Source organism: Buteo buteo, chromosome 11 (genome assembly GCF_964188355.1).
Source record: "Buteo buteo chromosome 11, bButBut1.hap1.1, whole genome shotgun sequence".
Lineage (NCBI taxonomy): Eukaryota > Metazoa > Chordata > Aves > Accipitriformes > Accipitridae > Buteo > Buteo buteo.
This window is the reverse complement of record NC_134181.1, coordinates 19773759-20053911: the sequence shown is the minus strand read 5'-3', so window position 1 is coordinate 20053911 and position 280153 is coordinate 19773759. Positions and strand designations below refer to the sequence as shown.

The window sequence follows — 280153 nt, the reverse complement described above, 5'->3', positions numbered from 1 at the left end:
GTATTTTTAGTTGGCTCCTTTCATCTCCTTTACCAGAGTCCATACAAGCTGTTCCCACAATATAACTCTTTGTGGCTTATCTGCTCTTTTCTCTTTCAAGGACAAGTACAATGAGCTTCCTCAGAGGCCAGCTGCGCTAGGGGTGAACCATAGCCCTGTTTATCATTTATGGACTTTAAACTAGCACAACTCTTGTCTTGTCAGAATGGTTTCAGCTCTGTTTTTCATAAAAGTGTGTTTGGTTGGGCTCCATTCATTACCATTTTCAACAACTTGCATTTATGGAGATATTTCTCACCTAAAAAGAGCTTATTGAAGTGGTCAGCCAGGCCCACCAACTAAAACAAATATACTGAAAATAAAAAGCAGATGAATTTTACTCTAGCCTTTCAGGTGGATTCAGACTCTCCAGTCTCTCAGGTGGATTCAGTTTAACTCCCATGCCCTGTTTTTCACATGCTAAAGCTAAAGCTGTGTAAGATTCTGCTGTGAGCAAGGTTTAGCAGTTATATTGTTCCCAGAGCGGTGCATGGCTTCTACAATGTTTTTTTCTCAGATTTTAAAAACAACTCCTTTAAACAGGCATGATTTACTCCTTGTGTTTGGGGACAGAATACTCCCTTCATCTACTTTTTTCTTTCTGCCAGCTGTTATGTCAGTAATTAACAGAAACTGATCTAAAAACCACATCACTGAGTAAAACAGAAGTGTTTTACCTCAGCATTTGTGCAATCAGGCGACAAATCTTAAGAATGCATAGTGAGAGTACATAACCTTGTCCTGAAAGTCAGTATGGCTACATCCTAATATGGCTAAATCCCATCCTGATGTTTGCATCTGCTGCTGTCTTACACACAGAATTCCTTCTGGTTTCCTGTGTAGACTGTACCTTGGGTACAATGGCAGCCTAGAATGGCGGCCTTGGAGCAAGTAGGTTATTCTTTCTGTAACAGTTACAGATCTTTCACTCTGAAGGCTCCTTGACCCCCATGGATGTAAACTTATATGCAAACTCAGGGAGATTAATTCAAAGTACAGCCTCTGATCTAAAGCACGTGTCAATTTTTAATGTACATAAATAAACACTATTGCTGTTGAAAACTGCGTAAGACAAATCTAGTTACTTGAAATGTGTCTTGTGGCCATAAAGACTAGTACTTGTTGGAGAAGAGGTGGAGGAAGGATAGGTATGTGAGATAAGAATGCCAAGTCATAAGTTATAGACCACATGCCCTCTAAGGTGATGGATTTATATCCCTGCACTTCCCTCCCCTTTAGCTTTCCTCTAATACCAGGAGTGGTGTTCATTTTCCCGAAACTCATTTTGCATGAAGTTAAGAACAAAAAGGACAGTAGAAGGGACAGAGATGCTCTTTCCTGTGATTTCTGACCTACGCAGAAGTAGAAAACTACTGGGAGACTGAAGTTAGAGGTAGTTTTATTTCCGTGTTAATCCACCTCTGTCAGTGAAGTCTGAATAAATAAAAAAAAAGATAAAGCAGAACAAATCCTTTTAGAATTCACAGTGCTTGTTTAATTGGACATTTGTGATTATGCCAAGAGTTTATTGCAGTAGGAGTATGTGTGGGGTGCCCTTTTTCATATTGCAATTCAGTGCTGTGGGATTACAAAATGAGTACATTTGTGTGTGTGATTTTATAGCTAATACAGATACGTGCCAACATTTATCAAGCTACATTTAGTGTCGCAATCTAGTTAAAGAGAGGCAGCGCTTAGTGTAGAGTCTGTAAGGAGGAAAAAGTCACTCCTGTAATCTCTTCAAAGTCTAACACGATTAAGAGGCTGGCCCTTCTCACACCAGGCTTAAGTATCAAAATCTAATTAAAATCTCATTACTAACCATATGTCCACAAATCAAATACTGGGTACTACAACTTGCCTGTCACTATTTTTAGGGAAACACAATAATGTCTTTAAATTGGGCATACAGTGGCAAATTTTCTAAGAAGCAGAGAAGGCAACTTAGAAAAAAAAAATGTAAAAGTCGATAGTCCTGCAGATAAAAGGTTTAGAGGAAAAAGTCTACATATTTTAGCGAAGTTGACCTGCTCTTGATGCTGACATTTCTTTTGCTTTAAGGTGTATCCCACAGATACCAAAATTGACCAAGAAATTGATCTCACCTTTGTAACTGAAGAATTAGACATGCTTCAACCCCAGATGTCCAAGTCATTTTGTATACCCACATCATCAAAGAAACCCATGTCAAACACACATACAGAGACATGAAACCTGCTGCATTAGGGTACCTAGCCTGTGACATCTATAAATTTCTTGGAGACAGTAGAGCTCACAGAAGTTGTTGAACTTCTCAGGAAACAAGACTCAGATGTTATCATGCTAGTCAGGGCCAATTTTTCAGTTAAATTTTGGAGTTTAAAATGAACACTTGATGTTCAGTTTAAAATCAGAAATTACTCCAAATGCAATACGGCGATTCTGAGTTGCTGGATTAAAATGGAATTTGGGTGAAAATTTTGCAGGCTGAGGGCATCTCCACAGATTATTTGTATCACAAATGAAACAAAAAAGAAACCTTACCTACGTCCAGGTACCTCTGCTAAGCCAAAGGAAGACACTAGAGTTTTTCTTGTGTTGAACTCCTCTCCTCATCAGAATTACATCTGAAACCCTTATTTACTAGCACAAATATGTGGTCCTTCATATTGCTTGCTTTACCATTGAAAACCAAACAGACAGTAGCAACATAAAAATCCAGCTTCTCTTTCAGTCAGCAGGTCCCATAGTCCTGTGTTCAAATAACCATTCTTTTCAAAAGGACAGTTAAAATATGCTAGGTTTAATGTCTTCTTTGTTGCCTTACCAGGAATGTGAAATAAAACTCATCTCCATCATTGCTTGATGGACCATGTACATCCTCAGGAAAAAGTTGAGATTTCTCATCTCTGCTCTCAGCAAAGAAAGTCTCTGACTCCAGCACAGGTGGTGTAGTGGCCACCCTCAGTGCATGAACTAAATGCAGTAAGAGAGCCTTTCTGCAGCCAGGCTCAGCAGCAAGGAAAACCCCCAAGCTTTTTATTCATTGCTTTCTTTTTTTTTTAATAAATGTTAGACATGTTATGAATGGACACAACTTCCATTAATGTCACTGGGAAAGTGACATTATGTACATTGTATCCTCGGCAGTCTCTTTAGCCACTTCTAAAAGCCTTCTAAATTCTGAAAGAAAACAAGAATATGCTCAATACACTGATGTGTTTCTCAGGACATGCCATAGGAATAGGAGCCTTGGGAATTTATGTAATTTCTTGTTCACAACTGGAATTGTGCAATTAAATGTTGCTTTTTCTTGCACATTTCAAAATGTGTTATTTATGTGTTCACTGGTAACTCCATGAGATTTCATATTTGAACAAATGTTTTCAGGAAGAAGTTTGTTTTTCCCTGAACGGATATATTTCAACAAAAGGTCTCTTGAACAGAACTTACCAGATGCTCAGCATACCACTATGACAAAATGTTAATAGAGAGAGTCAGTAGTGCCACTCCGTAATGGCCTATTTGCCTGGATACCACTGCTAGGCCGATCACATCACTGAGTTCATTTCTGTTCCCAGCACCTACTCTCGATACCATTAAGAGAAGGGTTCTCTTTCCTCAGTAAAAGACTGATCCTTCCCTACTCCACATTTTCCCTTGTGGGCCTCCAGCATTTCCTCTCCAGTACCTTCTCTATATTGCATGTTTGCACTCTTTCTGAGATACCAAGGCTTACAGTCCAGCCTCCAGGTTGCCCTCTGCATGCTACTTGGCAGTAGCCCCTAGCTACTTTGGATGTTTTGGACTATGAGAGCAAAGAAACCCACCACTGGGTTACTACTGGTGATCTGGAAAAGAGTCCTGAATACCCAGAGAGGGTACCTGGGGGCATCACAGGTGATACAAAATTCCTAGGTCCAGAGAACTGTAATGATAATTAGCTACTTGGGGTTTCTATAGGCCAGCAGTGACTGCCACTCAGGTCTGCAGCTCTTCTGATGAGTATTAATACCACCTGTGGTAGGAAGACTCCTATTTTCTCAGGGCTGTAACTATGTTCTTGAAGTTTCTGGCTAGTGCAACTTTTGACTTAGAATTTACACACAATCCACCCCTCGTACCTTCACCACAATTACAACAATAAAAATTCCCCACTCGTCATGCAGCTTTTAACTCTCTAGCTGCGTTCAGTCCATGTTTTGCCCGTTACCTCTCTCAGTTACTATCCTTATCTCAAATTCCTCACATTGCCCACATTCTCCACCAAAAAGACTGTGATGGGTTAACCCTGGCTGGACACCAGGTGCCCACCAAAGCCATTCTATCAATCCCCCATGCTCAGCTGGACAGGGGAGAGAAAAATATAACAAAGAGCTTGCGGGTTAAGGACAGGAGAGATCATTCACCAATTACCATCATGGGCAAAACAGACTCAGTTTGGGGAAAATTAACTCAATTTATTACAAATCAACCAGAGTAAGGTAACGAGAAATAAAACCAAATCTCAGAACACCTTCCCACCACCCCTCTCTTCTTCCCGGGCACAACTTCACTCCCGTATTTCTCTACCAAACCCCCCCAGCGGCACAGGGGGACGGGGATGGGGTTTACGGTCATCACACGTTATTTTCTGCTGCTTCATCCTCCTCAGGGGGAGGGCTCATCACGCTCTTCCCCCGCTCCAGCGTGGGGTCCCACCCACGGGGTCAGTCCTCCACGAACTTCTCCAACATGGGCCCTTCCCACGGGCTGCAGTTCTTCACGAACTGCTCCAGCATGGGTCCTTTCCACGGTGTGCAGTCCTTCAGGAGCACGCTGCTCCAGCGTGGGTCCCCACGGGGTCACAAGTCCTGCCAGAAAACCTGCTCCGTGGGCTCCTCTCTCCACAGATCCGCAGGTCCTGCCAGGAGCCTGCTCCAGCGCGGGGTTCCCACGGGGTCACAGCCTCCTTCGGGAACCCACCTGCTCCGGCGTGGGGTCCTCCCCGGGCTGCAGGTGGAGATCTGCTCCACCGTGGACCGCCATGGACTGCAGGGGGACAGCCTGCCTCACCAGGGTCTTCACCACGGGCTGCAGGGGAATCTCTGCTCCGGCGCCTGGAGCATCTCCTCCCCCTCCTTCTTCACTGACCTTGGTGTCCGCAGGGTTGTTTCTCTTACATGTTCTCACTCCTCGCTCTGGCGGCTGTTTCTCACTGTCCCACCTTTTTTTTTTCCTTCTTAAAAATGTTATCACAGAGGCGTTACCATTATCACTGATTGGCTCGGCCTTGGCCGGCGGTGGGTCCGTCTTAGAGCCGGCTGGTATGGGCTCGCTCTCTCTCGAACACAGGGGAAGCTCCCAGCAGCTTCTTACAGAAGCCACCCCTGTAACCTCCCCGCTACCAAAACCTTGCCACACAAAGCCAATACAGTTAAAGCGGTGTCTCACATATACCAGAGTTTCCTTCCTGATAGTGAAGTTCTTGAGAACAGTGCGGTGCTGTATGCCAGTGGTGTCTGTCTGTGGTTAGTTGTTTATCTTTCACTGTTTTATCTCTTTGGAAGTACTGGTTGTCTTCTGAGGCTTGTAAAGAACTATTTGTCTCACTGTTCCTTAAGAAAGCAAACTCTGTTTCTCACTGTGTTAGCTTCTATGGTGCTTGGAGGTCTTAGCATTAGTATGATTTTGATTATTCTTTGATACCTTTCTTTCTATGGTTGGGCTTGATGATCTTATAGGTCTTTTCTAACCAAAACAATTCTGTGATTTTACCCAGAAGCCCTAGTGCTCTGCTGCAGATATCAGTTATTAAGGATTTTAAGCTATTTATGGTGCAGTACTCCAAATGTCTATGTGAGAATTCTGCAAGACTACAGCTCTTGCTCAACAACCTTGTAAGAGGCATTTTATATAATACATGTGATATCCATGTCTAAAGCTGTTCCCAATTCCTAGTTTATGTTGAGCTCTGGAATACTTTGGTCTTTTGGAGGACTGAATAGCAAGCTGTTGTCAAAGGTGCAACTGGATTCTTGGATAACTATACTGTCTCTATGAATGTCTGTTTTTTCTTCTGTCTTTTTAGAATGAACTCTAAGAACCACTTTGGGGACTGCTTGTGCCACCTCACATGCAGGCACCCACAGAAAGGAGTTTGACCTTAGGGACTCTGTTTGGAGTGGGTTAACAAGCATGTGCATCTCTAGTATAGACTAGTAACTGGGGAGGAGGCAAGGACATTAAACACCTATAACTCAGATGGAAAAATCCAACTCTTCTACTGACTAGTTTATCAGCAGCAAATATGGATATGGGCTGCCTGGTGTCCTTTCTCTTTAGTCAAATTGCTTTAAACTTTATTATATGGTCCTAAAAGACATGACCAAGTTCCTGAAAGAGCAGCCCTATAAGGAGAGGAAACATGTGGAGAAGGTCCTCAGGTACCAGAGATGAGAAGGGCAAGATATATACAAGGTGCCTTGTAGGACGGCAAGGTAAACCACTGCTTTTAAAACCTAAGATCTACATGGCAGTTTCATAAGAGACCTAACTGGGAAAGGTAGAAAGAATAAAAGCTCAAAGCCTCTAAAGTAATCAAACAAAACCTCTTCCTATAGAGAGAGAGATGTGAGAAGCAGTTTGGCTACTTAATCCCATTGTTTTGGCTGCATTGGCCTAGAGATTTTTGTGGTGAAAATCTTAGACTTAGCCTTCATACAAAGGATAAACTGGATACAGAGTAAATGAACTGCCTTGCTTATCTTCCCTGCCCTGTTTATGTGCATACCTGCACTACTGACTGTTGATAGCTCCTGCAGAACTAACCAAACATTAGAATATTGCTTTCAGTGAGAGGATAGGTGTAGCTTCTCAAAACACTGTGCCTTGGGAAAAGGTGCCTAAATGAGAAACAGAAATGCTGCTGGTGCCACTTATTTGTTTTCCTGGTTATCAGAGGCCAGACCAGCATTATTGAGGGAACAGCCTAGAGCCTTCACAAGATGCCCTGCATCTCAAGAAAACCAACTGGGCCCTGCTAGACAGCTAAGCTACTGACAGAAATCTGACTCTTGTGTGAGGGCTCACAGCTACAGGAGAAAAGCAGCACTAGAATGCCATACCTTTGCCTTTTTACTGTCAGTCTAAGCAAGATGTGAAGTAGTCCTCAAGAAAAAGCTGACTGCAGCTCAAGCAATAGGATTCTACAGCCTGTCATTCTAGCTTTGAGGTAATCCAAAAGAGTTTTCTCCTCTGCATCTCCAAGAATTTCTGGTGCCTCAGTATCGGCATCAAGCAAAGTTGCTATTGATTTTTGTAGGATCTGACACAAACGTAAGACTTTTGCTTAATTAAACTTGTGCTTCCACAGTCACTGGAGAGCTCAGTCCTTTAAGAAGCAGGCGTATGAAACAGTGAGGAGGCCAAAGTAGCATAGAACCTAGTAAAGAGAACCACAGACAAATGATCTGCAAGTAATCAGAATAAAAGGCAAACTGTTGCTACTATGTGCTGTTAGGGGTTACTGGAAATACTGATGCTAAATCTTGTTTTGGGTGCAAAACCTGGCTAGTTTATGGGAAAGCTTCTGTGACTTATCTTAGGAAATGATCAGAAGGGTGTGGTGAACAAATATTACTTTAATGTCTAAGTTGTGGGATGGAAAAGAAGAAATTGTGGTACCTTGCAGTGAGCAGTTGATTTGGCTTTTCAATTATGAAATTCATTCTGAAATCATCATTACTGAGTATTGACCCTGAAGTTTCTCAGGTTGGGATGGGGAGGGGAGAGAAAAAGAGTTGTAATTGTGATCTGCAAGAGCTTGTTTTTAGCACTATAGTCTTACATGGGTTGCAGTGTACTGTGTTCACAAAGCATGCGTCACAGAACAGGTGAAACTGCCAGTTCAGAGAGGTCTCATGTTATATTCAATCCTGTGTGTGCTATTGTACTGTAAACACTTATTTTTGAGCCTTTTAATGCGTAAAATGGAACTGGTCTCTTTATCTCAGTCTCATAGCCCATATACAGCCTATTGCAAGAGATGTTAAGTCTTAAAAGCTCCAAGATAGATACTAAGTCTTGAAAGCTCCAGTGAGATTTGCTGGTTGTTGTAAACAAAAACCTGTCCTGTTTACCTTTCCCTAGCTTAACATCTCCTTAGAAGTTCCAGAGACTGCACTCATTTAAGAGCCTTTCAGGATAAATGAGATTTGTATCAATATGCGAAGGGACTATCTAAGGCAGAACTGATTAAATGTCAGAAGGCCTTCTCTGATGTGGTGACATTATCCCAAATAACCTAGTTCCTATACCTTCTGTGATTATGAGAGCAAAAGTCTGCAATAACAGTTACCAACAAGAGTCTACTAATAGAAATATCCTTGACTGTGGACAAATTCTCCTTTGTGGAGTTCACATTGGGGACCATTGACTCTAAATAGTCAAGAACCCACACATTACAAAAGAAATAAGGGGTAGGTATTTAGAAGAAACGCTAGCCTGCAGTAGTGTTCTTGAAATGGTGCTAAAGATACCCTGTATGAAATGTAAGGTTTGCCTGCACTGTCGTAAAAAGTTCAAAAGAGTGAAGAAAGGAGCTAATGTCTTCCTTATCACTGAAAGATATTACAGGTGGTCTTGTATGCAGTTACTCTGAAATGTTAGCATTAGTTTGTCTTCTTTTTGCTTCTACAAGAGGAAGTCAGCAAGGCAGGGACAGTAATAGCAGCTCTGGAAAAACCAATTCAGCTAGAATTGCCTCTTTGTTTAGTCTCCTGCTGTCCTGTGCCCTCCAAATATGAACTATTGCAGTAGTTCTTTATGTGGCTAGAATTAAACAGCAAGGGTTGCAAACGCACTGGGAAAGGCTCCTACCCAACACCTTTCCCATGATGGAGTATGGAAAATCTCCTTTTTTCCTCAGCATGCCATGATGATCTGAGAGCTGTACTCCTGTCCTACAACGCAGGAAAGGATATGTACAGACAAATGGCTTATATGTAGAGCTCATAGTATTTTTGGTTGGCTTGCATAAAAGATATGGCAATCAAATAACTAGCTGGTTGTTATGGCTTAGAGGAGCAGTTCATCTGTTGGAAATGTGTATTAGTGGTAACAAGCTGGGTCAGAGCGGTATGAAGGTTATCACAGATCTATGAGCTATCAGCAGTTGTGCCCCTGCTGTCACTGCTTCTGCTCATGGCTGTACTTTAAAAAAAAAAACAAAAAAACAGGTCTGGGTATCCTTAGTATAGACTTATAGACTTCTGATTGAAATATTGAATTTTTCAGGATACTTTAAGTATGTATTTTTTTTCCAGATGGACAGCTGCAGGAAAGTGATACGTATGATTCAAGTATACCTAGATTTTTTTCTGCAACTGAAGCAACGGAAAAAAAAGTCTTACAGCTGAACAGTAAGGACAATGATTTGAAGGTGGAGCTGGGACAGTTCAAACCAGCAGGATTCTGATTTTTTATACATGGAAGACAGTAATTTTACTCCTGCCAAAATACATGTTTATGATATATTTAGTGTGAGAACCATAATCAGAGCTGGCTGAGAGACAAAATTTTCACATTATGCAAAAAACTTTTGTTCATAAAAACATCTCCCAAATGGAGACAAAGTAAAAAAATAAAAACCTTTTGTATGATGAAACTTGATTAACAACCTGAAACAAAGTAAATTTGACAGCATCCTTGTCTATCTGATTTGTGTTGCCCTGTTCCAGATGTGTACATGGTACATACATGAGTTGTCAGAGAACAGAGTAGATCTTTGCCAAGAGTTTTTATAAGGAGTTTTTTGTTCCACAGAGTCATCACTTAGCTATTGTATCAGAATAAATGATTCTCTCGATATCCCTTCTTCCAGAAAGATGTCAAAGCACTTGCTGGAGCTGTATGGAAGAAGTGTAGCAATGTTTCTGGAATGCTGGTACCCATGTGACTGATGTCACCAATTTCAACTCCTGTTTTACTGAAAGTTTGTTATAAAACTGCGACCAGTTGTATTTCTTCCATGAAAGCTGCAAAGCAAATACATAGATCTGAAATAATCAATGTTAAAGATGTCCTGTGAACTGGTAGTAAGTCTGATTTGGGAAGAATGTACTGCTGACAAGCTGTATGGTTGAAAAATTTAAATGGAGAGACAACTGCTAATTTGATTGAAATTAAAGATATGAAATCTAAAAGAGCAAAAAAAAAGGAGGAAGGAGGCAAACTCTGCCTTCCCCTCTACCCAAACAGCCTATCTTTTATTAATTCTCTTAGCCCACTTACTGAGATACGGAGTCTGTTGTCAGTGAGCTGCAGTCAGAATGTGGCTGGTAGGTAGTATGCTTCTACTGGGTGGGAACAACTGTCAGTTATGGTGGATGGTTACACTGATGTTCAGTTAATAGTACTATTACCTACCCAAGACAACACTGTTACATTAACTTTAGTGCTAAGGTGAGTATTGAAGGAGTAGGTAAGATAAAGCAATGCCCTTTTTCCCTGCCATTAGGAACTTTCTACCACAAAGAATAGTGGAGAATTCCAGGAGGAATGCTGACAGGACAAAATCCAGAGCAGTTGCTGAAGCCTGAAGAACCTCATGGAATAAGGCTTTACACTCAGTGCATAGGTATGATTGCCCCGATAACTTTTTTTTCTGTTTTTTTCATTACTAGCAAAACACCCTATTTCTTCTCCCCATATGAGTCTTTACATTCCACCTGGAAGATGTCTCAGCTCATGCACTGAAATGGCCAGAGGTAGTTTCTGATATTTTAGACTTGCAATGACTATGACTCTGTAGCCAGGGAATGCACTGTGAATATCCCCAGTTCTCAGAACAGCAGAGATAAAATAACTGGTTCATATATTAAGTTTAGGGCAGCATACTGGCTTGCCCAGAAGTTAGTGAACTGTAAATGATGACAGGACTGAACTAAACCTAATTAATCTGTGAATGTGGGAAAACAGGATGCATTCTTTTCAAACTTGAGTTCTACATTTCAAATAGCTGGGGTTTTTTTTTTCTAGTTACTCAGATATGAGGTTTAGTTCAACAACTCTTCTCCAGCCTTCTAATTTCTAACCTAGATTTATTCCCAGTTTATAGCCACTTGCTCTCATAACAAAACTGCCCTTTAGCTTAAATAACCCTTCACCCTCCCTAGGGTTTTTGTTCCTGCTAATATTTATAGATGCAACAGAGTCCCATTGTTTAGCTTTAATTCAGCTGTTTTTCCTAGGCTGGCAAAGTCTGTAGAAGAGAGTTTATGGTTTCTATCAGCTTAAGAAGAAGAAAAAAAATTAACACTAAAAACGGGAATACTGACTTTACTGAGATCCTAACAACAATTCACTAGGTTCAGCTGGTGTTTGGTAATGCTGTCTGACAGAACAGTGCAGTATGGAAAAGCAGTAAGGAATATTCATCTGGTCATGTTGCTTGTGAGCCTTCTCGGCATCATGCATTTTCCATTTTTCCTGTGATTTTATCTTGGACTTAGTCCTTGTTGCTACTATTCTGTTGGGACTCATGAAAGAGGTCTGATGACCCATGAGGGGATTACAAAGAATTTTAACACAAAGCTTTTGGAATTGCGTGTTCCTCCTGCCACTCAGTGTTTATAGGAACAATGCAGGTGTGTATTGCTAAGAATGATCCACATGCAGACTACCAGAGCTAGGTGACTGAAGATAGAAACACTTTACCTCTTCCTGGAATAACAGATTTCAGTCTTAGCTTTGAGCCAGGAGGCCATCCTGCTGAGAGGGCAGAGGGAAAAATGTTTCCTCATTATAATGAGTTAAAACACTTCACCTCCATCATTCTCACAATGGATACTGTAGTATGAATGGGAACAGAGAAACCACTACATATGGATCATAGGCCATGACTTAAGTCCAGTTTTCTGTGAATGCAGGCTAACAATGTATGCTCTCAGTGCGCTTCGTCGCACAGGAATTGGGATACTGGGAAGGTGGTAGGTCTTTCACATGTAACAGCGGACACTCCCTGTGATGACAAGACTTCTTGGACTCTTCAGAAGCCAGGGCTGTATACAATCTTAGCACATCCTCCCCCTTCTAGAGATGCACGTTTCTTCCTGCACAGCCTTCCTGCTCCTCTTAAGTAGTATGGAAGAGACTCAGCACTAGATAGGCCTTCTAAAAGTACAGAGCCTGCTGGTTACCTTTCTGCCTAACTGATGGAACTGGAAAGCAGTCTGTCCTACCTGCTAAGAGTGTCCTCAGCTGACAGCTGTTGCTTAGAGATGTGCTATCTCATTTAGCTGGCTTTTTTATGTCTTCTTGTGTGGCCAGGATCACAAGAAACAGCTGCTGAGTTAAAGAAGATTTGCTTCACATAGCAATTCTGGAGGGAAACAAATGTAGGAAAGGAAATTGCTCCTTTCATTTCCTACAACAGACCCTATCATTTGATATTGTAGTAACCAGCAGTGCTTTGCTTGACTAACTTCCAAACATTCATTTCATAATCTATTCCCATGTTAGACCATGTGCAACACTAAGGAAGTAAAAGGTGACAACTTCTATCTAAGTACTGAAGTTCTAGCTTGTCTTAAAAAATGCTGCAACAACAAACCAACCTCAACTGCTTTTCCAACAGTAAGCAAACTGTATGAACAGTCTTGTTTGTCCCTTGTGCATGTGATTAAAAGAAAATGTTAACTGCTGTAACTTAATTCTTTCAGCTGAACCAGACCAGATGAAAAGCACAGGGAGGAATCTACTTCAGAAGTAGAAGACTCAAGCTTTTCAATATGCTGCACAACCTGCAAGAAAAGGAGAAACCGCAGAATATACCTGCTATACTTGGTATTACTTTCTCTTACAATGTCTTATTCATGCTGCGATGAGCTAAGGGGACTTGAATTTTTATTCTAACCCCTGATATGCAGTAGATCTGATCAACTGAATGTAAATTGTAAGGGGCTCCAGCATAACAACTACACTTACGGTATGAAACTTTCCAGCAATCAGAAAACTTGACAATATCAAGATTAATAAAAATGGTAAGCCATGCACTCTTGAATGGGAGTGCATGACTACAGACCATGCCCAGAGGACTCACCTTGTTTCTGCTCCTTACTGTACAGACAAAGCATTTCACATTGCGATAGGCGAAAGCAAAGCTGTTTCATAGTTTGAGAACAGAGCAACAAGTTGTCAAGTGGAAGCCAGTGTCAGAAAGTAAGCTCAGCAAATGAGGCTTTATTCTGTTTGAGTTTGGGCCTAGCTTGCTTGAGCAAGAGGTACTTCAGTATATATACCCTTGTGACCCTGTCAAAAGGATTATCCATATGTAGATGTTAAATGGTGATCTTACTGCGCTGAACTAGGGCTGTGTTCTTTAATCAATTCTAATAGCTTGTGTGTAGCTGCAGCTCTGGTGGCTGCAGACTTTCTCAAAAAGCTTGTCTAAAGAATAACCATACTAGAAGGTACCCGTGTAGGAATAACTATAACCTTAATTTCTCTTGTAGTGTTCATTCTTTGAGAACATTTGTGGTATTTTAGCACAAAATATACTTTGAGACTAGACACAAAGCAAACAGCTAGTGCAAAGGTCATCTTAGTTCTAATTATTTACATAGAAAGCCGTAATAGGTAATTTCCCAATTTTCTGCATTTACTAACTGCTTATAAGACACAATTAGTAAAAAGGGTTTGCTGAAAAATGGTATCAATAGCATTTTCCACCATGAAACTAGCCCAGAAGTCTGGTTAGTAAGGGGGAAACAGTAATTTTGGTTTTGCTAATATTTGGGGAGAAGGAGCTTACCAATTTAGACAATTGTGCTAATGTTACTGTTAAGTTTGCAATAATAAGTGGCTATTTCTCATCTTCCCTCCACCCTAAATGCTGCAGCTGATACCCAGGCAGGCCTATAGGCATTAAAAGAGAAGGTGGAGCGGACCCCTCCTGCCTTTCAGTTTTCTTTTGCACTGATAAATGGCATTTGCTATAGGCATGTTACCTGTGAATCTAATGCCAGATACTTAAATAGATGGTAGATGTTGACCTCTAGTTACTTATGGTTAGACAGGAACATTTATGAAAACAACATTGACTGCTAGGGCCCAGACCTCTTATTCCTCTTGCCCTCTTTTCTCCTTTATTCACTACCCCTTCCTTTTAACAGTTGGTGGGAGGGGAAGACCCAGATGCTGTCTGTATAATGATCCATGAGAATATCCAGAATTTAAGAACTTCATCTTCCATCAGGACACCTTTGGGGCCCTCCAAGGATTCCTCTATGGTTATAGAGGATGGTGAGGAAAGCAATGGCCTATCACATGATTTGAAATACAACTATTGATAGTTGTTACTGAACTGGCTAGAAGTGTGTATAGGCAGGTTTTTTCACTATGAATGAGACACAAAGACATAGTCTTGAGCATTCTATCTTTTAAGGCTGTGGCAGATCTGTTTGCCAGGTGACTGCTTGTGTATCAACAAGTTTGAGATTTAAATAAGCATTTAACTTTCCATCTTGTTAGCTTCCGCAAGCCCGGATTCACCGCTCAGGCTGTTATCCCACCAGGACAGTTCTCCAGTGAACACGCGCTTCGGTGCCTCAAGCCGCTGTCCCAGCTAGTGAGGACTACGCCACACGCCCCTTCCTCTGGTGCGCTGCTCTGGAAGACACCCACCGTGTGGAGAGAGGGAAGCTTTATGCTTGAGGTAGCGCCAACTTCAGGAGCGCTTTCATTTCCAAATGACGATGGGGGCACCTCGGTCCAACCCCCACCTCGTAACCACCTGACTTACTGCCCGCGGTGTCTCCTTCACGGCTACAGCGTAGCCCCGCGTTCGGCCGGAGCAGGCCGCACCACGGGGGGCTCCGGGGCGTCGCAGCGGCAACTGCTGGCCAAGCAGCTGAGGGGAAGTGCTGGCGGAGCGGTGACCCGCCGCCGGGGGCCGAGGAGCGGGGCGCCGCCGCTCGCGCCGCCTCACGAGGGTGACCGTCAGGAGAGTGGGGCGGGCGCCTGGCGCCTCACGCTTTCTCGCCGGCCGCCCCGGACAGCTTCATGGCCGCTGAAAGGGGAGAGGAGCACCTAAGGTGCCGGTCGGCGACCGTCGCCGGCCTTCTCGCAGGCGGTGCCGCCCGCCGAGCTTTCCCGGTGTGGGGCGGCTCGGCCCCTCGCATGCGGGGCGGCGGACCCGGCGTGCCGGGGTGCGAAGGCGGCCCCTGCCCTCAGGGAAAGGCGCGAAGGCGGCCAGAGCTTGGCGATGCCCCGGAGAACCTGCACGCGGGTCTCTGCCAGCGGTTCCGTGTAACACCGGCGGTGGCTTCTGTCGGTTTATGCAGGCAGACCCTGAAATGTCCTTGCCCGGCAGTACTCGTCCCCTGCTGACCAGAACCACCTGGTCAGCTCTGTGGGTGCCTGGGAGCTTGATAGCAAGCGAGGGGTGTTAAGCTGCGAGGAGTACCTGACCCGGCTCGACTGGCTCGAAGTCCCTCGTGACGGCACGGGAGAGTACCTGCATTACTGGTACGATGGGGAAGAGAAACGGCATTGCGTACGTACTTCATACAGAAGAGCTTGCCTGGAGGGGAAGTGCAACTCTGAACTTCAAAATATGGTAAATAAATTGCAGCTTTAGGTTACAACATGTAACCGTAGGTGAAATGCTATGCTTGTAGAGAAAATACAATCGATACGTGACTGTGACGTGTCATGGAGTTCCCATCTTTTTCCTCATTTAATAGGTATAACTTCAGCTACATCAGATACAGGTTTTAATTTTAAATCGGTAGTTGTAAGGAGCAGATAAGTTGCGGAATCTTGCTTGTGGTGGTACTACTGCTTGTCTGCTTCACTGACAGTGTTTTCTTCAAACACTGAGCAGAAACTGGCAGGTGTACTGGTGCGATAGAAAAGCTTGAGGAACAGTTGAGATGATACTTGGGTCAGTCAGTTGGTCTGCCTTTGTTTTCTCATCTACTCTGGAGCAGGTGCTGTGAGGGGTTAATTTCAAATGATGGCAAGTACAAAGATTTGGTGCCATATGGATTTTTTTATTCTGTAATTAACAAAGAGCAGAGTTGTGCATGCGGTGGCACTTTTGATAGCTGGAGCTCTGAAGAAAAACACAAGAAACAAATTATATATCCAAATCCAGGGCCTAGGTTATTTTGGGGTGCATGAAAGTAAAGATGGCTTATCACTGAAAGCTAGAATCTAAAAGGTAATATGCTTGGTCATAAACGAGTCCTGACTCAATCACCTGTAAACTTTAGATGGAAAATTCTGTGACTGTATGAAACTTTATTTGTATTTTAATGAGTACTTCAGTTATTTTCTATTGCAATGAGACAAGAAGAGCCTTTTATTTTTGAGAGAAACTGAACAGATTCTGGTTTTGTTTTTTCTTTTCCCACTTCTACCCATAGAAAAAGGCCCGTATTTCCTTCTAGTTAGCAAATCATTATAGTTTAGGTTACCTTTAATAGATGAGAAATTGGGATTAGGACCTGGGCAAGCAAATTCTGAAAACAGAATGGTGGGAAGCTGGTTATGTAATACTGCTAGTGGGTTGGTACACTTTTCCCCCATGTATTTGAAATGATGTCATGAGAACATGAACTAACCTTCTACATAATTATGGTCAAAAGTTACCATTGCAGGGTTATATGTATTTTTTTATTCTTAAGATTACATAGGAGGCATTGTGTTTGAAACTGTTGTCTTATGTAGGCTGTTTCTCCCTAAAAACGAGACTTTTTTATACTTCTTTTAGTTTTACTGCTGACACCTTGGTGAAATTATCCTGAGATAAATTTTCAGGCTCTTCAAGGAGCAGCCTATGACCCAACAGAATTGGAACTTCCTGCAATGAGCATATCATCAAGGTAAATATATACTTGAATAAAACACCTACAGCTGATACTGTAGAAACAAAGTGTTAAGGGTGGCATGGAGTTATTGTCTTTTTTTTTAAAATATTTGCTGCTTGCAATTATGAGCTCTGCTGGGATAGTATGGCTTGTTTTACTAGTATAATAACACTAAATTACCAGGAATGTTACTTATTACAACATGGTGGCTTTTCTAAAACCGTTTTCTCTGAGCTTTTCTGGCATATAAGCAGTTCTGCTGAAATCCTAGCTAGTTGTCTTTAAAGTTGCTGGCTAGTAAGTCTTTTTGACTTTGTTTTGAAGCATTTAATTTATTGCCCTAAGAAAATTATATAGGGAGTTAGTGCTCTTGACAGTCTCAGCTCTTACTTTGACTATTTGAGTTGCTTTTAAATCTGGATTTAAAAGTTTTTAAGCATGACATTGACATTCTGCCAATATTATGGTTTGTAGAAAACAGCCTTGTAATGGCTTTGCTTAACTACAAATTCTTCTAAGAGGGGACAAAAGTACAATATGGAGCAAAGCAATGTACGTTTTTCTTGCTTTTAAAAAATGTAAATATCATCAAGAAGAGAGAATGTCAGGGTGTGCCAAACACAACAGGTAATTGTTTTCTGTCCCAATGTGAGCATCTGTCCTTAAATAAGACTAGGAGGTATACCACCTTTCTGGTAATGGGCAGTTATCACCCAGATTGTTCAGAGAATATCAACAGACAACTGCTTCCTGCTGTTTTTAAGGTGTACTTTTGGCTGTGTGATGTTGTAGTGTTACATGCTTTCAAAGTAAGAAAGTGCTGGTTTTACTGCCTTGAGAATTGGTCTCATGCTTAGTAATTACTTGGCAGTTTGGAATCTGTCTCCATTGCTAATCTAGTAACGTGGTTTGAAACTGGCCTACTGCAGTTACCTCTGTAGTCAGAAGGTACTTGATCTTCTTTTCAAGAATGGCAGTGTGTTGGCCCAGAATAGCATTGATTCCTCCCTCAGCTCACACTGGGATTCATTTGTTAGAAAGTACTGACTGGTAATAGGACTTTAGCTTTTTAACTTTGGCGTTTCATTACTTAGTCTTCTGGTTATTCCTCCAAAACCAGTTTTGTTTCCACTAACAGTATTTACTTGGCTCCTGATATTTTCCTAACTGAAATTGTACCTCTGAAGCTTTACCTAACACTTGTTTGCTGTTATGTTTTGAAAGTGAAATGACCTAGAAATGTATTACCAGCCAGGTACTTCACCTGCTACATTGTCCCAGAGAAATGTATGAGGAATAGGTGTGGATGGAATGCACCCTAGCTAGATACTGAAAAGGAGGTTACCATATCCCATTTGAACTCAAAGAGAAACTCTAGCAAGGCAAGCAGCAGCAGCAGTTCCAGCCAAATTAAAATCAGGAAAAATAGCAGCAGAAAATGGACAAATTAAAAAAAATTGAAACATTTCTGATGCACTGAAAATGCTTAAGGAAGAACTTTACCCCAATTACCCAAAACTTAATTGAAAATGCAGTTTTCTACCAAAAGTTTTGTCAGAGTTATTTATCATCCCTCAAAGATACATACACAGTACCTGCCAAGTAAGTAAATGGGTAAATAAAAGTAGACTAAAATGATAATGCTGCTGTAGGTGGGGAGTGTTTGGAATCCCTGTAAGAGCTTGTATTAATTAATTATATAATTAGGCAGAAGTAAAATAGAAATTAATTGTGGCTCCTTTTCCAAAGAACATAAAAGGAGACAAAGGTTTTAAATAAATGATTCCAGAACACCCAGCATTAGAATTTTTACTGTGGACATGGATTCAAATTTCTGCTTTTCTAGATTTGGAACAGAGAGAGGAGTAAATGTAAAATGAGTGTCCTACTGCTGGCTGTAGTTGCTGAGTTAGTTTTGGCTTCTTTAATTCTGCTGTCTTTTAAAATTTATTTTTGATGTTTTAAATTTTTGTTTGGATGCAGAACAAAACTGTAGAAACTGCAGCATTTTTGGCTAGAGGAATTCTTATTTTCTGGCCAGGCCTCATTTAGCAAAACTTGTTTTAAAATGTTCTTTTCCCTTTTTTACTATATTACCTTCTAATGTTCTACTTCTCTTCTAGATTTCATCCAGGATTGGAAATCCATAACTATGAAATATTGTAAGAGAAGTTGCTTTTTTTCTTTTTATCCTTTTCTTTCACGACCCCTGCCCTACCTTGTGAGATATTAGAACATGAAAATGCCTGCTCTCCTGAGATTTCTAGTTCAGATAGGCAGCCAAAAGTTCAAGTTTATGTGTCGTCAGGTCCAGACCCTTTGAAACTCACCTTCACAAATTGAAAACTGAACTGACTTTGCCACCAAAAATTCACCTTTTTTTCCTTTATTTTAATAGCATTAGGGAATGTTTTTAGTCATTGAATCTTGTTCCCTGCTACATTATGTACTATTTACCAGTTTCACTGTGTATTGGGCACAAGGTTCATGCCTTTTCTGCCTCAGAGTAAAAACGTATATTTAATACTAAAAATGTGGTTCTTTTTACTCTCTTCAGCCAACTCATTTGCTAAAATAACAGTACTGTTTCCCTGGACTAAAAAATGTACTTATGAAGGTATCTTGAGGATCCTGTAAAACTTGATAATGTGTTATAGGTGTTTTACTGTAAGACGCTGCAGATTTCTTCAACTTCTTAAAGTACAGCTGCTTTCACATAAATTTGAAAAAAGGTATCTTCTCTGTCGGTGGAAAATTGGTATTTATTTCTGGTCATTGGTTTGGGAGAAAGGAAGCTAGCAACTTTGGTATGGTTGCATGGTCACATCTCATTGTATCTTGGTGTTCCATTGTTTGAAGTCAAACCAGTCTCTGGTATACTTACTTGTTACCCATAATTTAATTTTTTCCTTTCAAGAAAAAGAATGAAATTGGAGAACATGTGTCAGGTGCTGCAATCTAATGTGCTCCTAGGTCCTCTAGGGAGGAAGTATTATTACAGTGATTAGGAGATCAGTCATTACTGAAATGTGATGTTGGAATGCTTTATGGACAGTCTTGTCTGGGGAGACATGCAAGACCAGTGGTTGTAAAAATCAAATTCTACTGCTTTCTGATCTATTGGTGGCAATCTGGAGTCTTTCTCTCCCCCAGAATGTTCACAGCTCTGTGAGAGCAAAGCAGTGGTAAGTTAGTTTCTGAAGAAATAAAATCCCCTAGAAAGAACAATGTGTAACCATAATGCAGAACCATTAAATGTGGTCTAAGATCTTGAGAATTGAGACTCCATCAGTCTTAGTTCCATAGCTGAAGATATTTCATGCTCGTTCATGAGTAAGTTGACTAGTATTCAGTAAAGGAAAAATTAAACAACCAAGAGTGAAAGCATTAAAACTGTGATACCAGCTATGATCATGTATGGAGGAATGCTTTGAGCTTTTACGTGACAGGTGCCGTGTTAAGCTGTAGTCTGTTCCTTCATTTTGTGGTTTGCTGGTAACTCTCCCTGTTGCTCTTTAGCTGGGAAGAGTGGGATAAACTGTGTCCTCCTCTGGAGTTGTTTTTGTATGATGTAGTTGAACTGAAGATTGAGTGAAGAGATAGGACAGAAAAGGTAGTTAGAAGAAAGTGTAGAGGAAAGTCAGATGTTTGGGAGACAGCGGGACTTCCTGTGTTAATTTTCCTGCTTGCTCAGCAGGGGTGATGGCGAGGCTCAAGACCTACTGAAAGAACCTCTTCTGAGGAAAGCATTTTCTCCAAGTGTCTGAAGACACTTGACTAAACACTTGTTTCATTTGGTGCCCATGTGTTCTGTTTGTTGACAATGCACAAGCTTGTGGCTAGTGTCAGTAGGCCTTTCTCTTTAGCTAATATCAGTGTTTGTAACTTTCACCATATTTGAATACTTGAGCTCAGAGTCAACCTTCATGTGGCATTTGTTATGGTACAACAATTCCTGATAAGCTCATTTCAACTGTTACGTTATGTGGCTTCAAAAACAAGCTGTGTGCCATGAAAAGCTTATATTAAGTAGTTAGTCTATATTATGCTGTGCTACCCTTGGTGCTTTAAAGTAATTTCTGGAGTGACCAGATTAGATTAATCAGAGGTATCACAGAAGCATCTTGTAGTGGCTTGGATTAATTTTTCATAAATTCCTGTTGTGTTGATCTGGTAACTTCAATAGTTTAGAAAACTAGCTTGTGAAATGCTGCCGTGGCCCCCCCCGCCCCCCCCCCCCCCCCCCCCCCGAGGCTGCAAGTTCCCACCCCTGCATTTCACCACGGCCGTAGTTTTCCATTGAGGCTATTTTTCTGGGAACACCCTTGAAGCCAGATCACTGAAGTCATCAGAGTTAAACAAAAATGAAATTTTTGGAGGGCTTCAATCTGTGGAGGATGCGTGAGACAATGACCTGCAAGCCTGCTTTACAGAAATAACAAATCCTGGAATGTGGCCTAGATTCCCCACTGTGTACTGACGGAGATGCTTTTCTCATTTGTTCTAAGGCACTGAATAAGGTTATCCTTATGACTGCAACTATAGTAAGAAGGCATAGCTGCAAGCCTCAAAAGGGTGTTACTTGTGTTTTCTATGCAAACAAACAAATATTTTAACTCTCAATCTGTGAAACTCAATGCAATAAGGTGTAGAAGTTTGTTTGGCTTAGAGGTAAGTGTTCCTCTGAATTGCAGTGTGCTCAGGGACATGTAAATTAGATGGATATAAGAAAACACAAATCCTCTTACAGCAAAAAGAAACTAGTAGATGATAAGAGGTTAGTGGGAAGAAATGAATCCCATAGCTACCTATGTGATGACCTCTGCAATTTTCACTGTTGATCAGACTGCTAGGGTATCTTGAATTAGGAGGAGTGCTGGTATGTTCTGCTACAGTGAGGTTTTTCAAATAGTATTAGCTTTCTCTTTGCGTATTACCATTTCAGGCTACTATGCATTGGTCTATTACACTCCTTACCGTTTCAGCCACTCTGTCAGCAATTCAGTTGAAAGGCAGTTTGTTTTTTATTGGAGTGAATGCATCTCTCACTTTCTTTGCTCTCTCTCCTTAAGTGGTATCAATAGTTTTTGTTGGCATTAATCGATTATCTAATATTGATCATGATACAGCTAAGGAGTTGGTGGTCCTTTAAACATCTCCCAAACTTTAAATTATTTTCTAAGGTTTTGTTTTAAATGTTTGTTTCAAGTTTGTATTTGGACATGTAGAAATGACAGTTACTTAGAAATTACATTACTAAAAACAATAAATCGGGCAATTATTTACTCTCAACAGGAGTATATTTTACTACTAAAAAAAAAATGATTTTTTTTCAAGCTGCTGATGGGCTTTGGCTGGAGACTGAAGTGTAGCTGCTATGGAAAATTCCAGGAAAAGGTGTAAAATGATGAGTGAAAAATGTCAAGGGTAATATTTGTTTAATGTAGTTTCATTCATACATTTATATCCAAAAATGTCTCTTTAGACCATCTGGGACTTGTACTGTTGAGTCATGTTAGCCTTTTCCTTTTTCACATTTACTCCATTTTGTTTGTACTTCCCAAATCTATTTTATTTTTCTCATTTTCTTTTACCCTGCTGGTTTGTTCTTTCCTGGCCTTATTTTTAATTAGTTAAACATAAGTGGCCTTTGACATAGCAAAGATTATGAAAACAGTGGGACATTGGTTACTGCTTTGAAAGAGTAAGGCAAATATTTTTGTGTGTTTGTTCTCCTTTGTCTGTTACCTCTCTCCTGGGGTTGTATTGTCAGTGAGTGAAGTAAAAGAGCCACTTTAAGGGGCAAAAGGGAGTTTATTTAGAATCTTACTTAGTTTTCTGTGTATTATGGCTAGAGGTGCCTAATAAATCTTAGTTCCATTGTGCTATGCAAAGCTACAAATGCGTAATGAGAGCCTCTGAAGTTTATAGCGTGGAGCATTATGACAGATCAGACCTGGCAGGGAGATGAAATTTTAATTTTATGTATGCAGATCAACAACCAAAGATTTGGAGCCAGCATCTAATCATGTTTAAGATCTCTTGAAAATCTGTCCTACAATGGAAGTGTCTATATGGAAGCGAGCCTACTGGAAGTCTCGCCTTTTATAGTCATTTCAAGGTCACAGGGGGAGGCAGTAACATGAGGTCAGAAAGTGTTTCTCAGCTCTGGTGCCAATCCAGCACTGTAAGCTTGAGAATATACCCTTTCACTCACTTCAAACCTTGTCATATCCAGTACTAAATGTGGTCAGACTGTGCATATTTGGTCTGTGTTTGAGATTTGTCTTGTATTTCATTTGAAACTGCAGCATTTCATGGTAACAGAAGTGGCAGCAATTGAGACAGCTGATTCTGTTGCAAATGGGCAATACAGCTCCCTGAATAATGAAGGCATGCATACAGTTCCCTTGCTTGACTTAAAAACGGAAGTTGTTTTTGAGATTCTGCTAGTTAAGTAAAACTTAAATTTTGTCAAAAGGAACATGCAAAATAGTCACAGAATGCTGCATCTGTCTGTACATTTCTCTATAATGGGAACCAGTTAGCCTCAATGATGGTTAAAGGGTATATCCTTTAGAGATTTATCAAAAGATAGAAGATCTATACTTGCGTTGCCTTCCTGGAGAAAGCTGTTTGGGAATTAACCATTGCTACTTGTCACAGGGGAGAAGTGTTAAGTGCCTTGTGACTTGGATAAAGGGGTCTTTACAGGTTGCCCAAAGAGGTTGCAGCTAGAAACATTCAATGTCAGGTTGGATGGGGCTGTGAGCAACCTGATGTAGTTGAAGATGTCCCTGCTCATTGCAGGGGGGTTGGACTAACTGACCTTTAAAGGTCCCTCCCAACCCAAACCATTCTATGATCTTTTGAATTCTGTCTGCTGAAACCAAACAGGTCTGTTTCAGGTGACCTCAAAAAGACTGGTTTTCCTTATCCCAGCTGTAGATCCCTCAGCTCTGAGAGGTATTACATTTTAAGCAGAACTCATGGGCTTCCACAGTTTGAATACAATACAGCATGATTTACAAAAGACTGGAAATGAGCATGTACCCCAGAAAATAACAGGATTCACATGCTATATGTGTGAAAGTATGCATGAAATAGATAATAAACTCTGAGGTTTTCATTCATGGTCATCAGTACACACTAATTGTACTTGATCACAGTAGTCATACATGTTAATGTGGACTCTGCTGTCTGGGCCTCAAAAATCAAGAATGGGATTGGAGTTCTACTTTTGGGAAGGCCTTGAAGTGTCAATGAACCAATAAATCCTCAGTTTCCTGCAGCTAGTCAGCAGCTTGAATTTGAAAAGGAGCAAACAGCCTGTTGTGCTGCTACTGTAGGTAAAAGCTAGGTGGTGATATACAGAAGTACAGCACTCCATGTTCAGCTCCATGGAAATATTTATATTCTTATAAAATGTCCTCCATGAAAGAAGGCTGATAACAGAAACACCGATTCAGCTGTAACAAAGCCACTACAAAATTTCCCCTGTTGCAGGAGCAGAGTTCTTAAGAAATGCCAACCTTTAAGCTGTCTAAATAATTTTAGAATGTAAAGCTCCACACTTTTAAGATTACAGAGCTCAGAGCTAAAAACAAAGGAAGTACAGTCAGTAGGAAATGCTATTATCTGGTTATTTTAGTAGTGACCAACTACAATCACTGACACACTTTTTAATGTATTCCAAGGTACTTAACAATGCAGGCTATGAAGACTGTAAACAAGGATTCAGAGGTAATGAGCTTCTTTACCAGCCCTGTTCATTCCAGAGCCTTTATCCAATTCACATACCTGGATTTCAGTATTTTAGCAGAATGATTTTTTTGGTTCAGCTTTACAACTAATAGCAGGAGAAAAGTGCCAGTTTACCTTGCTGAACTGGCAGAGGAGGACCCCAGTTAGTCTCTGTATGAAAATGCGATCAGTTCTTGCCTTAAACCTCTATCAGTCATGAGGGAAAAGGTGGGTGAAGCGCAGGGGATGGAATGTCAGAAAGACTGTTCCTGGGAACAATGTCTCATCATCCAACTCTGAATGTACTTGACAAACAGAAAGAAGGGAAGTAGAAGAACAGCTGGAGTACAAAAAGGAAGATTGTATACTATGTCGAACTGTGATCCAAGCTTCAAAATCCAGTATTTCTGCTCAATATTTTATTAACTGCTTGAATAAGTTAACTCTGAAATGATCAGGAATGTGATTAATTTTTAGTCTAAATGTGGGCCTGGAAGTGTGGGGTTTGAGCAGTGGAAAAGTATCAGTATCATTTAAAGTAATACGGTAAAACTGTTGTGAGTTGGTATCTGTACTTTCTTTGCATGATAGTTGACATAGGTGGATGTTGGGAAGAAAGCTGGAACCCCTTTTTGAGTAACTCAGTGACATGCAGAAACTATCATATTTCTTCTGAGGGAAGTAAGTTTGTATGTTTATCTAGTTTTTGATGTCCAAATATGTAGCTCCTTGGAATTAAAGCAAGCAAATGTACCATGTACATTTTTAACCATCCGCTCTAATGTTTTTGTCCATTGGTACCAGGAAATCCTTCTACATTTGCATCTAAAACATAATCTGGCCCTTGTTTGTTCTAAACCGTGCTGTTTTCTCCTTTATTCTCCAGCTTAGTTTTTTCGTTATCTGAGTTTAAAGGTGATTGAAATGTCAGCTTTGTAGGCAGAAGCAAATACTAATTACTGTCTAGAGTTTTGAATTAAGTATTACAGAAATGAAGGTAAAGATTGAGGCGGTGGGGGTGTTGTAAGAACAATGGAAGTGATGGAGAGAGTTTGGAAGTGACATTGGAAATAAGAAATGCAGTCTATTGCATTTATCTATAACTTAACCTCACACTAAGGCACTGCATCTGCAGATGATCTTAAAGCTGCTCATCCAATGATGTTAGTCACTCCTGGAAATAAAATTTAGAGCATCATTTGTTCCAGTACAGAAATGGGGGGTACTAAGAAATGAACCTGATGCTGAGGATTAATGCAAAACAGGAAAAATCTTCCAGTGCCTCTGTTCAGCAGTGTTTACCCAGTATTGGGCTTCACATTCTTACTCCTGGAAGATTTATTTTTGTTTGTGTAGGAAGCAATTCTTTCAAGGAGTGCTTGTAAACATATAGCTCCAATGTGTCCGACTGCCAAAGACATGCCTTGTTCTTTTCTTCTGTAGGCAGGAATTGAGCAAGGGCTGTTTGCTAGAAGCATTGGGGAGAGAGGAAGAGCTTTAATGTCAGGTGTCGCTGAGTTTTGTGAGACTGCATATCTGTGGTAAAGGCATTTCTGAACTCTCAGGAAACTACGTTACCTTCACATATGAAATGTTTTTGATTTTGTTGTTGTTGTTTTTAAGATGAGCAAAAATCACTAATTTTGGCTAATGTTATGGATAGTTTGAGCAGCCTTCTCCTTGAAGGCCTATAGACTTCCTTCTGTCCATGGAATGGATGCAAGGAAAGCTGCTTGTGCAGAACAGTTCTCAGCATTGGAGCCTGTATGTTCACAAGAATTAATTTGTGTAGTATTTCTAAGAGCTGTGTGTTGGTATTTCCCAAATCGCTTACTTAGACTGGTGCAGTTTTCAAGCATGCTCAGTATTGTCCTGTTTGTTCCATTGAAATGAACTGAAGGAAAAGAGAGGCTGAGTTTGGAATTAATCCTTTTGGAAATATCACAGCACCATGGAGTTCATGGTGGTGCGACTACTACCAGCTTGGCATTACTCATGCACAGTTGTAATTCTGCACTTCAGAAATGGTGTGCTCTAGACAGAAGGAAGACAAGTGATGACACTGTAATAAAAGGTACCAAAAGGGCTTTGCTTTGATTTGTTCTGGCTACCATAGAAGGGGAAATGAAATTACATGTGTTTGGGACATATGTGCTTGAATTAAATTGTACATAATGTTGTCTTCAATGAACTGATGAAAATTAAAAAGAAATTTAAAAAGAATTTAAATGAATTTTTAAAAAATGTACAGTGCCTTTTAAATGATCAAGGGCTTCTGCTATAGTGTTGGAAATATAAAATAGTTGACATTTAAAATGTCAATAGTTTCAACAGAGTTCTGACATTTTAATAGTGACCATTTGAGCTTTTATTTAAATGCCTCACTGAAATTCTTTTGGCAAATTATTGGCAATCTGGTCATCTTCGAAAAGTGGCATCGTCTTTTGATCTATAGCTATTGGGGAAACAGAGCTCTTAATTTTAATGGTTACAGTCAGTGAAATAAGGTCAGCCATATAAAGATGGGTACTTATTTCCTACTACTTGCATTTGCATTTTGCTCTGGGCCGGAAGAAAAAACTCGGTAAGAGGTAATTTTTTTTTTCTTCTTTTTTTTTTTTCCCCTTAAAATGTGTTGTGTATTAAAACCTTTTTTTAATGGTCAAAAGTAGTAGCCTGGGCCTTAGGAGATCTCATTCGTCCCTGAATTTGGCTGGTTGGCTGGCTTTTGCAAATCCCTTCCCTCTCTGTGCCTTAGTTTTTAAGGTTTAAGTGATAATGATCTTTTTTTAAAAAAAACATATTGAAGTTAGTGTTAGGAAGAAATTAATTTTTATTACATTTGTAGAGACTATAGAGGCTTCTCAAACTATTTTAGATGATGACAGCTGTGGTTTCCCTATTGAGAACTTAATCTATGCAGTTATTCAGTGTTTTATGACCACTAAGGAAGGGCTTATACTGAAGGTTTTTCTTATTGTAATATTGAATGTAAATGACACTGAACTAACACTTCTGTCAGAAAGATACTGAGAAGACCAACATAGCTAAACAAACAATTAATTCAGTGCCATTCTCACTTCCAATGCATATACTTGTTTCACATATACTAATACAGTTTCTGCAGTATCTTTATATCTTATGGGCACCTGAGTGCCTGTTTTAGTGCTACAAAGTAAAACATAATGGTGTGAGGATCCATTCCACAAAGTTTCATACCTATACCATGCGTACAGTAAAAGGAATTTTCACCCCAGTTTCATATGGAGAAGTGAAGCAAAGTTCAAGTGAATGCCTTTTGTCTGAAGAAATCTGCACATCATGGCTTGCCAAAGTATACTTATTCTACACGAAACTTTGCTGGGTTGCAGCTTTTTCTGTAGAATGAGGAATTACTGTGAATGCATAGTATATTTTGGTTGTCGCTATTCTTGGCTTTCATCATAAAAGAAACAGCATAAGTTATATTACAGCTATTTATTAAAGCACTTTGTGACCCTATACCATAGTGTTGAACTGTAAGGAGATTGCCTGCTAGTTTTTTTAATCAAAAAATTTAGCATTGCAGCTGAACAAAAGCTGATAATGGTAACTGATTCTTTTTTAAAAATACCTATTTGGCTGAAGTTAATTGGTGTAGAAGTAGTCTAAAAACCCCATTAGATTCCTCTTATAACTTCTAAAAAGCTATGTTTAAGTGTTTGGGTTTTTTTTCTTAAATGTGATTTTTAATGTGTCCTGGAGATTTTATCTATTTTCTTATAATTCAGCGTTTTTTCAGAACCTGCTAAGGCTTTGGGAGTCCTGACTGTGACACTGCCAAACTAACTGATTTGCTTCACTTAAGTAGAATGTGTAGTGGGGATCTTCTGGCCTCTGTACCTGCAGAGATGAGTCTAAGGTTCTTTAACTGTGCTCAACTGATGGGTTTATATTGGATCTTGCAATATTTCAGTCTTCAGAAGGAAATCCCCCATGAAATTTAGGTTGAGATTCTTTTCCCCTTGAGGTGAACACTATTTTATAAAGGGCCTGTATAAGCCATTCCTAGTTCCATGAACGGAAGGATTTATAATGATTTATATTCTCTGGTGTATCAGTTCATTGCATATCTTAAATATTGCACCAGCAACTTGAATTAAAAGGTGTGTGAATGACAGAAATAAACATGATGTTTCAATTATACCACTTAAATGATAGCAAATGGGAGGAAACAATGAAGGGCAGCAGCTGGCTGGCTGTTTTCCTACTAAGACTCAACAGAAGCACTTGTAACCCAAAATGTCTAACCAGTCCCTTGATTCAAGGAAATTTAAATTTATTCAGTGCAATGGAAGACTCATTCAGTCTCCGCTCTTCCTCTGCTCCCACATAGAGGAGCTGCTAAGGAAAAGGAAAGAAACGTACTTCTGAAGACTGGGTTAGTCTGTGCAATATCACCATTTGTTCTGGGGTCTTTGTTTCTTTACTTTTGCATCATCAGGGCCAAACACCTTACTGAACCCAAATGCATTGTCTATGGCAGAATGTTTAATAAAATTAGTAATTTCTGAGGGTTTTGCCCCTGCAAAATAGTAACTGCATTCATGTGTGTGAGGATTGTATGTGAGAAGGGCAAGAAATAGTTTGGCTTGCTTTACTGAGGCCTTATCCTGACATAGGGAGCTGTCACCTACAATGAGAGACCTTACCAAAACCCAGTTTGGTATTTTATTTCCATTTTTCCTGTTCTCCTAAAGTAAGTGCATTAAGATTTTTTTTAATGAGTTTATTAAATAAATGGTTTGTAATTTTGATTCAAGATGAAAGGTTCAGATATCTGTTCTGTACTCCACACCCAAGTATAATTTCAGTTGGCATTAATAAGATACATGTGCATATTTATAGACATGGTGCTTCAAATAATCTTTTATGGGTTAAGAGACACCATATGAAAGGCTATTATCTCTGACTCAGCTGTGATGATATTTTTAAAGCAGTTTTTATGAAACTTTGATCCATAGATTGGTAGCCATGTTTTGATAACTTCTCAGTTTTGTCTCCTAAGTTACAAGACAAGAGTTTAAAATCCTTTGGCTTGGCATAGTTTCTTTGCTGTTGTTGGGACAGGAAGCTGTGCTGTTACAAATGGGCATGTAGCTGGTTCCCAGTTCTATCTATATAAAAAGATTTGAGACTCCCTGCTATGTAAAGTTCAGTATGAAATGTCTTCCTTTGGTGACCAAAATCCTGTGTTCAATGATATGAAGCTTGCCATTGACATCACTGGGATCAAAACTAGATATGTCTTATGGGTCCTGATAAACAGCCTCATTGGGAAAGTACTCTCTTGCCTCAGTTGTTGTCTAGAGACAGAGGGATGCAGGGAAGATGAATATACTGAAGTTGTGATACAAAGTCCTGGAATATTCAAGCATGCTAAAAGTGATTTGCAAAACAGAAGGGTCTGTGTGGTAGAATATAGTAGATGAGAAGAAAAATGTAGTGCAGAGATATGAATGGGAAAACAAAATGAGTATAGCAGTAGGCAGATAGTTGGTATTCATGCACAAATCTTGAATGGGCTGAGGAAAGTGAGATGAGAACTGAAGTGAGACAGCAGCATCCTGGCTTCTTCAGAAGAGGCTGTTGGGAGGATCTATGTGACTGATAGATGAGAATGGCAGGTGACTCTCATTTGGCCATCTGGATATGCAGGGTAAAATACACACTGAAGGTGAGCCACCTCTCTCTGAGTGGAATCAGTGGAAGGGATCAGAAGCAACTCTTCACATCCATTCTGTATTTCCTTTGGAAGAGAAGGGGGGCTGGGTTTGTACCTTCCCTCTCCTTCCACGCAACAGTAAGCACTATGGCCTCTGCCTCTGATATAATCTTAAAAATCGGTAGATACAACAACATTCAGATGCCATGTCATAGTTCTAGTTCTGTTTGAATTTGTACATAACTAGCCATAGGATCCCTGAAGCGAAAGCTGTGTAACTTTATCTTTCTGGCAAACTCAATTAGTCTGTCTCTTTCTGAAAGGAAAAAAAAAAAGCTTGTAGCATGCCTTCTGCACAGACCGCAGGGAGCAGAGGACCTGGCAGAGACACTCATGCGTAAGCAAGGGGCAGTCTCTGTGTGTAGAATGTCGTGGAAGCAAGGTCATTCAGGCCCATTTCTCAAAGAAAAAGCTGTTAACTGAATCTCTGCTTTATACTGTTTCTCCCTCGATACTACTATCCCTCACCTTTCCAAATTGGAAGCCAACGCAGCTGCGCTGCACTATAGATGCGAGTACCCTACAGTTATGAGGGGAACAGATATAGATGGAGTTAAATAACTTCTGTGGAACACACTTTTGCGCATGCTGATTAATCATGCTGTGTCAGTGGCCTTGAAATGCTGCTGGAGATGCTGTGGTGCCTGCAGGTTTTCCCAGCAGCTTTAGTCTCTTTGTGTCATGGAAAGATTAATGCTGTGAAACACATGACATAAGGATATAACCTGACCTCATATGCCCCATGATGACTTTTGGAATTGGTGTATAAGGTTGTTCTCCAGCTTTCTTGTTTTTAATGAGCTATTATCTTCTTGCAGGATGCTGCAAATAGTGCAATGACTTCTCAGTAATGCATAGGGGCTAAAAAGATGTCCTTTTATAGTAATCTCTTAAATGCGATACAGTTTTCAGTAAGAAGTTAATGTTGGAAGATTATTGTTACTGCTACAGTGGATCACACAGGCAAGTTTCCTTTTTTGTCTTTGGTTATAAAATCTAGAAGGAGAGAAAAAAACCTTGAAGCAAAGCTCCTGATGACATTAACACCTACACAGCCTACTAATGACAGGGAAAGGGGACTGTCAGCCTATTCCTCCAGCTAGAAAGAAGTGAATACAGCAGCTATGATGAATTCTTCTTACGCATATTTTCAGAAAGCCTGATCCAGACCAAACCCTCAAGAGCCACAGCTTGACTAGAAGGCAAGGAAGAAGCAGGTTTTTTTTTCCTTTGGAAGGCCCTCTTGGTATACTAATGAAATCCTTCTGCAGGTGACTCACCATCAGTAGTTTTCTCTGCTTAGTTTTTTCTGCTTCCTTCTGTTTCATTTTGAGGGGCTGTTTTTAGAGGTGCTTAAGTGGCTTCTTTACATATTTGTCTATTTTCTGGGAGCCTTATCTATTGGTCTTCAACACAAATCCACAGCCTCAGTTTTGTTTTTTAAAGAATGAGTGGGAAGGAGAGAGTTCGGAGAACTAGTCCCAAATCTTGCCGTGTTTTAAACTGTCCTGGAATGGTTTTCCCCAGCAGAACTATTTAGTCTGTGGTTTAACAGATGACAGTATAAATTACTTTTTTTTGTTGGTTTTTTTTGTGTTTTTGTTGTTTTTGTTGTTCAGAAGGTGAAACTGCCAGTTACAACTCTAGTTGCTATATAGTATGCAGCAGGTTTTGCTTATAAAGACTCATAAAACTGAGGGAAGTTTCAATATGAAGGGACTGAATGTTGAAAAATAGTTCTTATTCCAGAGCACACGTCTGTCTTGTTTAAACCCCTATCTTTTTGCATTATGCATTCTTTTGACTTCAGTTGGAACAAAATCAGCCTGAAGTGGCAAAGTTTTTGCTTAGTTTTATATGCATTTTTATAGCCATCATATTCCTTTGGTGCAAAAGTGCTTACTTCCATATTAAAACCAGGATGTAAGAACAAATAAGGCTTTCTTCATTAAAAAAATATTACAAAAGATTTGAAGGATATGGATTGTTGTCCATTTTAAAATGTCATGTGTCTTTGCAAATCTTATGACATCACTTGATTAGATTTTGTCTGTCTTTATGAATATAATGTTCAAAGTTCTTTTCAGAACTAAATCATATCTTTGTGTGACTGGTGCTGTGGCTGCTTTTCCTGATAGCACCAATGTGCGAGAAATTGTCTGGTACATAATATAGATATTTAGTTATGAAGACTTCAGAATGTTGGGGGGAGGGGGAAATTCCGGTAACAATGTCTCTGAAATCTGAAAAGCTTTCCTTGCTTGCTGATGTCCTGTCACAGCTATCTTCTGCAAGGTATGCTGATAGTTGTCTGGTATTTGTCTTAACACTATTTGCCCTGGTAGTGAATAGATGTATAGAAAAGAAAAGGGAGAAGACAATGGTTTAGCAATCCAGCCTCTCCATTGCTTTCCGACTCAGCTGTTTGTGAGTCTTTCTAACACTGGAAGAAAAAAAAAGTCAGATGAGGTGGATCATAGCTGTTAGTTTAGTTCCCACTCTCCCATTTCATCTACTGTGTCTATTGTTTCCTCACCTGTATGAAAGACCAGTGTCTTACCATCATGATGTAAATGAGTCTTATTAGTTAAGTGAATAGGCAGCAAAGTTGTGACCCGCCTGGTAGTAAATACAACTTTGTTTTGGAGTTGCATGCTTTTTCTGTAATCATTTTATCTAAAGTCCTGCAGGAATCTCTGCTATTTCTGCACTGGCTGAAATGTACCTACTGCTCTAATAATTGTTAAATAGACTGAACTGAAAGCTTTCCTACTTGACCAAGCTCTTGGCTTGGATGCCAGTGCATGCCTTAAATAAGAGGTCTTTAACTGGTCTGAATAAAACCAAATTAAACTTTTGAGTTAAAATGGCTTCCTGGTGCTTTTGGCTTTTGCTTTTCACTTGCATTATTAGAGGGGTCGGGTTTTCCTTTGAGTAAAATGATCTTGGTCTAGTCTTATTTTCCTGAAGATGCCATGTTTCCAGCCTAATAAGGATGTCAGAAATGCTGTTTCTGAATAATCCACCAGGAAAAAGGCACTGATAAGATACAAGAATAATCTTATGTGTAAACTTATGTGTTATGTAGGTGATCAGCAGAGTTGGCAAAGCGAAGGCATACTGAAGAATTGGAAGTTAGCAGTTAAAGCTTGTAACAGACTCTATGTGTGTGTGTGTGTATGTGTATGTATATATAAAAAACTATCTGCTGAATTGCAAGGGGCATTTAAAATCAGTTTAGTATAAAATTCATTTGAGTTCTGACAATTTTTTTTTTTTTTTCAGCAACTCTTACAACGAATCTTGTGGGGACATATTCTGAGGCCTCTCATTTAGCCCAGGAGAGTTGTTACTACAGTTTAAGTTAGGAGACAGGTTGTTATTGACCTAGTCCTCCTGTTCAGCTCTGCACTGGCAGATAAGCTTTATCAGGAATTGAGAGCTTCAGTATAACTGAGAGGCAAATTCATCCCTGAGGTAACTCCATTGAAGTCAGTGGGTTACAATAGCCCACAAGAATATTCAGCACCAAATTAATTTCTGTGTAACTAACAGGTTTTATTAAAGAGGTAGATTAATGGGACTTAGTTTTTAAATCTCATGGTCTATTATCTTCTTGTCTTCTCAGCCCTGTTTGCTTCAACAGGAGCTGCCATTCTGGTCAATGGTAAGTAGTGTGTCTCTGTGGCAACTGTCAAGAAAAGAATGATTTCTTTGTGCATATGCACATTTTGTACCTCATTAATAACTTAAGGGATATGTCTGCATCCCTGCAAACATGAAGATTTATAGTTTTATCTTTTAAATAAATCAAACTCTACCCTGTTTCAGTCCCACCAAGGGAAGATACTAAGTGATTGAGACTTGTGCACAAAAGAGGAAACTATGATGTGCTGTAGGAATCTTAGATCTGGATGGAGTGATACACACTGATCCTTTACTGAACACCTATAAGTTCAGAGACTTCAAGATGTGTACATTCTGCTCCTTTTTAATCTTTGGAATTTGAGGAGCAATTCTCAAGATGGACCAACCACAGATGGAATTTGTAAAGATCAGCCCCACTGGCTTTCTAGAAGTATTAGTTATTAGTCATAATTACTATTTCTCATTGCTATTTGAATGTGTACAGTTATAAGCTTGTTCCATGTGAAAATAGAAGTAATTCAGTTTTATACCACATAAGTTTTTTCTGGAGTGCAAAATGCATATTTCATATCTATCTCTGTATCTGCATTTTATTCAATTATAGTTATGTTAAACCTTCTTTTTAATGTATCCCATTGCTTCTGAGTTATTCTAATCTTTGTATTACTTCATTAGGCCTAAAACTGCTTTTGGTTTTACTTGTGTAATTCTGGAGTTAGCTGCTATTTTACGTGATTGAGCTGAAGGTAGAAGTAAGCTTCATAAGTTGAGTAGGCTTGCACTGGGGAAAAAATTAGCTTAAAAAACTTCTTATAAATTAGTATTTTCCATACATTTGCAAATATATTAATGTTTATCCCCTTTGATTGTATGGGAGAGAAAAGCAGTATTACCCAAGTAGAAGGCTGCAATTGAAATGAATTGAGAATAGCAGCTGTGTATAGTATATTAACCAGAAAAGCTGAAAAATCATATTAATTTCACTGTTTTTCCTTTGGAGATTTCATAGAACTTCTATGAATAAGCTTATTTCTATGAGGGAATTAAATACCACAGCATTCACTTTATAGGGGAAGAATAAGGCATGGCAGGGTTACCTAAACCTATGCCATGAGTCTGAATGTACCTTCAGGTAACATTATGGACCTTGGTGATGTGCATTTAAAATTGCATAATACTTAGTCCATATTAAAAAAAAATAAAAAAAATCTTTGTAGTGTTAGGTACTTCAGAGTCTTACCTATACCTAACACCAAATTTTGGTATGGGTGGGGTATGCTAGACTGAAGTGCTTCCTAAGGCTAAAAGTACTTATTCATTATTGCTGAAGAGCTCTCCTCTGCCTCTAGGTATTGTTGTCTAAATAGTTTTTGTAATAAAAAGCCCCAGTAGGTCATGTCAAGCTTGTTTATTATCATTACTCCTAAAATTTCTTTGGTGTTATTTTTATGAAAGCTAGGCAGTGTCACAAAAAAGCTGTGGAGCCCTATGGTGTTAAGAAACCCCGAAAATGAGTCAGCCTTAAATAATTTGTAATAGACAACAATTGATCTGTCTTCCAAATATGTGAAAACTATTAGCAGTTGCTATGCAAGTTAATTTGACATTTAATTGTGTGGTATTTGTCTGTGAGCCAGAAATACATAGAGCGAGCTTTGTTTATAGTCCTGTTACACACCAAAAGCATGTGCATATCAGCTCACCCCTAGGATAAATACCAACTTCTCTGGCAATGATTTTTCATTTGGGGACCCTACTCTGTGGTGGAACTGCAACTTTGTAAAAAATTTTGCTGTATAGGAAATGACATTTGACCTGGCTTACTTATAGTTGGCAAGACATGGGGAAAAGGATGTATGAGTTGAAGTACAATTGTGTATTATTTTTGCCATGTGGATATGTTTCTTAGGCATCTGTGATGCTGTCTCTTACACGGACAGAAGTCATGGTGTTTATCTTGCACATCAACATAAAGCAATACATATGTGTTGTAAGACGGGTTTTGATAGCAGTCCTGAAGTTACTGCTTTTCCTGCTATGTCAGTTATACTCCACAAGAGCTTGTGATGGTGACTGATTTCAAAGACAGGATTACTGCCAGTACTCCTTTTTGGGGTAGTAAAACCATTCTGCAGCTCAACACAGCCCTTGGTAGTTTGGTTGTCTTCATGCCTGCATATGAGTTTTATTTATTCAGAGGGGAGTGGTCATTTTGTTTTACAGGTTATAGTTTTTCTTGTGCTTCAGATTTGCTTGCCAGGTCAGAGACTTGAAATTCTTTGCCCATGTATAGCAGAAGTACAGTTTCTTTCTGTGTTTCTAAACCCTTTAAACATTTTAATCTGGTGACTTGGGAACAATTAATAATTAATAATATTTTGGTAATAGATTTTGATAGATATTTGACAAGAAAAGTGCTATTTATAGGGATTTGTAGGTTTATATATGCTTTTTCTTTGGTTTGAGTCAGATGATGAGAGTCCATTTGTTTTCTTGGAGAAAAGGGCAGTGTCACATCTCTTCCAGAAAAAGTAAGATAGCATGTATGATACCTTAAAAATGTTAGGAAAACATTTTCACATATTCATCTACCAAGGCCTGTACTACTGTAGTTGATAGAAGCATGGAATAAACTACAGATGTTGTTCCACTACCTCAACTGACAAGCTAACAGAACAAGTTTGTTTACTATTTTGAAGTAGTATAGAATGCAAAATACAGCCAAGTTTAGCGTGAAATTATAGGAGTAACTATGGTTTCAGATTAAATGTTCAGAAATTCATTTGCTATGTTCTTGAATTGACATCTTTCATGAATTTGTGTAAAAATCACATTTTATAATTCATAAGATTTAAGTAAAACAACTGATCTAAAGAGAACAAAGTCTGAAGTTCTTCAGAGTTAATAGAAAAGCATAATCATCATGAACTGTTGGAAGCTTTGCTCATCTGCTTTGTATATTGGGCTGCAAAACACAGCTGTCAAGCTATTAGTGGCTCACAAAACAACCCCTCCACCCCTCCTTTTATTCCCGATATGAAACTTCTGTTAAACAGATAAAATCCTTGCATGCATTTATTATTCAAAGTTCTTTCTCATTATGTTTTGTGTATTTTTTTTTATTCTTTGAAATGGATAATTCAAATGTATGCTTATTTATCTGTATCACTCAGGAGTACTTGTTTTCTCAGACTGTCCATATCAGAAGATAGGTCTGCAAACAATGCTTGTCTACATGTCCAGCTTTTTCAAGAGAGTTAATGTCGGGGAAAGTAAAATTTGGTGGGTCAGTTAGGATGCTATTCCATATAAAATGTGAACCTATCATACTGTAACTGAGACTCATAGTTAGGATCTACTTGATGAAGAGCGAAGACAAAGATTCCAGAAAGCAATTCAGCCTGTTAAAGGTCTGAATCCTTAATGCTGTCTGGTGATGCCTTTTTCTACTGACTGCAGAGGAAGTCTAAATGTGTATACATTGGTTTTTAAATTCGGGTCAGGATTGTGCTTATAACTCATGTTTCCTATTTGTGTTTCTTCACGTGTTTTGGCTTGCATGGAGTGATATCAGAGCAGTCTTTAGTGCACCTTACCTTCTGTGGTGGTGTCTGCAGAAGGTCGTGATCACACTGTTTTCAATAATATATTAAGTATTTGGCTTTCCCTGTGACTTCAAAGTAATATGACACACACAAAAATGAAGGTAACGTGGTCATCTAAGCTTGTAACTGCAATTTTACCAAGGTGGGTGATTGCACAGCTTTGTGGTCCTATATTATTCTGTAGGAGTTTAATATATGCTATTGGTAGAATGGAAATTAGCGCCTCAGGAGCTTCTTTCAGTCTTTGAGCAAAAAAACCCTTCATGTTTGCAGAGACTTGTCACTTAAGAATTTCATGTTGAATTCCAATGGATATTCATGCAAGATATTCCCCTGTATTTCCTCTGCCCTACATTTTTTTTTGTCTTTGTGAACATTTCAAAGGAGATTGGCAGTTTGGTGGATGATCAAGCCTGAGAAGTTTCTGCAGATCTTCTGGTTGCCTTTCACTAGACAGCTATGGATATGTTCACACAGTTGAATCTGGGTATATTTCTGGGTTGATATTGTATGAAAGTATTGCTGCTGTGGAAATTTTTTGAAATAATGAAAGACCCTCTCTAGGGAATATGCTAACTATGGTCAGTGGATTTGAGTTTATAGTTTATTATAGCTAGGTCTAATATAAGAATATTCTCTTGGAGTAAACATGCATCAATCTAGTTGCCACTGGTTGGGCACACAAAATACATAAACAAGAAATAAGGAGGGCTCTATAACTCTGCATACTTGAATCGTAATAGGGACAGGGTTGGATTGAAGTGTTTTCTGAGATTTGGAGAAAGCTGCAACAGCAGCTGAAAGTTTTTTTACAAAGTTCTTTTTTTATGGAAGTCCTCTCCTGAAGAAGCTTTCTATAAATTGGCACATTGCATTGCTTGACGTCAGGCTATTCTGTTGTATTTTGTATGTTGTATGAATATGTACAAACTATATTAATGATAATTATATATAGAAAAAACATACTACAGGAACTTTAGCTTCAGAAATTACTTTGCTTTCTTGGATATTTATTAACTACCTTAAATTTGGGATAGTATTTAATGGTCAGTATTTATAAATCATGGAAAGTGCTTTTCTGGAGGCTTGTACAAGAATCAAAATAGTGTGCTTGCACATACTTTCTCCTGCTGGAAGATGTTTGACAGGTTTTTATACAGCTTGAAAACATTCAAACAAGATCAGATGCAAGTTTTTGAGTATCGTAGCTTTTAGATCAGGAACCAGACAGATTAATGTTTTGTGAATTAGATTAGAGTTGAATTGTCTGAATGAGTTTGATACCAGACAGCTAACAAAATTTTTTTTTTCCCTTGAATTGGATTAAACTGTTGTAGTCACAGCAATTATGCTGTGGTTTGTGGGCAGTTTACTGACTTTTATTATTTAAATGAATTTTAAGGAATTTTGTAAGTTTGACCTTTTGTAACATCGGATAGGAGCAGGAGTTTGGAAGGAAACCAACTGGCTGAAGAACTGTTGAAAAGCCAGATTTTCTCAAGTGTATCATCATTACTGAAGATGGATTATATAAAACTGCAGAAGATCTTTGAAACCTCTCAAATAATTCTAAGGGATATTTTTCTAATCTTTAGTGTTTAGTTCACATCAGTTTTTCTTTATTGCTATGTTGGAAATGAAGCCTTGGAAATTAAGAAATACTGGGTGGTAATTGCTATTCCAAATACTCATGATGCATTTGTTCTGGCTAGGTAATAACTACTTACTCTGCTTGCATACAAAAACTGTTAAATAAAATCCTCCAGAAATAAAGGAAGAAAATCCCTGGGAATGTCTGACAATCTCTGTGGAGCTCTTATTTATCATTTTGACTCAAAATGGAAATATGGCAGGTAGAGATTTAAATAAAGATTATGCAAATCCAAATTGTGAGTACAGTGTTGTTGCAAACCCAATAAAAGTAGCAGAAAAATCAGTGAAGTTAATAGCAATAAATTTCTATTGATGTTGTGTGTACAGGATCAAAATCTGTATGGAACAGTTTCTTGTATGGGCAATCTAATAAACATCCTTGTAGGTTGTCATTTTGTATTTGGCCCAGAAATGGGAATGTAGCATAAGTTAAAGGAACTCAGGATCCAGTCAAAGTCATCTAACTTTCTCTATCATCTGTACAACGTATTCTGGTCTTACTAAATATATGAGCAAAAGTTAGCTGTTCATTATACATAAAAGGACCATTTTTGCTGAAATCGTAGCAAAATGTTATGTAGAACAAAGCAGTAAATAATCTCTCCCCTGCTTTGTAAAGAAAAAATTTCTGAAACAGAATTTTGGGAGGACTAGCTTAGTTTTCTTGACAGAAGCTTTAACTTCTTGCCTAAAAATACAGCCTATATTTTACAAAATATTTAGCTCGTAAGCCATTTTTGTTAGACTGAGGCTGTCATTTGGTCAATTCTAATTTTAGTCTTATGGAAACTGAGGTTGCTAACAAAATAATCCAAAAAGTCTATTCCGGTGTGGCTACAGGACGTGTAGCTGGGTTGAAGATACTTCTGGAAATTGAGTTGGTATTGCTGATAGGTGCTAATGATAGGTAATGAAAAATAGCGGTAATAACTCATCTGTCATAGATTAGAACTCAAAACCCAGGGAAAAATGAAATATGTCTCTTTAAAATATGAAACTGAGATATCTCAGAAGTCTTTGGGACAGGCCCTATATAATGCCTAAAAAGATGTTTCAAGGGCTGTTACTTAGAGCAAAACACGTAGAAGAGGTGGTAAGGTATCTTTGAAGTTTTGTCATACATTGGTCTCCTATGTCTGGGGAAAAAAAACAACCCCAAAACCAACCCACAGAGCAGAGCCTGATTTGAACTCTTTCTGACCTGCACTTGCCTGCTATCCTCATTTGTATTGTGAGGAATGTCAGAGCTGATATATCTCCAACAGGGCTCTGCACGGAAGGGGTGAATGGGAGCAGAAATGGTTGATCATTATTCTTTTTTTCTTTTTAGTTGCTTAATTGTATCTTAGCTTTGTATACAGTGACTTTTCTGTGCTACCTCTTTCCTAATGACAACAGCCTCATGTACTTAAAGGGTAATGTCATTTGGGCTTCAGAAGACATTGAAAAGTCAGTGGAAAATGTGAACTACCGAACTGGCATATTGCAAGGACAAAAACATCAAATCGGATGAATAGAAAGCGGCTCATTCTGTTCTTGGATAACAAAGAATATTCTACATGCCTAGGAGGGACATTAATATTTCAGGTTTAATTTTTAAATAAAATAGACTTAAAAACAAAGAACAAAATAGTTCAAGAGACTCAGGGTCAGTTCAGTAGGTGCATTCAATTATTTGCTCTGTAACATGCTTAACAAAAAGCAAAAGAGCAAAATAGTGATTTAAAGATAGAGTTTGAAATTCCTAGGCTTCTGAAGTGTTTCAAACTAGAGCAAGGCTGATTTGGGCTTCTGGCCTTTTTCTAGGTAGGTACACTGGCACTCAATCAGCACTCAAGCTTTTTTGCCATTCTTTTGGATGAGACCGCTAGAAACTGAAAAACAGTGTGTTCTTTTCCAAAAATGGGAAATCAAAGTTCTTATACAGTCAATTCTCAGCCTTATTTACTATCCCAATAGGAATGGGGCCATTGAAGCCCACTGAAACAGTAAGCCAAATGTAGTATTTACATCATAAATAAAAGAAAATCAGCTTTTTCTAACATTAAAACTTCATAGTTTTCACAGGCAGACCCTTATCTAATGTTTTCTTAGATTATAGAATGTTTTATGGAAAACTTAATGCTTCATTCTGTCTCAAAGGGATGGCAAGTTACCTTTCTCTCAAATGACTGCTCTGTTAATTGTCCTAGACCAAATGAGCTACAAATGGTTTAAATAGCATAGCTGACTTGAATCCTTTTTAGTAAAGAGGATTAGGAACCCCATACATAGGTTGCATAGCTGGCAAACCTGAGGTGTCAGGAGAGGCAAAGCAGTAACCTGTAGCAAGCACAGTGCAGTGCAGCCAGGGGACGGTATTAGTGTCAGCTAGCAGAGCTGATGCCAGTCAATGTGTGCTGTGGCCTTACACCATTAATGCTGTATGTTAATTTAAAGGGCTCTCCTTTCACTATGTGAAACTCTTTGTCATCTGTGTTTCTCACCACGCAGACCTACAATGCATTTGTCCTCTTCAGAATTTTCATTACTGATGGTGAAAGCTTAGTGACAGCAGAATTAAAAATTGGCTGTAAATTTAAATCAATATACTCTTTACAATTAACTTCAAGGTTTGAAAGCAGAAGCTTAAGGGAAGCTGCCAGTGACCTCTTAGCGAAACATGGAAGACTGAATGTTGTTCAGCTCTCAGGACCAAAGTCCTAATGAAGACAGTAGGTGGCAGAAAAATCAATTGATTCTAGAAACTAAAAACAGGACAAGATCCATTATCGTGCAGTCAGTGTCTGTTTCACCTCAGGCTCAAAAATTCTGGTCTGTGGTTCTTTTAATATGTGTTCTGGAAAGAAGTCAGGAAATGGTTTAGATACATGTGTATTTGGTTGCAAGCTAATCACCCATATTTACTTTAAGCCTTGATTCAAGATAAGCTTCCCTTCTCAGGGAGGGAGGAATTAGCCTTAGTTAAGTATGTATTGAAAAGATTTTACTTTTTCGTCCCTTATATTGCACTTGGAGAAAGAAAGTAAGCTTTCTGTATAATTGGACCACTTGCACTCAGAATATCCTTTGAGTTCTAGAGAGCCACTTTGATTCTGTCTCTGGTTTGGTGGCTCTTGCCCCGTAAACAGAGTAGGTATTTTGTAGGGAATTTTTTACAGTCTCCCAGGATTGACTTATGCACAATGGTTAATAGTCATAATGAAATCTTTGATCTTTTATTTTAGATTTTCTGCGTTTCCCCATACAAACATAAGAATGAAGCACCACTCTTTTGTGGTACTATTTTAAATTTTTAAAGTGATTTTTCATTTGCATTTGTCACTTGGTAGAACACTGGGTACCCTGGCAGGTTTGTGACGGTCACTGTCTGTGTGTGAGATAGCAATAACAGTGGCGAGTAAGGCTTGCTCTGTTATGGGCTGGATTTGTCACAAACTTTCTTCAGGAGGAAACTGATAACTCTGTCAGGTGGCTGCTGTATTCCAGTTCATGGGCTCTCATGCTTATCAAACTGTAGCAGCTTTGCCAAAACTGTAGTCTTATTTCCATGTCTTTTGTCTGCTCTTGGGGTGAAATGCCAGTGTAAGTTTTTTGTTGAGCTCCTTAGTTAACCATTGACTTGGAAGGGATTAATGGTCATAATGACATGCCTGGACCTTTTGATCTTACACAGATTTTATTTTCCTTTCAGTTCTTTCTGTATATACATGTGTATGTGTTGATATGCAGTGGGCAACGGGTGCAGTTGTCTTGGAAGACTTTGTCAGTAGCTTCCACGTTATCTTACTGACTTTAAACATCTTTTCCAAAATGCATGTTTTGTTGTAAATTTTTTTCATTTATCAAAGAAGAAAATCATTATTTGTAGGAAGAAACCAGATTTTCAGAAAGTAAAAATTATCCTTAAACTTCATTACCTTTATACTTAGGCACTCCCTATTAGAACTTTTGTGGCAAAAGATCAGAAGTAAAATACCGGGAGTTGTTACAGTCGAGCTTAGAGGATGTGTCAGATAGCTTTCCTAGTTGTAAAATTTTATTTGTTTAAAGATAGACATGTTCATATTTTTAAGGTAGCCTATTCTTCATAAGCAACAGTTGCTCAGTTGAAAGCACTAATGAGAAAAGGTAGGTACTTGAGAATAAAAAAGAATGTTGTCGGCATATTTATCAATCTGCAGATTAGGTGCTCTAGCTGCTCTAGCAGAGGTTTTATATGCAGATAAACTGTGAGTAATAGGTAATTTATATTAAGTACGGTCAGCAGTAGTCAGGCAGCTTTGCCTGTGGAGGTAGGCTGCTTCAGGCCTTCTAAAAGGCTGTGCCAACATGTGTGGATTTTTGTTCTTTTTATTATTAAAACTTGCTTGACATTCCCATTCTTTGAATAGGCTTACTATGTGTAATAATAATATGTGGGTTACCGCTGATTAAGGTTGTATTAATGACAAGTAATACCACATGGCTTGTGATATTTCACAAAATTGTCTCTTCTGGCTACAATGTTGGAAGTAGTTTAGTGGGGCATCCAGTATTCTTCCATCAGAATGGAAAGGATAATTTTGACAGTACTAGCACAGGAGTCTGTGGCTCCTGCTCTTCTAATATGCTTATTAATATTGTAGAGAGTAATAGTACATTATTTTCTTAGCTGTAAAGTTCTTACTGTATGGAATACCACATTTAAGTGATCTCTTATTGTAATTTTTAAGGGTTCTTCAGACCATAAGATGTCAAAGTAAAGTTTGTGTAGACATGGATTTTTTATTTAATGCTGCATGAGAGAAGAGAGGAAACTATGGAGATGGTTAAATTTAGTCCCACAATTTATGTCCCATATCTTTTGAATCCTTGGGAAGTTTCCTCCATGTTGAATGATGGTATCTGAGCCTCTCTGGAGAGGTTCTCAGGTGGGCAGCTCTCACTAACAGAGTCAGTACGATCAGAGAATTCTGCTGTTGTAGGAATAGCGATTATAATAGAAACACCTTTTTTGGTTTGTGAAGTTTTTCCTGTCTATGAATTTTTTTCACTTTTCTCAATTACAAAAATAGCTGAAAATATGCAATATTGATTACGAAGCTTTCAATTTTGCAATTGAATAACTGTAACTCTGATCGCTTCCAGTCATGTTCAATGTCAAAATATACAAATTTCTCAAAAGATTTGCTTTCATGAGCACCACAGAATGAAGCATCAAGCATCTTTTCTTTGAAAGGTAGTAGTATTGTTTCTCTGCCAGAAATTACAGCTTTTTGTGATTTTTGCTATCTACATGTGCTTTATTTCTGCTGTATCTGTCTGGGAAGGTTTAGGTAAAAGGTAATGAGCCATGAAAAGCAAAAGTTAATGGAAATATATTGATGTAGGTGAAACTTTCAAAGGGAATGGAATTCCCAGTTGACATTAGGTGACAGTAACAGGTAACGAGAAAACTTAAACAGCGTAGTCACTGCCAGATTCAGAGCAGGGTCAGGAACAGCTCATTGTAATATTTGGGCTGAAAGCCAACCTGTGGCACTGAATCATAATGAATAATGTTCTGTAGATAGACAAACCACTTAAGAATGAGATCAAAATTATTAAATGAGGTTAAATTGAGTCAGCGACGAGGCCAGCAGAGGCAACGGTAAGTCGGCGCCTAAGCACTAGACGGAGGCAGACGGGGAGGTTCCGGAGGTCCGGGAGCCCCGGGAAGAGCGGAGGGACCGGCCAGAGCCGGCGGCTCTCGCGAGAGAGACTGACGTTGGGCGTTGTGGGCGACGCCAGGCGCAACTGCGCAAGATTTGAACGGCCCCGAGGAGCGCCAGCGAAAAGGGCGTGGCGCGGCAGTTGGTGCAGGCAGTTGGTGCAGGCAGGGCGCAGCCCCCCCCTCTTCCCGGACACCTGCTGGAAATATGACACAGCAGAGAGTAAACAGTCTAGGAGGTTCTTGGAGTGTATGGAAGATAACTTCCTGACACAGCTGGTAGGTGAGCCAACCAGGGGAGGAACCTTGCTAGACCTACTTTTTACAAACAGGGAAGGACTGGTGGGAGGTGGGATGGTCAGAGGCTGTCTTGGGCTTAGTGGCCATGAGATGATAGAATTCTCAATTCTTGGTGAGGCATGGAAGGGGGTTAGCAAAACCACTGCTATGGACTTCCAGAGGGCAAACTTTGGCCTCTTCAAGGCACTGGTTGAGAGAGTCCCTTGGGAGACAGTCCTGAAGGGCAAAGGGGTCCAGGAGGGATGGAAATTCTTTAAGAAGGAAATCTTAATGGCTCAGGACCAGGCTGTACCCATGTGGCACAACTTGCACCACCAAGGAAAATGACCGGCCTGGCTAAACGGGGAGCTTTTGCTAGGAGTCAAGAAAAAAATGGAGAGTTTATCATCTCTGGAAGAAAGGGCGGGCAACTTGGGAGGAGTACAGGGATCTTGTTAGGTCATACAGAGAGGAAATTAGAAAGGCAAAAGCTCAGCTGGAACTAAATCTGGCCACTATTGTAAGGGACAACAAAAAATGTTTTTACAAATATGTTAACAGTAAAAAGAATCCTAAGGAGAATATGTATCCTTTAATGGATACAGAAGGGAATGTTGCCACCAGAGATGAGGAAAAGGCTGAGGTACTTAATGCCTTCTTTGCCTCAGTCCTTAATAGGGAGACGAGTTATCCTCAGGGTACTCTGCTCCCTGAGCTGGAAGGTGAGGATGAAGAGCAGAATATAGCCCCCCTTAATCCAGGAGGAAATAGTTACTATGCCATCTGGACACTTACAAATCTATGGGACCCAGTGGGATCCATCCAAGAGTACTGAGGGAACTGGTGGAGGTGCTTGCCAAGCCACTCTCCATCATCTATCAGCGATCCTGGTCAATGGGGGAGGTCCCAGAGGACTGGAGGCTTGCCAATGTGATGCCCATTTACAAGAAGGGTCGGAGGGAGGATCTGGGGAACTATGGGCCTGTCAGCCTGACCTCAGTACCGGGGAAGATTATGGAACGGTTTGTCTTGAGAGCACTTGCAAGTACATGGCAAGTCCAGGACAAGCAGGGGATCGGGCCCAGTCAGCATGGCTTTACGAAAGGCAAGTCCTGCTTGACCAACCTGATCTCCTTCTGTGACCAGGTGACCCACCTAGTGGATGAGGGAAAGGCTGTGGATGTTATCTTCCTTGACTTCAGCAAGGCCTCTTTGACACTGTCTCTCATGGCATACTCCTTGAGAAGCTGGTGTCTCATGGCTTGGACAAGTGTACTCTTTGCTGGGTGAAAAACTGGCTAGATGGATGAGCCCAGAGGGTTGTGGTGAACGGGGTTAAATCCAGTTGGTGGTGGGTCACAAGTGATGTTCTCCAGGGCTCGGTGTTGGGCCGTGTTCTGTTTAATATCTTTATCAATGATTTGGATGAGAGGATTGAGTGCACCCTCAGCAAGTTTGCAGACGACACCAAGTTGGGAGGCAGGGTCAATCTGCTTGAGGGTAGGGAGGCTCTACAGAGGGATCTGGACAGGCTGGATCCATGGGCTGAGGCCAATCGTATGAAGTTCAACAAGGCCAAGTGCCGGGTCCTGCACTTCGGTCATGGCAACCCCATGCAGTGCTACAGGCTTGGGGAAGAGTGGCTGGAAAGCTGCCTGGCAGAGAAAGACCTGGGGGTGCTGGTTGACAGCCGGCTGAATATGAGCCAGCAGTGTGCCCAGGTGGCCAAGAAGGCCAATGGCATCCTGGCCTGTATCAGAAATAGTGTGACCGGCAGGAACAGGGAGGTGATTGTTCCCCTGTATTTGGCACTGGTGAGGCCGCATCTCCAGTACTGTGTTCAGTTTTGGGCCCCTCACTACAGGAAAGACATTGAGGTGCTGGAGCGTGTTCAGAGAAGGGCAACCAAGCTGGTGAGGGGCCTGGAGCACAAGTCTCATGAGGAGTGGCTGAGGGAGCTGGGGCTGTTTAGTCTGGAGAAGAGGAGGCTGAGAGGAGACCTTGCCACTCCCTACAACTGCCTGAAGAGGGGGGTTATAGTGAGGTGGGTGCTGGTCTCTTCTGTCAGGCGGCTGGAGATAGGGCGAGAGGAAATGGCCTCAAGTTGCAGCAAGGGAGATTTAGGTTAGATATTAGGGAAAATTTCTTTACTGAAAGGGTTGTCAGGCATTGGAACAGGCTGCCCAGGGAAGTGGTTGAGTCACCATCCTTGGAGGTATTCAAAAAGCGTGTAGACGAGGTACTCCAGAACATGGTTTAGTGGGCATGGATGATGGTTGGACTTGATGATCTTAAAGGTCTTTTCCAACCTAAATGATTCTTCTATGATTCTAAACGCAGGTCTGCTTCAATTAGAATAGGATTTGGACCTAGATCTCTTGTATTCTGTATGAGTACCTACCTATCAATTGGATAAAGGGAGTGAGGAATACAGCCTCTTTGTGTGTTGTGAGTATGCACATGCATGAAAAATTGCAAGCAAGAAATTTTCAAAGAAACCAGTGTTCTTGTGTTTCATTGAGTCCTATTCCATAATGTACAGAAAATGTTGCATATGGAGGTAATGACTAACACCAATTTCACTGTGTTGTCTCAGTGTTCCCTTAAATGTTATTCTCATGTCCCCTAATCTAAGCTATATTTTTACAGTATTTGGAAAGGTCAGTGGGAAGCACCTTACTGTGTGTCAGTGACAATTCTGTTCTTGAAATTAAACTGCCAGTCCAAAACTTAATTGATTATTTGGCAAATAGGATTGTCACTTTTTAGATTTTGATGTTTTTTCCTAAAACATCTGCTGCAGCATAATACAACTATTGGCTTTAGAAGCAATCTGTTGCAGTCAAAGTTTATTGCATGTGGTTTATATCTAATGGTATCTCAAAACTGGTTATTACATCTTCAGAGAATAAGCTTGATTCAAAGCCACTCATCGCATCTATATGATGAACTGTTATGCATGGCTGAGAAAAATGTGTGATTTTTGTATTTCTTTAACAATGGTATAGTTGGTCATTGTAGTGAGTATGTAGGTGTCACATGCATCTTTTAATAAAGCAGTGACTTGCGTAGATCATGAATGTCCGAATACTCATCCTTTGAAAATAACACAGAACAAGCTGTTAGGAACCATTCTTTAGACATGCTTCTTTTTTCTTTGTCCAGTTTGTACAATAAACAAAGCAATGACATGAATTGGACTTTCTTCCTTAAAAGCCAAGTAGTGAGCCAGGTTCTTTTGCAAGCTTACTTCTGTATGAAAGTAAATCTTTTTAAAATACAAATATTACAAGAACAAATACTTGCATGAACTGAGTTGAAGCATTCAGGTTGGAAATATTTCTTCCTTCTGACTTTTAAACTCAGCCATTGATCTTTTTTTCTCTGTACTGAAGTAATAACACTGAACTAAAAAGGCAACCTGTTTAAACATGTTATCACTCTGTTCTTAATCTTTCAAGTTGAAGAATTGAGAACTAATAGGTGAAATGGGGCCTTAATTCTACCTGTGTTATGTTCACTAAGGCTGACCAATCTAAAGGAAAAAGGTGTAATCAGTCTCCAAGCTCTCTAATGAATCTTTGTATGAATTAGGCTAGTGTAGCTGATCCTTCACCATCCACAGCATAACAGGCCTGCAAAATAAAAGACTGGTCATGTGTCAATGATGCTGGTCAGTGGCAAAGTCCTAGTCCTTGTTTGAATTCACACAGTTAAGGCTCTATATGAAGGTACTCTGAATTCTTCCATGATCCGGGTGTGTTGCTCAACTGCCCAGAATCAGTGAATTGCAAAAGTGACTTTACAGCAGAAATGGTCGAGTTTTGCATATTTGAATTGGCAGAAGGAGGGCACAAAGTCATTTAGTAATAAAAGGTATTATATGAGTTAGAAAAGTAATTTATTAATAAAAGGTGTTATATGAGTTAGAATAAAGGAGCATGTAATGAAACTTGATTTCAGGAGTGGTTTTTAAGTGCAGTTGTACGCAATGTGGAAGTTCCCAAGGGACTAGAACACCTCTACAGCACTGGAAATGCAACATCAGCCATGCAAATAGTCATGAGGACCAAAAATCAGCCTGTGAAATTGAGTAGTCTAGTGTTGTACTCCAAGCTGTCTGACTTGCAAAGGCACAGCTGAGCAATTATTTCCCCAAATTGTTCATGAATAACCACCTGGACCAAAATATCAGTTTTGTTCTCTGTTTGTAAACTGTTATGTTCACATTTGTTAATATTGTTGCAAATAGTTGCTTGCAGAAATATATGTAGAAGCAGTAATTCTCATGTTAGTATTTGTGGAAAGCAAGCACTTTTTGGATAAAACTGAAAACCTAATTCTGAGCATTAATCTAATGAATTTATCAGAAATGATATTGTGTGTCAATTAGTTAAGACAACTTGAACTTCAAGGGTCGTTTTACAAGCCAGTCTACAGAAGATTTATGGTCAGGAATTTAGAAAAAACAGTATTGACCAAAAATACTCCCTGCTTGATTGTTTTCTGGCTTTGGCAGAAAGAAAGGAAATTACGAAAATAAGATTTTCATTTAAAAATGTTTCAGTGTTATGTAAGTATCTTAAATTATGTTTTGTTTTTTGTGAGTCTTGGTGACTACAAGTAATAAAACCTCAACATTGATGCCTTCTGAAAATGTATGCAGTGTCATATATTTTGGTTAAAGTTGTTTTCTGTGCCTGTAGGTTGAGAGCTAAATCTTTACTGAAATGGAATTCAATGGCTTGACCATATATTTTTGCCTGAAATGACAGTAAACTTTACAATTAGATTTTAACAAGACACTGAAGAGAGATGAATTCATGGGTGGCTGAACTTTTAGTCTGCTTATGTGTATAAGGAGAAGATAAGACCAGTAGATATTGGTGTTTAGCTTTCCAGTTTGATTTGTGTAATGTGGAACAACTGTTCATTAAAGTGTGTAAATCTTTCCACAGACACTGTGTAGACATCTAAGAGGAGAACTATTGCCTTCTTCTGATTCTTTACTGCAAACCATGAGAAGGGGAGAATTAAAGTTGGGTCTCCTGTATCTTGCACAAGTGCTACTTATTCCAAAGTGATTTATAAGAGCAGGGACTCCTTTTCTTCAAGTAGTTTTCTCTGTCTACATCAAATCAAACCCCCTAACACCTATATCTTTCCAGTGACTCAAATTGTATTCTTAAATGTAGTTTTGAGGAAATGTTTGCTTATTTAAACATTTTGTCCTTTGCGGGGGGATAGTTCTGCAGTTAGTGTGTCACCATATTTGATTTTGGGGTAAGTTGCTCTAGTTGTCCTTTGGAGGTGATGTTACTATGAAAGCTTGAAGGAAAAGATGACAAGTGGTATGTGGGAGTTAAAGCAGTAAACTGTTCAGCAAGCATTTTTCAGAGAATTTCCTTTTGTATTTCATAGTGGAGACAGCAAGAGTGTAATGAGCACCAAGTGGTAGTGCTTGCTTGTGCGAGTAACCCAGGTCATCACAAGAAGTCACAAACTTCATCTGACTGTGATTTGAGCATCAGAGAAGCAGGTTACTTTTCTTTAGGGTAATTCTGTGTAGGAGGAAGAAATAAATGAGTCTGTTTATGTTTGCTTTTAAGATTATTGTATCAGAACAGGAAATGGGCTCGGGATGCAGCAGAAAAACATTTTAGAATGAATCAAGCAAACACTTGTAGCTGACAGCATCATCAGATGTAAACAGAAGAGCCCATGTTTCTGCAGCATGGTATGCTCGTTTGGTGCCTTGGGGTTTTGCTTGACTAGAATAGACCCAAAGCAGGATAGTGATGCCTATGTGAATTAAAATTCTTCTGTGCTGTAGTTAGAACAGGTAGGAAATTAAGGTCATACAAAAGTCAGTTTATGTGAAAAAAAGTTTGCTAGCTGTGTTAGTATGTATGGTTAGAGTTTGACTAATTCTCTGTACTAGGAAAAAAAAAAGAGTTGTGACCAATAGATTCCACTTGTTACTCTAGAAAATCTGGCAGTTAGATGATTGAAATTTGAAGCACCGACCTTTCTGATACTGTAATGGAAAATGCAGTCACATATCTGTAAAGATCATCTAACTTCAAATACATTGAAAAAATTAGTGTTTTATTAAGTATTCCAGCTATAACTATTTGAATATTTTTCTTCCATAACAATAAAAAAGCCGAAGAAAAAGAACAGTTTATCTGTAAAGAACTTCAAACATCATTGATTTTTGTCAAGAAAAAAATGCAGGAATTCTTGAAGACTAAAGGTGTATATAATTTACCTATCTTCCTCTGGCCAATAAATTTTTTGTGTTATTGGCTAGCTGAGTTTTGAATGTCAAGTGGGCTTTGGATCTATTTGGCTGCATTTCTGCCTGATCTAATGTGAATTGGCCTTGTGTAAGATGTAATGAGCTGAAGAAGATCAGCCAGTACTATGAAAATTGAAACACATACAGTAAGGATAATACTTAGCTTTTACAGAGCACTTTTCATCCACTGATTTTAAATTACTTTACAAGAGATCAACTCCCTTACCCTGATTAGCTGTTCTGTTTAAACATGAATTGATAGAGTGTATGCCTGTAAAGAATTATTTTGTTACTTGTGACTCCCTGTGTTACTCTGGTGTCTTACCCTTTTAATTCTTTTGATGTTTGAAAACACACTTGCTATTAATGTTTGTTTAATTTGCAAGATGCATCAAGCTGCTGAATTGCTGAAATATTTGATAAGGAGCTTTCCTAACTTAACCATTCATGTTTTCACTTCCAAAAATTCTTCAGGGTTTCAGGATAGATTAGGAGCTGTTAGCTATAGAATCAGTCCTGCTGTTTGAAAACTGAAGCTATTTGTAGTTGTTTCAGTTCTGCAAGAGCTTTTCTAGAATGTCTTTATATTCTCTAGAATATCTCAGTTGTTAGCTGTTGTTTTGATTTCATAAGAAGCTGTGCTTTTCAAGTATTTCACTGCCATAAATGAGGAGAGAGTAGAGCAGGGTACATCTTCAGCCTTGTAAAAGCTGAAACAGTCGTTTTCAAAGCGGCTAGCACCTACAGACTGATCTAAAGTTGTTTGATGGGTAGACTTCAAACCTGGTTTATTTTTTGCTTTTCATCTATTTCTAATCTGACTAAATAAAAGGAAAAACTTTATAGTTCTTAAATGCTGAATATTTTGGTTTTGTTCTTTTCTGTTTTGTTCTTTCACCTCTGCTTGTGATGGAAGGCTATCAAACTGGAAATTCTGTTTGTTTATTTTATTGTATATTTATTTTTTTGTTTTGAAAAATGTTCATTTTCATATAGAAATGTTTTTTCTGCTTTGTCTTCAGTGATATGAATACACAATGCTATCCCTCCAGGATGGAACGCTTCCATATTTTAAATCTCAGGTTTTCTTTTCTTACGGTTTTCAACCGTTTAGAATGGTAATGCCTGGATATGAGACTTTCTCTATATTTTTAAGACATTTAAAACTTAGTATTTAAGTCAGAAGAAAATGAATTCTCTAGCAAGATTACCGTGCAAAAGTAATTCTGAAAATAATCTAGCACAATAATTTATTTAGTCATGGCACCAACTGTGTATATTTGTCACATCTTATCACATTCTGTTTGTACATCTGCCCATAACTGATGTTTTCCAGTCTGAAGTAAAAGCAGCCATGCAGATTATGCTTGGATTTGGCATAACTTTTTTTTTTTGGGGGGACGGGGGTAGATATCGACTTTTTGCAGCTCTAGAATGCGTCAATTTATTTTAAATGTGCAAGTGGAAGATACGATGGCTGTTCCCTTCAGCAACTTATTTGTGTGTGTTTATGTAAATTATATTGCTCCTTTAACTGGGTCCATGCTAGCTCCAGATTTTCATTGTTGGCTGAGGTGGATAGCTAAACGTAATGAGCCTCTTATAAGACCAGAAGATTGGTTCATTGTCCTGTCACTATGAAATTTGGGAGAGCTGTGCTTCAGAATGCTAATGTTAAATATAATCTGATATTTAGAATAATTCAGTGGAAAATACTCGATATTTGGCTGTATGTTCTGCCTGGGCCTGTACACTTACGGTATGCTCTTAGTCCTGTATTCTGAAGGAACATAGTGGGCACTGACCTATTCTGCCATGCCAAAGAATTATTAGTCTGGCAGCAAGAGTATAAAGATGATTTTATGGGAAATGATTAGACAATAGATTGTGATAGCATAGGTAAAGATTGCACTGATGTAAGAAGAAAACTGTAGGAGTCACTCTAAATGTGACTCTTTATCTAAGTTCAATTTAATCTTTTATATTCACAGCACTTTAAATATGTAGGTGGATACCTGATCCAATTTTGCATGTCTCTTAACTTGCATCTAGAAGCTTAATGAGAAACAAGAGAATATAACTTGGCAGCTGCAGTGGTACATTAGCTTACTGTGTGTGTGTGTGTGTAACCTTCTCAGAGAGGAAGGTCTCTGAGAGGGGTTGGACTTCTGAGATTGTGTGTCTTGTGGTTCTGGACCTTTGTCTGCCTGGGACTTCTGTAAGTGGCACTAAAAACATCCTCCTGTGAGGAGCACAAAGAGGCTACTTGCTTGCTTTCAGGTTACTAAAAACCCCACAAAATTCATAGGTGACTTTGAAAATAGTGCTGAAGAAAATAGGATTAAGAGAAGCAGGCATATGGTTGGACTGGGAGAAGAGGAAGCAGGCAGCAGCAGATAGTTTTGTCGGAAAAGGTTGTTGAAGTTACTTTCAGATCCATGTAAAATGCAAACCCTTCCAAAGGCAAAGTGCTTTTGCCACTTGAATGATTTGAAGTCCTTAACTGAAAATAATACTCTTCAATGCAGAAGTGAAAGAAAGCTAAGGCAAATTTCTTTCCAAAATATAGGAGAGTTTATAGGAGGCTACAACATTCTGGGGTTTTTTGGTGCTTTAGTAGGCTTTAAAAACTGTAAGAGTAAAGCGTTCTAATATTTGGCTTGTGTACACAGTTTCTTTGGTCTGTCCAAGATCTTGCAAAACTTTATGGAGATACGCAGTATTATCATTGTTTTTACAGTTGACGAAGCAGACAGCCTTTCTGTTCTCTAGGAATTAGTTTTGATTTATTGCTGGAATTACGCATTGGTGGATTATGCAAGTGAGCATTTCTGGTTCTCTCTCAATTATAGCAGTACATTTTTAGTTTTAAAAAAGGCTAAACTGGTTTCTCTTTGAACTTTTAAAAAAAAGTGTTTGTTACTTTAGTTACTACTTTTAAACACATCACATCTGTTTTTCTCTCTTCATTTTCTTTGCATTTACAGGAGTATAGTTTCTTAACTTTTTGGCAGCATTGTTGATTTGTGTTATAATGAAAAAAGAATAAGATGTATTCTGACTTTTCCCCAGCCTTCAATTTTCTTTTCAAAGATAAGTTTTTTTTTGTTGTGCTTCTGCATTTTAAATTAACTTAGGTTTTAAATATTAGCTTAGATAAGAGGGCGAATTGAAATTTCTTGGTTACTTGTACAAATATGAGATGCTGAAGAATCAGTTGTCTTTACTACCAGCAGCATCGGTACCTAATATGCCTCTTCTGTTTTGGGTGTTGAAAAGGGATGTAACTTAACTTCCTGCTTTTAGAGTAAATTAGGGGAATATCAGAAGAGATGATGTAGTTATCCAAAAGCAGACAGGAAACTTGGTTTCTATAATACTTCCAGGAGGACAAAATACCTCCATTATTTTAAGTAAGCCCTTCCTAGTTTTACTTTCATAATAGTATGCTAATGATGAGTCTAGAAGAGTTACCAGTTGACTGAAACTTGGTGAAAATAGTAAATGGGAGAATGAAGAGTAATGAAAAGTGAAAATTTTGTAAACAGGCTTTTGCTGAACAGCAAAATAGATTAAAAGAAGCTTCTGTGAAACTCTTGAAGTATTTTGAAATTAATTTTGAATTATTTTAATACTAATTTGTGGCTTTATGTGTTTTACATTATTTAAAACTGACATACAACAATTTCATTCAGTTTTTCAGCTGTATTAAAAAATAATTTAAACCATGTTTTTCTTACTTGCTTGAAGGCAGTAGAGGAATATAAACAATTGACGGCTGTACCTTAATAATATTGAGATCTGTTTAAAAAAAAAAAAGGCACAGAGGAAAGTAGATTAGTCTCTGTACATGCCAAGTATGAAATTTTTATGTAGGTAATTGAGATTGCCTAACAAAATGTACCTTTGGAAATAGTGCTTTGTGTCATTTTGTGATGTTCCATGTGGAAATATAAGAAAATGGCTTAAGTTTTATTAAAAAAATCATTGTTATCTATTCTTCCTTCATGTTGGACAAGAGTAACCTTTTCCTGGTTGATGCATAAATTAAGAATAATGCTCATATGGCTATTACTACTTACGGCAAAGTTAATGAGACAAAAGAAATTGCTTGTAAAAAGGAAAACAATATAGCCTTGGGGAATTCCAGCTTTTGTACTATGCATTTTGATTCATGTTCCTAAAAGGTCTTGATTATTTCCTTTCAATGTGTGGTTGTGAAAGCTTCATTGCATTATTGTAATTACATGCCTGAAGGGAGTTCAAATGTTGAAATTAATCTGTTCACTGCATCCACTGGACACCGAAAGGATGTGAACTATCTCATGAAGCTTGAGAGCTATATAGGGTTCCTGCTTTTGGGCTTTTGTTTTTAGTTCTCTGTCAGTCTTTAGAGTCGGCTCAAGACTGGCTTCTAGAGGCCCTTTCCGCACTACTGTCAGCAGTCCTGCTCCAGAAGTGCCTGTCCTTGGGAGGCAAGCGTGCCACTGCTGGGGAGATCGCTGCAGAACCAAGGAGTGGCTGTCACTGTGAAGCCTTAGCTGGCAATAGTATTGACAACAAGCAAAACTTTCATTTCAGCTTTTAATTCACTGTCATAAGTAAATTCTTGGTACATAAGACTTTCCTTTATACTCCTTTTATGTGCATATTTGTCAGATTTTATTTAAATAATTTTATACACAATATTGGAATAATCTGTTACATTAATGCACAGCTTAAAACAGTTCTTATTTACACTGATCACAGAAAGACAGAGGAATGAGGACAAATACTTTACATTCACCATCTTTATCAGCATTTTAAGTATAGTTAACCAGCACACATCACACACATCCATATCCATATTTATAAGAAATGTAGCTGTTTCTAATTACACACATGGGCATGTAGATGTCTCCCTTTCAAAAAAAAAACAAAAATTGAAATGCCATTTCCCCCAGATAACCAAAGACTTACAAAAAAAGGCAAATGGACCTGCAGACTGCATAATTAATGGAATCAGGCATGGAAATGTGGTGGCTGTGTTTGGAGACTTTTGGTCACTGGGGCACTTTGGACAGTATTTTTACTAGTGGCAAGTTTTAAACTCCTATGAAAACTTATTCCTGAAAACTGCAATGTGATCTCTTGTTTTGGAAGTAGACCTACTGGACACTAACACATTTGGTTTAAAACTTAAGTTGTCTAACAACACAAAATTGCAGCCAAAGGATGCTCTGGATTTTTTGGTTTTTTTTTTTAGAATATAAATTAAAAACACATGATTTCCTTTTATGAGATTAAGGCAGCAATGGAGAATATTGTGCTACAATGTTCATTAGCTGTAGATAATGTTCTATTCTCCTTTATCACATTTGTACATTTATAATCAAAGGCCAACATATTACTGAACTAGACTGTCTGACTACAAAACCTTACCATGGAGAAATAGGTCTTGTGTGATACCTTGTTACAACAAAATTTAATTTCTCGCCTTACAATATACACTTATATTCTATGCAAATTAAAAAAAACTGGTAAAAATATTAAAATATTTCCTTTACAGAGGTACCCTTATCTAAGGTAAAGTTTAGTCACTGCTATAAAAAAGGCATTAAAAATTAAGTAAAACACTGGTGTAAACCAAGTAAATGCTCACTATAAAGCTTTTAGTTGTAAGGCAAATCTTCATCAGACGTATTAGGAGTTATTTTCAGAATGTGGTATTTGGAGATTCTCCCTTTGTAACTGATATTACCCATAGCAAACAAAAGCTAAGTCTTGCAGACAGGTTCACAAAGAGGGCAACATAAATTACAAATGCAAGTCACCTGCAAGTTTGAGGTCTCTTGGCAGTGACCAAGAAACAACATGACACCTTTAAAAGAGAGCCAGCTTAAGGCTTAGTAATTTTCTTAGTTCACTGAATTTATTCTGTTCCCTTATTAAAGAAATTAAGCAACTTTTGTTTAGTATGGCAGGTAAAGAAACACCTTCAGAAAGGAGGAAAGCAAAGCACACAGGTGGCCTAATCTTGCTGTCAGTGCTTAGGCAAAAAAGGCCCACTGTTCTCAACATGAAAACTAATGGCAGTAATGGCTAACTTACATGAAGGCTGCACTGCTGGACTGAGACTTAAGCCTCTCAGTTTCTCCCCTTATCGGCTCCCCCCCAGCCACCTGAATCTAGACACCTACATGTTCCTCTAAGGAGGACAGTTTCACTAAATACAGTCATGGTATCTGGGTTACTTATAGTCTTCTGGCTGTCTTCTGTTTCTCTGCGTGCCTCTGCTAGGTCAGTTATACAGTGACTGGAACTTGTCTAAACATATTCTGTTTTTAAATGGTGAAGGAAAACTGATCAAATTCTGTACTTAAAAGCAGCTATATTACACTGTTACGTTTTTCTGTTGGTTGAAATGTCTTTATCAGCCATCTAGTTCTCTATAGTAGTCTCTGATGGATGTAGATGCATCTAAATTCAGTCTCAGGCAGTGAACAGTACTGCTGTACAAATTAATCACCAGCTGAGGATCTCGGTCCTATGTTGATTTAATTTTTATTAGGAATAATGTGCAAAAATCTGATTTTTTTTTTGGCCTGGGAAAATTTTCTCTGTGCTCGGCATGGCTGACAAGTCTTGTCATTCCCCAGCTAAGCTTAAGCAGGCAAAACCAAGTAATTGTACATCTAATCACAGCTAAGGAACACATGCATGCCTGCTCAGCAGTCTGACTGGTCTTGACTGATGATTAGTAAAAACTGTCCTTTGAGAATATCAATTAGAGGGGGCAAGTGCTTAGTAAAATGTTACAACAGACTGAAATGACTGAACAAAAACCTATTTTCCACAGCACAGAAACACTCAAACATAGATGTTTGAGATACAACTATCCCCTGTATATGATCCTCGCTGAAACTCTGTGATCCAAGGTCATAGATGTAACAGGGCTTAACTGAAGGCTTAACTTCTGTAAATTAACTTCTAAAAATTTTTTCAGACTGTTTTGCAGTATCCTCTACTAGTGTACCTTCTTCCTAAAGGAAGTCAGAATGTGGCTGGCTTTCTCATGTACCAGCTAATCTTAGTTTAGTAAACGAAGATATGTAATAATTCAGGTGTCCACACAGCTCACAGATTCAGTCCTGTATGGTGATTTCTGGCCAGCTTTGCTTAAAATAGTCCATATGCTACTTTCAGCTTGTATATAGATATGAACCTAGTAAGGTCACTTCAAGGTCCTGTTTCTGACTTCTGTGATGTATTATAAACAGTTTAGCTTCATGCCCTAACAGCTTAACTTTCCACTGATTAGCTAGGTTGGCCCACAGTCACCAACAGGAACATGAGTATCAGTCAGAGGAAGGTAGACTGAAAAAGTGTTTTCCTTTGGAGTAGACTTTCTGGAGGTGTTTCCAGAAGATCTATCTCTGTGTATGATAGCCAAAAGACTCCAAACTTGTTCAAGGGTCTAATCTGAAACATCATGTTGGCCTTTAAATTAAGGGGATTGAGTTCTTGTACATGAGCTGATCTGTGGACCACAAATATTCTTAGCCCTGAGAAAATAAAGTGTATTAGAAAAAACATATCTTTTACTGCTCCGAGAGGCTCACAGTGCACATATAATTTCTGCAGGTAAATGATATACTGTCATTTGTTGAACTGTGATTGCTGTCTTATGTCTGAGTCCTTCAGGCACATTTTAAAATGTTTTGACAGGGCACTGCAAATAAAACATTTGTAAGTCTCATTTCTTTTGAAATTGCTGATCTACGGTTTAAATTTGGTTCTTAGGAAAGAAATTCTTAAATGTTTGCCAATACCTCATGAAACTTAGTGAATCAGTCCAGGATATGAATGAAAGCTATCTACTCTCATAAAAGCAAGTATCCGCTAATTAATGCTGTATGAATCAGAAGAACTGCAAAAGAGACATTAAAAGCAAAAGAACTTTCTGCATGGCATCCTACAACCTAACTGTACAAAATAAACTGAATTTGCACAATAGCATAAGAAGTGGATGTATATACAAAATGTTTGGGCTTGACCTTTTTAAATAATAGCATTTAAATGGTATTTTGCTGAGAAGAAATGACCAATTATAGGAAACTTCCTATGGGAAAACTACATACAACATACATTGCACGTGCAGTTAGGGAACGGGTACAATCATAACAGGCAAGTATTGCTCCTACATTCTATATTTAAAATACCATGTTTGATCCTGGATTTCCTGCAAAATCCCTCACTACGGTAAGATGTCTTTCAAGTGTTGCCAGGGTGTATGCCTCAGGACATGACAGAACACAAGAAGGACTGACAAAAAAGATACGATTGAAACAGCGGCCAAACATTAAATAGCACTAGTGCTTTTTGGACTGTTGTCCATGAAAGACCTGCTGTTTCTACCAGAAATCTAAATCTCTGGAGTTTTAGTAATGTAGCTTTAGAACAGTACCAGATATATGAAGAATTATCCTGCTGAATGATGGCAGGAGGGGTACAAAGAAAGTGGAGCATCTCTTTCCTTGGTGCTAACTAACTTTCTGTGGCTTGATGAAACAATATGGATTACTGGCAGGAAGGAAGGTGAGAAGAGAGATGCTAACGTATGACAGCTGTTTCCTGTATCAGATTTAAAAAAAGCTTTTAAGAAAATATTTTCTAGAACTGTCAAATGAGCTATTTAATTGCTTCACTGAATTCTTCCCACTGGCTTGTTACCAAAAGAGCCAACATAATTACTAAGCAGATGATACTGCATCTTGAATAAGCTTGTATCAAAAATTTTCTGCTTTTGGAATTGGGCTGCCTACTCCATCAGCATATACTTGCCATGCTATGGGGATATCTGGGAGAGCACCATTCCCCAGAGCGGGTCTTTTCCCACAATAGGTATAGCTGAGGGAAAGAGTGAGCTGCTTGGCTGAAAATTCAAGACTGAGTTAGAGGAAGACTTGCAGCTAAACCACATGGGTGATAAGGACCTGACTGGGCAATTATTTTTTTTTTAAACTACAACTGGTGGAACTGAAGGGAGATGAATGTCTTAGAGGCATTTGATATTTTCCATATTGAAAATGTATTCGGGAGCTCGAAGCAGGTGCCGAAGAGGAGCTGGGTGCCAGAGCTGTGGCTTCTTATTGGACTGTCTGTACCATATCACTGAGTGGAGGAAAAGAATATAACCTGGTCTTCACAAAGGTATTTGTCATTTGAATGGATGCTAGTTTGTGTCTAATGGCATCATTTATTGTCCAAGAGGCATGAGGTAGTTGAGCATCTTATTCTGTGGAGAATTGAAGACATTGTTCTTCATCTCTGGGACGGAAGTCATGTTTTTTTGGGGGAGACTTCCTCTGGGCAACATTTCAAACTTAAAGCCTAGCTGTGCAGTCGTGTAATGTGTATTATCTTTCTTTTTCATTCAGGCTGTTCCTGGTAATGAGATTCCTGCTTTCTCTGATTTGCCTGTTGTCTGTAAAACCTCAGAACAAGATGGCAATAGTGCAATGGAGTCCTGAGCTACAAATACTACATTAAACCTAAGAAGTTATACAGTAATGGAAATAAAAATAATGTAGTAGGTAATTGCCTTGGGAGTTGGTATTAAAAATACAATCAAACCCTAACATGCTGGGTAAAGCTGATTTCACTCCAATGTTAAGATAGCTTTGCTCCTATTTCAGAGGAGACTGGTGATGGAATATGACTTTTCCTGCATGGGTTTTGCTACACGGGTGGTGGTGATGGGGTGTGTCAAAAGTGATGCAGATTGTTAGCATTTCCAATCATGATCAAACCAGACAATGTACAATGTGACAAGCTATTAAAGCTCCATGTTAAAGAGCCCCCAAGAATTTCAAAACTTGGAGATCATATCTGTGCTAAAAAGCTTTTGAGCCATGCCAAGCCAGTGACTGAAGCAGCTGTATTATTGAAAAGTAAGCTTTATAACAATGAAAAGATTCTCATGTCGTTTAGCAAACAAGAATAGGATTAACTATGAAGTTGGTGGGATGGCTTTTTTGAAGCCCTCAACATATTTTCACTGTTTGGCCTCTTGTGTAGTTACAGAACTAGAACCGCAACAATTGAAATTCCTTTATTATTGAAATATATTCAATTACAGGGTTTAAAGAGCTATCAACCGTCAGCTGGGCCACAAAATATGACTTCCTTTATAATTAGAAGAAAGTATCCTTTGGCTTTAAAACCCTGTTTAAATAAAAATATATTTTGTCACAGAGACCCTTTAAGAAAAGGACAATACTTGATACATTCCAAAGTATTGATTATGTTGGAGGAAAAGGATGAATAAAGAGAGGAATTTCCCTTCCATTATTTTGAACAGAAATCGATGTTAAATGGAAAAGGCCAAAATCACTTGGGACTTTTAAACTGGGCTATTTTAAAAAAGGAAAAAAACCCCTCAACAAAAATTGTTTTATAAATAAAAAAGCTCCATCCTTTTAAATGGCCTTTTTAAAAAGAGGAAGCACTACATACATTGAAAAGACAATTTGAATTGAATGTGTAAAGGCAAAAAAATTCAGAGGTAAGGTCCAGAGGTTGGGCTGAATTCAGCTGAGAAGCTGTTGCCTCTGAAAATTACTGTAGATCTAGTGATAACTCAAAGCTACCAAATCTAGTGATCACTGGGAAGATACTATAGTGATAAGTGACCACAGAATAAGAACAGCACCCAAATGTGAGTTTGTTCTGTATCTTCTACCTTGCATAATGCTACCAGAGAGAAGAGCTGGAATAGACTTAAGAGAGCCGAGTATGCCTGAAATATCCTTCTAAATTATTCACTGCAATCTTACTATGTTTTGGTAGGTGAATCCAGGTTAATTTATAATAATAGCATGGTCACAGCAGGAGAATAAAGCCAAAGTTTGGTATCTTGGTGCCTCTGGGTAGATTATGTAATTCTAAAAATTATTCTCTCTTCCTATGTATTTTACATTCTATATTTGGAACAAAATATAACAAAAAGATGAAAGTCTGTCTATTTGAATGTAACTTTCATACTTAGCTGAAAAAGTCTGTGGAGTATGGATCATATGATAAAGCCATTTCAATAGTTGATATAAGGGAATAGATTTTTCATTAAGTACAGTGTGGTATTAAACTGTATTCTGTACTTAGTAACTGTAACAGGAATTCTGTTCCTGCTGCTCTTCAGCTTGTGTAATTAAACTGGACAGAAAATGACATGGACATATACAGCAAAGACAACCTTCTTCACCAAGAGAAGAAACTAATAACAAACCACTGAAAATGAAGCACTGAGTCTTCACTTCAGAAGGATGCAAACTCATATCCCAAAGGATAGTATGGCAGGAAAGCTAATGACATTAGTACATAGTTAAAATTGCTCTTTCCTCATAATTGAGAGATACTCTTTCCTTAGATCTAAGAACATTCAGGTGGTGTTGGTTTAAAATAGGTCATGGCATGAATATCTGAAGTAATTATTACTGTCAGAAAAATTTAATTCACTTCTTCACAATAAAAGAGCATTTAACTTATGTTGATTGCTTTTTTCTCTGCTCCCCCCTCCTCCACTTCTGCCAATAGTAAAACTCACAAGTTTTGGTCATGTAGGGATCTTATGGCACCAAAGGATGTAGGAAAAATTAAACGGAGTCTTTAAAGATCATTTGAAGCCAAGTAATAGAAGGGAGGCATTGAGAACAGAGAGCAGATGTCTTCCCTCAAAGAGTCAGTAGGTAAGTTCTGAGCCAGCCTGGTCCAAGCATAATCGAGGGAGCTTTGAACTTGACTTTTCTGTATTCTCAGTTTAGCTTAACATATTGGCTTTTCCTTAACCTGTGGTTGTCATATTGTTAGCCAGTGTTGAAGCTGTAAGGGAACAGAAGTAGTTGTTTAATAACATTATTGATTCAAATGATGATAGTGAAAGATGTTTTAAATACAAATCTAGAGTTACAGAGAGGCTTCAAAATAACAGAGAGATTATAACTAAATTTCTGTGGATTCCAGTTTGCAGTGAGAAATGTGCTGAATATAAAAGATATTTAGTCAGCTCTCAGTTGAGTTTCAAAATTCAGAACTGCTGAACATATATGAGAAGAAAATTTTTGTACTTGTTCGGTTACAGTAGTCAATGTTCTGTTTACAAACTTAAACATCATGAACAAAGCACTAACTATGCTTTAGCAAGAACAAAGCTATTCCTAGCCTTCCATTGAAGACAGCAACACATTAATATGCCCTAGTGTTTGGCATGGTTTGAGGTGTCATTAGGAATTTACTTCTGAGTACAATCTTTTCTGCTTTTTGCCATTATAGATTTGGGTTCAGAAGAACAGTACTGTGTAGGAATGTCTGTTTATAGCCCATTCACACAGGAACATCTGCCTCTGGAAAAATCAAGTTATTACTTACAGATGGAACATTAAATCTTCAGACAACTGTGGGCAGGAATAGGGGAAAGAGAAGGCAGGAAGAGGTGCTGTGCTACTACATATTCTTGGCCACATCAAATAAATTATGGTCATGAAACAGGGAGCCTTTTCTTCCTGTTTCCATTCTGCATCCCATAAATCTACACTTGGATTATTTCCTTTAAAATTAAAAATTCTACTTTAAACAGTATTTTTTTAGAGTAAGCAAAAAGCCAATTTCTTTTTTTCAATACCAACATACAAACCACCACTATAAAATCTGGGTCATGTTTTGAGGTGGTGTGCATAATTCTAGTTGCTTTCAACTTTGAAGACAGAAAGTGGTCCAGCATGAATGCTGATAAGTGTAACAAGCTTCATATTTGCATCCTTTTTATCTTCTACAAAAAGGACTTTATTTCAATAAGCTCATTTTATTTGCTAAGAGGAAAGCCATATTTGGAAACCTATAGCATATTTTTCATGGATGCTTAAGAAGTCTCCAGCAGTGTTTTCAATCAACTGTAGGCCTGTGGGGAAAGCCTATTCCACATAATTTAGCACATTATTTCATCATGGCCATTATGTCTAAGCTCTGACACTGGATATTTTGTTTTGCTGTTTACGATGTGTTGTGGTACATAATTGGAGTTCAGGAAACATGACTTCAAATTGCTGTGCAATAACTGAGGGAGAGGCTATGACCTGTTCAAATGCACTTGATAGTTTGGAAATACCTTCATCTCTTGGTGAGATCGCACTGTATTCAGATACAACCTAAAATACTGGATTCAGGTGATCTGTAAAATTGTGGGCTCTGCTTAGTCAAAGAAGGAAGGTGCCAAAAGCCTTCCAACAGAGTTGATGCATATGGTACTGAGCGTCCTGCATCTTGTCATGCTGGCAGAAATAAAGAACCACAGACCTGCAAAGGTATCCACTATGAGGAGATTAGTGCAAACCCGTAGTTGTTGCTAAAGACAGGAAAGGGTTGGTTGGTATTAGGAGAGGAAGCGTGGTGAAAGGAGTACAAACCTTAAACTGCCTGACATTTCCTTGTGCCACGAGTTGGTGCTCATTTTCAGGTGTGATGCAGTAAGCTAGTCTCTAAACCAGATGGGAAGAAGAGGAAAAAGTCAGCCATATGAAGTGGGATTATGTGTGTAATCCCCAATCTATAATGGGGAAGTAGTATGAACTTTATTTAAAACAGTAACTTAAATCTTTAATATCACTGCATCATGTGCCTTTAACTTGGTCACTGAGAGAGCAAGCTTTTATAAGCCCCTTGGTATTAGCCTTTAATATAAGAAGCAACAGTAGAAAGTTTATGCAAATACTGAGTTCAAGTATTTAGCAAGTGCATATGGAAAAGAACATCAGGAACAAGTTGCTATCACAGGCCTTACATCCCCTAAATTCACACTTTTCTGTTAGTGCTGTGATGGGGTTGACCACTCCCAGTGGGAGAGGAAGGAGGTACTGATTGTTTGCCAGCTCGTCTCCCTTGTCTACCCTATGCTGGGCCATTTGGAATGGCGTAGATTTTGGTTTATCGTGAACTTTCAAACAACTTAAGGAGTTCCCACTAGACTAAGAGCATACCTTTCCCCATACTTTTTAAGAGCCACAAGTTAGGGCATCATATCTTGTGTTACTTGGATGTAATATACTAGCCTTTTGCTATATTTCTCATGGGGAAATCGGAGAGTTGCTATCTACAGGAGCTGTAAAAGACAAACCAGAACTTGCTAACACTACAAAATGAATGAGAAAATGTGGGTTTGGCCAAAGGCTTCTGCATGCCAATATCAGTAAACTTGTGCAAGTTGGCAAAAGCCTGTTGGGCCAGTACAAATTATTCTTTGACACTTAGATGCTAATAGAAAATGGGTTTGTAAACCCCCCAGGAATGGAAGAAAACAAAGGGTTTATAGAATTGCTGGAAATGAGAACTAGAAATTGTGCACAACATTGAGATGTTGGAGCTGATGAAAACAGGGCAGGTGAAGAGGAGCTCCCACTTCAGGGTGTCTTTCTGAAGTGAACATTAAATGAGGTGACTGTAATGTTTCAGAAACAAGGCATTTATGCCTTTGGGTCTGCCAGGTCTAGGTGAGGGGGTGCGCCCTATCTAGGTAAAGGGTGAGATCCTATTTTCTGCTTAATTCTCTGTATGGTGGTGGTTCAGTGGTTTGCCTAAGGGTGTCAATATCTTGCTACACCATTGTGTAACTCTAGCTGTAGGAAAGGAGAGCAATAGAACTAGGTATAAGTCAGAGAGTCTAGACTAGGTTATAAAATTATGACATGTGACAGGACAAAAATTGATGCTGTATAATGGTGAGGAGTCTTACTTCTGAGCACCATTAGAGGTTTTAAGAATATAGATAAACTACTATGACAGTGATGGTAAAATTAATATGATGGTAAAATGATGAGTGAACCTTAATCCTGTGGCATTTTGAAGTGATAAATAAAGAAAAGTATAGGGGAGTGAACTGTAAGGAAATATGGATGCGTTTTTCCCATAGAAACAGGTTCTTTTAAATGGAATTAATACATTAAGATTACACATAAACATATAAATGAAGTTAAAAAACACTGTTAAGGTTGTAATGTTAAACTTCTTGCTGTTAGGCAAGTCATTAGAATAAGATGGTCACAAATTGTGTCTCCCTTTGGTTCTGCCTTATTCAGTGCACAGACGAGGCATATTATGCATGAAGTGGGTTTATGTAGGGCAAGATGCTGCTGTCTAGTACCCTAGTTCTTTTACTGAAGTAGTTAAAAAGTAACAAGCTAGATGGGACCATAAGCAGTGCCTGTGTCAGAATTTTCTTGATCTCCAGATCTATTTCAGCACCTTGGTCTATCTTGACTATTAAGTTTCTTCAAGCATTCTGATATTAGTGATGAACACAATAGAAAGACCTGCATTAATTCTAGCCTTGGCAGAACATTGAAATAATTCCAGTAGATAGAGGTTAAGGATACATAATTGACAGAGAAAATCAAATATGAAGTGGCTGCTGTTAAAGACAGAATACTGGGCTAAATGGATCTATTGCTATGACCCAGTTAAGGCATTTCTTCTGTCCTTTCTGTATGCTCATTAAATGAACAAAGGCCATCCTGAACACAGGGCTACTTTGGGGTCATATCCTGCCCTCCCAGCATGTGGGTATATGTTTAGAGACTTAAAATGCTAAGACAGGAGAGCTCTGAATTAACTTTGTACATATAACAGTTTACAACACTCCAGTATAGAGTGATAAAGCATACCTTGGACTGAACTCTGTTTAGGTAGAACTGTGTGAAGACCATACCTCAGAGTTGAATATGAAGATACCATAATTTGTATATTTTTTTGTTAATAAGGAAAAAAAATATCAATCGGATTAATTACATGCATGAAAAATAATTTTTCAGAATTATTATGGTGCTGTCTGGAAAGCTAATTTCTATCTAGAAACTCAAACAGCATGCAGTAATACTACCTCAAAACTCCAATCCATCTGACAGTTGGATCCAAAAGGTCACTCATAAGTAATAAGTTTCAGGAGTAAGAGAAACAAACTGCCAACTTAGATCCAACCTTTTAATTTCATAGCAACATTTCATGACATTTTATTAACGTTCCACTTACTTCTTTAAAGGTCCCACGCACATTCATAAATTTATAGATAATATAGGCAGGCACAAGTATCATTGAAGATAATGCTATTCCCCAGCCAATGCGATTTGCCCAGAGAGGGAAGGTGTAGTCATCGTAGGTCAGAGGTTTGAAATTGATTATGCTGACTATCACGACAAACTAGGGAAGAAAGAATAAAATGAACCACACTTTTTGGATGAAGAAACTTAGTGGAAAAATTATTTCTTGTGTTTTATTAGGCAGCTACCCTAAGGTATATTTCAATCCAGCTTTACCATTTACCTTCATCCAATTTACTTTGTGCCTCAACTGCTGAAACTGTTGAAGTTCTTAATGCATTTACTACTATTAACAGTTCATTTTAGCTATTCTGGACACAGATTATTTGGAATTTTGGTGGCAAGATCGGGGTTGTCTGCTACTGCCTCAGTCAAACTAGCGTTACAGATATAAAAAAGGGATTCTGTAGTCAAGAAAAACCTCTAAGATCTATTGTTTTTCCCTTCTCTGTTTCCCAGAGGCATTAGGCTTCATTTAGAAGTTTTGTACCCATTTTTCAATGAGAAGCATAACGCAAAATCCAGCATGATACATTTACTGAGGAAAGGTCAAGCAGCCTTAAGGCCTGGAAGACAAAGTTGGGTTTTATCTGCTGGTGTTACCCTGTCCAGTACTAGATGCAAGAAGGAAAGAGTGGGGTACCACCCTATTTCCCTCCTGTTAATTCCACATGGGTTGTGTAATATGCAGAGTTCCTTGATTTGATTCTCTGGGCCTGTGCATTCTGCTCCATATAGCAATTTCAAATTAGAGTATTTTGAGCCTAGGGTTTCAAAGGCTACACAAGGAGAGTAATGGTGTGGGTTAAAGGATAGTGTGAAATCCGGTTAGAAAAATACAAATTCCATTTTGAGATTTTTCTTGGGATGATGCACATAGCTGCAAACAGTATGGAGAAAAAAGGTTCAAGGAGATATTTCCTAATATCAGATACCTGACCAATTCCAACTTACCATTTTCTTATAAAGAACTGTATTTATCATTAGGAACTTCTGTAATATATTACCAGTCCCAAACAGGGGCCACCTTGCCCTAAGCACGCATGAGATTGTTAGAGCAAGAACTACACTGAAGTCTGACAATTTTATAGCCTTTTCTAAATTATCCTAAACTATATATATATCTCAAAGAAACTATATCTGATTTTTTTTTCATTTGTATTTACTATGCTTATGGTCTCAGTCTCTTCTGGTGAGGCAGGTTGCATGCTTCATACAGGTGGAATAGAAGTGCTGTTTCTTAGATCAAGTGACCAAATTTCTAGAATTTGTAGGTTTTAATTATGCAGGCTAATGGACTACCTTTTTTTCATGCTAGTGACCATCTTTCTAGTTTTCACTTATAAATGAATGTTAACCATTTTGGTCAGTTTAACATAATTTGCTTTATTTTCTTAATGTCTTGAATAATGAACTCAAAAGATAGGCTGTAAGAAGGTAAATTATATTCACTTTTCCCCTATAAATCAAGATTGTAATGTCCGTCTTGCCTTTTAGAAAATTGAGGAAATGTACAGCTATAACAAAACTGCCCAGTGTCCCCTACCCAGTGTGATACTATTCCCATCGGTTTTAAAATATATTGGTACCCAGTAATTAAGTTGATATGTTCCGAGTTTAGCACTTCCAGCTGGAAAAAAATTTGTGCATTGTGATGGCTGAAAGATGCATTACCTGCATTACCTACAGATTCATTCTGACCCTTATGTTTATAGGCTTTGGTAGGAAGGTACCGGGGCCATTTCACCAAGAAATCTTAAGCTACATGAAGGTTAGATGGACAGTCACTTTAGCTTTCTCTAGCTAGCTTGCTAGAACTCTCTCTTTGTAAAATTTAGATGTGCAAAACCTAAGGATGCTCAGTGCAGCATTTTTCTGTTCTGCTTGAGTCATCTCGTTTGAAGTGCTGCAGGATATAGTCCCATACAAGCTTCTCTATAGAATGGTGTTTAAAAGGATAATTAATACATGCTTGGTAGGTGCTTACTGATGAATTGGGGCCAGAAGCTTTTATATTTAAAAAAAAAAAAAAAAAAAAGTGTACCTGAAAGGCTGTCATAGAAGCCTACCCAGTGTATCTTTGGAATACCAGTACTGCTTTAAGAATGCACAGCTTTAATGCAATTAATAGTCTCCTAAAATCATAGTGAGCTCAAATTTCCATATTATTCATCATGACCTTTTGATTTACAAATATGCATAGGAGAAGATCCCAATAAAAAACTGTAGTTTAGTTCTGAATCTAACCTTTACACAAAGCAACCAAATTCACACTTTGGGATTTTTTTTCCCCAAATTAATGAAGCACTCTTTTTCCCATCAGGCAGCTCACAAGGTATATTTAATACACCTCTTCAGTGTTTCACATAGTTAATTACTATGTAGTTACCTATTAGTTTTTCTAAGGTGTCATTCCGCAATTCAGGTATCTTGGTATCCTCCAATGAAAAATAAATTCTTGCTAACACAATCTCTTATCCCTGGCCAGTTTATTTTCCCATCAGAATGATTTGTGTTTAATACACATAGATGCTGGGGGGGGGGCAGGGAGGACATTGTCTAAGAGTTCAGTGTTCCCTAAGAAAAGCTGCTTTCTTTAAATCCTGCTAAAGTAAAGGAACAGAAGATGACCACAGCCACAATTAGCTTCTCTTTCACAACTGAAATGTATTATACAAAATATAACCAATGCCATTGAGGAGAAACAAGATTTAAAAATTAAATTGGAGTGTCTTCTATTCATCCTGACATCAGGCATAGTAATGGGTATCTTGCTCTTGGTACCTATTGTATATTCTAGGAAGCAACATACTAGCATTCTTTCCATGATGAAATAATTATCAACACTTACCAGTAAAAAAGCAGGGCTAACAAATTTCCAGCACAATCTCCAGTAGAGACCTGGCTTGAAGCCCATCATTTGTTGGATATCTTCACTGAATCTGTCCACACCTGGAAGGGATGTAAACATCAGACTGCCGTAAATCTAAACTGATGAGATGCTGGCATACCCAAACCCATCTGCTCTTTCAGAAAGCAGACATGAATGACTTCCAAATCAGAAGACACATAAGATAACACCATTGATCTCTCTTCAATGACTAGATGTGTCTTTGACATCACTGTATCCAAGACTTAAATGCCTGTGAGCTCTTAAGGCCTCTCGCAAATAGCATTACCATTGAAAAATGGGATTTCACAAATATCTAGAATTAAGTTGTGAATGGGACACACTTTTTTTAATATTTGTGGACTATTGTAACCTAATTACCCAACACTATTGTGAGTACACTGAAGGAAAACCCAGACCCTTACTCACACAAACTGCTTACTGATAATGAAGTAGATTCATATGATTCTTAATTTATCAAAGGAGGCTTACTTGTTCCACTTAATGGCATACTTTACTTATCTTTCAGTGTTTCACTGAATACCATGGAATGTTCATTACATCTGTGACAAATGTCATTTCATCTTTTATCACCTTTCCAAGTAACTAAGGAGATGATGCTTCTCTTCAGCATAAATATATACAAAACTACATCAGCTAGAAACAGGTGGCCTTTTTTTAGAATATCCTGTGTGTTTTTGAAAATTATAATACCAACTACAATTTTCTAAAATTGCTACCTCTGTATGCATCTAAATATCTAGTAAGGTAACTGTGGTAGATACGTTAGAAGATACATGATCTCTTCATGTGAGTAAAAACCACGAGTAGTCAGAAATTTTATCTGCTGCAGTAATTAAGACAGCAGAGGATAACATGAAAATCATTAAATTAAGAGATAAATCAAAGATAAGTATGGCTAATTGTACCAGGAATATAGAATACGGGTTTAGAAACATGGATGGCTTCATTGATTGATTATTATCAAAACCTTGATAGTAACATACAATATTTCAGTATAAGACTTTGGATTAGCATGCAAGAAATAATTTACAAGATTTCTGTTGTCAGGAAAACTTTATAGTAGTATTCCATTAAAAATGACTCAAATGTTAGCTACCTGCAGTGGGATTCACTGCACTACAGTGCAGAGAAATGGAGGCACTAGAACAAAGTGTTTGGCAAGTGACGTAATGGCCAGAAGGGAGAAAAGCTGCAAATACCCAGTTCTCAGTTTTTAATATCCCTTGAATCCATCTAGTCTGAGCTTTTGCGTGTGTATGTTGTTACATGTGTGTGTACTTAGTACTTATGTCAGTTGAAGTATTAATAGATATAAAAACAGTGTAAATAGTTGCAGTAGAAATCTCTCCCCACAGCCAATGTAGAAGGTAAGATCCTCTGACCTTGTTGACTCCCCTGCAGAAACACTATCTAGACCATAACTTCAAAATCAGAATATGTCATGTTGTGCAGGCCAAGGTGAAAACAAAAAAGTCTGCTGTCCTGGATTCCTCAGGACATACCAAATTAACAGTGAATAAGGAAGAAATGGCATTTCAATCAGTGCCTTTTAATTCCTTACGGGTTTTACACATTTAAGTAAGTGTTATGAATTCTGTGTCTGAATACCTCAGGAAGCACTGCACAAGTATAATGTGGTTCTGTGAGTGGCACTAGCCTGATCTAGCGAAACATTTTGAATCATCTACAAGGGTATCAAGCTGTCTGTATGTGAGAAATGTATATTTTTTTACTCTAGTAGTATTTATTGATGTCAACTCACATACTTTGGACTTCTGGAAATAGTCTAGTCTTCAGTGGGACATTTTCCATCTTCAGTATTTATTGGAACACTTTTTTGCATTATGTACTATAATTTACTATGCAAAGGAAACATGCATTTTATAGTGACTATAAAATGTCCATTTGAATAGTAGCTTCTTCCCAGTTTTTTTTTATTGTTTCTATTCTGGTTGGACTTACCAGTATGAGGTATCTTGCAAAAGTTTAATCTAAGCCCATGCTATTTTCCACACTGTATTTTAGAATAGGATGATTATCACTGATAGAAAAGTGGGAAAAATACATCCTTCTCAGTTTTCTTTAAAAAGAAAACAATCTCTGGCTTTATGCCTTAGAGACATTGGCTCACAGAGAAGTAGTTCTCTTTAGTGCAATCTGTCATGTCAGACTACTAGTTTGTAATTTATTATACTTGATGTGTTCAGGAAGTTTACTTTTAATCCTGAACCCTATTAGGTAAAGAGCAGAAATGCAGCCTTTTGCTGTGAATATTTGTTTGTTTGAGAGGATGTATAGTTTACCATAATTGTTTCTTTTCATGTGGATCAGTTCAGTAGGATTTATTTAATGTATTTAATGTAAATAATTATGACAGCTTTAGGTAGTCCTTTACATGCAGCTAGGATGTAACATATTTTCAAGGTCTGGACATTCAAGTATAAACTTCTCTTTGATTTCCAGCCCCCAATATTATGTACAGGTGAAGAAAAGTAGCCAAAAGGATCTGCAAATGCTCTTTAAATTTAATCTAATTCTATTTGCAGTGCCTTCTGTGAACTTTAAAGTGACGGAATTTCAACTGCTATGTACTGAGTGAAATTTATCATGGTGCAGAAGGTCAAAGACAAGGAATAGGTATCTCCAAAAATTTTATTCATAGGCTTCCACATAGACATACCCAGAGCTCAAATAGTGCCTGATGTTCAATTTCTACTGAAAATGGGGGATAAGCAGGCCATGCTCTCAGACTGCTTTTTCAACAGTATGCTTTTTCAGTTCTACATGTCTTCAAATAACTATTATAAGAATCAACCTGTAAAAGTAGAACATAGCTATAGCTACAGATGATGGTACCTGTATGGTTTGTTTTTTTCCAGTTCTTGAAAGTATTTACCCATTTTTTTTGTGATTCTGTAGGATAAACCAAAACTGTGGGTGTCTCGTTTAGTTACAGGAGGGAACTGGTGTGCCACAAACAAAACTCCAGGTTACTTGCTAGACACCTGGTGTTGAATAAAGAAATAATCTCATTGCTTTTCCAGTGAAAAACGAGTAAGAGAGACTTACAATTTATCATCAGGTCCTGGTTAAATACACTGAACCCAAAGAGAATTTCAGTGTAATTTCTGAACTAATAAACACTGCAGCTGCCTAAGAATGTCACCGTGGTAATGGTCTATTAAATGGCACAGAAAATTTGGCCCATTCTCTATAGACATAATATTGTGTTGTCAAGGGAATTAAATCAATATGCAAAAAAGAACAGAACAGGAAGAAAGTGAAAAGTAGATTTGGCTATAAATGCAAGTTATCCTCCTCACATTGGTGCAACTTTCTTCAAGGGACGCAGAGATCAGAGTTCAGATAGAATGAAAGTCTGCATGTTACCAGTACCTCCTGCCCCTGCTGCCTGCTAAAGCTTTGTAAGTCATTTTGCTGTATAGGCTTAGCCAGTGGCTTCAGAATCAATCACTTGCAGAGAAACCCTTGAGCAGGTCCTTGGCCCTGAGGTGAAACTGCTTAGTGGCCATAGCTGAAATAATTTGTGGGCATGTTTCCAAAAAGTGATGTCATAGCTCCAACAATCATTTGGATCCCTACAAGCAATCTTTGTATGTGTTGTTTTCCCTTCCTATCTTGTTTAACTATGTAATGTATAGTATTCTTTATATACTTAGGATATAGGGGTTTTTTAAATTTGGAAAGTAAAAATTAGTAATAACGCCTTTAATGCCATACATATGATTTAAATGAATCCAAGAAATCAAATGACTACACTGAAATAATGTAGTAGTAAGAAAAAAGGTATATTGAATCAATCTTGAAATTATTTTGCACTTAATTCCCTTTCCCTGTGAATATTACTTCACAGTTTTTTCTCTCATACTGAGTTTTACCTGTGTGGTCATGCGTAGCAGTGTATGAGCTCACACAGTTTGTATGCAAATGAAGAGTTGTAGTGAAACTGCTTCATCTTATCCATCTGATATTTTGGCCCTTGGGAATTACAGTAAATCACAGAACCATCAAATTATTCCTTTTGGAGGAGTTCTTGAAAGGTCTCTAGTTCAGTCAGTCTCTTGCTCAAATCAAGGTCAGCACAATTCAGAACAGATTTCTCATGGCTTTGTCCAGTTGGGTCTTGAAAACCTCCAAGAACAGGTTCAGCAAGCAGTCTCTGGGGAAACTGTTCCAATGTGTAATTATCTTTATATAGAAAAATTATTTTCTTCCTTTCAATTTGATCATGGTCTGCTGTCCTCCCATTGCGCAGCTCAGTGAAAAGCCTGACTCTCTCTCTTGATAACTTCCTTGTAGGTGTTGGAAGGCTGCTATCAGGTCCCTCCTAAGCCTCCTCCAGGCTAAATAAGCTCAGTTCTCTCAGATTTTCTTCAGTGGGCATGTGCTCCTCCAGCTCCTGAACGTCTTGGTGGCCCACCACTGGACTCTCACCAGTTTAACACCACCTTGTTTTACTGAGGGTCAAAAACAGGACACAGTATTCCAGGTGCAGTCTAACAAGTGCCAAGTAAAAGAGGGTAATCATTTCCTGTAATCTCCTGGTTATGCTTCTGTTACAGCTCAGTACACTGTTGGCCTTCATATGCTGGCAGGTCACTCTTCTGACTCATTTAGCCTGCTGACCACATCCCTGAGCAGCTCATCTTTGAGTGCAAGTAGCGAATCCAGAAGAGTGTCACTTCTGGTTTGCCCACCTAGCATCTATCCTGAGAAGCTGCTCCTGATACCTTCATCTGAAAGAACCAGGGTCTGATCTAGACACTTCTTCAAGTTGCCTAAAGAAGGCTTCTTCCACTTCCTGACCCTGATCACCTGCTCAGTAACAATATTCGCCACAATGTCACCCTTGCTGGCCTCTGCCCTGACCCACAAGCACTCAGCCATCCAGTTCACTACATTTGAGTTGCTCTTCTGCACATAAAGATGACACCTACCCTGCCTCTGTCCCAAAGAGCATGTATCTACCACGTGCAGAACCCCAGGCATACAAGCCCTCATCCAGGAGAAGATGAGGAAAGACATTGTTTTTTCACACAGTTCAGCAATCGTTGGCATCGGGAACATGAGAAGGATAAAAAGAATATAAAAGCCATTGTGTGGCATTCATTTGCAAATCCTACAGAGCACAGAACAAGGTATCTGTTGATTAGCCATGTAGCAAAGTAACAACAACCGTCCCTTTTTGCTCCTGAGTTTCCTTTCTAACTCTGGAGCAGTATTGCTATTTGGTGGTGGTGACCCTCACCCAGTGGCAGTAAGGGAGTAAGCCATACCAGTACCATTCCCAAGGAAGGGCAGCTGTGCTAGTGTAAAAGCAAGCAGAACAGTAGGAAGCATTTCCCCACCATGGCAGTGCAGTAAGCTCTCCAGGTTGGTTTGCCCCATTTGTATTTCCATTCTATGGAAATGTGTGCATTCATACTTTGTCTCTCATCCAGGCACACATCCATACAAAAGCATCTGTGAGCAAAGATGAGTACCAGCAGTCAGTACTTGGTTAATTTCTTTCCCTTTTGCAAAATCAAACAGTTGACCTTAGATTTTTTCCAAACAAATGCACCTTTTGGTCTGAAATTTCAGGCTAAGGCATCTTTTCTGAAAATTATTTGAGTAAATGAAAGCAATGAAATTACAGGTGAGGGTGGAGGTCATTGCTAGCTCATACTGAGCTTATTCTAGTCATTCAGGGAGATGTTCACAGTAAAATCTGAGTAGAGATTTTCCTGCAAGTGAAAGCAAAGAGCAGTTTTGTGTCAGTGGGAGAGGTGTCTGGCTTTTATAGTAGAGGGGTCTATCAGGGTTGCACAAGAGGAAAATGGTAACAAGCTAGCAGTCGTAACTAAAATACATCTGTATAGTAAAACAAACTGGCTTTCTCTTCTCTTACACATACAGTTGGCCTTTGCCAGAAGCAGCTTCACAGTGAGTGGTCATAGGTATAATTTGAACTAAATTTCCATGTTCTTGGTCTGTGCCAAAATGTCAATGCTTGCCTTCAGGCTGGCTTAATATTCATCTGGGTCATTAAGACAACTGGGGTCTATCAGAAAAAAGAGGTAGACAAGACCATGCCAGATTTAATCAGTTTAAATAGCACCTGGGGCTGTAATAAGTACTTTATAAAGCAACAGGTCATGCTGTGTCAGTAAAAACATCTGTCAGCTGCTTAAGACAAATGAATAGATATTTTCCTGATTATGGGGAGGCAGGAGGGAGAAAGGAAAGGATGATGAAGGACAGAAGGTGCAACAAATAAACAAAATTTGACTAACCTTGGCTTAGTCTGTGAACCACATACAAAGCCTAGCTATTGTAAAGTGCAGTAAGTCCTATTTTAATAGTAGCAGAGAATAACTTGCCCTTACTAACTGAAGAATATTTTTATGCCTCTGCTTCCAAGCTAAGCTATTATCACTCTTCTGCTTTCAGCTCTTTTACAGGGATTAAAGGCAGTTGTCTGTGAAATCTAATGCCTCCACTGTTTTGAGAGAGAAAAGCATATGAGCTGCTAGCTCCATGCTGATGTTGGGTGACAGAATTAGTACACTAAAGCTAAAACCTATTTCTTTAGTAGACTGAACAGCTTTATGCATGAATGCCATTCTTTCACCTCATTCACTCAACAACGGTTTTTAACTGCAAGAGAGAGTTTGACTAGAAGAATATGGTGGTGCAGAACGGATGGATAAAGAAGTGACCGAGGGAGTAAGAATGATAATGTCTAAGAACCTTCTGAATGATACGTTAACTATAAACACTTTCTGAATAGAAATGAAGATGACTTTCAGGGAAAAAGAATCTTACTGGCAATCAGGGCAGCTAGTTCAATACAGACTTCAGTGGGAAGAAGATTTGCAGGCTGCTACGACATTGAAACATGGTAATAATGAAAAGAGTTGTGACCAACCAGAAAGTAAGACATGAGAATTAAGAGTAGCTTAACAAGAGCTCAATATACTTGATTAATCTAGCAGCAAGCAATTTCAGATATAACTGATAGTTTGGCTGTTGCAATGAGATGACTTTTGTATAAGACCTAAGATGCAGAATCCTGTTGCTTTATTTTGAGAAAGTGAACTATTCTTTTGGGGGTCTTACAATTTTACTAACTCTGTGACAAGATAAAGAACTCATAGCGTTCTCCCCAAAAGAAAGGAAGAATCACTTTCACTGTTTCTTTAGCAAGATAAGCCTAAATTGGATTAAATTATGAGTTGTTTTTTTCTGCTTGATTTGGTGACTTAACAGTACTTTGTAATTTCTGCTTTTCTGGAGGCAGCATCTTTTCCAGTGAATAAACTTGAGGCTATGAGTTGCCCTACCTTCCTATATGATAAGGGAAATTTTGAACGCCAGGTCAGTGCTAGAACATAAAAAGAACTCCACTAGGTAGGGGGCATAGGGGAAAAGGGAAATGTTTGAAACACTGACTTCAGATATTTAAAAACAACTCATCGGTTAAATGCTGAATTAGGGGGAGAACACCCACAGGCCAGTCTCATAATTTTATAATCAGAGGTTTAGCAGGCTATATATATATGATCAAATATTCAGATATTTCTACTCTAAGCAATATTCTGTTTAACCTTTTTGTTTCACTTCTGTGACAGTAGTAGTAGTCAACTTTGTCACTTACAGCAGAGGATTGGGTTTTCCCTTGGTGAAATTAGACAACACAGGACGCTGCACAAGACACTGAAACTCCTGTAGGCTAAGGACTGAGCTCAGGCAGACTCAGTGTCCTGCTGTGTTGCCAAAGTCAGTGTTGTGGTGGAAAGCACAACTTTAATTTGTTGGGTTTTCCCCAGTTAAGGTTATCCAAGTGCATTCATAGGGTTTAGAGCAGTGAATGTGGCTGTTTGCCATCATTGTGGTCATTTATACAGGGGGAAAGAAAAAATGTTTTTCTTCTCATGAAACTTGTGTATCAAATGGCTTGCTTTTTTTTATGTTGCTTTAAGGAGGAGAAAAATATTAAAGACCAAATAAGGCTAGGGAAGTTATTTAATAAGCTGGGCACATCATCTGAGACCTGACTTGAATTGTGTGCCATATTTTTTTCAGGGTACTCTAGCACATCACTGCACTCTGGTTGGCACACAGTGATTCCATCCTAGTGCCAGAGATCAACTGAACACTCCTAAAGCCTGCCGTATTGGGGATAAAACAGATTACTGCACCCTTTTTGTGGCATAAATTAGTATGAAATACTCAAAATAGTATTGTTTCTGGTATCTAGGACGTTGGGTATTCCATACCATGCTATCAAATAAGATAAATTTTAAACCACTAGTGTTTTACAGTTAGGTGGAATATTGTCTCAAACAAAAGGGACTAGTGTAGGAATTATTTTAATTCTCTAAAGACAAACTACCTTTATTTGTATTGCATGGTGGGAGCTTGAGATTGGCCCTGGGGAATTCATGGAAAGGAGGAACAGGTGAGTCTGTATTTAGGCTAATCTACTTGCTTTGAAAGTATCAGGTATAAACCTGCTACTGCAAGTCATCAGCCACGTTAAGAGCTGCAAAATACTGGCAAAAGTAGTAACATTTCCATCCCACTGCAGTCTCCTTCACAAGGCAGTTTTCTTTGGCTTTGTGCAGGGTTTCAAAGCTTGGCCCACTGAACGTCTGCATTCCTGTCACTATTCATAGATCAGATGAAAATCACTGCATGAAACCTGGCTTGTCATGGTTTCATGTATACAAGGCTATGCTGTTTTCCCTTTAAAAAATGTGTAAGCCTGTCATGAGCATTTAGAATTTTAAAAAGATTTTGCAGGTGCAAAATGGAGTGCTTACCATAAAACCAGGAAACTCCAATTGCCTCCATTAGAACAGCAAATAATATCGAAGTCCCAGCTGCAAATGTGTCCAGAAGTGTGAGGACATAAATTCCACCCTAGCATTAGGGAATTAAAAGATGCAACAAAACAAAGTTAAAAATCAAATAATCTCAGTAGTTTAGTATCTAGTTAACAGAAATCTGCTTTACTTGAAACATTATCTTAACCTAAGTATTTGAATATGGAGCTGATGCTGCAGACACGGGTCCATATTTGCATACAAAATAGTGGAATCAGACTTGCAACTTTCTGAAGAGGCTTCCTTTCACCTATGCCCTTGCTTAACTGGGAAACAGAAGCCTCAGCTTAGCATGATTAATGCGTGCTCTTGGCACTCGGTGTTCAGTGGAAGTCAAAGGCACTGGCTGTTCAGGAAAATGCTCAGCAGCTTGTAAGACAGGGCCTGTCTACAGCAGTTAATGAAGATCTTCCTAAATTATTGGCAGGAATGGAGTGCTACAAGCGTTTCCACAAGCCATTATCACTCAGTTTGTTCCTAAGGCCAATTATTCTGTAGTACAGTGAATCTGCAGACTTACACTGATGTCTCCTTTTCCTAGACTGCCTGCATCTGTCTCTTCCAATCTTCCTGCAAAGGGAGCAGTTGCATGTTAAGTCTCTGTTACCAGCCCAGCATGGAAGCAGCTTTGCCTGGTTTAGTTTCTTGGCTGTGGTATTAGCAAGCCTTTGCTTAGGGGAGAGGGCAAACCAGATCATCTTCCTTCACAACAGCACATTTCTGTTCTTCAGTGGCTCATGACTGAGAACTGTAAATGAATTTACTAAAGTCTTGTTTCACTGATTATTTTTTTTTCTTTAGCTGCAATTTGGCTACTTTTTGCCTCATTTTACAATGTGGTATGACTTTGTGTAAATTACTGCTCATTTTATTTAGTTTGGGCTAATGAGGAATGGAAGACCATGGTATGTTTACTTGTTTCAAAATGAACCTGAATTAAGTGTTTCAGGACATTCTACACATGTAAACAACTGAAACGTTTGCAGTTGCAGTAGATTTTTGTTAAAATCTTTTTTTACAACCAAACTTAATCTGGCTATGCCTGTTCAGAAGAGGAGGATCAAAGGAATTATTCTCCATGTTTTTACTAATGGTATAAATAGCACTTGTACTCTTTAGATCTCTAAGTGATTTTAATCTCTGCAATCAGTGTTCTTTTTTCTTATAAAAAGATGGTTTTCTGAAACAGCTGTGCATATTTAAAAAAATAGAACAGTACTTAGGCCTTGTCTAGGTTTTTAATTCTGTGGGGACTTGTCTGGAAACTGAATGAACTTTGGTTGTTGTGTGGAAAGAAAATGTTCCTTATTGAATGACATTTGGGTTTGACCTCTTGTTTTTGCTCTACACCTGCTCTGAATGAATGCCTTTGCTATCAAAATTAGTAAACTGAATGTCAAATACGGTTTTGTAAGAAACATGTTTTGAAAATACAGCTTTAAAATTTCAGAGGACAAAATCAAACAAATTAATTTAATGTGATGGTATCATAAGGGATTTTCTTTGTATTTTGTACACATTAAAAATGTTCTTCTTCAGTTATGTGAACCAATACATTTGGACAAGTCTGGGCAGTTTTGTGCATTCCAGCTGGTGGGGTGAACTTAAGTATAAACAGGTGCCATTATTTAAAAGCTAGACCTATGTTGCTATCTTGAACTGCTTTAGCTCACTTGAAGGCAGTGGAATTGCACCCACTGGCACCTGTTCAGGTTCTTAACCATTGAGTTTCTTCTGATCTTGTACTGCAGGAAATTTTATTTCAGTTGAAACTTTGAATAAGGAAGGAGTATGTTCAATTCTTTAGGTAACAATAGCGATAGCATGGTATTAAAAGGATAGGTATTTTAAATGGTATATCTAGCGTCTCAGATGTTTTCCAGTTTGAAGAAACTAGAGTAAAAATATTGGGGTATTCTTTTAGTGTAAAAAGAGCTTTGTTATTTATAAACTTATGCCATTTCAGTAATCTTAAAAATAGATCTGGAAACCATTTCTAGGGAAGGAGAGGGGTTCAACGCATCTATTTTCATGGTGGCTACCTCAAGTTTCAGTTGTTTTCTGACACTTTGGGCATCTTTGCTTACAGGGCTTTTTGCTTTTTTGTCAAAAAAAAAAAAAAAAAAAAGTTAGTTCTCTCCAACCTAGAACACTGTGATTCTCATCCTTTAATTAATTGTTAAAAGCCTGGTGAGGCAAATCATTCAGGATGATGGTAGTGATAAATACAGGTTACTAGATGTTCAGGGTAAGTTATCTGTGTGCTTTTTATGGTATTAAGAGTAATAGGTAAGATTTAGGTATATGAAGGAACATTAAGAAACACATGGTGGGGAGGAGATCATTATTCTAAACTCCTTTCACAAGAAGTGAATGCTTCTTATTTGCTTCAGGAAGAGAATAGCCAGATGACGAAGGGTCTGGTCACTTGAAATTCTTAGTTCCTCACACAGGAATAAGCACTCAACACAGTCCCATTTAATGTGATTTAAAAAAAAACCAAAACAAAACAAACCACACAAACTCAAACAAAACCAACAGCAGCACAGATAGCTGTGTTTTAGAACAAAGACGTGTAGGTTCCATTGATAGCTAATGATCTTGTGCAAAAAAAGCAGAGAAGCTTCATGTAGATAAGACTAAAAGTAATGTTCTGACCATAAAGTTGTTTAAGAATTAAAATTTATAACATAAATAGTCACCTGAGCCTATTCATATTTCTATCTGATAAGGTTAACTGCATTTTTAAGGTAGCTTGTTGATGGAAACTTTTGTTGTACTTACATTGGTGATGCAAAAAAGGGCAAGTAGGAAAGTGCCAAAAGAAACACCAAAGGTGAAAAGCTTCCTATGCTGCTTCAGAATTTGGAAATCATCTGCCAAGCCAGTGATGACAGCCTCCATTCCGCCCATCTGAGGAAGGGAAGGCAAGAGCTCTGGTTAAACGCTACTGACTGTTGTAAATACAGATTGAATAATGTAAAGCAGCTTGTATAATTAATTCCCAACCACTGTATGATTCCCAACATTTCAGCTATAAATCACTGGCGTTCTGAGGTATAATTTATTTTCTCGAGGTAGAGAAGCGAGTCAGGGAACTGGATGTCAAGTGCCATGGCTGTTGGCTTGATAGCCATATCCTCTGCAGACTCTTTGCTGACTCATCAGGATAGTAAGTAGACAGTACTTTGGGAAAAATAATATATATTTTAGTATACTTTGGGGAAAAAGCTGGTAGCTTGAGTAACCAAAGTCCTTAAGAGATTACTAATATAAAGACAGACACAACAAGTACCTAGGGGAAATGTACTGAACAAAGATTCGGTTTAGCCATTGATTAACCAAACCAGTTCGACAAAAATCTTTACAGACCTGGGAGAATCACTACATAGGAAGCTTGATGTAATTTTTTTTGTTGACAACATGAAAGAATTTTACTTCATTTCCTAGAAGTTAATGCTGAACATTAGCCATTGTTTTGCAATATAGGAAAGGTACTTCCCAAATTTTCATTGATATTGCTGAGTTATGTAGGTGGTTATGAATTTTAATTTCTTTCCACCAATGAAAGCATTCTGCACCCCCTCCACCAAGAAGTTGTGAAAACGAATTCCAGTCTCCTCTCATAATAAATAAATTTATTTAATATTTTGGGGAGGCTGGATTCCATGCTTCTTCTGATGCTGAAAGATCATGGCAAGACTTGGAGTGCTTGGTGCAATACCGTAGTTGGTTAGCAGTTGCTGACATAGCCTGTCCCTTTCCTATAAGAATTTGATGAAACCAGCATCTCTGGCTGAAATCAGTAGCAGAGAATTATCTCTCTAGAATTTGAATGATTCCTGTCTACAGCCAAATTGCTGCGGGCAGTGGACCTGTTTTTTTTAAAGGTAGCTAATGTTCACAAGTAAAATGTCCCAAAACCTAGTGTAGGCTTGTATATCCTAGTGTCTGGGGGGGGCATCGGTAAGTGCCCTGCAGTTAAGATGGGTTAATATTTGATGTTCTCAGAAGTTGTTACCGTGTTGGCACTTAAATTGTCATAGAGAAGTTGAAAATGGAGAAAACATGGATTATTTTGGCTAAGGACCACTTCTTAAGGTATCATGATTTATTCCCCTTGTTAATTCCCTATGCCAAGCTAGATACCTACTCCAAACATTTGTTCCATTTTCTGTCCTTTTCATTGTTGCTTGCTTAACCTTGCATGATCAGATTTCTCTTTGCTTAAATATTTTGGCAGTTCCATTTTTGTACAGATGTCTGTATTTCTGTGCCAGTGCAGGCTTATATGCATGAATAAAAGTATTCATATATAATTATTCCTCTTTAGCTTTGGGGTTGTTTGATTTTTAGCTTTAAAAATTTTCATTTTCCCTTCAGGGGCTTGATCAGTCAAATGTGGGGGGAGAGTTGAGAAGGCCACGATAAAAAATACTGTATGACCTGAGTTTTCTTAGGTAAATGATGAAAAATCCTGAACAAAACATGAACAAGCAAATCCCTCCCCTTTTAGAAAGAAAGAGCAAAACTTGGTGACATAGTTCATAGTATTTTAATTAGCTCCACAAGAAAGAGCTTTCTACACTTGTCGGATAAGTGTGTTCTGCAATCTAAAGCCCTGTGTTTTTGTCACTTAAATGTTTCTTTACATTGCTTAAATTTACTGCTGTTGCAAAGTTAACTGCTTTGGATCTAAACACTTCTGAGCATGTATTTTCTTCTTCTTCTTAATTCTGCCCTGTATCTACTGGTCATTCATGCCCTTCTGCTATGCTAAACCCTTCCTTACCATCCTTCACGTTTGCTTACAGCTGAAAAATGGCCAAGCTGCTAACCCAGATATAATCTTGCCTCAAACATTTGAGTAAGGATCCCGATCTTAGTGTATAAACAAACTTCATTGAACCTGAGCTGGAATCCAAAATCTAAGCACTTTGGAAACATTTAGACCTGAATCTGACCTTTACAGCCCAGACCTTACTCCATAAGATCTCATTCAGCTATTTGCCAATGATAATCAAAGCTTCCGGCTGCAGCCTCATTTTTCTTAGTTTTGCTCTCCTCCATGTCAATTCATTCCTTCCCTTTCTTGTCCTTCAAAATGAATGACATTTTCTGAAGTTGTAAGCAATGGAAGCACTGGTTTTTGCCATTTCCAGCAAGAAGTTCCTAGATCAGCTCCGTACATTCAGAACTATGAAAGAGACTTCTATGTTTTAGAATAGTAAGAAACCCCTGCCCTACTAAAAATTATGAATGTTTGTTCATGGTTCACTATTCCTTAAAGACCCTGTTTGTTTTTCCCAGAAATTAATCAACCTTTAAGCTAAATATAACAGATGGCTTGATGTGTCTTTGGCAACAAGAAAGCAGTACAAAAGTTGTTAGGAGTCTTGGGATATTTTCTGGGCTGAAGTTTCTGTGACCCTGAATGTCATGGTACAGTAAAAATCATCACATTATGGAAAGATCAAATACACTTGTTAGACTAGACATTTTATAGTAAGATAGTAGTAAAATGAAACCACTATGGAAATATTTTGGTGTCATTTTTAAATTGTGACTAAATTTGCAGGAAATTCTGTATCATTGCTTGTAGAAAAAAATCAGAGTACCTTCAGACATTGTCTATCTTGTGCTGAATTTCATTAATATGCTCACGTAAAAATCTCTTCTAGAAACCACTCTACTCAATGTCTTACTATGGCTTGTTTTTTGCAAGTGGGATTCCAAAACCTTACTGCAGGTTTGTAGTAGCAACAGTTCATAGTAGTGATGCTGGGTCATACCTTTAAATAGTAATAACTGTTGATGAACAGCCCCTCTGTAAGGTCACAAAAAAGCATCAGTGAGTAATTATTTGCTGGCTCGTAAAAGATTTGATCTTTTCGTAATTCTCTTAAATACTATGAGTCTTTAAATGTACTGCCAGGAGTAATACTATTGGTATGTTGGCTGTGACTGTGAAAACAGATTCAGGGAATGTACAGAATGTTATTTGAAATGTAATAAACCCCCTGTTTAAGGTTGATACCTCTCCAGTTACAGAATATAACAATAAAGGAAAAACGTTGAGGCTAGAAGGAAGAAATACTCACAGAACTGTCAATGCCAAGAGTAAGGAGCATGATGAAGAATACCACAGCCCAAAATGTAGATCCTGAAAGAGTTGAAATTGCCTCTGGATACAGAATGAAAACTAAACCAGCTCCTGAAATAGAAAAGAAAAAGAAAAAACCAAAAAAGTATTACTAAATGATGTTTCTTAGCTTCACAAAATGTTCATTGTAATAAGATAAATTATGATGAAGTTGACCTTTACATCAGTCCACATCACACTCTTGAGTAGCTGTTAAAAAAAATTTTGCATTATACCAAAAATATATTCAAAATACTTTAATAAGGTACTCATGATAGTTTTGTCTTAAAAAACCCCCACTATTCCATTCTTTCCTATTTCTAATAATATTTTATGGGATTTGCAACCTCACTAGCTACTTTTCAACTATGTAGTAGAGAAGGAGCCATGTGGATGTAAACTCCACTGTTGGCAGGAGAACTCTTGGATGTGATGAGAGATACAGGAACTGAAATCATGGGTGACCTGTTACCAGTGAAAGGACTCTACAGCTAAGCTTACCAGAACCCTCCAAAACAGTAGACAGCAGTATATGGCAGTGAACAGCAATACTTTTGCAAGATACTATGCAGTGGTAAATGAATGTTGCACAGGGTAAACTTGTGAGGGGCAAGATGTTTGGGAGCCTCGATTCAACAGAGGTGGGATGAATCAATACCATTTAGAGTTCACATTTCAGCAAGGCATTTACACACTGAGTTTTAGTTCCAAGTAAGTTAATTCAGGTCACTTCCATGAGATTTTCACACACTTGTTTGAAACAAATATAAACACATTTGCAAATAAATGGTGGACAAAAATGGATAAAACTAGTACAAAATGAACTTCCTACCTTCAGTGGCTACATCCTCAATTTTAACTTTGTGTTCATGAGCCATGTAGCCCAATATGGAGAAAATTGCAAATCCTGAGATGAAGCTTGTGACACAGTTAATGGTGCTAGTCAGCAAAGCATCCCTAGTGATGGAGAGAAGAACAGCCCAGTGAAAAAAACCCCACCCTTTAAGAACTAGATGGGGATTGTCTTATAGTGATAGGAAGATTCTTGTGAAAATGCTAATTATGCAATTATCCTGATGATCAAAAGCTCATATCAGTATACTATGCTAGGAATTGACCTACTTCTGTGTACTATTTTGATTTAAAACTGAGTTCTGTTCAAAAAAACCAACAAAGCTATGTTAAATGTTAAGATACTAAAGAGTAATGTCATCATCCTAGCTGGTAGCCGTAACATAGCAAGAGAGTGGCCTGAAGTGAAAGAGCCTTACTGTTCATCAATTCATATAAGCAGATATTGAGGAGTATTTTCAGTTAAATCCAGGAGTGCATTTTTAGCAAACTGTGCTGCCATTTAGATGGCACTGGATAACCATCCTTAATCTATAATGAGGTCCCTTCATCTACGAAGTTAGTGAGGCTTTTTCTGAAAAAGATACGTCTCTTGTTTATCACATTGTTACAATAGTGAATTTGGTTTAAAGGTTAAATATTATCCAGTGCGCATCACATAGTAATGCTTGTACGAAGCTGTGGTTCTAATCAATCTGCCATGGTATTATGATAGACCTATGAGTTTTCCTGGGTATTAATAATCCCTATTACCAAACCTAGCTTGAAGATAAGTAGACCATACATCTTTGGATGTCTGCCTAATCTGCACAGTGTCTTTTTTGCTGCATATGACCTTTAGAATAGAGGACAGGGCTCTATGAACATCAGTAATGCTAAACAGTGCTTTAATAAGCAGAAAGTAAATATGATTTCCTTTTATCAGTTACACTACCCAAAAACATAGGTGCCATACACCAAACTTTATCCTCTCCCTTTTATCACTTTATTTTGATAACACTGAAGAATTTATGTCCTGCAATTCTTAAAGTGCTTTCCTGGAGGAAAGCTGGAGGATCAAGAGAGACCAGATTGGACCCATAAACTCAAATTCTTTTCACTTATTAAAGAAGAAAATTGCTAGTTATTTGTCACTGATAAGATGGCAACAGTATTTCTTGTTTCCCACAATTCAAAAACATTCTTATGCAAGTGAATAATGCTTCTTTTTGCTTAGTCAATAACTGGATTATGTGACGCTTATCTCCTTATAAACTGAGCTGAGATAGCTCTCAGTATTTTGCATGTAAAACTAGATCATGATTTAAGTACAGATTTTCATATTTTCTGGCCCTGATTTTCAGTATTGTTACCCTACCTTACATTACTGACACTATTCCTCTCAAGGAAGGTGTATTGAAGCATAGATGGGACAGTATAATGCTGAGTTATGGCCTTCATTTGGAAACAGTACTATTTTCAATTTGTACTGTTTCAAGAAAGCCTTTTGAACAAAATAAATCAGCACATTATGGAGTTATTTGACCAAAAGAAGGATATTTGTAAGTGTTGTAAATAAGAACTGAATTGAAGCTTGTTTTTATGGTTAGAACAAAACCACAGTATTTAATGAAACTATAGATTACTCTTACAGGGAAGGCAAAGCTTTTGAAGAAACACTGGACAAATATAGTAAGCTAAGAACTAAATAATATGATTTCACATATAATCTGTGGTGTTTTCTTAGTTTCAAGTGGATTTTTTTCCATTTCAGAGCAAATTAGAATGCAGAAGAAAAACAGTTCTATAGGGAGCTGCTATGGGATTCATGCAAAATTATTTGCAGAAGACAATAAAAGTTATTTTGGAAGACTGCTGTGGTTAGCATTCTAACTGAAGGGTTCTCAAACCTAGTAATACTACCTACTGCAGATAATCAGCTGGCAACCTATAGTTTCTCTGGATTAAGTACAAAGCTTTCTGAAGTCAGTGGAAGTATTCCATGATTTTGGTTTTCAATCTGGTTTAGGGAGTTCAAATCTATATATTTTCTTGTACCTTTTTACTTTAAATTTTTTTTTGCTATCCTTCAGTTCACAATGTATTTATAATACATGTACTTTCTGCATTTATATTTCATGGGAAAATTTAAAGCGATGCTTGTTTTCATTCCAAATTGGAATGTTAACAAAACTTCTAAATGTTGGAAGTTCTCAGAAGGTGCAGAGCAGTTCTGGTTGAATTTCCATGGTGGTGATTCAGCAAGACACTTACAAACTGACTTGATTTAAAGTGCATTCCTAAATTGGAGCTCAACATAAAATATCAGAAATATAATCCCAAAGCACAGAAACACTTCTGGAAACTGGAATCCTTCTGCTTTTGGCTCCTGGACCAATAAGATTTCATCCTGTGTTCACTGTTGCACTTAATGGTACTTTTGAAAGGCAAACACAAGCACAGTTTACACAGCTGTTTAAAGTCCAAACCTAATCCCATTCTGGTTTGCTGTACAGCAGATATCTTGGCAGGTTCCTGTTACTAAAATTTCAGTAAGGAAGACGGTGTTTCAAGATTTGGGTTGGTTGCTATGTCTACACAAGACTGACCATCATTAATAAATGACTAAAGATAAAAAGATAGCTTAATACTTATTCCAGCTGCAGTTAGAGTAAAATAGTATCATTCTGAAGCAGTATGAAAGAATAGGCTGTCTTACCTGTAACAGTTGTTGTCAAACTTATTGTAACTGGCAAATGCAATTAAAACACCAAACCCGGCTCCTAAGGAGTAAAATATCTGAGTAGCTGCATCAATCCATACCTGCATAATGACACCAACATTGTCAGTGTCAGTTCAGTCTGAAAGATACATCAGGGAAATGCAAGAAGTGTACAAGACATCTGGCTTTTGAAAAATGATCAGCATTCATGCTTATGGGAGTGTAACTGCTTCTCAGCCCCCATGAGATGTCACATGGAGCACAGTTGTGATCTGGAATGGCTTAACCCGAAATAGTAAGGGCCAATGCAGCGGGCAAGTTCTCAGTGCATGCACACTGCTACTACGGTGGGGTGTACCAGTTGGATCTGTACTTCTGAGCTTTTACTGAGTACTGAAATGTTTACATTATTTTTCTCCCGGTGACAGAAATACACTTCCAATAGTTCTTGTTCCAATTTATTTTGGAATGTACAACCAGAAAACTAAAAATAGTTAATGGGTCAAGAGTTACAGGACATTTTCTTTCCCATAAGAGAGCTTTCTTCATGGGACTGTTAGTACACTTTATATGATGCTTTCTTGTTTCAGAAGCTGAAGCATGACTGACTTGCTGTGAACAGAAACATGCAGGTTATCTGTCACCTTTCCTGCTTAGTTGGAGAAGGAGTTATTGCTGATAGTCATGAATTTTCAGTTTAGATGCAGCTTGGTCATTCTCAGAATTGTCCGCTAGGGAAAACATGTTTTTAATGCTAAAGCATTTTCTAAAGCGACCCTCCAGCCCAACATCCAACCAAGATGTGCAGACAGCAGTCAGGAGCAACAGTGCTGGTCTCCTGAATCAGAAGGCTGAAAATAGCCTACCCTGGTTAATGAGGGTTTCACTTCCTCAGTTGTTACGCAGAGATATTTAAACAAGCATCTTCAACAAGGGTAATGAAGCCAATGGAGTGAATAATACTCAACATTTCTCAAAATGAGTTCTTCAGTTTTTGATTAAGTCTGCCAAGTGCTCAAGACTATGAAAAGCACTGGATTTCATCTCCATCCATCTCTACAAAATCAGATCCAATGTATCTACTCAGCAGCGGCTTTCTAACAGATCTAAGCAACATTTGCATTGGGATTTTAATGCTAAGCTTTCACATTTGGCCCAATGGAAAGAGAGCGAGTGCCTTATCCCATCTTAACATGATATGAAAGCACTGATGCTAGTGGTCTATTTTTTTTCTCAACGTAGATGATAGATGCTTTTAACTACTGCCTGTTGAAGGCTGAGAACCATTTATTGAACTCTAGATTTGTAGAGAAACTTAATTTTATGAACTGTTGAGAGTTAATTACTTGAAAGTTAATATGTAGAACAATCTATGATGTGTTTATTGCAAACCGGTGGATAGGGAGATATGATTTTTCTCAAATTGCAGTTCATACAGGGCTTTTAGGTATCATGGATTTCTTTTACTAAATAGCAAAACAATCCTGTAAAATTAATTCCTTGCTCATTCCTTTCATATACCCAGTTACATCTGAATGTTCTATCTCCACACAAAGGTTGAGATCAAATAGTTGTACTCTCTGAAGAGCGTTTATGTAGATAAGAGTGCAGAAGGGGGGATGCAAAGCCTCCTATAATTTTTCTTGTTTTTTTAAAACTTCCCATAACTTGTGTTGTTAATGAATTCCTGAAATTTTTTAAAATAAATTTTGCTTAAACTATAACTAGATCTGCATGCTGCCACCATAAGGCACTTGTTTTTAGTGGCTCTCTAGCTCTTTTGTGTCTTGCTGGTGGAGTTGTACTCATTATACTTCCCCTTGCTCAAGGGTGCTTGAATAGTAAGAATGTGCTTAAGTCCTATTGATTCAAATAAGCAGTTATCACCTGCTGCCTACCAAAGGAGTTATGCGTATGCTTACCTATCTGTTGAGTACGAGTCTTGGCTCATAGTAGCTGATTAGGAAACAAATTGAGAAGATCAAGGTGAAGGGAAAACAGAGCAGAAACCAGAAATTACTTTAGAACTAAGATTAAATGCAAAACATTCCCTTTGTTACAACAAAGCAGGATGTGAAACAGACAGTGGGGCTGGTTCTTCTTCAGTTTACACTTGTGTTCTCTGTTTACTTCAGCTGGATGGCTTCTGGTTGATGCATAGTCTAATATATTTTATGGTAGGATATTGTTTTTATATGCATTAAAAACGAAAAAATAGAAACATTTTACAGAAGGCAGTCATCAATCTTTCTAGCTTTCTTCATAGTTGTTTATGCCATTATAACTTCTGTGCATATTCTTTCTTGTGTATGTGGATTTAAAGAATCACTGTGCTGTGTGGAGAGGAAATACTGTGTGCACCCCCAGATGTTATATAATCTTCAGGAAACTTGTTAAGATCTATGAAAGGGTGAGTGTCTTCCTCATGTCTGATTTAACTCTTTATTTAAAGCCGATTCCTTCAGCAGAACAGAAGTGTAGCTGCTGTTTTACACAGAAGTTTAATGTATCCATTTGTGTAGTGGAGATGAGTATTGTGGCTTTGTAGCTCCTGGACTTTCACCAAGGAGCGTAGCTCGGCATTGGTCTAGTTAAGAGGTCTTCAGGTGAATATCCTTCTGTCCTTTTTATAGACACACTCTTTGTGGGTTCACTATCCTTGAAAATTGAGGTGTCTTAGGGCTTGCTCAGTGCTGTGCAATATGCGGCCCTATAAAATGAGGCAGACCTTGACATTGATCAGGATGCTGTAAGGTCTTTTAGAACAGCAGAGGCAGAGCCCTCTGTAGGTCATTACTGTTTGTGACTTACGATGTTTCTTTGTTAGGTTCATCATTTGCGAGAAAAAAAATCATAAATCAGAAAGATTCAGGGACGCATTGACATAGAACTGAAGCAGGAGTCTATTCTTTGGAGCCTGAGGACAAACTAAACACACAAGCCTATTGCAGCAGCAGGTATCCCAGTCTCTGAGCAGGAGAAAGGCTGACTTGACAAAGCAGTTTGTGAAACTTCTCCTTATAACTGATCTTTAGTCTTTTATTATTCTAGAGCAACTTTTTTTGTTGTTGTTGTCTGAAAAATTTAGTCTTGGAAAACAAGTAACTTTAGGGTCATCCAAATAGCAGCTGCAGAAATATTAAGCCACGAAACAGCAGTGCACAGAATATCCTTCCAAAAGCAGAAGGCAGATATGATTATGGAGGCCTAGATTCTGAGCTGATGCAAGCTGGCACAGCTCCATAGACAGCTAGTTGAACTTGTGATGTTTTTTGCCAAACAGCACTTAAAATGTATAAGAAAAATTTAAGCACCTCCTTTGTTAATCCTTGCATCTTTGTATTTATGTGTATGCATAAATGTAAATTACTGAGGTGGCTACTGCCTTGTTGACAAAGGTGGATGGAAGTCCCATATTTGAAGTTTGGTTTGACTATTACAAATAGAGTGATAAGGGGTCTGGGTTCTGGTGATAACTTCTGTTGTTGAAGAAATGCCCGTTTCCAAATTTAGTATTACAAAACCAAGGAAGGATTGTTTTGCTAAGAGTATATAAAATAGGTCTGTATTCTCACACTCAAGGTCTTTTTAATTATTCAGGAAAAATCAAGATACAGGAAATGTACAGTGCAACTGTATAGACTGCAGACATCTCTGAAAGCTGCAAATTTTCAAGACAGTTAATTTACTTCTAGTAGAACTATGTCCTCACTTTTCAGTTTTGTAACCATTTGAATGGCCTTGTGACCCATCCACAGAGATACTGGTGTTTTATAAATTATTTCTGATACTTTTAGAACAGCACAGTGGTAAGATCTCTCTGTAGTCACCAGATCATTGTTCTTCATAGGTCTGAAATGCTGGTAATTTCATGAATTAGTGACTATACTCACAGATCTTGCTTTACAAGGGATGAAATAATTCTTAGTTCTAAGGTACTCCACAAATTGAGTTGGTTTGGATATATTTAATGAGAATGTCTTGCAATGTTGTTAAATGATACAGTGAAATGTACATTACTTTTGATAGTAAGATAAGAACACCATACTATTGAAAATCTCATTTTTATGAAGGACCATTATTTGATTAGGTGAGTTAGTCCTGAATTAGGTTTAGCAAGGTTTTCATAGGCCAGCATTTTTGTTTACTAGGTTAATATTTAACCTAGTAATTAATCAAAATCACAAAGAAAAATTTTCTTCTTGGGGAAGTTCTTAGCCTTTTGAGAACTAATTTTTTGCATGACTCAATTTTCATGTAGAAAGCATACTGCAGTTTACAGGGTACACAGACAAAGCATGAACTTTAAGGGACTGCCACACCTGAAAACTGCCCTTGCACAGGTTTTTTTGTGATTGGAACAGCTTGGGTTCAGGCTGAGATAGTCCTGTTATGGAGAGTGTTGGAAAGTTAGACTATCAGGGACAGTGGACTACTGCTTATGCAAAAGCAGAAGTGTGGCTATATCATTTCAGAAATTACCTCTAATATTTTCAGTTTTAGTAACAGGGGAAACAGGCTTAATAATAACAAGGGAATGAGAGCAGAAGAGTATACTTACTGTGGCTTCTTTTAATCTTCTGAAATCTATGTGCAGGTATGCATTTATTCCATTGTATGCACCTGGCAGGGTTATTCCATGTATTAACAAGACAAATAATACAACGTAAGGCAAAGTGGCTGTTATCCAAACAACCTGCAGACAACAGAGATCCCAAAGGTTAATCAACTGTTACAGAAGATTTAAGAATGTGTGAAAAATACAACTTGCACTTTCTTGGTTTTGTCCATTCAATTCAATGGAGAAGCTGTTTATAGGACGTCTTGGGGGAAAATGCTGTTATGTATCATAAGTCTTTACGTGTGCATGTTTACAGGTACCAGTAGGAGACAGTTTTGACAAACAGAAGACTTGAAGTGCTTATATATTAACTGTGTGTGTTAGACTGCTGATTAGCTCTTCGGCTATATATTCATTCATGAAACAAGTGCAGTCATTGCCTCCTGTTAGGTGATACATTCATGAAAATGTACAAAAACCTCTAAGATGTAGCCAACCCTAGAATATGCATTCAGGTGTTTTCTGAGGGATGTCAAAGAGTAATTTCAAATTACTTTTGCCAGATATTTCTCTTGTCATGGCATTTTATATAATAAAACCAAAGCATCTTAAACCATTGAAACATTAGTACATTTCGCTAAGAATAGGAGGCACATTTAAGACAATTTAAAGTCTTTCAAAATATTTTCTGGATGAGACCACTAATGCTGAATTGAAAATAATATGCCAATAAAATTTCCAGTTGGAACATTACACAAGCAAAACTTGTAAATAAAATGAAGGCTGAATTGGGATTGTGTATTTCCATTGTACATATATGAAGGCATCTCACATGGTTTGGTCCCTGAGGATCCCTCAGAGGCAGTGATTTAGTCTCTTGTTTCTAAAATTAGGAGACTTCTTAAAGGAGACAGAGAACATAGTTGAGATAGAAGGACAATATTAGCTCTACCTTTCCTGAAGTCTTCACGCCTTTCCACAGACTAAAGAAAAGAATGATTACCACGACCAAGAGGCAGAGGGAAAGTTGCCAGCGAGGCAAGCCAAGGTCATGGATTCCACGGCTTTCGTGCAGGTGCAGAACTCCTCGCCTACATACCAGATACACAGAAACAAAGCCAAGTCACTGAGGGAAAAAGGGTTTTACATATCTCATCCCGTGGGCAGCAGAAATGGATGCTGCACTGTGGTAGTAGTTGGCCTACTGACATCACTAGCAGTTAGTGAAATCTGTTTTGTGAAGCCATGTATTGTGCTTATTCCTTCAATGCCTTTGTGGTCTCACTGGCCCTCTATGTCTGTTTAGCACCATAGTGCCATAATGATAGCACTCTCTCCTTCACTGGAAATGTTTGGGGATTTTGGAAGTGTCATTCATTGATTCTTCCTTGAAGACTGAACAGGTGCCCAGAGAGGATGCAGAATCTTTGTCCTTGGAGATTTTAAAACTTAGCCAGTAAAGGCCTTGAGCAGACTGATTTACTTTTGAAGTTAGCCTTGCTTTTGGGTAAGGAGTTGTATTAGATGGCCTTCAGAGGCCTCTTTCAACCTAAATTATTTTGTGATTCTAGATAAGCAAACAGCTGGCTTTCTGTAACTTGAGCAGCTCCAGTTACTCTCAATTTCTTTTTGAATAGGCTATTGTGAGGCTGCAAAAAAGTGGTTGGATAGGAAAAGCAACAGTTGGTAAATTTAAACTGGACATAGTGCTCTCTGTTGTCCACTGAGACAGTAGAGTGATAGCAGAGGAAATTCTGTTGCTTACTAGAGCAGGCTAATTCTTTTGAGATCTACACAGTGAAATGGACTGAAGTGTAGGAAAGAGTGTTTGTCCTCATGACCAGTGATATCTACAAGTAGAGCTGTCAAAACACATTGTGTGCAACAGGCACAGGGATATGGGAGAGATGTTATAGTGGATCTCTGTCCCTTTAACTCAGTTCTGTGCTATTGAAGTGTCTCTTGCTGCTTTTACAAATCTAAAAAATGCAGAAATATTTTCCTTTACTGAAAGCTGCATTTGCAAAGAGGAATGGCATTGCAGCTGGAGCCCTGCACTAGAGGTGAATTACAGAGCTAACTCCTGGTTCTGACATGAATCTACAGAATGCTGGCTCAGGGATTCAATTTCTTAGTGTTTCATTGCCCATCCAGGTAAAATGGTCAGGACCTTCCTTGTCTCTTTCCCTTTCTTTATCACCTTTTATTTGCAGTGCGCTGCTTGGGTGAAATAGAAAGTTGATCTCTGTTGGCTTCTCTTAGCACCATGATAGTACAAACAAATCAAATCAAAAAAGCCCTTTTCACTGGAAGACCCTGACATGTTTTATGAAGATAACTGCATTTTAGAGAGAGTGAAGTACTGAGTGTTTTGCCCTGCATGACTGCAGACATGTAGAGACTAAAGCCTGAGGAGTCTAATTCCAGCCCCATTGGCTGTGCCCGTACAATCTCTTACTAGATAGATGGTGCTTCAGAATTAACTTAAGCACTTGTCTTATCAGGTCAGAGATGAGTGAAATAGATGAGTAAGTTCCAAGACAGGGCAAACCTGTGTCAACTTAAATGGGGAAAACTGAAAAATGTATCTGTGTTACTTAAACTGTAGAAACATGCTGGGAAAATTAAGGCCCATTAGAACGATCTATCTAGTAATATGAAAGAGTTGCACACAATTCCCTTTTGATCCCTAAAGCATCAAGATATGGTCAGCTAAGAATTGTAATAGTTCTGCTTCTCTAGTTTCTCGGATTTAATAAGAAATGCTGTATTTTTGAACTGTTTCTAGGATTAATCCCAGATTGGATAAAAGATACTTGTAGAAAGCATCCTCCTAAATCAAGCAGCTGATTTAGGAGGATGCTTTCTACAAGTATCTTTTATCCAACCTGGGATTATTGTAAGGCTAACAACAAGCAAGGCATTAAAAGGGTAGTGACCACGTGTTTGTGGCATATATTCAAGAATGTTCCTATTTAGAAAGTATGAGGTGAGTTTAATTCCTATTATACAACAATGTAACTATATAATAATACAGCTGTTACCTATGCAAAAAGTAAAATATAGAGGCAGACTTCTTGATATCTCATCTAAAAACCTATTATCTTTAATTAAAGTTAAATAAACAGGTAGGTCTCATTCAACTTTTGCTTTGAGCGTCAATGAAAGCTACTTGTATTTCTGCTAATAAACCATAATTTGCCAGAGGATCCACAGGTATAAGTGAATCCTGGGCAGGAATGCCTGATTCCATTCTAAACTTATCAGCTTGGGCAGTGATAAGTATAGCCAGGAAAAGTTTCACAGGTTTCTGATGAGAACATTTGTCCAGGATCTTGGGAGGGTTTTGGCAATCTGTGCTATCGCAGTTACACTGCTATCACTGTCATAGCTGGATGTTGTAAAGACAGTCCTTTGGATTATGATATGTAGATGTCTACTCAGAAAAACTGAATCTGAACTTGCATTCTTTGTTGCCCATTTAACTTTTTATTCTTCTTGCCTAAATATTTTTCTAGATTTGCAAAGAAGCCTGCTTCCTTGTGTGTTTGCTTTCCAAGAAGCAGCTAGCAATGTGTCTTACTGTTTGGAACACTTGCCAGAACTGCCATTTCAAATGCAAGATTCCCAGGATTTTCAGGAGAATCTCCATTCCAAGAGTTCTGCTCCCTTAATCAGGGTAAGGGATCATACAACAGGAAGAGAAAAATACTTCTGTAACCAGTCAAAACAGCTGTGTAACTGGGCAGCTAAGCAAGGAAATCTTCATAGACAGCTGCTGTTTCTGAGCTGTAATTCTAGCAGGTTTTGCTTCCTTTTCCTTTTTTCTTTTTTGTTTTTCTTTGTGACCTCTGAAGAGAAGTCACAGAAGCTTTCTGATAGGTGCCCTTTTTGAGGGTTGCTGGGAAGTAGTTCATGAATGTTTACCTACTAGAAGCTACATTTCTGTTCAGGTGGCACCATAAAGTATAAAAGATCTAGTGCTAGACTGCAATTTAGGTTGAGATGTGCTGAGATGTGAAGAGATGGAGGAGAGAAGCAGTGGCCAAAGTATTAGGTAGACTAAACCTTCTTGGTTTGAAGGATATAGCTCTGTAATGTTCTTTGAAAAACAGTCATTTTTTGGAGAAGGGCAAATTTGAAAAGAACTTTGCATTCATCATGTTCATCCAAGTTAGTATACATCAGTGATGCTGTAGAAAATCCAGTTAGCTCAATTATGCCACAGTTATTTCACATCAAGTAATACTTACTTCATGAGCAGCTGAGGCTGTTTTTAGCCTGTCTGTGTTAAGGCAGGTTAAGTGGTAAATCCCTGACTGGCTCCTTTAGATTATACTTGGTCACTTCCTTTATACTGGCCACAAAGAAGGAAATGTGAAGTGAGAGATACTGCAAGATTCCCCATTCAGGAAGCTCTGAGGTCAAAACACCTGAATTTTCAGCCTTTTGATATTACAGCAGAATGATGCAATGTGGCCAACGTCCATTCCTGAATTGAGGTTGCCTTCACTAGCTGCAGGATTGTCCCACTTCCCAATGCTATAAAGACATATGCAAGTCAGACAAAGTGGCATAAACTGATCTCTCTTAAATCCCTAAGCCAAGGAACCAGAGGAGGTACAGCACCAACTAGTATCAGTCTCTGTTGTCTGTCAACTTCTTTAAATTATGTCCAAAGCTACTGAGAATGTCTTAATGTCACTTCTGAAAGTGATTCTAGTTTCCTAAGTACAGAGATATTTGTCCAATTCTGCTAACAAAATAAACTCTCATAATTTAGAACTCTGAGTCAAAGAGAAAGGAAAAATCAGGGGTAGTGAGGCAACTAGCATTAGTATTTTGCTTGCAGATTGTTGTTATTGAGAAAAGAATGAAAGTAGATGAGAAATACATGCAAAAAGGATAAGAAAATGTTATGGGGGAAGATTGAGAATAAACATTAACAGATGGAGCTGACAAAGTAGAACAGGGACCTATTATGCTCAGCAAAGTATACAAGAGGAGCTAATAGTTTAAGTTTTCTGATATTCTAGTCAGAGCTTTAGCAATATTTAGTTAGTACAGCACCAAGAATCAAAGAACATGCACTAGAGATAAGAAATTAACTTTTTTTAACCAGGGATTTGTGCAAAGGAACCTGATTTATGCTAAGACTGCTTTCCATGTGAGGGAGTGTAAACTACATTTGCAATAACTTTGAGACTGTACATCACTGTAAATATGGGTCCCAAGAGTCTTTCTGCCTGTCTGCAAGAGGAGCAGGAATGTGAAGGGATTTCAGACTGAAGCTGCATTCAGAGATTCTGGTTTCTCTCTTTGTGAGATTTCTTCTCATTCTCTCCTTCCCTGTGCTCTCTGCTGGGAAGATTCCCGTAGTCACCCTATAACTCTGGAACCAATTCTTGCCTTACTTCCACACTGTGTTCAGCTAAAAGGAAACAGTTCATCTCCGTTGAACTCAGCAAACAGTGATTCATTTGCTAGTACCACTATCTTCTGGTTTGTCTTTGTGCAGCACTTGGGTCCTCTTTAATTTGGTGTCAGGTCACAGAAAGCCAACAGGAAGCCTAGCTGTTTAGTAGTCATACATGAATCCTACTAAAGACAAATTATCGAGGAGGCAAGGGGGCAGCTGTTCAGTTGGACTCAGTAAATGAAGGATCCAGTTGTAGTTCTAATAATAGGTAATGTTGGAACCAGTAAGTTCATCTCTGTGTCTTAGTGTTCCCATCTATAAAATAAGGATTATTATGAAGCTTTGCTTTGTCTCCACTCTGAGCCATTCAGAATATACTCTTTATGGAAGTGGTAAGTATTTGAGTATAAACAGGGAATCAAACCAATGGAAAAAGAAATGCCAAGGGTCATGATCTGAAAATTACTCTCTATCTTCTTCACTCCAAAACATTTAATCCATAGCCAGAAAACAGGAGGTAAGAGTTTTAGGTATAGAATTCTCCTAGACTTTTTTGTCAGACTGGTTCTTTCTAAGGACTTTCTAAGGAGCCTTTTGTATTCTTCATCCCTAGACAGATTTACATGATTGTATTTTGGAAATTTAGAAGGTTTTGTACAAACAGATCAAGTTAAAGGTCTTAGAGTAGGCCTCATTTTTCCAATCCCAAATCAATTATAATTTTATGTTTCAATCCAGATATGATTACACAGCTCTATAGGCTCATTCTTTCTCTTTTTATTAAAGGCAAAAGTTATTTGCCAAAATTTGATGCGATCAATAGAAGGGTGTCATTCCTTTAAACGATTTTCAGATGTGTTGTATCAGATTTGTTCAGATTGCAAAAACGTCATCAACTTGTCAGCAAATTAGTGTGTTAACTAACAAATGTATTTGTTAGTTAACATATTAAGTAATTCTAAAAACTTAATAGTTCTAAAAGTTAGTAGTCACTTTTATGGGATCAAACCCAAATGGCATACATAGAGTAAGTATCACAAATTGGCTAATATATAAATAGATATAGTCCTGGTGTCCTGAGCTCTATTCCCTATTCTGGTAGTTAGACGGGTTTTTTTATGATTTAGAACTTAATGCAAGTTTTAGATTCAAGTTGCTAAAAGAACTGTCAGTGTATACAGTGTGCAATCTATAGAAATTAAATTATATAGTCAATTTAGAAGGCAATTTGAAGCATGATAATTGTGCTCAATTAGAAGGGTCTCCTATATGCATCTCTTGTGTTACATATTTGGGCAACCATAGTTCAGTTGTCATTGCTGCCAGTTTCCATCAGAGCATAAAATATGGTTGGTTCTTTTTCTGTGGAAGGTTAGCTATCCGCATTAAGCAGGTGGGGCTAGAGTTCTTCTTGCACAGTTTGCCAGGCTCCAGGTATTTTTACTTCAGGTGCAGCAATGCTTAAATTCAGCTGTATTGTTTCCATGGCAGTTTGTGTCCACAAGGTGTATATCCACAGCTGTGTGGGGCAGACCATGTGGTACAAACCCTGCAGACCTGAGCTGGCTCCACGCAGACTGAACACCAGTGTCTCCTCACTGTAATTCTGGGGCTAGGGGCGCAGTGCAGAGATAGCAGTGTCTCTCCACATGAAGTCAGCGAAATGCAACAGGGTTAGCCTGGCTCAGACTCAGCTCTGCCATACCTACAGCTGCTGTCTGAGCTGCTTGGGTGCGTCTGGGTGCTTTGTAAAGAGCTCTGCATAAGGCATCACTGTAATGCAGGATAGCCTGGCTCCGGGAGAGTGCTTTCGTACAGCCAAGAACATAGGAGAGTGGTGCTGAGCCATCCGATGTGCAGTGCTACATGTGCACTTACATGCCTCTCCCCCACCCTGGAGCACTGGGCACGCTTCAGAGGCATGCCAGGGGCTCTGCAGCAGCCAGGCAGCTTGGGTTCAGCTGGACGTACTCAGTCCAGCTCTGTTGGATACTGCATTGTCTTTTGCCAACACCTTTGTTGCCTGGGTTTTTCTGTTTCTCAAGATATTTCAGCTCCCTCTTGTGTTGGAGAATGGAGCTGTGTAATGGACTTCAAGCTAGATTTTGGGAATCGCTTACAGAAAGATAATTTACCAGTGGCACCCTGGCTGGCATATAATGAATTATTATTTGTACTGAATGAAATGGTATTTCTTTTTGAATCACGATAAACCTGAAATTATACGTGGCCACTAGGACTAAACTCTTCATTCACTGAGAATGTTTTTCTCAACTCACTGAAGTTTTCACCCAGCTTAATTCTCCCATTAACTCGATAATTCTGACCTCCCCTGCTATTTGTGCCACACTTCAACACACTGAGGTCTGCACAGCACTCTGAAAAAAAGAGACTTTCAAAATCTGCTTTTAAACCCATTATATTGAGATCTGCAGATAGGAAACGCTTGAATTTCAGCCCTCTGCAGCTCTAATGAATACTGAACTCCTGAAAAAAGTTTATTGTTTGAGGATACATGGCAAAGCAGTTAGAGCACATGTGCTCCCAACTGCCCCAGTCCTTAGTCAGCAAGTTAAATGTTGCTTCAGTCAGCATTCTCAATGGGCCATGCACTGCCCTAGACAGGGAGGTGGTGAAAGAAGAGCCCCAGCCTCTCCAAAGCAGCTGTTGACCTTTCATGAAGCTTTACTGATTTCAGAAGAGCTACACAGAAAGACACAAAGTTGAAGAAAATCAACCATAGGAATAGGGTCATGCACCACAAATTGAGGACATTTCAACAAATGAATGCTCACTTTGTGGTTTGACATTTGTTGTAATGCTGGGTCCTTTACACAGTGAGGTTAAGTTTGTAACCTTTTCATGGATTAATGCTTAGATGTGATAGCTTAGGATGGGCAAAACACTCTGCCTATAGGAAGCAACACATAAAACACTAGTGGTGGTATCATGTCAGTAGTGTGTTGTAGAGAACATTTGACAGGAAACAGGTGGATACAAATAAATGGGTGTTTAGTTGTGTGTGACACCATTATTGGCTTTGTCTTGAGCAATATAAGCAGGTGGAGATGTTCCACAGAGAAAGGCTCTGCTTCTGCTTGCCAGGATTTCAAATGCAAGGTAATATAGGGGACCTGCTGCAGTACTGACCTCAGCTGTGGTAATTATTGCTCAGAGTTTGGTACCACTACCAAACTACATAGGACTCTGTATGTAAAGGTAGCAGTTAGAATTCGTCCTACAAGTTAGCACAAAGCAAGCCAGTTGCATGCAGCATAATGTGCAGCTCCTGACACTTGCAATATCTCATATCCCCCCCCCACCCCCGCAAATTTAAGTTGGCAAAGTGGTCATTATTCCAGTTTTCTGGACTTGCTACACAAGGGCGTGTTGTGGTTTAGGAATCATTTCCATAAAGCTGTCCAAAGCCTAAGAACATGTGTACACACTTATGTGGATTGACTTCCACTGTACTTGCATTTGATTTCTTTTCTCTTTGTGTAGGTAAATGGTCAACAAATGCGAAGATGTGAACATATGTGAAGAGTAAATGTCAAAGCTGCACATAATAATTTGTAAATATTTGTGGAATAGCTTTTTTAATTTTATGCACATAAATAATTGTACCAGAAATTTCTGTGCACTGAGTCAAAAAGAGAAAGATTGAGTTACTTAGTTGAGTCCAAAAAAATCAACACAATCAAAAAGTAAATAAACAATGTGTTCAAAAAGTAAATATACAATGTATAGGGATGCAAATATGTTAGTCTCAGACTATGGATGTGTAAACAATGCACCCAAACTTCCTAAATGTGCCTGTGCAGTTAATATAGAACTGATATCTCAAACAGCTTGCTTATTGCCATAAATTTCCCACATAAAGTATTTAATAATGTACCTAATTCTAAGCCCACTGAAATCAGAGGAGGAGCTCGGTTACATTCTGGGGATTTTCTAGGGGTGAAGGTACAGAACCTAGCTAGAATTATTGATAGTCTTTGTGTGATTTCTATGAAGGTAAACAGATGACTGCTACCCAGCTTCAAACCTGTCAGAAACACCTGACAACTTTCCTTACAATTAAGATGCAAAAGATGAGTAAGTCTAGATGTCTAGAGAGGTTCTTAATTTTTCATTGTGTACAAACTCTCTAATTAGTTCACAGGGTACAGATGTTGCATGAAGAAACCTCCTAAAGAAGCTTCAGATGTATTCAGTGGAGGTTTGTTGTCCAGGAGAGTGGTATCATTGAGAACTGCCGATCACGTTTAGCATGAGCTTAGAGTCTTTTCTTACCAGATATGATTAGCAGAATATAGGGCTATCCACTCTCATTAGTTCTTGTCTGATTCAGTTTTTATAAGCATTTATAGGCAGAATTGCTTATGCTTAATTGAAGTGGTGTTTTCTCTCTTTTGGGAGAGGTTGCTTCAGAGTTGTTTTATGGAGGTAGGTTCCTGCATCTTCCTTTGAAGCACATAGTGTTGATCACTCCATTTGACACGATACTGTACTATGAGGACCTTTTGGTCTGTGGTGGTATTTCTGGTGAAGACTTGTACCCCAAAGAACAAGCCTATCGGTCTATAAAAGTAATCTTTGCTCTGTAGGGTGAGGTTTTTTTCAGAATAGTCTTGGTTCACACACTCCTCATAAATTTATGTTCATAAACATGATAGACGTAGACTGCTGTGACTGAACTTTGTCTTTATTTCTTGTTCTTAGATAGCTTTTTGCAATTACTCACAGCTGGGCAGACTTGTGAATTCTGTGAGTTTTCTTTACTGAATCTGGCACAAAAATTTCCTGTAAAAATGTGTTTTATTTCTTACACAGAAAGAATGGATTACAGCCCTGAGAAAAAGTACTATCAGAGGAAAATAGCTGTAGCTCAATAAATTTGTTGACAATTTCACTGTTTTGTTTAAAAAATTGCCAGGATTTGTTCCTATAACAGCTCATGATTTTTTACAGGCACAGTACCTCATGAGAAGAATAGTGCTTTTGTTCCTCCAAACTGTTATTTCTTAACTGTCAGCAAATGAAAGCAAGATGGTAACAAACTTTTCCCAGACACAAGAATGGAGAGAACAAATATAAAGTATACCTGTATTCAGATAAAGTATTTAAATAGGAGTGATATGGAGTAGATAGGGGAACCTTTTTTGTAGTGATGCATTTGTGTTCTTCCAAAAAAATGTTTATAATGAATTATATTAATATATGTTGAAAGGATAGAAGGTCCTTCGCATTTTGTGTGTTTAATTCCAAACCGCTGAAGAGGGAAGTAATTGAAATAATGTGTGTCTCCAAAGAAATGTGGAATTTACATTTTATTCCTAACTGCATTTGTCTTATGACTATTACTAGCAGAAGGGCACCAGTTGTTATCAGATTTTGGAGTGCTTGTTTGCTAAGTTTGCAGTGTACAAATACTTTATAATTGATTTTAACCATCTCTAATGAAGTATTGTAGAGGTCCTATTCCTTCCTGTTGTAAGCAACTGTCCCATTGATGTCAGCGGCACCTTGACCTGAATTAAGCCTGAACGACTGAAACCAGACTTAGTAAAATGAAACACTCTAGAAAGCCTAAGTGTAGAACCACTTCAACCTGAATTATTGCCCAACTCTTAAGGCTTGAAAATAAAAGCCAAATAATGTTAGTCAAAGTCTGCCTGTCAGTGCCTTGGCATGGAAATTGCAATTTGAACTGATTTCTTCCAAGTCTGAGGCTTAGAGGTTTCTCCCTGCTTTCCCTCCCTGCCAGATACTGGACAGCTGAAAGATTTGGCCTAGATTCTTAGCAAGTTTTCCCTTCTCTCACTTGATGTAAGTGGTGAGAATCAGCATATTTCTGTTGAACTTAGAGGTGCCCTTCTTGGAGTATTAGATGAACTATCACATCACAGTACTCCCACCTCTTCCTACAGTTTATTCCTGTGCTGGTGGAGATAGAGACAGTCAGCTCTGGCAGCTGCATGGTTTTAGGAAATAACCTACTCTAAATTCATGGTCAGGCCAGCTTTGTGTGAAGGAATCATGTCCCAAAAAGAAGAAGTGTCTGTTTCTCTTAAGGGTAACCACACCAGCTTTCTGCTTGTGGCCTGTTTTGGAAGTATCTCTTTTCAGTCACTCTCCAACTGCAAAACAGATGTTTGGTGTTTCTGGTCTCCCTGCTTCCAGTTCAGCACGCCCACCAGAAGGCAAAAGTTTGCATATGTTATTGATGTAAATATACAACCTAGAGAACCAAGTTCAAGCTGTACCACTTCCCATGTAGGCTTGAGGCTGAAGGCTTAAGTGCTTGGGCACATTTAGCATCCTTAACAAGTTTCCCATAAGCCACAGTGCATCCCAGTAACACAGAGCAGCAAGTTCTTGTTATGCTAGTTACTGTGGTTGAAAACATGGCCCCAAATACTCCAAATTGTAATGGAACTTTTTTTCACCTCCACTGACAAAATCTCTTCCTTTCTATCGTATTTTTACAGTGGGCACCAGTGCTATTGCTGTTTTCAAGTCCTGTTTTAATAATGCTAATTATCATACTTTGTTGTGTTAGTGCAGAGGCTGGGCTTCCATAGGTATCCCACTGAATTTTGAGTGGCATAGTTTGATTTCCCTCTGGTATAAAAGTAGCTGCTCCACTTCCTTGTTTCTCTATATAACTGATCAAAACTCAAAATCTGAAATCTGTCATAATAAATCTATTGCCCTCAAAGTAATTGTTTCTGTTATTGCTAATATCTTGTACCACTGGATAGCAGTACAATCTTAAGAAAGTAAATATGATCACAGAATTTGGAAACCAGTGTCTTCATCATGCTGTTACTTAAAAACTCTTATTCATCCACAGTAGTACTGAAGAAGGATCAATTAGCTATCCAGTCAATAATTTAGGATTTCTGGCTGTAAGGAATAGACTGACCTGGCACAAACCATTCTATCAGGAACTGTAGTTCTCCTCTGGCAAATATTTGTTGATTAAGAAGTGATGAATGGCTATCTACCAGGAAGAATCAGGTGTGATTCCTACACAAACAGTTGGGTCAAGTTCAGCAGTTGTTCAAGCAGTAGTGCAATATGGTACGAGGACACCCAGTGTTCTCCAGTATTCTTAAAGGAATATTCAGCCTTTACTTGAGGGGGTTTGCAGAGGGAACGTAGCCAGTCAAGACCCTTACTTGAACTATTATTTAACATACTCTATCCAGAAATGGTGCATCATTTTGTAAACCCACTATATTGATACAAATTTAATACTACATCATCACTTCTATTTCCTGGCCCTGTTGCACATAATAGGAAACTTTATGATCAGAAGATTCAGCTCTCCCTGTTGTAAAAAGACCATGAGAATGAGTTAGATTATTTGATATAAGAAACACTTTTCTGAATTGGGCTGTCTTTGTTAGGTTGGATCTGAATACACTAAAACGTTGCACAAGTTTAAGTCCACACCTGAGCTGTACAGCTGGACTTGATGAGCTAATCCAAATACTGGATAAGTGAACATAATGCCCCTTGTGATTCCCTGTTTTTACAGCTGGGGAAGCAGATGTTACAGATTGTGTTACTTGAGTGGTTATTCTAATTTTTGCAATATAATCTAGTTGCTAATAAGTACAGGGCCTAGGGACTTAATTATTGCCCCAAAATTCAGGGATCAAAGCATAATGAAATGTCAAATTCCCTTTTTATTCTTACCTTCTGAGAACTGCACTTTGAATCTTTTTACGTGGTGAGGATGTTTCAAGTTTCAGTGTACAGACAGAATCACAAATTGAGCTGTTCCCCAGATCAGTGGAACTAAATCAAAACATTGTGAATAGATTCTACCACAACCTCACCCACTACAAACTCAAAATCATACCCAAAGCATGATGTGATAACAGAAAATGTGTAGAACCACTTTAAATCACAAAGGAGCAAAGCAAGAATATAGGGATTGCATTTTGCTTTACAAGGCTTAAGCACAAGAAAATGATAAAGAAAACCTCTTTTCAAATGCTGTTCAGATCGAAGTTCTGTAATAATGCAGTTCTTTGTTTGAAGATACTGAATGTATAACTTGTTATAGTTCACTTCAAAGTGAAGGTTCTTTAACTGGACTACATGTGTATAAAGCCTTTTGCTATAAATGATCTATCTTCACGTTTGAGTTACGAACACATCACATACCGTCTTTGTAAGGGCAGTAGATTTTCTAGGTGTCATTATTTGCCATTGTAGTGAGTTCCTTTGAACTCAATCCCCCCTTATTATTTTCAAAGCACTGAGTTTAGTTTACCCAAACCTGTGCCAACAGTTTGGTAACTGATCTTTCACTGTGCTGTCTTCAGAGGACAAATAGCAGCCACAAATGTTTCAGAGCTAGGAACACAGACCTCGAGATCGCTGCTGTAGCCAGGCATGGTGTAACGCACACTAGGTTATTTATAGTAACAGTGGTGTCCCTTTGTTTCTACAGGCCTGGACTTGCTGCTCAGCAGGTGTGTGTCCTGATATCCTTCTATTCCCAACACAGAAATATGAATTGGTTATTCAGATTAATTCCACGGCTGATTCAATTACCCTGATGCCCATCCTCCTTTCTTTATCCTAATCAAATCCCATTTTCCCCTGGAGGTCCATAATGCAATTATTTATACACAGATTGATATCTTTATTTTATAGTTCAGTTGTTAGTTTATATACCTTTTTGGTTTGGATTCCAAGTGTTTGATTTGAGTGTGCCTTTGCCTGTCTTGGTCCATACTGCAGAATGCTCTTTTGCTTAGGAATTAGAAAAGCCCATCTTTCTACAATGTGGCAGCAGCCCTCCTGCTCGGTGCTTCATCTCACTTCATTGAACTATTGAAGCAGCTGAGCAAACAGAGGTCTGCTCTGAGATATTTTGCAAGTAGAGAAACAGGCCAAGCCTGTTGAACAAATGATTATTTTAAAGCTTTAAAGTCAGCTCAGTTTGGCATGCAGTCATCTTTCTCAGAATATTTCTATGTTTCCTTTCCCTGGCAAAGTTGAAGCAAGTGGAAGTGGTACATCGGGGAAGACTTGTGTCTTTTGTCCAATTCCATTTTGCTCAGTGGCAAGTATTGCATTTGTACAGGAGAAACCAAAGCTCACAGAGGCAAGAGTCTTAATCATACAGGAATACAGATCAACATTACAACTGCATTTTAGCCTTAGTCTTCTGATGCTTATTCTAGAGGCTGGATGCTAAGCTGTTTTACCTTCTGGAGGAATCACAGTTAGACATAGAATTTTTAATAAATAGCAAAGTCAGGTCAACACTTACTCATAAAATTCAGCTGCAGGAGTGAGCTTGTACTTCGAGTATTTGGTACCATTGCCAAGTACTGATGCATTGAAGAGTTTGGGATCTGTACAGTTTGGGCTGTTCCAACTGTTGTCGCAGTTTGTCCAGGGGAGCTCAAATGTGAATGATGAAAATAGATAATACAGAGACCAAGCTATGATAACGTTGTAGTAGAAACCCACGTAAAGAGCTATGAGTATCACTGCATAGCCTACACCTAAAGAAAAAGGAAAACTAGATTATACATTGTGTTTTACATGCAAGAGTATATACAAACACTGTTGTTAAACTCAGCTGGTTGCAAATTCATTTTAGATCTTTAGACCAATAAAAGGAACTTTTGACGTTTACATACACACATGCAGACACAGTGTCACTGACCTTAAAAAAAATTACATCAATGATTTTAGTAAATGACTTGCTTTTAGCAAATCCAGTTGTTTGCCAAAAAAAGAAATTAAGCAGTGCAATGTCAAAATTTGCTTTTGTACAACTCCATTGCTGATTTGCTTCCAATGCAGAAGATTGCAAGCCCATGTTAGGAGTGAAACTCACTTCATCTTCATAATGTCAGAGTCTTGGCAACTTTTCTTGGAAAAGTAAAGCTCGAGACTTAAGTGAATTTTCCCTATGCCTCACGTTCCCACCCTGAGCTAGTTTGGAACAGACAGTGATCCCTGTCCTGTTTCTTTCCCATTGTTAATCTCCAGATTGGCTTCCGTCAGCATGTAATTAGGTCCAAAACATGCATGAAAGAGTCTGTGCTGTTCCACTGAGGGGCTCCAAGTGGTTCTTGGGCATGCCAGTAAATCTTGGTGAATATCAAGCTTGGGGCTAAACTGTGTGTAGACCTTCAAACCATTTCATTATCTCCCCAGGATTACAGAATCCCCACTGTAAGCATTCTCTTTTGACTTTGAACATTTGTTTTATATTTTTGCATACTGTGAAGTGTGCTTGGAGGGTCCCTTTAGCAAGAAAGCCCCAGAGAATGCATGTTGTCCTCATGAAAATGGACATTTTCCAGTGGTTTGGGAGGAAGCTTTGGTACTATTGTCAGAGCAGAACAAAAGTTTGTTGGCAGAATTGTTCTGGAAGCTTGCTTTACATTGGCTTATATCATTCTTCCTTTACTCTGTGTGCAGCATTGCTCTCCGAGTCCTACCCCAAAGTTGTATGTATTAGATATAACAGGTAGAGACTAAAGCTGTTTTAGGACTATCATCACTGTACTGTCACAGCACCTAAGTGTAAACCTTTACTTCTAATTTTCTTCAGTTTAGTTTTTTGGAGATCCTAGCAGTTGGAGATTGTTAGGTTTTCATATTTCTTGATAAAGCAAGGAAGTAGCACACACTTTGAGTATTAATCCTTGGTTTAAAATTTGCATAAGGAACAGATGTTGACCCTGAAGGAGTTGGCAGTTCAAAGACTGCTGCATATACCAAAGTTAGTCTTTGCTCTTCCGGAGGCTTTTAATACATAGACTAGTTTGCTCACCCTTAACATTGGGGAAAAGGTTGTGAAAGTAAATATGAAACTGTATCTTCAGATCCTTGGTGCTTAAATGAATCCAGTACATTAACACTCAAACTCTAGTGATACATTATGATCAATAGAATGGAGCGGAGGGGGGAGTCACCCAGGGGGATAATTCTTAAATATTAATGTGAATGTTAAAATATTAAGTACGAATAATATATGTTGCACTGAAATTGGATGATTTCTGTTTTAAAAAAAGTTTTTCTGAAATTCCTCCAATTCAGGACAATGATAGATACTTAATATCAAGAAAAAAAATACTGGATCAAATGTATCTTAAATGTCACTCCTCTGAAATCATAAGAATGTTGAGGAATAAATTTGCTCTCCTGTTTCTAGGTTTAGCTTTTCTTAAAAGTAATGCTGCACCACCCACACTCTAAAATAGACCCTGGAAAATGCAGAGATGAAAACAGACTGTATTGCAAAGGTTACAGGGTGTGTTTTTAATTGCATGCGTTATAAGAGCATCTTATTAGAAGTAGAGTCCTTAGAGTTTATAGCAATAATATTCATAGCTAGAATTAGTACTATAGTGCTGCTCATTTAGATTAGCTGTTATAAATTTGTGTAGACTGTGTACTTTTCATTTGAGTGAGTGATTTGAGTTATCCCAGAAACAACTCAAAAGCATTAGCAGTAAAATGTGTTTGTATGTTACCAGAAGATTTGGTCAAAGCTTTTAAAATACTGATTTTATACTAGTGCTGAGGTGCAAATTGAACTCAATGCTTATTACTTTTGGAGAATCAAATAACTTATGCTATTCTATATCCTAGTAATAAGAACACTTAAAAATCAACAGTAATGTATGTTTAGTCCACCTTGAAAATGTCAGCTTAAAAACACAGCTGGAATGTCAACAAGACTGTACATGAAATAAGTTCTATTTTCCTTTCTCATCATCTTTTCAATCCTGAAGTCAACAGACAGAGTACCTCTGAGCGCAGTGGTATTTGGCTCAAACTCTTTGAGATCCTTAAGGTCTAATTTTTGCAGTTAGGTTTTCAAAATCCTCGTTGCCATCCAAAGGTATTAACTGATACCAGCAGGAATTTTGCTTGAGCAAGGGTCATCAGGTTTCCAGGTGATAGGATGAATTTTGCCTCACGTGAACAGATTATAGAAGGGCTAGGTAAATCTTATATGAATTTATTTTAAAATTTTGAGGCACATATTTTATTAGCTTGCTTATTCATTTTTTACTATATATCTAATTTTGCTGTGAGTTTTGGGTTTGACTGATAAGAAAAAAACCTGCAGTTTTCCTATTGGGCAGCACTAGACTCCTTAAAGAGGAAAGCTGTATTTTGAGAAAGAAGACTAACATTTACTCAGCGTAACCTATATCCAAGCACCAGATCTGCCAAGTTTGGATTGCTATTGTTAAGCTCCTCAGCTTTTGTCAGTCACAGGATGAACATAATGTGAATTTTAAGCTTCTAAGATCAGCTGAGCTTGACTGGTTTCATTTCAGATAGCTCTGTGTTGAAAAGGCTTTTATATAAGATTATAGATACAATCTGGTATAGATATAAGGGAACTTACAATTTTTGCTGGTAAGCAATACTTAAGAAAATTCTTGAGGCTCCTTAACAAATGTTTGTTTACCTACAGAAAGCATATGGCTTCTTTCACCCAGGGAGATCCTTTTATCCCTGATCAATGCCAAACACCCTGATCAGTATCCAAACACCTAACCTCAGCTATTTTTTCCTTGTAGAATGATTGCAACTCAGTGCACAAGACAGCAATCCACAGCCTTTTATTCAGTGATGCTGGAAAGTTAACCCTAATGGAAAACACTCAATAGTGATAATAATGTTGAGGTTTTAATAAGTGCATTTCATTGCTAGATTTGAAAACCTCTTTGTAAAGTCTATCAGAATCATTCCTCCCATTTCATAGGGAGGAGAACTGAGGTACAGAGCCACAGATAACTCACGTGATGTTACCACTCTAGTGGCTGAACTACAGTCTCCACAACTCCATTTTAGTGTTCTAGCCACTGTGGTACCTGACTTCTGCAGAGAGTGCTCCACACAATGAACTGAATGGAGTCAGTAGTTATCTTAGTCACTGGGGGAGACAGGGCTGAACTGCCCTCGATGGGATTTGATTTTTCCAAATGTTTGCATTGCCAACCCCTTCCTCCACCTAGAGATACAGAGTGCCTCCCACTCTGCAATATGCAGAGGAAAGGGAGGACAGGGCTGAACTGCTCCTGCTCATTGCTCTCTGTTGCACTCCTCAGCAATCACCCTGAAGATGATTCCTGTGGCTTTTCCCATTTTGTGCTCCACTTGTGATAACAAAAAGACTTCTGACTCCAAGGGTTGGGGAAAGGTCAGCAAATATCATGCTGTCTGTGGAAAGATGAGAGACCTTTACTTTGTTTGTGATCACAAGTGTGTGGCACCCTCACGGTGCTGTTCAAGTGAGCAGAGGGACACTTACCTTTGAAAACTGGACAGATTTTCCACACAGTGGCAGCCCCTTCTCGGTTATACTGTCCCAGTGCTAATTCCATATAGAACAGAGGCATTCCAGCAATGATTAAGAAGAGGATATAGGGAATAAGAAAAGCACCTGGAAAGAGAATAATTAGACATTATGGTCTATGTTTTGGTTACATTTTGCTTTCTCTATTGCTTACTTTTACTGGCTAAAGGCAAAGCCACTGCCTTTGGGAAGTAGAAGGGAAATATCAGGAAGGAAGAACCCATGTTCTCTGGGCCCTTTCCTGTATTTTTTTTAAGGTCTCAGAGACAGAAACCCTGAAAAAAGCTGTAGACATGGCTCCTATTTCCCCCTAATGTTGCCCCTCTGCTTTTTGGCTTCAAAGGGGAAAAAAATGTGTCCCTGAAAATTAATCCCTAACTGAAGGAGAAATTATGCCGAACACAGTTGCAGAACTAAAAAGGAAAGGGACTATGAAAAATTTTGTTAAGTGTTTTTGGAGTAGTACATTCAAAAGGGAACATGGAGGACAGCAACAGAGGAAAATAAATGTTGTGCAACTTCCTGTAAGTGCGGTTTAAATCATACCGTCTACGGTGTCTGCAGCAACCTCTGGCTTGAAAATGAATCACTACTGGTCAGTCATATGGAATTTGGGCTTCCATGGCATATTTTGGTTTTTGCTATAATAAACTCCCTTATTCTTATGAAATATGTTAGACAACACACCCCGTTCTAACCTAGCAATAACTCATTGCCATTAACGTGGAGTATGTACTAGGTTTCACTGCTGGGCCCAAGTACAGCATCTTTATATTGCAGCAGGACAGTGCCAGGGCTGCTTGCACCTTCCTGGAATACATAACTGTACTTGATTGAGGATTGTCCTGTGAGTTCATACCACAGAAACTGTCACCTGTGGAAAAATCCTGATGTGTCAATGTTTATGATAGTAATCATAAAAAGTATTGTCAACTGAAATACAAAAGGCTCATCTAATGTAGAAACTATCTGAAAATTTCTTAGCCATTTTATATGATCCAGGTCACAGAAAGAAGACTCCCTCAGTGCATGGCTACATATGATACTGTAAAACAATTACAGTTGGTGTCATGTTTAATAAATGGATGCTCTGTCAGTCCTCTGCTTTGTGGTACCTGTGAAGTGTAGCTTTTATTTTATTACATGGTCCAGAACAATTATTGCTTGATCCAGGACAGTTCAATTCATGTAAAATTTGTCTGTATAAAAAAAATATTAGATTGTTTTGATAAATAAGGAGCTGACAGAGTAACTACATATCCTGAATAACTGACTGCTGTCCTTAGGAGTTAGGTATGAAAAAGAAAATAGATTGTGAAAATCATGCTTAAATTGTTCAACAAAAGAAAAAAGCAAAACAGCAGCAGATGTCTACTTCTCCCAATAGCAAATAGTATGAACTTCTGCATACCTTTAAAATCTACTGTACTGGTTTAGTAATTTGAAAACTTCCCTTGCAAAAGGAAGTATGTTTGCATTGTTTCTAAATATATAAACTTACAGAAGGTATGTGTAGTCTATAAAAGTATAAAAGCATGACTGTAGCTATCTAAAACATGCCAGTAAGCAGAATGAATTGCATATTTAAAAAGTACTTCTGGAACTACTGTCATACTTTTAAAGGTCTTGAATAGTTGTTGCTCCTTTACCTTTCATGTTTGCTTTTCACAGATATTACTAGTGTAAGCTGCCTAGCATGACTGTTCAGAGAGAGAATTTTGTATATACACTGGAGAATAAGAATGGAAAAACAAACTGTTCTCTTAGTCATACACAAATCTACTTCTAAAGGTAACGTACTGTAACATAATGATAAGGACGATGTATTCAGCATTCAGTCATAAGTTTAGGTATTTGAAAGTTGAAATCTTGCAATGAAACAAAGACAAGGTATATCAACAGAAATAAAGAACAGCTTAAAGCTTTGAGAATGTATCCTAAAAGTGGAAATACATTGGTTGTATCACTTTGGGGGCAAGAATCTTTGTACTGATGATGTTTATATTGAGTGTAGTGCAAATGCAACCTGCATTCACATTAAGCTACTACAGTACCAGTGATATGTGTTTTAATAATATTTCAGTGTTGTTCATAAGCTACTTTCTCTGATTGTCATGTTGAACTGTCATATGTTTGAATACTGTAGAGAAAAAAATATTTGTATTCAACAAATACTTGATACCCTGCAGTTCTAAACTCTGTTCAATGCTGAAACATACTGAGCTAAATCAATCTGGGATACTACATACTGCTTTCACTGTATCTAGTATCTAGAAAAATTATTTTAGGTGGTTTTACTGTCAGATCTCTTCTAAGTGATGGCCTTTGTAGTGCCATACTTGTCTTGTTTCAATAGTATTACAGTGTGTGGAGCTGACTCACAAACCTAGCTTGTATTTGGGAGGTATGGAGTTTGTACAGAGTGCTGTTTGATTAACTTTCATGTCAAGAGACTGTGGAAAACATTATGCCGCAAATTGAATAGGGAAATTTGTGTTTGAGGAAATTAATCCTGGAGATGTGTAGTGGACATATATATTAAATGCTAGTTTAAAATACATGTTTTTTAAGTATGACTAATAACCATGATGAACTGTGAAGTGTACTGTACTTAGGCATACTTGCTTAAGCGTCATCTATTTGGCTGCGAGTCATTCCAGGCTTTAGTTAAAGGAGGTTGCTTTCTTTTTTTTCTTCCCCCGCCCTGCCCCCGCAAGGGATTAATAAAGTGTGGTGTAATTTTCAGCAAAGAGCAGTTACACAGTATGGCAGGGTTTCATAGCTGGGTTACTTTCAGGTAACTACATGATTGAAGTATTTTGAAATTGAGATAAATATCAAAGTAAGGGTGCTTAGTCACATGAAGTTGACTTAATGTTTTGGAGACTTCTGGAAACTTCTTGTTTTGCAGCTTCTCATTAGGTAAAAAATACCAAAAAGTCAGATATTTTGTAAATATCTTGATAGGTCCTCTTCTATTCCTAGCCAATAACCAGAATCGAACTTCTTGTTGTTCACTGAACCCTTTCTAAGATCATGGGCACTTCAAAGGAAAATAAATGACGGTCAAAGTAGCATTCAAATTGCTGCAAACTAGAATGGTATGCAAATGCTTATAAACAGCAAATGTGTAATATATGATCACCTCACTCTGTCATTGCACAGGGGTTCCATCATAGGACTGGTTTGTGTACAGGCTCTTAGGAACAAGAGGTGTTGTTTGGAAGGAGACTTCATACCGTCCTGCATGTGTGGACATCCTGTGGGCCAGGGAGGAAGCAAACCCGCATGCTGGTGGGCCTCTTGCTTTAGGTCCACTGGTGTGAATTTGAGCATCGTACCAGACTTCTCTGAAGGAGCAGCCTCACTGTTAATGCCTACCTGATCTATTGAAGTCAAAATGTGTTAGGAAGAGTGACACAATGCCAGCTGTGTCACTCCCACCTGTGCCACTGGCCACAGAAACTGCTGTGCTTTAATTGCATGAATCCAAGGGGCTGGTCAGATTTGTATAGCCAAGACAGCTGAACTCTTAGGGAGCACACAATTTGGCTATCACTTCAGACTAGCTTGCCAAGATCTACCTACCTCCGAGAGCTGAGGGAATGCAATCTGTAGGATTGCTGCATTGGCTGTAACATACTGATAGCAGTCGAGGGGATTCCACTCCCCCACTGTGTGATGGGATGGGGCTGAGCACACAGCTGCATCCCACGGGACAATACTGGTCTTAGCAAACCCTAAAGGTTCATAATTTCCCTTTACAGCTAAAAATCTGAAGTAATTAATGTCTGTAATACAACCCTGGCATAAGAGCCATACTTGACTTCCTACTGAGTCACATGCAGCTCAAAAGCCACAGGTTGGCCTTGGACTGTTGCAAATTGCTACATCTCTCTGTTAACAGATTTCATGAGATCCATATACAACCCTTAAGGTGCCAGCATATACATGGAGTTAAGACAGCCTTGTGTCTTATGCAAAACTAGATTAGGTCAAACCGTCATCTTCTACAAGAACCATCTGTGTGAAACTTCAAGTGGAAACTTACACAGAAGTTTTTTTAAAACACTATTACATTTAATTAATGAAGGACAAAATACAAGACAAGTTTTGCGTTCCTGTGTTCAGTGCCTGCCTTAATTTTTGTAGAACAGAATCCACACAAAGAGTGTCTCCTCCCTTTGTTCTTCAGCATTGACAGCATCCTAGGGGGTGGGAAGCAAAGGGGAATACAGCTCTAAATACTCCTCTCAATCCTACAAGGAGGTCTCGTCTTGCTTTTAAATACCAGAAAGAGGCATTAATTTACTAATGACTGAAAAAAGATCATTTAAACAGCTGCTGTTATCCTAAAAGGATTTGTTGATGCACATACCAGAAGCAGGCCAGGCCAGGGGTAGTTGAAACAACTTTGAACTATTTGTGCTTGTTAGCCTTCTGCATTTGTTACCATGGTTATTCTAGTCAAAATGTTAACTGGCGGGGAAGTCTGCTAAAACAACAAACTTTGTGCAAATATTGCCGTATATTTTCAGATAGGAGTGTTTCCAGTATTTGTGCAGGAAAAGAGTCTAAAACCCAAAGATCTTGCAATTGGTGAATTGAAATACAAGCTAATCTCTGTATCTGATCAACACTGCTTTTTTTTTATACAGAATAAATAGTACTTCAAACAGTATCAGGAAACAGTTGATAGAGGGCAGTACGTTTGCTCAGACAATGAGGAAAATGGGTGGAAACGTTAATCTGTGCAGGCTCTTGTGAATGAAAAAGGAAGTCCCTGGTGCAGAGACCTTGAAATCTAGAATGTACAAGATCGCCATAGTTAGAAGAACTAGGTAATCAGAAAGGCACGCATTTATTAGTACGTGTACGTTAGTTCTGGCTCTTCAGAAGACTAGCTACCAGCTGGCTTGCACAGCCACCGAGGGCACCTCTGAAGGAGGCGAGCTTGAGCCTGCTGCAGACTCCTGGGAAGAAGGGGTGGACAGGCATACCTTTACTGACCTGAGATTAAAAACAATAAGGGTTTGCATGGTACAGCAAAGAGAAGTCAGAGATACAAAGGAACATGATATAACCTCAGTGTCAAAGCCAAGATGATGATTTTAACAGCAGCTGTATGATGATGTTGAGCCCAGCCAGCAATAGATTATAGTACTAAAAAAAAAATTTTTTTCTGCAAAACAGATTGCATGACATACTATAAAAACTTCAGCAGCACTTTGCACATATAAAATCCTTAAAGTATGCAATAAAATCTTCCAAGTATGCAACCTTTTTCATGGAAAGTATTTCTGAATCATAAAACCAGTAGAGCTATACTATGGTGAGTGACATGTTTCTTTTGAAGCCCTTATATTTAGCTATTCCCTCTAACTAACCATTGCTAGATTTGAACCTATTTATATTTCTACTCTCAATTTGGGCTCAGGGCCTTCAGTTTTTCCAGAATTCCAATTTTAATAGCATTCCTTTCACTCAAAAGGAAGTGAAAACAAATAGTTTCCAGAAATGGTTCAATGCTGTTTATGGGCTGATGCCAACTGAAGCCTGCATTTTTTGTCTTGAGCTGTTAACCTGCTACTGCCTTGAAATCACTTTAAGTGACTTGAAGTGCAGTGTATTTATAAGCTGATCACAGAAAGGGTTACCCAAGCCCATCCATACAAACCCAGTCCTCTCTTTGGCTTTTTGTTACAAAAGTAATGAGCTAAAGAAACCCATTAGTAGCTATTTTGAACAAATTAATGAGAGTTAAATATACCCAGTCACTCAGAGCAGCATGATTCATTCATAAATAACACCCAAGTCATTGGCTAAAGTCCTATTTACATAGATTAATGAAATGATCACATTTACAACAGTGTGTAGTTTAAAGATAATCGCAGGAACATACAGGAGCAGAACAGGCCTATGTTGTTTGATAGGAAATCAAAGAATAAATAAAGAGACATGCTGGGTTTGAGAGAATGTAAATCAGGTTGGTCCAAGATGGCCAGCATGGCAGTGGGAGCTCTGGAGCTTTCCTGCTGCTGACCTTCACAACACTCTCACTGCTGCTAGCTTAGGAACTTAAGCCATTTCCATGTTCTGCCATGAGTGTGACCATAGAAAATCCAAAAATCTGCTTTACAAGGTTGCAGTGATAGCTTTTGTTTTTACATCATGCCTCCTTAAAGCAGAGTTACTATTGAAGCTGGCTCCTTTGTTCTGAAATAAATGAATTAGCATCAAGGTGCGTTTTGACAGTAGTCTGGTAAGTAAATAATCTGGAGTTTGTAACAATGTGGAGGTCTAACTATTAACATTCCTGCCCAAATCTATCTTGTTGATTTTGTGCCTTTTTCTTTTTTAACTACCTGGCTGGTTTAAACAAGAAATGAGAGAGTAAGTGAGCTGGAATGTGGAGCCAGCTTGTACACTGTTTTGTTATGTGATTTATGAAATCCCTATTACTAATGTTGATTAGGACAGGGTTTGTAGGAGTGGTGGTATCCTTTCCTGGAACAGCTAACACTGTTGGGAACAAAATGGCAAACTTTCTAGTTCACAAGCTCTTCAGAAGGTGCTGGTCAGGGAAGGTGCGTAGTACTGGACAGCTGGGTCAGCGTGCAGATGCCTAGCTGGAGAACACTGCTGCTTCACAATAGACATGACTGGAAGCTTTAAGAGATGCTAAATTAAGAGGAAAAAATACTATTCTATCATTTTATTAATAGGAGTGTTCTATTTGTGTTTTTTCCCCAACCTTGCAATTATTAGGGGTGACACAAGGATATATTCACCTGCAATTACATATCAACAAAACCACCCATGTAAGGTGTAGGCTGTACTTGAGATGTACAAAAGCAAGTCAAATGTACTGTCAAAATGTACCCTGATTTATTGGTGGCAGAACATCCATGACTAAAAATCTTTTTGAATGAAGACATCAGAAGCTATTCGCTGTAAGCTTGTGGATCAAGATAAGCAGGTTTTGCTGGATTCCAGCACTAAAAAATCCATAATAGCATAACCTCATGTGATGTTTTACTTGAAATTTGTGTGCTGAAAAACTATTTTCTGTGATGTACAGACTATAGTCATGTACACGAAAGGAAGTACTACTTCGTCAGCTTTAGCTGTCTCATAAGTGTAGGGAAGTCCTTGCTTGGTGCCAGGGAGATTTTGGCAACTACAGTTTTACTTCTGTTCAGATACAGACTGTCAGTCATAGTTTTCTCTCCCTTCTCAGAGAACTTGTATGTTCATTTCTGTTTGTTTTGTCTCAGCCAGCTGTAAACTAAAATTAATGTTTTCAAAATTCATGGATCCATCTGATTTTGATGCCAGAATGGATTGTTAGATATTCTGATCGAACTTCCTGTCTAACATAAACCAGAGTTTTAGATAGAAAAACATACAATCCTGATTTGAAGATACCAGCCAGATCCTTTGCCTTTTTTGGTAGTTTACCTCATAGGTTAATAACTTTGGTGTTAAAAAAATTATTAAAAAAAAATCATTATTTCTAATTTGAATATATCTGACATTTGGTTGTGGCAGTGCTTCCCCTGATAAATTAAAATACCTTGCAATATTTTCTATTTCCCTCCTGTGAAGATGCATAAGCACTGCAATCAAGTGTTTCAGCCTTCTTTTTATAATCTGAAGAGACTAAGTAAACTAAACTAATCAATTACAGTGTAATAGTTATTTCTGCTTTTCTGTCTAAAATTCCCACCTTACAGGTATTTCTTGGTCTAGCAGGTTCATACATTGGCAGGTTGAAGGGTTATGTGGGCACTTTTTGTACCCACATTAAATCATGGTACCCACTTTCTTAGCTGTGCATTTGATGTTTCAGGAATGTCAAGTTTATATCCCTGAGATGTTCCTCCACCTTACTAGTAAAGAGCCTAGGATGAATGCTCTGGATTTCAGCTCCTCATCTAGGCAGTGTTAGTCCTTGCTTTGGTCTTTCTACTTTCTAACATTCTCAGGATTGCTCTTGTGGGAGCTGCTCGCTGTCCTCTGTACATTGCACAGGGTATACATGGGGAGACTTTGCCTAGTTATGCCACCTGCTTTGGGTGCCTAATATGAGGTGATACAACTGCCCTGGCAGAGCTAATTAAAGCAACAGTAGTAGCTAATGTACACAGTGAGACAAGGCATGTTTGTTCTGTACAGGTAACAGTGCAAATTCTGGTTCATAACACGACCTCAGATGGAGGGTGTTTCTCTTAAAGACTGCTTTTCTTTTGCAGGTTGTCAAAATAAAAAACAGCCCCAAAGTTAAGCACCCTCTGGAGAGGACACAGTACCCATTTTAGGCAGCATGAGATTCATAACTGTGCCAGGGTAAAACAAAGTGCTTAAGACATCTTAAATCAGCTCTAGACAAGTGCCAGGCAGCTTCCAAGAGGATTAATGTACAAACCAATAGGAGGTAAATGCCTTGAAAATGGGCTAGAGAAAATCAAGTATAAACACTCTGAGGTACACTTAAAACTTGCCTTACCATTAAGTGATTAATCCAATTTTAAGTTGTAGCTCCAATTTTTGGACTCAATGACCAAAGCAAAACATTCCTTTTCCTTCCAGGCTTAATTAGAGATATATTTGTAATAGTATAATACTTTCTGTACTATCTTAATCTTTACAAACTCTTGTACAACTGAATCCTCTAAATTCTTCCTATCAATAAACGGTTATGTTTTATCACAGAAGTACAAGACAGTTATATGTTCCATCTGTAAGAATACTAGTAAATCTAACCTGTACTCTCAGTCATTATAAATGAAGCCTTCAGGATTAATGCTCTTTCTGATGTCACTAAAGGAAGCAGAATAACTGTACTGTAAACTACATATAATGCATGTTTATACAGGGCTTCAAAGTAGAAGGCAAACAGTTACATACACTGTAAAGCCATTCTCCATGTTTTATTAAAACCCACCTATGTTTTCTGTCAACACTACTGGGAAGTATTCTTTATATACAGTTTTCTGGTACCTCTATATTTCTTAGACATACTATATAAACTGCAAAGTACAGATTTCACACATGTTTTGAAATGGATAGTATGCTATCTAGCCATAAATAATATTTTCTTATATAAGACAAATGTTGCATCAATTTAATTTATTTGTCAACTTTAATGGCTGCGTGTGATGCTGTTAGCAACAATTTTGGCAAATTTACCATTACAGCGATGGCTACTACTGCATAATTGCCTAGATGTTGTGGTTTAACCCCAGACAGTAACTAAGCATCACACAGCCACTCACTCACTTCCCCCTCATGCCCCCCCCCCCCCCAGTGGGATGGGGAACAATGCAAAACCCTGTACTCTTATCAAAGATTACAGTTGCTGTTGGATTGTGCTAAAATTCTGGAAGGTCTGGGCGAAGGTAGTTTCCAAATGGCTGTGGCTTCTTTTCTTTGTATGGTACATTTCTATGAGCACTGAACACAAGAATTTTACAAAAACTGTCACAGCATTCTTCACAGAAAACTTTTCCATTAGGAAAAAATCTGTATTTGGCCTAGGGTAGTGCTGGTAATATTCTGTATGCAGTGCAGACCCATAAGGTGGAGTCTCTTAGAATTTGGGCATTGTGGGTACAAAGCAAAACTTCAGTAGTATCCCTGCAATAGGAGGACTATAAGAACTACTACTCTTGACATTGCTTTGATCCAAAGGGTAAACTGAATCTCACCTAGACCAGTATGAAACCACAACACTGCTGCATCAATCTAGCTGTACTGGCTAGCAACACCCTTCCTTCATTTTCTGTCTGACTACTCTCCCTCTTCTCTGGGAATTAATCAGACAAAAGTTTTTATTTAAGTTTGAAACCTGAGCTTTATGTTTGTTCTTATTTAGGGGACCATTTTCCTAATAGGCTTCAAGCAACGAAGTAAATTTCCCCCCCAGTCCAAGCTGTCCAGTACATACTTTATCACTGCCATTCTGCACAGGGCCTCCTAGCTTGAAATGCCATAGAAGAATGTGAAAATGACCTCAGGGCCCACCATAGCTCACTGCCAAGATGAAGCAGAGGCTATTAACAGTTTGAAGCAAAATCCTTCTTGTTTCATCACAGTGCAGCTTTTGCTAGGGCAGATTGTGGGGCAATTTTGTTCACTGATTATTCAGACCTTAAGATAAATGAGTGTGGCTGAGCTTGGTGTTTTCAACTTAGCACACAGCTATATTTTTTTCTTTATATTTCTAAACAGCTTTTAAACACATAATACCCAATGACTGTAAAACAGTATTTAGAAGGAAAGATGTAGGTGATCTTGAAGATCTCTAAATCTCTTAATTTAGGGTTAGAGACAGTGGTTTTGTCATCAGCCTCCGTATGCGTCAATAAAGGATTAACCTGCAATTTAGGAATAGCCTGGTAACTGTTTTCTGTCACTTTCTTTTAGGGAAGAGGCAAGGTAGAGAGACTAACCGATCCCAGCTATATTGCTACAACCGCCAATTTGAAAAGTTCAAAAACCATGGGTTAGGCTCCAGAATAATTTGAAATGTCTTAATATGTGAGATCTTCTAGTCCAATCCTTTTATTTGTCTGCTGGCTTTTAGTCTTGTACTTGCTTTGTATTTTCCCAGCTTTTTTCTTTAGCCTTGAGAGCTCGAAAGACATTCTTGCCTAATCATTTGTCTCTATGAAACTGTGAGAGTAAAAAGCACTTCTTAAAATAGTACTTTTTTTTAATTGTTTGAACCCTACGTAGGAGAACGCTGAGGTCATAATCTAACTCTTACAGAGTAAATTCATTTTGTGTAATAATGACCATCATCTATGTAAGTCCTGACATCTTACTTAATGGGTAAAGTACTGAGCTATTGCATTGAGTGAAGATCAGTTATTAGTCAGTGGAAGTCTTCTATATCAGTTTAGTCTGAATAGTTTTTTTATTACTTTACTCTGTTTTTCTTCTCACGTAGTCTGGAAATTCTGTCTACTTAGGAGTCCTTAAGAGAGAGACGTCTGTTATTTGGGTTGAAATCCTGGCTCTGGTGACGTCAATGGAAAAAAACCACCCATTGACTTCAGCTGGGTCAGGATTTCTCCCTTGTGGTTTATGAATCTATTGATTTTAACTAAGGCTGTAGAGCCACACATAAATGAGAAACAAACTGCAGAAAAGGAGCAAATGATCAAACTCTTCCCCAAAACAAAATCCTGGAGTGTCTCTGGTCTCACCAACACCTGCCTCGTGATCTCATTGACACAACTTCCTTGACAATTCCTCTTTAGAGAGGAGACAAAAGCACTGCCCAGAACAAGCTATTCCTTAGTTTTGTGATAAATCTAATAAATAGGATGCCTATGTACAGTTATAATCACCCCTCAGGTGGGGGCATGAGCTTTTGAGCTTTCTTCTAGCATCAGTCTTATCGGACATCAGTAGACAGATACAGTCCTGAATGCTGACAGAGTCATGTAGCAAAGACACTTTTGAGTAGCTTCAAAGCTGTGGACTTGATGTTTTGATAACACTTGGCCTTGAACTTTATAATATTGTAGTTAGTCCAATATACTTATTTGCTCTTGCTCACTGAAACTCTTTGCTTTCTGTTACTGGTGTGAAATAATTGATGCTTCTGCCAAGAAGGCAAGGTGCCGAGACCTGCTGGAAGGCAGGTTACATTAACATTGAAGAAGAAAAAACCCACAAAGCAAAAAAAAGCATGGCGCTCTATTGCAGAATGGTAGTGAAAGTCTGTGTGAAGCTTGTTTGTTTTCCAAAGGTAAATCTTTTGAGGGGACTGCAGAGAACAACCTCCTAAACTTAGTATTTGAGAAATTATTTCCTCCTGTACTATTCCTTCAGGGGAAGATGCTTTATCTCTATTTTAATGTTGCACTCATTTAAAAAATGGCATTTTCAGGGGGTAATATCTTGTTATCAATGGATTGTCTCCTTGCTGTCATTGTGGCCATGCTGACAAGTGAGCTCCTTAATGTGAATTAGGCATCAATAAAAGCTGCCACTCCTATAATGTCCTAATAAATGAAATGAATCAGGAAATGCAAGAAGGGTCTGCTTGGGAACAATCATTGATATTACTGGGCAGCTCTGTATTTGAAAGTCATGATCCACCCTGTTAGGTCCTCCAGTAATTCTTTTTTTTCTATAAATGCAGTAGGTTGCCGTTACATTAATTATCAGGTTAGGGTCTACTAAGATCTATAAGGATCTACTGCTCCACCTTGTGGTCTGAAAAGAGTTTTCTGTTATTCTACTCTACTGAGTGGTGTGTCAGAAAAAGTCCAGCCTCTTCGCCTTTTAATATTAAACTGGAATTTGACTGGAATCAGTATCATGCTTTTCCTTGAGATACGGATCTTAAGGGCAAATAATATGTTGTCACCTTTGGCATGCTTCAGGATAGACATTGCAAGAGGTATGTGATTACAGAATAGAAAAAGAGAAAGAAAAATAAAAAATCGGTGAAGAGTGCTATTCAGTACACATAGTTCAGAAGGTGCAGAATAAATTATAAATAGCTAGCAAAAAGTAAGATACATAATACTCGGCTGGTTTTTTCAGTACATATGCTAGGCCCATGGTAACAGCTTGTTTGTATGGTCAGTGAGGCAATCAGATAGGGTGTATTCTTCCATGCTGCTGATGGGCCAGAAAATCAGCGGCTTCCCACAGTTCTGCAGACTTCAGTAAAGACGAATGCTATGCTATTACCCAGCCGCAATCCTTTCTGTACATCAATGCCATAAAAGCTGTTTCTCAAACTAACAAGAGTACTATAGCAAGACATGCCTTTTTACTCACTCTGTCACTAATTGCAGTGCTTGGAAATCATGCCAATATTTTTCTCCAGCTCTGAAATAAAGACTGTAAAGGAGTAATATTCTTCTGCTGTTGAAATCACAACTCCTGTGTATGGAGTATGGGGCGGGATCAGACTGGTACTGCTCTTCTGATGCTGGGTTTGTTCTAGGGAAGCAGTTTATAACAAAGCAGTCCAAGAAAGGCTTTATATTTGTGTAGTCTAACACCACCGGTCTGGGAGTGCTGGATCCTATATTGGACACTTAAATTAGCACATATTCTTAAACAATAGTAATAGCTAAACAATAACAACCAGTTAATACCTACTTTACATTAAGAGCACAGCTTCTGCAATCACTTGTGCTTTTGGAAGTGAGTGGTTGTGCTCATGAAGCCTAGAAGAGTAGGAGCACTGGAAAAATTACCATCTGCTATAAAAAGGCTTATTGTATAATAAGGGCAGCTTGTCTTACTGCATACCAGCAATCAGAACGCTAGTTATAAAAAACATTTATGGACTGGCAAAAGACAACTGCCAGCCCAATCCTGTCCAAGTTTTGTTTAGTAATATGTTATCACAGAATTCCATGCACTGGAAGGTTGGTAGTGTGCTTTGGATGAATATGAGTATAAAGAAGTATGTGGCTTACATAGCCAGACCTCCCTGCTGACAGTTTCTGTTTCTGAATGGTAGACCCTAGTTCTCAAAGTGGTGTACTGTTCTGTCACCTTTGTCATGCTTCAGGAAAGGGATTGCAAAACTTGTTAAATAGAGAATAGGCAAAAGGAGAAGGAAGAGTGAAAGTAAAACAAAGGATAGCTTTGATAAGTAGTTTAGAGGCTCTTTCCTGTGGTCTTGGTAAAGAATAATATGTCACAAGGCAAGGAACTTAACTGTTACCCTTCCATTCCCTCTACCTCCTTACCTCTTCTTTATGGATTAAAGGTTTCAAAATCTGTATGGCTAAAATTAAGTATGTTGAATCTATACAGAAGTTAAGATGCTGAATTTACCAGTTATCTCTCCAGAATTTCCATGAGAACAGGGATTATTCAGCATTTCTGGAGGTCTAGGGACTCAGTCAGTAAAGCCTTTCATTTGAAACTATTCTGACTTGGCACCAGTGCGTAAGATCTGCACAATTAGGATGAAATCTTGCCATGAAAGGTTCAAGACTTAAGTTGGAGGTAGGGAGAAGGAAAGGGGAATTACACGTTGTCAAGACATGGGTAATAGGCTATTAACATGAATCCTTTGTCACCAAATGCCCTGAGGAAGGGAAGGAACCCTGAAGGTTTATAATCAGTGTGATATTCCTGGAATCTTTACATACTCTTCACTGAAACTGGATTGGGGCAGTGGAGTTGTCCTGAATACAACTTATTGCAAGTCAAGAGTCAGTTGCAAGATTCCCCCAAATCCATTATCATGGTTTTGTATATTCTGTATGAAGGATATATACAGAGAGAATTGAAAGTACTAGGAGCAAGGTCGTACTGAAAGAGCTAGAACTATTACAAAGACACTCCATTTAAATTTGTCTCCTGCCTCCTGAATTACAATATTTTAATATAAATATATCTGTATAGAACTTATTTGGTTATGGTTTATTATTTTGTTACAGTGCTGAGAGCAGTTAGGTACAAACGCTATGGAAGTTTCAGTGCAAACTGATATTAAAGAGCCATACTACAGTTTTTAACTATTTAACCAATTGCTTAACCTGGGACAAAGGCTTTAGGACTGGGAGTTGCTGATGTGCTTCCCATTAGACATAGCAAAAATGAAGGTATGAGCTATTTGATGTTGCTCCTCAGAACTGCTCAAAATTCTTTAAACCATTTGTTTCCATTTTGATTCACAGCAAGAGGTTCTGTAATTTGTAGACTGGTTTTAATCATAATTTCCCTCACAGCATATCTAAACACTCACTAAAGCTGTATGTTCCCTCTGATCTTACATGTAAGCAGTTGTATCAGCATTCTGTTTTGTATCGGTGCAAGTATGGGGAGGAAAGTATCTGACTTGAAATAATATCTTTAGACTGCTGGAGCTGTATTCACATATTCACTGAACTGACAGACAGGTTTGTGATATTTTGCCAAAAGATGAAAGGGAAATTCTGCCCCAAAACCATGTAGACCATGTCTCAGTCTCCTTAGAGATATTTTGGTTTCTTCAGTAAAGAAGGGCTGTTGGCTGCTACACTCCTAATATGGCCTTTCTATTTTCCATTGCTCCCAGCGAATTTAGTAAAGAGCTTAAAAAGATGTTGGTGAGAAAACAGACTAGAAACAGATGAAGCTTAATTGTCTGCTATTTCAGCTTGAATGAGTATCCAAAACCTGAGATCCCTAGCCAAACTGTAAGAAACTCTTATATCTGTTTTAATGGGTGTTAATATGAATGTAGAAGGCTTCCTAATGCAACTTTCAGAATTTACTTGTCTAGGAGAGATATATATCCTATAGGAATGGCTTTCTAGGGATATTTCAATACTTCAGTTTCTTGGCAGAACTGAGAAGGGCATACAGGAGCGAAGGCAGGGTGGAAGACCTTAAGCAGAGACTAAATTTCCAAACCACAGAACTAAGTTTACTGTTTGATGTCTTTTCTGCCTCTTACTTTAGAATAAAGTGCTTCTGAGTGGTAATCAAAATGTGTTCATTCAGCACGCTTAGAAAGAGGTATCTTTGCTTTTGTTAGAACAGCTCATTTGGTTCACACCAGCTTTTTTATCGTCTCGGTAACATGGAGGAGCAAAGGTGGAAAACCAGTTTTGGTGATTGATTGGGCATTAATCACAGGATGCTCCTCTTAAGGTGTAATGTCAAGCTAAATACTATGAATCTTGCCTAGAACCTTTCTGTGCTTGTATATCTCTAGAACCTTTGTAAAATTATCAATCGAAAGGTTGCTAGAATTGTTCAGCCAAGTATTTCACTGAGAGTCCATATAGTGCACTACTTACACACTATTTTATGGTATCTCACCCCAGAGTCAGAAACTAGAATTTTAGAATTGATGAAAGATTTGGGTGAGAAAGGTTCGGTTCTTCCTTATCAGCTATTTATAATGCTTCATATGTAGTCACTGTATGATATAGTAGCTTATAACCGTGCAGACATTACAGTTCTGAAGATTTATTTTGCGGATCCAAAAAGACATGTAGAGGAGAACAGGGAATTTCAGAGAAGCAGCTGCCAACCGGCATGTAAGCCACAGTGCTGGTGAGCCTAGCTGAATCTACGCTCTGTATGCACCAGACAATTAGTGGATGATGAAGTAAAGGAAAGAGAAATGATGAAGTTATGTGGGAAAGGAAAGAGAGCAACTGTGAGCTGGCCACTGAATCCAGCTCTGGGGAGGGAGGTACTGTCACACCACACAACTGAACATTGTCCCCAGTGTCACACGATGCCCAGGAATCCAAAGCTCATGGCCACAGTTTGGAGATCAGCATAACAGTTTAACCTATCTGACGTCACTGGTTTGATGTGCTAATGGGAATTGAAAACCCCGTATTAGGAAACCAAAATCATAGATTTGCATCTGAGCTTTGATTGATTGATGAGTCAAACTCTTGGCGTAGGCTTTGCAGTGAGATTACTTCAAAGTTGATTTATTATTATCATCATCAATGCTATTTTGGAACGTAAACCCTGATATTACAAGGCAAAGGTCATCCACCTTTGAAGTGTAAAGTGCCAGATTACATTCTTTCTCAAAATAGTGATGAAATTTGGTGGCAAACACTTGGTAAGATGGAGGGGGGCAGAGCCTAGTAGAAAGGCAAGGTGCTGCTGGTCAGCATCATACCTTGCTTTTGGTGAAGCAGTGCACTAGCCAGGCTCACAGCTCTGTGGGAGGTGATACTTTCACAGGTGTCATTCTCAATGTGTGACAGCTCTTGGCTCCTAGTTTTGTGCTGGCCCTGTTTAGGGAAGTTCGGATTTGGTGGTATGCTGGTTTTGGTACATGTGCTGTGGATTGCTTAGTCCTGCATTACAGCTTATGGAAGTACGAATAGGAAAGGAAGCATTAGGATAAATTGTAAGATACTTCTGTTCAAGTGTATTGATTGCTGGTGAACTGCTCTTTGAAGCAAACAGTTCTTCTAGAAATGTTGTGGTCTAAAAACACTTAAATAATGCTTCAAAGGAGATTAAAAGTGTATATTATGACAGGTAGAGAACTGTTAAAATTTTTATCTGCAGCTATTTGTAAGTTCATGAAAAGCTTAATCTGATTCTTATGATACAGTAAGTCTCCAGTGACTAATCCGACAATTACATGCTTCCTAATGAGTAGTCCGAACATGACTGACCTTGCAAATACTTTGGCTAACAAAAAAAAGTACTTTATGTTGGTAAATTCTTTTCCCCACAAATTTCAATGGGAAATAGTAATTTTGCCTATGACTATGCAGGAAAACGAAACAAAAATGAACATTAATACTAGAAGTATCTTGTACAAAAACTACAATAGCTTTGTTAACTAAGACTGAGCATCATCCTCCCCCACTGTGAGCACATCAGTTAATCATACTAGGCATTACTCAGCTTCATTTGGCACCAGTAAAATTTCAGATGTAATCCAAATATCAGGGTAAATCTTTCTCTAAGTTGATGAGACTCTAATTTTAATACTTGTCTTATTCCTTAATTCAGCATAGCCTCTTGCAGAACTGGGGAGCACTTGAAAGGTTGGATATGTTACAAAGACTTGTTTTGAGTACATCAATGTTGACCACTTAGAGAGTCATACAGCTAGAGAGTCTCTTTAAAATAAGAAAAATGGGCTCTTGCCAGAAATGAGTTGTAATGAGGATATAGCACTTGTGAGAATAGCCAGTAGAAATGACTGTAGTTGATGATTTCTCCAGTGACATACCCTGCCCCTTGAGACTCTCACAAATGGACTGCACAAGAAGTATTTGTTTTGCTGCAAACAGTGTTTTTCCTTTGTGCTGTGAGCAGCAGTTAAATACATATAAGTTGTGGTGTTTATTGATCAGCCAAACCGACAAGGTGATGTTTGAGAATTCCCCCTTCTGGAGTGTTGCCTTATCTGCTTAATGACAGCTTGCAGAATTTTACCATCTGTACAGAGCCTCCCTATCATCTTATAAAGTAGTTTAGAGCACATAGTGGGCATATCCCACTTCCAAGAAGTCAGTGAACGCAAGATCTCACCCAGTCTGTTCATACGAAACTGTCCTGAAAGTTTTCCGTGGCCTGTTTCATGTTATAATACAGCCACTGGATCTGTCTCTGCCCTTGTAAGGCAGGAAGGTCCTGTGGAAGTAGGTAACTGATACAAAAAATAAACATGCTAGCTTTTTAGTTCTTAGTAAAGGTTGGGGATTATTTTTCTTTTGTAGCAGAAGAATGTTTCCAAAAATCACAGTTGTTCACATAAGGGTTACATTCTGCCATCTATCTTTGTGCAGAAGTCCCATTGGGGTCTCTCAGCAGGCTACTCCCAAAACACAGATGTTTCTGGCTATTCATTCAGCATTTTAGTGCTGCTGGATGCTTCTTACTCTCTAGCTTTTTGTTACTGGAAGTTTGTTAAAATACAAATAGGGGTTTTTTGTTAACACCACCGGTGCTGTCTCCAAAGTTATCTAACATGAAAAAGTCTATCTAACTACCACTGGGTGGTGTATGCCTTGTGTAAGTAAAACTCACTGAAGTAAACTCTCGGAGTTTTGTATGTGTGGAACTTCAGGATCTAACCCAAAAGCCTGTATGTCTAGTTTTTAATCGGGAAATTTCCCTGGAGTTTATCACAGAAAAAACCTCAAGGATTTGGCTAGTAAGAAAGTGGGGGTGTATATGCATCTATGTCCTTATAAAATTCAACTTTGAATGAGGGAATACAGTGTGTATTTATACTTTCCTTCTCAGTTCCTGTAAGTTCTCATGCTTTATTGAGAACCACCTATTTTTACAAGCATGGAAAGGCCCTTAGTGTGTCTGCTGGCATCTTTAATCATAGCCAGTCTTAGGAACATAACAGTCTACACGTCACCCATGTCACTTTTTTCAGATGTAAAGGGGGATGCCATTTTCTACCAATTCCATGTCCTTAACGCTGTTGTTCAACATCTAAGAGCATTTGTAGAACCTTTGTGGGTGTAGATTTTGGAAGGATAACAGAATTTCTTTTGCTAGATAGCACAAGCTATGCTGGAAACAAGTGTTAAAATACTTCGGTGGCTTAGGACTTCTGGCATTGCAACATGCTGCCTTTTCACTGCCTATTTTGTATCAATCTGTTGAAGATACCCGAATTCATAACACACATTTAAGTATCTTTGTCTAAAGTCAGCTCTAGTTAAATTGCTGAGGATGAGTAATTGCTGAGGCTTTCAGAATAAAGAGAAACTGATGGAGGAAGAGAAAAGGAAACCTTTTCTTTCCACTGATTTACTTTATACATGCCATCCAATTCAAGTTTAATCTGTTTTGGTTTTTTTTCCTTTATCTAGTAGTTTCTTATAAATATCAAAAGGCAAACTGTAATCCTATTACAAGCATCTTGTAAAACTTTTTTTAAAGAACAAGTCTGAGCACGCTATACAAGTATAGAAACGCCACCTGATTTTGTCTCTTTAGCTTGCTTGGCAGTCTAGCAAAACTACTAAGATAATGAAATTAAATTTTCTCCACATCTGTTAGTACATTTATTTTTATTACATCTTTTGTATGGAGGTAAGTAAGCTGGCAGTTATATGAAACCCACTGGATTATTCTTTTGAAGCAGCAAAACTTGCTCTAGTGCTAGAAAGGTTCCCTCCTGCAGTAGCAGTGTGAAAAAAAAGATGTTTAAAAATGTCTGTGATTTAGGACTGGAAAGATATCAATAAAATCCAACAACATCCCATAGCTCTCCCCATTGCCTCATGTTCTTTGGTCTTGTAGGAAAATTTACCCATAGAGCAAACAAGCTCCCAAACCCAGTTTGAAAGAGAGAAGGGACTGAGTTGGCTCAAAACTCAGTAAAGTACTTTTACAGCCTGAATCTCTTCTACTTTTCTACTAAACAGGAGTTTCTACTAAACAAAATTAATATATATGTCCAACATGGGAGGCAATGGATGGAAAATTTTTAAGATACCATAGAGACAATTGTTGTAAAGAGAAGGAAGAGAGCTGTTAACCAGTCCCTGGCTGTATTTCCATTCCCCACTTCTCAGCGCAGGGTCTATCCTGGCAATTGTCATAACTGAATACTACTAGCTGATATGCTGATGGCCATGCTCTATCAAACAGCATAGAAAAAGAAAAATAATCTCAATATCTAGATATGATTAAACTTCAGTAAGCCAAACACGAACTGTAAAAATTAGTTTTGTCTTCCTAGTAGCCAGAGGCGATGTTAGCTAGCTGACGTCCTCCATGAGAATACCTCCTTCCTTAGGAAAAGCCCATTGTTGATGGTTTTTGACCATCGGGATTATCCCATCTTTCCTTTTATGGTAAAATAAGTCTTTTAAGCAGCAGTAGAGGATGTTGTGATATTATGTATGTGTTCAAGAATGATATCTTAGGTGTTGATTGAGATGCTTTATACTGCGGTTTATTCCCTATTGAAGAGCAGAGTAAACGAGTGGTTATTATCTCTGTATCAGTAAGCAGTTCTCAGTCATTCTATAGACTTTGATAGCATAGGGCCTCTCCACCTTTGCTTGTAAAGGTCTGATTTCACTTTGATGGTATGGAAGAATTGGTGCAAACTTTTCTCTGAAGGATGCCTCTTGTAGCTGTGAAGTAGTTAGCTTTCTCTCCACTGCAATTTGGAAGTATTTGAATTGAAAGATGCTAGTGAAGACCCAGGTTTCTCTAGCTGAACTGACATAGAATAATACACAGAGACTAAACAAAATGCAAGATTGTTGCGGACTGTTACCTCCTGTGCCTGAGCTAGCACCAAATTATAAAGGAAGCAGGTTAGGAAATTAACTGACCTAAATTACAACAGAAAAGAGTTCAAGCACTCTGGGTGTCACCTTGTGCAATGTGAGATAGGGGAATATATTTCTTTCCCTAAAAATTGCCAGATGACCTGGAGATCTGGCAATGGTACATATGTAATGAGTGGCATGAATGATGCTGCTGCTACACCTGCACCTGACATCGTGGAAACCTGCTGGGTTCGTGAGGCATTGTGCTGATGTAGTGTGAATTGCTGGAATTATTTTTGGACATAATGAAATAAGGATGGAGGTTATTTTTCAGTACTAACTACCTTCTTCAGCCTGTCTGGGTGGTGAGCGAAGAGATTTTCTGACTCCCCTCAGAAGTTTTGGAGGTACCAAACTAGACCAAGTGTTTCAGTACCAGCCCTTTCTAGTATCCCATTCAGTTCCAAGGACAGGTGTAATTCCATGTTAATGGATAGGGATTTTCCCACCCTGCATTCCTCTTTTCACAGGAAGCAAGTATTTTATGCTAAAAGTGTGAACCATTAGCCTTTATCACCAGGCAACCACATTATCAAGACATACATAACTATCTTACAGAACATGCTTTCCATCTAGCAGTTCTTCTGTCCATATCATTCACCATTCACACAAACAGTCCTCCATCTGCTAGGCAGGGGCTGTTCTTCCTATGTGTGATTTGAAAAAGCACCCCAGGCACCTGCCCGGCTTGCAGATGGTGTTACTCCATCAGGGTGTGGAGTCGTCACTGACAACACAGCGTATTTCAGGGAGATGAAAGGGGATGATGGAGTTAAGGTCTTACTGAAGATGTGCCAGACAATCTGAGCTAACTGTGGTTACGGCGTGTAATTTTTTCTGTTGCCGTCACTGCCAAACTGTGCAGGAGGTAAGGTTTGCTTTGTAACAAGTCTCCTGCCTACTTTGAAGGGGGGTCTGGGGGGTGTGGGAGAACCCCCAAACTGCAGAACGGAGGGCGGAAATCCTGATCCCGCGTTAAAACTGCCCCTAAGAAACCTTTCGGTGGTCCGGCGCTAACTTTTCTAGATGCCGTTTTTCTGCTGAAGTGTTTTCGGTTCGGTTTTTCTTTTTTTGCCCTCTCGACGAAAAAAGCGTGAAGCAGGCTGAAGCGGCAGCCGGAGGCAACTACGCCTGTGCTCAAAACTAAGCGAAACTCCGAGGGGTGTGCGAGCGCTCCTTACCGCGAGGGTCTTGAGCGGCAGGGCGGGGAGCGGCGGCCCGTGTGGCCCCGGGGCCCGGAGCGGCGGCGGTGCCCGGAGCGAGCGGCGGCGGTGGCCCGAGCGAGCCGCGGCGGTGGCCCGAGCGAGCCGCGGCGGTGCCCCGCTCGCCGGGACGCGCGGTGCCGGATGGCGAAGGGAGGAGCGGGGGAGCGCCGGGGCAGAGCGCGAGTGCCGCCGCTCCTCCCTTCGCCATCCGGCACCCCTCCCGGGCACCGCGGGGCAAGCCTCGCCGCCCGGCTCTCCGCCTGAAACTCCGGGGAGGAGAAGAAGGGGATGCCGGCCTCGCGGCGGTGGGGCTTTGGGGCGTGGGGCCGGGGGAAAAAGACCTCGCGAGCGGCGCTCTTACCCCCTCCATTTTTGTAGCAGAGGTATGGAAATCGCCAGACGTTGGCCAGGTCCACGGCGAAGCCGATGACGGAGAGGAGGAAGTCGATCTTCTTGCCCCAGGTCTCCCTGTCCTGGGCGCCGTAGCGCGGCGCGGGGGCGGCGGGCAGGAGGCTGCTGCTGGTGTACTGCACCCCGTTGTGCTCCTTCACCAGGATCAGCTCCACGTCCTTCCTCGGGGGCGGCGGCCCCGCGCGGTCCGGCAAGGGGGCCACCACCGACACTTTGCGGTCGGGCTGGATCTGTTTGTTCATCCTCGCCTTAAACATCCAGAGGAGAGAGCGAGCTGAGGCGGGGGAGCGGGCGAGGCGGGGTGTGGGAGCGCAGATAACGGAAGTGCACTTCCCGCTGGAGGCGACTCCGCGCTCCAGCCCGCCGGTGTCAGCGCGGCAGGAGCGAGGCACGGCCGTAATAAGAGCCATGCAAATGAGGCGGGAGAGGGGGGACCGCGGCGCCCGCGCCCGCCGGGGTGCCCCCGGGGAGCGGGGCTTCCTTCCCGCGCCTCTTCCTCCGCGGGGGAGCGGCCGGCGGCCGGGCACCGCGCCGCTGCCCGCGGGCTGCCGAGCGGCGGGCGCACCTGGGGCGCGCCGCCCCGGCCCCGGTCCCGGCCCCGGCCGCCGCTGGAGACCGGGCTGGAGCCTCCCGACCCGCGCCGCGAGCCGGCCGCGCCAGGGAGCGCGGAGCCGGCCGGAGCCCCGCACCGGCCGGCGCCGCACCTTCTCCTCCAGCGGCAGTTTCCCCTTAGACAGTTAGGGCTCGTCCTGCCGCAGCCTGCGGGGCGCTCGGAGCTGCTCCTTCCCGCGAGGCATCCCCGGCCGAGCCATCTGGAAGTGCCGTTAGCAGGCAACAGGTAGAACTAATGCGGATTGCCCGCTTCCCTTCTTCCCCGGCTGAGCTGCAGTACAGAGACAGCTTTCCCCTCTCTGCTAGCCTGGCTTTAGTTAAACAGCAGAATTTGGCTTTTGACATCAGAACCCGGTGGGGTGCAAATTGAATGACAGAGCTGGACAATGCTAATACGCCTACGCCAGGACTGATGGATGCCCGGCTTTTTCTTTCCTGGCCAGCCTGGGACTGGTAGGATTCGGTTGTCAGGTTGAGGTATTTGCAGGACATTAACTATTTGCTGCTATTCCAAATGGGACCTGAGTCTTTTACGTGTAAAATCAGCAAAGCGCTAGCTGGCAGAACAACAGTGATTGGTGCCGAAAGTTGGCTAAATACAACTGCAGAAAGGGGTTTTCACGGGCTCTTCCCCTTACAGCTGTGAGCAGTAACTCTACGTTCAGCGTCTGTTAAGGGAATAAAATTTGAGCACAAAAGGAAGAAACTGGCTCCCCCTCCCCAATGTTGAATAGTTTCCCTTCTGCCTGGCATCAGTGAGAACAGGTCAGATCGCAGAGGATTCTCGGTGGTGTTACAGCCTACCGTTCTTATTCACTCTGCTAGGACTGATAATACAGTATTACAATTGTAGCATATGAACAGGTGCTAGTTAGAGCCAGAAAGGAATACCAGGTTCCTCTGCAAACTTGGAATGTGAAAAAGAATCCCAACTTGGAGTTAAAGCTCACATATTAGTGTCTTCCCCTCCTCTCTTTAGGCCACAGACTACAAAGATGCTAGTAAGACAGCTATTGACAATTTGCAGATTTTTATGCCTTCACAAAAAAAGCTCTGGGTTCAAGCTCCAAGATCCAAGTTGTGACTTGGATCCTAAAGCCCTCATCTGGGTGAAGTATTTGAGCAGTGGCTATACTGTTTCACAGCAATTGTACGCTTAGAACATGCAGCTCATATGTTCTCTTTTGGTTACTCCGTGATTTCCTGCTCTCATCTTCTCCAAATACACCACATGAGACCATTTTCTCTATTCTTTTTAACACTTCATGCCATATGTGCTGCAGGTACTTCCCCTGTGCACAGTCATTACATAGTACCCTGTAAACACTTGCCATTTGCCCATGCAATACAACCCACATTTTTACACTCATGCGTAGCTACACTGCTGCCTACTCCTCATACCATCTATCAGTCACTGCCACCACATGCATCAAACACATACCCGTGTTACATGCAGTGCCCCCAAATATGCCCACACTCCCCTGCGTTTCAGTGAGCCTGCACACCCATTCTCCCATAGCAAATAAAGGACGAGCTCTGTTCTGGGCATAAGGAGAGCCTCTGCTCCCAGATGCAGACCACTGAAGCCACCTTGCTGACAAACTCACCAGATAGCACTGGGGATGTCTCTGTCCCATTCCCTGGTACCTATGGGGAGGAGGAAGATGACTGAAGGGGGATTCCTCCTTCTTGGCTCCACCACTCTGGGATTGCAGTCTGTCTGGGAGCTGAAGCTGTAGCCTAGCCAGTAAGGAGCTTTTTAAACCTGGTTCCCTTCTCTCCACGTGACTATCACTGCCTTAATAATCTGCACAGACTTCCTACGCTAGACAACAGCACTCCCATATTGCTTCTGGAAAAATAAGGCCTTGCTAAGGAACACCCTTTTCCTCACAAGGTCTCAATTAGCTGAGCTTGATCATGATGTCTATGGTGGGAGGAATCTAGAAAGCCCCCGCTTATTTCCTAAGAGAATTAAGTCACTGTGCATATATATATATGCCTTTAATTCTTGCATGGAAAGTGTGCACAATCTGGTTAATGTAATATCTGCTGCACCCTCAAGGTAAGAAAGTCCTCAATTGGATTTTATAAAAAAGTTGCTTAATCTTGAATCTGTCTGGATCTTGTTATGCCTAATGGAGCCTGACAGCGGGTAGAGTTGAAGTCAGAGAAGGGAATATTGTATTTAGAAACCTCAATGGAGCCAGGCAAGATGGCGGGGTGTTAGTGATATTCCGCTGTTGACTGGGAAATGGGCTATAATTTACTTTAGAAAATAGTCAGGTGGTGTTGCTAGGTTAGTCATCAATTATTCAATTTCTTGTCTGTCATTCTCTTTGCAACATACAGGAGAACATACTGTATGCTGTAACAGTAAGCTGGGATTGTCACACTCATACGTTAGTGTCTATGAAGAAAAAAAAAAAACCCAGTGAACAACAATTTAGTGTGTACTTCCAGATCTCCATTTGCTGCTGGTGTGAAGGCTCACTGTGCTTGTTGGCAACAGCGTTTGAATTCTCCACCTTCGGCAGCACAGCCCTCTGCCACTGATATTACTGAACTACAGGAGCAGCTGGCTACTGTCCTTCCTATGAACCAGCTTTTGAGAAGGGCTGTATCAAACAGTTTTCAAATATGTTGGAACTCACACTTTACAGTTGGTGCATCTGAAAGAGTCTTGCTTCATGTTATGTCTGATACACTTGATTAAAGAGTTTGGCAGTTGAGCCAAACAGAACAGTGACTGAGAGGGGATATGATTGCTTTATAAATAAATTGAGATAAATGTCACTGACTGCCCCCTCCTCCCCCAACATTTAAACCAAAGGACAAAAGAACCGTCATACATTTAGTTGGAAAATGAGAAGAGTTCTAACTATCAAAGCAGTGAATACAGTGGGCACTAGAGACCTGTGTTTTAGGAGATTGTTTTATGAGCAGGGTTGTATGATGAAGTTGCTTGTGAGAGCTGGGATTTGGACTTGAAGACCCAGGACATCATTTTCTTATTATAATCCAAGATACAGTGAAAAGAGTAAAAAGGGGCAGGGGATATATACACCAACTATTTAATTTCATGTCCTGGTACATCCACAGAAACTCTGAGCTCGTTCTGGCCTTGGGGCTTACCGGCCCTGAAAGACTAAACATTTTTCAAACGAAGTACATAAGCTGAATGAAGTTAGGTTTGGTTATTTTGTGATAGAAGAAACTTGGGGAATAGCCAGTTGCTGCAGGAACCAGGAAGAAAGTAGACAACAGCTTTCTGACTGAATCAATGTTAAAACAATTTCACACTGACAGGAACCTGCAGTGGCAGGGGTGCCCATCTTTCTAGGTTAGCAGGTAGAGGACACCATGCTGTAGACTGTATCAGACACCTTTTGGTGACAGTAGATACATCAGCTCCAGCTTCTTGGACTGTTACGGCTGGGTTGGGCAGGTTTGCTTCATAGTATCTCTAAAATCATATTGCCATTCCAAATGTAGTGTTTACTTAGCATTTAAAAGCTTTGTTACGAGGCTGTTTTCATAGTATCTCTTCCCTAGAGCCAAAGAAATCCATCTCTTGCACTGAGAGGGCCCATTTGTGTTTGTCCAAACCTGCATTTTCACAGTTAGTGTCTGTCATTCTACAAACTGTCTTCAGACTGAAAATAAATATTACAAAAGCACTCCACGTTGTTTTGGTATTCCGTTTATGCAAGAATGCCAAGTTCCAGGGGAAGGCAAGGCCTCTCCCTGTTTCTTATGATAGTAGCATTTGTATCTTCCTTATCAAGTCGCTTGAGACTGTCACAAATGCATGCTTCCCAAGCTCATTTTACTTGGGATCTGCTGCCCTTGGCATCAGGTGACCTTCTTCAAGGGAGCCATCAGTGTCACCCAAGCAAGCTATCCCATGGCATCTTTCTCATTTTATTACATACAGAATATGTGTGTGTGTGAAGAGGACGATGTTGAAGTCTAGGAGGTTTATCACTCACAATTTTGCCACTGCCCTCTCTCTATAGGCACACCCTCTTCACCTCACTTTGGCCACGTTCCAGCTTACTAGCACTTACTATCTTTTAAAGATTATAAACCTACTTTGGAACATTTCACACCAGAAGTAGTTAAGTTCCAGCTCCAGCAATATTCTTTATTGCTACCTGCTTTGAATCGCTATCTCTTGGTGCTGCTTTAGCATCAGGTTTATTCTATCTCAAAGGTAGCTGTGTGAGAGCAATTTGCAAAGCTGCGTATAAGTGGGATGAAGCTGGGAGCACTCCCAATTTCAGTCTGACTGTGCATGAGGTGCACTCCATCCTCCTCCCTTCATCTTGGCTTGTGCAGGAGAGAATCAAGGTGCAGGGTCCAGAAGGGAGCAAGGGCACACACTGACCTAGTCCCTACTTTGAACTGTAAGAGAACCAGAGCACTGGTCCACTGTAGTCCGTCTTCTGGGTTCACCATGTTGTATGTCCATGTAATCTTTCTCTTTTCTAGTTGGAATAAACCTTTCCTGAGCAAAACTGGCCTAGATTTCAGATTAAGTCTTACCAGCATTTAGTGAAACAGTAATAATTTCCAGGATTATCAGACAAGACTTTAATGAGAAGGGGAATCTCACTTGCCTTTTTCACACCTGTATTAAATGTTTGTCCACAGACAGGTTATAAACATCAAAGTCACTCTGCTCTGTCATTTGTCTAATTCTTAAAGGCCAGGTTTAACATTTTACTCTGTTCGCTTCCATCCCTTTTCTGTTATTCTAGGGTCCTTTTTTTTCCTGTGTGAGTCCCATTCTTCACTGATTTAATATTGCCTGCCAACTTCACCATCTCCAAATTTCATTAGCAGACATAAACTTTTGGGTGCATATTATTAATGCAAATATTTAACAAATTCATGCCCAATAATTGATCTTTCGGGATGGGTAATCTCACTCCAAGCCTGTAATTATCCTTATAGCACAACATAGTATTATATCCTCTTTAGTCAGTTCCTCTCCTGTCTTAACAATTATATTTGTCTCCATCTCTTCTGCTCAGACTAATAATTACAAGTGTCATTGTAGCAGCTGCTTTTGTGAAGTCGTGATAGATTAATATCTACCACATTTTCCTTGCTTTTGTAAAAGGTAGTTATCAGAATAAGGTACCAAATTAATCTGGCTTCCTTTGGGAAGCTCGTTTTGCATGTAGCAGTCTTCTGTGCTTGTATGCCTATGGGTAGAACTCATGAAAAGTGTTTTAATCTGGGAACTCCATGTGGTCATAGGATTATATGCACCTCCCTAAATCAAGGCTTTTCTAAGATACTTCATAATTTCTGTTGTCTGCAGACCCTGAACAAGACACCTCACTCAATGTCCAAAGCTAGACTGAGAGATGACTGAAAAAATATCAGGATATGAAAACTCACTGAATTTCAGATGATCCTAAGATTAGATTTTTTTAGTGCATTGCTGATGGCAAGGAGTTGGATATTATCTTCCTCCTGTTGAAAAGACTAAAGAAAAAAACAGAAGCAATTTGACCTTGCTTGCTGGGAGGACCTGTCCTTTCTCTTGGTGCCAGTCTCTTGCTGATACCTCTGCTTGTACAGCAAGTAAAAGGTCCAATTGTGCAGACTGCAAAAAAGACTGAGAATGAGCACTGATATCTTGCTTCATTAGAAATAGGCACCTTAACATGGGCTTCTGATCTTAAGTTTATTGCGTACTACACTGATTATTGAACATATTCAAAGCCAATCTTTATGTAGCCTCATTTACTTTAAGAGGCATTATGTACCTATATCTGAAGACATAAAAGGACTGATTTTTTTTTCCAAATGCAAAATAGCTAATTTCACTGATTACACTAAAGCCTAAACAAACAGTGAGAACATTTAAATTATTCACTGTTGGTTCTTTCTACTAGGCCTAATATTAACAGTGGGGACCAAATTATTTCCTTTGGTATAGAAACAGAACTCCCTTTGTGGCCAGTGAGAATGGTATACACAGATCTGGAGAGGAGATGTGGAAATGAAAGCCTCACTTATCTAAATTCTGTTTATCATTTTTGGCTTTTCTAAGAGTAGTCAGAAACAAGTGAATTGTGCTCAATAAATTTGCCGTTTCAATAAGGAAGGGCGTGCAAGCAGCAGCTCATACTACTGTTACCCAGGGCTCACGCTGCAGTAACATCCAAATCAAGAGTTCTATTGTGCTAGATGCTCGCTGAACATGCACAAGCACAGAAAAAAGTCAGATTCACTTTACCTACCTAGAAGCAATCAGCTTTCCATTGTTGGCAGCTCGAGAGACAGGACCACTGTGTCTGTCAGTGGTCCTAAGGCATCTGATTTCGTTAAGCTTTTGGTATTGTGATTACATCTCTCTGAGATGGAAGGAGAAAAAACCCAGTAGCTAATTGTAAATAGGCCTCCAAAACACTGAACAGGACCAGTTCTTTATTTCTTTTAAAACCAAAGTGAATCTGTAAAAATATAAACATTCAAAAGGATCCAGGTCTCATCACAGCTATTAGTTGAAGGGCCAAAAATAATTTCTTCTCAAAGTTTAGGAACTTTTGTATATGTTTTGCCTTATGTAAGTTTACACATTCATCCTACAGGTGTTTTCATGTGGTCACCTCATGTATAGGTTTGCATGGGTTTTACTTACTTTTACTGTCCAAAGCCTTTGCAGTTCTATAGCAACAGGTCCATCAAATTGTGAACTGATTTAGTACTTGGAAACCTCCAGTTGCCCTCAGTTGTAGCATTTATCCAAGTGCAACACAAAGTAGCAAGTTAGATTCCGAGCTAACATTGACTAGTTTGGACAGTTATAAGTAAATTGTTTTTGTTGAGCTGATTGTTTTAAAATTAAGCCTCCAAGCGCTGAAAGAATCAGCAATGCCGAAGGAGACTCAGAGCCTGTCTTCAAAGTTATGACAAGTCAGGCACTTGGCAGTTTTCACAATGACCTATATTTTAATATGGGCTATTGGATTATTTCTAAAGAGTCTTCTTAGCCATAAAAGAATTATGCTCATTGGCTGGGCTGTGGCAAAAATACAATTGAATTAAGGATTGAAATAATTTAGGATCCAGCTGGACAAGTTGTCCCTGCGGCTGAGCAGTAACAGATGGATTAAGCATTGGAAATTGCACAGAAAAAAAGGTATAATTGATCTAAGGTAACCTCACTACTTTATATTAAATAAATCAATGCTGATAAGCTGAAAGGTTAGAAGCAAGAAGCTGAATTGAAGGAAGGGGGACCTGGGAAAAAGCAAGTCTAGGTAAAACAAGTTAACTTTTAGGTCCTAAATGTGGTAGGGACTGTGGACACTTGAGGTCTGTAAGTACAGTGGCTATGAGTTTCCAAATCAGCAGGGATGCTGGGGAATGTTGGGGGAGAGCAGAGGAGGGGATACCAAATTGCACATCCTTGCAGAAAGGATACATTTTTGAAGTGAGGAAAAAAAATTGCAATTAGCCATCTCTATGTCAATATGTGCATCTAAAATAATTTGTCACTGAAAACCACAGGCGACTCTCAGCCCTCACTCTCTCACACACGTATGTACCTACCTGTATGTATCTGCATTTCAGCTGGAAGATTAAAAGGGAAGGCTGCACTGTGACAACGACATTATACAGAGCAGTTGAGGTTTTAGGAGTGTGATGTGTGTGTGTGTGTGTGTGTTATTAAGAAGCAGGTAAAACCAAAATGTTGGCCAGTAATGTAGGATACAGTAAATTCCTTCTGGAGACACCCAGTGCCTGAACGCTAGCAAATGGAGTGGTACTGGAGTGGGAGGCTATAGAGTGAAGAAAAAAATATTTTTCTAGCTGTATCTCTTCTTTGAAAAGTTGGGAGACAAACTTTACACAGTGAAAGGAACTTCAGATAAACTCATGTATGTAAGTAGTGTAGATAGTAATACTGAAGGGTAGTAGAAGACAGGATTTCCCTGTTGTTACTCACTTAACTTCTAATTCCTTTTATGCATTTCCAGACTAAGCACAAATGGTTTTCATAGGCATTAACTTTGTTTTGCAAAGAATGAAACGATACAGAAAAAAACCCCTTGCAGTATTGCTTTGAGTGTACATATTAAAGTGAACATATACTTGCCTGACTACTGAAACCAAGAAAAGGAGGCACACCAGTTGGCAGAGGTGGTATTGCCTCGATGAGGATGTTGTAGCAAGTTCTGTTAGCTTGTGTGCCGCAGAGCAGATAAAAGCAGGTGCCAGGATGGGGTTGCGTTTGTCCAGATTGGGGTTATTCAGTAAGTGTCTAGAGAGATAATGATTACAGTGCTTTGGCTTCTGGTTTCTGAACGGCTCTGCTTTTCTGGCAGGAAGGCTTGCGTGGCTGGCTGTGGGGATACAGTTAAGAGCAACTTTTAAGTAAACGCTGTGGGAAGAAGGGCAAGAAGTGTCTTTTTGGATTGCCCTAAAGCTCCACCTGCTGGTTATCCTTCCCTCCAGCCTCAGGGATTAACGGGAAGGCTCTGGTGTGTAGGCAACAGGATGATGCACAGCAGTTGGGATTTCTGGTACTGCTGGACCTGACACTTCAGAAAAGTCGTTTAAGGGAAGCTGGGTCTTGGCTTATGTGCCTGTTCTCTTACTCCTATCAAATAGACCTCTAAAAAGACTAGAGCTCAGTGGTTTTCTATAGAAATTAAAGATACCTGCATTGAAAACAAGGAAGACACTTCCTTAATGACGCAGCAGATATGCTGATGTAACGCATATATTTGAGACCTATGAATGGCAATGTCAAAAGCCAGTCATGGCTGCAAAGTCAAGCAGTCAAAGTTTAGGAAAAGTTGTAAAGATAATGTTTTAGTTGCAATTTTGCTGTGGCACAAGTGAATGGAAGAGCTGATGTTAGATCTTAGAACATGGCTGTGCCTCTGACATTCCTCTGACAGCCAGCCCTCTTGCACACCAGACATCTTCTGTCTCTCTGCCATTTCCAGGAATTGAAACTTTTGTGACCTACTAATTCCATGTAGGTTTCCTAAAGCTAATACCAAATTTTGCTTGATTGCTCCTTGTCCTGAGCAGACAAGAATCTTTGACGTAAAAGGAAGGGGAATGAAAATGCTGATTTTGAAGTTAGATTTGAAGAATCAGTTGTTTCTTTGTTCATTTCAAATAAATGAGCTGAGATGTAACCAGCAGGTAAACATCCAGTCACCTCTTCTTGCTGTGATTATTTAGTTTTCAAACTGTTCTTAACCAAAGTACATTGCTTGCATCTCAATAAAACATAAGCATAGAAATGGCTAAACATAAAGTTATGTAATTAAAAAATATGATACTTTGCCCAGCCAAAGCTTTGATTTTTGTTTATGTACTGAAAGAGTAGTGATACGAGAAGATTAATCAGCATGAGAGATTCTTTGTGAGACTTTATACTCTGAAGGAAAGATGGGGCATTCAGATGTATCCTCAACATTAAAAAGTCTTTTTTGCTTTCTGAAGATTTGCAGGTTACATTCTCTTGATGTCCAAGTTACGATGAGAGAGTGTTTAATTCCTCATGGTCAAGGTCAAAAATTATCATTCATTGGGAAAATATCACGGGGAAGTTGAATATACTTATCTCTATACTGTCGTTTCTGTGGTGTTTCTGAGAGAATATTGTGACTTGTTTGCTAGTAGAGTCTGGAACCCTGTTGTAATAGGAAGTATACAGTGGACTTCATCCTGTGCTAATGCACAGTTAGGGACAAAGACAGAAGATTACGGTGGAAACAGATTAGAGGGAGAGGAGAACAGTTACATAAACTGTGGCTCAGAATATGCTGTGGTCATCTGCTAGTCCATGGACAGAATCAGATCCTCTGAATGTTAATTCTTACCTTTTCTGTAGACTGGGGATACATCTGCAGATTATACAGTCTCTGTTCTACCTGAAATCCATCTCCTGGGTAGCTTAATATCAGGATAATTGCTCTTCCAATACACATTAGAGTACAAAGCTTTTAGCGTTCCCAGGAGGGATCGTGGTGGCAAGTATGGTAACACTGGGATTCCATGTTGGTGACTGGACTCCCATTGCACTTCATGAGGTATAAGGAGAACTTACCCTGTTAAGAAGAGCTGACAGTTATGCTCCTTTTCTTTCTTAGTGAAGACCTGCATTTGCAGTCTCCCCATTCTCTATATCCCACTGGTGGTCTCTTATACCCCTTCGCAGTTCATTGCTATTAGCTGATTAGTCCACGTAATCTCAGCAGAAGAGTATTCTGTCTACCTTCCGTGTGACTGCAATTTGGATTTTTCAAATTTGGGCATAGAGAATATGACTCTAGGCATGACTCTATGTGCACTGGAAAGGCAAAGTAAATTGCTACACAGCTTATCTCCAAGCATGGCAGAACATTGTGCTATGCGCCCGCCTACCCTTCATCTGTGCTTTTGCCTCTGGTGAATTGCGGCCACAGTTCTTTTAGGATTCGGGTACAGGATGGGAACCCAAATGACACTATTCTCTCCTGTTTTAAGTGACGCCATTCGTACACTAAGGACAGTGCAGTGGGAAGGGGATGGGATGGGACCTGGGCCTGCCTTCACCGTGTAAGGGGAGGAACTGGGATGATGCAAATACAGTCACTCTTCTGGCCATAGGGAGGAACCTAGAAAAATGACCAGAGGGTGGATCAGCAGTGCATGCTCTGGAAGGATCTCCCACAGAAGGGAATCTCTTTTTAAAGAGAATCTGAGCGAGTGCCAGCCCCAGGGAGTGCCTGGCAGCGAGGCTGAGTTGGAATAGAGGTGGGGAGGGCTGGTGGGTAGTGTGGCCTTGTGCAGATGGGCCGCTATACTGCAGCTCCCCAGGGAACCTCTGCCTTTGGGGGCGGGCCCAGGGCTGCCAGCTTGCCCAAACCTCACAATATTTGGGGTATTTTCATAAAAGTCCCACCTTCTGAATTCGTGTTATTCTATTAGAAACCCAGCTTCTAGTCAGGAATAAAAAGATATATTTCTAGCTCATAAGCTTGAAAATGTGACCCATAACAGTTCAAAACCAGAAGGCTAATAAAAAGAAATGCCTTACTATTTTTTGGAAGAAAAACAAAGATGAATTTAGGAGGGGTTTTTAGTGTGCTTTTTAATATTGTCAGGAGAGAGAAACCAGTTGAGCCTTTTTCTGTACATTCAGGGAGACATCTCAGAACCTTTCCAAGATACTTCACATTCTGCAGGTCTACCGTTGTGGGGAGGTAGAGATGGTGAAGCAAATGGCATCAGGCCCTAACTGCATAATGTTCTACTCAATTGTGCTGTCCTGTAGCTGTACAGTGCAGAAATTTCCTGCACAAAGGAGCACACGGAAACTTAAAAAAGGGGGGGAGGGAGGAGTGAGCTGAATGTGTGTGAAAAGATGTCAAACCAAAAGCAAACTAGCACATTATTACAGAAAGTCAAGATATACTAGGATACATGGTGTGAGCTATAGAGCAACACAGAACAATGAGTTGTTCTACATGCTCACTCCCAATTCCTCAAAGAAACTTTTGCTGTTAGTGGCAGGCTGTTGTTAATTATTAGTCTGCATATTATTAATGTAGACAGTGCTATTTCTTAATACATTCTTGTAATCCTAGTGTTTTCTGTTGTTTTGTTTGTTTGTTTTAAATTTCCACAGTTTGGACAAGGATCTGCCTGAGCTTCCATACATACTGCAGAGGGAAATCAAAGGGCCAGTCTCATCCCTGGTTTCTGCATCTCATTAGCAGTTTGCAGATTTTCTGGGGGAGGAAGTGTCGAATATATTCAGTGTCTCTTTATGAGGGGCTCGGGCTCCTGCTGGGCCACACAGCAGTGTGGTTTGCCTTGAGTTCAACTCCAGCCAGGAGTTGAGAGTCTTTCCAGCAAGGGCTCTGAGCTAAGGCAGTCTGATGCAGATGAGCTGAGTTAGACCCAAAACTTTCAGAGGAAGTTGGGAAATATGGTTTCTCCTTTTTTCTTCTCTCTCTCTTTTTTTTTTTTCTTTATGAGAGAGAAAAAAGAAAAAAAAAAGATACAGGTACTGCTTGGTTGGGACTTGAATGTGCTGGCATCTAAGAGCTGGTTTGTTTATTTAGGTTGCAAGAAGGAATAGGCTAGAGTGTTTGCTGGACTCTGATCTCTGGTTAGCACAGGAGCCCTTTCAGTAAATTAACAAGTACAGAGGAAATTACGGGAGAGTTTGAGGATAGGAATATGAGTTGTTTGAGTGTGGGACTTCTCTGAAGCTTCCTGCATCTTTTTTTCATCAGGGCTGTGCTCTAGGAGGCCCTAGGTCAAATGTGGAAGGCAAACTCTACTTTGAAGGAATATTGTGTATTTAGGTATATCAATATACGTTGACTTAACAAGACCAGAAGAGAGAAAATAAGAAGATAGAACCAAATTAAGTTGGTATGGACAATAACTTCATCAGGGAGAGGGCTACTGAAGGCAAAACTACCTGTATTTTACTACATCTAGGTCAGTTACTAGTTCGTCTGCTTCTTTTGTTTCTAGAATTGCTGCAGTTGTCTTCAACATCTACCTTTCCTGTGGGCTTCAGCCCCCGCAACTCTTGATCTATGTGTCTGTAAGGAGGCATAAGCAGGGTTTAATGCAGCAACAGTACTTCAGCATTCTTTTTCTCAATAAATTAATCATTAACATTGACCACTGACTCCCATATTATTTATCTTATATTTTCCCTATTTTCTCTTAGCTTCATTCTTTTTTCCCTCTTCTGAGTTGATCGCAGCAAAACTTTGTTCCAGTCCCTGCTGTTAGGTAAGTCTCTGCAGCCCCTGCGGGGAGGAGAAAATGGGTCAGAACTACAGACAGCAGCAGGGCACAGTCTTCTTACTGGAATGAGTATGAGGCCAGGAACAGAGAAGTGCTGGAAGCTTCATGCTGTGTTTCTGTGGTATAATAACACAGCTCTGATGGCACACTAATTCAGTTTTTTTACTTTTAGGAACCACTAAGGCAGTATCAATGCTTCCTTAACTGCGCTAGTTCATTATCATACAATGTAATTATCTCTTTCTGGTATACAGTTTGTAGGACCTATTTTCTGGGGCCTGTTTCTTGGCAGATCTACCTGATAAGGGAACTTCCAAAAATGTGTATTAAAGGGTTAGATTGCTGTGCTGAATAAGTTATTATTTGTATTTCGGTGGGATTTGGGGCCCTGTTGTGATAGGCTCGGTAAATGTCTAGCATAAGGCCAGTCCAAGCCCTAAAGAATGCAGATGTAAAAAAAACCCAAACCACAGATAAGAATATGTAATAGGCTCAAGTCAAAATCCCAACCTTTTGGAAGGTATTTGGATGTAAATTGAAACTTGGCAGCTCTGGAGAGCTTATAATTAAAAATGCCAAATAAAACTCTGGTAGGACCCTTGCCATGTCATTGCTGACATTAACATTAGGCTGCCTTACTAGGATTGATAGAGGCTTTCTTCCGTCTTGTTTAATAATGTATTTCCTCTTGGAGGAAAAGTGTGGTGGTAAAACTTGGCAAAGCCAACAATGTGTCTTGTAAACAAACTAATTTCCTTCTTCAAACATTGTTTCATTCAAGAGCAATGCATTAAAAATCCCTTTTAGCACTGGTCTTTAACTGGTCACTTTTGCAGGAATGAAGCAGCCATTCTTTGAATCTCCCTTGAAGTTTGCTGAATTTGTTAAAATCTGCTATGTTATCTCCTGTTAGGAATGCATCCTTTACTGGATTGCAGCAAGGGAACGATCTTGATAACATACTTCATGTATGACTTTATTTGGAGTTTCTTAGGAAAAAACCATACATTTGTTTTTAATGGTGACCATTTTCCTGTAATATTCACCCTTAACATTTCTCTAGAGGGATGCAGCTGAGTTTCAGGATTGTTTAATGATTTTTAAAACAAACAAATGAGGGAGACCTGTTCCTGGAGTGAGGAGATGTCATTTCATCTATCTCTGAGAAAGCCTCAGCTGCTCTGCTTCTCCCAGAAACTTACTGAGTAAGGTCCAAGGAAGGGGTAATAGGGCACTTTAATTTGTTTAATATTAGGAATAGATTTTGCTGCATTTCTTAATTCATTGATTTTTTGGGGTTTTTTTCACACACTACTGTGATGTACAGATGTGATTTTTTTTTTATTGAGACTATACAGTCTCTTTGCCTCCAGTTAGTAAGTGCAGTTATTTGAAATGCAAATGTATCTGTGTTACTGCCAGTGTTTAATGTTCTGTACAGAGAAGAGACAGAAATGGAAAGAGTGAAGGTAAAGGAGAAGTGATATAATCTACATGATTTTGTGGTTTAAGACTGAGTGCTGACTAAACCTGGGAGGAATAAACACTCCTTTGGGAAGTGTTTCAGCAATGAAAAGAACTAAGTTCCATTTATTATATTCTGTAGGAACAAATGAAATTCAGATTGCTAGTTGCCAGACGTTCATTGAAACAGTTATGCAACTAAAGTTACCTTGATTTTAGCATTAATATTTCCTGGAAGAGCATTAATATTTCCTGGAAGGCTGTGGTTTAGGTTAGTGGTTTGTATTCCCTCCTTTTTTGGGATGGTTTGGAATTTTGGAAGTATTTTTATCCAATCAAGGAGTAGGGGACACACCATGTGATTGCAGCCATATAGTAGGAGTGGTAAATAAGGCTAAAGCTGTGGAAGACGGTATGCCTTGTAACCCAGGGCTGAATGTGTTCAATTAAAACTATTCATGAGATGCTCTCTCATGATGAGTGAATACAGAGAAAATCAGCATTGGCTTTTGAACTACTTATCAATTAATGAGAAACCAAAGTTGTAATGAGTATGGTGATGAACATTGACTAGTTATAGTAGAAGCTTGTAAGCAAGAAGAGGCCAGAGAAAAATATAGCACCATGGCAATGTTCCCTCACCCAGCCCTGAATGATGAAAGAAATGAATAGAAGTTGCCATTGTTGGAAAAAAGCCTACACACACAGACCTGCCTTGTGAGCCGGCACCAATTTTCAGTAGCAATAACTAAGTCAGTGTGCTACTGTGCCTTATAAATGAGATGAGCTTCCTCGTGCATAAATGAGGCTTTCAGCAAAGAAAATACACGAGGTTTGTTGCACTGGGTGGCAAACACCTTGCATTATCCCCATAGCAATGCTGACTGGAAACTACTTGACTTACTACTGTAAGCCGAAAAGGCTGTGTCATGCTGCTCCTGTGCCTCTGGTTGCAGTTGCTTAATTACCAGGACGACAGTTGTTCTTCCGCCAGTACTGTGAATGTTGCCTGGCTTCTTGTCAGTCTTTGTTAACTCTAAGACAGCAGTGGGGGAAGAGTGGCTTGTACTTTTTTACCAGTCCTGTGCTTAGGTCCTCCATAGAGCTTATTTTCACAATTAAAATGGAGTTAATAGGGCTTCTCTTCTATCCCACCCTCTTTGTGCCCTGTGCTTGGCTGGGCTGTGTTTTCTGAAGAAACAGACTGAAAATGTATTTTAATGACACTTGGTCCTCTAAACTGTAGGCGTCTTTTGGAAAATGGTACTTTAGGCACAGAGGCACCTTTGAGCTTTAAAGAACATGACCTTCTGTCTCTGGGTGCTTCCACACAGCATTTATCTAGAGATCAAGGTAAATTTTTACCTATCTGAGATGCTTCCTCTGAAGTAATTGCTTCCAAAGAAATAGAAGAGAGTTCTTGATTTTTTTTTTTAATCATTCCCCACTGCCTGAAAATGGATGCCACCAGTGGGTCACATGCATCTGTCTAGTGGCAAACTTCTAACCCAGAATGAATATTGTTTGATGGTTCATTTCACCACTAAAGACATGAGCTATAGAGTTCTAGTGACTGAAGAATCCACATCTATATGTGTTTTATTCCTTAGAGTTTGGGTGATCTGATTGCAATGGCACTGTTTTTAGGAGAGAAGAGATGCTAACTTTATCATCCTGGCTTTACTATAGTTAAGGTTGTATCTGAAAGAATTGCCAAGGTGGTTTCTTCACTGATGTTTTAAATTAGGAAGCATCACCAAAATAAATTGGGTTTAGTTTTGCTGTATCAGTGTCATTTATTATGGAGAGCATTGTGAGCTGAAATGTATGTAGATGGCTAACAATGTAATGTCATTAAGTTATTTTATATTTTCTTGGTTAGAAGATCATGGGATACCCGACATGTAGGCCTGAGGTAGGATCAGAATAGGATTAGACTATATTATTCATTTAAGAATAGTGTGGAAGTTTCAATATTTTAAAGAAGGGGGTGAAATACTTAATATTTGTTGCACTTATAGCACAAATTAGTTTCAGAGAAACATCCAGTGATCAGGACTGATTCAGTCTTGATGAATTACCCTTACACAGTGATATAGCTAAAGGACACTTCTAGCTGGCTTTGTTTTGTATGGCCAGTGCGATATATTCCCAAGAGACTGAAGTACTTTCTAAGGAGGGAATACATTGTCCTCGTTGCATCAACAGTCCTTTCTTGGGTACATTGTGACATTCTTTTTGTGGGATGTGTTTGTCACTGTGCTGTATGGGAGGTGTGTGCGTAATGAATCCAGTGGAAATAAACAGTGTTTTCCCCCTTATGAATATTTGATCTATGATTTATTTATCCACCCAGACCTGGACTAATAGCATGTCAAATGCTGCCTGTTTGTTTTCCTGTTGACATATTTCTATCAGCAGTGTCTTCTGTATTATGGACAGGAAAAATATTAGCAGACTTATAAAACAATGGCTTAATGAGACCAATTCTTTGATGTAAGCTAGATGGACTCCACTTGGGAAAATAATAAGAGATTAGGTGGAGGGGATGGGTTTTTTGTCTACTGTGAAGTTGTTCACATTAGGCTGGAAGAAGAGTAAATGGAGACTGACTGACTCCACCAGAAGGTCAGACAGTGACTAGTGCTGGCAGACCGGTGTCTGCTAGGGCAGAGCTTGCCTACATACCCCTGTATAGTTGTATGGAGACCTGAGATCTCCATGCCTAGTGACAGCAAGCAAGTCAGAGATAGCTGCAGGTAAGAAGTACAAGTATTTTTATAGGGAAAAAGATGCTAAAAGAGTCTAAATGCACCATCTTGCCATAAATGACTAAACCTGTTTAATCCGCTTTTCATGATCTGATGCTGAGTTCACCTTCTTGCATCTGGAAAAAAAAAAAAATCAGTGGGAGTGTTGAAGCAAAGAATGTCAAATTTGATTACGGGGTTTGGGACACCAAAAGCACCCATGGGTAATTCACTTAATCAGGAGTCAGTACTCTGTATTTCTATCTCTGCTGTGCTGGTACCCTCCTGTGTAACTTTTGGCAAGGTAGTCACTTTCCTTTTGCCTTGTCTATTTATAAACCGTTAAATATCCAGGAAAGGTAGAAACTCTTATTAGGTGCTTTATACAATACTTAGTTCAATGACTGTTTCTTCTGCTAGAGCTGCAAAGGCCATTGTAATAAAATGAGTAATAATGGAGAGTTTTGTCAAAGGTGTCTCCCATTATTTGTCATTGTCTGAGGGGCTGATTCTCTTTGGTCCACAGAGTATCTTTTCTATTAAAAGAGAAGTTTCCACTACATAAAGCATAGACTTTTGCCTTTAAAATTGGCAATAGCAAAGGTAGAGAGAATGGCTCCTGCTCATATTTATTTCAAAGGTTGTTTTAGATTTAGTGTAGCTTTGAGTTAATAATAGTTCAAACCTGCATTCAAGCTTCATAGGTGAAAATGCTACTGTTTCTCTCTCCTGAGTGTATCTTGACAATATACTTTTCTGCTTATAAGAGACAGGCTGTCAAAGACATGTAATTAAATAACATTATGGAGGTTGGCATGCTTTAATTCAAAAGACCAGTGTACAAAATCTAAACATTTTAAATTATTTCTGCTTTGAATGGCTCCTGTAGTTCATGGCTGGTTATGTCCAGTTTCAAAGACTTCCGGCATTGAGGAAAACAGCTTTCCTAAAAGCTGCTGGCAGTTCTGGTATGACTCCTTCTGGTCTCCTACACGTTTTCCTGTTCATTTCTTTTTTACATTTTAAGAAAAGAAAACATTTTGAATTTTCCTGCAATCTTTGATATCAGGAGATAGGAGCAGAAGCACAGACTTGCGTATCTAAATGTGCACTTGGCCTTATCTTTGTCTGCAAGGCTGATGTTTACCTTTGAAAAGGAAACTACTCTTTTTGAACAATTATAGCGTCTAAGCTTTCATCATGTCTCTCTAATTTATAGTGCTTTGCTTCTAGTGTGCTGTCAGATGCTTAGTGAAGTTTTAGGAAGATAATGTCCTTAACAAAAGGGAAATAATTTTTTTTTTAGAAGAAAGCTGTTTTTAACAATAATCTGAGCTGATCAAAATGTTCTTGATAAGCTGGTCTTTTAAATGCAGTGATGATAAAGCTAAGGTACTGCAGTAGGCAGGAATGAGCAGTTGTAGGAAGAGAGAAAGGAGGAAGCTGGTGAAAGAGCAGTTCTTCAGAAGAGGATCTAGGGCTTACAGATCAGCAATAGCTGTATATCAGTGGGCAATGCTGTGTTGTTTTAGAAGAGCCAAGCCTTAACACTGGATGTGTATGAGCAGGAATATTGACTGCAAACTACGTAAAGAAAGCCTTCTAGTCTACTGACGAATGGTAGGGCTGGAGCTGAGACACTATCTCCAGAGAACTTAAATGAAAACAAACAGAAGTCTAGAAAGTGCAACCTCTGAGGAAAGAATGAAAGAGGTTTTGCTTTTTGGCTTAAGAAAGGCAGGCTGGGAGATGCAAGAGTGAAACAGGCATGGTAATAAGCTCTGGATATATGTATGTACAGATATAGATAGTTACCCTGCAGAGAAGTAGAAATTAATCAATTCTCCTTGAGCAAGGTGAACTGAAGACCTAGTGACTTCAGCTGCAGAAGTATTTGGGTTAGACCATGACAAAAACTTCTCTAACAGTAGAAATTGTTAAGCAATGGATTAGATTGTCTGGCAAGGCTGGGTGGCCTTCCTCTGTGGAGCCCTTTAATGACAGGCTTAATCTAATGAATTCTCACTTCTGCAAACAAATTCCATTTACTGGGTTTATTAGGAAGAGAATAATTTTTTTGGTGTGTGTGTTTATTGGGTATTCTTGCTAATACCAAATTCACAATGAAACATAAGCTAAGTATCATTCTCAAAATGCCTGTTTTGCTAGCAATTCCTAGAAAATACAAATCTCCAGTCTCCTAAAACCTATGACTGGTTTGAATGATTCCTGTTGTAGCTGTAGTACTGTCACACTGCTAAATTGAATCTTGTGCAGCCATTGTGTAACCTCAAGAGATAACATGCTTAGGGAGACTTCTAGAAACTAGGGAAACATGCTCACTCTTGCCTATGCCCAGTTTAGAACAAAGCAATGAGCTTGCAGGTGTAGCTTTAAAGATGAGCCTCAATTAAACCTTATTTTAACATGCGAAAGAAGATTTTCAACAGAATATTTTCTAGATAGTCTAACAAAAACTAACGGATGAAAAAAGTTAACATAATTGATTTACTTTTAGCACATGAAAGCATGTAATAGCATGAAAATATAGAATAATTGTGATGTGAGAAGAGAAGAGGGTCATGTATTTACTTTCAACCTGTTGAAGCACAGGGGGCTTAAAAAAAGACAACATTAGGTAGTGCCTAGTTAAGGTAATGAAGTATTTCCTATTATAACATTGTCATGTGTGTCTAAAGTCTCATGAGTCAAGCTGTGATTGTTAACAGAGTATCTTAAACTAAGAGAATGGCACAATAAATGAAAACTTTCATAAATTTTAATCAGTTGTGATACCATTTTCCTTGGTAAGGGTGGGGTAATTCTTACCATCATTGACAATAACTAGCCATTTAAATTTTTCATGTTTTCTCATTATTAGTATTATTGTGTGCTTTTAATAAGTACAATGTATCTGATTGATGTCTACAGGATTAAGCATACACGTAAGTGCTTAGTAGAAGTTGGGTCCTTAAATGACCCTTCTGTATTTCCTTTGTTATGGCACTAAACCTGCTGGGCTTCTTGAACTTTATCTGAGTAAGTGCCGCATACTGTATTTATATCAGACACATTTTTTTGTTTGCATTTTGGCTTTATGAAATGTCAGAATCAATCTTATACTAATGAAATGTCCAAATTTCATCTCAGCTATGATCATAGCTGCTAATCCTATAAGATGTTTACTTTCTGCCTCTCTGGCTATGTATAGTAACAGAGAGTCTGCCAACTTAAGCATGGCTGACAAACGTCTCCCTACTGCTAGTCAGTCTAATAAATGTTATTTCATTGAGTAAAGATTTAAAATTAATTAATTAAATGTCATTAAAATCCCTTGCAACCTTTGACAAGTTTGCTCTTACTGCAGGCCAGTAAAAGTAGTTACCTGAATGCTGCGTAAGTACCCCCTGAATCCCATTCAATTCAGTAATTTTTGTGCTCTAATCTTACAATTTCTTAACTTTAATCATTGTGGAATACAGCTTTTGATGGTAGTGGCTGTGTTTGGGGCAGAAATGTGGAGGGAGAAACTAGAGAGGAAAGGTGGGCTGTTCCAAGGGATGCAAAACTGACAGGAAAATGTAAGCCAAAGGCCACTCTGAACAGAGTCTAGTTTGCTAGCAAATCATACAGAGTGTAACTACAACCCCCCCAAACCTTTCTTAAAAAATTAATTTTAAAATTTTTACTGTGGCATTCTCAAAGTGAGAGCTATGTAATTCTCAGCATGAAATCTCAGGCTGCTTTGCTTGGTGAAGGCTGTGATCAAACAGTTCACAGGCAGACCGTCCACAGAGGAGTGTGGGTGTGTTTGTGTATGTAGTGACATTTTTTTACATTCAGTTTCTAAACTTCAGGCCCTGATTTTCCACATCCATGCATTCTGAGTAGCCCTTGGCACCTACGGAAACACCACCAGAAGCCCACTCAGGCACAGTGGTGTATTTATTTGCACTGGCATAGGGCCTGAGGAATTACCCAGGAACAAGGCCCTGGTGTGCTGACCACTGTAGAAAAAAAGATCTCAACAAATGTTTCTCAGACTTCTGATACCCAGGGAACACTTTGTTTTAGATGGGAATTGCTAGGTAGATGACAGATGAGGCCAAGCAGCCCTTACCCTGTGCAGCAGTCCTATGAACGGTCATCAGACCTGTTAGACAACATGACCCTCCTTTGGCCTCCCAGGGCTCTTAGTCCTGCTGGGTTCTTGAGAGAGGTTATATGGGTAGAGCACACAGGTGTCTTGCAAAATTTCCCTTGCAAACCATTTGGGAATCACTGAACTTCCTTGCCCCCCCTCCAAGTTAGGGAGCAAGCTGATGAGGAAGAGGAGGTAACACCCACAGGAACATTGTGGGAATATGATTTGGCACCTAACTTGTTCTGATGTAAATGAGTACAAAAGCTCAGAAGCAGCAGCCCCTGCCTGGCTTGGTACCTCTCACTGATGCTGCACAGTTTCTGACTGTGAAAATAGGAGATCCATTTTTGGATGCTTTCCATTGAAGTGTTACTGCTCCTCATAGTTCTACTGATGGGACAGCAGCCAGCCAGGAATTAGGTGATTTTGGCAGTTTAGCAGTATGATCTGACATGAAGCCTGGATGTGTTATCTCTACTTCTGCATTTCTTTAGGCAGTGCCACTGATACAGCAAAGGAAGAGCAAAAATACAGTTTTAATTTCCTTGGATCAGAAGATCTTTCCCTCAGAAATCAACCTCTGGTGTGGTCAGTCGAGACCCTGTTGATTCACCTTTCTTAAACAAATTGATCAGGATTTACAGTATTAATATCTTCCTTGTTCCAGGGTGAACCAGGAAGGTCCACTTTTCTAGGTGACCTGCCACTGGCTTTTGTGTGTTCAGAAACAGGAGCCTAGCTTTTAAAAAATGTAAATGAGATTTATTCATAGTGTAGGTACATAGTTATCAGAAAATATGAAAAACAGCAGCCCATGGGCCTCTGTTCTTGAGAATTAGTTGTGTTTTTCTCTTGTAATAGACTTGTCCTCGTCTGATTCTCACCCTTGTCCAGTTAAGATTGCTGGAGTTTCTATGTACAGTGTCTTTTTTTGGTATCTGTGAAGGATTTATCATCAAATCCATGTTACAGCATGACAGAGAAGTACTGATTAAATAAATGATATTTCCTACGGTGACATGGGACCAAATATACCTTTCTACTAGCTCTACTGTGCAGGACTCAAAATGATCCTTAAGCAGCCTGTAGACTTAAGAACTCGCACCTCTGGAAGTCACAGGCAGAAAGGTGTCATCCCTCAATGCCTGATTGAGAACCATTTTCTGTTTAATATTTTTAACCTTCTCCTTCTGTTTAGTTCCTGCCCTGCCACTTAATGTAATGCCCGTTTATTGCAGACTGCTTTTAGTTTGGTCCTTTTAAAAGCTCCCTGAAGCACAATGATGCCTAGAAATTAATGTATTCCCTTCCTGCACATCAAGCAGATGTGTGTATATTGAGTTAGTGTCTCTAACGTTTAGCTGATTCCTTTTCAGAGCATAGTTGAATCACTGCTACATACCAAACCATTTGTGGCCTTTCCTCCTTAAACTATCGGGATATGTAGATTTATATACACAATATTTTTAGCTTAATTGCAAAGAGCTTGTGTGACTTGAAGGTTTTTATGAAATCACTAGTCCTAAATATGCTACGCTATTGAGCACAATAGTGTTCCAGTTGTTGAATGTGTCTGGATTCAACAGGAGCATGCATAAGGCACCCTTGGCCTTCCAAGACCTTGAAGTGGCTGTCTTTGTCATCTTTGCCCACCCATCTTTTTCTTACTCGTTGGAATAGAAGTCGTCTTTGAAAAGATTACCGCTGGTTGAAAAGCTGAGGACTTCGGTTAACATGCTAGGTAGAAGCATCCTTGCCAAGAAATGAACATGTATTCCAGCTAACTGTACAGCCAGGTTAGGGTAACTCCTGCTTCTCCTTCTCTAAAGTGAAAGAAAATCCTCTCCTAATGTTTATATTACACAAAGCCATGACTGTTACTTCTGAGCTGTGGTTGAGGTCACTCATTTACCTGTAAATGGTGATGCCTTATTTTCCATCAGAAAATGGTAGTATCACTCCACATATCTGCAAATCTTCTTTGTATCATATCCCATCTTGCTGAGGCAGTCGACAGAAGTAACTCTTTCGAAGAGCATCGGTCCTGTCCTACTTTTCTAGCCTTACCACGAAGAAAAGTGCCATCACACTGAGAACTAAAAATGCCAACTTCAGGTTGCATTGTGTTTATCAAGGTAAAACATCATAAGAATGATTTCCTGGAAGTCCCACCAGCCCCATAAGGTAGACAGAGTACCCTTCCCACTGTACTAAAGACTTAGCTGTTCAAGTGAAGTCTTTTAAAAATATAGATTTATTTTAAGCACATGAAACATCAGGATAGGCACAATTATTAACACAGAAAGATTAAATATGGCAATAAGCTTGCAGCCAGACAGTGCAAGCAGTAACTTCAGAGGCAGAGGTTACCATTTCACATATGAACACCTGCTGAAAATTGGTTATTTTTGGTACTAGACATTCTAGGCTTTGCTCATCTCAGTTTTAATTTGAAAATACCCTGTCACTCCACCCCTTCCAAGTTTTTATTTAGAAGTATTTGCATAAATACCTATATATTTTAAATATTGCATAAAGTGCATTCAGATGAAGGATGGAAAAAGGTGAAGGCCCAATTTCCAGTGCACTAGAGGGGACTGAGGCAAAACATACTCAAACCATTGACTAGAAAGAGCTTGGTTTTGAATCAAACCCTAAGAACACATTGAGTAATGGCACAGTAATGCAAGCATCGTTTCTAGGAGACAACTTTAGAGGAGATACTAACTACTAGAACTATGGCTTGACAGCGTATTTGCCTTTTAAGTTTTGCAGAGCAAGGTCACATTCCTCTGTTGATAATTACTAGAATAAAAATATGCTGAAGTTTGAAATGTTCCTCCTAATGTGATCCTGAACAGTTGTTACTGTAAACAACATTCTATTTATTTTGAAATAGTCCATTAATTCTTGGGTCTTATTGTCTGCATTTTCCTGTAGACTGTGAGCTGCTATCTTGGAATTCCAATTAGTTTTTTGTTGTTAGAAGTGCAGCCATTTCCATCTTTAACTAGCCTTTAAGCCTAAAGCTGTTTCTGTTAACATCAGTGAATCAGCATGTCTGGTTCAGAAGCTTAGGCTTTATAGTTCACAAGTAGTTAAGGAAATCTAAGGACAGCTGAAAGAAAACACCAGCTTCAACTCTGAGCTTCTTGTAACTCATTTGTGTCTCTCAGAAACTTGAGAAAGGCTAAGGGATACTGCAAACTAAAACACTCTGGCATCATTTTTTCCCCTTAAGACATGTTGGGGATGTAAAGGAATTGAGCAGCACCAAAAATTCCACTTGTTTTTACGCCTCAGTCTCCATTCTGCAGTGCCGGAGCCTCTTGCCTCTCTTAGCACATCTGTTACTTTTGTGGAAGCATAAACTTGGAAGACAGTGAACAACATTCCCAGTATTGTGATACTGACATCAAGGATAGAATAGTTACAGTGGTTCCCTTAGACTCAAACAGGAATGACTCCTCCTGATATGAAAGTAAACTTTTTTTTTTTTAAATTTTAACTTCCATCTCTATTTTATATCAATTGTGCTCATGAATAGCTAGGGAAAAAAATCCTGTAGAATTCAAGAGCTGAATTCTTTAACTCTTCTCAGTCATCCTTTTTGTCAGAGGTACTTGAGTTACACTCTTCATTGCCTTCAGGACAGACTTTATTTCTTGGAATTGGTGTTGTTTCTGAGACTGGAACTGTACTCTTTCTAACTGGACTGTGTTTGACTTCAGGTGACTCAGTGTCATCCTCCTCCAACATATCTAACTGGTATCTCTGTAGCTCTAGGTATGTAGTAAACAACTTGGCATATTCTGGATGCTTGAGTGCAAAGTCCTTGAACTCCTCTGAAAAATACAAAAAACATGGATACGATAGTGCAGCAAGAGAATCAAAGAAAATTTCAGTGCCTGCTCCTTTTACTGAAGCTGATTGCCAGTTAACTTTCCTCTGAAGCATCTCAGGCATACCACACAAAGTATCTAGGTCTGTGCTTCAACAGTTTACCCCAGAAACAGGGTATGAGAACCATCAGACAATTTCAGGGAGAAAAAAGGTAGGGAACTCCTACTGTCAATATGACTATCAGAGTGCTCTTTGTTACAAAAGGATGTTACTTACCATAGGACAGCTTCCCGGTTTCATCTGCATCTATTTCTTTAAAGAGCATAGAAACATCAAGGTCAGGCACCCCCAGAGCTGACTGAATGATACAAGCAAACTCATCTTCCCTTATAGTGCCATCCTCATCCATGTCAAAGAGCTGGAAAAGACATCAAATGCAGAAATACTTTAGCATCAGTTTGCCTATGAACCTTCTGTGCACATTATCCACCCATATTAGGTTTCTAGTATTCAAGAGATGATCTGCAAACAGTGCCTGGGATTTGAAGAGACTGGTTGCATCTCAGCTACTTTCTCTTGCAAAAGATTTTATGTTTTTTCTCTAGAATAAGACTAAGCAGACACCTAGCAAAGCAATGTACATGCTATAGCTGGGATTAGAATATTCTCTAATAGGTAAAGTATGTAGCAAACCTGCAACAACAAACCAACCTCACAGCATTAGTTCAGTAATAAAACCCATACAAAACTGATAAAAACAAAACATAAACAAAGGTTTATGTTAATTATCACTGTGAGCTATGCTAAGGGTCTACTGGATTTGGCTGCTCTATACTGGAACATCTTAGGTTTTAGCCTTCATTTTCATTAAGTTATGGCACATCTGCCATCAAATTAAACTTGCCATAGTTTATGCTCTGACACAAAGTACCTAAATTTTAGTATATGTGATCTGTCACCCACTAAGGAATTATTGTAATTAACAAGGAATTTTGGTGACTGGAATGTAGGCAGTAGATGTACACTGATTATCCCATGCTTCCCAGCACAGTGACAGTAAGCATCTGCTATGAAGCAACCCCTTGAGAAATAAAAGGGATGGATGGCTGTAATTCTTAAGTACTTACTACAGGCAAACTTTCCCATTGCCAAGGAAAGTACATTTAGTGGTAGAGAAAACAGGTAGCAAAAGGAAACCCATAGTTCCATTTCAGACTGAAACAGACTTTTACCAGCTGAACCAGTCATTTCCCGCTGAAACTGGGAATTAAATTACTAATTTCATAATCAGCGCAACTGTTAAGATACTGAAGAGTAGAGTCTAGAAAACAAAACAATAAAACAGCAACAATAGCTGCTAGGCTTGCTTCTTCATAGGAATCTGTAGTGATAAAACATCCCTGAAAAAGCACAAATCACTTTGAACAGCTGTAGTGCTTATCTGTAAAGCAGCCAGTGGATATAACGGATTGCCATAAAAATTCTGGTACCTCTTGAGTATGTACGCATCAGTACTAAAAAGTATCCAGTTTAAGAGGAACATGATCCATATCTCAATATATTGTTCAATATGGTTCATAAGAACAGATCAGTGTGTAAAATAATGAATCTGTGTCAAAAATCTACTAAGAAAGAAGTCACTCGACCATTTTCCTATTCAGGGATTCACAACCTGGGCATCCCTGGGTCACATATTGCCTGCTTGTACCTAAGACCTGAAAGGAGCTACTGCTCCTTGACCGCTTGTACTATCAGGACACTATAGTACAAGCCAATAGATCATCTTAGATGTAGCCCAATTTTGGATGTCCCAGTCCTGAATAGCCCCTCTTGATTTTTTTTCTCCCTTTTTTGCTAACAGCAGTGATTCTACTGAGTGCTTGACCCGCAAGAGGATATTGCTCCACCTATTGTCTACTCGTGACATTGAAGGATCATAGCAGAAAAAACCTCAGGCAAAAAAACTGCAAGTGCTGCTGAATCATTTTTGGAGTTAGCCTGCCAGGTTACATACTCATTAGTGCCTTCACATGGCTTTTAAAACCCTTTTCTATGAAGCTGAAGCCTGCAATTCTCCCCCTCCCCTTCACACTCTTAAATGTCAATTGGTTTAAGAGTATTACTCACATTTGCATAACAGATTGAAGCTATAAACTTATGATTTGAAAGCTAACAGATCTGCAGTCAGTCTTGATTTGTCACGTTTGTAGCTTTACACTAAATTGAACTTACCTTAAATGCCATCCGAATAGTCTCTTCTGTGTTGGCTGGGTTACAAAGAATAGACAAGCCGATTACATATTCTCTGAAGTCGATGGTGCCATCTCCATTCTGTAACCAAAATAGGCATGGCAGTAGTTATATAGTTAATATTGCAAATCACTTTAAAAGCTGTTGTGTAAATCAGCTATACAACATGCACTAAGACAGTTTACAACACTAGAGGTGTTTGTTCTTCCTGGAAAAAATACTAACAGCTGGCTAAATATATGTAATACTAGGGCTGAAGTAGCTACATATTTTCAATAGCTGGAAACTGGGTATCAATTTCTATCTTAAAAACACCCAAACAAAAAAAGATTTAAAATGACTTAAAAAGTTTTTCTTTAGTACATGACCCTCTAAAAGCCTCTAACAAGAATTGGAATAGGTGTGTTTAAGGTAACTGTAACAGTTCATGTACCCCTGGAAATTCCTAAAGTTCAGAGACCAATGCAACATCCTAGAATAAACAGGCCAATGGTGTGAGGCTGTTGCCTAGAGTTAATTCTTCCTAAGAACCTTCAGCAATAAAATATATGTCAGCAAAAGTACAGCCTGATGATGCAGTAAATCTACGTGGTCTATCTTAAGCCCTTCCTTGAAGCAAATGCATTGCCCTACATGCTATTTTGAAGCCAATACACTGTCCTACCTTTCAAGCCAGAAATGCAATGAATTCATTGTAACAGCCTCTCTGGTAATTCCAGTTTTGATGTGAACGAACATTTATTTCAATGTGTTAACTACAAAGCTACATCAGCAAAACATCTGAAGCTTCCTTTGATGGGATTCATGATTAATTCTGTTTAAGTTGATTATATCTGCAGATAGTTAAAATGGCAGATGCCTGTTGAAATATATGCTTAAGTCAATAGTGTTACTGTGACCACACTGCAAGTTTCTTGAGGGTTTTAGGAAACATCCCGTCTGGGGAAAAGCCATATAAGTGTTTGGTGATGGGCCACAGAGTAGTTAATGAAAGCATAGTAGAGATGACTGGTAGCTCATAGTTTGGAACATTCACAATAAGGGCATTCATCAAAAACATTTTAAAAGCAAACAGAAGTGTAAAGTGGAGTTCCCTTTGTGGATAATGTGTTGTACATTTCAAGAAGAATGAGATTTTTTAAAAAGTGGACTCCCTAAGTCTGAGAACAGCATAAAACTTTTCAGCCAAGCGAGAGAGGGGTGGTCTCCTGGGTAAATCTAGTGAACAGCCAGATCTAGATTCTATTTCTGGCTCTCCTACCAACTTCTAATGCCCACTTGAGCATACCAACCGCAACCTTTCTGTTCTTGTTTTTTGCCGGTGAATAGTGGAATATGGAGCTTGCCAGTGGAGAAATGCTAAGGCTGCTCTGCAGAGCACTTTGAAAATCTTAGGTTCTATGAAATAGGGACTTCTGTTACTGAATTCAAGTTTTAAGATGTATAATAATGTGTTCAGCACTAACTTTTCTTTATCAAACTATATATTTGACAGGATTTAAAACTGCTAAGATACAATTTTATTTAGCCTTCAAAACCAATTCAGGACTGTTTTGCACAGACAACTGTTATTTTCTTTATATTGATGGTCTAACCAATCTTTTTTGAAGACATGCAACCTTTGAACATCTTGTTCTTTAAAATCCTGTGAATTTTAGGCAAAGTTTTTAGCAAAGATATGAAGAGTCTTTAAGTTACTTTCATGTGTGTCTAAGGGATATAACTTTTGACAGTTTTTAATCATTATAAAAGGACAACTTTCTCTCATAAGTGCTGTTTTATTTACAAATCTGTGCTCTTGTATTGCAGTGTTTGACTTAAAATATTTTGGCTACATCATAGTTCTCATAATAGAAATAATAGATACAACTTTAAAATGTATCATTATAAACCTAAACTCTTAAAACAACTGAAGCAAGAGTGTAGACAATCATTGTTCAAATTCCATGGAATATTATTTTTGGACAGCTTTATAGACTGTATCCTTAGCAAAGGATTGTTTGATGCGATTAGAGTATTTTTTTAAATTTATTTTTGAAGTTAAGAGTATGTATCACAGGAAAAGAATTGGAAAATAAACTTTAAATAAAACAGTCTCATTAAAAAACAGCTTCTTAAATAAGTTAACACAGCTGTGGCTGCACATGGAAAAATGACAAGAGCTAATAAGGGTCATAATACTTTCATTAAAGTGCTAAAACGCAGTATCAAAACTGAGCGCAATCTGATACGCAGGACTCCAGCCATTTGAGTGGGAAATAAAGTTACTATACTTGCAAGTTCATGTTGTGACTAGCTCTGCTAAACCCTAGGATGCTGGCTAACTTCCAAATGCTCTGGCATTTTGGTTAAGGAGAAGTGATGGGGTTGTTGCCTGGAAAAATAGATGGGAGTTAAACTGAAAATGCGGGAAAACCTTTAGTGTTTGTGTAGCAGTGCTGCAAGCAAGCACTTGCAGTAGTCTTTCTACACATACCTAGCTGTGTTTGCAGCCAAGAGTATTTTAAGGAAGCAACATGTGAGCTGAGCTCCAATTCTCTCAGTAGCAAAGCAGAACATCAATATTTAGATATTTGTATTTATGTTACATAAAATAATCAAAACAGTGTAACCTCAACAGCCCTTGTTTTCTTTAAGGACACTAGTTTTCTGCTACTATTTCCAGTATAGCATGCTATGGTAACTAGGGTTTTGTTGTTGTTTTTTTATATAATACAGTAAATCTTACACTTTGGGAAACAATAAAGTTTGCATTCTCATAAGCAGTCTCCATCTAGAATTGCACAAGCACTGCAAGACAGATGCAGTCAATAAAGTTTGAAGTACTACTGCCTCAAAACTTTTTTCTCACTATGTAAGGCAATGGGAAAATCAAGTTTGTATGTGTGTGCTAGTCATTCACGTTTAGCTCAGTAAACCCTGAGTCACTTATGGGGCTACCACAGAGAAGCTACAACTGGACCTTTTGGGGAGGAACTGCAGATGCGCCTCTCGTGTTCATATCCAGGCTCATCATTTAAGAGGCTATTGCTGTAACTCCAAAATTTCCACCGCCTGTTGCTACATGCAAGTTCTAACTAGTCAGAAAGGGAAATTCTGAAACAAACCTGGCAGGATGGTGCACACCTGGAGATACCACACTTTCCCTCATGCTCACTTTTCTATTACTCAGAGCCCAAATGCCACTGTGGATAACTGTGTGCTTTTCCATTGAATAACTGGGAAGGGGGTGAATGCCATTAGGAAGAAACTGACCTCTTTCATCACAGTCTGGGCCAATACGAATGTTTTTACTGTTTGTGTCACCCAGCTTAGTATTAAACAAAGTGCAGGAGGAAAAAAGCCTGGGCAAAAGTTCTAAGTTACTTTTTCCTAAGTTGCAAGTAAAAGGCTTCTGCAAGTATAGCAGGGAAGATATTTCATCAGTTTGGAAAGTACTATTTGCCAAGTGTAACTGCAGGATTCAGAAATCAAAGCTATGGAAATTTAGAAACAAAACCAAACCACAGTACTCCATTAGCATTCAGATGCCCTGCAGATATTGTGAGGTGTTTCTCAATTAGTCACTGATGTCTCTCTGGGGAGGGGCAGGGGCATGTGCACTCTTACATCTGGAGACTGCATGTAGTGCACAGGCTGTGCTACTCAACTCATCTTTCGCATTCCAGTCAGCTAGCACACACCCTAGACAATTTTCTTTTAAAGCAGCAGAGCCCTGCTGAGAAATCTGCCTTGTTACATTGCAGTGCAAGAGCTGTTTTCATCAACTATGTAATCCTTAATTCCAAGAAATGTACCTTTGACAGTTCATTTCATTCCTTGTTCTTTTACTCAAAAGTTGACATCTTAGACAGAACTGCATAACTAGCTTGAGTGGGACACTGCACCCTGATAAAATTTAACTCAGATAGCCAGAGGTTGATTTTGGCTGTCTGTCTGCTATGTGACTGCATTATTACAGCAAGCTTCTCTAAATATAAATGTAGTATTTTAAGTTGTTTTCATTATAACTATAATAAGGCTTGAAGGAAAGAGAGAAAAGACTAGTTAATACAATTGTACAAAGGAGAAAAAAGTTGTAAAAGTAGCCTTATATAAGTCTTCAATTTTGTCCTGGCCAGCAGGTAGAACTGACAATACCACTCAGGTTTTGCTTCAGCAGGCAAGCGTGAAAAAGCAGAAGTAGGAAGGAAATTAAATATGATTATGTAAATTCATTGATCATTATAGCTATTGCAACTCTCATGTTTTTCCCCTTGTTAGAAATAACTGCACAACACTCTTTACTAGCAATTGCCTTCAGGCAAACAGCTTTATTCCAGCTTAGCGAATGCTGACAAATCGAAACAGTAACATCAACGCCAAACTTACGAGCTTTTTATATAATATACTCATATACAAGCCACTTTATGTGAATAACTAAGCTTTGATCCTTCAACATATTCCCTCATTTCAGAGTCTAGAGATAGTTCTCCAAGACAGACTTATGCAGCTGTCCAACTGACAACTTACACAAACCCTTCAGAAAAGCAGACTAATGCATGCACAAGAGGAATCACAATACTTTAAGCTGAGCTATCTGCCACTAGCTACATTTGCCTTAGAACAAGGAAAAGAATACAGTTCTATAGCATAGGATTGTAGTCTTCCACGTATATCTTCCAGACGAAGCTTATTCTTCTCTGCTATACCTTCACGAATACATGGTCAGCTGCAGCCAGTCTTCAATGGTCATTTTGATCTGTCCGCTTCCATCTCGGTCCAAGGACTTGAAGGCCCGGAACATGCTGTCCAGTCGTACCAAGCAGCTAATGAAGTTGTTGAAATCCATGCTACCGTCCTCATCGGCATATCTGCGCACGATTACCTGGCAGAGTTGTTCGTTCAGGTGGAACCCTGCAGCCTTCAAGGCATCTGGCAGCTGAGCTCTCCCAACAGTGCCTGACTGATAAGTATCATACTGCTTGTATACACACTGCCATTTCTTGATGTTGTTCCACAGATACTTAAACTCTTCAAAGCCCAGTTTGCCATTTGTATCACTGTCCATGACGGCTACCATGCTACGGCATGTGTCTAAGCTGAAGCCATCTGTCTTCAAGTCTTGATGTCTGGAAACAACCTTGTTCAGGATGTCCCTTAGCTCAGTGGCACACACTTCCATATCATCTCCAGCCAGCTGGACAAAAAGGCGACGAAACTGCCTGATCTCCTCACTCTCATAAGCTTCCACATTCGTAAAATGATGGTGAGGAGGTGGAGGTGGCTCTGGATTATACTGAGCTGCTGCTTCACTTATAAGATTGACAAGACCTCCAACAAGTCCTCCAAGATTCCCTCTGTGTCCACCTCCTGTTAGGAGACCTCCAAGGCCACGTGCAAGGCTCCCTCCACGACCACTACCACTTCCTCCACTCAGCAAAGCTTTAGCAAGGAACATGGCGAAGATTTTTTGAAAGTTGTTGTTCCTCAGAGATCCAGTGCTTCTGTAACTCTCCGAAGCCGTGCTGTGTCTGAGCTGGGCGTGGGCAAAATGCGGCTTATCTGCGTGCTTAGACTTCCCTGTCTCTGTGCATGTCTGCAGCTGCCAGAGTTATCTCAGGTCTCAGTAGCTTCTGCCAATTTTTGATACGCCTCTATTTTTTTCTTCTTTGTATAGTTAGCTTTATGTGATTTGAGGAATCTTTTTAGAAAAAAAAAATAACGAGGCTGCCACAGAGCAGAAGTCTCAAAATACCTGTGCTCATAACTGAAGCAATTTGAAAAAAGCCCTGCCACATTAGTATGTCTGTTTCTCAGTTTAAGCTGATCTCCTTAAAGATGAATGCAGCAAAAGCTTACTAGAGTCTTGTCTGTTCTTGCAATCTTTTATGCCTTCAACTTTTTAGTGAATTGAGCATTACATTGCTAATTCTAGTCACTGATACTATTGTGCCAGACAGGGAAAGTGAAAGGAGTCTTGGTTGCCCTTAATTATTTTGGTTGCCACACCATATTTCTATTGTACGTACTGTGCCTCAGGACTCAGACTACATGTTCATAGGAGCCAATGGTCTAAGATGGGGAGGCAAGAATGAAGAAAGCGTGAGTACCTAGCTCTGCTACAGCTTCAATGCATTCAGCAATTAAGGAAATACATTTGACTCTTCTCTATTTTAGAGCTTGTAAAACCTTTTTATCTGGAAAAATCCTGAAACAGTTTTAATCAGCATATACAATGCAATGACCTCCCAAGGACAGGTGTACCGTTGAAACTAACTTGATCAGGAAGAGTGATGCTGAGCTGGGAGAGCTCCTATGATCAGAAACAAACTCCAGTTCATACGCACTTGCAGTATAACATGCTGCTTGCACTGTAGCACATATTGCAGGCCTAGAAGTAAGATGAATTCTATGCTATGCTTAGTCACTGATGCTTCTGGTATAGTCAGAGGGGCGCATCCACAGAGCAATTTTTCTCATCTTCAGAGAGAAGCAGAAAATGGGAGAGATCACCACTGACTATGGGGGAAAGCCTAAATGATCAGATTAACGCATAGCCTCCTTTATGGCAGGATATAGGCAAGAGGAGTCCTTGTAATGTCTCATAGCACCCTTCACAAACACAGCAGGAACATACACTCTAGTCACCTTCAATCTGCCTTAAATTATCTGCTTACAACTATATCAGTTAATTAAGCTGTCAGAGTGTACATAAGCTCAAAATCTGGGGTAGGCAAAAGGAAATATTCAGCCATTACCAGCATGAAGATTATCATCTGATGGTGGTGCAGCAACTTGGTCCAAGAGATGGCTGTCTTCTCACAAGCTACAAACTGACCAACCTTTTTCCATCGAAACTTAAGAAGGAAACTATAAGAGTCACTTATCTTTCCTACAGGAATTGCTAACGAAGAAGCATTTACTAAGCTGGACACAATGAATTAAATATCCTTTAGGGATGTGATTTTTAACAAAACATTGTCAACAAGTCAGTTAACCAACTACTCACCCTGTCAAAGAGTAGAAACAGCTCTTTGAGGACATCTGAAATCGGAAGCTTCAAGTACTCTGCAAACTCCTCAATTCCAATTCTTCCCCCTTTGGAAGCACTTGCAATAGCAGCAAAGGTATCCAACTGCTCTCTGACATGATTCCATTTTAGGCTATGCAAACATGAGGGAGAGGAGATATTTCTATGCAGCAGATCTTGGACAGATGGGAATTTCAGTAGGAGTTATTACAGTGTTAAAAGATAAGTAATAGCCAAACAGAGCATGTGTGTACAGCATTAGAAATGCTGTTACTTCCAGCCTGATATTGTATATGAAATCAGCAATTAAGGATGGCTCCCCCTGGTTATTAATATTAAAAGCAGGCAGTTCTATGCTTGGATATATCAGATTTCCTTAGAGTAACTTCCTAAACCTAGAATCATCTGTCCAGTTACGAGGCTAGTCGAGCAGAGAGCTTTTCATTACCATAAATTCAGGTGCAGCATTATTTTGCTGCATCATGCTCTAGGGAGAATATTTCCTTAACAGAAGGGGATAGATCTCAGCTTGATTAGCTAACTCTCTACCCAAATGCTAGTATCACTACAACCTGAGAAGTATCTTATCTCTCTGCAGAAATACACCACTGCACCACAGTAAGAATAATTAGGATTACCAGGTAACTATTGAAGATTGTTCCAGACAGAGTTCTATAAATGGATATACAGCACATATGTACTAAGTCAAGATTTACTGTGCACGTACTTCAGATTTGACGACAGCCATGCCAAGTTATTTGATGGAGTTACTGTATGATTAAGTGGTTCAGTCATCAAATTCTACTGTATCCAGACAGAAGAAGTTGACACCACTAGCAAAGCATGGCTGCACAGTACAACTACGAACAGTAAGCCTCTGGCTGAAGTCTCAGGCTGGAAAGAAGGTTTATTACTTCCTACCACACACTGCCTGTGCACCTCCACAAAAGCAATTTAAATTGGGCACCAAGACTACCATCAAGTGCCTAAAATAGGTACTGCTCTATCTTCCTCACCTTTTGGTGAGATAAATCCATAGAAGATTAGAAAAATGCATTTTCCCTCTTGTAACACTGCCCACAAAAGTTACCCAGGATTGGTTCTTACTGGGATTTTCCTCATCTCTGATTTCCATATAGTTTACGTATGTAAGCTGTATACATAAGTACACTGTATTACACATGGCCAAGTCAGTTGTCAGGTAATTTATCCTTTTGTAGATGGCCATCAACACCTGCAGCACTGCAGTAATTATGCTACCAACAGCTAAACTTCCCTTACTTGAGTTTCTTGCTAATTTTGGTGAATTCCACCAGCCCAGCTTCCATGGGTAGAGTCAGCTGTCCTGCTGAAATCATCAGTCTGCAGTCTTCAAAAGTGTGGTCAGTGACTGGCACATTCAAAGCACTGAAACAAAATTAAGGAAAAAGAAAAATCAGTTTCTTATATTAAAATTACTTTTCGTTGACTGTTTCCCTTCTCTGTCTCAGTTTGGCTTTAATGCTAATGTACAAAACAAATGATAATTCATTCTTGCACTGCTCCAAGTAGGATAAAGCAATATGTGCCATTCTGTTAAACTGTGAAACCATACTGTGAAACTACATTATGGCAGTGTCATGATGTCTTAAGATTTACAGTCTTGTAAATGTAGCCTAGTAACACTGGAGAACAAACCACCCACTTATTCTTGCCAAGCAAATACGGGAACAATTTATTCCAGCTTTCCATGAATTGAACATACTATGTTCCAATGTAAGACAACCTTCTTTATGCTCCATATAAAAACAATCAGGGTGGTTTAGTATAGGAATTTGACACCTCTTAGTGAAAATCTAGAGCAATTCCTATACATAGCACCTGGGACTTGACTAAATTCTACTTTATGGCTAGGATATATATGGAATTGCTGGATATAAAAGTTCTCAAAGATTTTATTCATGATTGAGCACATACGTTGCCATAGTTTGTCGGACTCTGTTGGCAAAAAGAATGGGATCATTCTTTTCTTCCTCGGTAGGGACATGAACAGGCAGAAACTGAAAGAGATAAGTTATCCAATCAATTCAATAGTCGCCACTTTATTAGCAACATGAACAATTTCTTGTTACTGTTTGGAATGGGGGAAAAACAGGAGAAAAAAAATAATTAGCCATGCAATGAAGGAACTGGACACTAGAGGTCTCAACCGCCTTAGAAACCACTCTGGCTCTTCTGCACTAGCCACACAGACGAGATTTAGTCCAAAACTACTTCTTAAAGGTTCGTAGAAGCTGCTTCAATATGAAAAATCAAACCCCCGAAGAAGGAAAGTATAATAAATGAATACTTAATTAGAAAATTAAATGCTACATTAGTAAGAATGTGAGTCTGAAATACTGTACATTCCTTTTCAAAGATCCTTTTTAAGTGATTATATATATTGGAATAGTGTATGTAAGATTTTTAATGTTTTTAAGTACACCCTGCAATCCCACCTCGTACCTGTTAGTTGTATCTGTCAGCATGTGACTGATAAGTTTCCTGTAAGTTTTTCCTCCATGATAAAAAATGTTAAGGAATCTTAGTTCTGAATTGTTAAGTAGAGCACTAACTGGATACAAATACTGTAAAATTTTGGAACTCCAAGCAGAGAGTAAAAAACCCCAACAAATCAACTGCCTCTCCTCCCAAACCTAGAAAACACCCCAGATATCTAAATGGCAATACATTTACTGTTGAGGATTCATTCAATGTTAATATGTAAGAAGTTGAAATAGCATTACACTAAAAATGTACTATAGATGAATTATTATCTAACATGGCATGAATGAGCATCTGTTTGTTTGCAAAGTAGTGTGTGTGTGGAGGAGTATTCTGTTCTTTCTACTTCAGTCTACAGTGTTTGCTTGCAGCTCTGTTTACCATGCCTTTTCTCAGTTATGTTTATAATTCATCTGAGTTCTGCTACTCCCCACCCTGCAATCTTGCCCTTATATCCTGGAATACAGCAATTCTAGGGTAAGTATAAGGTGTTGCTCATGGTTCATTGGAAGACACAGTGGCTAATTATGTGTCAATATGTTTCTTTGGTTACATTGCAGTTGTTGGTGATGCACTAATATAGCGGTAACTGTCCCATATAAACGCAGTCCATCCTGAACAGCCTTTTTATGTTTGTTTTTAAGGAATGCTGCCTCTATGCTTTTTATGATCAAAACCAGTAAGTTTATGGAATAGGTTACCTGTCAAATAGCCATAACAATTTTCTGTTTATAGCTAAAAGTTTTCTCCCCTGTAAGGACAGCAGGGATCTAGCTGTTTACATGAAGGTTTGAGATTTCATTCTTTCTGTAAGCAGTTGCCAGCTCTGTTCAACATCTGAAATACATCCCTGCTTATTACAACTCCCCTTCAGAAGTCACCTAACTCTTAAATCAAGGAAGTGCAGGCACATCGTACAGACACAGAAAACTGTGTCATCAATGGTTGAGATGAAGTCGTAACTCTGAGAAGTTTATCTATGCAAACACGGGTCACGGTCTTGAAAGCAGTCATTACATCGTTTGAGGCTAAGGTCTTGCTCAGACAGCAACCTAAATCTCTGGCAGATTAAACAACACCTCCGTCCCCTTCAAAAAACCTACAATTATTCAGAAAACCAGTTTGCCAGAAACCACAGCTGGGGATGAAGAATTTGGTTTCTTGGCCTCCTGAGGTGGCACGCATGCTCTCAAAGACACCCAGCTGCTTATCTGATGAAGACTAGTAAGTATACCTTCCCTGTCAAATTGCAGTCCTTCTAAGAAAAATTCTTCACAGCTCTTCTGGTAGCAAAAATACTTCTCTGATCTACTTTTGACCTAGTCTCTCTTCATACAGAATTTGCCAAATGCTGTGTCTTTTGCAGCCCTAAAACTCACTGCCAGGTTCACTGTTTCATCTTCAATATCTACAGTTTTTTAGAATATGACTAGACATGCATGCACATACTCCCTTGGACTACAGGAGTACATCACTGTTCATGTGCAGTTAGTAGAGGCAGTGCAAGACTCATGCGAGTGGAGAGGCTACTTGCTCACAGTATGGGACAGCAACAGAAATGTCTACTCTTAAAAGAAGTAGTCTGATTCCCTCCTTCCCCTGGTAAATCTGGCCCTTCTCTTTATAAAATGGAATATCTTTTGCATTGATGCTAAGAAATTAGTTCTGCTTTGAGGTCACATGCTGCTGTGAAAGCTGCATATTTTTTCATGTTTCAGTTTCATCTTTTGGAACATGAAATTTATTTTCTAACAGGCAAGTTTGAGTTCTTTTCTGAAGTAGGGGAAAATAAACATTCTACTGGAAGGGCTCCATTAGCTATTCCTTGCTCCCACATAGATAAATTACATAGGTATGTGCTTCCGTACAAAATTAGGAGAATTTGCTCTTTAGTACACCTTCTATAAATGTGTCTACTGCATGTACTATACAGTAACAAGGTGCTCCCTTAAAATTAATTTCATTGTTTCGCAACAAAGACCATATTGGTAATTGTAAGTAGTATGAAGAAAGAAAGAAGCTGTTACCTTTAACAGAACGTATTATAATTCTTAGTTTTAACATCTGTAAAATGCATGTGGTGATAATTAGCAATGATTTTACAATGCTTTAAAAATAAAGGCATTTCTGACAGCTTGCTTTTAGGAAATCATTAGATTAAGTGATACACAGATATGGACAACAAATCTAAATATATTACTCACCGTGATTCTGTTCTTGTTTCTGAGACATTTGTTTATTGTTCACTAACAGTGACTGATAATGTGAATAACTGACTGATAATATGAATAATGCATTTATATTAAAGTATAAATTCCCTGGTTGCTGTATCTTAGTACAAAAATATTTCTAATTCTTACCTCAACTTCTACTCTTGTGAAGAGCTGACACACCGTCATTACGCACAGCTCTTTTCTGCAGGCAAAGAGGAAGAGGAAGAAAAATACATTTTACTTACTGAAAAACAAAGTATTTGCACATCAGTAGATGAAACTTTTTAAAGCATTGACAAAAACACAGCCAATATTGGGTGAGGTTTTTAAGTACCTTGCAATGAAGTTTTCTGAAATGTTGCTTTCAACATTTTTTCTACAGGGCTTCTGCATATAGCTGCTTCTTGCTCACTGGGCAGGCAACTTGTTGTCTGTTGTCATGCATATTAACAATACTATACACTTCTTTGGCCAGCAAAATTTATATATGTTACTTCATCTTTAAAGAGGTGAATACATACTGGATTTTAACGCTTTAAGAGCTTTGGTTCTGAGAATTAGCTTTATCTTTTATTCTGTCATCTGCAAAAGGGGACCAGTAACTTCCTTCTGCAGAATTGAAGCAAGGATTTGTTAGTATTTGCTAGCCAGTTTGCAAATCATAGTAGCGTTTCCACAAATGTGTTAATGAAGTGTCAGTATGTTCGGGACCTTCAGTGCTTTTAGAAAAAGTCAAAAATTTTAGTATCAACAGGAAGGGGGAGGAAGAAACTGTGAAAGAGGGTAAGCATAATCACTTCCACTTCTGACTTGTTCTTTTCACTGTGATTTTTAAGCAGAAATGCACATTTGCTCTTTACTTTAAATCAGGTAAATTATAATAGAAAACCTTCAAGCAATCTTTCTTCTGTTCTTGTTTCGGACAAAATAAAAAAAAGAAAAGGAAAAGGCAGGAGAACAGCTAAGGGATTCCTTCTACTTTCTGCAGGAATCCACTCTTAACACTTGATTTTCTAACACGTAACATTAGGTATTCCTCCCAGTAAGGCACAGAAGTAAGAAAGAAGTAGTAAGTGAAAGCAGAAACTGGGTCAGGACGTTTCTGAGGAGGAGACTGGTACTGTCCTATCCTGGCCACAATATCCAGGAAGTTTTACAAAGAGTGTGACAGTTCTGCATTTTGTGATCTGCAGGTTTGCACGGGGGATGTTCTTCTTCCGGATCCAGTTGTTTTTGTTAAGAATCTCTAGATTCTACCCCATCCATGCCTTCTCATGATTTTGCCAAGCTGTTTCTTTCATCTTTTCATAGGTTTCAATTTGAGCCTTCATCATTCAGCCACCAGGCTTAGAGCATTTCTCAATTTTTAGTGACTGGGCAGCCTCCTCCCTTCCACAGGAATACCTCTGATTTCATTTCTTTCTTCACCTATTCCTACACCAACTGTCATAACTGAAGACATAGCTCCTTTTCAATCTTCCAGCATAAATCCTTCATAGGAGAAATCTGCAGTATGCTACTGAATTTGCAATGTTTGTTACTCTCAGTATGCTGATAACTGTAACAGCAGGAATAATAATAGCCAAAAAATGCTTGGGAAACCGAGATGGACATTTTCATCTAGGTCAGCTTTCATAATGTCCATTCCACAAGTATGCAGGTGCTAGGATTAACTAATGATAGCTTAGAAGGTGCTTATGATCTGCTCCACCAGTTCAGACATGTTTCAGAATTAGTTGCCTTAAAAATTTTAGTCAGTAAATCAGTACTGCTGTACTTAGACACACTACATATTCCACATGAAAATGTGGTATATGGATTCTGCAAATCCACATTTTAATGAATGTTTATAAGGTGAAAAGTATTTTCCAGACATATTTTCGGTGCACCTGTAAAGGATTTCTAATACTTTAATAAAATATTTTAGCATATTAGAAGGCCACCTGTGTTGAGAAATAAACATAGACGCACTGCCTAACTTGTTTATTGAAATATTTTTCATTATTTCAATGCCAGATACTATCTGTATCTATATCTATATATATAGCCTCTTCACTGGGATCTCAAAACAATTGCTTTTGTTGAGTCAGGCGAAAATAAAAATCTAAAGAAGAATCCTCAATGTTTGAATGGGGAAAGGTGGGGAAAATTAATACTTGTTTTGCCCATCTTCTTCAAATGAGATGGAGGAATGAATAAACAGAGGGGATAAAAGAACATTTTTTCTTGTTTGTATACCATGTAGGAAACTGTAAACAGCTATGGATTTTAATGACTATTATTGTTTCCCCAAGAAAAAGAATTTCAAATACTTGTTTTGCTCTAGTGTAATGTGCAAAACATAGGAGAAAATTAAACAAAATGGTGGCAGAGCTGGAAATAATGCTTCCCCACTTGCAAACCCTTTCTCTAGCCACTCAGATATGAAATCTACTGCATGACAGCATTATCACCAAGTAGTTCCCCCTCATAAAAACAGATCTAGAAGAGCATGTGTCTTGGCTTAGTTGAATCTGTTTGGCAGACTGTTTAGCAATGGGGGAAAAAAATTCAATATGTAATTTTCAGTAGGATTAAGAAACTTACAATGAATAGCCCTGCCATGTCCAGGTCACAGTATCCTAAGGAGAAAAATAAAACACAGAAATGTATGACAAAACCAGATGAAAGTCAGAGAGCAGATAAGTTACAGTATAGAAGATGGTTTTATAGTCCTGTAGTGAAAATAAATAAAGGTGTCAGGGTGACTAGGATTCCTTGCCTTAAAAATTTGGAAATAAGTATGGCAGACTTTTGATAATATCAACAATTGGGAACAAAAGTTATATAGTTACTTAGATATTTTAAATCATTCATTCTGATCCAAACAACAGAGGTTGGAAAAAAAAAATCTAGTAAGAATTTTTCAGAGGACTTTACCAGTTCCTTTAGAAGGGCACCCTCATAAATATGTTTGATTTAGTTTTTAAGGACATTTCTGCACAGGTAATCTGTCATGCTTTTTCTTTGGGTTTTTTTTGATATTTTTTTCCTTATTTTATGTTTATTACTACTTATATATAATTTTTACAATGTATACTTCAGATCCTTAAATCCTTTCAGTGAAATGCAATACCAATCCCCTTTAGTTGTTCCCTTAATTTTTGAAATTGATCTGTAAAAAGATTTTACAAAGGATTCTTTGTAAATAACAACAACAATAACAATCACTGGTTTTTAATATTAAAAACCATTAGAAATGAAAAGTTTGGTCTTTTCTGGATTTGTTGGATGACCAGGTAATTAAAAAGAAAGTTAACAAGTTGCTAGACTCATGTCCCAGCATTACACCTGTCAGTGAAGCAGAGCCATATGTCTGTGCCCCTATACATGGCAGAAAGTGTAAACATTTACTCTGCATAACATGGGAAAGTTGCAGGAAAAGAACCATCTGCAAAGCTGCCCTCCTGAGGCTCCTGAAGGAGGGGGTGTTGGAGGTACTGCATGGCTTAGCTTTGCTTTTGTTCCAAAACTTTGCAAGCCCCTTTGCAGTAAGAGTGTTTTGAGCTTAAACAAAAAATGGTGACTAGTAGAGAAGTTGTGTGCATTTTAGACTTCAAAGTACAGGCTCTGTGGCTTTGCAGGAAGTTTCTAACTTCCGCTGCAATACTTTCCTATGCTCTCTCTTACTTTAACTATAGCTAAGAAGCCCAGCAGTAATTTTTTACAATCAGAATAGCAACTACACCATGGTGACACTGGGGAAGCCTGGCTGCTCCAATGCTAAAGCTCAGGACAATAGATTCTTCAGTGACAAGGCAAAATATTTATCGTAGGTACCGTTTAAGTCAGGATTTTGACTTCTGTATTACTAGTTAGTGATAGAAGAATGTTCTGCTTACCAGCTTGTTGGGGTATCGGAGCAACACAGGTTGTACAGGGACTCGTGGAACAAAGGCACCTGCAACCACACATTGGAATTGATTATTAAGACTAAGCTTAATACAGCAGTTGGGAGTTTTAAGTGATTCATGTAAGACATGGTATCTAGAAGGAGAAATTTTTAAAAATGTGAGAAGAAATGGGAAGTGTTCTTATTGTTGTAGGTTTTCTGTGTTGTTTGTTTGTTTGTTTTTAAATCAGCAGCACAACTAGCAAGATGTCAGGACAAAAAAGAGTTAGTCTCCATTTCAAGGAGAAAGCTGCCTAACATTCCTAGATTGTTCAAACTCGTTTTCTATGTATTATCTCCCCATTGATTGGCATTCATTTCAAAGGATTAGATGCTCACAAGGCTGTTGAGGATTTCCTGAACCCTTTTCTGTTCTGATTATCTTCATAAGTGATATGGATCTGAGCATGTAGTACTGTTTTTGTACCTTTGCTACCCAAGGCACTGTACAACAGTAAGAAAGGAGAGCAACGGGGCTTTAACTGAAGTGCAGCACAACAATCTAATGATCAGTGATGCTATCAAGTACCTTTCTGTGTTAAAAATAATCTCTCGGCCTGCCTTGCTAAGCACTATGCAAAGAGATTTTTTAACTTGGTTGCTAGGTCTTGCATGGCAAAATTTACAGGAATCTAAGATGGCACGACTGTAAGTTGAGCTAAAAGAACATCATAAGTAGCATGTATTTCGGTAGTTCATCTCATAATAATCACAGTCAATTCAGGATAAATAAATTAGATTAAAACTGTACCCAGAAAAAAACCCAACCAACTAACCATATACATCATAGGTATTTTGCATCCTACAAAATACCAAAAATCAGAAAAGTAAACTGACTAGTATAAAATATTGGGTTTAGCACCACTGAAACTGTAATGATATCAGACATTACTACAGTGCTGTTGTGGATGAGGTACCTGCAGAAGTATAGGCCTTACCAGAACTACCAAATTAATATTTCACACCTTATTTTCCAACAACGATGCGACAAAACCTCTCACCTTGTTTAAATGTGATCAGGCAAGATCGGTTTGTGCAGGTGCCTTCTGGGAAAATCAGTATCTTGGATTTAAAGAGAAAGAAATACATATATACACACATTTCATAAAAAGATTATACTTCAGCATCAGTTACATAAAGGCTGACTTTTTATGCAAGCTCTGTGACATATTACACTGCATCACAAGAATATCATTACTGTTTCAAAAGGAAATGAACAAATAAGTGAAGGATGCTCACAGTAGTATTAACCTGATCCATCTTGATTTGGAAACAAATGCTTTGTAAGAGAGAATTTCAGGGGAAAGGCCTTTATCAGTTCAGAAATACGGTACAAAAGGCTTTAAGTGTTTCACTTGAAATGTTTAGTGTTGGTAATGATAGGAGAATTGTTCCTCTGCCAGCAGCTCCTTATTGAACTGCTGGGTGTATAACCATCAAGAGTCTGGGCTGACATGAAGTGCATAAGGTTCTTGAGCGTTTACTGGCACAGGTGCTATCAACATGAGTGAGATGAGAAGATCACAGCTTGAGGGGTAGCAACAAAAGGCAGAGAGAGCATATGCATCTGTGATGCAGAGCTCTGAACGCATTACATATCACTACACAGCCTCTGAACCTGAATTACTCAGACACACCAAATACCCAGAAGGTTTCTGAATTAGTGTCTGAAAGATACTTCATTAGATGCGCAGTGAGCTGCAATGTGACACACTGAATCCAGCCCCCTATGGAATATAAGGAGGATCTGTGTTTCTCATATCACTATAGGATCATAAGAAGCATTCCAAAAAAACCTCAGTACAAGAACTGGTCTGGGTCAAAATAGTGTTCAAGGTGTGCTCCCACTTCAGTCCAAATGAACAGGTCAAGGCTAGATGAAAGAGGGCATCATTAGGTCACACCCAAGAGACACAGGCTGTACTAAGGTGTGATAGAGACAGCTGCACATACCGATTTACAGTCAGTCCTTCACTACGCATTCTATAATCAGAAATAGTTCACTGGTGCTATGGACACAAAAATGGATATGTTTCTGCTTACCGTATGTCATAAGCCACAGAAAACGTATTAGTGACTGACTGAAAAGTAAATAATCACTCCCTCCTTCCCCTTCGTTTTGATACAGGGTTGGGAGAAGCACTTATCAGAACCTCATGCTATTAATAAGCACAAGCATTGCCCTGCCTGTTGTGTTCTGGTTTTAGGAGGAAGGAACAGGGAATCCAGCTACTCTTTCTTTTCTGTTGTGCTAAGAGAATGCAGCCCATGCACTCTTAAGAGAATATGACAGACATCATCTTGTGGTCAAGTTTCGCAAAAAAAACAGAGCAGGAGGAAGGTGTGGCCAGGGCACAGGACTAGGAATCACCCAGTGTCACCCCCAGTTATGCTGCTGACTTAGTCTTGGAGATTCCCAGATTACCTGACTCATAGACTATTTATGCCATGATACATATCTAGTTTTTATCCCAAGTGCAGTATTGCTGTAGAGCCAATTCCCCTTTCCTCCCCATGCTATTTTCAGCAGAGGTTAGGTCTACCAGGGCTTTGCTGGAATCACTTCATCCATAACAGTTTAGCAAATTGCAAGCATCAGAGTAGTTTGTAAGCACAGTATTTAAAAAAAAAAAAAAAGCCTTCCTAGCTTTGCATATTTAAAATCCTCCATATAACTGACAAACTGAAAAAAATAATGAAGGTTTTAAAAGTATTTATGGCAGCTTAGAAAAATGCATTTATGACTCAAATTAAAGTAGCCTAAACATTAACTAAAAAGCTTTTTGTAAGGTGCTTGCTAAGTAAAAATGATGCATGAAGTGTCTAAATAATGCCATTTCAAAAAAAGTGGCAAGTGTTGGTCTTCCCTACGTGAATGTTCTCTCTTTCTAGAGACTATTCAGCAAGTAGAGCAGTGTATTCAGGTCTAGCTGTCATAGAGATACCTGCTACTGAAGTCTATTATCTTCACTTGCCTCTCTTAATTTTCCTCAAGAGCCATTCACTGGAACAAAAGTGAAGGAAAAGGTAACTTTTCTCAGTCATGTAGGGAGTATCCAACTCTGACTAAAGAGACCTTGTGACTTTAGCTACTGAACCAGTCACTTCTTTGAGTTTTTATTTTAAGTAAATTAACCCCTAAGAAACCAAGTCAAGAAATAATTCAAATCACAAAGCATGAGTTTATACACAAATCTGCACAGGGTATCTCTGGAGAAAGGTCTTCTATCACTGACTGTATTTGTCCAGCAGCATGGCAATGATACTGTATTCGTAGTATCTGAAGGCAGCATGAGACCAGAGTCAATGCAACAGAAGAAAGCAGAGAGGCACTGCCAAATGAGATGTCAGTAGGTTCACAACCACTCCAGGTCTTTCTGCTTGCAAAGGATGCGGATTTCCATCCCAGCCCTCTGCCTGTTGCAAAAGCAGCAGAGTTGCTGCCTCAACACTCTTCTTCCTCTTGAGCAAACCCTGCCCCATTAGCTCTTCAGGATGGAAAGCCATCCAAGGCCTAGAAGCGCAACAGTGACTTGCTGCTGAGGAATGACCATGGGAAAAACTGTGCAGAATCAGCTTCCATGTTAAAATCTTTCCACAATTTAGACTAATCTAAGTCTTGGGTTTAGTGCATTATTAACCTAAAGAGTGTACTGAGCTTCATCTCAGCTTTTCTCCACATGTGAAATCGATATTTTAAGCTTAAGTACTGTTCATGCTGGAGCTTGGACAGCCTGGGTTACCCATCTCATCAACTGCTCATCCCCTAACTGTTATGAGCACAGCTTTGCAACATAGCTTCTCATGCAAGAGCTAGCTTGAGAGTACTCATTCACATACACCAATGCAAGTCATCTGCTACACTGAAGACAGTATGTTAAGACTTGAATAGGGAAAAGAGAAAGTCAAGAGCATCTGCATTTGGAACAGCAGTTGTTACTGGATGGATTTTAACCGACCCATTTGTCACAAGAAAACTCTTTCTGGGAACCAGCCTCTCATCTTCCTTTCCTAAACCAGTTATATACCTGAGAGCTGACTTCAATTTTGTACATCAATAGAATCCTATTCAGCTGGGCACTCATGATATTATGATGCACAATGAATATGGAATATGAATACTTGACAGAAGACTAGTAGCATATTTATTACCTGTGGCCACTGGCCTCTTGATAATGCCCGCTTTGTTATCTCGATGACCGTATTCTTCCGTGAATCAGGGTCTTGACGAGAAACTGATACAGGCTGAAGGGAACTTAAAATGGCTGTGAAGGAGATAAACATTTTTATTTGTCTCATACTAGTGCTTAGAAAACACATGAGTTCAAGACTCTCTTGTAGCAAAAACTTGTTACGCTCATGCCTGGAGACAGACTCTGCACAAACAGCTTTCAGACTAAATAGATAAGAAGAGTGTTATTATTGCCTCATTCTGCAAAATGGGAAGTAAGACATAGAAGACATACCCTACACTGCCAGCTGAGGAGCTTTACAGTAGGTATAAACATATCAAATTCACCCAAACACATTCTACTAATATTGCTGTTATTTTTCACTGAGCATTTCCACACAATTCTAAGGAAAAGACCTGATCAGGTCTCTGCTCATGGGCCACACTCAGGCCTAACTCATACAGACTGCAACCAACAAGTAGTTTGAGCCTATGCTGAAGTAAGACGTCCCTTTTCACTGACAAAGCACACACAGCTGCTGTGTAAACTGCAGACACCCTACCCCCCCCACCCCCCCCATTTAATCAGGAGTCTAAATCAGAATGTGTGTACCTATTAAGATGTGATGAGAAACTTAGGGAAGAATTATCTTCTATGTCCCACTCCTGTGCTTTTAAGAGAAGATCAATGTATTATCAGTTAGTTTATTTCCTACAAAGACACTTTTCTATGTTGCCTACTGAGTTTAGTTTTGGGTTACTGTACAGCCAGCAGAAAGTCTACAGCTGATTCTAGTAATAATGCAAATGAGGATTCTTTCTGTGCCAAAAGGAGGAGGAAATAATAGAAGCATGAGTCATCTGATCTCTTCCATTCTTTGCATTTCCTTTTTGAGTAACTTCTCTTTTATTCTTTCCTGGTTTGACTCCCATTAAAAAAAAAAATCCACAATAGTGCCTGCAAGTTTAAACTTATAAATACGGTATTTTCCAGAATGCTGTGGTTTGGGTCTGTTTTGAAATAACCTTCACTAATCCATGTTGTACATTTGTGGGCCACACTGTTAAAAGACAGCAGTCGAACAGATTTCTCAAGCTATCTACTAGGAGAATTTTAAGAGAAAGCTTCTAGCCTGAGCAGTTAGAAGACATCCTTTCAGTATAAAGCAAATTTAAAGTGATATTATATTTCATATCTGAAAAGAAAGGGCATACTTTTAGACATTTTGACCAATTCAGAAAGATAACTTGTCACAGGGATTTCACTAGAAATAATCTGTCAGTATCTTTGAAACCTAAGGGTTTAAGACGTCTGCCCTTAAATCACTTTCAGAGATAAGACTTTTGGCCTAATGTCAAATTGCTGACTTCTAACATTTTATTTTTTCATAAATACTTACTGCCAAGTACCGGAGTTGACAGGTTCTCTGCTCTAGACACTATTGATGGCATTCCAGTTAGGGCAGAAATAATGGCATCAAAAAAACTTGAATGAGGAGCTGCAACAAAGATTGGGGCTTCCAGTAGACTTGCTATTTTCCCTTTTACTTTAACTTGGAAACCCATTACGAAGAACAGCATACGAGTTAGGCATGAGAGGGTTGTCTGGATCATCCTCCTTGTAAACAGAAACACAAAAATATCATCCATCTTACAGTTAGTATTTCTTTTGTACTTTAAAAGAAAAGCCCATAATAGGTTTCCTAGTTCTCAGCAGCACTGGGGCCAGGCACAAGGTAGCAATACTACTCACCGGGAGAGTGTAGGGCTAAAGGGGAAGGAGTAGAAGCAGGGAAGGGAACATCACCTTTTCATGTTGAAACCAGATTATAATTTTAAAGATAAGGCAAGGTACAGCACCTTGCTAAACCTTCTCCCAGGTACACTATTTCTCTTGCCATATTTTACAGCATTGTAGCACAACACTATTGCGAGGGGAGGGTGAGTAATTAGCAGATTCAGTGTCCTTTTTGTAAGAACTTGGGTAACTCTGATACAGTTCTTTTACTATCAGTTTTAAACAAGTAATATTAAATGACCCTGTTCCCTTACTGGGACATGTTCCCTTCACGGGACTCTTCGTAATCTCTCAGCCTTGTTAGAATTCACTTCCTGTGCCTCCTCCTCCTGTGTGCAGCTGCTGTGCATGGCAGCTAGAAGGGAACTTCATTACTCTGAGGTCAGAAACCTAGAGCAACTGAAACCCAGAACCCACAGAGGCAGCTGTACAATACTCCTTCAAGGGCAACATAGCTAAGAGAGGAGCTGTCAAAGCTAATTTTGTCATAAATTATAGCATAGCAGGAATGACAAGGGCTACAGAGAAACTCAGCCTATATAACATTACCAAATACTTTTCTTAATGAGTTTCTTTTCTCAAATATTCCTATCAGTATTATTACTAAAATAAGTCCTGGCTTACAAATAGTCCATAAAGATTTTTATACAGATTTGTTTTAGCCTCAAGACAATTGAAAATCTACCTATTTAAAAAGCTCCACTATTATTATAAAATACACTCATCAAAAAGTTGCTTCACCTAAATGGGTAAAACTAAGATTTGACTGAGTACTCCTCTTTAGTCAAAAGGAGAAAACAAGCGAGAGGAAAAAAAAATGCGTTAGACCCTGGCTTTGTGTTATTACGAAAAAAAAAAGCACAGAGTTTTCACAAATATTGGTCACTTTACCTTCTCCATCCTTTCAGCGGCACAGATCCTTTTCCAGGGTGACGGAAAGTTGCAATTGATGCAAACAGCCATGCTAGCAGTAAAATGAATGCAATGCATATGGCACGGAGGGGTAGCAAAATAATCCCCTGAAGAATAGTCTGGAAAAAAAGAGGGGAAAAATCTTAAGAAATGGTATCAACAGGAATGCCACTGATATCTGTGTAGTTACATTATATGGACTTTCAAATACTAACATTACTGCTATGTGATTTAGGCAGGAAAGCAGTAATGATTCCGGTGTTCATATGGGAAGTCAGTCATTCACAGGATTTCAGTTTCACTTTTGGGTTCCCATTTCAGGAAGAACTGGAACATCTGAGTATTCAGTTTTTAGGTTGGATGTTGTTAGACAGAGAGGGTAAACAGAGTTTGCTGGCTTTAGTTTATACTTAGACTTGGTCTGCAGCATACAACCAGCTCAGATGAGTCTGCCCAGCTGATATATATCTCTGCTACAGAGCCTTCTCTCACTAGCTGCCTGTCTAGAAGCCAAGTGGGATTGTTAAGATGACTAAAATGTACTCTTGCCCTTTCAAAATGACAGATCTTGTGTTGAGTCACATTATTGCTACAAGTGATCCTCACTACTACTGCCTGGAGTAGTGTACATGCAACACAACTTTATTTCCCCTAGTTGGAACTTAGGCGAAATGGAGTTTTCAGTAAAACTGTACCTGTGGTTTAAGGCAATGTTTCAGACTTTACAGTGCTGTTGAAGCTGCTGTAGCAGCTCTTGGCTCATCACCTTTGGAAGTGGTTTGCTCACCGCCCGCTGCAAACGTGCAGCAGAACCCTCCTGATTATGGAGATTAACTTGTTGCCTCCTGTTTGAAGCGTCTTAGATATTAACCTCTGTGCTAGGACACCCTTGAATTTTTCATAATAAATTGAGAAAGCTTAGCTCCCTTTCCTCCCCGCAATCAGGAAACTGTTATTAGCTTGCTTTAACTTGAAGCATAAGAAGCTGCTGAGAGAGTTCTGCTATGGTCATAGACAGCCAAGCTAGGTAGCAAAACCAGTATAAAACAGATCCAAGCCTGTTCACTGTTTCTTCAGTTCTTCATGTATGTTTGTAAGGGGAGTGGAGGGAAGGAGAAACACTAACATGCCCTGGTTGCAAATAATCCTCAAATATCATCCCCAGCCCTCCCTAAGGATTTTTTAGCTTGCATTTTTTCGTGCACAGCTCCAGGGAACAGGTGTATTGGCACAACCTTGTTAACAGGCAGCTGTGGTACAGGGCAAGACAGTAAGAAATTCTTAATTGTTCTACCCCAGTAAATTAGGTTAGAAACTATATCCTGAAGGTTGGCCTTTATGGCGCAACACAGCACTATGCAGATTGAGCAAGCACAGGTCTGGGAGGCAGGTGAGCTGTGTTGGCATGGGGAAGTCATAGCCTAGCATTCCTGGTAAGCTAGTAAACGGTTCAACTCCTTTTGGCAGCTAATCCAGCTCAGTTACCACTCACTGATGAGGATCAGCTCTGTGTGCATAGATATGCACAAAACAATACACACCCAAGCAGAATTGTAATAGTGATTTTTTTTATTTTATTTGGGCTATGTTTCTAAAAGTCCCTCAAAAATTTAATGAGAGTGCATCATTGGTCACAGACTGACAGCTCCACCAGTTCAGAAGTACAGTAGAAGCTATTGAAGGAGAGTTGTGCTAGTTGAACTTATGCTTGTGAGCTTACTAATTTTTATGCTTTACTATTTTTTAAGAAAATCTACAGCTGAACAACAGTGTTCCTCTCTCAAAAATCAGCCTTTCTAGTCAGCTCTTTAGCAATGGCTACTTATGTACAGGAAAAGCAAGGCTTTTAATAATAAGTAAGTTTTACAAAATAGTTTGTAACTTACATACTTGAGCTATGATTATTAAGCAACCCAGTGGATTTCAATTTACCTCTTTAAACAGAAAAAAGTGTTTGTAGTACATTTGGAATATAAGCATCTTTGAGCATTATTTATCCAATTCTTTGATATAGTAGGTTGGTTCTAATTTTCCTTTCATCAACACGGTCCTTTCCCTCCCCACCAAATCCCTTCCATCTTCACATAAACTCCTCTTACTGTCCTCTTGTCAATATTCAGGAGAGGCTCTGGCCTCTGGCTCTAAACCCTGTGATGCTGATGAGGATTAACAGGAATTTTGGGCCTTCAGGACTCAGTTCTGTGTTACAAAAGGCACAGTGACAACAGACCAAACTTGATAGTGGAGAGTGTAGATTATGATAAGCATGAGAAGCAGGTACACAGTGTTGATGCTTATGTTCTGTAAGCACTGCCATATAACATATTTCCAGGAGAGATCTGAACATTCAGGTGTGATTATTTCCTGCTTTTATGTAACAGTTGTATACAACTAGCTATGGAATTTTAACCATAACTTCATGGACAACAGGAAAAGGACTGCTCTAGATAACAGAAATGGTTCAGTAGCTGGGTATGAGGGATATGGCCCTGGAGATCTATTGCTTCCACTCTCTGGTGCCAGTCATGGCCAATCTGAAAAAGTCAGGTAGCAAGTTAAACCAACCGAGCCTCCTTGCTTGTCTCTCAAAATCAGATGTGTCTTTTTCTCCATATGCATCCCCTTGTACTATGATTTATAGTCCCAGTTCAACAGTTCAGCTGCATTCAGTTACCCAGAATGGGCAGCATAAGCATAAATCAGTGTGTTTTGACTTAAAATAACTTTTTGCTTTATGGAAAAAAAAAATACACTGACCTACAATGAAAAATAAAGAATGCAATAGCAAAAGCAAAACAATCCCTTCCTCAAAACTTTAATAAATTCATTAATCTATTTTAGGCAGATGCACAGGTGGTACTGATTTGCTGATGAAGGCTATTGGCTTTCTAGGTCACTGTGTAATGAGGCAGAGTTGATTTCTGCTCCATCAGCTGCAGAGTAGGGTAAGAAAAGGACAGAAAAGAGAAAGGTCAAGGTAGGCTAGAAAAGAAAAAAGTATAGAAGAAAAACATACAGAAGAAAATACAGGTTCAAAGTTTAGTAGCTAATAAGTAGGATCATAGAATCATAGAATTGTTTAGGTTGGAAAAGACCTTTAAGATCATCAAGTCCAACTGTCAACCCAACACCATTATGCCCACTAAACCATGTCCTGAAGTGTGTCGTCTATGTGTTTTTCGAATACCTCCAGGGATGATGACTCCACCACTTCTCTGGGCAGCCTATTCCAATGCCTGACAACACTTTCAATAAAGAAATTTTTCCTAATACCTGATCTAAACCTCCCCTGGTGCAACTTGAGACCATTTCCTCTTGTTCTAACGCTAGTTACTTGATAGAAGAGACCAGTACCCACTTCACTACAACCTCCTTTCAGGTAGTTGTAGAGAGTGATAAGGTCTTCCTTCAGCCTCCTTTGCTCAGAGCCACTCCAGCTTCTATATACAGTAAGCACGAAGATTATTCTGAGTCATCCAAAGAACCTTTTCCCACTTTTGAAATCACCTGTGTACTTTCTATTTAAGGTGCCTGCAACAACTGCATAGCCTGTCACTGCAGTCGTTGCAGACACCTGCAGTAGTCCTTGCAGTCCAGGTCACACTCCCACAGCTGACCAACTCTTGAGCAATACATGGGATTATACTGTCACTGATGTCAGGAACCAGGGAAGGGGAAAAGCAGGTCTATCAGAAAGCCACAGAATTCAGCCTGAAATTTTGTTCAACTTCAGCTGCTGACAAGTTATCTAGGAAGCAGCACAAGAGCAGGCTGGGGACCAGAATGAAGCCCAACTCCAGCTGAACTCCCCTGACATCTGAAACTGTGATCAGATGGACTGTCTCCCAAAGCAATACACACACAGCAAGACATGGTCGTCCATGAGTGTCCAGAGTATGTCACTGCTCTGCCAGGCAGTCTAGGCACTTGCTTCCAGGTACAGGGTTGAAAATAACACTTATAGCATGCTGGTTGTGCCATTACATAGTTCACCATTACATAAATCCACTGAGCATCTCTTCTGAATAAAGTGGAATCTAGTAATGACTTAACTAGTATTTGTGCATTGCAGTTGCAGTTCCGAAGTCAGGAAGGCAAGTGAGCAATCAGGATGAACAGAACTAAAACTAAAAAAAGAAAAATCCCACCACTGAATTGCAGCCAGCTTCAGTTAGAAGATGGAAACCAGAAGTATTTGAACAACTGTTTTAAAATCTTGTTTGGTACATGCAGATGTTTAGCACAGCACAACTGATCCTTGTTTTGCACATTGTAAAGACAGACAACAATCTCATTGGCTGGCAAACTACTAGCGGTACAAGGACTGGCAAAAAATTGTAGAATCTTCTTACTCCACTTTTCAGTCTGGCTACAGCCTATTTTTATCTTTGAAGATGACTGAAATGCAAACAGCTAGCCCGTCTCACTTTCAGGCTCCATTGATCAGGGGACAGGAGCCTTTACATTCAAGGAGTTTACCAACATATGAAAATCCAGCATTGGGCTCCCAGAGACAGTTTTAAAATTGTATCTGGTTTTATCAGTGTATGTTGAAGGAATAGTGTAGAATAGGGGGAATATAACAAAACAGTCCTTTAACGTGCAAGAATGGAGATACCCTCCATTTGATTTAAATGGAAAGAGAAGGGGCACTTCCCTTTTCTGAAGTTTACAATAACACTCTCTGGTAAGGCTTTGATTCCCAGCTGGTCCGATATGCAGTGCTGGGCAAGACAGGAGCAGGTGTTTACAGGATAAAGCAGACAGTAGGAAGTACCTAGTCTCTATGACTATAGGGGAAAGAGAACACAAGGGAGCAATACACAATACAAAAAGGTTGTCTCTCTTGTGTCTTTCTGCTTTAAAGTTCTGTGCCTCCTGCAATTTTGCTTCAAAGCTCACTAGCACTGGGCCCTGACCCAGCCAGGTGCTTTTCCTTCCAGGTGCATTGTGGAGTTACGTATGGAGTGTATCTTGCCTTAAGACACGCCATGTTTTTCATCCCTTCCTCCTGAAGGGAAAAAGTAGGATATATTTATGATTGCTAAAATGGTAATTGTAGCTTAAAATTGCAAGCTTTTGAAAGTAGTCTGTGCATCCTCTAGAAAGAACAGGCAGCACAGAAAGCTGTCCATTTCTGGAACCTCATTAAGAAACTATTTTCTTTACCTCGGGGTTCATGCCTACAGCTACTGATTCAGATGCATTTGAAATGTGTTTCAGGCTGCTAGTAAAACATTGGGATAAGAGGATTTGAAATTGTTTTCCAGGTTTCTCACATTTCCCCCACCCAGGTACCTTCAGGGCAAACATTGTTTATAACTTGAGGAAGAGCTATATGAAACATAAAATATTTAGTTGCACATCAGCCTCAGATATTTATAACAATCAACAGACAATGCTGTAAGTTCACCTACACACAGATGTCCTCATTGTCCTCACTGAGATGTTGGTTCATATTTGGTTTATCAGCTCAATTTTTTTAGAGAATGTTTCTAAAAATCAAAGCCCAGAAATACTGTTTGCTTTCTCAATTGTAAAAGTACCCTGTAAGTCTTGTGTACGCTTGTACACAACCTGTACTGGGACAGCATTCAGCTCAGAACCCTAATTCAGTTCACCTAGTGACACCAGTCAGTAACCCAGTGGAATTGAGGATACCTTTTTTGTTGTCCACACTGCAATACGGAAACAAGACATTAACATCCCTCCCCATAACCCAGGCTTAAAATCAGCCTAAAGTGAGTTAAGTGTCCGAAAGAGGATTCCTGTAAAAAGTTATTTTCTGTTTTAGCTTATCATACCAGAGAGAAATTATCATCTTCATTCTAGAGCTGAGGCATTTGACATGATGGCTAGATGGACAGTATTTCGTTCTTGTGATTCAAACGGGATGCAAACCAGAGTTAAACAGGACTCCTGTTTTCTCTAGGAGTCCTGTGTTACCTGTAATGATTGTGCAAATCTTCTCAAAAGCACGTTGCAAATCTTGTGTCAGAAGTTTAAGTCTGAAGTCGATAAGCCTGTGTGTGTGTGTTGAGCAAGCATGCAGTTTGTGAAATCTGAGGAGGGACAGCTTGAAGAACTTCTCTTCAAAAACCGGTGGCTTTTTAATGCCGAACACCTTTTGCATCTTTGCTTTGGCCGTTTACAGAACCTGCTCATTTTCTGCTATCGCCAGGCTAGATCAGGAAGCAAACTGTGCCGTACTTGGGAAGGATCTGTTCTTACTAGGTGCCGTTTCCTGGAAAGCACAGGAGCTGTGGATGTCGAGCGTCAGGTTTGCTACTCGCTGTCCCTTCACGGCTCGGCACCGGGGTGTAACCGCGGTGCTGCGGCGGGACCGGGCGGCAGGGTAGGTAGGCCCCAGCAGCGCCCCTGCTCCTGTCAGACAGGGCAGCGGTTTCGGCGGAGCAGGCGGCAGTTTCAAACAGTATTCCTTCGCACAGTGGCATTCTCCCATCGGAAGGAGGTCTCTTTAGAAGGACCACTGACCTTCACACCGCATCGGTGGCGACCCCTTGGTTCGGAGCGGCGACAGTCAGTCCGGTTCAGACCAGCCGGCAGGACACCGCGCCCAGCGCGGCGCGGCGCAGCACAGCACAGCCAGCGTCCGCTGGGGCTGACGGCCTCCCCCGCCGCTCTGCCGCCTGGCCTCCCCTCCGCACCCGGGCGCATCCCGACACCGGGCGGCCCCGGCCCCGGCCCCGGCCCCGGCCCCGGCGCGCCCCCGCGCCCTCTCACGCCCGCCCCGCCAGCCTTACCCGCAGCTTGTCCCTGGCGCTCAGGCGCCCCGGGTGGACGAAGGGGTTGGGGACGGTGGGCGGGCAGAAGGACTGCTGCCTGGGCAGCGGCAGCACCCGCTGCGCCATGCTCCCGCCGCTCCCGCCGCCACCCCGGGCGATTGCGCATGAGCCGCCGGCGGGGCCGCGGCACCCCGGCCCGGCGCGGCCCGCCTCGGCCCGGCCCTGCCCATCGCGGGGAGCCCCCCCTCGGGGCAGGTGAGGGCGGGCCAGCCTGCCCTCGGCCGCGCTGGGCTGCGGGCGGCGCCGCGCCGGCCCCGCCGCCCGTCTCCGGAGGAGACGGTGCCGAGGCGGGAGCTGCCAGGCGGAAACCCGAGGGAGGCGCTGGGGGTTCCTGCCCGCGGCGGAGCCCGGGCAGCCCGGGGCGCCCTGCCCGCCCTCCCCGCCCCCAGCGCGGCTGCCCCGCGCTGACCACAGCCATCTGCACCTCCCGTAAACCGGTCGCCGAGGCGACGTTTGCGGAGTGGTATGGCGGGTGCGTTGTTGATGAGCACTGGCAGTCCTCAGGTCAACGTGGTCTGTTATCTGAGAGAGAAGGGAGGCAAGGGTGGGCACAGCATGCAACTGAAGTTGTTTCCGGGGGCAGGATGCGTTTCCACCGCTGCAGAAAGCTGATACGGAGATTCTGGTCTTGAGTAGGTGAGGTCTAGAGATCCGCTGCAGCTTTTCCTTAGGCGGGATCTCTTCCCGCACGCCTGCCCTGTGGGGATGGGCCCCGGGCTGCCGCCCGAGGGTGGCCGGCCCCAGGCAGGGTGGCCGGCCCCAGGCAGGCCAGGCGTGGGGCGCAGCTCTGGCGGAGGAGTGCTCTAAAAGACTCCATTCCTCGCTGCCTTCTGCCCGTCGTGCGCCTTCAAATGCGATGCCGATGCTTCTGGTTTCAACCCCAAAGAAAGTTTCAGCCTGACCGTATTTAGGAAACATGCTTTTAGGTTCTTACGGTGATCCACTGCAACGGTGGGGGTGAGCCACCAGCCTCTGCACAGAGAGCGCTGGTCCGAGACCTCTGGCTCCTGGCCTCTTACATGACATTGGTTCAGATGCTTTGTTTTGTTACGGTGCTTTTCCCTTTCTCATATCCGTCCTTCACATGAAAATACTGGTACTTCCTAACACAACATTAGTCCATATGTTGCTGGACTGTTTGCGTTGCTGTAATAAAAATAATTATAAATGTCTCATAGTTCAGTTCCCAGTTTGACGTGAGTGCTTCCACAAAGATATCAGAATTAATAATACAATTATTATAAAATTATTATTTGTGTTTTGCAATTGCAGGTGCTTAAAGGAGTAATCATAATGATATATTTGGGCTAACTGAAGCCTGCCTATAATGGAAGCTTGATGAGTGTAGGATTTCCCTTGGCAGGTTTCCAGGGTCTCCCTGTGATTGCCAGTCCTTGCAATGAGCACTATGCTATGAAAAACCAGAGAGCTGTGTACGAACCTGATGAGCACAATTCTCAGAGAAAGTAAGGCTGGGGGGAACTCCAGAGGGGAAAGATCAATTCTACCTCCATCATTCTTGACAGATGATTGTACAAGCTCTTCTTAAAACCCCATGAATTCCCTAGCTGATCCATTCCAGCGATACCACTTCTCTGGTACTATCTTGAAACAATTTTTTCTGTATCTGAGCAGAGTCTTTCTCATTGCAATTTATATCCATTCTCAGTAGACATGAGAACAGTTTGATTTCCTCTGCAGCTACTTTTTGCACACTTGTGTAGCATTATGATTCTCTCAAGATTTCACTAGACTAAACAATCAAGTGTTTTCAGGTTTTCTTTCCCAAGTCATAGTTTCTAGATATCTGAGCATTCTCAATGCTTTCCTCTGGCCTTTCTCCAGTGAGTCCACACCTTTCTTGAAGTCCCCAAACTGGAAATACTACTCCCTAGGAGGACTGACCACTGCTACTCTATGGGCAGGAAGGATTAATTTGTATCTAACACATATTATTTATATATATCTATATACTGTCTGCTTTTTTGTCACTAGCCTGACCCTGTGACTCACACTGTGACATATGATAACACTTAGATCCATTTCTGAACAATTACTTGTCATTTATGGTACAGAGTTCTTAAGAAACACTACATTTGTCCTTACCAAATGGTGATAATGTTCTTACCTCTTGAACTGGGAAATACTAAAACATCCAGCTTTACAGACATGATGCTTTTATTATGTAGAAGAATGTTTCTGGTGACTTGTACATTTGTTAAAAACAATTAATTATAAATATTTTACTCTTCTAAGGCTGATTAGCCATAGCACCATCAAATCGCAGGCACCAAAATACAAACATGGTGAAAAAAGTTTTAACGTTCAGAACAAGTGAGAAGGTGCAATCATGTGTAATTCTTTGGCTAAATTGATGTCAGCATCTCTTAGTCTGTGAATCTCTGGTAAAGAGAACTTGTTCTATGGTCAACTAACACAAAACACCACCAAGCTTTTGTGAAACTGATGTCTGGAATCACCTCAATATCTTTCCTTCATCAGAAGGTGCATATGGTCCTAGAGACAGGCATTGAGGGAATAGTAGCATTACCTTGCTACTAATTATTTTTCTAAGTTGAAGCTACAGCTTCAATTCTGCAGGTCACTAGGAAGATGTATGCTTTACCCTATATTGCCTTGATTCTGCCTAGAAACTGTAAGAAAAGTGGCTCTGGAGCAGGTGTAGCTTCTGTATACAATCCAAGTGAGTCACATTAGTGATACATGAAACCCCAGTAAACATTTCCATAGTGTAAGACAGGGATTCTTCTCTCATATAAACAGACACAGCTTTTTTAAAGTTGTCATGGTTTAACCCCAGCTGGTGACTAAGCACCACGCAGCTGCTCACTCACTTCCCTCCCCCTGCAGTGGGATGGGGGAGAGAAATGAGGAAAAAAAAGATAATAAGAACAGTTTAGTAGAACAGAAAGGAAGAATCTAATAATGATAACAACACAATAATAAAATGACAATAAAAATAAAAGGATTGGAATATACAAAACAAGTGTTGCACAATGCAATTGCTCACCACCTGCTGACCGACGCCCAGTTAGTTTCCCAGCGGTGATTCCCCCCAGCCCCACTCCCCCCAGTTTATATACTGGGCATGATGTCACATTGTATGGAATATCCCTTGGGTCAGTTGGGGTCAGCTGTCCTGGCCGTGTCTCCTCCCAACTTCTTGTGCCCCTCCAGCCTTCTTGCTGGCTGGGCACAAGAAGCTGAAAAATCCTTGACTTTAGACTAAACATTACTTGGCAACAACTGAAAACATCAGTGTGTTATCAACATTCTTCTCATACTGAATCCAAAACATAACACTATACCAGCTACTGGGAAGAAAATTAACTCTATCCCAGCTGAAACCAGGTCAAAAGTCTATGGAGCTTTATAGTTTTTAATATAAATTATATATACAGTTTAAATTGGACCAAGATCTTCACCTCATCATAGCTGCCTTTGCGACAGTTTACTCTCTTTTCCTGGCATTTGTAAAAATATAGTCCAACATATCTTCTTATCATAATGGTTTTAATAAAGCTATAGTAATTTCAAAGTAATTCCAGTATGTATCAATTCTATAAAATGTGGGGTAAAATCATATACTGCAGAATATGAAATCCTTGCAAACTTTTTTTAAAATCTTCTGTCAGTAATTCCTAACCTGAACCAGAAGCTAAATGAAGTTGTCCTTTTTAGCATTTCCTTATTTAATTCTTCTGATAAGGGCTGTTGTATTACTTTTATAAAACACGCTGACAAAGGCGTTTTTTGATAGAGAAATTGAAAACCTGCTTGGTGTTTGTACTGCTCCCTGCCTGCATTTGACAAAAATCTGCCATCTCGTGGCCACAGTCGTGTAATACTGTTGCACAGAAAAGTTAGGGCGGCATCTGTTAACTGCTTGTGAGAAAAACAACCTTTTCTCAAGGACTAGCTACAAAACTTCTTCATGTAAAGTACCATTCTGATTTTGTGTTTCTTTCTGTGTTATTAAGTGTGAACTACTTGTGCAAAATGGGTATGAGAACAGAAGTAGATGGCCAATGTGTTTCCATTGTTGATTTTTCTTTTTCTTTCTTTCTTTCTTTGAGAACAAAGTAGATGGCCAGTGTGTTTCCATTGTTGATTTAATTTTTCTTTTTCTTTCCTTCCTTCCTTCCTTCCTTCCTTCCTTCCCATGGTCCCCTAATGCTGGTTCAGTCTCTGCTTCCCTCCTGAAACAATGCCGACTAATGCCTTCCAAGAGGCAACGTGGGCGCACCTGACAGCATGTTCTCTTCAGGGACCAGTGCAGCCAAAAAGTGTAATACAAGTCACATGAAGTTTGTCTGTCTTCACCTGGGACAGTCTTCCAGTGTTATCCTGGTAAGCCATATACCCTCAAAGGTCTTTGTGCCTTGGCTATGCAACATACAACCTCAGTATCATGCTATGTAAATGGCACTGTGGCAGGCTGCCACGGGTATTTTGAACTAAAAAGCCATAAACATTTTTGATAGTTGTATGTCAGAATCAGAAAGGCATCGTGTGAGGCTTCGAGGAGATACAGGCTTAGTGCTAAGCAGTGTGTACATACTTTTCTCCTTGATGAAGTCTACAGGGATAAACGTGGTCTATTGTGCAGACAGTATCAGCTGCAGTAGTAGACAAAATGCTTACTGTGGGAGAGGAACTAGAATCACCCTGTACTGCTAAAGGACAAATTAAATGGCAGACCCTGGGGTAAAAACGATCTGATTTTAGAAGGTAACTGAAACAAACACTTTGTAACAGTCTTTAGAACTAGTATCTTTTTAGTATTGAATAAAAAATGCTGTCCATGGGAATGTTCAGTGGGCTGGATAACACATGGTGTAATTCGTTAGAGCTGCATCAATCAATTTTATTCTGCTGGAATCTAGCTCTGCATGTCCCTCAGTAGAATTTATTATTTTAGTGTGACTTCAAACAAGAAAAGCAGGTTTGGGCTGTTCATTTCACAGTGCTCAGGTACTTGTGGACTGGAGGATGTGCTTACTGGCATACATGTTTCCATCCAAGCAGGCACACACGTGTGCATGCTTGCAAACACAAACCCAGACACACTTTCTCTTCTTCTAAGACAGTTGTAGCGATATGCGTATCTTGGGAGTTTTCATTTAATGTTAAATAGAACTGAAACACCCCTAAAACTAAGCTTTCTCCTGGGTATTCCTAGACGTTTCCTCTTACAGAAATTCCTTTCTCTGCCTCTTTCCCTTCTTTCCTAAATGTTAGACTTTCTGTGCTAGTGTTATATCCCTTACACTGGTGCACATAGGGTTCACACAGTGTTTGCCTGGTAGGTTTCCAAATGATTCGTTCTATTTGAGAGTTGTTTCTAGCTGTTTTTATTAGAGGGAAGTTGCTGCCCCCAGTCTGTTAAGTATGAGAATCCAGCCCATAGGGATAGGCAAAAGAGTCCAAGAATATGTCCTAGGATGCCGCACCAGAGAGGAAAACCTCATGCTGAGAGTTCCCTGAAGCTTCTGCTGAATTCCTGTCTCTTTGCATTGCTTAATGGACAGAGGGCAAGTAAAATCAGTGGCAAGAACCTAGTCACTTCAGTTGGCATGTCATACCTGATAATGACCTCTGCAAAGGGAGGCACTTAAGTAAATGCTTAGCTTGCATGTTGTTAGTCCCAGTGGAGTAAGTAGGACTTGTGTTAGATTTTTGGTCCGAGACAGGCAGATAGATTGCTGAGCTAGCTCTATTAACAAATTAGGAAAAAATAGCATTGGGTCTTGCTGATGCTGAGTGAAAATAAATGTAGTATTATCTCAGGGAATCCACTGGGTATGTCCCCTTAGAGAATCCTTCTGTTAAAGTTCCTCACCTGAGCTGGGTGCAGAACTGGACAACTCGACAAGAATTTCTCTTCTGTTTCTCTGGGTAAGGAAATCTCTAGACTGATGATGGAGGATCTCCAACTCCCAGTGCTCTCAAACTAGCACCTTCCCTGATTATTGAATTCACTTGAAAACAAAAGAAAAAAGTAGATTTACAAGAAAAAGAGAGACTCCAGTGAATTGTGTGAGAATGAGATATAAAATTAACTGGTTTTTTTTTCCTTTGAACTGAACCCAGGAGCCTCAGTAAAGTTTACCCTATTTAAAGCATTAATTAAGGAGCTGACTGTACATAAAGATAAAACAGAACTCTTAAGGAAGTCTCCAGGGACTCCAAAAAACCCAGTTTTGTCTACATGAGGCAAAAGAATTTTAATTAGAAGCAACTGAATTGAAGTGAACTGATATAAGCAACAAAAAGAGAATTTATCCCACAATTTATTCAGGGAACATAATTGAATGTTCATTAGCTAAGAGTTATATACTGACTGTTAATGAGCAGAAATGAATATGTATTATTTCTTATTAAGCTGGAAATGTATGGAACTAATTGCATTTAAATATAGGAGCTATAAAGCTGTGTTTATTAAGTGTCACTACTAAGAACAGGAAAGACATAGGTGAATTTGTATTCTTTACTGCAGTATCATTTTAAATATTTATTATGCTAAGTGGTATTAATACATAGCTTTTTGTGGAAATGGTTATTATGTTGTGCTAGTAGGACTTGGTGATGCCTTCATTTGGATAGGATTTTTGCTTTGTTTATTATAAATTAGGGAAGGCAGCATAACCAAGACAGAAGCTCTTGGATTACTGTAAGACAGTGTTATTCTTGCTTCTCATAATGAGAGTCCTCTGTTATTCATCATCAGATGGCACTTGGCTTCTTGGTATCATGGCTTAATAATAATCTCAGGAGAGAGTTTTGGTAAGGTTTCTTTGTTGAAGAGGTACAGGAGAAAGCCATCTTGTTATGAGATGTAATGATAGAACAACAGAATTAATTTGTATTAACTCAGTGGATGTGCTGTGCAGGCACTCAGGAAGGGCCTCTGCCTGCCTGGGAAAGCCTACAGTCATGTGATAGACTAAGTCTAAGAGGAAACTGGTAGTGGGTAGTGGCCACTTCGTCTTACCAGGGGATGGAGACGCACGTGGGAGTAAGCAATCACAGAATTGTTTAGGTTGGAAGGATTCTCCTAAGATCATTTACTCCAGCCCCGCAAAATGTTAGTAAAGGGTGCATGAAGAAGGGCAAAGCAGAGGGAAGGGATGACATAGCTGGCCAGAGACTTAGGGCAAGGCATGAAATGGAAACCCTGGAGTTCAACAGCTGGCACTGACCCTTGCTTTCTCTCATCTTTGGAGTTTTGTGAGATGAGGGGTGGTGGCTTTGCCTGAACATTTTATGGCTTTTACCATGATTTCAATAGTCTCTTGGGAAAGGAGAGGGACAGTAGAGGGAGAGGAAGAAGGAAAGGAGCAGCAATACCCTGAGTGGGTGCAGAGCAGCAGGGAAGAAAGAAGTGCCACAAAGAGGAAGATCCTTAAAAATAACTCAGCAGAGGTCTGATGGCTTCCCAGTGTTGAGCTAGCCTGTTTTCTTCTGGAGCTGCTGTGGAGTGCTGGACCAAGACATACCTAGTCCTGACTCTGGGACTTCACTGGGGTCTGCAAACAAAGTTGGACTTAGACCTATGATTATTCATTACAGCTGAAAGGCCACCTCTTCTCCCATATCACAAAAATAGATGTTTTCATCCTCCTGCTCCCTTTGAAATGGAAGGATATTTTGGGACTGCAATCAGGGATGGTTAGCACACCTTTGAGCTAGTCTGTGCCGTTTGACATCAGTGCTGTAGGCAGTGATTTTGTGGAATTTAGATTGCTGTCTTCCTGCTTAAATGGAAAAAATACCTTGTTTGGTCTGATTTGAATTTGAATTATTTTTAATTTTGCAATTTATCTTTTTCTGATAAAATTCTTATAGATTATTACACTAACCACTGGTTCTACCTTTAGTAATCCAAATTTATGTTTATGAATTGTACAGATATGTTTTTACTACAGGATTCTTTAGTAGCAGCAACTGCGTGTTCATTTTCTGAAAGATTGCAACTTTTTTCCTATTCACAAGAGGGCGATAAATCGTCATCTTTATTCAGCCTCTCTATGAAGTGATCAGTACATTACTGCAAAATGCCATAAAAAGCAGCTTGCTGTCAGATAACTGATATATATCTACTGATCTGTATAAAATATTGTGACTCCTTTTCTTTTGTTTTATGGGAAGTTTAGGCTAGGCCCTGTTCATTTCATGCCACTGTAGATCCTATTGTCAGTAGAAATTAGATGAGGAAAAGTTATTTATAATATTCCCCCCCACTACAAGTGCAAGTGTTTTCTTCATGGTACACTTACAAGTATTAAATTCAGATGAATGTCAAGTGCCTCACATAATGCGATTTTCAGCATACTCTTCAGGAGAATATCCCATAGCCTAAAGTTTGTTGTGTATGTTTATTTCTTCCTTATAGAGAAACTGTTTCTTTGGTAATCAATATTTTCAATTTCTTAACTTTAATCCTTTGCGTCAATTGAAGTAGGTTCTTCTCTTGAACCTCCCCTTTAAATGCAAAGTTATTTCATCTAAATACAAGGACCACAACTTTAAGCCTTTTTGTGGTGATAATATCAGTATGGGAAGCTGCCATTAGCACTGTGATTTCTCTATTTGTGTAGACAATTTTATAATTTATTAGCACACTATTATATTTTCAAATATTTAGATTTATTCACTTTGACATCCCTCGTCTCTCTTAAATAGTTTCTGTTTTACATTGTATAGTAAGAATAGTTTCAGGAGTTTTACATGGAATAAGGAATAAGGAAAAGAAAAAGGAACAACTGATTCAGTATACTAAATTATTTTATGTCTCTGTTGACGTTACCTGAGTTCATTCCAGCTCCTGTGTTTGAAGGAGCTGGAGAGCTGGATTCCTTCCAGCTCTAAAGTTCCATGACCCAGCCCATGCAATTTTTAAGCTGTCAGTATTAGAACAAATTCTTAATAATTTACAGAATAGTGTGGCCTCTGAAGAATGTTTTCACTCTGTGTTTTAATATGAAAAATAAATAAATGCCCAAAGTCTCTAGCAACGCACTGAGGCATTTGCTCAAGGTGTTAGTACAGCGCCCAACGGAGTTTTAAGAGCCTCAAATGATGTGACTTCCAATATATCTCTTAAATAATAAGACAAGTCTGTGACTCTTGAGGCTCTTTCTACAATCTGAATGGAGTTCTGGGGCTGTCTCAGATAGCTGAGACAAAAACGCTTTTATATTGTCTTTCAACAATTTCAGCAGTCTTCAGCTGCAGAGATTCAGTCTTGCCTCGCCCCTTGCCTGGTCTCCGATTACCTCAGGCGTGTGGTAGGAGGGAGCTGTTAGAAAGCAGGACTACCCTTAGCTTACTTATTTTGATATTATCTTGCCTGTAACAACCTTCACAATTCACCTCCACCCCCTTCTCACCACTGGTGTCCCCAGGGGCTGCATCAGCGGAAGGGCAGAGCTGTCCTTGAGCATAGCACCAGTTCTCCTGTGCTACTGGCAACTGTAACGCAGACAGTAGCATGGCTGGGCAACAAGCGGAGCTTGGAAGAGATGCAGATTGGAGTTTTGGGGAGAAAAGCTTTATCTTGCTTACTCTGTTTAAGTGAAATTAGAGTCTTCCCTGTTCCTTTCCTAATCACCAGACAAGGTCTATGGCCTCTTCACTGTTTTTACTCACCTCCAAAGTCAAAGGGCTTTAATGGATGTCTTGCCACAGTCAGTAGTTCCTAGGTTGGGAGTTCCACTTTAAACACCAGCTTCTTCACAGAGATTCTCAGTACAGTCAGGCATTTTGGCTATTTTAGTTAAGACCAAAATTATATAACAAAACCACGTGACTGTGTCTGTTGGTTTACCATCAGCTTTCCTCCGGACAGCAGCTGAGTTCTGTGTGCTTCATTAATGTCTCCTAACTTATTTGGCAGATGCAGCCCCAGTTCTGCTATGCATCTGAGGGTATGAAGGTCTTCAGAGGGCAAATTCAATTGTAAATATGATATGCCTCATGGTAATGTATAACTCATGTGTTTCCAGCTAAGGAAAACAAACCCTTCTTACCACAACTATGCGCCTTCCAGAACTCCATCCATATGTCAGAAAGATACTCAAGTCATATTTTTGTCATATTATTTAAGTACACCACAATAGTAGGAGAGCAAGTATGCAGATGGGCAAATTCTTTTTATATGTTTGCAAGAAATAAAGAGGAGTTGAGAGTGAAAAAGCAAGAGCAAATGAGGCATTTCCAAACAACTCACTAACTGTGTGACTCAGCTTAGGAATCTGAGGAAAGTAAGACATTGGTAACTGTAATTAAGGGGGGAAAGGAAGTTGTGCAATAAACTTTTTTTATCTAGCAACTGTAGGAAGATGTCCTCCAACTTTAGATACTTTTGTTGAAGTCTATGGGCTTCTTACAGCAGGTGGGATGAGAAAATCATCAAGAACTTGCTTTAGCAGTAGAAAGCTGAAGATTCAGTGGTATTACTGACTGAACAAAACCAGTGGGAAGCCCAGGACCTAGCATGGGTTGTGTCAGATCATGAAGTCCGTTTTACCCTGGGTGTTGATGTAAGTCTGGACATGACCAAAGATTGTCCATTCTGTAGTGTTAACAGCTGCTTTGCTCAAGTTTCTGGATGCCTTTTAAAATGCTAACACTGAAGCCATCCTAATGCCATTAATAAGACAGCTGTGGCTGCAAGACTGTAAGGAGAGTAGCAAAATTCAGGTGTGCGAGCTCAATTAATGCTCATGTAATCTGTCCTGAACCACACCATTTTTTCAAATGCTGCAGATTTGTTGCTGATGGTGAGAAAGTTAGGTAATTTAAAGCAAGACCAAGTATTTGTACTGTTTAGCAGTCAGGACCCATGAAGACAACGGCAGTGTCTCTTCTACACAGGTACTCACAGAAAAAGTTGATATGACACAGGGACCAGCCTAGAATTTTGCTGTGAAACACATAGCAGAGATGTATTGTGAGCATTGGAGTACAGGTTAAAAGAAATACATTTTTAGAGGAGAAGGGCAGGAAGAGTAGAAACAATGACAGTCTTGGAAAACAAGGGTGAACGCTAGGGAAAAGTCTTGATAAAATTTGGAGGTTTTCAGGGACCTGCTGCTAGCTGTGCAATAAACATTCTGCATTTTCTGCTGACTGTAGCCAAGGTTGGTGGCAAGCCAAAAGGCAGGGGAAGCTCTGAGGAAGAGCAGGCATGTAACAGGGAAATTTCAGATGCTGATTACAGGTGCTTTGCCCAATTGTTGGAACTCCTTATTTCAAAGAAGGTTTGAGTCTGGAAATGGCCTTTAAGATTAGAAACACTGCCTAAGCTCTACCCAGCTGGCTTGGAGAAGCTTTTGGACACTGATACGTGTGGCAGGTTCAATGGACTGGGATTGAGCCTTGGACAGTAAAACAATAACCTGTTTTTCTTCTGTGGAATCACATCACAGATGTGGATGTTAACAAAGGATTATGAAGCTGTAGCTGAGTTCTCATGAAGAGAAATGGTGATTAGTTACAGGGACTTGTGAACTTACTTCTTCCCAGCAGTGGAGGGGCATGGACCCGCAGGGGCTGGGTGTTGGAATTTCACCCATGCTTCACTGGGCAAATGACAGCCACTCTGTGCTGGTTTTCCAGTCTGTAGTATGATGCGGTTATCTTACTGAAGGCTTTGAAAGGCATAATCAATTGTAAAATGCATTGACACAGAAAGTGCTATCTCAGTGCAAAGTGGTTTTATCTACTGCTGCACACCCAAAGGATTTAATTTTGAGGTGGAGACACATTTCTTAATGCCTGCGATTTGTACCGAAACAATGGGAAATATAAAGCCTTGGGTTAGTGGTGTTGGAACCTCGTTCTTATTGAGGTCAGTGGCAATTCCATCACCAATTTCAGCAGGAAGAGGATCAGGCCAGTTTATCAGGAAGCATTAGGTAAATACAAGAGTTTCCAAAACTAAGGATCTGGGATTTTGGAAGGCTAAATTATGCGGTGCCAGCCCTCACCCCAGTAGTCCAATGGTTCGGTATAGACACTTTATGTCAATTACTCAGGGATTTATTAGCTTGAAATTTTAAGAAAACTGCTAGCTTCATTGCTGTCTGCAAACAAAACATGCAGAGTGAAGAACGTTTGAATAGCCGAGGGATTTTGGCAGAAAGTGAACATAAGATAAAGTATGTTAATTGAACAAAGGAAGGTAATTTGAAAGATGTGTGCCATTAAAATGGATCATATGATCCATGAAAGAAGTTACAAATAAATACAGTGTACCACTGTTGTGGAAACTGAAAAGTGACAGTAGAAAGAAAGAAACCAATAGATAGAAAGAAAGAAAGATAGGAAAAAACTCCACAAAAACAAATGAAAAAAGACTTTGTGGAGATTTACCCCAACATAAATCCAGTTTAAAATGTATTGATATTTGGGAGATGCCTCTGACAGTTCTGAAGTCACACAAGAAGCATGGCTTTTGCTCTGAAGAATTTCAGAGTGTATAGATCTGCTAACAATTTATATATCAAAGCAGTCACCAAATGGGCTGGAGAGGCAGAGCAACAAATCATTTCCAGAAGCTGCCATTATCAGGATTTAAAAATAATGTTAATCTCAGTGTTTCTACAAAAGTGAATGCTAATGTCTGTATTTTAAATAAAATCTGATTTTGATTTTGGTATGGGGACTTAGAACTCCTTGGAATTGGTCTTGGAAAACGGTGCTCTAGCCATGTCAGCTGGAGTCTTTTGACATATAGATGACAGAAATCTGGAAAGCTTTCTAAACTATATGTATTGTCTTGTTAAATCACTGTGCAGTGTTTCATCTGGCCATTGAAGACGACTCGTATAGTTAGTAGAGCTAACAGACAGGTGCACAGGTGACTTTATTATTAAAAATCAGAATATCCCTCATTTATTTCTGATGTTTTTCTGAAGGATTTGTGCTTCCAGATGATTTTATGCCTTTGCATTCGTTTCTTATTTTGGAAAGGAAGATCTTTTAATAATGTTTAGCATCAACCTCCTCCACCCCTGCAATTTGCTGCTCTGGTAAAAGTGCTATTCCTCTGCAAAAGCTCATAACGTGCTATATGAAATGTCAAGAATGATAAAGCAAAAAGAAGAACCTCTGAAGGTAAATGTGCTGCCATGAATACCTGAAATCTACTGAACCACTGCTTTATTATACTTAAATTTCAATAAACACTATTCTTAAGAGCTTGTGTTTCAGTAGGCAGGGAAATGTGTTTTCTATGTAAATAGCAGTGTTTGCCTTTTCTTTAAAAAATATATTCTCACCACAGTTGTAAATCCTACAAGCAGGCTAAAACACAGTTTAGGCCGTGAGATATGGAATAAAATCTCTGAAACCTCTCTCTGTGCTTGTTTGGTTGCCATTTGTGGCCATAGAGCAAGAATGCCTTAGAGAACTGTTTTTCACAATGTTTTTACATCCATTCAGGTTTCAAAAATAAGAGAGAATAGAGGAATCCAAAACCCTCAAAAGGGTGCTAAGAAGCTCATTTTGCCTTTTCCTTGTTTTACATCTATCTCCAGATTTTAGAGCTTCACTGTTAGCGGATATGGTATGGCACAAGATTTATTTCTGAGTGCTTATCACTCCTTAGTAGAAAGCATTTAAGTTTTTCCATAAGAATGCTTTCTATTCACCTCTTCCTTGATAGCATTTTTATCCACTTACTTTACCCTGAAGTATCACTTAGAAAGCTGCTTGGAGGTTGGCAAGGGTTAATGTAACCATTAATGCATTAAAGTTGGATGCTGGAGGTGTTAATGCTCTGCTGCCAGTTGTGTTTCACTGCTAGCTGTCTGTGTTGTTGAAGGACTTCCTTTCCTAAATGCAAGACCAGCGTTGTCCTTGTCTTAAGTCTTCCTCAGGAGCTCTACTTACTCTCCCAGTCAACACTTCTAGTTTCCCAAGAAGTCAGGCTTAGAGCCTTGAAAGTTTGAAAATGTATTTGTAATTGTTTTTACAAATGTTTGCAAATATAACTGGTTTTCCTTGGTGGTCATTTCAACATGTTTCATTTGCATCTCTTGAGAACCAATTTAGGAACCAAGCGGGAAGACAAATAAAAAGGGTAGAGTGTAACAGGCCCAGTTTGTGACTCCATTCTTTGCAGAAATATCACTTGAATAATATTTTCAGAGTGAAAGGCAGAGCCTCCACTTCAGTTTTGTATTCTGCTTATGCTTTTGTACTGCCCTCATCCACATAACATCTGAGAGCTTTTGTGCAGTTTTTCAGGTGAGACAACTGTTATCTGTCATGCAGAGCTTTCTCTTTTTCTCCTCCTTCTTTCCAAAGAGGAACATTGTAAGGGAGTACTATAACAATAATAATATTGCTACCTGAATTACATTGAGTGTTGTGGTGATTGATTAGTTTTGCACTGACTAGAAAAAGGCTAGAGTTACAGTGTTCTAAAGTCTGCTGGTGGTTTATTCAGTGAGGTTGGATTGGTTCTCAAGCAGGTTTAGGAGATCTGTTTCACTGTGGCTAAAACTGGCAATCACAATGCTTATCCATGAAAGTGAAGTTGCTTCCTTTTACACAGACCTAAGTAAGGCACATCTCCCTTGGAGATAATATCATAGAAGAAAGTAGTTTAATGAAGGAAAAATGGAAACATTGAAGAGTTCTTTGGGTTTTTTTTTTTGAGATTTCTTCTTCCTGTTCTCTATCTCAAACTAAACATTCTGTCTTTGCATGAATTAGTTGAATTGTATGTCAAGACCTCTGAATATGCTTGGATAGCTTAAAACAAAGAGGCTCTATCATAGCGTGGTTGAGCACAAAGTTTGCAGCTGAATTTAAATGCTTCTGGGAGGACAATAAACATATTTAAGGAACTTTGAGATAAAAGGTCAAGGATTTTAGCATGCACAGTTGTGCAACAGCATTCCAGCTTGTTGTGCTTCATTAAAGAGAAAAACACAATGTAAAGAACTACCGATGTCCTTTGACGCAGTGGTCTAATCAAATGCCACTGAGCAGATCCTTGGTACAGCATGGGTTGAAGTCTTAACTGAAATAAAGAAAAAGCTAATTGCTATTTTGGGCCACACTGTTGTATGCTGGGTTGATTGCCTTATCCATTTAGAAATGTCTTATGTGATAAGCTAGAACATACTGCTGCAGGTGCAGAAGTTCCTATGATGTTTTCTGGAGAGAAGTTCCAATAAATAATTGTGCAATCTATTCTATCAATAACTCTGAATGCTGAGTACTCTGACCTTGTCTTTCTGAAAGGGAGGCTGTATTCTGTTGTTCCTACACGTTCTGCAAAGGCAGTCATGACACCAGCAAGATTCTTTAGTGCTGCTGGATTGGAAAGCTGCTGCCTTTTGGGCTAGCGCTAGTAGTCTACCACTAGTTGCCCATCATTGCACCAAAATTAAGAAGCTCCATAATTATGAGGAGTATGGTCTTGCTTTCTTCTACCTTGCCCTGCCTGTTGCTTGCCATACAAGTCTTCAAGGGGGAGGGATTAGCAGATGCCTGTGGTTGCTCTGCAGTTCTTCAGAGAAGGTGGCGTTCTGGATCTGGTGCCTCTTCCTGTGGCAGCTCAGACTCCACACAAACTCCCCAGTTCCCAGAAGTGCCCCATGGATTAATTAGTTCATGTTTATAGTGTGCCTTGATGTAGAAAGTGTTGTTATTATTACTTAAAGCTCTTGAACTATGCCTAGGTATAGAGATGCAAGGCTAATAGGTTTTAATTACAAAAAATATGTATGCTGAGAAACAGAATCCCATTGTCTGAATTCCAGTGAGTTTCTTTGTGGTTTCTGTTGCCATCCAGTTGACTTTTAAGAACATTTGATTTTTTTGATTTTTTTTTTTTAAATTTAGAATGGAGGTTGCCAGATGTTAAAATATTTAGATTTATTCTGATTTTATTTTTAATTGCATACAGAGATGCTTTGATTGAAAATATTTAGACTGACAAAACCCATGCCAGTAGGCAGTATTTGTGCTCAGCTCTTCAGGAAATTGCTTGTCTGTCTCTGTTGCTTGGCTATAATGCACTTGATGAAAACAGCTTTTTGTTGTTGGTTTTTAGAGTAAGTCTGGTGTAGAGACTTTGGAAACAAAGTGCTGCTGACTTCCCAAATAATTATAAGAAAAAAAAGTGTAAATCAATTTGTATGTAAGCTGTATTATTTCTCATTCATTGTATTGCTTTGCATCGGAAGCCTTGGAAAGGTTAGAAGTAGGTTTTGGTGCAGGCAAATGATGTAACTGATAAAATGAACAGGGATTAATATGGAGTAATTGACAGCCCGTATGTTTTAAAGTTATTTATGCCACTACCTGTCCATCACATGTAATACTGCAAGTTGATGAAAGCAACAGCTTCTTTTTTTACTTCTTCCTCTAATAAGGAATCATTTAGAATGATCGAATCATTTAGGTTGGAAAAGACCTTTAAGATCATCGAGTCGAACCATCAACCATGTCCACTAAACCATGTCCTGAAGTGCCTTGTCTACACGCTTTTTGAATACCTCCAGGGATGGTGACTCCACCACTTCCCTGGGCAGCCTGTTCCAATGCCTGACAACCCTTTCAGTAAAGAAATTTTTCCTAATATCCAATCTAAACCTTCCCTGCCACAACTTGAGGCCATTTGCTTGACTCTGAGTCTCACTGGAGGTTGACAGGTCCAGTCCTCGTACGTGTTGTATTGGTTTTGTGTGGCAAGGTTTTGGTAGCGGGGGGGGGGTTACAGGGGTGGCTTCTGTAAGAAGCTGCTGGAAGCTTCCCCTGTGTTCGAGAGAGAGCGAGCCCATACCAGCCAGCTCTAAGACGGACCCGCCGCCGGCCAAGGCCGAGCCAATCAGTGATAGTGGTAACGCCTCTGTGATAACATTTTTAAGAAGGAAAAAAAAAAAGTTGGGACAGTGAGAAACAGCCGCGGGAGCGAGGAGTGAGAACATGTAAGAGAAACAACCCTGCGGACACCAAGGTCAGTGAAGAAGGAGGGGGAGGAGATGCTCCAGGCGCCGGAGCAGAGATTCCCCTGCAGTCCGTGGGGAAGACCCTGGTGAGGCAGGCTGTCCCCCTGCAGTCCATGGCGGTCCACGGTGGAGCAGATCTCCACCTGCAGCCCGTGGAGGACCCCACGCCGGAGCAGGTGGGTTCCCGAAGGAGGCTGTGACCCCATGGGAACCCCATGCTAGAGCAGGCTCCTGGCAGGACCTGCGGATCTGTGGAGAGAGGAGCCCACGGAGCAGGTTTTCTGGCAGGACTTGTGACCCCGTGGGGGACCTGCGCTGGAGCAGTCTGCTCCTGAAGGACTGCACACCGTGGAAAGGACCCATGCTGGAGCAGTTCGTGAAGAAGTGCAGCCTGTGGGAAGGGCCCATGTTGGACAAGTTCGTGGAGGACTGTCTCCCGTGGGTGGGACCCCACGCTGGAGCAGGGGAAGAGTGTGATGAGCCCTTGCCCTGAGGAGGTGAAGCGGCAGAAAATAATGTGTGATGACCGTAAACCCCCATCCCCGTCCCCCTGTGCCGCTGGGGGGGTTTGGTGGAGAAATCCGGGAATGAAGTTGTGCCTGGGAAGAAGGGAGGAGTGGAATGAAGGTGTTCTGAGATTTGGTTTTATTTCTCATTACCTTACTCTGGCTGATTTGTAATAAATTGAGTTAATTTTCCCTAAGCTGAGTCTGTTTTGCCCATGACGGTAATTAGTGAATGATCTCTCCTGTCCTTATCTTGACCCGCAAGCTTTTTGTTATATATTTCTCTCCCCTGTCCAGCTGAGGATGGGGGAGTGATAGAACGGCTTTGGTGGGCACCTGGCGTCCAGCCAGGGTTAACCCATCACACGTGTCTTTGCCTGAAAAGATGGACACAGTAATACGGTGGAAATACTTTTATAAAAATTAAATAATAATAGTTGCATTATGTAATTTATTCTAATTTAACTTGTGAAAATGTGACGTTAACCTTGTTTAATGCTTTGGTTCTAGGAAGACCAAGTAGTTCTAGCTTCTGCTTAAGGCACCAAGGTTAGGTGAATATTATGAAACAAAGTTGCCATCAATGAACTAATGGGAAGCACATTTTAAGAAACACATCTGCAGTCAATAATCTTGAAGAGCGTTATGGACAAATTCGTTGAAAGCATATTCTGTATTGGATATGAAATTCTTGTGCACATGTATAAACAGCGTAATTCTTGGGCTCTGGAGGTCTGATACAGGGCTTTGGATAGACGCTCAGCTACCAAGGTTTGTATGTTTGCACATAGTTCGTAAACAGCATGATTTGGAACCCAGTCATGTCCTGTGGTTTCCTCATATCCTTCATGTTGGATGAAAAATAAGCTGTCATTCATGGCATTGTGGAAACAGAACTACTTAAAAAGACAGTCATTGGATGTGGTAAATTTTCCGTTGTTTATAGCCTTTAAATCAAGGGTTGTTGCGTATCTAAAAGTGACTGTGATAGATGTAGTAATCAGTGGTTGAAATTTGAGGGGACATTTAAGGAGATCAGGCTAAATTATCACAATGTTCCTTCAAGAGTAAAAACTACAAAAGCAATACTGAGCATATGCACAATCAGAATTTTATGTGCTACATTTATGTTGAAATGTGTATCTACTGTTCTAAAGCACTTTGGGGGGGAGGAGGGGACCTTCACTTTAACCCTCCCTTCCTCAAAGTCAGCATGAAGACAGTTATTTTAAAGTGCTGGGCAAAAAGGAAGGAAGAAAAGAACATCCCTCCTTTATCTGTAATGCAATGCTGTTGTGTTTAATTCTAGGTCAATGGTTTTTTCCTCTAATAAACAAGAGAATCTTGCATTTTGATAAACTAAAAGTGTGTTTGCAAATAGCCCCCAGTACTGTGATACAGATAAAACCTGTTCATGTTAATAGTATGCACCCATCCCATCAGGGAAATGGAGAGGTCTTGCCAATATAGATTAGATCATGATGGATATTAGACAGTAAGGAAGAATAGATTAATCTATATAAATGTGAAGTATTTAGTGGTATTCTTCAGCTCCAGATAATGAAATGCCATCGAGGCACAGTTAAATTTCTGTTTATTGACAAACATCTGCTGCAGTAAAGAGCCTGCCAGGAGCATGGTCTATGTTTTGAATTGATTTTATATCCTGATAACTCTCCATAGTTGTGTGAAACATGCCCAAGTGCTGGAATGCAATTCACTAGTTCTGTCTATAGTAATAATTTATCTGTTACCTTGTCTATGATTATTCCTCTTCTGGTGACACCCCACCCCCCACCCGCAAATAACAGCAGAAGGAAGACCTCTGCTTTGCCTCTCTAATGACAAGCTAGTTCATCTCAGAGTTTTGAGCTGCTTGAATATTTATTTTATACTGTCAATACTTTGTTAATATTTCCATGATGCTTGAAGCTTTAGTGTCTGCCCACATGCAGTAGCAGCTGTGAAAGATGTTTGATTGAGAAGAATAATTTTTGGACTCAGAGTGTAACTTTATGTTGCTTCCCCTCAGGATCTGACAACGAGCGCCGAGTGATGTACAGGGTGGGATGACATGGGGCAGATGAGACCAGTGTTGGTCTCTGTGGAGATGAACCATGTGGCTGCTTATCTCAGATCTTCATTTACTCTCCCACTTCCTTTGCTCTTTTCTTATGGTCATCCTTACTTATGGCCTCTATACCTTTTGGTTAATCCTGTGAAATTATTGGCTGGTAGCTCTGTACTTCCATTGTTAATTTGAGACTGGATTGCACTGCCCTTGCTCCTCTGTCATTCTCCAAAAATGTGTCTTAGGGGTGTGAGTGTGCAGCAATCATTGCTCCCAATTAGCAGGATTTCCCATTGTTATCTACCCTATTCTCAAGCACACAAAGATATTTCAGACTATATTTTCATTGTAATGCTATAGTTGTGCCATACCTTTTATTTGTAGAGGCAAAGCCTCCCTAATTTCCCGTTCTCTGGGCTAAGAAGTTGGCATGCTGGTCACATGCCAAAATCTCTGAAAAATGACTTTGCAAAGGGAATTCTAGAGTTAAATACACAGTTTTGTATGTTGAATTATACTTATGAATTACAGTAAGGTGACAAGTTAGAATTACATTCAGGTGGTATCGGTTTAAAGAACAAAGAATTTAACAATGTGCATGTCTGGAAAAAGATACAGATAATGGCTTAGAATATAAATAGTGCACAGCTCAGATACTGCTGAGACGTGGGCCAGAGCAGAGGTTTACTGGCAGCACACTGTGCTGCTATAAAGACGATCTTTGCTCTTCATACTGGCAGGAATTGCTGTAGGGGACTTACCTCCTACAACGAGGAACTGCCTTGAACCCGTCTCAGTCACTCCCCACCCTCTCCTGGCTGAAGGTTGTGCAGCTTTGGACGACTTTCCTCCTTTGGCTTGAAGGGATGGTCACTAAAATGCAGAGCCTGAGGGACATGGTGAGGAGGGAGGGACAGACAAACAAGGGAAAAGCTTCCCCTAAGTAAGTGCAGTAAGTACAGAGTATGTATAGGGGAGTATGTATAGCAGAGCATATATGAGAGTCGTGGAATATAGTACAACAGTTCTCCCTCTCTCTAAAGAAATGCCTTTGTAAATGCATTTTCACACTTATTCCCAACAAAATATGCTTTCCTTTTGATGTTTTAAATACCCTTTATCTTCCTGAATAGCTTGGTATTACCCCAAAATAACTGACACAAAGGGAACAAAATCCTGCAAGCCTCCTGCTTGGCAGCCTCTTGCTCTGCATCCAGGACTCCGAGGGATACAGATATTTTCTGTGCTGCCTTTGGTACACAGGCTTGTTCTGGGGCCATGATTTTGCTGTGGGGGAGGAGTGGGTTTGGGCTTGATGAAGGCGCTTTTCATTAGCTCTCACTGAACGACCTCCATAGGGAGGCTGGTGCAGTGATCCATTTTAGCCTGCAAGTGGCATTGTTTGTCTGGTTACTGGACTCGATGGTCGAGTATATCTGAAAACCTTACCTAAAGTGAAGTATTTCAGAATCGCTCTTTCTTTTCAAATGTTTGTCTATGACAGCCTGTTCGCTGACTCTGGAAATAAAAGCAAACTAGAAGCAATGCTGTGTCAACTGCAATAACTCTCCCTCAGTTTGCTCTAAACCCATCAATTATTGTAAAGCCACTTCTTGGCATTGCAGAGGCTTTTCTCTCCTTGAACTTCAGGAACACTTCTAGTTTACATCCATATTTCATAAATGCCCTTCTGAATAAGCTGCCTACCTTGGGATTGTATGTAGGGGTCTAGTGAGGATGCAGTCAATTTCCAAACTTATGAGAAATTAGGACCGTGTAAGTCTCGTGAACTTCGGTTATATTATTTCCACTGGGATTTCTGCAGAGGCTCCTTTGGTGTTTTCACAGTGTGCCATGTGGTGTCTACAGCAGCTCAGCTCATGCCACAGTTATTCAGGTCATACTCCGTTACTTAAATATAATTCTTAAGAATTTTAGCATTGGCAAGCAAGGGAGCTACATCTTCTATGAAGATACAGGTATTAAAATAGCGTCTTTGTTTCTGGGACCTACTTCTTTACCTGCTGCAGTTAATTTTACTCATGTATCTCCTCAATGAGAAAATGGAATAGAAATTCTGAATAGTTTGCTAATCATGGCATTCCAGATATACCTGAAAACAACAGTGCATGTCCCATTGGTCCATTTTGGGTGATTTTTCACTTTTGAAAAACTAGAATGTTCCCACAAAGAGCGTGAAACCCAAGAGGGCCTCTTTTCTCATAAAATTTTGATTAGGAAATGTGGGAAGGTGGTTCTCCTATGGGGCTGTATTGTGCTGAGGAAGGGATATGGAGCTGGGAGTCTGGATTCTTTTATGGCTTCAAGAGATCTTTGCGCTTATATAGCAAAATATTTAGTTAAGATTCATGGTACACTTACAGACAAAGTGTGAATCATTATGTTTAATTTTTTAAGTAGAGAAACTAGGGCCAGTTCAACACATGAAAAAAGCTGAAGTTAATTTAAAAAATGAGCACCTAAATGGATGTTGTAACATGTGTGTTCTTAAGCCCTTCAGGTTCCACAGAGCATAGCCTTTTCTAGCAGTGATTAAAATACTAATGAGGAGGAATGAAATATCTGAAGAGAGATGAGAAAGGTGAATTAGGCTTGGTGTTTAGCTGTAAAGTTTAAAAAGGTGAGAAAGAATGTGTTCCCTTGACTCTAGACCACTTCAACTTCATAAAAGGAAAAATCACCCATGAATTCAGGACTGCACTGCTTGTGTGTAACAACCTTTGAATAGACACAGTTTTCTTAGGAACACAAAAGCTGCCAGTGTGCCCTAGAAACATAATATATTTTAGCAATATTTATTACAGTGTTAGTTTTAATTTCCAGAGACCACATCCAGTTTTGCATAGCTAGAATTTATGGAGCAGAAATTTCAAGAAATAGAATTATTTAAAAAGAAATATTTTCATTTTTCACACACAGAGGCCCTGTGAGGTTTCAGAATCCACACAGCTTTCAATTTTAGGAGTATTCTTTCCTGTGTTTTCAGAACTTTTCACATTCCTGAATCTAGTTATGGGATTTTCCTCTTAATTGAATCCAGGCTTAAATGCTAGTCATGCATTCTGTCAAATAGTGCAAATAAGTTCCCCAAATTCATTTAGTGAGTGCAAATAGTTTTTATTTAGCACTGTCTGTAGCGCTGTGTCTCCAGTGTATTTTGTCACACTTGTGCAAAGGATGCTGGGACATTCAATTAGGTTTCCAAGAAGGCCAAAGGAGAAATGCTCTCCATTGGGAAAGTTAATTGCGCAGTACCAGTCAGCAGTTACACTTAGCTGGCATTCTAGGTGCTTTTCTGATGGTGGTCCAGCAGCAGAATTAGTTACACAGCTTTTCTTTCTTGGGGGTGCCCATTGTGTGGCTCCCTCTAGTCAACATAGCACTGGTGGAAGCCATGGCTGGACCAAGGCAATCTCAGGTACTAGGTGTACTGTAACTCTGAGCCTGCTTGCCGACATCTCTGTGGCTTGGAAGGCTGGTGGCACAGAGCCATCGTTCTCTTAGGGAGAGTCAGGAACAAGTGTGTGGAATCCTTTTCTCAAAAATGGTAGGTTTTCCTTCTCTGTAAAAGCAGCAGAGCTACCAAGGTGGGGTCCTTGCCCATGTGCGGCCTGGAACCCACAGTGCTTGGGCTGTTGGCATCGTCAGCTTATGGAGACTTTCTTGGCCAGTTTTCTGGGCTACCTTTGCAGCCAGTGTTCTTTTTTTCTTTTTTTTTTTTTTTCCCCTTCCCTCCTTTTTTCTGGTTTTGTGGGTTTTTTTGTCCAGAAAACTGAACTTCCGACATACAGTCTCAAATGCAGGGGCCTGTCTTGGTGGAAAACTTGGTTTCAGTGAGGGGAAAGAAAAAAAAAATTCTTTTATGTTGTGGGAGGTTAGTACTGCACAACTGAGAAGAATGTGCCCAGAACTTCTCTTATTGCTGCCTTTACTGAAGGGTGTCAGGTAAGGAGCCAGCAGTTGGAAAAATGATGGTATAGACAAGCTTTCCACTTTTTGGAAAGAGTTTCCCTGCACAGTTTTATGCTGCCTGTTTAGTTGTGTTTTGTGTCACAATATCTTGTGAAAACTGATGAAGTGCTTTTGCATGGTTTGATTATTAGCTCTAGCATGCTGAAAACTTTCAACAGGCTAAAATCCACAGCAGTGTCTATTTCATGGGAGACTAAAGATCTTATAGCATTATAAGCAATCCATATTTAATAGCTTTCTGCGTGTATTGGTGAGTGTGGCTTTCAATAATTTAATGCGAAGAATTGCTAACACAGTGGAAAAATCAGTTGTATTTATTGTACTGAAGGTAACCTGATAAGAATGCCATCTGTGAGCATCTTTCAAATTGGGTTGGTGTACGAGTGTGTAGTTATGTCTATGATTGGAGGGCTACCAAATAAAGGGCCTATGATGAAATGTTAATATTGCTTTAAATTAGAGATTTTATTCTTCATTTCCCTGCTAAAATCTACTTGTGCCTAATGTTGTCATCTGTTTGTTTGGAAGTGTGCACACCTTGATCCAAAACATCAGGAATGGTGAATCAGCTTTTTACTACATTCTTACCCACAAAAGTCAGCAGCGATTCCTGCGTGAAGAACAAATACAGATTCAGATCCTGAATAGGAAGTGTGAAGCACTGGAGTTGACACTTCTTTAACAACTTCATTTGTTTGCAGTTTCATATGAGGACTTTGTAAATTTTTAGGGTTTAAATTTGCTAAAATTTTTTAATTAAATGCTTGGTTATCTCTCAGAAAAGCATGTTTGCTGCATAGCAAGATGAGCTGTGTTTATAGCAAAGTGAAGAGTACTTGCTGAGAGCATAACCCTATTGCGATAAGCACCAGCTTACCCTGAAGAGAAAATAGTTTTAAAAAGGATGTAAAGTAACCTTGTTTTGAAATCTTCAGTTTAATGCAATCTCAGTGTGTGTGATTATGTATAAAACTTGCCAAAACCAACATGGCCAAATGATGTGGATTAGGCACCTGATGGGCCTTCTTAGAACTGCTTTATGGGGCTAAGCAGGAGGTGGTTACCTTGGTCTAGTTTAGTCTCATCTGCAATTTTTTGGCTCCTAAATATTTTAGAAAATATGACCTAAATCCTGATGTGCTATTGATTTCTGAAGCCTGTGTTGTGGTTTAACCCCAGCCAGCAACTAAGCACCACGCAGCTGCTCACTGACTTCCCCCACACCCAGTGGGATCAGGGAGAGAAATGAGAAAAAAAAGGTAAAACTTGTGGGTTGAGATAAGAACAGTTTAGTAGAACAGAAAGGAAAAAAACTAATAATGATAATAGTAACAATAATAATAAAAGAATTGGAATATACATAACAAGTGATGCACAGTGCAATTGCTCACCACCTGCTGTGACCAATGCCCAGTTAGTTCCTGAGCAGCAATCCCCGCCCCAGCCCAACTCCTCCCCAGTTCCTATACTAGGTGTGACATCGCATGGTATGGAATACCCTGTTGGCCAGTTTGGGTCAGCTGCCCTGGCTGTGTCCTCTGCCAACTTCTTGTGCCCCTCCAGCCTTCTCGCTGGTGGGGCATGAGAAGCTGAAAAATCCTTGACTTTAGACTAAACATTACTTAGCAACAACTGAAAACATCAGTGTGTTATCAACATTCTTCTTATACTGAATACAAACCATAACATATACCAGCTACTAGGAAGAAAATTAACTCTATCCCAGCCAAAACTAGGACAGCCTGTAATAGGTTTTCTGTGAGATCTAGATAGAGTAAATATCTTGCCCTGTTGTACCTCATTTCTCCAGTTTCTACCACAGTTCTCCAGTTTCTTTTTGTCTTGTTTATTTTAGACATTAGCACCTCTGACATAGGTACAGTCGTCTTGTCAGTTTGCCGTGCATTGTTTACCAAATGTCCACTCTCAGCTGTGAACTTCTGCTTAATGGAGCTATACAATATTTTATGCAAATACAAATATACATAAATATCTACACATATTTATTACGATAAATATATACTCAAATAGTTGGCATTAAAATTCTTATGTGGCCTCTATGGCTTGAATACATATAGATGAAACTCCCTTATTCTGAACTCGAACTGAAAAGTAGAAAAGAAGAGTCTGTGTAGCAGATGTATTAACAGCCAAGGGGGTGCTGGCATTTAAATGGAAAAGCTCTATTTAAGCTCATGGTTTCACAAAAAAAATACAGCAAATCAAGCACAGAATCTGCTTGCAACTTCCTGTGTCTGGTATTTCCCAATATTTCTGTGCATAGTACAGAATTTGCATGCAAAAATGAAGAGTGTATGTAGACAAAAATATCTGAAGGTGACATGATCTTGTTTCCTGGAGTGGGTTTGAACTGATGATTTACAGGTAATGGCTAACTCCTCCCTGCCAGGTTCTTTTTTTGGTCCCAGTGTCTAGTCGTTTATGTAAGAAACAAAGCTGAAAGAACAAAAGAGTAAAGAGGTGATAAAACTGCAGTGAAACCAAAACAAAATCTGTAAAGGCCAGGAATGCTTTGATATATTATGCATTTCCTCGAAGGACTTCCTTGAAGCAAAAGCCAAAGCAAAACCTGAAAGCTGAAGATCCGTTAGGCAGGTGGCCTACCTTTTGGGTTGGAAACTTATTCCCTTTTAGCTTCGGGATGTTCCCAGATTCCAAAATACTGCATGAAAGCAAGAGGAACTGGAATTTACCTATGAGCATAGAATCAAGGCACAGTTGTACATACATAATTGGTGATATAAGACAAGAGATAAAGGACTGACACAGTGCTATGCAGTACTACATAGGAAGGCATCTAAATGTAAGAATGGATGAAAGGCATTATTAATGAAGAAAAGAGTCCTACAAAGTCCTACAAAGGAGGATTTTAAAAGGGCTTAAATAGGAGTCTCTTTGATCACATGGGAAACAACAGAAAAAGAATTTTCAGGGTAGGTCCTCCTACTTCATACTTTTGAGCTGTTGAACAAGAGAATTGTCAGTGGCCTTGAAAGTACACATTTCTTAATGGAAAAGAAAAGCATGAAAATGCAAGAATTTAATGAACCTTGCAAAGTCTTCAAATAGTGAGAAATCACTCTCTGTTTAGAGGACTAGGTTCAACAGTTAGTGCATTGACCACAGAGAGAAAGCAGACTGATTGTCTTCCTTTTGCATGCAGGACTTGCCTCTCGGTAAATTGCTTCAGCTTGGTTTTCCTAATATGATAGTCAGCTGCCATCCTGTAGAAGTAAACTCTACAGTGGTGGGATTCTGCTTAAGTCAAATTAAGGGACTTGGAGAGCAATGGAGAACTGTCTATTGTAAGTGCAACCACAGAAGAAATGATGTCTCCGTGGTTTAACTAACTGTATGATGTGACACTGGATAGCAGACCTGTGGCTGAATTTCCTAATTCCTTGGCTAGTGGTGATTAGAAACTTTGTGCGGTGGAGGTGCTGGGTCTTCATCATTGCCTGGCACCCAACTGCAGCATGTGAAGCCGCTTTCTAGCTTCAGCCCTTTTGGCAGCAGTATAATGGCTGCTGTAATAGGCATAGGGAAGACAGAATAAAGCTATGAAGCACTCCAAGGTTAGAGCAGTGGTTAGAGACACAAAAAACCAAGCCCACCTAGATAGCTTAATATTGTGAATTCCTGTCTTTTAGGAAGGGGAGACCACGTCCAAATAATTCCAGGGACAGACTGCCAAGCTCCAGGCTATTGTAAATTAAAACAATTATGCTCTTACAATTTTAAATTTATTTTGGCAATGTTAGCAAATTCTTAACAGCAAAGTGAGTTAGTTAGTCACTTGGGAGGAGTTCTGAGAAGTCCCAGAGGAAAGCACTGGGCAGTAACAAACAGTTGAAAGCTCAACAGTTTTCTGTTGTCACCCTCTGGCTGACCGTGCAGAGAGTCTGCAAGCAGGGTTAGCAAGGGAAATGCAGACTTGTAGTGGCCTGAGGCCTTTGATCCTTACCTCCTTTTTTCAGAGTGGCCTTATTGGTTGTCTGGTAGAGTCTGAGCATGCACATGGTAAAGCTGGCTGAAGCTGAACTTTAGGAGTATACTAGGAGTTTCGGGATTTGCAAAAAGAGGTGAAAGAATGATCCAGAGGCTACATCAGCAGGCAGTGTGGATATAGACCTCCCAGTGTTGGTTAGGCTGACCAGCCTGGTAGCATTGGTAGAAGCTGCTATGACCTGTTGAATGGTCACTCATTCAGCTGTTGTAGCTATGGAGAAATTACTTACTGTTTGAGCAATAAAACCAATAAACTACTGATTATTTTGAAAATCCTTGACTGTTATCTCCACTAGTGCTATCAAGGAAGAATATCTGTGCAGACTGAATACTTGTACTTTAATCTCACTGTATTGGCCTTTGCTTAGAATCTGGCGTATTTTATGTAGAAGGGAAAAACTGGTGCAATGTGCTAAGCAGGTTAAGGTCAATGAGCATTCAGGCAGTTGGACTAGGATCATTGTAGGCCCCTTCAAACTGAGATATTCTATTCTATTCTGACATTCATATGAAATCCTTAATATTAAATAAGATATTGTAATATAGCCATTTCTTTGTGTGTATATATATGTGTACACACGCAGGCATATATTTAATACATAATTTGAAAAAGCTATTGTATATACTTCTTAAAATTATAGAAATTAATTTCATAGCCTAAGGCAGTTCAAGGCTAGAAGAGGATATTGGTTAACTTAATCCAATCCCCACTTGGTGCAGGGCAGGATTTTTTTCCCAAATATGCTGTGTTAACACCATAAGTAATACGTCTGAGTGGAGGATAGTCTCCAAAAAGGCAGGGAGTCTTGATCTGAAGACATAAAAAAACCCCAAACAAACAAAACCACAAAAACCCCACCTCTCACTTCTTTTAGTAGCCTGGTACACAGGCTTATTGTTTTTACCACTAATAGAGTGTGCATTTTTTCTGATTCTGTTATTTTCTAGGCAATGGTTCATGCCATATCTTTCTCCATTAGATTAAAGAGTCCTGAGATAATAACAGGGTTTCTTAATAATTGTCTCAATTAAGAAGAGACTATTTGGGGATCTTACTAAAACCATTTTTAGTGTAATGATGAGAATGAATGAATGTTATTGAATTGTCTTGTTTATACTGAATATCATATACCTGGAAAATTGGAGCCCATTTATTTCTGCAGGTAAAGACTTGCTGTTGCAATCAGGGTGGGGGTAAGCCGTGTACCCAGCTTCCTGGCTAGTTGTGCGTGAAATCATGGCTGTTTGTGTTCAAGTGTAAATCTCAGAACTCGACAATTTAGCCTAAGATGCCATTTTGCTCTCACTTCTGTTTGAAAAGGCAATGCCAGAAGGAGATGTATTTCAGGTAATAGTATGTGACTCTTGACAGGCTTGGTGTGCAGAAACCTTGCTGGCAGCTTTTGAGATGCCTCCGGTTCTGCCTGACTGTGCTACTTCTCTGACAGAGTCTCAGAGTTGTTGGGTTTGTTGTTGTTTTGGGGGGGTTTGTTCCGGTTTTGTGTTTTTGTCCTTACTACGTTGAAGTACCTTAGTACTTATAAGCATTTTACATAACCGGTCTGCGGCAAGTCTGTTTCCCCTTGCAGGTATAAATCTCTACATTTGCAGTGATCCCACAGAGCCCAATGCCTGCTCATTTGTTGGCTTTATCTCTTCCAAAAGCAGAAGAATGTTCACTCACCTGGACTTTGCTGCTAAAGACATGCATGTCTGAGTTCATAAATAGAAATAATTTGTCCAAAATGGGCCCAAAGGACCTACTTCCTCCTGATTTAAAGAGCAGCACAGTTACAGACAGTTGCTTAAATTTATGGGTAACTGCTGCTTTGTAAAATCATGACAGAATAGCAGGAAGAAAATGTATTTTTAACAAATACAGAGCGTTAGTGAGACACAAAGCGCGAAGCATGAGTCACAGTTCAGGCTGCTGTGTCTATTAAGTATTTAAACTATGGCATTTCATTATAGCCTTGGCTGCCTTTTATGTATTGTGACAGAGCAGTTACTAAACCACTGCCCTTTACTCCATCGGATTGGAACTGCCCTGCTGAGTGCATACAGCCTGTCCTGCTCATAACGGATAGAAAATTTCCTTCAGCTCAAGGAGCAAGAATGTCTGAGCCCTGTCCGTGTTGCAACAAACCCTTGTGCAGCATGTGTGCAACTCTACCCTGACACCAAAAAGTCCTAAGTGAACCTGACTTCAATTTAATAAAACTGGAGAAGTAGAACAAGTTAGGTAAAGGTTTGATAGAATTTTGTACTGGGTTTTATATGGCTTTGAGATAAACACTTATGCTTTTGGCCTTTGTTTCTTCCTCTGTAAAGAAGGTAGGTAAAAATCTTGATTCAGTTCTGAAAATGTCTTAGGAGAAACATGTTGAGGCTGGGAAAAGCAAGGGCAGTGGCCTTGGTGACAAGGGCACGGACTCACAGTGCCCAAGAAAGGTGAACAGAGCAGGCCTGGGGAGGGTAATCCACTTCAGCCAAGAGTCCAGGGATCACCAGAGAAGTCCATAGCATTGCGGCAGGTCCAAAGTCAAACAGGGAAGCAAGTCAGTGGGACGGATTGGCATGGGACATGGCCAGCTACAGGCAGAGCTGCAATGCTGCTGAGGCAAGGACTTCCCATCTCATTTTTAACTCATTACAAACAGGAAAGAAGAGGTACAAAAGCATTGAGGAAATGTACAATTTCTTGAGTTTTGGCCACAGGAAAAAGAAAAACACCCCTAACTGCAGAAAATGCATTAAAGTAACTTTAAAGTTTCATCTCAATTATCATGACTAGGTGATATACTGGAAGTGGAGCAGGTTGTTTCTGGGTTCCAACAGTGAGGTTTTAAAAGTGGCTACCAGCAAGTGGATTTAGACCCGAGGACCTTTTCAGGACATATTTTGTGACTTTTGGCATTTCACAGGTCAAACATGAAAGGTTAATGAGAAGGACGAGTATACTTCTCCAGCTCGTCTGATACATGTAGATGATAACCTGGCAAATGTTACAGTTCATGAAGAGAAACAGATGTGTTTATGAATGACCTGTGATAAGCTTAAGGTTGCCAGTCTGAAACTGAACCCAAAGAAGTGCGAGTTGGTTTAAGGATAGAAAATTTATTTCTGGTTTTCTGCCAGTGATGTAGTCATTGGAGAATGGATTTACACAGGCAAGAACAAAACAAGAAGCTGAGCAGAACTCCTTAAACCCACCAGATGTGTGGAGTTTTGTAGGATTACGGTCTTATTATTACAGAAGGTAAGCTGGTAAATTTGCCCATGTTGCAAAACATATACGTAAGTTGTAGATGAAAAGGAAACTGTTTCAGTCATCAGTAGAAATATGATTTAGCAAGTTCAGAGCTGAAAAGGCCCATTGCAAATGTTCCTCTAGTATATCTATGTTTCAGAAACCTTCCATATTAAATACAGATGCTAGAGCATGCAGTTCAGGACAGTATTGACACAAGAACATAAAAATCTATAGGGGATGGTTATGGAGGATGCTTAAAACAGAGCTTAAATTCTCTAGGGAGAAATTATTGCAACACTCAAAAGAAACTCCTGGTAGTCATTAAAGCTACAGAAAATTTTCAACACTAGTATAGGAAGATGTTTATGGTCAGGACAGTCCATACATCCCTGCAATGGCTCAATAGATCCTGCAATCCTGAGAAGGTTGCCAGGTGTCTGTAAAAACTGCAAGACTAACATTTTGCAATTACAACTACTTCATTTTGTGCCTTATTTTGTTGATTCTGATGCAGTACTAATTGGGAAGGTGATTAAAGATTTCTGAAGAGAATGGGGATGCTCAGAAGGAGATAAGCCATCTTTTCTTTTGGCATCGGTGAAAATAGTACTGGTTCATCCAGGTGAGAGTTGTCTGTAGTAATTAACAGCTTCCCAGAGTGGGAGTTCTATCTGGATAGTGTGCAATGGAAAGATGATTTGGCAAATGCAGCCACTTTAGCAGCAGTATCTTTTCAGAATACCACAGTAAAAACCCCTCTGCTTAGAACAGGAAAGAACTGAGTGTAAACATGAAGTTGTAGAGGACATGAGAAGAAGCTGGTTGATTGTTGGCTCAGGTATTAGTTGGTGTCCTGGTTTCAGCTGGGATAGAGTTAATTGTCTTCCTAGTAGCTGGTACAGTGCTATGTTTTTGAGTTATGCATGAGAAAAATGTTGATAACACTGATGTTTTCAGTTGTTGCCAAGTAATGTTTAGTCTAATGTTTAGTCAAATAAAGTCAAGGATTTTTCAGCTTCTCATGCCCAGCCAGCGAGAAAGCTGGAGAGGCACAAGAAGTTGGGATGGGACAGAGCCAGGACAGCTGACCCAAAGTGGCCAACGGGGTATTCCATACCCTGTGACGTCACATCTAGTGTATAAACTGGGGGGAGTGGGAGCGGGGGGGATCGCTGCTCGGGGACTAACTGAGTGTCGATCGGCGGGTGGTGAGCAATTGCACTGTGCATCATTTGTATATTCCAATCCTTTTATTATTACTGTTGTCATTTTATTAGTGTTATCATTATCATTATTGGTTTCTTCTTTTCTGTTCTATTAAACCGTTCTTATTTCAACCCACAAGTTTTACTACTTTTCCTGATTTTCTCCCCCATCCCCCTGGGTGTGGGGGGAGTGAGTGAGCGGCTGCGTGGTGCTTAGTCGCTGACTGGGGTTAAACCACGACAGTCCGTTTTGGCGCACAATGTGGGGCACGAAGGGCTGAGATAACGACAAACCTGACCAGGGCTTACTAGCCAGTTCTATGAATCATGGACTCAATGTGAGAGACATGTTGAGAAGGATCTGGGTTGACCACTTGCATGATGCAGTCCATAGAGTCTCACAAGGCATTTAATGTGCATGGAGCTGGATAAGATTCTTGGCCAAATGGTGTCTGATCTCATGGGCAGGAGTAAGGATTTACATCTCTGTTTCTCAAGCTTATATTCCCTGTAGGATACAGATACCACTGTGTCTATGCTGACTCTTCCTGTCTGGGTTGTGGTGAGGTAGCCTGCTGATAAGGAGAAAGAGTGTGGATAATAGACAGGCATGTAAACTGTTCTGAGAAGGCAGCAGGCTTCGTGGAGGCGTGGGACCGTATCATCTCTTTAATGTAAATTGCTGCAGTTACATCTTAGAACTAACAGAGAAAATAATCTAGGTTTCTAAATAAATCCAATATGCAGTTATATACTGGGGAAATACTGTCTTTCCTTTGACAGGTATTTCACTGTAACATGCTACTGAATTTCTAATTTTAAATGATACAAGGAAGCCTGGCCATGAGAAGTGTTGACAGTGTAATTTGATTTTATTTGTATCATTGGCACTTCATGTGTGGGACATTCTTTTCTGTTTTATTTTTTTAATGAGAAACATTCTATCAGATTGTGAAAAGAACATTTTCTGTTGCCGAATGCATAAGCAAAAAACCTAACTGAACAAAACCCCAATATTATAAAGAACAGAAAAATAAAACAAGTTAAACAATAATACTTGGCTTTTATGTATAACGCATTGACTTCAAAAATCTGAGTCATTCCGTCCATATAAACAAGTTATATAGTAGTAACAAAGTGCATGAAGCAAATTGCTGAATTTAACTAAGGTATTAAAATAAAAAGTACTTTAAAACAATACTTTAACACAGTTTCTTGCCATGATTCCATCATGCATCAACACAAATCAAATCCTGAGGCAACCTGTGCCTTTGACAGTCTTTCTGTATTATTATGTAAATAAGTGGAAGTAATGATCAAACTCGCAAGAGGGTGAAAAACATCAAGACAAACCATCTATTTATAACAGACCTGTATTTAAAAAAAAATAAATCAAAGTGCACTGCTGGTACATCTCATTTGAGCCTATCTGGGACATGTATAACACAGGGGCGTGATCCAGTCTCCAATGGTTTCAATCCTCTGTTTAAGCACCAAGGGAATAAAGAATGATGGATGTTCTGTTACTAGCATTACTATGACTAGCATGAAAACTGAAAAATTGTACCAGAATATATACGTAAACATCTTTTGTATACTGAGGAGGCAAACACTCTTAAATTATCTGATGTGTACAGTACTGGTACTTAATGTTTTGGTGCCAGTACCAGACTGGTCCAGTAATTAGCATTCAGGTCTATTTCTAATTACAGATAAGGCATATAACGAAAAAGTAAATATTTGGTTATTAATATCTCATACAGTTCAGCAACCCAACCAGTCAGAATTTATCTTGCCAATTTTAACAATCTTCAAACTCTTGTCTTCCATTTGTAGATAGTACTGATCTTTGAAAAAGTAGGTGTATCCTGTGAAGGTAAATAAAAAAGCAGACTCAGATTATGGAGCACATAATTCTTGATCAAAGCTTTTTTGTCTGTTTGATTTCATGAAGCTTAATGAACTGGAAGACTTGTTTCCTGAAATATTTATATACAATAAAAAAGATTTATTTAAAAAATACATAGAAATTCCCATCCTGGAGAAGAGACGTCTTGTTAAATGGAGCCTGAAGTCAGGTTACCATTTTGTGAGCCAGAATTTTCTGGGAAGAAATGTTTTCTGGCAAAATAGATATTGAAAATGTAACCGAGTTGAGACTCATGATATCAGCACCGCTTCCAAGACATATATGCATATCTGTGCAAAATATGAGGCCACTTAAAACCATGGACTGGGCTCTCAGCTGCCTTTGATAGGAGGTTAAAAAAAAGAGTAAAATAAAACCCATTTATGCCTGTGATCAAGGAGGTTGTCATACTTGAGTTCTGACTGTGCTAGAGCAGGATAATGCTGAAATGGTGCTGGGACTACATGCAGGTATTGAGGAACCTATGGAGCTGTCAAGAAGTTGGGAAATTTCCAAGCTATAGGGACTGGCCCAGTCGTGTCTTCTGGTGTTAGGACATCCTGTGCATCAGACATTGCGTTGCCGGAGTCGCTTTAGTCTCTGTCTGAAACTACACTGGAAAGAGAATTCTCCACAGAGCTAATTTTCCCCATGCCCAAATTGGAAAACCAACATGAACCCAGATCTGAGCCTCGGGGACATCTTGACGTAAAAGTGACTGCATCACTGATTACTTTCCTCCATGTCCTGTCTGACATTTGTATAGCAGGGTTCTAGACCTGTACAGCATTGCAATGGAAAGCAGTAAGATGCTTCAAGACACTCAAACAAGATAGTATATAGCCTTTTAAAAAAACAAAAACAAAAACAAAACAAAAAACGCACAAGGAAGAAAAGGGAAAAGATGCTAATAAAAGCTGATTCTTGCCTTGTTAAGCTTTGTAGTATTCAGCATCAAGGAAGTAAATGATAAAGAGCTGTAGCAGATTGAAATTAAATGACCTTCATGAAAAGAGAAATTAGCGTAACTGTTATTTGCTTGGATAAAAATATTCAGGAGAGGTCATATTCCCTAAATGTTTCATTTTAAAAAGTTTAAACTGTGATTAGTAGGGTATTTATCAAGTGATATTTAATGGGAAAATAAAGAGATAAAATAAGTTTGTTTGAACCAGTGGTTTGCAAAGCTGAATGGGAATTTGGCTCAATTTGGCTCCTACTTATGGATCACAAGAAATTAAAGTCTCTAATAAGTTTCACAGCAGACAAATAAGAGAGCTTGTTAGTGACTTGAATCAGAATTACAGCTTACCACTGTCACCAAGACCCAGGACAGCATCGAGGTTATCTGGAATGCCATTCCAAGAGTCAGCAATGAATTTAGGGGATGAAAGCTCCATTTTCTTCTTTTCTTCATTGTACCTGAAGAAAATTATATCCCTGCATTACAAATCTGTATTTAATGTTAAAATTTAACATAATATTTCAGGGAGTCCTCAGCAAATGTGACTATATAAAACAATCAAACAGAAATATAATAACTGAGATGTAACATTGTTTCTATTTCATTATAATTATTCCTGACTCCTTTAAAACCCTGTGAAATTTTACATCTTTCCTTTTGGAAATGCAATTCTTGCTGAATTGAAAATACACTTTCAAAGCAAAACCTTTTTCAGAAAAGTAGCTTTAAAATTCCAAACATAATTCTAGGAAAGGTAACTTTTTTCAGGCAGCAGCCAGCATCTGAAGATAGCAGTTTTTAATGTGAAATGGCTATCTTTTTCAAATCTGCTTGAAATATGCTTGCAGTCCATGTAATTGATGGATTGCTATTAAATTACTAATTACTTTCCCTAACATTTCATTAAACCCCCCTGTTATTTTCACACAGTCTCTCTCTCAGTGATGATCAACGGACAAATGCCAAGTTAAAAATATATGCTTTTCTTTGAGGGGAAAAAAAACCCCCAAACCACAATGGCTTTCACAATCTATGCTTTAAAGAGGAAAAACTCAGCTGATGTAAATCCACCTAACTCCATGGAAGTTGAATCTAGTTTGCAGTATCCTTCGGAAGTGAATGGATCTGTCTGTATCTACATCTGCAGATGATCATTTGTTTCATTTACTCTGTGTGCTTTCTGCTGTAGAATGCAAAGGTAGATTTGTGCAAAGCCAGTTTTACACTCCCACAAAAAAGTAATCCAGGATCTCCCTTTCCATATATAGGGAATAAATGTCCCAGGGATGAAAGGTCCTTGAGAGTGAAGATGGAAGGAGCAAGACTGTGGCCTTGTTTTCCCATTTTTCTGATTCATAGATAGGAGCGAGTGCTGAGCAGGAGTGGAGATGTCCTGAGAAGCAATGACATGGGATGGAGTTTGAACCAGGCTTCCAATGCATGTGAGGCCTCAGTCACCCTAGCAGCACTTCTTCAGGAGCAGTGGACTTCAGAGAGGTCATCTTTGACTAGTACTGGAGAGAGGGAAGCATTTATGTTCTTGATTTCTATTTATCTGTATCTGTATGTATCTCTGTATGTATCTTTCCCTCATTGCTGTATGGAACTGCTTGGATTATATCCAAAGTTACACTAGCACAAATGAATAGTAGGTTGGTCAAAATCGATTTAAGTTATTACTTTAAATTGCTTACTATTTTTTCCTTGGATATTTAAGGAAAATCTAGTACCTTGCTGTGTAGCTTTAAAACCAGCTGTGGAAGCTGAGCCGGTTCTTCTTCCTCTCCTTCACAAAACTTCACTTTGTTTATCAATCTTGTTATAACAACACTAAAATAGCTTGGGGCTGGAAGGAGGGAGAGGAGAAGGTTTCCAAAAAATCCATTTAAAGTAAGTGTGATAATGGCACAGGAAGGACTATGGTATGTAACTATTTTGATTCCATGTGGCAGAGCGCTTGTATAAAATAAAACAGCCACATACTTAAGGGTTATAGCATCTGTGTTAAACAGAGATGCATTTTTTTCTGAAATACTTGTCAACTGCTTGCTTTCTTCTTTACACAGATGGAAATCACTTAATCTTATTTTGATGCCTTAACAACAAATTATGCATTCCACAGTGACTGCAATTGATAAGGTACTTTGATAGAAATACTGTCGGTGATTAGAGCGATGAATTGCTTGGAGGCCCTGGAGCACAGTTAATCAAACCAATAGCTGGTACAGAGGAGACCAGCAGCTTTGCTAACTCATAGTCTGTAGATTTTGAGTAGGAATTCAAAGTATTGCAAATGGCTGTATTAGAACTACTTAGAACTACTTGCAAATGTTTAAGATGGTTTCTACAATATGACATTAAAAAATGAATAACATTCTTTAGCTTTTAAGTTCTTTTTTTTTCTTTAGATAATGAAGAAGAGTACTGTCCTCAGAGTAGTTGAAAGTTACGATCAAGTGGCAATTGTGAAAGGGTATTTTATTTACTTACAGGAATCCACAGCCATTAGGATATAATAAAGACACTTATCCAGTTTGATCATAACATGAAATTAATGTTCACATAAAATGGAGTCAATTATACCGAGACCTCCTTTAATACTTCATATAGAGCATCTCTCAGAAGGAACCCTTATAGCTTGGAGAATCTTTTAGATTTCTGGTGGGTGTTTCTGATGTTTAACTTTCCTCTAAATTGTCATTAATTAATGGTTTAACTTTCATCCTGTTGTGTAATGTCTGCATTCCTGAAGTAAAGTCTGGTTCCTGAAAGAGACCTCTGATGGTGAAAGCAGGAGTTAGTGTCTCTGTTTTGCTCTCATGCCATTCTGATAGGCACCAAAGTGCCTCTGCTTTTTAAGGTGATCTTTCCTGCCAGATCTTCCTGCCAGTTATGATAATGAAATTCTATTAAATACAATCAGTAGACTCTTCATCAGGTCTAATATAGGTTATTTATTTCTACCACAGTAATAGCCTTGAGGCATTTTAAGGACATTTTTTCCTAATCTAAGAGTCCAGTATCTTTCCTGGATAGAGTGTGGTAGCAGGTCACCTGAGTGTGGTTGCTTACATTGCATCTTATTTTGCATCTCATACAGCCTTTCAAACAGGAACCTTGGTGCAAATAGGGTTACACGCATTTGTGGAATATCGCATTTGTGGAATATCACATTTGTGGTGTTCTTTGCAACAAAAACTTCTCTGAGCATGTACTGGAAACATGAAAAGGATTGTTGAGACTGTCAAAATGAATTGAAGCTAAGACTTTTCCCAAAGTACTAACAGATACACTTCTTGTGGTTTGGTCAGATCTCCTGAGTGCCAATGCTATTAGTAGAGCAAATGTGTTAGTGACTGGTACATCAGCTGCTGAAAGGATTTACAGTCATCCCTAGCATGCTTTGCTAGGCACCCTGCTGTTTCTTTTACATCTAGTGCCTCCAAACCTGATGGTTTAGTGAACGAATTTCAAAGGCAATCTGGTCAGTCTTTGACTTCAAGTGATTGGAGATCAGCCCATTTTTAAGGAATTCCTTTCAGAGTTTTCTCCCAGCAGTCGTGAGCTGACAGTAGGGACAGCTTGCCCCTCTGAAGAGCCTGAGACTGACGTGGGGCAGTTGGTACATAAGGATTGAGGGATGGGTTGTTAGTGGCGAGCAGCCTGACAGACTCCCAGATATCCTCTTCCATTGCAAGCTAGTTTCCTGCTGCTGTACTGAAGCTCTTTCCTAGACACGCTCCCTGGTTCAGCATCCTCACTCGCCACTGCTGTCAGTGCTGTCCTGGCAGCCTTTGGTTTGTATTCTCAAAAGATGAACCCTCTGTCCCCTGAACCTCAGTATGCATTCAGCCCTAGAGACACAGCTTGGCTAACAACATACCACCACCACCACTTCAATATATCTTACTTCCAGTATCTGTCTCCAGCAAAAATGTATGTCCTCTTGTTTCTGCCCCAGTTAAAAGCTGCATCAACACGTTGCACATCAGGGGGTAGTCCCAGGTTGGTGAGTTTCTTTGGATAGCCCCTATCCAAGTTACTGGCTGAATAAACCCAGTACTCATTTCCTAAGTAGGGGAGAAAACAAAGCAAACAAACACTGTTTATTAATCAGATACAAAGTAGTATTTCTTCTTTTATGCTTTGTTATGTGACATTTTATTGCACTAACTGCACTACTAGTCTTTCTAGTATTTTACCATCTGTGAAGAACTAGATTAAAGTGCAGGTATACTGTGATTACAATTTCTGCTTTTGCCTCTTCAGTGTTGCTTGCCTCTCAGCAAAACACTTCACCTCAGCTTGCTCTTGCTTCCTCCCTTCTTAGCTGTCCCATCTTTGATGCAGATGCTGTCTTAATACAGTTGGGGTTATGTTAAAACAAATCGTTAATATTGGTCATTTTTTTGTATGATGAAGATAGTCTGAAACGAGGCACGGCCACCTGAAGGTCAAATGCAGAAGCTCATGTTCACCCTCCATTTGTTTTGTTGAGTGATTTTATTGAGTGATTAACAGGAAGTTTTCACCCAGACTTCCTGTTTCTTTCGTCTTTTGTCATGCAACATTTTCTAATGTCTCTCCAAATAGGTACTAGTGAAGATGTACTAGTATTCTGCGGTCTTTACATGGTATTATAGTTCACTGAGTAAATACCCTCAATGGATTCACTGAAAGCCATGGAAAGATTCATTCATGAAAGCACATTTCTTTGATTCTGTGCTAGTGGGAAAGAAAGTAAGTACAGTCTTAATACGAGAAAAGTATAGTGTAGCGTTTGAGTTCCAGAGAAGTTACTATTTGACCATTCAGGAGCAAAGGGTGGGTCTCAGTAGTAAGTAACGTAACTTTCAAACCAGTCTTTGTTTGTTTGATAGTTCTTATTTATTTTTTTTTTTTTAAAGCATGTTAGTTACATTTTCCTGGAAATTACAAAGAGAGGGAGAGAGGTTTAGATGTAATAAGATTATATATAGTATATGCAATATTTAAAGTGTTTTGGCTTGCCTGAAATAAAACTTTTTTAAGCCACCCCCACCCCACCCGCTCCCTGCCATGTAAACTAAAGCAAATGACCTTTGAGACATGTGGAATACATTATCGTTACTTTTTTTCCCTCCTGTACAGAAAATGTACAGCAGCATCAGCCATATGGTTTTTACATGATTGGAGATGTTTAGTCATGTTTTTAGTAGATACTGGAAGCCAGTTGTTGCTGGCTCAGTTTTTCATGTTGAAAATAGCCTCCCAGCTCCTCTAATTTGGCCAGTACAGCTGAACCGTATGTGTGACTTAGGAGGGACAGAGTAGTGCTGCTTCCTGTTGTCCTCCTCTCCCATGGAGGCAGCTAGCACAGCCGCCTGTATCCTCTGCCTGATGAGCCACCAAGGCAGATACTTGGAAGCCAGAGTGGAAGTCAGTCTTTGGCAAAAGAGGACGAGACAAGGAAAGGCATGGGGGGAAAAAAGATCTAATCTTCTCAAGCAACATGTACAGAGACAGTAAATTAAAATGAGAGGAAACAGAAGAAAAACAGAGCAGTGACTGATGAAACAGAGTTCCCACTGTTGTTGCTGCTTTTTGTTTTAAATATTGACCTTTGTTTAGTCTTGCTTAATGTCAAAGGTGTCTTTCTAGGTCTTTATAGCTCTCCTTTGGTGTAATGGAGGCTGAATGCTGTTCAGAGTCTTTCAGATCCAGCCTTTGTCCTAAAATCCTCAGTATGGGATGTCTGAGATGTCACCCATACCTGCTGGCTATACTGGCTCTTAGGCAGGCCATTCCCTGGCCCAGTTACAACTCAGAGGAAACTGAGCTTGAATGCAACTTTTATGCAAATGGCTACTCACATTTTAAAACTTAAAACAATACCTGAAAAAAATACAGCCTTCTCATCCTGAGGGGCCTCGTAGACAGCATCAATTTTCTCTGGCAGATCAGGCCAGAATGTAGCAACAAGAAGAGGACCTGTGGGTTTTCCTCGGGCGTTTACAGTCCTCCACATGAATCTGGGCAGAACAGAAAATTGTGCGAGATTTACAATGAACTAATTCACCAGCACATCTGTTTCTCATCATTTCTGGCAAAGGCCACATGAGCGTGCATATATACACATGCACACACACACATTAGCAGCAATACACGCTTGTAACTGTTTTCCTACCGTGACTGAAAAGGCGAATCATTCATTTAGAAGCATGTTGCTAAAACAGTTGCACAATAAACTGCATGCTGGAGTGCAGGTGAAATTGCTTGCACTGATTGCTTTGGAGTTCCTGTTGCTTTTTGTATGAGGGCAAAATGTATTCTGTGCTTGAGTATACAAATAAACTGATTTACAAGGCATTTAAACTATTAGAGCTCTTCTGCTGTTGTGTATGGAGCAGACGGGTGAGTGTTTGACAAAAAGAGAGATTTGTATTCTGTGAATTGCTCTTGCAATTACTATTGTAGTGACTAAAAGTTCAAATTTAATAACAGTATATCAAACTGCTTGGAAGTGAGCTCGCCTGTAAAAGAAACTGCTAGCACTAAAAATGTTCATTAGAGAAATGCAGAGGGTAATTTATTGGCTATTTTATGTATAAGTAGGATCATCATTTGATTTAATCTTTTAAAAGCTGTAATTATCTTTAAATGGCAGAGCTTTGTGCTGAGGGCTTTTTGTATTAAAAATGGCACTGCTATTTCCTCTCCATGGAATGAACAACTTTTTTCCCCAACAGAACAAAAGTTTTGCCATGGTCATAAAATGAAAAATCAGCAGGCTGGTGGAATCACTCTTGCACCAAGCTATGGCTATTAAATTCTCAGGTCAGACAGCTTTGACCATTATTATGTTGCCGAAGCTCCAGGTGCTACTGGCATCTTATTTTTTGCAGACTGTAAATAGTCATTACCCATTCCTACCTAGAATAATTATACCTTTAAGAAACCCAGGATCTGAAACTGAATTTTGGGTTTGCCTAAAACTTGGAGGAGCAGTCCTATATTCATTTAATAAATTGCTTTATTTTTATCAACAGAAGTTTGACTGTGAACAGAGCTAATTAAGACTAATAAAACATTCTGAAATGCATTTGCAAGTACGATTAGTTGCTGCATACTGAATTATGATAATCTATAGTGTTTGATATGAGGAAGAGTACAACTGGCAAGTGCATTGTTTTTTTGTCTCTTAATTAAAAATATGTATTAATTTAACCTGACATATGGTACTAATAATTAAGATATTAATATGTTAACTTAACTCTCATTTTGCATACATACATGTATTTTTAACATGTACAAAAATACCTCTGAGCATAACTCATCAAAATTTTCACTTAAAGAAAGAGGAAAGGAATAAGGCATTTAGCTAATTAGTCTTGCTCTTGACAGCATTTAAAGACATATGAAATGCTGTAAAAGGCTATAGCATTTGTTCCGTGCATCTCTTTTTTTAGACAGAAAAGCAGATCCAATATGATATGAAATGGAAATACATATAACAAATCTTTCTAACACTGTATTCATAAAAGTAGCTCCTTTAAAAATCCAAGTTACAGAATTCTCAATCAAATTTGGACCTGATTTATGACTGAGTCAGCACTAATAATTACTATCTCCATGAATTCCAAACTTGCCAGAGCCAATGGAGACTTAACACCGGGTTTTTATTAAAGCACACATTTCAAGGGACTTGTTAAAACGGGAGGTTTTCTCATGGAAAGGGAAGCTTTGTCAAAGCTGAATTTTCTTTTGTTTTTGAATTGGGTAGGATGTATTTTTATTTCTACTCATCTTATTGAGGAAATGGTGAGATTAATTATTTGGCTTTCTCATTTCACTTTCAACATGTTAGAAATCTTTTAACTCATTCAGGTTAAATTTTAGTATGTTTATAGACAGATTTAATACTTTGTTACAGTAAGTATTTTACATTATATTTTAACATAAAAAAGATTTGCCATTATTATTATTACTACATGCAGTTATATAAAGGGACCAAATCAGTGGGTCTTTTTTAATGTCTTGTTAAACGTCAGAAGTTTGAATATTTGTTCACTTTCAGAACAAAACCACCTGTGTAAATGCCGTACTCAGGCACTCTGATTGCTTGGAGGATTTTGTGGCTGGTGGAAAAGCCCAACTGTTCTCTGTGGCCAACAGCGCCTCCAGTAATTCCCTTTTATCTCCTTGGTTTGAGGGGGGACAGAAAAATACTTTTTTGAAAGAATTAATCTGATCTGACCTCCTTTTTGCTATTTACTCCTTTTGCCTGTGTAATATGACAGTTGGATGCTGTGGTCATTTTCATGAATCATAAAAGTCACACGACACATGATAGACATTTGTTTTTTGAATTCCAAAAGTGAGTCATAATGCTGCTTGCCTGATATTTGGAAAGCTGCAAGACTGACAGGCAAAGCCATTCCAGAGCAAAACAGTTCAACAATTGTCTGCTTTTGCTACATGTTAGATAAAGCATGAACAGATTGTTTTGGTATTTGCATAGTTCTTTGACCAACTGTATCTGAATGTGAAATACTTCTGTTTTGTTGAGATTGTATAGAATACTGAATCACTTTGCTGATTTAGGAATAGATTTAAAATTGTTCCGTGTTGGATCAAGCCTTGCATGATTACCAGTTTACAAAAGCAGAAGCAAGGTGGAGGTCTGGCTGAAAACCAAGGCCCATAAGTAAGCAAAAGAGTATCAATATGCTGTGAATACTGTGGAACCTGAAAGATTTTTTACTGCTGTGAGACTATGTTTTTCCTTTTGAAGGCACTGAGCTGAGGTGAATACTTTAGCTCTCTGATGACCATGCTAGCCAAAGTGGGCAGTGTTTTTGGCAAACTTGTTAGTCCAGGGTGGTGGGGCCAGCTGTGTGCAGCTTGTTGGTGGAAGGGTCCAGTGCTGGCTTTCTGTGAGGCTGATCTGTTGGTACTGTGGAGCCATTTCGTGGCCAAGAAAGGGCTGTTTCTTGCCATTAGGGATCACTGGATTGTAAGGAATCTTAGCCTGACACTAATGGGTCCAAGAGCAATAGTAGAAAAGGTATCACAGGGGTCCCCACAGACTTGTTGAATGAACCCTTTTTGCCCCTAGCAGCTGTAATAAAAATGGGGAACATTATGTTTTTACAACCAGAAGTTTTAAATCCCATTTCTGCATTGCTAAAATGCAAAGTTTGTGATAAAGATTAAGTCAAACTTCAAAGCCCAAGGACCGTTATTCTGGGTATCACATAAACAGGAACTAGAAGGAAATGCACTGAAAGAATTACTGTATACCATAGCCTGTAAAATTACCCAACTGACTGTGATTTTTTTGTTACGAAAAGCTGGTGAGTAGAGTTAAACCGTGCAGCATAGTAATAAATCCTTTATATATTCTCACTGAAAATTTAAATCTGGAGGAGGTGGCTGGACTTTACACCACAAAGAGATACAAATAACTATTAAATTGCTGTTTTGTGAGGGGGACCTTGTCTGTTGGTTCCTGCTTGCTTTTAAATTTCAGCTGACATCTGGCAAGAAGCAATGAACAGGTGAGTTGTAATACTTCCATCAGCTTCAGATGCTTGCATATGTTTCTGCATGATAGGAGATGGTGTTTGATTTAGGCACGTGCAGTGAATGTGACTGTGCCCACATCTTCAATGGCTTTGGGAGAATGTTCAGTGTAACTGAGGATAAATGATTTCAAATTGGGCATTGATTTGTGGCAGGAGAAAAGGAGCTTTAGTGTCTCTCACCATGGTGCTGCCAAGTCCTGTTCTCCTTAGGAGATGCTCTTCATTGCTGAGCAGCTGGGTAATAGGAGGCCCTGGCAAAGACAGTGGGAGCTGCAGCTGTGCAGCCACCTAATTTTATCAGGAACGTCTCTGCTCTTGCATCAAAAATGCCTTTTGTGTCTTCTGCCTTGGAGGCCTTGCACACATGGAGCCTATCCCAATCACCAGTGTCCTTGATGTGTTATTACAGCAGCCATGAGTCACATCATACTATTATTTAATGATTTTGGACTCAACCTGGATTAAACCACTCAGGGACAAGACTTTGCTCACAGTTTTTCATGACTGTATCTTTATGAACATGGGAAAGGAACAGATCCTCTTTGGACCAGTCTATCATAATGAAAGTTATGCTAAAACTGAAGATTTGCTAAAACAGTGTCTCCATGGTGGAAGAGGCATTTGATATTATTGCCACTAGCTTTGGATGAACTACTTTTTTGGAGGAGTGTTTTTAGAAATTGAGATTGCAAATTTTCCAGCAATCAGATTTGAAGCTTTCCCCCAGACTGCAGACTATATGAAGTGAAATCAGGAAGGATAGTGCCTCCAGAGCTCTACTCCACTGAAAGTGATGGGATTTCCATTGCTGAATTACAATCCTTGTAGGTTTTGCTACAAGAGGCATCCAGAAATATTTTAGAGAGAATGAATCCTTCTTTGGCAGGCAATAGACTGGTTAATACACCTCTTCCATTGCTAATTTTGTGATTAACATTACAGATGGGTAAATCTCTAAAGATTTTGCAGGTCATATCTGGTTTGCATAAGCATTTAGAAGTTTGGATGTGTCTCCCAGCTATTTCACCCTTTTAAGCAACCCTCGTGTGACTCCACAGAAGCCGGCAGGGCTGACACCAGGGTTGAGTTTTGCTCTCCAATCTCTAAAATTGGGCAGAAAATATCATGAGAACAGGCTTTTTTTGTGAGGTTTGTGGCATTTCCTTGTCCTGATTTTAGCTAGAGCTACCACCAGCCCAGTCATTGTCATAGCATCTTGGCATGCTCAATCCCAGTGTAGGGCAGAAACCAGAAATTAAAAACCACCACAAAACTGCCTAAAATAATGACTGAAGTTGAAAATTCCAGAGTCTCAAAGTTAAGTTTGAGAGTAGCTCTAAGAAAAAGTGAATTTATGGCATAATCATGTCACCTATCTCTAATTACAGAAAGTCTTCTGGACATGAAGATGGTTGGGAATAGTCAGCATGGATTCTCAAATGGGAAGTCACGCTTGACCAACCTGGTAACCTTCTATGATGAAATGACTGGCTTGGTAGATGAGGGGAGAGTGGGTCAGAAAGGTTTTTAATTTCCCATTTCCAATAAGATTCTCACAGAGACGCTGTTGAAGTGTGGGTGATGTAAGCAGACAGTGAGGTGGACTGAAAATGGGCTGACTGGCTGGGCCTAGCGGGTGCGGTCAGTGGTACGACGTCTAGCTGGAGGCCAGTAACTAGCGGTGTACCCCAGGTGTTAGTACTGGGTAGAAGACTAACAGCTTCAGTAATGATCTGAATGCTGGGGCAGAGTGCACCCTCAGCAAGTTTGCTGATGACCTAGAATGGGGAGGTGTGGCTGATAACACCAGAGGGTTGTGCTGCCGTGCAGAGAGACCTGGACCCCTGGAGAAATGGGATGACAGGAACCTCACACAGTTCAGCAAAGGCCAGTTCAAGGTCCTGCACCTGGGGAGGAACAACCCTAAACACCAGTACAAATTGGGGGCCAACAGACTGGAAAGCAGCTTTGTGAAAAAGGACCCGAGGTCCTGGTGGAAACCAAGTTGACCACGAGCCAGCAGTTTGCCTTTGTGGCAAAGGCGGCCATATTATTTAACTGTAAAACCAGAATTTGCCATCTCTTTCCCTTAGGAGTTGATTAGGACACTTTGCTGCCTCTGAACACACAAAAGAGAGGGCAGAGGTTGTGCCCGATAATAAATTTCTAGATTTTGATGAATACGTCAGATATAATACAGATTCCTCCACCTGAGGCTCCACTGGTAAGCAATTTATCTCACTTACCTATCTTTGAAGAAAAACGTTTCTCCTCTAATTTGTGCGACTCCATCAAATACAATGTCGTGCTTGCAGAGCTCTGGAGTGACAGGTCCAAGGGTTGGACGTGGTCCTGGCCCTGGTCCTGGCCCTGGTCCAGGTTCGACATCAGTCGATACTTCTGTAATGATGAACACAGATATTCTGTTACACTGAAATACAGTGCTGTATGGGTTACAGAGAAGATGAACTACCATGACTTCTAGAAAGGGAATAATTTGGAGGCAGTGCTTGAAGGAGAAAAAATTTGTAATAAAATCTTCTCAGAAGAAGGGTGGTCAAGTACAGCTGAGAAGGCCTTAGCTTCCAGTCCTGCCTTAATCTGCTGTGTGGCCTCATTCAAGACCCTGTGCCTGTGTAAGTTTCTGTCCATGTTGAGCTGTCTGTTTAACTTGAAAGATATTCAGAAGTGGCTATACTGGGTTCAAATATTAACATTACAATTTTTTTTTTACTGGCTTCTAAAAAGAAGAGAAATGCATTTCAAAGTCCTTCTATTCAGAATTATCCGCAACTCTGCTGAGAGAGACATCAAAGTGGATTTCTCTTCTTTCTAGAAGTACCAATATTTTGCAAGTTACAAAGATGCATTTTGAGCCATTTGTATGATCTTTCTGCCCTCATCAATAATCAAAATGTGCCCTTCAGAACATACGCTTTGCCATCTGGTTTATTTTATTTTGTTGTATTATTTGGCTGCTGCTGTATTGCCTTAGAAGGCATTTGCCTTTTTTCTTAGACATCACATTGTTTTACTGTATGAAACAAAGTGGAGTGTGGCTGATTTGAGATAATTATAATGCAAGAAAACAAAGGCTTTTTGAATACTTGTTTTATATAGAAAGTGGTTTGTAAAGGGTTATATCAGTTATAAAGAAGTAAGAAGGATAGTTTTGTCTCAGGTTTTGGAGTGTGCCCTGAGAGAACTGGGATAAATTCTAAACTCTATCAAAGATATGCCATGTGAGCTTAGAAAATTCACTTAACCTTGCCCATGTCTCAATTCCCAATCTTAATTAAAGTGGCTAAGAACAAGGCAAAAATGAAGATTCAAATCAGATTTTTGATAAAAAAGTGTCTCATGGTAATCATTTTGGTATATTCTTATTATCTTTCCTAAGGTGTTGAATATGGTAAAATATAGTCACTTACAATTAGGAAGATATCTCAGTAGAAAATTGAAAAGCACAGAAAGAGAAATGGTATAGATTTTCTTCGTCTGCTTAATTGACTGTAGGATACTTGTGCCTCTACAGGGTAGAAAATGTATACATGGAAGGAACTTTAATCCTAATAATTCCTATGCATTTTACTAAGAGTATCTGTGGAGAAAAAAATAAATTTTTAAGATGTACTAACACAAAAAAACTTAAATCCACTTTTTCTCCAGGAGCTTGCCAAATACATTAACGTTGAAGTATCAGCTCCCACACACTCGGCAAATGTTACTGTGGCAGTACAGCTTGAATTGTTGTGGGAAGGCAATGTGAACTGTTTCCAAGCTGGGACAGGAAGCAATGTCCTTCCCCTCTTACAGGGAGTTGGAATCTGGGAAGCTCAGAGTGTTGTAGACAGTAACACCCCAAACCACCCACATCAGGTATTTCAAGCTAGAGAAAAGCATGACATTTCATTTTCCCAGTAAAGGCAGTAGAAATTTTCGTCTAGAAGTTTGGTTATGGGGAGTTTTGGGGCTCCTGTTAGTTCAGTAAACTTAATGACCCCTCATCCTTAAATTGTGCCTCATCCTTAAATTGTGATATTTGATTGAAGTTGGAGTGGTGGTAATAATATGAAGAAAGCAGGGAAAAAGGAACAGACGATGTTTGTGGCATTGGTGGTATTGTGAAGTATGTAATTTACTGCGAGTTGAGAGTCCCAAATTTCAACCTGTGCTCCATGCTTTTCTGATGGGCTCTGCTGATGAGGGAGGACTTTACCATATAGCTCCTGGATCCCTTTAATATCATCCTGAGAAAGTCGAAAGTTCTTGGTGTAGGTGTAGATAGGGGCCATAAGAGCTCCTGGATCCTCAGAGTGCTCTAATCCCATAGCATGGCCAAATTCATGAGCAGCAACCAAGAAGAGACTGTATCCTAAATAACACAGCAAGATAGTATTAGCTGCTTGCATCTAAATAGGAGTGTACCACACAGGTTATTCATAGTCTTACAATTTTGTTTCCTTGCCACCCATCAAAAATCTCCCAATAATAAATATGATAATATGTACAGCCTCCAATGGCGAATGTCATACACATTTCCAGAAATGACGTTTCATTAGATTCTAAAACTTCCTTCTGTAGCTGATACTTGCTCATGCAAATCTCACATGCAAATGACTTTGACCACAGTCTTAATACTTCTGTGAAAAAAGGTTGTGTAGCAAATAAAATCAGACATTTTTTTTAAGCACAGAAGAATTAAACTTGCAATCTAGACCTCAAATCTTACTTTACATCATGAAATGACATGTAAGTGATAAACAGGTCTGTATATCTGTGTGTCTGTGAACAGAGCCTGGATCGGTACTGTTGTACCACATATTTTTAGGTTAAAAAAAATCTTTTATCACAGGATGATATTTTATCAATTATGCCCAAACAGTCTTTGAAATTTGGCAGTTATTTTCCTCCTAAAAGAAAAACCTGAATCTAGCATTTGTTTGTAAATGTGTAAAAAGCCTTTTGCTATATTTAATTTTACCCAAATTTAGCCTAATAAATATAGCCTTTTGCTATATTTAATTTTACCTTACAAATAAGGGCAAAGATTAACCAAAATAATTTTAAATACTTATATTCACCATACAAATTTTATATTGTCTCTCTCATTTTTTAAACATGTTTTTCATCTTCAGCAATATCGGCCACAAATGTATTAATTTTTTACATTTAGCATTTGTTCCTAATTTGGCCAATATAAGAGGGTAATTATGACATACTAGTGAAATACTATAGTACTTGTGGCTTTTAGCCTTGGAAGTCAAAACTGGTGTTGAGAAAAACATTTATTTATTTCTTAAATGTTTTTGGTTTTTATATTTTGGAAAGATACTTCATTGTTATAATTTTAGAAAATCTGAATGTTTCAGGCAGGCAGATCAGCTCTGAGACTGACTCTTTAACAATAGTCTTACATTTAAATGTAGGGGTTTTGCTCAGATTTCGGGCTGGGGGGAAGTACTGTAACCAGACAGGAGTGATAAGTATGAGAATGAAATCATTGTAAGTGTGACGTCATTGGTGTGGTCCATATGCTGTTACCATTGTATTGCTCTGACAAACTGTGTTACCTTGATCTGGACAAAATCCCCACTTGCGGTCATCATCATAGCTACCGGTAGAAGCGCACCACAGCTTGCCATCATTGCGACCTGCACTCGTACAGGACTCGTATTTATTCCCAAGGAAGATGAAGGGGAATACACAAGGGGCTCCCTCTGAATTTCCACCAACTGTTGACATGGCTGCGGAAAATGACAGAAAACCACAGTGTGAAGGGAGTCCCTTTTGTGAGATTAAGCTGATGCATCTTCTCCTAGACTACACACTAAAACCAGAAAGCAAGCAGAAAATCTGCAATCCACTTAAGAACATGAGGAGTAAGATTAAACGTAGTATTTGAAAAGAAAATTGTCTGACAGAAAAAAAGGAAAAAGTCTAGGCATTGCCATTGCAATGAATTTGCCAGTAGTTTTGGTGGGAGTAAGAATGAGCCCTGGACTTACGTTCACAGCTCTGAGAAAACAGCAGTTAACAGTGTTTTGTGGAAGGTGATTGCGTAGCAAGTATCTTTTGATGGTCTTTCCTGGTGATGTTTTAAAGTGTGTCTCAAATAGGTTGAAGGTAGGTTTAGTGTCAGAAAGGTTAAAGAGCTATTGAGTATCCACCTGGTTAGTAGGTGTCCCACTCAAGTATAAGCTCTGAAGTAAAAAAAAAACCCAAAGGGTCCAGAAGAGGAGTCATATCAGATAAATTGAGGAATTGTTTTATGCTGACAGCAGGGTACAGTTTAAAAGCACATGGTTTTAAACATTTTCTAAAGAAAAGGATATAAAATGTGAATGTTTTGGGTTTTTTTGTTTTGTTTTGTTTTTTAACCAGTGTTTTTGCAAAAAACGGTAAATTTTTCCCCTCAGTGTGTTCCTATCTATGTAGTATATGGCAGTAATATGTAAGAAATAACATTTGTATATGCACGTACAAGTATTTTCTAGAGGGAAGAGGGTGTAACTAAATTTAAAATTACATTTTAAAGTAGGTATTGTAAACAGAATAGGAAAAGAATATAAAACTCACTTAAATTCATTTACACTGCTACCTGGCAATTACAGTTCCTTTCAAATTACCTGGGAAGGTACAGAAGAGCAACACAGAGGCAAAGCTGGTTGTGTCCCTAATTATTTATTGTTATTTATTTCTCATTCATTATTACTAATTAATAAGCCAGAAATTAAAAAAAAGGAAAAAAAAATCACAGCTACCTCAAGCAGTAATGTCTTATACTGAAAAAAAAGCTTAAACTATGTGTATTTCTTGGTTCCAGTGATAGAAACTGTTACCTAGGACTTTGGATGTATTGATTCTATATATATTGGTTCTTTTGTTTGTTGAACTATCCTTTAGATTTTTCTCTTCCTGTGTAGCAAGTTAGAATGAATTTGATCCTTTCTTTTAATTTTCTTTTTCTTTTTTAAACATCTGTAAGGTAAAAGTGAAGGGTTACACCTGGTTATCAAAAGTAACAGGAAGCCAAATACCAATACATCAAATCCCTATTGCAAATGCTTAGGCCATTTTCAAAATACTTAAAAAACAGGATGCATGTAGGTTTGAATGTAGCTTCAGGGTGCAACAGGGTGAATGTAGCTTTCCCTTGGCTCTGTTTAAAAGCCTGAGATTTTAGAACTGCCATAGCTAACTTATACAGTCTAAATACTTATGGCTCTAGTCTGTATCCTAAAATTGAACATCTGCCAAGCTATGCAAGGCTATAAATTAATTTTTGTTCCTTTATGTAATAAAACTCAAGTTAAAAAGTATAAAAAATTGTGAAGAAAGCAGAAATCTATTTTCCTGACTAAACCATTTTACTTAGTTCTTTTGAATTGCTGAGAAGATCTATTAACTCAAGCTTACCATACTAAACAGGATTTCTTTTTTCAAGTGTAAATGGTAAGTATTAAGCTAAAATATTATTCATGCTTTCTTCCATCACATGAGACTTCTCTCCGAGGGCCATTAACAAATTGTAATCTACTCGTAATTACCCTGCAGTGGTAGACATTTAGTCCTATGGTTCAATGACATTTGTGTATCCCTGATAAGCTCGGTGTGCTATGGCATACCGTATTGTTTACATAGAATGCTCCTGTTCTAGTTACTTCCTTGGCCACCTATGCTGAAATTGTGCCTAACTCATCAACTTTTGTGTGCTCTGGTGGAGGTGCAAAAACAGGAGGCTTTTGTTACTTAAACCAATGACAAATTAGACTGTGCTATGCAAGCAACGTTCCTCATACCAGTTTCCGGACAGAATCCATATTTCTTATCTCTATCGTAGTCTTCAGTGGTTCCACACCATCGGTATCCATCTGTCCTGCCTTCTGTTGTACACTGGTCATAGGATTGGCCTTGAAATTTAAAGGGAAATTTGCATGGCTGCCCATCGCCATTGCCACCCATTGTAAAAAGTGCTGTAGAGAGAATGAAAGAGAAGAACGTTAGTACACAATGCTCAATAGCAACAAGGAATCATGTTGTGCCAATGGTAACGTGTGAAGGTCTTGACAGAGATTAGACAGCTGTCATGCGTGCTGCAGTTCACACTTAGAACTTCTATTTTACACCAAAAATGAAATGCTTTGGCAAGATAGACAAGAGATGTTACAATCTCACAAATGTCTAGAAAGGAATGACTGTTTGATCTTTATAAATGAACTGGGAACGAAGAAAACTCTACCAAGCTGTTTGAATGTGGTTTGAATTGTGTGTATCCTTTATAGCCTGCCTTATAACATAAAATTAATATCCCTTCTTGAAACAACGTTTAGAAAGAGGATTCTGAGAAAGTCACTCATGTTCCTTAGTGCTCTGCTGGTTCATTTACCTTGCATCAAGAATTTTAGCTAGAATGGTAGACTTTGTACAGAGCCACAGACAAGTCAGATTGGTTTTTCCCAGTGGCCATCTGTGTACATTTTCAGTTTCTTTAAGATACTGACATACAGTAGGGTTAAAGTCAGATAATAACCTGTAGGCTTTTCCTCTACTTTGCTTTGCTACTGATTTCTGAGAATCCCTGCAGCTGGGCTCAGGCACTCAATAGAAAAACAAGAGAGGACATACAACTTCTCCGACAAAGCTGAACACTGGAGGCTTCTCCTGTCGTTTGCTTCGTTAATGTTCCTGAAGGTAGTCTATTGGTCTTCTAGGTGTTGTTTGTTGTCTGTCTGCATACACAGACAAGGCCACATGGCTCAACCCTGAGAACTAGAAATCTCTTTCATGGATGAAGGAGTACAGATTAAACTAGGTTGAGAGTTCTGGGATCTGTTTTTAGGATTTTAGTAAACTTCCTGGAATAACTAGAGGAAGAGAGATAAAATCTCTCATGCTGATATTTAAAAAATGTATGTCCAAATTGAGTTACATGAAAATGCAGGTGGCTTGGAGCATCTGATATCTTGTGAACCTGCCTGTGTCTTCTCTCAGCTGCTTTATCAGTGGGAATCCTCAATAGCAGGACAGTGTCTGTCAGTGCCGTGTGCTGGTGAGAGGAAACCGTGAGGGCGACAAACTGGGCCAGGCCTTGCACTTGAACAGAGTCAAAAAAATCCTTCATGCAGCCATGCGCTAATTCCCCTTGAGATTTAAGAACAGCACCTCAGAATGAAACACGTCTGTTTGAATTCCCAGTGTAAAGTATGCATGATTTGGCCTTTTTTAAGGTGCCCAAGGGGACACCTTTCTGCCTTTCCTTCCCTCAGTTTAAAGCTACAGCTAAAACCCAAATGTGTATGTGGGAAGGCTGGGCAGATTATTTCTAACTTTGCTGTTGTCATTTTTGATGACCAAAAAGCCATTATAGCCTCAGTGTCTTTGTGCAGGATTTCAGGGGTTTTGCCTTTGCTTAGTCTGATACATTGATGGGAAGAGACATTGTTTATGAGCATGCTTCACTTTTTAGAGTAGTAATAAATAAAAACCCAAGACCTTTGCTGGCTGAAGGTGACTGGGAAGGGTTGTAACAAATGGGGTATTGTGACACAGATGATTCATTTTGCCTTTTCCACTTAAATCAGTAATTGGCCACAGTATTGGGGGCATGAACCAGTAAGTTACTGAAGTAAGTTCCAGTCCCAGTGAGGAGAGGACTTGGAGCTTTGCAGGCCTGGCTCACACGCGAGTTTGCTGAACTTCTGATCTGGCTGAGCTCTCATCTGTATCCTTCTGCATCCTGGACATGGAAGCAGCCACACAGAGGTCCTATCTCTAGGCAAAAGATAACTGCAACACACACTGTGCCTCCCCAAAAGAGCAAGCTTCAAATGTTTGTATTTGTCTCAGATGCTGTAATAAGTTAGGAAATGTGCATTAACTAGGACTGTGGCTATCATGATTGGAGAAAGACTTTATTTTTTTATAAAGAAATTATAGAATTGGAAGGCAAAATTAAACTGAGTTGTTTAGATGACTCATTTACCACATGAGCTGCTTCAAGCTCTAGATCTGGCACACTCTGTATTTCAGTAGCCTTTTTTTATTGGTTTAAATGTGGCTCAATTGCAAAAACCTTATGGAAAGTCAATCTCTTGGACTCCATGCAAAGCAGTTTCTGAGTCACAGTCAAAATGCAGTTTTTTCATTTTGCTTGAGGTAACATCATGTGATGGTAACAACAGTGGTTTATTAAGTTTTCAAATCCTCTGTCCCGTCCCCCTCACCTTAACTAGAAAATTCTTTGCTTTAATGTAAATAAAAGTTAAAGACAGAGACTAGGTCAGTTTCCCCAAAACAAAACAAAACAAAACAAAAGCTTTATTTACTTGTAAGGGGATCTTAAACAACCTGAATCTTGTTCTGCATCATGATAACTCAGCAATGTAAAAATCAGTGAAGACATGCTGGTGTGAGAGCAGATTCAGACTGGACATTACTAATCTGTGAGCTGCACTGCACTGTTAGCTCTTCCCAGAAAAATCAGCCAGTTGTGATGTAAGGAAACCTCAGGCTGGAAGGCTGCTAAAAACCCTGTGGCACAGGTCCAAGGTGGAGGTAGCTGCAGCTTCATGAGGGTTCTGCTTGGGAGAGCAGTTGAGCAGCAGCCTACAAGAACTATGATCAGTGTGAGGGAGGTACAGGCAGAGTACAGATCTCAGTAACGTTAAATATCAGAGGACCAAAGTTAGGAGCCTAAACTCCCTGTAGTGTCAGTGGAGTTTGGTAAAGAAAGAGATTCACGATCCTTTGATCCCGTATGGCAAAGGAGAGGTTCAGCACACCTGCGTAAGATTTCTGTAGTAGGTAGACAGCTTTCTGTTTTGACAAATGATGGTTGAATCAGCCTACAAAATTAGGGTACAGATCTGGGATTAACGTTAGAAAAGCCTGGTGCAGTACCATAGCTTTAAAAATGTTTCCAAATATGCAGCGTGGCTCTATAACAGGAAGAATTAAAACTAACTTAAGTGAATTAAATGAGAGAGAAATAAACACTGACAACTAGGAATTTTGCCCCCAACACAGACTCTATGATGTAAATACTCCCCTATCTGATTTTATTAGCTGGGTTTTAGCAAATGGTGTCTTGGAATAATGAGTGAACAATACTGCTCTGAATTTAATAAGAAACATCTGTGCATAACTGTTCAAGGATCTTGCGAAACAATTACATCAGAAACAAAAGGCTGAAACCCTTCTGTTCCATTTCAGAAACCTTGACACAAGCATTTCCAGGAACATCAACTTCCAGAACCAGCTCTCCCTGAGAGTGCTTCACTGCTTAGATTTTCGGTCTTGTATGACTTTGGGATTTTACAAAGGTATCAGTCAGAGTCTGCGGATCTCGGTTTGTCCAGCTACCTATAATCTGGGCTTCATTCCGACTATATCTGAGCATTTGGAGTAATTTAAAGAAATAAGGCCAATTTTGCTCTTTTCCAGCTGGAAGGATTAACCTGAAGGAGAAGAGATTTGGGGAAAGGTGGGGAATGAAGGAGATGGCAAAGTTTTAGGAAAAAATGATTGTGTGGGTATGTGCATATGCACGTATATAATCTCCTGAAGTAAATGTTAGGCAGAAGAACTTAGTTCTGAAAGTCATGTAACTAATGATAACTTTTTTTTTAATTAACTGAAGTCTGTTAAATGTTCACACTCCTGCTTGTTCATCCCCTATAATCGTATAAATAGCTGTCACCATGGTAGATCCAGCTTAAGATGTGATCTATAACAGGCGATCAGGGTTTTGGAAATTATAGAATATTTTTTTTAACACATTAGGGCTAGAAGACTGGTATGTTCTACAACAGATTGTCTTTGCAAACCAGTAGCATCCTGATGCAGAAAATTTGTAATCTTACATTGGAAGCTGTGTGGTCTTGCAAATGAACTTGAGAAATCCCTAAAATTTGTCAAGCAGGAATCCATTTAGTGTTTGGCTACAATAGGATACCAGAGAAGTTTTGAAGACAGGGTATCTGAACTTTTTCTACATACACATATCTGTGGTCTTCCAAAAAATTATGTGTACTTAACTGGCACATACATTTTAATGTACATACATGTGTTTTTACAGTACTTGTTGAGGCTTGCCTGGGACATGTCAGCCTCTGCTTGTGCATTCTTTGTGTGGCAAAACCCTGAACATGTCTTGTTTTGTTAGCTTTGCATCTTAAGCATCGCTAATTTTCTTTCAGCAACCTGCATTCTCTTTCCTTGTACTGACTGCATGTAGCCATAATATTATAAATAAATTTAGTACTATTGTTCCAAGCAGGATTAGCATGAGTCCAACAAAGGCTCCATTGTCTTCTGTTTCATTCTCTTTCATAACTCTCTTATTATTTGTTATGACACAGCAGTAGCAGGCAGGAGTTTTAGTGACCCTGTGGATCCATTGCTCAGGATGTAAGGCAACATGAGTGACGAAACACTCCCTGCTGCCAAACGCTTATAGTAATCAGTTATGTACAAAGGGAAAAAAATGAATATGGAAAACTGCAGTACTGGGAATGTCTGTGAGTATAGGTGGCAGCCCTGGAGCTGGCAAACAGGAGATGGAGCAAGTGGCTCCTTCTCCACTCACTGCTGATAAATCAGCACAGTAGGCTACAGCCAATTATACTTAATTGCTTCTCTAAAGGTTTCCTGCTGTGTGATATACAGGAGATGAAATTAACACTCATATAACAATAAATTGTCTGAAATCTTATATTCAGTAGACTCATCAAGATTTTCAAGCATATAAATAAGTGTTCCTGATGTTAAACAGGAAACATATTGTCATAATTTCATTTGAAAGGTAATCATGTTGTGTATATTTTTAAAAAGTTATGGCTACATGAAAGCATTACACATATTGTTTAATCTGTAAATGAGTGTTTCCAAATATGAAATAAATTGCTTGTGAAACAGAGGATTCTGTTCACATTCCAAAAAGTTAGAAATTAAATATGATTTTAGTTTTCCTAGACCCTCTAACAGTTTTATATAGATACTGATACAGAGTCATGATTTCTGAAATACAGTGTCATTCCTGTATCTAAAGTGAGCTGTTGGCACTGCTTTATAAGTAAGAATTCTAAGACCTGCGTTAAAAATAAAAACCTAAATTCTAAAAATGTGACTGCTTTCCTGGCTAGCAATTTGCAATGTACCAACATATAAATAACTTTGTACCAGGATACTTACTTACTTGAAATTCAATCATTTTTATTTTGAAAAGCAGTATGAGGCCATTTAAAGGTGATTTGTGACAATAATAGTCTCACTTTGCACTAAAATGGCTCCTAGACTAGGAGGACCCGGGCCACCAGTTGGTAAAATTGGTATGCAAGGTTACAGATGTTTGGCTTATTTGGTTTCATCCTTAGCTGATAGTTTTGTCAGTTACAGCTCTTGAAGGAGATGCAATTTCAATTGTTTGTGGAATGGCCTGCAATTTAGGGAGAGATTTCTGTTATTTAGTGTGCTCCATCTCCAAATTTGGCCCTATCCTTACTCTAAAAGGTGGTTGTCTTCCCTGCTTTGTGAAGCTCAACCTGCAGTGTCTTTGATGTTTATATGGGGCCAACATTGCTCAGACATATCTTTAATATGTCCTTGTTTTTAGAGAAAGGCCTTGGCCTCATCATCATCAGTTACAAACTCTCCTAGACCAAGGGAGCCTTTAGGGAGTTTTGTCTGCTTAGATACTGAGGAGATATTAAAGAGCAGCAAATATAAATCTGCCAGAAAGGAAGTGGAAAAAGTACAAGGAGAAGTGGATGGGCAAGTAAGTAGGGAACGGTCTACCACAAAAAAAAACAGTAGAAACAATGATCTACTTACACTCGTGAGGACAAAAGCCATATTTGCCATCTGCGTCAAAGTCTTTGGTTGTGGAACACCAGAGGAATCCATCGTTGCGTCCTGCGTCTGTGCAGCTGTTGTATTCCTTGCCATTGAACCAGAAGGGAAATTTGCAGTACTCACCATCTGCATTTCCATACTTCACTCTAACCACTATAAAGAGAACAAATGCAGTGGTGAAATTAGCCACCAACTGATATAAAAAAACTACAGTTTCTGGACATCTTCTTTTCCTGGAGGATACTGGTATAGAAATGCAGTTTGAATTTCCACTTTGAAATTCAATATGCTGCTGGTCTCTCTATTGGCAAGATGATCATAACTGAAATAATAACTGGTAATTTTGAAAGAATTACATGGATATTACTCATGGTGAAGTGTTAGAATGAACAGTCCTTAAAATCAGCCCAGAAAAATACATATGTTATTGTTACTATGGCAAGGCAAACTTATAAACATCCTGTTAATACATTTAGTAATTTAGTTTCTTTGGTAATATGGTCTAAAATGTTCACTATAGTTTGAAAGGTTTCAGGCAGCGGTTGAGCATGAGCTGAACATGCCTTATGCCTCATAAACCACTTCGGTATTTCCAATTTGACTTGAATGAGATCTGCTGCGGCACTGGGGGCTAGGGTGGTAATGCAGACACACCCAGATCCTGGGTTTTATTTCAGTTTGTCACATGTAGTCTTAAGACTACAATACTGGTGCTGTAATATATGTTAATGTATAGGTAATTCACTTATCCATAGCATTTCTTTTAGTGGCAGTAACTAACTGGATGCTTGCACAGTATTTCCACTAATATGGAAAACAGTTTCCTCCTGTTCGTTGTTAGTCTGCGGCAGGGATCTGGTCCAGTTAGTAGAGCTACCAGTCAATGCTTCTGCTAAAGTTAAAAGAAAGCCAAACAGAAGGAAGTTGACTATTTTGGTATTAAAGTTCAATTGTTTTTTCAATGGGAGGACAGCTGAGAAAACTAGAATTTGAAATGAAAGGCAAACATGAATTTGCATTCTTTTTCTAAGTTTTCCAAATTATTTTACAGTAGGAGAATTATAATCAGTACTATATGATTGTGGCAAAGTTCAAGCAGAAAAAAGAGGTTCCAAACTACTAATACATGGTCTTGTTTGTCTAGTTCAGGTGATATTATCTGGACTTCAGTTGTTTTCTTCTAAAGGGTATGGCAAACTGCCTGTTAAAGAGTCTTGGAGATGTTCTTAATCCACTGTTTGATGTCAGTTTTGTTTCAGTCATCAGCATGAGGGATTTATATTCCATTTGTTTTTGACAGATACCATAAGTATATAAAAACTTATTCAGGTGGATGGTCCCATTCTTAACAACTGGAGCCACAGCTTAAATCGTCTTAAAAAGGGTATGTCAGCAGAAAAGCACTGGCCAGTCGGCCTCTTACTAATGAACTTAAAGATGTTGCAGTTTGAGTCCCTGACAACTGAAGCATTCAAAATCATAGTTGTGGCTTTGTATTTTTCCCACAATTCATGAAGGTTGTGCAGCATCTGGCTCATTATTAACTCAGTTTTTCAACAGGTGACAGCAGAGGAACAGAAAGGGAAATCATAGGTAACATTTATTTAGGAATTACATAAAATTTTGTAGAGAACAATTTAAACTGTATGATTTTCACCCACTAACATTTATTGACATGTCAATGAAAACATTTAGTTCAGTGCCTGAAACAGCATTAAAACATAGCAGCCAGCAGGCCATATGTTCTGAAACATTAAAAAGTCTGGTACCTTGCCCCTCTCCAAGAGTCCACAGTTCATCATCATCGAAATGGGAGTCTCCTCCAATTCCTGGCCCCGGTGCAAAGGCATGAGCCAGAAGACCGTCTTTGCCATCAAATGGATAGCCATCACCGTGTTCTGCAGGAGGAAGCAGACAAAAAAGAGCAGTTTCTAATGACCTCAACTCTGTCAGAGTCTCTACATGAATGATGATTGTCATGGGTACTTCCCCATCCAAGACAGCAGCAGAATACTCTAGTGAGTGAGTTTATTGGTATACGTTGTGCTGGCAAGACTGAATCAGAAGAGAAAAGAAGCCAGTTCCTACAAAGAACATTAAGTGTCAGTACTGCAGTTGTCTCAGCATGTTATTTTATATCTTGTAAGTATTGTGGAAAAGAATCAAAGACAGTGAAGCACAGTGAAATATTGTACATTAGATGTATGACTGCATACACGCTGCTGTTTCTCAATGGAGGCTGGTAGGGAGCTGTAAAATAAACATTGTAGATGAGGAATATTTTCAGATAATTCATATCAGTCTCCAGCACAGACATTAGAAAGTAAAGGCAGATTTCTTTTAGCAGGCTACTCTTTTCTGCTGCACCTCAGACTGCTGTGCTCTTAGTGCAAGATACTGACTAGTTTAAGCAGGAAAGCAAATCAGCTGAGTGTCTCAGTAGCAGGCCTCTGGAAAGTTAGCTCTTATTCAGTGTTCCGAGTCCTGTGAATGAGCCTATTCCTCCTCCACATCAACACTCCGAGACTCAGGCAGCTCACAGGGCAACAGCAGGTTAAGTAGCTCTCCTGTTATTACACTGTAGGCTTTTCTTGGAAGGATACCGCATGTGGGTAAGGCAGGCTGGCAAGGGCATAACCCTGGTATTCATAGCTTTCCCACCACACTGACCTGTGCATCAAAGCTGGCTGCCAGCATCTCCAGTTGCATCATTTCAGGCCTTTTGGTCTGATGTCTTGCCATTTAACAGAAGCCCTAAATACACAGGCATGATTCTCTACTCTGTTACACCGATTTCATGCTGGTGTCGCTCTCTTAATACTAGTTCCCTTCATTCATTTCAGTAGACCAGTGTGTTAGTTGTCAAGGAGAAGATTTTGACATACATTAGATGCTTTACTCCCATTTATTTCAAAGTAGATCATTTGCTTAAGAGAAAGCTTGAAGATGAAAAACCTTGTGGATATCCCAGCTCCTGTGAATCTGACTTGCAGTAAAGTGATAACAATGAATGAATGTGAAAGAAGCTCTGCTCCCATTGCTTCTGAGCTGACTATAACCAGCAAGTACTAAAACCAGCGTAAACACTTCTGCTTTTGTAAAACTTCTTTTTTGCAAACTAAGCCAGCCTGGATGAGGATCTGAAGTTTTGAGTTCTGTACAGAATCACTGAAGCTTTTGAGGTCAACTCATCAGTAGCTAAAGCAAAGAAAACCTGCTTGAAATGGAGGCTTTTACAAAGAGCTCAGTTATTCTTTGAACTGTTCACTTCACTTCCAAAGTCTACCTCCCAAGTGACTGGCTGCACAAGTATCTTTATTAGTATGAAAAATTCTGTGACTGTCTGTAAGAAGTTAAATTGCCCCAGGTTTACACTGAAAAGCTATAAACATTCTTTCAGGGGAAACCAAAATTAATTGAGAAGGCATCTGCAATGAAAACTGATTATCAAGTCACCTATGATCAGCTGGACTCAAACCATAATACAGCTTATGATCCATACTTTTAAATTCCTCAGGACCAAAGAGTGCATTGAAAGCCTGCATTCTGCTATGCTAAAGAATAGAGACCAGCTACGGAGTCAAAATTGAAAGCCACAAATCCATTTTTAATCTCCAATATGTTAGGACCTCCACCACTATCACTGGAAAACTGAGTACAGAGCTATAAATAAACAGTACAATGGCATTCCATTCTCTTCCGTGGCAGGAATCCAGCTCGCATCATCTGAAGATCTGTACCAATATTTCCCAGTTATATTTCTGATTTGTTAATTTAAAAATAAAATGTTGCCACTAGCAATTCTCTTTTGGAAAGATAAATATAGTACAAGGATATTGTATAAATACTTCTCTCTTTCTCATGTATAAGAAAGAAAAAAAATATCTTAGGGAAATTAGATTTTAGCCAGTATAAGCCAAGTGCAAGCTAGGACAAGGTTTGCCAGAAAGGCTCATGGGTACTGCTTATTGAGGGTAGATCATTCCAATACTAAGGATTAATGAAAGGAACAAAACCAAAAACATATGTAAAAATAGAAAAATATACCCCATCGGCCAAAATTAATCATAATGTCTGCTTCTCCATCGTTTATTCGGTTAAATCTCAGCGGTGTGACATCACTCCAGACTTGAAATGCTCGCGCAAAGGCATCATCTACTGTCTCGGGATCCAAATCCGGGGTGTAGCCTATAATCCTTAGAAGTAAAAGGAAGAGTTAAATAACACATAACCCCCCACCCAGTATTTGTTGTTTACTGATCAAAATGCTGAGTAGATTCAGTAGCGAAACCAGTTAAGATGTAACACTGCTACATGCGAGATCTAAACACTTTCCTTTGATTCAGAGATGTGTTTAGATGTGGTGCTTGCTATTTATTTTCCTTTGGAATTGATGCAGCAGCATGAAGAAAATTATATAGCCAGAGGCTGTAAAGCCTGCATGGCGGTGGGTCTTGCACAAAATATTCAGGGTTTTGCATCAGCGCTGAGGGGCTGGCAAGTCATACTGTCATTGTAGACATGAACATACAAGCACATCTTGATATATAAGATTTATTTGCCAGAAAAAAGGCTCAATAACATTCTGAAAGTTTCAAGTGTAGATTGTTTTGCTCTTTAGCAATGACAGGAAAACAGCCCTTCTCCCTCACCGTTTTAGTTACCTGCATATTGTTTCATCCCAGTTGAATGCTAATCCTTTACCAGTGTGTCGATTACATTGGCAATAGGATACATAGGGAAATAGGAGGTAAAAGCATGTAAGATAGAGCCATAGGCCAGGAAAGACACAAACTCTTAAAAGGCACAAAACTCTGCATTGCTTTATTCTTCATATATTTTAACTAGAATTTTTAGTGCCTTATATTATAGCCAGCCAACCTCCATGTAGACAAGTTTCCAATTCTTTGCTGCTGGGGCTGTGCATAGCAAGGGAAACTACTTCGTGCCTAAGGAGAATGAGGAAGAATCAGAGGAAGCACATCAGCAAGCAGGGGCTGCGAGAGCTGCCATGGTTTTTTTCAGTATTTATTAAGCTAGTTGCAGCACGAGGGATGCTTTGAGTCATAGCTTGTGAGGAAGCAGCAGACCAAGTCAAGCAGCTAAGACAAATCTGCTGTTTTTTCTCATTGGTGCTAAAAGTTTGTTCCTGGACCACCTGAGGTAATGAGGGGTTTTTTATTACTGACTTCAATGAGAGCTATATGGGTCCCCAACTCTTCAGAGTAAGAGTAAGAAATTAAAACATGCCAAACCTATTGCAATAGGTTTGCTTAAATCATGTCTGTATATATTTGAAGTATGATTGTTTTATTTTAAAAATTATTGACAACCTCCATTTTCATGACTGCTGAGTGCAGAGGAGGTTGTTCTCCTACATGGCCCCTGCAGTCAGTAAGTACTGTGGTCCCTGCTGAGCAGATGGGCAGGTGGGATCTCCTGCTCCAGTTCCCTTAGAATGCTTGCAGCAGAGCAAAGAGCAAAACCAAAATCTCTTTAATCTCAACCAGAACCATAAAGTTGATCTTTAGAAGATTGTTCCTGAAATTTTAAATTTGAAATTTCAGAGGTGTTTGCTAAAGCATTGGGTAGTTTTCCAAACACAAAGAGATTCTAATTCAAGAAATCCTGTCTAGCCCTCTAAGCAGCTACTCCACTTCTAAGTGTCTTGTCTGATCGGTTCTTGAAAGCACTATGGTTATATGTGAACAAACCCCAATATCACCAGTCAGTACCTGTATGTTATATGATTCTTTTCCCATTTGGGCTTTCTTGGAAAGAAGTTGTAATTGGCTACATCTGGGTTACCACAGCGGGGTTTCTTCATTGTCTCAATAGTATTTTGATCCAAATCTCCTGTTTCAGGCAGCCCAAAAAATTTCTGCATTTTCTTCAAAGTATCTTTCAGGACAAATAAATTGCAATTGTCTTTTGGGCACCCATAGTATTTATTCAGGTATTGCTTGGAAAAAAAGCACAGAACAAAGACTTTAAAATTCATAGAAGAAATAGTTAATCATTACAAATAAAATACTGTAATTCCATGTTAGCTTTCCATCTGTAATTTGCAAGTTTTCTTTTCAAAATTACTATTATTAGTAACTGAGACCAGCAGAATCTCCTTAATTGACACAAACCATCCTTGATCACACAACATTGCTAATTAAGCAATCATTTCCACTATTAGCTGTCACCTTTACTTAATGAATTGCTGTATTAGTAAGTAGAGCGTAGAGCTTTAATGTAGGAACTACAAAGTAAAAATGAGTTTATCTTTTTTGGTTTCTTTATGATGTATAAAACTGCTTACAGTTTTAGATTTTGTGTATTTTTTTTTCTTGGAAAACTCTATGGATTATTGAGAAACTTGTGAAGGTATCAAAGCAACCACACAAATGAGACCACATTAATTGAAAAGGAAAAAAAACCATTGCTTATTCAAACCATATAGAGCTATTTGAATGTTGTGTGTGTTTGCTTTTGAGTCAAACATTGCAAAGACCTGAGGAAGAAGGTCTTTGGTAACATCTCATTTGCCTGGACACTGCAGCCAATCAATACCTGCATCCTTAAAACTCCATTGAATGCTCCAGCGGATTATGGCCAGACTGATCTTTCTGATACAACCATGGTGGCAGGCCACAAAATTACCTCTCCTTAGTAGTCATAAAGGATCAAAAAGGCAGCACAAATTCCATTATTTTCATTTCTTATCTAAAATAATACCCACCCAAGTCTCCTCCACTTTCGATTTTGATCAGTATTACCTAATTAGCAGGTATAGTGCTGAAAAAAAACAACCAAACCTCTGTCTGTTGTTTGCCTCTAATGCCTGAGGAGCAATGGGTTAGTCTGTTCCCTGGCAATTGTTCCAGTTAAGCAGCCAAGTCTTTCAGATGTGTGTTGATAAGTTGCATATTTATGTTAAACTAAACTGTAGATAAACACCTGTGGTCCTGAATACCTATACATGGTCCGCACTCTCTGTGCAACACACAAGTGAGATCACACAAACCATTTAGTATTTTTTTCCCTTAAGTTCAGCGCTGACTGGCAGAGTAACTGTGAGCTTCTTGGGGTAGAGACCAACCCTGAGAGAATGCCTGGCAGTCTCTAGCATGTGGTGAAACCTGCCATAAACCCCTAGTCATTCAAATGAAAAAGAGTGATGAAGTTATATCGTCAGGAACTGTCTAAAATCAAATCTGTTCCTATCTGGAGACTAACAAACATGGTCCCACAACAGACTGCTGGCTAGCTAGAGGTTTTGGGTTCAGTGTTTGGATCTAGACTGAATTTGAGAAAACTTGTAGCTCAAGCTGTTGCCTTAGCTTGGACTGTTGCACAGAAAAGCTCAGTTACAGTGTTTAGATTACATAGAGCTTTAGATTGTTGAATTTATATCCTCACTGAGGAGTAGATAAATGGATTACGATGAAGATGTTAGTTTGGGTACTTCTATAACGATAATAACCTATCATTATCTACCTATCATTATCTAATTATTTTCATTCGCAGGTTCTAAACAGCTTGACTAAACTATCTGGAGTTGTTGGCTTTATCCAGTAAAGTGAATCTTATGGTTCTCTTGCACAGAGATTTCAGGAACTCCACCCTCGAGTCCGTGTTTGCAATATTTTATGCCTAGCTCTAAAAGAAAAGCTACAGCCATGTCAAATGGCAGGGGTTGCCAAACTGATGGGTAGGCCACCCAAACTGGTGTATAGCATGGCACAGAGCTGAGAGATGCCCTTGCCAATGATGCTGTTGGACAGGAAGGTTGCAAGTTACTGATATTTCCAGTAAAGTTGTCTGTAGCAGAGGAAGGAGCATCATTCAGGTATTGTATCCAAAATATTAACTACAAATCCAAGGTGGGAAAACACCCTAAATAAGGTAAAGGTGTATTTGCCAAAAAGGTATCAGAAATATCAGTGAGAATTATTTCTAACCAAGGATTACATGAAGCCTGACAAAATGACTGCACATTTAAGTTCTTGTGCAAGGAAGTATTCCTGAGGGAAACCTTACTTTATGTGTCTAATTAATTGACTGAACTTCACCCAGGAGACTGGGGATAAGACCACTAGAACGGCAAAATATAGCAAAGGATATCTGATGACTACGGTTGGTCAAGCGTGGATTTCACCACCTCCTCATTAAGTCCAGGCATACCTCATCTACCCTGCATAGGAAATGGTTCAGAGCTTACTCAGAAAAAGGATTTAATCAAGATGTTGCACCATTTCCTTCAGAAGGTCCTCCATCTACCTAGTGACTAACTAAGCACAGACTATGCCTAGTTTTTGTGATATTTTGTAACTTCTGATGTGGTATTTCTCCAGTGGAGACTGTGGCACTGGCAAATAATGGACACAGAGTGGTTTCACCTTTGCTACCACTAAGTTTCTATCTAGTCATAGTTAATGGGGCCTGGTGGAAATTATGTGAAATCCATTAAGAACATAATCAAACAGGCCAGTTTGGAGGATCTGTTCTTATCCCAGTTTTCATTTTAATGTACTTTGATATATTTTCTTATGCTTCTGTTTGCATCTCCCAATGAGGTACCATGATATAATACAGACTGTACATCAGACCTGAAGTTTACTGAAGAAGCAGGATGCTGCTTTTGCCATTTTAGGTTTGGGAGTAAGACATACAACCAAAAATATAAAATGAGGCATGGTAAAGAATTTTACTTGCTAGGATTCTAAATAAAAAGCTAACCCCTCTCAGTTTTTCCTAAAATGGAGATTTTACTGAAGATGAGAAATGAACATAACCAGCTGTTCTATGAGAAGAGAATCTTGAAGAAAATGTAGTGTCTATGTAAACCACATCTTGGCCTAGGCTGCGAAATTCAGTTTCCCCAGAGTCAGCAGGGAGCTGTGGTGATCTGGAATTTTGATCCAGCCCATTAATGAAACAGGGTCCAGCTGCAACACAGCAATTTGTGTTCTGATGCTGAGTGTTGGGGCTGTTCCGATGGAGGGTGTGAGGGAAAGACAGCCAGTTAGCATTACCCAAGAATACTACAAGAAAGACAAAGAAGAACTGCAGTGTTAAACCAGCTTGTAATTTTCCTCTGAGTACACATAATAAATAGGTTTTTCGAAAGAAACAGAGAAGAGGGGAGATGTGAATTGCTGTTACTGAATAAAAGCCTGGCTGTGTCTAATAACATAGATTATTTAAGAGTGGTTAAATTGCTATTAGACATGTGGGACCCCACTCTCCTCTCCTACATGCACTGCCCCCCACCCCCATCCCCTGGCTGCTGTGCTGCTAAGGCAAAACCTTGGGTGAATTTGTTTTGCTAAAGGCTGAGGAATGCCCTTTTGGGGTCAGTTTGTCTGTTTTCCTAAACTTTCCACCACAGCTCCCATCTGGAAATTCTCTCTCTACCCTCCCCCAGACCTTCTTTAACCTGGCAAGCTTTCCCAAGATGCACATCAACTCCTAAAGAAAAGTGACCAACTTTCAAACCTCTGTGTCCTAAAATAAGAATAATTTATCTCAATCTTCCTTAAAATGGACTTACTGCTGAAGAAGAGAAATGTCTATAATTTACATGCTAAAATAAGAATAATTCATCTCAATCTCCCCTCAAATGGACTTCCCCATAATGTCATTTTTATGAAGGTCCACAGGGCTAAAATAAGGTTAGAATAGAACGCTGTAGAGTTATAGCTATAATTTGCTAATGTTGCAGAAATCCAAACTCCTTTTTTTGTTCCAGATTGAATTTGGAAAAAAATTTCTTTAAACCTCTGATGAGATTTTTTCCCAAAGTCAAAACTAGTCACAATGGCTTCTGGAACTCGAGCCAGCTTTCAATTGTAGTTGTCCCTTAAAGCTGTGTTTATACAATGCACGGTAAGCAATCTGGAAAACAAACTTCTGAAAGCTGTGATACATGCATTAAGTGAGTCTCGAGAGCCCTCACTTCTATTTGATTTAAGTAAAAAAATTAGATGTCTCTTACTTGCACTTCTCCCCTCTTACCATTTCAATCTTCTGATTATAGTCACAATGATTTAATGAAATTATTTTGTATGTTCAGACTTAAGGAGGAAAAAAAAAACCAACTTTCTTTGCCGGCTTTAAAAATTTTAAGAGAGGAAACATTACTTGGCTCTAGTTTTAACTTTTGAAAGCTGATACCTTTGCTAGCTAGCTAGCATTTCCAGAGACTCTAGGGAGAGAATGCTACAGTCATTCCTTAGCCTCAGCTGAAAAAAGAAAGAAACATCTGCTTATGAAACAACAATATAAATCTGAAGCAAAGATGAAACCGACACTTACCACTGCTAGTTCTTTGTCTGTTTTGGGAGTGCTGTCTCCAGGAAACTTAATGATTGGTGACGGTGCAGCTAAAGTTTTGTTAAAAAGGTATACTTGGATTAATAGTACTTTAAAAACGAAGCCACAGACAATGTGAGTCTTCATTCTGCCTAAACTTGTGCTCTCCTCTTTGCGAAAAGTTTTTCCCTGCCTGCCTGTCTGTTACTTTAGCTGCACAGTGCACCAGTTGCTTATCTGCACATCTTAACTCTCTGCACCGTTTTCTCTTTTGCTTGCTCTAGCAATTCCTTTGTATGTTTAAAACATCCAGATGCGCAGTCTCAAGCTACCACAAGAGGAAGTCTGAAAACTAGTGGAAACATGAGAAAAGGGCAGTTACCAGATGTGATTGCAGTGATTTTAAGGTAGCAACAGGCAGATATTTATTAGTGCTGAAAGAGGCCACATTTCCTCCTCATTTGCATATATGAAAGCATTTAGTTAGCCAGAGAGCAGAAAAAAGCAAAATCTGACTTAATGTTGAAGATTAAGTGTCCCACATATATTTTAAATAAAAATATAAACAAGTTCCTAAACATTATTTTCCTGGCTAAGTATTTTTATTAATTTTTAGCCTATTTTTTTTGCCACAGACATAATAATCTGCTTTAGTCATATGCGGTTACACTCCTACACAGTGCTTTACAGTAAACATTTTGCTTACAGATTTTGAGGCAGACCCTGCACAGGCCAGTGCAGCCGAGTGAGGCTTCTTGTCCCACTCCCGCTTAGGCTACATAAACTGTAGGTCTGTGTACACAGGGCTCACCCGCATTTGGCATGAGTGTTTCTTCCTCCCTGATCTGTGCAGAATGTGCAGATCTCTGAATAAGATTCTTGTGGCTTGTTTGGGGTTAGAACCAGCTTGAGGCTTTGCCACCAACAGGCACAGTGTATCACCTTAATCTACGGGGTAAAGAGATCATCAGGCAGATTCAGCAATAGAAATTATCCTCAATAATTGACATCAGGGGAATTGTACAAAATTCAGGGTTTGCTTATGCTGGGGGTTTGGTCCGCTGGTGCGGCTGCCTTAGTCTGAAATTTTGGTGTAAATATGGCCATTGTCATGGACAGTCTTTTTATTGTGTCGTTCATGATATTGCTAGCTTTGAGATGTTATTACAAGCTGAATATTTTTTTAGCTGAATATCCCTAATCTAGGGGCTTGGCTCATGACTTTTTAAGACGGGAGGCTGGCAATTCTGCATGAATGCAAACTGTGTTCTCGCCAGCCAAGTGTCTACAGTTTCTATTAAACATGAGTGCAGCCATCAAGGTTCCTCTGAGCTGTATGTCAGCATAAAGGCTGTCATGGCTTTCCGCTGAATGTTAAATGAAAGTTTTCCCGATATGACTCTTGTTACTAAATAGGGCTGTTAATGAAAAGGAAATACTTTGCTGGTGTTTGGTATTTACTCATAATATTTTCATATCTGATTGTAAATAGTTACTATTGACAGTTCTTTAATTTATGCTAATATCAAGCTATTTTGCTAACTGCACCCGATCATCTATGGACTGAATAGTTTTATGTAAAGGCAAAGATTTCAAAGGGTGGGCTGAGGTGTTCAGAGAGAAAGCATTAGCAGGAGCTTTTGCTGCCCATACAATTCCATCAACAGCCCAACACAGCAGCTGTATGCACAGCCGCTGGGTATATCAGCCATGGGAAGCAGCACTTAATGCTCAAGAGAGAAAGAGGAGTTACAGGAACTTCATACATGAATGGAGCTTTCTTTGTAAGCAAGTAGCTTTGTATGTATGCCCTCTCATCCGTTCATGTAGGATTCCAATGGCACTTGAGTAACAGTGAACAACTTTCCCCTAATGGTTTGGCTTTGAAATTACATCTTCTTTCTTAGGTTTTCCCCATCAGCAAAAAACCCACAGTAATTTCTAAGATTTGCCTTAATAAGTGGCAGTTCTGAAAATATGATCCGGTTTTTCCACAGCCCTGCACTTGGTTGTGGGGAATGAGTCTCCTGCTTTGTTTGTGGTGACAGCTCATATTTGTGTCCGGCCACATGAGACTCTTAAGAGAACAAAGGCTGAGAAAGCCTTCACTAGATGTGCCAAGTTACTCTTAGCTTCTCCTTAATTAAGCAAGTAAAAATATTATGTGTTGTGTCACAAGAGTCTGCAGTTATCTCTGTGCTTTGCATTAGGTCAAGGGCTGCTGTAAATCTTAAAGCATAAGAACCATGTCATTTTCAGAAGAATTTTAATGTAATTTATGATGGCTTAGTAGCTTTCATTTAGAAGGGCTAAATGTGAAGCTATTTAAAGCTGAATGTGTCCTGGCACATTCCTGTTGCACTTGTAAGCCTCACTGAAATCTAATGAATGCTCAATTCTCAGTGTGTCCTAATGAACATTGAATCAGAAGTGGATGAGGAAACTTTTGAATGGACTGCGAGGTCTGTGCAGTTTGGAAAATCTCACTGTATTTTGTTTCTTATCTTTGCTGTCAGTGAGAGTAGGTTGAGGTCACCTTATAAATACATTTCCTCGAAAAAATTGGCAAAGCAACAGAAACCATACAGACCTGCAGTGAAGCGTGGTTTCTCACCTTTGATTGCAATTTTGCTGGTAAACTGCTTTGCTGGTACTACTTCAACTAGTGAGCAGTTAAGCAAGTTATGTTCAATTAGGAAGCATAATACATAATGGAATATTGGATTTAGGGGTACTGGGTGAACCAGTGTATTGAGTTTCTGACCATTGAGTGAGAGGCATTCTGTTCCATTAGCACATGAGATCAGTAGCAGTTTATGAGATCCTAGCTGAGGTGCCCTCTTTCAGATAAGCAAAGCAAAGTTAACGCCGGTGACGCTTCTTTGTGAGAGTAGAAGTCCTATCGTATTATGACTAAATTTGGGGCAAAATGTTTTTTATCTTATATTTTTCTTTAAGCTCTATGGGATCATCCTGTTCTCAATGTGCTACAGATGTGCTAAATCCTGAAAGTAGGGAAATTCTGCTGCTGGCAGGCCTCTGCTTTGAGCCAGAGGTTAGGCTAGATGACTTCCTGAGGTCTGTTACAGCCTGAATTACTCCATCATCCTACCACTCTTGCTGAATTTGAAAAGACATGGCGTGATGTGTTTTCTATTCTCAGACTAGATAAGCTTAAAATCAGGGAGACAGACTCTGAAACATTCGAACTGATGTATTTTGACATTGACAGATTGACGGTGTAACCGCTATTAATGTTTAGTGTATAAACCTCCCTTGACATTCCATACTCTGAAGAGATTGCCTCTAACATTAATTAGTGACTTCTGAATAGATTCCTGGAAGTTAAAAATTAAGGAAAGAAGCAGTACAAAACAGAGAGAAAGAGGAAGAAGCCCCCCTGAGAAGAGAACCAAAGGCCATCTACCAACTTTAAGGAAGAGCTGAAACAGTAACCTAGGTCTCCTTTCTCTTACCTTAATACTCACTCTACAAGATTTTTTGTCTATGTACATAGATGCTACCTCTGGATTAGCTACAGAAAATGAATGCAGTTATAACTGCAACTACAGCCTTTATGTGTTTGTGGAAAAAACTCATTTCAATGGTGCATATAATTTCTATATAAGGTAAGATATTTATTTGATATATACATTAATTTATCTCTCCTGAGTCATAAAAAGCTCCTCTCTAGTGTTTGTTTCAGGTTAGAACCACTCCATACTGAAAATTTTAAACCACCTGCTTTATGAGTAAGATGCCAGTTTTGCTTTTTAAATGCCTACTTTCATGCATTAATTGGAACTGTATAGCAGAAACCACACAGTCTGAGATGGCAAATACCTCTGTTGAGGACGTACTTCAGTAATAACAGTAAAAAGGGAATCATGATGTCTTGTGAGCCATAACCTACATATCTCAGTAGATCTGACTGATACATGAGTGTGTATTAACATGCTGTTTTTATCAAAGGATTTTTCTGTTTCAGAAAATTATTTTTGAAATGACTCAGGAGCACTCAGCAGTTTCAGGATTAGACTTCAGATGGTGTTCTGGGTAATTTGCTGACAGAGTAGTCATCCCTCCAGAAATGTACTGTAGCAATTCCTACTGTCAGTAATTCCAAAATTTTATCAAATGCTGATGATTTCCTGGTGGTTCCAGAGGAGTATGTTAGGCAGAGTGTCAGTGAGTACAGGCCATGGGAGAATGATGGATTTATTCTTAGTGGGGTTTCATGTTTTAAATTGAAACCTGTTGCTAGGCTGAAGAAATAAATAATCATCAGGACAATTAAGATCTCAAGAAAGCAGCTGATCCTCTGATTACAGAGTCAGCTGGCTGTAACTGGGTGCAGTGGGATATGTGTCTCCAAGCAAACTATTGCGGTACATGTATATAACCTCTTCTTGTATTTGTTACTTCTAGGTTCTGTGCTGTCAGTTTATAGCTTCAAGTTTAGGAAGCAAAACAAAAGTTTGGTTAAAGTAGATGGACTTGCATTGATTTTAGCAGGATTTGTCAAAAAGAAACAACCAATTAAAATTGTTAGAGCTAATGTGGTGTTCTCAGAGTGTTTCATTCAGAACTTATAAGGGACTGGAAAACCTGAAGCTCAGGTGATGGAAAAGTTTGCCTGGGCTTCAGGAAGGCTGCCGTTGTGACCGTCCCAGGTCCAGTTTAGCCAGGCCTTTGGCTCCTTCTCAGTTGCCAGGGTTGCCTTGTGACTATTCTCCTTTGCACAGATCCTGTTCTGTAATTTCTCCTGGATCATCACTCCAGTGCTGCCTTTCTTCCTGTCTGAGGAAGAGAAGTTTTTAAGTACCAGGAAACCAAAGAGCTTATGGAAGAAAGCGTGGAACTGGACTAAGCCAAGGAGGGATTTTGATGCATTTTGACTTGCAGTCACATGTCTGACTAGGAGGGCACTGCAGTAGAAAGTAGCAAGGCTACCAGCGTGGTGCCAGACTGAAGCCCCACTGAACCTGAGCTGTATATGAATCATTATCTACTCACTGGCCTTTCTTAGTGGTACCTCTGCTGAAGATGGACAATCTATACAAGTAATAGTATTAATATACTAAGGGACTACATTCTTTCTGGTGTTTGGCACTGGTAAGACACTAAGCTCCAAGTACCTGCCATTCAGTGCCTATAACAGAAATAGTGGGTGTCTGCTGCAGTTGACTGATGGAGACATGTGCCCCTGTAGGAACAGAGGAAGGCATAATATTAGCAGTTTATCTGTTTTAGTAAAGTTGTCTCCAGGAAGCAATGATCAGTCACAACAGTCCCCATTGGAGTTTAAAAGGATTAATAACTTCAGCAAGAACTCATTTATATTGCAGGCAAGTGAGCTCATCTAAGACATGTATGTTGAAGGGTTGATCCTAACAGGACATAAGTCTTAAACATCCACATTGTTTGTTATCAAGATATGCTCTCTGCCTGCTCAGTGGCTGGTCAAATTCACCATATCTGACCACCACATGAGGGAGTCTTTAAACTGTTGGAAATCAGAGTGTGTGTGTGCGTGCATGGGGAGGAGCGAGAGCAGGAGAATGTACAAAGGGCCAACAGTTGGTACCAGATGTGATTTTCAGCATTTAAGGTAGCAATTATATTTTTGCTTTTGTTTCTCTCATCCCTTCTGTTTTGGGAAGTTAGGTCCTAAGGACGTGAAGTTCCATTGACACATGGATTTCATTTTTTAGCTTGCTACTAAATTAGAAATGAATTTTAAGTAAATCTGTTACTCTCGACAAAGCATTTTCCATTGCATCTGTTCATTATGCTTCTGCCCGAACCAGGAATTTCTGCTTGTGTCCTCAGCTGGTGTTAATTGGCATTGTAAAGCTTCTGTTGGGTGAATTAGTTCGGCAGAAATATGCTGAACTACTTTGGGCAAAACCCCAGGCCAAGTTCACATGTGTCACGAGGACAAACTTCTTTGTGCCTTCTTAGTACTGCCAGATAGTCTAGAGAAGGTTTAAAATGCAGACTCCTTTGATAAATTCATCTCTTGTTCCTATGCATTTTCCTAATGTAGTTCTTACCTGTTTTAACTATTTTGATTTCAAGTATGCAGTAGGATAAAGTAACATCTGGGGAGTTCTTATAACTTGAATTTGGGGTGTTCTGATTACTCATTGCTGTTGAGCATTCTGCTAGCTAGTTAGTTCAGAAATCATTAAGCCTTTGTGAATTTGGTTAGAAACTAATTTCAAACACTTGTGTTTGAAGTTGATCATTGCCTGCTTGTCACCCCTGAATTTCAGACAGAGAATAGATAAAATTAAAAAAAATTATGTATTTTAGGTATGTCCATTTAGAGACTGATTATAGTAAGTAGCATCTGCCTGACCTATTAACTGTTAAGGTCACTAATTGAAATGTGTCTTCAGTGAAAATTATGGCAGTAAAATGGAAAGTATAGTGCTTTCATTAAAAATTACATAGTTTAATAATGTGAGGGATATGAATGGGGAAATACTTCTAAATCACCATAAATGGAGCACAATATAAGGCAATTCCTTATGGTGAAACTGTGAAAATGCTCAGAGAAATAGTTTCTGTACAAGAAAAATTAATTACAATAGAGGTCATAAATTGGACAACTAGTGTGGAATATTGTGAAAGTGCATATTGATAATGTTTTTCAGAATGAGTCTGAAGAACTCCCTTCTAGCTTACAGGGCTGGTGAATTTAAAGGAAGTCAGGTTGGTCTATTGGTCAAGATAAGCTGCTCGAGGAAAGAAAAGCTCGAGCGAGGGGATGGCTCTGGCTTCCTCAAGAGCCTCGCTTGTTAGCTCCAACAGACCGGCTGCCCACACCACATGTAGTTTGTAGAGAGGAAACAAAGTTCAAACTGCTCCTCAGCAGTGAGGTGAGAAAAAGGTTTTAGTGTCAAGCTTTTAACTGCAGAGCAGTAAGAGGAAACCTTTATTTTGGGAAATGAGTGAAGCTGATCGTGAGTAAGGATTTTTTAGTTTTGAGTTATCAGTATTCTCTGAGGACAGAGCATCTGTAAAAGGCAGAGAAAACCCAAGTTGTTTCTGATGTAAACCCGAGCACCCTGCTTAGCACATAAAGAAGTGCATCAGTTTCTTTTATTTCAAGGAAAAACATCATGACTATTAGTATCTGATTTTATACTTCTCCTTTTTCTCCCTTTTCACATATTGGCTTTTCCCCTTATTTTCAAGCATCCAGTTCCACAGCGATTTACAACTGCGGTTATCACTTACCATTGGAATTTGCCTAGTTGGTTGCAACATATGAAAAACACCTAGCTGTTTTGTGTTCATTCATATTTGACTTTGTAAAGTGTCTAAAAAAATAAGTGGGGCTACTTGTAGGGCAAGGAAGGGACATCTGGCCAATGGCTTCTCTATTTGAAAATGAACAGGATCTTGTGGATAAAATGTGCAGAATTAATTTGCCCTTAAAAGAAACTCCACGTCATTGTTGGCTCAGCAGAAGAATGAAGTCTCGATGCTGCTGTATTTGCTTAAGCTTGGTAAACTCAGCATGATTATGAGTAGCACTGGGGACAGATCCTGCCATCCATAGTGGTGTTGGTTTGTGTTGTGTTTTGTCAGTGAACCTGTTGATCTTAATGAGGTACCTTGCAGTGAAAGATGTGAGTAAGGATGATGGGATCTAGCCCTTAGCTGGTAAGGTAGCCACTACGCACGCACAGTAAGAGCTAGAGCTAAGTTGACGTGATTGCGTGATCAGCTCCGAAGCCCCATAGTATAGAGCTATGGAATTTCTGCTTTTCAAATTTCAGAGACAGACCCTAAGGAGTAGCTCACTGAATGACCCATTTCTCAAATTCTGGGAAGAGGCACATTACTTACAAACAGTGCCACACCAAAGCTTGACTATTCCCCACCGCTGTTCTGTTTGTATTCATGGGAGATCTCGTTGCTGTAACAATCGGCAAGTGCAATCCTGAACATGTCAGAATAATAGTTCTGCTTGCTTTGCTGCTGCTGCTGTGCAGCCGCTTGTTGATAGGCACTGTACATCTCACTTGTCATTATAGTGTTAGTATTCAGACACCGAGGGGCCTTAATTAATGACTTTGAAGATCTGGTCTTTTATAATTCATGACAGAACTTTAATTAAAATCAAATATATAGCAGTTGAACTAGCAAAGGATTTAAAGTGCACAATCTTTGATGGAAACAGTGATTCCCTCTGACCACTAGTGCTGTATGCTGAATGCAAATTTCATCTCATCACAGCAGATTCAGAGAACACAATGGACTTTCTTTGAAACAGAGAGGTCCCTGTTGTTACAGACTCTGGAAAAATGGTAAGGCCAAGGGGCCTGTAGTCATTTGATTCCCCCTACTACCCCCCTTTTCTCCTTCTAAAATCCTCATATATTTTGAATGTCTGTATTGGTAGGAAAAAAAAAATGACACACATTTGTATGACGCTTATATACTCCTTTATTATTTGTGGAGATGGTGTGTTAAAATGCTGTGTATGGATTGGGTACTCACTCCAGGACTCTTGTCAAGACAGTAGGAAAATTCTTACTTCACATAAAGGGAAACTGAGGCAGTGCTTTCACTCAGACAACATAGGGCATATTCATGTATTACTGAAGCCTGGTGCACCGATCAATTACATCTCTTTCTGGCCTATCTTATGACAACTGGACTTAAGCAACTGTGTAGCAGAGTATATTGCTGTAGCTTAAAATCTGTTGTGCCAGGAAGTGTGGTTTTCTTATGACAGTTGAATTTGTTTCAGTTTATTTGGTCTTACTGTATACCTTGATTCACCTGAATTTCTTATCAAATACGTTTTTTGTCTAGGCGACTTATATTGCTATACTGTTACTGCAGTGACTTCCATGAAGTTCTTTGAATGGACTTCATAGTCTTGCTGGTTACTCTGCCTTCTCAGAGTAAAGATTCAGAGGACATTTGTGGCTTTGATTTTACAATTGTCGGTTGTATTTTAGGGTTGATCATCTGGTCTGGTCTACTAAGGGATGGGTCTTCCTTTCTGTGGAATTAGTTGATTGATTGGGGTTGCTAAGTTTCTCCGTCCTGTATAGGGAGGCCAATCTGTGATTTTACCATCAGAAACAAACAAACAAAACCAACCAACAAGAATAACTACCTGCTACATATACAAAAGCTAATAAATTAAACAAAATTTAAAGTTTAATGGATCTAAAGGAAATTGGTCAATAAGTCACATCAAGATCTTTCCAAAAAATTGCCTTGAGAGGGAGATGAATAATGGAAAAAATTGCATTTGAATAAATTAGTCACTGCAAGCTGGCAAAAATTCAGAAATGTCTTATTTATTAGCTATAGAAATGGTTTAGCAGTAGGAAAATACGATTCACAAGTTTTCAGCAGTTGCTGAAAAATGTGTTTGATGAATCTTGAACATCATTCAACCATCTGTAGTTACCATCTTTACAGTGGCAGAAATTTCTTAGTTATAATCATAAAAATATAAATATATCTAATAAATATAAAATAACTTCCCTGGAAAGGAGACGTTACTTGATTTCTTCAGTAGTTGCTCTTGGTAATGTTGCAAAAAGTTTGTCAGTTTTATATTACTAACTTTTCACATAGTACTTCAACCAACTGGTAAAAGTACAATTTGTAAACTTAAAATTTAATTCCTGGGCACAGTCATGGGGGAGTTTTATCTGGAGCTTTTTCTTTTGTTTTTATCGTCAATTTGCTACAGTAAACTGTTACTCATATTGGATTATTAAAGGCTGTTTGGCTGGCAGATATATTTATATATGAGTCTTAATAGCACTGGGCTGTTACCACATGCCCAGCCATTGTTAGGGCAGCTGGGGCTGGGCTTGGGTCGTTTTCAGTGTGTTAAACCAAAGTAAGTGTTATCTAATTGCAAACTGTCCTCTGGTTGAGCAGTAATTTGTGGCATCGTACTAGAAAAGCTTGGGATTATTTTCAAGCTCAAATGTGCAGGAGTATGTTTAGTGTCCGTACCAAGATTGTTCAGACAGTTACTGGCACTGCACGTGCAGCAGGAGCTGTTTGAGCAGGCTCTTAAGTGAATCAGGCTCGCAGCTTTTATTTAGTGACTTCCTTTCTTGTTTAATTAGGTATCAAGGTCAGCTTCTTTTCCTTTAACAAGACATACTAGGTCATTGGTCTGTCACGGAGATCTCAGGAACAGAATCACAACCTCAAAGATGCCAAAATGAAGAAAAATCTAAGGGCACTGTGGGAATCCCAAAGGCGGGGAGTGAGGAAAGTCTACCAGCCCTCAGTGGTTAGGTGGGAGGTATTGAGTTCAAAGTAAAACCTCCATTAGAGTGAAAACCTGAACCAGCGGCACCACCTGCCTGTCCTTTAGAGGTCTGTGTTAGTTGTTAATGGGAATGACTGAATAAAGGCAGCATTTTAATGGTCAGTGAGAATGTTTCTATAAAGGGATTAAATTCCAACTTTTTGTCTTTCAACATTTTTATTACTCTTCCTATGATTTTTATGAGCCGTTAATTTCTTTCATACTTGACCAGTATTAATACAGGGCAAATAAATGGCTAAACTACTTCCAGAGGCAACTTGATAGGCCATACAGCATGTCTACATTTTCCTGTCAGGAAGACTGATTCTAGGGCCATTTGCCTAAGTTTTATACTGTTTTTTCTTCCTGATTTTAAGATGATATTAAATAATATTACTACTGCTGCACACAAAATCCAGATCACTTTTTTTTTCTCTGTTTCAAAGAATAAAGTGCTTAAGGTTTTATTCTGAAATTAAATGGTAATTTACTTTTGTTTTATTTCTGGATTTCCTTTCCACCTCCTCTGCTGTGATGTAATAGACAAAGATTTGAATCAGGAATTATGATCATAAGCGAATCAATACATGTTTTCTGATGATAGTAAAATAAGCAGTGGGAACTTCTGTGTATAATGATGGATTAAAAGGCATTACTGAAAATATGCCCTCTTCTACGGTGCAGCAGCACCTGTACAGTATTACTAAGTTTCCTTTATTTTATTTTTTTAGCATTACCATCTGTGATGGAGTCATCTTCCTATTCCAGGAAGGGATATACTTTAAAATGCAGCAAGTTCTCTTGCTTTCAGCTCTTCACATTGAGAGTCTTTGCAACCTCAACAGTCACAGTTAATTATCTTTTTCTGCTTGATCTCCTGAGTAGCTTTGGGAATGGCAGTCCACAAGTCACCTGAGATGACACATGATGTTTTACCCAGAACACTGGTTTCGTTCTGGACACTGCTTTACTGAGCTTTTGTCCACTCCTCTGGTGCTTGTACCTGCAGTCTACAAATCCCTCTCAGGTAATTCACAGATCAGAAAACTGTAACCTTAAAAAAACAACTTTCTGTGTTCCCAAGGGTGAGGTAGGACATTTAGGCTTCTTTGGGGAATGAAATAAGTGATTTGCCATTTATTTTGATCTACAAAGATCTCATAAATTAAGAAAAGAAGCTTTTTCACACTCTTGGTCCAAGACCCAGTCCTCACTCTCCACCAGCCCTTTCTGAGCATAGTGACACTCAGCATTTGCTGCTGCCAATTGTGTGTAAGTTAGTCTTAGCCGTATTTCTACAAGAACTGATCCAATACCTTTCCTGATGACAGAATTTAGTTTTTGCTTACCTTAATAATAACATCTTTGGAGGGAAGGAGGGCTCTTCAGGTATCCCAGCTGCTCAAATGCTTTATTAGGTTTTGCATTGCATGTCTACTGCAGATTTTTACACATTAGCTTTTCCAGTTTTCTGCTCCAGACAGAAAATCCCTAGATTTTACTCCCAGAATTCACAATTTCAAGAAATATTTGCATGTATGTTGCTCATTAATTCAATCTTACTATGACTTACCTGTAGATTGTGCTGTGCTAGACTGTTTCTTAGGTACATTAGCTCGTATGCACAGAAACTTCCATTTTCATTTGTTTCACTTAAGTTCATTAGGTCTGTCTTTTCAGTAAAGCTGATGGGATCATTCCAAGAAGCTCTTTAGGGTTCCCCAATACCATGTGCAGAGCTGGGGCTATGATTGCTTGGCTTGTCATATCTCAAGATTTCAAAGTTTTGGTGGGGGAGCTAGCAGGGGAAAGATCATCCTCTGCCTTCTGTATTTCATTCTGGTCAAGGAAACCTATTTATATTGAAGTCAGATGAAATCCTAATAATCTGTAATGTTGCAGATTACAAACTCCAGCCCTCATCACAGTGGGTCTCTGACCTAATACAACATCTCAGGAAAAGCAGTCTAAGTGAGCACTGTTTATATTACTTTCTAGTTTATTGCAGATAGCATGAGAACTGATTCATAGCAATTGTTTCTTATTAATGTGAATATACAGATATGAATCAATGAAATATGTATGGATATAGCTCATTTCACTGCATGTACTCTAGGGGAATTCATGAGTTTATACCTCATAGGTTGCACAAACCTCCTTATACCCTGGATCAGTTTTTTGATTGTGCAAGAAATGTAACTACTGCAGATGTGTAAAACAGGGGGACAGCAGAAATGGTCAGAGACGTTGTTGGTGTATTAGATTCTCACAGATTTAGGAAGTATACCACAGCTTTCTTCTGAAAAGAAAACCTGGTCCCTATAAGGATAGTGAAGGGAAGAATCTGTCTCCTCCCTCAAACATCTTAGACTTGCAATTAGTGTTGCTTTCCCCTCCAAAGTCAGAGCAAGATGTAACAGAGAATACTGCAGTTCTAGAGGAAGAGTCAAGACTATGATGGGAAATTCTTATCTTTTGTTGTTGTTTGTTGTTTTTTTTTTTTAACCTGTGTACAGGTTAATCCATAGTACAGGTACTATACCATGTCCATTTTGGTGGGATGGCAATGAAATTATTGATAGTTTCTTCAAGATTTGGAAGAGAACTTTTATCAAATCACAGAGTTCAGCTGCCAATTGCTGCTTATTCTTGCAAAAACTCTTATGACCTCAATTTGACAAAGCACTTGAGCACTTGTTTTTACTCAATAGTCACGTGAAACAAAAGAGATTAGTTTTATGCTTAAATGCTGGAATGGAATGTATTTGCTTGAAGAAAATTAAATGCATTTATCATTGCAAAGAATGTAAATTCTATACTGTCAAGTTCTAATGGGCTGAAGTTCAGTCAAAAGAATAGCACTACTCATAAACAGTACGAAGACGAAAGCAGGCATAATAGCAAGAAGAATATTTAATACTTCCAAAGCACCTTTCACCCAATGAGTTCACATTGCTGTGTGCATAAAAATGATCAACATTTCAACACCTCTGTGAACTAAGCTGAATATCTCCTTTCTCAGATGGGAAAGTCAAAGCACAAAGACTTTGAATGATTTATCTGCATGAATTGGTAGCAGAGCTAAGAATCAAATCTTGGCTTGACTCAATCTGCCATGGTATTATTGCTCATCCCCACTATTCAGTCATTTATACTACATAGAAGTGACAAGCTCTGTCATTCAGCTGGATAAAAATAATTTTAAAATATGATTTCAGTATGGCTCTTACTTGCCATTCTCCAAGTCCTTTTTATAAGAAGTTTGCCTTTTTCTCTCCCATGACACCAAGCCTTGGATTTAAATTTTACTGCATTCATTCTGCTTTTCACTTCCACCAAACAGTAAGTTTGGCCTGGCCAAGGCAACTTGTCCAGTGTTAGTGCACTGCTATAATAAAAGTGTGAATAGGCAAGGCTATGTGGAAAAATCATTCCCCTCTTACTGACATATTGTATTGGGTTTGCATGGCAAGGTTTTGGTACTGGGGAGGCTACAGGGGCAGCTTCTGTGAGAAACTGCTAGAAGCTTCCCCCATGTCTGATAGAGCCAATGCCAGCCGGCTTTAACACGGACCCGCTGCTGGCCAAGGCCGAGCCCATCAGTGACGGTGGTAGTGCCTCGGGAATAGCAGATTTCAGAAGGGGGAAAAGTTGCTGCGCAACAGAAACTGCAGCTGGGGAGAGGAGTGACAACATGTGAGAGAAACAAGCCTGCGGACACCAAGGTCAGTGAAGAAGGAGGGGGAGGAGATGCTCCAGGCACCGGAGTGGAGATTCCCCTGCAGCCCGTGGTGAAGACTCTGGTGAGGCAGGCTGTCCCCCTGCAGTCCAGGGAGGTCCACGGTGGAGCAGATCTCCACCTGCAGCCCGGGGAGGACCCCACGCCGGAGCAGGGGGATGCCTGAAGGAGGCTGTGACCCCGTGGGAAACCTGCGCTGGAGCAGGCTCCTGGCAGGACCTGCGGACCCATGGAGAGAGGAACCCATGGAGCAGGTTTTCTGGCAGGACTTGTGACCCCGTGGGGGACCCACGCTGGAGCAGTGTGCTCCTGAAGGACTGCACACCGTGGAAAGGACCCATGCTGGAGCAGTTCGTGAAGAACTGCAGCCCGTGGGACGGACCCATGTTGGACAAGCTCATGCAGAACTGTCTCCCATGGGAAGGACCCCACACTGGAGCAGGGGAACAGTGAGGAGTCCTGGCCCTGAGGAGGAAGGAGCAGCAGAGACAACATGTGGTGAACTGACCCCAACCCCCATTCTCTATCCCCTGCACTGCTTGGGGGGCAGGAGGTAGAGAAAATTGGGAGTGAAGTTGTGCCTGGGAAGAAGGGAGGGGTGGGGGGAAGATGTTTTAAGATTTGGTTTAATTTCTCATTACCCTACTCTGATTGGATTGGTAATAAGTCAATTTTCCCTAAGCTGAGTCTGTTTTGCCCATGACGGTAACTGGCAAGTGATCTCTCCCTGTCCTTATCTTGACCCACAAACCTTTTGTTATATTTTCTTTCCCCTGTCCAGCTGCGAGGGGAGTGATAGAGCAGCTTTGGTGGGCACCTGGAGTCCAGCCATCGTCAGCCCACCACACATATAATACTAGTTGTGAAGTCTGTTACTTGCTTCTCATTCTGAGAGTTATGCAGCACTGTATGTTTAGAAGATGTGTAATATACTCCCCTGAAGCATGGGCAGAACCTTTTATCATACCACCCAGCGATGCTTCTCTCTCTCCCAGCCCCTGCAGGCTAAAGGCGCTGCCTCTCGTCTCCTCTCTCCCCATCGTGAGTCATGAGAATGGATTTTTTACAGTCCTTTTTGTGTAGAATATACTGCTAAAAATAATGTTGTTCTCACTATGTAGTAAACTGGAATTTCGAGATCCTAAGGAAAATTGCATAACTAAGAACTTTAACATGAGTTCTTTACAACAAAAAACCTTTGTGTTTTACTAAGAACTTTTCAAGTGTAGTAAAACAAATAGCTGGTGTTTTACTCCTGAGAGTTTTGATGGTGGACTCTTTCTCTTGCAGACCTTGAAAGTTGGCCATTCACTTCACTGGGGAACAGGACAGGATCCCTTACTTTAAAGACCTTTACTTGCATTAAGGTTTAAGATTTCTGTAGAAGCCAGATGATTTTCTTAGTCCAGCTGTCTCTCACACAATGCCCACATGCATATCCTTCCTGCATAAACTTCTAGTTTACATGCTGCAAGTAACAACTTCTTAAATGCCATTATAGTGAGGGAAATGACTATAAAACAATGGCACTCCCCCCCCTAGACCTGCTCCCCATATGTCTGATGTATCTGCTTACTTAATGGAAATGAGCTTTTATTATTGCTAACAATTAAGGGACAATATAGTTGTGGGAAAGTGAGCTGGTTTTCTGCTCTGTATGGCAAATGAACAGCATCAATCTCAGGTAAATTTCAGTTACCAGATTTTTATTATTGGTGATGATACTTGAGCCCTTAGGATCAGACTTCTGATTCCAGGTTGCGTTTGCAGAGCTAGCAGGAAAAAAAAAAAAAAAAAGAGAGGAGAAAGGAAAATCACTTGCTTTGTAAATTGAGTAGACTTAGCCTGGAAGACATTGAGAGACACTAATGGTTCATTAAAGCATATTTTCATCATTTTTAAGTTCAAATAAAGTTTGGAGGGAGTGGGGGAATAGTTGTTAATGGTGTTTGTAGAAAAAATATGTTAAGGTATGAGAGGTATCATGATGAATTGTGGGTCTTTCTTTTTAAAAGGTGTGACATGTTCTTACTCGATTACCTGTTTTATGATGTGTTTCTTCTCCTCCAGGACTTCAGCCTCACCCCATCATCTGGTTGCACACACCTGCTTTTCTTACTGCTGCTCCAGCACACTCTCCAGAGGCACAGCTTGTGCTTGGCATTCAGTATAAAACTCACTGCAATGGCATTTCTGAGTACCATCATGGTCATGTTGTTTCTACTTCTGGTTACATTACTACAAGAGACTTCTATGTGTCCTGGTTTCAGCTGGGATAGAGTTAACTGTCTTCCTAGTAGCTGGTACAGTGCTATGGTTTGAGTTCAGTATGTGAAGAATGTTGATAACACTGATGTTTTCAGTTGTTGCTAAGTGGTGTTTAGTCTAAAGTCAAGGTTTTTTCAGCTTCTCATGCCCAGCCAGCGAGAAAGCTGGAGGGGCACAAGAAGTTGGCACAGGACAGAGCCAGGGCAGCTGACCCAAACTGACCAACGGAATATTCCATACCGTGAGACGTCACATCTAGTATAGGAACTGGGGTGGGGGGGTGGGGAATCGCCGCTCAGGGACTAACTGTGTGTCAATCAACAGGTGGTGAGCAATTGCCCTGCGCATCATTTGTACATTCCAATCCTTTTATTATTACTGTTATCATTTTATTAGTATTATCAGTATCATTATTAGTTTACTCATTTCTGTTCTATTAAACCATTCTTATCTCAACCCACAAGTTGTACTTCTTTTCCCAATTTTCTCCCCCATCCCCCTGGGTGTGGGGGGAGTGAGTGAGCGGCTGCATGGTGCTTAGTTGCTGACTGGGGTTAAACCACGACATATGATTAGCACTTTTTTAATTCAGTTTTTTATTGTTGTTGAGGTCATAGTACAAAATAATTCAGAGATTAATTAGTTATTTCTGCATAATTAGTTGTTTCTGCAGATTTGGTGGGACCGTTTAGCACCAGCTGTAATAATGAAATCCAAGCTGTTGTGGTTTAACCACTGGGTTGTTGGTGACTTAAGTCAAAGACACTTGCTAAATGGTTGTTAAGGTGAGTCAGGGGCCTCCCATCCTGTGATTTAGCCACATCCCAGACTTCTAAGCAACGTGCACCTACTGTTTCATTCAGATGTGACATTTCCACCATTACCTGTCTTCTTCCTCAAATGTACATGTATGTTCCTGGGAGGCTCCAGCCCACGGGAAGCAGACACTGCTGTACAGTTTGCAAAGTACCTGTCCCAAGTCTGAAAACATGGAATCAAATGAACTTTGAGGGGAGCTGAGCCATTCCCAGATTCTGGACATGCCAGGAAATATCTGCTGTGTCTTTGTACTTCAGCACAACTTGAATGTACAGAGCTAGAGAGTTGGAAGGTTTGGGGGTTGGTTTTTTCTGCCTGGTAATGCAAAACAATTGTCAGCACCATTTAGCCAGCAAGTTCAGCTGAGATGATGGTGGCAGAGAAGCCAAGCCTGGTGCAATGTGCCCCAGAATGTAATACTGGCACCCTAGTTTGTGCCTATAATATCTGGAGTACAGGAAATGTTGCATGTTTTACTGGAGATCGCTGCCTGTTCTTTCCTGCACTTTTAGTAGTTGAGTGAACGAGACATGGGGATGACAGTAATGTGGCAGGCAGCAAAGGCAGGTTGGGAAGTGACCCCAGCTATGTATGTGTAGATATGAACAAGAGAGAGTAGAATGTGAAAACCCACATTTTTTAACCTACCCATAACAATAACAAAGGAAAGAACCACAAACAATGGTGCTGGATGTTTCAAAAACAACCCATCATGGTTGGGGTGTGATTAGTGTAGCACCAGGTGCCTTTTGGTTTGGTCTTACTGGCGATATTTGGGAAAGAACTAAATACTTAGTCAAGAGGATGATAAAATATCAGCTGTACTCAAGGGGCTTGTTTGACTTGTAAGAGGCAATTTTTCGCCCTTCGTAAAGTGGGGAGCTACCAGCTACAGTATTGCTGTGTGGAGTGGTGGGTGTTGGCAGTCTCTCAGGATGTTGGTAATTCCTCTCAAACTGAACATTGCAGAGGTGCAGTTGTCCCCCTAAGATCACAATTTTATGGATTCTGTGACTTGAATATGTTGTTGTATCCTCACTGTGGAAGACAAAAAGCAGGCAAATAGGCAGGTCTTTATCCCTTTTACAAAGCCATGACTTGTGGTCTCAGACCAATCTGACTATTTCTTCTGGGTCACCGACAATCAACAGCACAAAGCTGCATGTCCTCCTGACTCTTACCAGGAGCCCCAGCACATCTCCCATGGCTTATTGTCTCCTTGCCTTTTGAGACAACTGCTGAGGGGTCCTACTGCCACCCCTCCAGTTCTTTTACACCACCCTTTTAAGGCTTACTTTTCAGAAGTCCCCAAAATATTTATAACTGGAAAGCTGTTTTGTGTATGTTTGTCTGAGGATGCCTGTGGGAACACAGTGGATCATAGAATCGTTTAGGTCGAAAAAGACCTTTAAAATCATTGAGTCCAACCATTACTAATCCTGTTGCGTCATTAGTCCTGGAAAAAGTTTGAAATGCAGCTTTGACTCCCAGTAAAGGCATGTTGGATTGGATAGCATTAGGTTATGTTCCAGTGAAATAGAGAGCACAGCATAAAAACACTTCCTAAAGATGTGCAAAAAGAAAGTTGTCACTCTTGGTGCTTTCATTTCTCCACTAAGAAGTACCTGTCATACTGAAAGAGCTGTACCATGTAGGTTTGCTCATTAAATAGGGTGTTCAGTTCCTTTGCAATGGACAGTGCTACAAGCAAAATGTGAACTCTTAGTGTCTTCTCTCTAATGCATGATATTCAGGAAAAAATACAGTACCCTACTAGTTAGCCTGGTGTCTGTAGCAGCTTCAGCTATAAAGCAGCTGACAAAATGTCAGTTGATACAATAATGGATAGTTTCCTGTGACTACCAACTCTGTGCTAAGTATCAAAATTCTTCCTTTAATGAGACATGAGATTACTGACTATATGACTTGTTTTGTTATCAGTATTAGAACACTACCATGCTTCATTTATGAGTATTTGCATAAATCACCATACTCATTCTTTAATAGAATGTACAATGCTAAGATCTTAACTTAGGCTAGAGTTGCTTCCTTCCTCATATTTTATGGAGCACATGGACTTGATTTTTAAATTTTTAATTCTAACACATCTTATTAAATGTGCAGGCATAGAGAAGCACCACCAGTCAAAGACATCACTATTATATGCATGGAGGGTTATCTTCTGTCTTTCTACCCTCATCATTCATTAATGATGCACAGAGGCTT

At 39.4% G+C, this 280153-nt stretch overlaps 4 protein-coding genes across 4 annotated transcripts; all 4 read right to left on the bottom strand.

The window, feature by feature from the left end:
* Nucleotides 1-56138: 56138 nt before the first annotated feature.
* SLC6A2 (solute carrier family 6 member 2) lies at nucleotides 56139-135326 on the bottom strand. The gene is made up of 14 exons (XM_075040276.1): nucleotides 134867-135326; nucleotides 112479-112610; nucleotides 108459-108696; nucleotides 94691-94829; nucleotides 93739-93873; nucleotides 89175-89278; nucleotides 86457-86581; nucleotides 85584-85696; nucleotides 82267-82395; nucleotides 79420-79519; nucleotides 70529-70629; nucleotides 67610-67777; nucleotides 64996-65067; nucleotides 56139-63415 (listed from the first exon to the last, which is right to left on the bottom strand). The coding sequence occupies exons 1-14, from the start codon at nucleotides 135324-135326 to the stop codon at nucleotides 63392-63394; spliced, it is 2040 nt and encodes a 679-aa protein (XP_074896377.1). The 3' UTR covers nucleotides 56139-63391.
* Nucleotides 135327-158920: 23594 nt separating this feature from the next.
* LPCAT2 (lysophosphatidylcholine acyltransferase 2) lies at nucleotides 158921-192561 on the bottom strand. The gene is given in 16 exon segments (XM_075040274.1): nucleotides 158921-160529; nucleotides 160804-160945; nucleotides 162760-162858; nucleotides 169769-169922; nucleotides 171071-171196; nucleotides 171746-171828; nucleotides 174673-174727; nucleotides 177112-177146; nucleotides 178407-178465; nucleotides 179458-179518; nucleotides 182609-182721; nucleotides 184028-184245; nucleotides 185317-185456; nucleotides 192102-192232; nucleotides 192235-192312; nucleotides 192315-192561. Coding segments are annotated over 16 exon segments (1989 nt in total). The 3' UTR covers nucleotides 158921-160281.
* On the bottom strand, nucleotides 167060-169344 carry CAPNS2 (calpain small subunit 2). The gene has a single exon (XM_075040275.1). It carries the CDS (start codon nucleotides 168215-168217, stop codon nucleotides 167471-167473), a length of 747 nt encoding a protein of 248 aa, XP_074896376.1. The 5' UTR covers nucleotides 168218-169344; the 3' UTR covers nucleotides 167060-167470.
* Nucleotides 192562-225047: 32486 nt separating the features above from the next.
* Nucleotides 225048-261112, bottom strand: MMP2 (matrix metallopeptidase 2). The gene is made up of 13 exons (XM_075040272.1): nucleotides 260796-261112; nucleotides 256223-256449; nucleotides 254535-254683; nucleotides 252257-252385; nucleotides 250467-250640; nucleotides 244436-244609; nucleotides 242207-242380; nucleotides 240853-241008; nucleotides 238880-239033; nucleotides 232942-233078; nucleotides 230978-231137; nucleotides 227416-227525; nucleotides 225048-226062 (listed from the first exon to the last, which is right to left on the bottom strand). The coding sequence occupies exons 1-13, from the start codon at nucleotides 260937-260939 to the stop codon at nucleotides 225959-225961; spliced, it is 1992 nt and encodes a 663-aa protein (XP_074896373.1). The 5' UTR covers nucleotides 260940-261112; the 3' UTR covers nucleotides 225048-225958.
* Nucleotides 261113-280153: the final 19041 nt, after the last annotated feature.

Coding starts and splice junctions, on each gene's coding strand:
- MMP2 (XM_075040272.1), bottom strand. CDS start 260,939: ATGAAGACTCACATTGTCTGTGGCTTCGTTTTTAAAGTACTATTAATC. Junction 242,381..244,435: donor TGGATTCTGTCCGGAAACTG/GTATGAGGAACG, acceptor CATTTTCCGCAG/CCATGTCAACAGTTGGTGGA. Junction 241,009..242,206: donor GGGATTTTGTCCAGATCAAG/GTAACACAGTTT, acceptor TGTGTTATTTAG/GATACAGTCTCTTCTTGGTT.
- SLC6A2 (XM_075040276.1), bottom strand. CDS start 135,326: ATGGCTCTTATTACGGCCGTGCCTCGCTCCTGCCGCGCTGACACCGGC. Junction 86,582..89,174: donor TTTGACAACAACTGTTACAG/GTAAGACAGCCT, acceptor CTCCATCACTAG/GGATGCTTTGCTGACTAGCA. Junction 79,520..82,266: donor CCCTTTTTTGCATCACCAAT/GTAAGTACAACA, acceptor CCCTAATGCTAG/GGTGGAATTTATGTCCTCAC.
- CAPNS2 (XM_075040275.1), bottom strand. CDS start 168,217: ATGTTCCTTGCTAAAGCTTTGCTGAGTGGAGGAAGTGGTAGTGGTCGT.